This window comes from Syzygium oleosum, unplaced genomic scaffold (genome assembly GCF_021117445.2).
Source record: "Syzygium oleosum isolate NSW1041296 unplaced genomic scaffold, Sole_v2.1 Sole_v2.24, whole genome shotgun sequence".
Taxonomy (NCBI): domain Eukaryota; kingdom Viridiplantae; phylum Streptophyta; class Magnoliopsida; order Myrtales; family Myrtaceae; genus Syzygium; species Syzygium oleosum.
In genome coordinates this window covers 700,010-988,367 of record NW_026607508.1, presented here as the reverse complement: position 1 = coordinate 988,367, position 288,358 = coordinate 700,010, and the positions used below count along the sequence as shown (strand labels likewise).

General features: G+C 40.6%; 6 protein-coding genes, 5 long non-coding RNA genes and 5 pseudogenes across 27 annotated transcripts; 7 read left to right on the top strand and 9 right to left on the bottom strand.

Moving 5' to 3' along the window:
* Positions 1 to 16,405: 16,405 nt before the first annotated feature.
* Positions 16,406 to 18,066, top strand: LOC115667241 (transcription termination factor MTERF8, chloroplastic-like; annotated as a pseudogene).
* A 15,147-nt stretch (positions 18,067 to 33,213) lies between these two features.
* On the top strand, positions 33,214 to 36,357 carry LOC115662511 (rust resistance kinase Lr10-like). The gene is made up of 3 exons (XM_056302538.1): positions 33,214 to 34,136; positions 34,920 to 34,973; positions 35,046 to 36,357. The coding sequence occupies exons 1-3, from the start codon at positions 33,320 to 33,322 to the stop codon at positions 36,197 to 36,199; spliced, it is 2,025 nt and encodes a 674-aa protein (XP_056158513.1). The 5' UTR covers positions 33,214 to 33,319; the 3' UTR covers positions 36,200 to 36,357.
* Positions 36,358 to 36,942: 585 nt separating this feature from the next.
* Positions 36,943 to 41,564, top strand: LOC130134800 (uncharacterized). Its single transcript, XR_008814307.1, has 3 exons — positions 36,943 to 37,546; positions 37,615 to 37,712; positions 41,148 to 41,564. It is a non-coding gene; the product is annotated as an uncharacterized LOC130134800 (long non-coding RNA).
* Positions 41,565 to 54,593: 13,029 nt separating this feature from the next.
* LOC130134871 (uncharacterized) lies at positions 54,594 to 55,567 on the top strand. Its single transcript, XM_056302649.1, has one exon. It carries the CDS (start codon positions 54,636 to 54,638, stop codon positions 55,380 to 55,382), a length of 747 nt encoding a protein of 248 aa, XP_056158624.1. The 5' UTR covers positions 54,594 to 54,635; the 3' UTR covers positions 55,383 to 55,567.
* A 46,960-nt stretch (positions 55,568 to 102,527) lies between these two features.
* Positions 102,528 to 212,529, bottom strand: LOC115667269 (disease resistance protein Roq1-like). 5 transcript variants are annotated; one of them, XM_056302547.1, is made up of 7 exons: positions 148,324 to 148,433; positions 147,906 to 148,244; positions 112,941 to 114,048; positions 112,578 to 112,850; positions 105,408 to 106,256; positions 103,440 to 104,195; positions 102,528 to 103,262 (listed from the first exon to the last, which is right to left on the bottom strand). In XM_056302547.1, the coding sequence occupies exons 2-6, from the start codon at positions 148,202 to 148,204 to the stop codon at positions 103,476 to 103,478; spliced, it is 3,249 nt and encodes a 1,082-aa protein (XP_056158522.1). In that variant the 5' UTR covers positions 148,205 to 148,244; positions 148,324 to 148,433; the 3' UTR covers positions 102,528 to 103,262; positions 103,440 to 103,475. The 5 variants fall into 5 exon arrangements, with proteins under 5 accessions (XP_056158522.1, XP_056158519.1, XP_056158520.1 ...); XM_056302546.1 differs by lacking the exons at positions 147,906 to 148,244; positions 148,324 to 148,433 and adding exons at positions 202,831 to 203,778; positions 211,867 to 212,529 and having other exon boundaries at positions 102,582 to 103,262; positions 112,941 to 113,097; XM_056302544.1 differs by having other exon boundaries at positions 147,906 to 148,432.
* Positions 126,315 to 127,156, top strand: LOC130134838 (uncharacterized). Its single transcript, XR_008814333.1, has 2 exons — positions 126,315 to 126,769; positions 126,864 to 127,156. It is a non-coding gene; the product is annotated as an uncharacterized LOC130134838 (long non-coding RNA).
* Positions 130,586 to 131,454, bottom strand: LOC130134837 (uncharacterized). Its single transcript, XR_008814332.1, has 2 exons — positions 131,012 to 131,454; positions 130,586 to 130,963 (listed from the first exon to the last, which is right to left on the bottom strand). It is a non-coding gene; the product is annotated as an uncharacterized LOC130134837 (long non-coding RNA).
* Positions 137,685 to 143,557, bottom strand: LOC115668298 (uncharacterized). Of its 7 annotated transcripts, none has more exons than XR_008814325.1 (7): positions 143,410 to 143,557; positions 142,893 to 143,186; positions 141,625 to 141,883; positions 141,420 to 141,486; positions 140,785 to 140,856; positions 139,793 to 140,128; positions 137,685 to 137,928 (listed from the first exon to the last, which is right to left on the bottom strand). It is a non-coding gene; the product is annotated as an uncharacterized LOC115668298 (long non-coding RNA). The 7 variants fall into 7 exon arrangements; XR_008814324.1 differs by having other exon boundaries at positions 137,691 to 137,928; positions 140,040 to 140,128; XR_008814328.1 differs by lacking the exon at positions 140,785 to 140,856 and having other exon boundaries at positions 137,693 to 137,928; positions 140,040 to 140,128.
* Positions 165,740 to 174,586, bottom strand: LOC115694522 (uncharacterized). Of its 4 annotated transcripts, XR_008814318.1 has the most exons (9): positions 174,084 to 174,586; positions 172,605 to 172,666; positions 172,425 to 172,491; positions 170,869 to 171,024; positions 170,699 to 170,771; positions 168,214 to 168,254; positions 167,600 to 167,648; positions 166,786 to 166,883; positions 165,740 to 165,961 (listed from the first exon to the last, which is right to left on the bottom strand). It is a non-coding gene; the product is annotated as an uncharacterized LOC115694522 (long non-coding RNA). The 4 variants fall into 4 exon arrangements; XR_008814317.1 differs by lacking the exon at positions 167,600 to 167,648; XR_008814320.1 differs by lacking the exons at positions 167,600 to 167,648; positions 174,084 to 174,586 and adding an exon at positions 173,944 to 173,976.
* Positions 186,611 to 187,797, top strand: LOC115667909 (uncharacterized; annotated as a pseudogene).
* Positions 212,530 to 216,393: 3,864 nt separating the features above from the next.
* LOC115665919 (LEAF RUST 10 DISEASE-RESISTANCE LOCUS RECEPTOR-LIKE PROTEIN KINASE-like 2.7) lies at positions 216,394 to 219,199 on the top strand (annotated as a pseudogene).
* Positions 219,200 to 257,419: 38,220 nt separating this feature from the next.
* On the bottom strand, positions 257,420 to 264,295 carry LOC115663087 (tRNA-specific adenosine deaminase TAD2-like; annotated as a pseudogene).
* A 2,463-nt stretch (positions 264,296 to 266,758) lies between these two features.
* On the bottom strand, positions 266,759 to 269,396 carry LOC130134833 (TMV resistance protein N-like). The gene is made up of 2 exons (XM_056302551.1): positions 268,574 to 269,396; positions 266,759 to 267,189 (listed from the first exon to the last, which is right to left on the bottom strand). Exons 1-2 carry the CDS (start codon positions 269,372 to 269,374, stop codon positions 267,001 to 267,003), a joined length of 990 nt encoding a protein of 329 aa, XP_056158526.1. The 5' UTR covers positions 269,375 to 269,396; the 3' UTR covers positions 266,759 to 267,000.
* A 2,360-nt stretch (positions 269,397 to 271,756) lies between these two features.
* LOC115666315 (toll/interleukin-1 receptor-like protein) lies at positions 271,757 to 274,385 on the bottom strand (annotated as a pseudogene).
* A 2,708-nt stretch (positions 274,386 to 277,093) lies between these two features.
* On the bottom strand, positions 277,094 to 279,514 carry LOC115692847 (pentatricopeptide repeat-containing protein At5g46460, mitochondrial-like). Its single transcript, XM_056302552.1, has 2 exons — positions 278,926 to 279,514; positions 277,094 to 278,797 (listed from the first exon to the last, which is right to left on the bottom strand). The coding sequence occupies exons 1-2, from the start codon at positions 279,356 to 279,358 to the stop codon at positions 278,760 to 278,762; spliced, it is 471 nt and encodes a 156-aa protein (XP_056158527.1). The 5' UTR covers positions 279,359 to 279,514; the 3' UTR covers positions 277,094 to 278,759.
* Positions 279,515 to 280,536: 1,022 nt separating this feature from the next.
* On the bottom strand, positions 280,537 to 284,643 carry LOC130134834 (tRNA-specific adenosine deaminase TAD2-like). Of its 4 annotated transcripts, none has more exons than XR_008814315.1 (5): positions 284,014 to 284,642; positions 283,833 to 283,921; positions 282,640 to 282,680; positions 281,568 to 281,665; positions 280,537 to 280,788 (listed from the first exon to the last, which is right to left on the bottom strand). XR_008814315.1 is itself a non-coding variant. In XM_056302556.1 (5 exons), exons 1-4 carry the CDS (start codon positions 284,159 to 284,161, stop codon positions 281,622 to 281,624), a joined length of 330 nt encoding a protein of 109 aa, XP_056158531.1. In that variant the 5' UTR covers positions 284,162 to 284,643; the 3' UTR covers positions 280,537 to 280,788; positions 281,568 to 281,621. The 4 variants fall into 4 exon arrangements, 3 of the variants coding, with proteins under 3 accessions (XP_056158531.1, XP_056158529.1, XP_056158530.1); XM_056302556.1 differs by having other exon boundaries at positions 284,006 to 284,643; XM_056302554.1 differs by lacking the exon at positions 282,640 to 282,680 and having other exon boundaries at positions 284,006 to 284,643.
* Positions 284,644 to 288,358: the final 3,715 nt, after the last annotated feature.

Below are 288,358 nucleotides of genomic sequence, written 5' to 3'. Positions count from 1 at the left end.
TTTTATTGATAATCGACGAACCATCCGATCTTCTTGTTGATCTATTATAAGAATAAATCAAATGGCTTCTCCATTTGGGCCTAGAGATCATTGGTGGCCTACTGCTCCTACAGGTGTTTTATAAAAAGTGGAGAAGTGAGGGGGAGAGAGAGCTTCAAGAGAGCTCTGGCCAAGCTTCTTTGTGGCCGACAAAAGTAGTGGAGAAACAACTTTGAGGTGGTGGATGCATGACTTTTTTTTGGGTAGGATTGATAAAGAATAATATTAGAACTTTGGAAAATGATGGTGCTTGGACCAAGATATGTAATAGGTGTGAACACGTGGACTTATTTTCACCACAACGTCATTCCGATTCTCTGGAGAAAATATTAGGTGAGATGAATATGCTACGTGAGATGGTTTAACACTCCATCCAATAAATGCCACGTGGCAAGGTGGGTCTCCCTATAAACCTTTACTCTCTCCCATTTGTCTCTCTCTCTTCTCCGTTACTTCTCTCCCTGCACATTATCTCCCCGCCGTTAACCTCTCCGTCTCACCCACTTTTCACCATCTTCTTCTTCTTCTGGTACACATACCAGAAGCACACCATCGCCATTATGGACGCACAATGCAGAAGCAGAGCTTCATTTTTGTTTCTTCTTTTATTTTTGGGGCCATAATCTCTGCATTGTGGCCGCGAGCGACGAGCGGCCATGGCTCCAGATCTGGCCAAACTTCCAGATCGAGCCGTCCCGTCCGGCGTTGCTCGATGCCAACTACGACCATGGACATGGATGAGCATCGTCCATGGCTGGCCGCGAGCGTCGTCCATGGTGGATGGGAAAGATGGATACCCAAGGGGGTCAATAGCATGCCTGAACGACGCCAACAACGGCCATGGATGAGCGTCGGCGTGCTCGTGAGCGGTCGTCAATGGTTGGCTGGTGACATTGCAATTCAAGCGCGAGCGTCGTCCATGGTCTCGAAACGCAAAAAGAAACGGAAGAAAACAGTGAAAGAAGAAAGAGAGTAACAAAGGAGAGAGAAGATCTGAAAGTGGAGTAACGGGGGACTGCAAAATCTGACCGGTGGGCCCTGTCGAACACGTGTTATCAGCCGAATGGTATATGGTATAACTTACGTGGAGTATTCAATTCACCTAATATTTTCTCGATTCTCTGATGGACATAAGCTTCTTTGTGGCCGACAAAAGTAGTGGAGAAACAACTTTGGGATGGTGGATTCTTGTGCTCTGGTCATAGGCTCACTTATCAGAAAAACTTTGCTAGCTTCCTCGAAATGGCATTCCCAACCTCTGAGTGATTTCTTTTTAGCAGTGTATATCTCAAACCCCACGACATAATTTTTTTCTTGAAGACTTTCCATTCACTTCATGAGCAAACTAAGAATCGTGTTCGTCGATAGCGGTGCAATTGGATCTTTAAACAAATATATTTGCTTAGTTTTATACCTACGCTTGCATCTTATTGCAGTTTGCATTCAGAAAATAGACACATTTATGTTCAGACACAATGCATTTGAATTAAACAAAGTTTGCTCGCGTCGAATAAAACAGGGGCTCGACTACGAACTTCTTCATTTTAATAGACCCGATGGACGACTCGACATACGAGATGAACTGAAATTCGCAACTCCAAAATTGTGGTAGTTAGCCTCAACTTCATGATAGCGCAATTGGACACAACTCCCAGATTGCAGGAGATGGTCTTGACTCCAAGACAGTGGAATTGGTCCTAACTTCTTGCTGTGGAGTTAGATATGTTTCGGACAAGGTGGATCGCGATTCCAAGAATTGTGGAAGTTCGGATAAAAATCTTTCAAGATGAGGATTAGATGAGTCGAGGCCGGCCAAGTGAGTGGGACTGTTGCGAAAAAAAAATCGGTTCTTGAAGGAGCAAAATACGGTCAAGAAATTTGGATTACACAAAATCCAACATGGTCAAACGCTGACAGAGGGACCCTCGGTCGATGGCCAAAAGACACAGCAAACAAGGCGGTCTGGAGTTTCAAAAGATTGATTCGATCAACTGAGCAGGCCAGGGGTGAGATAAGAGGGGAAAAAGACGAAAATCTGTCTGTGAGCTATGGAGATTTGAAGCGGGTCATTTGGTCATTTGGTGATTGATTAAAGAATTGCGTGCGAGCCTCGGGACAAGTCCTCTACAATCACAGGTCTCTCTCCCTCCCAAAACCATATTTGGAAATCATTGTATACATCAAGTCATTTGTGAATCTTAATTATTATGAAGAGATGAGTACAAAGAAAAAGAGTCCACGAGTTTACAAAAAAATTTACATAATCCACCTATCTACAATTAATGTTAGGATTATAATACGTCTTTCTTAAGTTAGTTGTGTAACTATAAGGCCACTTGTGTAAAAAAAAACTCGCACTAACAATGTATTCTATAATTAGCAGGAAAAAAAATCCTAAAAATGCATACTGGCGTCAAATCCAAGTCAAGTTCAAACGTTTTGAGTGTAGTGTCGGTCGCTCTGCACACTAAACGTGGCTTTCTTCACCCTGAGACAAGGCATCTTCGTTTTTCTCTTAGCACAAGAAGAAATGAAGAGTGACGACCTTTAAGTCAAGCTTATGAATTTTTTCGAAAGTGGAGGGAAATAGTTTCTAGCTTTACTAGTTAGTGGAACGACGCTTTGAGATATTCATAGATATCCACTTATACGAGTAAAAGAATTCTACTTAGGTCTTATTTGTTGGCTGTGGAATCAGATTACCTAATGAATCGGGGGTTCAAAATTTTGGATTTCATTTGGAAAGATATTTTCATACTTTGAATTGAATTACCAAGCAACACTTATTAATGAAATTTCACTGCCTCCGTAGTTACACGTCACCAATCATGGGACAATTGAGTCACCAAGGACCTCGAGGGCTAGCTTAGTGTTGGTATATTTGCTTCTCTTCGCCCCAATTGAGATTGTCTATGAGGTTTTGTGAGAGAGACGGTAAGAAAATTATACTTTGAAATACCTAGGACCCAAGGGTCAGGCTCATAACCTTGACAATCTGGTCCGGGGATCCCTGGTCATCCTCGTGACCTTGACGCTTAAGCCTAAGACCCCGACAGTTGACCTAGGACCTTGGCACTAGCGGCCAGGACCAACTGGTCAATCGAAGATTCTGTTTAGGTATGAATGGATTCTTCTATTACTATTGTTGGCATTGTCTTGCTCCATTCCTCTATCTATTATTATATAATTACAAACAAACTAATCTATTTTATTTTCCTCAAATTTTAGCCATTTGGATTACTAAAAGTTCATGAAATAGCTTCTATTATTGTGGAAGTGGCTTTCTAGAATTCTCCTTATTTTCTACAATTTTCCTAATTGCCTCAAGGATTACTCTATATTTTAGGTAATAAATTTATTCATTTTCTTCCTTGCCCCTTTCTCTTCTCATTCATCTATATCATCCGTTAATACTTAATATTTCCTAATACTTATCCAAACAACCCCTTCAGAGATGCATCAGATATGGGAAGCTGGTCACTTTTTCTTCCTCATCAAGTGTAGTACGAGAGCATATATCTCTTCTTCCAAGGAGCTCTTCTTGAAATCGAGAGCGTTAACGCCAAGCTAGATCTATAAAGTTGTACATCTAAAAGTTCATTGTCCTAGACCCATGGTGGCCTTCAATTACTTTTGCATTCTTTACTATTTGCTTTGCATGAGTTTTTAGATTTTCTGAACGGATACAAGTACTTCTCTCTTTGAAATTATTATTGTAGGCACCCAATTTTTGTACTAATATTTGACCACACGGACTATTCTCGGATAGCACTTGCTCCAGTAGAAAATTTCTCGATGTCAAATGTATCGAAGCCTTGAGCATTGAAAAAAAAAATTTAGTTGAAATAACGATGGATTGGTGTGATTGAGCTATGCTCTGCAAGATCAACAATGCCCAATTTTCCCACTCAGAGAGGACCCTCGGTTGATGGCCAAAAGAGAGAACAAACAAGGCTATCTGGAGCTTGAAAAGATTGATTGGGTCAAGTGAGCTGGCCAGGGATGAGATAAGAGAGGAAAAACAGAAAGTCGGTCATTTGGCAATTGATTAAGGAAAATCTATCCGTGAGCTTTAGAGACAGAATAAGAAAAGGATTCGGTGGTTCTTTTTTGAAAAAAGAGATAAATACGAGAGATGGGGGCTCTTTACAAAAGTGAAACCGATTGTGAGCTTCAAGGGGTGATGGCTTTTGGTGGCTGGGGAATTCAAAAAGGGAGATTTTTGAGTGAGAGTTGGAAAGTAATGGAAAATTAGAATAAGACAAGATTAGAAAGTGGTGAGTTGAAGAAAAAGCTTGAGAGTCCAAAGGTGTAGGATTCGTTTCTCATGCTACTTTGATATGAAATTCACTGTCTTTAATCCCCTTCACATGAACTTGTCTAGGGATGAATTATGTTGCCTAGTTGTTCACTTTCCATGATGGTATTAGACAGTTTATGTTCCGTCCATGTTTGGTGCCTTGAAGTATCCCGGAGTGACCTCGTTGTTTGTCTGCATGATTTTGCTTCATCCAACGTTTCTGTTGCCTTAGATTTGCTTTTACATTAAATTCAGTATGTGTGTAGTTTGTTATTTACGATTTTTGGAAGTATTCTCATCGTCGTTTTTACGTAGTGTTGGCCTTTTACCTACGCCTTCAATAACCCAAAAGGTTTGGATCTTTTTACCGTTTTGGTCATGCACATAGCTTTACTTAGTTCATAAGCATTCAATTAGCTCTCCTTTTACTCACAAACACTTAGTTAGATTACATCATAATAGTAATGAAAAGAAATCTTAAATATATAATCCAAAACTCTAGACGGCATATTAGATGATTATTGTTTTACAAGATTAGTTAAGTCACAATTAATCCGGTTTCATCTAGTGTAGTATTGATCTTTGTCACCTAGATTAGGAAACTCATATTTGTTATTTACTTTAGCGCACATTAATTTTTATCCATAGCTCATAGGGATCTTGTCTTGGAACTTAATAACGAGACATTGTATATGTATATTGTTGCCTGATACGGTTCGGGTTATTTCTTTCCACATCTTTTACTTTCTTTGTCGTTATTTAATTGGATTTTTATTTTTTTGAGTCTCCTATACATGATTGTTTAGATTTCCATTTCTTCTAAAAAAAAATAATAAAAAAAGGAAGATTGCATGCAAAGCCTATTATAAAAGGAAAAGGTACCCATGATGAGAATTGCATTTTTCTAGCATCACCAAGTCCCTGGGCTTATAAATCTCTAATTCGTAGAAATAAGTGGTCTCCTGCATCTTACTCGGATCCTAATCTTAGTGGCGACTCTAGTTAAAATCGATCAAATAATTAACGAGAAACTAATTTCCCATCAATAGGGCTTGGGATAGTTTGTGCGAAGCGTAAGTGCCATCTTGCTAGAGGGTTATTTGCGCCTACTCAACAATCTGTTAAACTCTCTCGAATTCACCTCGGGAGGTTCGCAACACGTTGAAACAAAACCACTTCTTAAAATAATACCATAATGAAGTATTTTTTGTACTCAGAGTAGCAAGACTTTGTAGAAAATATTTTGGAAAATTCAAGTCATGATCTTTTCACGAATATGAATATCGAGTCAATTGGATGAAAGAGGAATGATGGGTCTAAGTTTGGACAAATATATAAATAAAATAAATGATTCTTCAAAGGAAGGGAAAATTGGTGCCAGGTGGTGGCACGCCTAATAAAAGCGTGTCACATGGCACTTGCAGGCCAAGCCTCTGCCCCGCGCTGGTTCTTTCCTGCCTAGAGGCCTGAGTCTACAATGTAGTGAGTTGAGGGCCCTGTGCAATATGACTATGACGCTTTTCAATGGCCCTAAGTAAGGCCCGACGTCCCTTGCGCTTTGGATTTTTCCATGTTAACAAAGGGGTCAGAACACTTATTTCTTCAAGGTAACTTCTGTTGGCAAAATTCTCAATGTGATTTGAAGATGACATAATATTTTATAGGAGCTAATATGTGTATTTGAGTGTGCAGACGAAATATTCTCTACACATATAAGTTTATATGCAGGTGATGTTTACAACATGAGGGACTTTCTTACTCCGCAAAACTGAGTGGAAAGTGTTAGAATTGAAAGAATCTTTAGATTTTGATTAACAAGTGAGGGCCATAGGATCATTGAGGTATTTGGATAGACCAAATAGAAGGAGAACAACTTGGATAGCATTAATACATCAATATGCTTGAAAGAAGGGGTATGCAAAAAATCAAGAACCACCCGACCGCTCAGGACCACCAAAAACCGGTGGTTCCTAAGGAACCGGTCTGGTTCCCGGTTCAATTTTTGAAACCGGTGGGTACCGGTTCGGTTCCCGATTTTAGGTGTGGAACCGCTCGCCCGTTTACTCAGACTGGACCAATAATATAATAATAAATACAATATAATATATTTATTTAATTTTTAATTTTTTTAAAAAAAGAAAAATCATAAATCCCTAAACTAAACCTAACTCGTTCGACACTCACAACCTCACATTGAGCCGAGAAACACATTCTTTCGCTTCACGCTCACTCTTTTGCTCTTCTCGATCGATGCTCACCTTACCGTCTCCGACTCTCCATCTTCGTCTCCCTCTTCATCTTTTCGTCTCTGTTATTGGTTAGTGGGATTGGTTCCATGGATCCACCAAGGAACTGGACCAGATGGTAGTCCGATTCCCGAGTGGATCCATGGAATAAACGGGCGGTTTCTGGTTTCAATTTTTCGGAATCGATCCTTAGTGGGCGGTTCTCGGTTCTAGGGTGGGAATCGCCCACCCGAACCATACTCACCCCTACTTGGAAGAATCTAAGTGTAGAAGGTGAACAAATTGAGATTAGGCAATCGTGTAATGGGCTGGTTCACAAAATATTCGCGATCTCACCACAAAGTCGATGTTCGATGCAAACACACTAGTCTCAAACAAAATGTCCTTAATTTATAAATGACGCAAGACTGCACAATGTCGATATTTTTTGTTAGGGATCAAATTCTAATGCTATCAATGGATTCGATCCCTGATTTTTGTAAAATGAATGAGAGACCTCTGAGTGAAAAATTTAAGTGTCAACACGCTTTAGTGAGACAAATGAAATAGTAGTACCTAGAAAGGACTAAAGCTTTAACTTTTCTCTTTGCTTAACCATTCAAGATGAAAAAAATCGTCAAAATGTTTAAGATTAAATTAACTAAATTGAAAAGTTTAAAACTCTATTGACTGCTGTATAATAAGTTTAGGATTTTTTCGACAATTATTCCTAAAAAATCTACTACAGTGCATAGTCCTTCCTTACATTTAAGTGATCAATATTTTCTGCCATTTTTTTTATTGCTTGTTCTGATAAGTGTACATTAATTGAGAGTCTAATAGAGCAAGTGTGTTGGGCGGCCAAACATACTCTCTGATACGGAATAGATAGTAAACAATGCTTAACGAACTTTAATTTTATTTTAAGAAAAGTAATGTAGTTATCAACAGTATTTAAACATGATATTAGCTCTTAATTCTTCGGGACTGAGACATAACTTAGAATTATTTTTTCGAGTGTGAGCTTTGTAATGGGTGATAGAGTGTGATCTCTTGTATGACATAATAGAGTTTGAGCTCTGTAACGGGTAATGGTTGCCACCGAAAATACAAGGTTGCCAAGTACGCGGAAGTATCTCAACTTGGAAAAAAAATTGTTGACTTCACCTAATATTTGCTATTAGAATCAAGGGTAAATTACTTGACACCCTCTTAGTGACACCCGAATTTTCAAATCGACCATCCAAGCATCCATTTCTTTTCAAAACTATAAAAATAGAAATTATCGGAAAAAAATCCATTTGGGCCTAGTTCATTGGTGGCCCATGAAATGGAATGATTCAGTTTTGCTCTGGAGGGAAGAATCAATCGGAAGGAGGAGAGGGTTTTTTTTTCAGAGGAGGGAGCATCTTGGTCGTGTGGTTCGTGTGAACGATGGCCGGGCAAATCTCTTCCCCCTCCCGCCGTTCATTCGCTCGTTCGTCGTCGCCGGAAATCTCCGATTGTGGCTGGCTGAGATCATCCCCGAGAACTCCCCGTTTCTGAAATTCGCTTGTCCTGACATCAAATCACCGAGGAAATCAAGTTTCAGTCGCTGTGAAGAGTCGAGCCCAGCCTAGTCCTTCGCTAACGTCGTCTATTTCACGCCCTTTCTGAACCAGGTATGCTCCTCTCTTTTCTACTTTATTTTCCTCTGTTTTGGCCGAGGATGAACTGTTGAATTCAATCAGTGAAGGTCGTGATGAAATCATAACTTACTGAAATGGATTTGCGACAAATAGAAATTATTTAGATTTCTGTGTATCACACGTAGATCTGTCAAAATGGATTTTAAATCCATATATGACTTATTTAAAAAATAAATGAATTATATATGGGTCATCAGACTCACTACAATTTTGAAAAACCCATCTTAAATGGGTCTTAAAATTTTAAGCTTAACATAAATGGATCTAAATGGGTTGAGTATAGAACTCATTTCCAACCCATTAGTCTCAATCCATTAAACTCACACACACTCTCTACCCCTTTGTAGCCTTACAAAATATTTATAAAAAAATTGAAACTATAATTTTTTACTTTTTTCTTTTCTTTTTTTCTCTTTTTTTTTTCTTATTTTCTTTTCCCTTCTTCTTTGGCCGGTCACTGGCCATTGGTAAGGCCTTGGCCTTGCCATCTGGCGAGCCTTGAGCTCGCCTATCGGCGAGGCTTGAGCCTTGCCGATTTGGCGAACCTTGAGCCTCGCCGATCTGGCGAACCTTGGTTATCTCGCCCCTCGCCAGTTGCCCATCGTCGGCCGTCACCATGGCCGCGCAATCGGCCGAAGAAGAAAGGAAAAAAAAAGAATTAAAATTTTGACTTTTTAAAATAAGAATACCTAAAAATTTGATTTTTTTAAAAAAATAAAAATTACTAAAAGGAGTGTACGGAGGAAAATCAATTTCATATCAAACGACGCAAAATATTTTTTAATTCATTTTCATGTTTCAGTTAAACATTAGAAAATATTGTCATTTTCTTGGAAAATGGCTTCCTAGAAATATTTTCTAAAAATGTCACATTTTTCCGCGAAACAAACGGAACGTCGACTTTTTTAAAAAAAATTATAAAAATTATCCACTAGATTTGTATTGCATGGAAGTGCTTTAACAATATAATTTTTTTTAAAAATCATAAGAAACAAGCTTTCTTAGAATTTGTTAAATATCAAAAAGTGTTTTAGCAATATGAGTTGGAAGGCCAGGGTATGGGTGAGGTATGGGTTAGATTCGAGGATATGGAATCCCGATAAATTTACGGATGCGAATAAATGGGTCGTAAACGGGTTAATGGGTTAATTTGGGCCAAATCATTTATGACCCGACCCAAACCCGACCCCACTCACCCATTTAATAGGTCTAATCACACGTAGGCTAAAAAGTACGTTGAAGTCAAGTTCAAAGCTTAAGTTTTAAGATGCCTATCAAGTGTTCGACGAAATGTTTAAATGAAGAACTGAATAGATTTTTTGCGAAACCGGTGCTTAAAATATTGTTTTATTCTTGATTTTGTTCTTAGATTGTTGTATTGATGCTGCATCTATGTTTTCTATGTGATTTCGTGGCATTCACACATCACGGTTCAGCCATGGACGGAACCTCCACCGGAAAAATATTCCCCTCGCCGGAGCTTTGCCCGCGGTTGGAGGCCGCTCTGATCAGTCCGTCTCTCACTCTTTGATGTGCATATATGTGTTCTATGTGAAAGAATCAACCGAGTTTCGGTATATATGATTTTTGAATTTGAGAATCTCTCGCCTCAATTGGTCCGGCAACAAAGAAACCGTTGGCCAACTAGTGGGCGGTGGTGGTTTGGCGTCGGTTGGAATAGCCAGCTGACGGAGTGTGGTTCGGGAATGGTCTGAACTCTGGTGGGAACTCGTCGGAGAAAATGTTGAAGTTCTCGGTGAAGGATGCTCAGGGAAGAAGATGTGAGGAAGAAGACCAGAAAATTTTTAAAAAAATTCAAAAGAAAAAAGAAATAAAAAAGAATAAGAAAATAAATAGAAAATTAAAAAAATTAGAAAAGAAATAAAAAAAAAATCGGATATAATAGAGACCGGGTCGGATCCAGTTGATTGGGTCGGATTCTGATTTGAGTAGAGCAGAGGCACAATGGGCCGGATATTAAGATAGGTAAATGGGCTCAATTTTAGTGTGAGTAGGCTGAACTTGGAGTTGGGCTTGAATTGTTGATAGCTCATCAGAAGAGACCCAAATTCGGACTAGGCCCAAGGACCGGTCCGAATTGCGAGTCTGACCTGGACCACTGGGGTCCGGGTCAACCGGCTAATTAGACCGGGTTCCTGAACCCGGTGTGAGGTCCTTTTTCCATAATAAAATAATAATAATAAAAAAATTCAGAACATTTAGAAAAATAAAAAATGTGGGAAAAGCTAAAAAATTGTAATAAATCTGGTTTAGGGTTTTTAATAAACATTTTAGGCTTAAATAAAAATTGTTCTCAAAATTAAATAAACCTTTAAGGTTTTACCTTATAATTTTGATTACCCTTTTCTTTTAGAGACAATGCTAGGTCTTTACTTGTGCACTTTCATTTTGATTTCATTCGATTGCGCATTTTAAATACAATGATTGTTGTTTCTCCTTTTAGAATGGTTATGATGAAATTTAAGATTCTCGATTAGTGAAAGACTGTCATGAATTGTTGGTTAGCAAATAGTCAAGTTTAGATACCGAAAGGGTATTAGTTGAATAACTAGTGTAATCAAGTCTCCAATCCCTAAGAATCTCTAATTGCGTATGTATCGAGACAACACTCCCGCGTCTTGATTAAGGTTTCTAGCTGATCCTTATTCATGGCTAGTGGCGACTCCTAACGAATACGTAGATTTAAACAACCGTGCGCCAATGCGAGTATGGACTTAGGGGAGGGTCCCATAAAGTACCTCTAAATCTACTTCCCAAGGCGGCCCCTCGAAGGATAGGTTGCGACACCTCTCAATTTGGAAAAAAAAAACAAAATACTCGGACACCCCTCACATATTCGAAGTGCACTCTGCCCCTTTGTCGATTCTTAGGTAAAAGAATTAATCAAAATTGAGTAATGTAGATTAATTTATTTGAATTGTAGTTGGATCATGAAAATTAACTTGATAAAACTCCACGTATCCAAGGAAGAGACGCGAAAACAGGGTCCAACGTAAATCACCCTACCTGCTTTATCAGATATACGCAAATTTCTCTCGTGTTTAAAAAAAAATGAATTTGTATTTTTGCTTTTTTGAAGATCGTCGTTCATCATTCGATGCCAATATACGTAAACCCTAACTTAAGCACCTTCTTTCATGCTCAAGTCACAGTCGAGCGCGACTCTCGCGGTTTGGTCTCTATCCGTCTAGAAGTGATTTTTGTGTCTAACTTGGAAATTTTTGTGCCAAATTCGATTCCACTGTTAATATCGACTAAACCCCATGAAGAAATCAGATTAATTCTCTAGTAGTGTTCATGTAGTGTTATATTTTGTGTCTAACTTGGAAATTTTTTGTTGTCATGCTATTCCAGTTTACATTTCAATTTGTTTAACATCTCCTGACATGCTTAATCATATTGTGCTTTTGAAATTACGGTTCAATGCATGCAAAGGAGGATAGACTTATATTATGTCAACTGCATATACAAAAAACTCATGGTATGAACAAATTGCTCTTTTAGTGGTGGGGAAAAGTGCCAAAAAAGTCCTAAACATTTTGCATTGGTGCCAATTTAGTCCTAAATCTTTTTTTTTTGTGCTAATTTAGTCCTAAATCTTTTGTATTGGTGCTAATTCAGTCCTAAACCTTTTGTCTTTGTGCCAATTTTGGCCGAATTTTGCTAACATGGACGCCGGTCATCGGTGCTGACATGGACAACTTTAATAATATTTTAATATTTTATTGAATTTTTATTTCTTTTCGTTTTTCCCCTCCCCCAACCAGTTGCCGGTCCAACGACCGATCAGAGGCCAAAGGCCGACGAAGGCAAGCCTCGACTAGGCTCGCTCTCGCCGGATCTATGGAGGTCGGGCCTCGCCTAGCCGCTGGCGAGGCCGCCCTTGCCAGCGGCCGGTGAGGGCGAGCCTCGCCATGGCTGGTCGAGGCACGACCTCGCCAGATCCGACGAGGTTGTGCCTCGCAGATACACCGACAAGGCTCGACCTTGCCGGATCCGGGCGAGGTCGAGCCTCGACTCACGTGGCAAGGCTCAAGTCGTCCCGAGGCTATCGCGACGACTCGAGTCTCGCCATGGTCAGGCGAGGCCCGGACCTCGCCCAGGCGTCTAGCGAGGCACGACCTCGCCGGATCCGGCAAGGTCGTGCCTCGTCCGGCCATGTGAGTGAGGCGGCCTTGTCGATCGGCGAGGTTGGGCCTCAACCGGCAAGGGCGACCTCGCGCGGCCTGCGGCCGGTCGCCGTCCGACAACAAGCCGGGGAAGGGAAAAAAAGAAAAAGAAATAAAAATTCAAAAAAATATTAAAATTGTCCATGTCAACGCCGATGATCGATCGCCGTGTCCATGTCAACAAAAATCCGGCCAAAATTGGCCGGAAGGATTAAATTAGCACAAGATAAAAGGTTTAGGACTAAATTGACACCAATGCAAAAGGTTTAGGACTTAATTGGTACCAAAAAAAGGTTTAGGACTAAATTGACACAAATGCAAAATGTTTATGACTTTTTGGCACTTTTCTCTTTAGTGGTGACTTGGTTGTCCATATTCCAGCTATATTTTGAAAACTTTATTGTTACAACTTAATTTTTTATTAATCTATCAAATTGGAAAATGTTTCTAACACGGGGTCGGACCGTCGGAGTGCATTTTGAAAATGCAGGGGGTTTTTGAGTAACTTTGATAAAATTGAGGGGGTGTCCAAGCAATTTAATACTAGAATCAATATTGCTAAAGGAAAATAGATCTTAATTCAAAATTTTTCTTTTACTAGAAGTTCCTAATAGCTCCTTAAACATTGGAATTTAAAGAAATATGATTAATTTGGGGGCCCGAGCTTTATGGATCCATACGTAAACTTTTGTTTTCCCTACTCCGACCTTAATTGAAATTTTAAGAAGTTGGGGAACTAGGAGTAAACTCGCCCATGTCGGGAATCTAGTTCCTGTTCTTTTTTTCCCTTTATTTTTTGAATTAGTGATAAAGTTCCTGTTTTAACTTATGTTCAACTTGTTATTACATAGCAATGGGATTCTCACCGCATCTAGCGGAACAACAGAGTCAAGAATGGGTCCATGCCCCTGCTTATAAAAACACTAGATACTTCCTATTGCAAAAAATTATCAAAAAAGTCTTAAATCTGTTTTTTTATCTAATTAAATCCTAAACCTTTTGTAGGACGCCAACCGTCCTACGTGGCATGGCCGACATTAACATAGACATTTTTTTAATAATATTTTTCGAATTATTTTATGATTTTTTTCTTTTCTTTTCTTTAGTTTTTTTTTTCCAGCACTTATAGCCGGCGAGGGCCAGGACGCTCTCTCTGGCCCAGGGCGAGGCATCGCGGCCCTTGCCTGGTTTGGGTTGAATTGACATAATTATAATAGGTTTATGATTTTTTTGGTAATTTTCTCCTTTCTATAGCGTGGGACTAGCCCATGAATTTACATCTTGATATTATATGTCTAGTCTTTCTGTACAATAAATGACTTGACTCATCAGAGATTTAGGTAGCTTGAGAATTCAAGGTGACGTTGGTTTAAGAATAAGTTAAACGACTTGACTCATCGGAGATACGAAAACTAAAAACATGTGTAGTACACAGTCGGGATAGGGAGGACATTTTGGTCAATCGAACATCGAGAATTGTTACTGAGCTTAAAAAAATTAATTTATTCTGGTGTCATTACAACTTTTGTTTATAACAACCTTTCTGCCTGAAATTCTTATAACTACATATGTGCCGATTTGTAAATGTGTGTAACTTCCTTAAATTACCATTACATTTTTCAATCCTGCATTAGTTTCCCTACTCTTGTCCGCAATTTTCATGAAAAGTTTGGACGTTGGTGATATGAATAATCGCCACTACCATTTCTTGAACGAGGCATACGTCTATTCCTCTTTCTCTCCTAATTACCGTACTTACTCTGTTTTCCTTTCTATATTACTAGCAACTAAGCGCCAATCCACACGTCGAACGGACCAAAATTAAACGATGAAATTCTCAATAAATAGAAACAAAATTAGAAATTACATCATGATACAGATGTAAAACAAGTCCGCACTTGAAAAAAAAAAAAGAGGACACCCACAAGAACCAAATACATGTTTAATGCGTATATATTAGACTCATACACATACTTAGTAGTCATCGAGTTACCTTCCAATAAAATTATAACAAGAAGACAGATATTTAACACTTCGAGAGATGGAAGTTGCACATGTCTCATTTTAATCATCTAAGAACCGGTGGAAAAAGAAAAATTGACTATCAAGATTTGAAACTATGTTGTAGCACAATAGCCACTAATATGTCCTATTCAATCCGATTTCGCCTCTTTAAAAAGAAAATTCGGTCGAAAGAGCAATCATATCAAATCTAAAAGAGCTGCAAATATATTAATGACGACATGAAAGAAGAATAATTCACATTGCTACAAGCGACTAAGTTTGTAATATCGACATGAATGAAATCAAAGAAGAAGAATTTTCAATTAATTAATTGCCTTTGATACTTTACAACTGTGAAGAAAAACCTCGTGCTATAACAGATTACATGAATCCAGGTGCTTAGAAGTTAGAATCTATTTCATTTTCTTTTTCTTTGGCATAATAGAGTTTTTATTCCAATTGGCCAATTCTATGTGCAGCTTGAGTTTGATCTGGATGACCAATACTATGATAAGGAGGAATTGTATTGTGTCACAAAACCAAGAATTTGAGTATTCCGCGAAGCATCTTGTGAGCGTAGAGATTGTTGGTTTCAGTGCTACATGTGTTTGGAGCTGAAGCAGTGGCTTTTTTTAATTAAATTTCTTCTTCGTAATTCACGTGCTTTGGAGAAGATGGCAATCAAGGCTAAGATGCACAAAGCTAAGAACTGGGAATCTTCGAAGTCAGTTGATCTCTGAACATTACTTGGTTGTCCTTCTGTCGCAAGTAATGGCAAAGTCTCATCTGTCTCATGGCAGTGGTATCTTCGTCATTACTTTTGGCCATGATGAGCCGACGCTCTGGATCGTAGAAGCACGAGCATCCTTTTCTCTGTACCTATCAGCCTCACATTCGGCCGAGCTTCGGCTTCATAAGCAGAGGAGATGAAATGATTAGCAGAGATGAAGGTGAACATGGAGACCGAGGAAAACGAATGTTTGAGCGAAGGGGAAACTTTTGGCCTGTCAATGAGACTTTGCCGATGATAATCACATTAGGTCGGTCCTTTGGGACATCAAACTATTGGCCTCATGCTCTGATGGATACTCCAGGAGGTATATGTGAATCCCGATCTGGACAAAGTATGCATCGTTTTGATTCCTTTATATCGGTCCCGATCTTATCTTGTTCTCTAAGTTTCCATATCCTGCAGAAGTTGTATTGTTCGCACGGACAAATTTCTGGTGTGGCTCGATTAAGTAGACAATCGAATAGGAGAAAGGTCAAAAATGAAAGAAACGAATCTATTTACTTCAAATTGTGTCAAAAATGAAAGAAACGAATCTAATTACTTCAAATTGTTCTCCAGAGACGCTGGTACCATTTCATCTTAATTCATTTGGAGTGGTGATTTGGGACATATACAGCTCCCAGGGACTTTGATGTAATCTAACATTCTTTAATCGCCATTATAGGTAAAAAAGGGAATTAATAGTATGTCATATTTTCTTGATTTAGTTGTTTTCTTGATATTTATATTCTTTTATTTATGGAATTTTAGATTTTATTAACTCAACGCGTCAAACGGGCGGGTCAAGTTGGGTTTGGGTCGGGTCGAATATGGTCCGACCCATATTTGACCTATTCAATCCGTTTTCGACCCATTTTCAAGCAATACAAATATAATGACCCATACCCGATTCATAATTCCAAAACACATTAATATTCTAGGAAAACTCATTCCCACCCATTTAATCCACTTGAAACTTTTCACATGTACATGTTATTTGTTTTTTTTTTGTTATCGACAATTTATGTCTAAATATCTTCATGGACGATCGAAATATTTTTTGTTCATTAATTTTATAAGCGATACAAATAATTAATTGAAAAAAATATTTTTAAAATTATTTATTTTTCGTGAAATAAATGAAGTGAAACGTCCTTATTCTTACGTGCAATACGTATGACCCGTTCATGGTCGGAACTGGGCAACTTGTTTCGAAAAAGGTCCTGCTCAAAGTTCTAGAAACACCCGCCATTAGCTCTAAGCCTCTTATCATCTCCATCCATCCTTCATTCTGTCACCAGGAAACGCACTGTACAGTGGGCTGTAATAGAGAGCGCCATTACTTCACGTACAATGCCGTTGCGTCAACTCATCACGTAATATCGAGTTCGAACTGGGCTGGTGACTCTCATAGACAAATTATGAAACAGGTCATGTTCTTGAGCGCAATTCGAATATTTGATTGAACTTCTTGTCAAAGTCTTGCCTTTTCAGGGGCATTCTATGTGTTATTCCAAGAAATCGGGCTCACCGAGAAAGAGACCGAATCTCTCGTGACCAGGGGACCCGGATTTGAGGTTGAAATCTATTGTTTCATTGCAGGCTCGTGTCAGCCTCTTTGAAATCTGTAGGATTTAGTGGCCTTGAGGTCTGCCGTTTGGTTGCGAAATGCCCTTCTGTGTTGGCAGCAGATGAAATTGATCCCTTGATACTCTTCGTGCGTGACAATTTAGATGGAAAGGTTGACCCGACCAGCTCAAGCGTCTCTTTATGTCAACGGAGCCACGATTCTTAGTTGGATTTGAGGAAAAGGTTAATTTTCTGATTCACAGGGGGACTCCTAGAGAAAAGATTGTTCATGTTCTCAACAATGTGAATTTGACGATGACTATATCTCTTAAACCGCTTGAAGATTGTTCATGTTAAACCGCTTTGGTGGGGTTGATTTGATTGAGAGGCATCCCCCCCATTCTTAACTTTGATATGGATGGCCAATTGATTCCAAGAGTGGAGTTTCTCCTAGAACTTAGTCGAGGAGATGATGATGCCACCGGGGCAGTGATGCGCAAACTGCCTGCCATTTTGAAATACCTTGTGGAACACTTGGAAAGCCATGTAGAGTTCTTGAGGTCATTTGCAGGATTGATCGAGAAATGTATAGGATCATTCTGGTATTTCCTAACATTGTTAGTGCGAGCAAGGAGAGGAAGTTGCATCCCGGAATTAGTTTTCTCAAAGAATGTGGAATGAACTCCAATGAGATTTTCAAGTTCTTGACAAAAGCCCCTTTGTTTTTGGGTCCATCTCTTCAGGGTAACATTGCTTATTAGCTTGGTTTTTTGGTGAAAATTGGTTACAAGTCCAAAACGAAGGCATTCGCAGTTGCAATAGGCGCTGTGACTAGGACGAGTTGTGAAAATATGCAGAAGGTGATTGAGCTCTTCTTGAGTTACGGGTTTTCCTGTGAAGACGTGCTTTTCATGAGTAAGAAGCATCCTCACATACTTCAATACAATCCTGATTCTCTGGAGGAGAAAGTGGAATATATGGTAGGGAAGATAGGAAGCGACCTTGACGAGTTAATAGATATCCCTGCATTCCTTGGTTATAAACTCGATAGTAAAATTATGCACAGGAATGAGATGAAGAAGAAGATTATAGGTGAAGGAATGTCGCTCAACAATCTGCCAAGTGTTTCGTCTGAGAGATTTGCAAAGGAGAAGCTAGAAGAGCTGGCGCACAATGCCTAAAAAGTAAAAGGGTTGCTAAGTTTCATCCGCAGAACTTCATAGCCAAATTGATGGAAATTGTACTTTGTTTTCTCAAAGCTTTATAAGTTCAAGGTTTTTTTTTTTTCCAGGTAGACTTCTGTTGGAAGCGAGTGACTGGAGAATCGACTAACCTGTTCGATGCACTCCAAACAAAATTTCCAGGATCGTACGTTGAATCACCAGCAAACGATGAACGAATCTACTACACGTTGGTCCGAATACAATCACAAGGAAAGTATTCTTGTTCCACAGCGTTAATGCCGATTGTCTTCTCAAAGTAGATACCGAATCCTAATGCGTTGAGAGAGAGAGTTCTGAATTTTTCTTGTATATTGTTCATCTGCCGAAGAAGTTATCTTAACTTCCATTAAGAAACTCTCCTCGCACCTCTTCAAAAGGTGTCTCTCAGATACACCTCTTATTAGAGCAAATGGTGTCCCTTGGACACACACATCATGGGCGGACCGACGAAATATAACATCTCCCACTCGCACATGATGGGCTTGATGATGCTCTATCAAGAACATAAGGCATTCAACATTCATCTACCTTAGAAACAATTCATACTGGCAAAAAAGCCGTGCAACCAGTGAGTACACCTACACTTGGGAGCTCTAATTATGCACATGTTAGGGACAACATAATGGCTACAACCCCAAAAATAAATAAACAATTGATGTCTCACAGTGCCCCAGACATATTTTGTTACATCAGTCCAAGTATACCTATCCCTTAAAGGCTATACTTGACTTTTCTCAAAAAACACCATGTATTTACAATTATTTCCGAAATCCATTGAAGGCGAAATAATTGGTCGACCAGTAAACACATGTGATAGATGTAAAACAACAATAGTCTTCCTTCGCACTCATGTCTCTCTCCATTTCGAAACAATTGCTTTCCTCGACACATCCCATAAAGCCATATCTATTCATGACCGCCGGTAACATGCTAAAGTAGCAATATTGATCTTCTATTTTGAGAACAGAAGTAACATATGGCACAAAGTAAGGTAAATTATAAATTACCTTAAGGACTCACACGATGAATAAATAGGGATAATTGTACTCATCTTCTTTATTGGTCAAATAAAGCACATGTAGTATGAATTATATGCTATAGTGAATTTCTTTTTCTATAAGAGCATATCTCATTTATTAATCATATCCACTATACGAATCTTAGCCTAAACATAGTCACATGCTTCTTATGTACTCATGTTTAGCCCGAGTGCTATATCAGCTCGCTTTCCACAGCGCCCAATTTAGTACTCGCATCCGACTACTTTCAGGCATACATGATTATGGGACTATCATGTTCGGTCTTATCAAATACGAATAACAGACCTTATCTTGATTCCGATCAATGCGACATTAAATCGTTTTATGTACTAAACTGCTCTTCCAACATTTATAGTACATATCGTCTCATCTCAACCCGCTTATTATAGCGTTTGAGGTGATTGTTCGTGTGAGTTAGCCAATCATTGCCTGGTGACATATTCAACAATATATGTGTGTTTGTGCTAGTCTCATAATATTGTACTAATTGATAAAACATCAATTCATTAACAAACAAGTACAATACATATACACACATAATCCAGCAATCCTCAACAATATTATATATCATAATCACATTCTACGTAATCCTAGAGACATCATGTGGGTCAAGAACACGTCTCTTGGAACAGCCTTCGTAAATGGATCAGCAACCATCCTGTTGGTTGAAATGTATTGCAGGACTACTTCCTTCTGCGCTATTATATCTCTGATGAAGTTATTCTTTATGTCAATGTGCTTCGTCCTACCATGGTACTTGGGATCTTTCACATAGGCAATGGCTGCTTGATGACTATCGCAATATACCTGTCACCGGTCTTGGGACATCGTTGACAATGGCTAAATTTTCCAAGAAACATTTTAGCCATACCGCTTCTTGCATTGCAAACAGAATATGCAATAAATTCTGCCTCTATCGTAGATAAAGCTATGCATGTCTGTTTCTTGCTATTCCAAGAAATTGCCCCATCATTAAGCAAGAACGCATATCCAGACGTCGATTTACGATCATCTAGGTCTCCTCCCCAATCAGGATCAGAGTATCCTAATAAGCGTAGATCACTCCCTTGATAGCAAAGTCGATAGTCCATAGTGCCTTTCAAGTATCTCAGGATCCTCTTAACTGCTTTCCAGTGTGCTGGACCAGGATTTGATTGATATCGGCTTACTAACCCCACAGCATGACATATGTCGGGTCGAGTACACATCATAGCATACATCAAACTTCCGACAGCACTAGCGTAAGGAACAGTTACCATTTCTTTCTTTTCTTCTAGAGTCTTAGGACACATTTTAGTACTCAGGTTTTCGCCTTGCATGACAGGGGTATCAATGGGATTACAGTGCTGCATATTGAAGCGTTCAAGAATCTTCATTATATAAGACTCTTGTGACATAGCAAGGAGTTTCTTTGATCGATCTCTTTCAATCTTAACTCCCAATATATATGCAGCTTCTCCCATGTCCTTCATTTCAAAATTAGAAGACAACCATTCTTTTATAGTTATAACCAAACCCTTGTCATTTCTAGCCAAGAGAATATCGTCCACATAAAGAGATAAAATCATAAATTTATCCTCGGGCCGTTTGATATACACACAGTGATCCTCTTCGATTATCGTGAACCCAAAAGAAGTTATGACTCGATGAAAATGAAAATACCACTGTCTAGACAATTGCTTAAGGCCATAAATTGAGCGATGAAGTTTGCAAACGTTACGCTCTTGACCTTCAGCAATGAAACCTATTGGTTGTTTCATATAGATTTCTTCATCTAGTTCTCCATTGAGAAATGCCATCTTTACATTCATTTGATGTAATTCTAGGTCCAAATGTGCAACAATGGCTAGGATAAGATGTATGGAGGCAAACCTTACAACTGGTGAAAAAGTTTCCTCATAGTCTACATCCTCTTGTTGAGTATAGCCTTTTGCCACAAAGCGAGCCTTATACTTTTCAATGGATCCGTCCGCCCTTCGCTTAATCTTGAAAATCCATTTGTTTCCAATAGCCTTGCGATTGGGTGGCAGATCAACCAAGTCCCAGATGTGGTTAGTCCTCATAGACTCAATTTCGTCTTCCAAAGCTTTTCTCCATTCTTCTTTGTCCGGAGATGAGAGAGCCTCTTGAACTGTTTTAGGCTCTGTATCGTCTTGTGGAGCAATTATAAATGCTTTCCCTTCAATCTCAAATCAACGACGGGGAATACTTTTACGATTACTTTTACGCAACTGAACTTCTTGAGAATTTAGATCGCTAGGCGACGCTACACTCCCACTAGGTCTTATATGTTGAAGTAAATCTGTATTTCCCTCAATAACATTAGTGGGTGTGTTATCGGGATCTTCCATCTCATGTAATTGGAAGTCCTTATCGATCTCACCTCTACTAAGAAAATCGTTCTCCAAGAACGTGACATCTCGTGACTCCATTTCAGTCACACTTCCATCAGCTTGTTCACCTATGAACACGTACCCTTTGGAGTGTTCAGAGTATCTAATAAAGATACACTTCGCGCCCTCTAGGGCCTAATTTGCCATATTTATGGGAAGAATCGTGAACATATGCTACACATCCCTAAGGTCGTAGATTACTTAAGTCTGGTTTCCTACCAATCCACAATTCATAGGGGGTGGAAGCAACTGACTTAGAGGACACACGATTAAGTATATAGGCAGCAGTCAATAACGCATCTCCCCAATATGAGACAGGGAGATTTGTCTGCGCCATCATAGATCTAGCCATTTCCAAAAGGGTTCTATTCCTTCTTTCTGTAACCCCATTTTGTTGCGGAGTACCAGGAATAGTCAATTGTCTTACAATTCCCTTTTCATCACAAAGAGCCTTGAATTGCTCAGATAGATACTCACATCCGCGATCGGTTCTCAATGCCTTTAATGTTTTGTTCAACTGATTCTCTACCAAAGCTATAAACCGCCTAAAGCAATCCAATGCTTCGGACTTATGGAAGATCAGAAAAACATAACCGAAACGCGTGAAGTCATCTATAAAAGTGATGAAATATGAGGCTCCATGCCTCGCCCTCACATTTAAAGGACCACAAATGTCAGAATGTATAAGTTGCAATGGAAGTTCAACTCTGGTTCCTTTACCAAATGGTTTTCTAGTTATTTTTCCCGCTAAACAATGTTCACATACGGATAGTTCTACATTAGCAAGTGACCCCAAAAGGCCTTCTCTTGCTAATCATTTCATTCTTTGTAACCCAATGTGACCCAGTCTAGCATGCCAAGTACTTGCATCAATCTCCACATTACTAGAAGATGAAATTAAAGAAAAACAACTATCAACATTAACTTTGTACACATCATAGTCAATGTCTAACACCATAAAATCATTCAATACATAACCAGTAACCGTAATAAACTCGCTCCAAACTTAATGTCAACATAATCACCATGAAAATTAAAAACATAACCTAAGCTAAGAAGAACAACTACAGAGACCAAGTTTCGCCGAATATCTGGAGCATAGAGGACATCATGTAGGAATAGGTTTCGACCACCACGAAAGGTTAATTTACATTTGCCGATACCTTTCACTTCAACTCTTGAGTTATTTCCAACATATATCCATCTTCTTCCAGTCAGATCCGACGATACTCCACAAATGCTCCTCGATCTCTAGCCGTGTGGTCCGTCATGCTCTCCGAGTCTACACCCACATTGGATGAGATTCAAAGAAGCATTACAAGCTGCTAGAAACAAAGCATTACTCAAAGTAATAGAGTAATGTGGTACCTTTTTCGGCTCAAAGCATTCACAAGCGAAGTGGTCCAGCTTTGCCACAATTGTAGCACATCATCTTGGCCTTGTCCTTCTTCCCACCACTCTTCTTAAGCGTCGGAAGGTCTTGGCTCTCTTGGGTGCCTCGATCGCCTCTTTTCCTTTATTGTTGAATTTATGGTTCTTCTTGCGCTTAAAGCCCGAAGCTTTGCCCGAGCCTCGATTAAGCAACATAAGCATGGGTAGAGGATTTTGCAGCCTCTAGGCGCTCATCTTCTAATTCCAAATGACGGGCAATATCGTCAAAAGTGACGATATTCTCATCGTGCGTCATATTGATTTTCATATGTTCCGGCTGTCAGGAAGAGACCTTATAACAACCTGAACTTGCTGTTCGTCAGTTAAGGTATGACCTGCCGACTTCAGCTCACGTATCATGTTTGACATCTCCCGAAGATACTGCCTCATCGATAGATTTGAGCGCTTCCGGTATGTGTCAAATTTGATGGTGAGTCTCCTAAACTTAGTGGCAGACGTACCCCCAAACTTATCTTTCAAGGCAACCCACATTGCTTGAGCTTTGTCATAACTTTCAAACTCACACATGAGATCATCTTGCATACAGCTTAGCAACGTGATGCGAGCAACGTGATGCGAGCAATGCTATTTTTCTTTTTCCAAGCTTGATAAGCTTCTTGATCTCTTTTATGTTGAGCAGAAGTTCCATGCTCAGGTTCATCCATGGTGTGGTTGAGGGTTTCCAAAACCTCTTGCTCCTCAAGGATATATTGAACTTTTCGGTGCCAAATATCATAATTGTCACCGTTCAGCTTCTCACCCTTATTGAGGTTAGCCACAATGGTCTTGGATGCCGAAGCCATAATCACTATCTACTACACATTGACATAATAAACGCAGAATCAATACTAGCACATTTTCCATATAAACACACATTTTAATTTGCAGCAAAGACAAACTAAATTAATGATAATTCAACAAAAGACACCAAAATGAAAGATCACGATGTTCCCAATCAGCTTCGCCGTACGATTGTTTTACTATCATTAACTTGTTTAATTTGTGCAAATTTTAAGTTCTAGGTGAGAATTTCTTCTAATTCTTCCAACCTACGAACTCCCACTAGACTAGATAATTCACAAAAAATATCTAAAACAATGATCACATCCTTTCTAGCAATCATATAGCATGGCATAATGTAAATCAACAAATAGAACATTCATGCAACAAATATAATCAACAGCGGAATTCATGACATAAGGATCTCCAGCTATTGTTTTAATACGCTCAAAATTAGGAAATTGCAAGCACGTCAAACCATATAAACATGCCATCAATGAACCATGCTCTACATAATATTTATGCGGTCATTTACATGTAAGCGCACTTCGTATTTCCAAAACCATAGGGAAATACAAGTAAAATGCAATAATACCCAAAAATACAACTATTTAGGGTTCCGTATGCATTTTCATACATTTAAAAGCTTCAAACATATAAAATAACTATACCACAATGTAGAGAATTTCAATACGAACACATCAAGACTCAACCACGGCCCGATAGGAGCTCCCACAGCGCGCCTAAGTGCGTGGCGCATGTGGCACACACACCTACCCTATGCGGGCTTCTAAGCTGGTCCGACCGGTCCAACCCGGTTTGACCATTGATCGGTCCGACCAGGTTCGATCGTTGACCGGTCCGATCGATTGACCGTTGACTCGATCGCGGGTAGGGTCGCGGGTCGGGTCGAGTCCGGGTCCGGGTCGCGGGTCGGGTCCGTCCTGGGTCGGGTCAATGGTCGGGTCAGTCACCGGTTGCCGACGGTCGGGTCGGCCGGCCGACGAGATGACGTCATCAATGACGCGGCATGTCGGTTAACAGCTGATTTGCTGACGTCATCGATAACGTCAACACGCGCCGTTTGGCCGACGCGCGCTGCCATCCATGCATTGGCGTGCAGCGCTTTGGGCGCGTGGCTCCTACGCGCCACGGCTTTTGGCCGCGCGTGGTGGTGCGTCCCCCGTGGTTTACGGCGGCGATCGACCCACCGTTCGCTCGTCTCGGCGAGTTCTTCAATTTTATATAAAAAAAAATTGTAAATAATATTTCGAAAAACATTCGAACAGAAACGGTCGCCCGTAACGTTCAAACCCGTTCTTCGTTTCAATTCATGTTCGTCGATTCATCTTGCAATTCCCGAGCAATGAACATGCAGACAGTATGAAGTTCATCATCATGATCTCCATATCAAACAGCAAACATAAAAAATCAACGGGAAAACAAGACAGAGATCATAACTGAGGTTTTGATACCAATGTTGGAAGCGAGTGACTGGAGAATCGACTAACCTGTTCGATGCACTCCAAACAAAATTTCCAGGATCGTACGTTGAATCACTAGCAAACGATGAACGAATCTACTACACGTTGGTTCGAATACAATCACAAGGAAAGTATTCTTGTTCCACAGCGTTAATGCCGATTGTCTTCTCAAAGTAGATACGGAATCCTAATGCATCGAGAGAGAGAGTTCTGAATTTTTCTTGTATATTGTTCATCTGCCGAAGAAGTTATCTTAACTTCCATTAAAAAACTCTCCTCGCACCTCTTCAAAAGGTGTCTCTCAGACGCACCTCTTATTAGAACAAATGGTGTCCCTTGGACACACACATCATGGGCGGACCGACGAAATATAACAACTTCCTTAGGTGAAGATAGGAAGTCATTTGTTTCATCCCTAAACTTGCAAAGCCATCATGAAGTTTGAAGAAAATGGTCGATACCCAGTTGAATGAAATGATCGAGTGTTCTCCATTTTAATGTTTAAACAACAAGAAAAGAGGCTCCCCCGAATTTTGGAAGCCGCCGGAGAAGGGGAGCCGTAAATGGAACGTAGACGCGGCCTGGAGCGCCGATTCGGGAACGGATCTGCTAGGGACTATGCCAAGATCACAAAGGGAGGATGATTGATGGGTTCGCCAAGGGTATCTGGGCACCGGACTCCTCCGCAACCGAAACCCTAGCCGTTCGAGAGTCCCTGCAACACGAGCTCAAGAAGGTGAAGCACAGAGACGTCCACGAACTAAAGGAGGGGAAGTACAAAGAAGTCCACGAACTTGGAAGTACAACAGTGGAGTTCAACTCTGACTGTTCCACGTGTATTAAGTGGATAATGGGCCTTGAAATTAGCCCATGGTCAATCCAATCGGTCGTCCAAGATTGCCAAAGCTTATTAGTCCAATTACCGCACGGATCAATCTCTTTTTGCGGCCGAGAAACGAATCAAGCCGCCGATTGCCTAGTCCGAGCCCATAAAAAAGGCCTTCTCAAACCAAACTGGCTCTTGCACCCCCCTTCTTTCCTTTTATCAATACTTTGTTTGGATATCATGATCTCTTGTAACGAACAATCTTCTAAGTAAATGAAATTACAAGAGCTTTATGACCAAAAAAAAAAAAAACAAGAAAAGAGGCTGATCTTTATAACTGTCAATTACAAAGGAATTCACCTTGAATTGATAACATTGTCTCTTTGGTTGCTCTCACATTTTTCTGTTCTTAGTCCTGAAACTTGAAAAGCGTGATCTGACATTGAAAATAATCTTGTTAATGGGCATGAGGCATCAAGACAGGGTTGCCCTTGTTATGCAATTCAGATAGATTTCCTGACTGGGATGGTCAGAATCAATAGATTGACATGATTGCAAGGCATCTATGATCAGGAAAGTCATTTCACCAATAGAAACTACAACATATAATTGAGTGTTAATTCTGTTCTCTTGAGTTCGTTCTTTGATTAATTGCAATTGTGAGTACAGGGGTATCTCACAGGACACTTTCATCATCAACAAAACAGAGGATCAATTATCCTCGAGAGATCTGCAAAGGTGTGGCATTTACGCATAATAGGCGTCATTGGCAACTTCATTCTTTCTCCTAGGCGTCTTAACACAGGGTTAGGCTTTGGATTAACGAATTGAAAGACACCTTAAGATGTAGTAGCCATACTGCTTGGTGGTGGAATATAACCATGCAAGGTAAGAAATCATGTATTAGCGAGACTGCAACGATTGTTGAGTTATGTGAACTCATCATATTCAGGTCTGCACATTGATATTCTTAGTGCATGACCTCATTCTACTGCGTACGTTCAGTATTATCCTATGTTTGGTAATCTTGCATTGCATTTCTACGTTCTATAAATAAATGTCCTTTGAGAAGAAATAAGAAAATAGTGTCTCAATACATGCTAACATGATTTCATGGTGCTGTGTGCAAACTGATGTACTTTGTCATGACACGAAGAAAAACTAATTTTCAAAATTTTGAATATTTTGTGAGAGTGAATTGGAGGAAAAATAAAAATTTTCTTCACCCACCTCCTTTTTCTTCTTTCCTTCCTCTCCCCAAACAAAGCATTAAAATAGTATCAAATATCATGCCTCGCTCATGTCTAAAAGTTTCAAAATAAACCGTATATCTTCCTTGATATTTTCAGATAACAGATGACGTGCAAGTCCTTTAAGCTAGCTTTTTTGTACACTAATTGAACATGAATTCTCATTGTATTTTAGTCTGTGATAGTTATATTTCTGCAGATCATCGCATTGTGATTTTAATCTATTTGAGTATCGAAAAAACATAAGAAATCATTGCAGAACAGATGAGTGGACTTATATAACACAATTTCATGGTACTGCGTCAAAACTGATGTACAATGTTGTCACATGGATAAGGAGTTGTTTTGAGGCAAGCTAGTATTTGTTTTGATCTTGTTCCTCAAAACTATATGTCAATTTTCCTATGATCGTGACTCGTGCGCTGAAGAAGGGAGTTGGAGGAGAAGAAGAAGGCGGGAGGAAACAAACGAAGAAAAAAAAATTAAAGCTCAGTTTGTTCGTGGAAAATGAATGATTTAAAAAAAATTCCTAAAAATAAGTACTTTGCATCGATTGAAATATTTAGTCAATGAAAAATATATATATTATTGTCAATAATTTATGTCTATATATTTTTATGAATGATGAAAATATTTTTCTTTCACTCATTTTTGTAAGCGATACATATAATCAATTTTAGAATAGTGTTAATTAAATTATTCATTTTTCATGAAATGAATGAAGTCTAGAAAGAAAGATGGAGTGATGTGATAGGGAGAGAGAGATGGATTTGTTTGTTAATAGATGCGGACCCAACAATTACGTGGAGAAAGAAAGATCAAATGTATAAAACGATGTTTTAAATCTTTTGCGGAGGTGATTACAGGGGGTCTCGATCAGGGTTGGCCGCCGGGCCGTCCCCGGGATTCTACTAATAATGGAACTTCAGCTCACCTCTTTAATTTCTTGACTTTGAGTGCATTTGTTCCGTTGACTTGAGCTAGTTTAACTCAACGGTGATTACTTTCAAGATTGTCTTCTTCTAGCTCTTAGATTAATGTTGTGTCCTTGTATTTCATATGGTTTTACCCTCTTGCATCCTCCTTCAACAGGATAAACTAATTGGTAAGAGAGCAAGGACAGAAACGGTGAGGGCAGGTGACAGACATCGAGAATTTTCCTCCCTCATTATGTGATTTAGGGGAATTTCAATTAAGAAGCTAATAATAACATGTGATCTAGCTACGTAACGGGCTACTACTGACGTATGATTTGTCGATAAAAAGGACTACTGGTTTCAACTTATGAATTTATTTTCAGAGAAAACATATATGTATACGTTTTACAAACTAGACACCATGTGTTTATGTGAGAAACAACTTATATCAAAATGAACAAAATGAAGATCCTAGATGGAACAATTCTATGAAGTTTATATTTAAAAGAACTCATATTCCATTTTCAAAATTTACATGAAGCTACTGACAAGTAACAAGATCCAAAAACTATAATTTCCTCTTAATGATTATCACATGATTATAATTGACGCGCTTGTAGAATTTCGGTGCACTTTAATGAAATTTCATCAACTTGGCTTATATGCCCGACATCAGCGATGGAAGGGGGGGAGATGCCCCCTAACCTAATATGTGTATCCTATATATATACATATATATATATATATATAGAAAAAGATAAAATTATAAATCACTACTATATAGAGATTAATGTCATCTTCAGTTTGATGCTCAAACTTTTTTTTCAAAAAGTTCTATAAAAATCGTTGTAAGTTTACTTGGGGCAGATCACAACTGTTGTATTCAGTGGGCAAAGATGTAAACTGATGACATAATCTCATCTGACCTTATATGTACTGACATTGTCTGATCTCTTTATTAGAATTATTTTTCATGAAAGAAATTGTGATTTCTAATTAACACTATATGTACATCTTGTATGCAAAATATATATTGTTTAGTTCCATCTTTTAGAAAAATTTAATATAGACGAAGCCGACCTTAAAAAATAAATCTAAGATTTATAATAATTTTAACCTTCATCAAGTATTCTCTTGCCCCAATACTTATTTAGGTTACCATAAAGAATCAAGAACAAAATCTACAAAATTTTGAATTGAACTTGAATTTTCTTGAACTTATTAATGACTAATATACACTCTATATGGGTTCCTTTTACGCACAATTCTCGAGTAAAAAAAAATTGAACTTGTATTTTCCCGACCAGCCCTCGCACCTGTTGTTATTGGTGACTTTGAAGTCTTCTCAAAAAGCCAAACTGTTGAACACGCTATATGATTCTCTTCAAAGGTAGTGAGGGAACTACAAAGTTTCAATATTTTACTCTAACGACTTAAAGAGAATTTTCTTCAATAAAATTGGAATACAGTGGATAATTCTTTCGGTTTCTTAACATTTTTTTTCCTTTGAACTGAATGTATGCAATCCTTAATTATAGGATGCATTCGATTCTTAACTCACATGGATTCACTTTGATTCAAAATCTGCAATCGAATCTTAAGACGGCTTTCTTGTGATAGTAGAAAATAGAAAACTCAATAATAGAATAAATATCTACGGGAATTTGAAATAACTTACTTATCTAAGAAAAATCTCCAAAAATATGAAAGGGAAAAGTGCCAAAAAAGTCCTAAACTTTTTGCATTTATGCCAATTTAATCCTAAATCTTTTTTGGTACCAATTCAGTCCTAAACCTTTTGCATTTGTGCCAATTCAGTCCTAAACCTTTTTTTGGTGCCAATTCAGTCCTAAACCTTTTGTATTTGTGCCAATTCAGTCCTAAACCCTTTTGTCTTTGTGCCAATTCAGTCATTTCGGCCAATTTTGGCCGGATTTTGCTAACGTGGACGCTGGCCGGCTGGCGATCGATCACCAGTGCTAACGTGGATAACTTTTAATAATATTTTAATATTTTTTTGAATTTTTATTTCTTTTTTTCTCTCCCCTCTCTCTTTCCTCCAGCTGGTCGCCGGACCGGCGTCCGACCCGCAGGCCGGAGGTTTGCGAGCTCCTCGGCGGCCACCGGGCGAGGCTCGCCCTGCCGGCAACGGCGAAGGCGAGCCTCGCCATGGCTGGGCGAGGCTAGACCTCACCAAATCTGGTGAGGTCGTGCCTTCCGGCCCCTGGCGAGGCTTGCCCTCGCCGGCGGCAGTGAAGACGAAACTCGCCCGGATCCGGCAAGGTCGCGCCGTGGCCGACGAGGAGCTCGCCGGTCTCGGCCTTTGGCCGGTCGTCGGTCCGACAACCGGCTAGAGGAAAGAGAGAGAGAGGAAAAAAAAAAAAATAAAAAAGAAAATAAATAAATAAATATTAAAATATTAAAATATTATTAAAAGTTGTCTACGTCGGTGCTGGTGGGATGACCAATGGCGTCACGACAGCAAAAATCCGACCAAAATTGACCAAAGACTAAATTGGCACAAAGACAAAAAGTTTAGGATTGAATTGGCACTAATGCAAAAGGTTTAGGATTGAATTGACACAAAAAAAATGTTTAAGACTAAATTGGCACCAATGCAAAGGTTTAGGACTGAATTGACACCAAAAAAAAGGTTTAAGATTGAATTGGCATCAATTAAAGGTTTATGACTGAAATTAAGCACAAAAAAGGTTTAGGACTAAATTGAGTCAATGCAAAAGGTTTAAGATTTTTTTGTACAATTCCCAAATATGAAATGATATCGTTGGACGGATAAATATATGAGTTGTCAATTGTGATGTTTTATTGCTAGGAAGAAATGGTGTTGATGTTGGGTTCTATAACATTCTCGACTTGATTGATTTGTTTTATCGGTTGACATGGACTTTTCAATAGACAACCCTAAGTCTTCATATTCAAAATCTCTCTCATTTGCCATTATTACATATACATCTTATCCTTGTTGATCCTCCACCACATATCAAGCCCTAAATTTCCATTGTTCACAGGCTGAGAGGACATGATTTTTCCTCTCAATTCCACACTAGTGTACCTCGTGTCATTGGTCTTTCTTGTTGTGCCACTAGGGACATGTAATGCCTAGTGTGACATTCGGATTTTGGCCCATTTTTGGGATTTATAAAAATGTGTAATTCGTCGGTGCGGCTATAATAAAATCTCGCCTGAAGCGATCACTCCACGGGTTATTGTTTTTAAAATTGAGATTTCGTTAGAATCGCATTGGATCAACTTGTCAGTTATTTAGACCCCAAACTTGGCAGTCGATTTTCGGGAGTTTCGGGAAGAATTTAATTGGATAATGTCGATATTGTGTGGCCGGCCTCGAGATTGCCGGGAATAGTGGAAAAGTCAAATGGTTTGAGATTTTTTTGTACAATTCCCAAATATGAAATGATATCGTTGGACGGATAAATATATGAGTTGTCAATTGTGATGTTTTATTGCTAGGAAGAAATGGTGTTGATGTTGGGTTCTATAACATTCTCGACTTGATTGACTTTGTTTTATCGGTTGACATGGACTTTTCAATAGACAACCCCAAGTCTTCATATTCAAAATCTCTCTCATTTGCCATTATTACATATACATCTTATCCTTGTTGATCCTCCACCACATATCAAGCCCTAAATTTCCATTGCTCACAGGCTGAGAGGGACATGATTTTTCCTCTCAATTCCACACTAGTGTACCTCGTGTCATTGGTCTTTCTTGTTGTGCTACTAGGGACATGTAATGCCTAGAATGAACAACCCTATTCCGCTTCTCTTGCGGCAAAGTTCACAAGATAAGGTATCCCTTTAGCTTGAAGAGTGACCCGAAAGAATATGGTGATTCGATGAGCTGGCGTGTGAGAAAAATCCCAAATAGATCATCAAATCCATCTATAAAAAAAAATTGACACCGTCAATTATGGCGATATCCTTGTGTTTAACATAAGATTGCAAAAGGGTAACTGCTCGTTTCCTCCTATTTATTCATCGACGAACTCTAACTTCAGTTATTACATTCTATAGGTCTATCTCTTAAAAACAACTATGGATGAAGCCAACCTTTTTCCATGGGAAAAGATGTAATTTTCTTCTAAAAAATAGATATATCTTTTAAGAAATTGTGATTTTTAATTAACTTTATTGAATATTCTAATGAAAAATTTATACCTAAAAAATAATTTTAAAATGCGAAATAATTAATAACTAAGAGTCATCGAGAAAAGAGTTCTCATGTCCCGGTACTTATTTAGGTTCTTATAAAAAAATCAAGAACAAAATGTAGAATTGAACTCGTATTTTCTTAAACTTATTAGTGACTAATATACACTCTGATTATGTAATTACTATGCACATAAATTGTTGCAAATTTTTACATTTTAACTTCAGATATGGATTTTTTTTTTCAGATTTGTGCAAGAAAATATGTAGTCATTTGTAGCTAAATCAATGATGACGTTGTGAAACTTATATTTGTCATATACGATACTTTTCTTGTAATGATTTATTCCATGAAATGATTCGAACATGTATGTAATGGATTATGTATGAAGTTTGTAACTTAATTTAACAAACATGAGGTACATATCAAGTGATAAAGTGCCGACGATTGAACAGAAAAATCTTCAAGGATGATGGAGAAGAAGAAGTTTCGAGTCAAGCTAGTTTTTATTTTTGATATTGTTCCTCAAAACCAGATATCAATTTTCCTATGACCGGGACTCGTGGGGCGGAGAAAGAAGATGGAGAAGAAGGAAGGAGAAAAAAAACGAAGAGGAAAACAAGAAGCAAAATGGCGTATCAGAAGGAAGTGATGGGGAAAGAGGGAGAGAGAAAGATATGTTTGTTGACGGGACGTGGAACTAACAATCACGGCGAGAGAGTGGAAGAAACTTTTGAAATTTCAATGGGTGTAAATTTCGTAGATGGCGCTGTATATCGAGGTCATTAAGTTTGGGTCCACCTCCTTTAATTTCTTGATTTCCATGCATTTGTTCCGTTGACTGACTTGGGCTACTCTATAGCACAAGGCGACTCCAAAGTCTCAAATCAAACAAGGACGTCCTACCTTTTTCCATCTTTTTATATTGTGCCTCTCCTCCGCACGCACCAAGCAATTCTTAACCAAATTTCTCTTTCGACCAAAGACAAACAGAGACATGATTACTGCTATCAGCTCCATGAATGTCTATCCAGTGTTGCTACTCGTCCTTGTTCTATTGCAAGCAATGGCCAGCAATGCTAAGTCGAGTAATCAGCAGTGCGCTTCATCCTGTGGTGATATTCGCAATATAAGCTATCCGTTTCGATTGAAGAGTGATCCGAAAGGATGCGGTAACCCAAAGAAAGAGTTGGTTTGTGAAGACAATCGCACTGTTATGTATTTACTTGATGGCCGATTCTATGTGCAGTCTATTAATTATTCCACTTATCAAATCATATTGGTCAACGATGGGTTGCAGAAGGATAATTACTCGTCTCTCCCCCATTATTCATGGCAACTCTATGACTTAAATATCGATGCAAACAGCTCATACGGCAGGTCTGAAGAAGGAGCGGTCATCATTGTGAACTGCTCAAAGCCGGTTAATTCTCCATTTTACATCTCTACTTCTCCATGCATTGAGGGGTCGTACTCTTCCAACACATCATCGAATTGGAACTTGTATGCTCTGCTCAATCCCAAGGCATCGGATGTTAGGGAGTTTTGCACCATTAGCAGTTGGACACCAGTTTCGGATGATTTTGGGCCTTCTAAGGGGGTTAATATTAGCTTCTACAACTACAAGCTAATCCATAAAATCATGGCCGATGGATTTGCTCTCTCCTTTTATGAACTTTCGGTGAAGAAAACTTATTTTTTCTGCTTTGATTTCTATGGCTACTTTCATTTCGATTGCCACTTTGATTCCTATAGAATTGGCGGCGATAACTTCCCCGAAGGTCCGGTTTGTGGATTCAAGCTCTACTCTGGCGGTAAGAATTGGTTGGCAATGAAAACAGTAATTTTGCATGATTCTCTGCACACTTTCACTTGCTACTTTCTCTTCAAAACTAGAAAATGAAAGGATATCTAATTTCCAAGAAAATTATGACAAAAATTATATGATTGTGTACGTTAAAGTTGTGTATTTGAAAGGTTTCGGGAGGTTAGCATTACTTATTAATATCAAATTGAAGGAGTTGCAAGATTCGCAAACAATTGAAAAAGTGATGGTAGAAGCCACCCCCCAAACAGACCCACATCAGCTGCACATATACATGTGCCTAGATTATAACTCCTTTCCGCGAAAGGGCTACAACTCCCACTCTAAGAAAGAAAAAAAAGGATTATTGTGAGAGCACCCACATGACTAGTTTTTTGTTCGCATAGAATTTACATTTTCTTATTTTCTTAATTAGTTCTTCAATTAGTCACTTAACTAATAATTCAAGAGACACTCGTAAACATTCCTTAACGAACTGTAGTTGTGTATCGGTAGGAGGAACAAAATTATTAATTAAAAATGAAATTCATTGTTTCTCTATATTTGTTGACCACTAACAATGCGAAATGAGTTTTTGTATCGTCTATCATCTATGTCAAATGAAGCTTCTTATATCCATTTATTTGCAAATTCACGGATCCCACATCTTATATTCTTTTGAACAAAATTCAACTTGTGCAAAGTAGCTTGCTACTATTCTCTTTTCTCGTGAGTTTTGTTTGCATACTTCTTTTCCTTCAATTCCTTTTCACACCATTCATTCCTTCTATAGGTGTCCCAGATGATATCGCAATTTGCACAGCTTGGGATTTTCCAGTACTACTAGGTAAGCCGCAATGATTTGTTCTTAACATTAATACACAAGAAACTTATTCTAACCTAGCAAAATTTTCTTCAGCGTTTTTCTGTGTAGCGAAATTCGTAATCGGGGTGCCATTTGTTTTGATATTTCTAATCTACAAGTACAAAAGAAGGCACTTAGCAATGGACAAGAACATCGAGGAGTTTTTGCAAACTCATAACAACTTCTTGCCCATAAGGTACTCTTACTCGAATAGAAAAAAGATCACCAGAAACTTTAAATACAAACTAGGTGAGGGTGGATATGGTTCCGTGTACAAAGGAATGCTCAAAAGCGGCAACGAAGTGGCCATCAAGATCTTAAAGAAGTGCAAGGCCAATGGCCAAGATTTTATTAGTGAAGTGGCTACTATTGGAAGAATTCACCATGTTAATGTTGTGCAACTAATCGGTTTTTGCTTTGAAGGCTCGAAACAAGCTCTTGTGTATGATCTCATGTCAAATGGATCTTTGGATAAGCACATTTTCAGTGAGGAAGATGACAAGTTTCTTGATTACAAGAAAATATATGAGATCGCTCTTGGGGTGGCAAGGGGAATCAAATACTTACATCAGGGTTGTGACATGCAAATACTACACTTTGATATCAAGCCTCATAACATTCTTTTAGATAAGAATTTCACTCCAAAAGTTTCTGACTTTGGACTAGCGAAACTTTATCCCACAGATCATAGCATAATTTCATTGACTGCTGCAAGAGGAACCTTGGGATATATGGCGCCTGAGTTGTTGTACAAAAGCATTGGCGGTGTATCTTATAAAGCGGATGTATACAGCTTCGGGATGATGCTCATGGAATTGGCAGGTAGAAGGAAGAATATAAATGCAAATGCAGAACACTCAAGCCAAATTTATTTTCCTTTGTGGGTATACGACCAAGTTAGTGAAGGTACAAGTGTTGAAATGGAAGAAGTTGTAGAAGAGGAAAGGAAGGTGATAAAAAAGATGATAATAGTTGCACTTTGGTGTATACAATTAAACCCTGATCATCGTCCTCCAATGAGCAAAGTCCTAGAAATGCTTGAAGGAGATATTGGTAAACTTCAAATGCCTCCAAAACCGCTTACTTACCCATCGGATGTGTCAATTGACAATCACATAACCGAGATGGAGCTAAAAACGTTCTCAACTTCTTCAAGCGCTCCGATAATTTCAGCTAATTTTCCTTTTAGAGATAGCAATGATGTCTAGAGAAGCATGCACAATTTGAGTGGAAAAGCTTTGTGTATTTGCCCACAATCTAGTATTATGTTGGGAGGGACTTGAGCTAGTCTAGCTCGATACTAATTACTTTTGAGATTGTCTTCTTGTGGCTCTTAGCTTAATGTTGTGTTACTGTATTTCATATAGTTTTACTCTCTTGCATTCTCCTTCAAAAGGATAAAAAAAATTTGTAAGATAGCAAGGACAAAAACAGAGGAGAAGGCGACGGACATCGTGAACTTTCCTCCCTCATTACGAGATTTCAGGTAATGACAATGAAAAAGCTGACAATAACCCATGATCTTGCTCCTTAAATTGCTACTACCAACATATGATTTCTTGATATCAACAACCGATTTTGACTTGTGAATTCATTTTCAAAGAAAATATACATGTATACATTTTACAAAATAGACAAATCTGTCTATGCAAGAAATAACTTTTATCAAAATGGGAAAGATTAAGATCTTAGATGAAACAATTCAATTAAGTTTATATTATAAGAACTTATAATCTATTTTAAAGTTAACATGAAATTGCTGACGAGTAACAAGATTGAAAAATATCAATTTTCTCTTATATCACTTGATTACGGCAAAAAAAAATAAATTTGGGTAAAAAACTAGTATATTTATTTAATTATAAGAAGTTGGAGGATACATTCCATAGGCTTCAGAATACAGTAAATTCCAAAGACCCCGAGAAAGATAAAGAACCCAATTACTCTGTAAACTATTTCTCCTTTGGGCTTTAGCGACCCAATCAACCACCTTATTGGCTTCTTTACTGATATGGGCCAAATTTAGCTTCAAGTAGGGCTTGCGCAGCTGTTGGGCTTCGCTGATAAGCAGATGGAGCTCCCAACTGATCTGTGCTTGATCTGCGAGCCCACTTATCAGATCCAAGTGATCCGTTTCAATCTCCACCTCTTCTCCCGATCGAACGAGAAAGTACTTTAGGGTTTGTACCAAGGCTGTCGCTTCTGTCATTGCCGCCGATGAAGCTTTGATCGATCGAGCGAACCCGTCCACCAGGCGCCCATTGTGGTCTCTACAGATAGCAGCAATAGCTCCTTCGCTCGTTCCTTCCAGATAAGCACCGTCTATGTTGATTTTTAGTTTTCCTCTCTCCGGTGGTCGCCACTGCTGGGAAGGAATTGCTGATAAAGCTTCTTCTTTTTTCTTCCCAGGAAGCCATCTTGTGCAATTTCGAAGTAACAAGTGAGCATTCTCCGCCGTACGCTCGGGATCTGGTTTCAGTGACCGAAAAATGCCGTTGTTTCTGGCTTTGCAAATCTGCTAGAGGACGCTCGCCAACAACTCGAGAGGAATGCAGGTATGTTTGAATTTGGCAAGCCGTTCATCAAATCTTGATAGTCCATGAGAGGATATGTGTATTTGCAGAGAAGGATGATCCCATACCTTCTTCGTCCAGGGGCACAGGAGGAGGATATGGTCCACAGTCTCTGGGCTTTGCTTGCAGATGCTACAAATTGGATCAGGTACGATTTGCCTCCTATATAAGTTTTCTCTGGTAGCAAGAGCATTTTGACACGCACTCCACAGAAAAAATTTAATTTTAGGTATTGTGTGGGACTGCCAAATCTTCATCCATAGGGATCGAGGAGTTTGATAGGATGATGAGGCTAGTGTTGGATTGAATATTGCGGATTCCTCTCTGATTTTGTTGTAAGCACTCTTCACCGTATAATCCCCAGTTTTGGAATTAGTCCACACCATTCTATCTTTTGTGTCCTGCGAGCTCAATGGGACTACAGAGATATCGGCCATAATGTCAGGGTCGAAGAGGTCATATAGCTGTTGTTCCTTCCATTTTACTGCTCTCTTGTCGATCAAATCAGCCACTACTCTAGGATCATCTTTATTTGCCGGTCCCCCGATCAATCCCCTTTTTAACCACCTATCCTCCCTGATTCTGATACTCTCTCCATTCCCTACCACCCATTTGATCGAAGGACTAATGGTTTCTCTACCCATTAAGATGCTTTGCCAGCCCCACGACGGTCTACTCCCTTTGCTTGCATGCCAAAAGTCTCCTTCAGGAAAATATAATCCTTTAAGAACCTTGCTCCAAAGAGAGGAAGGATTTTGAAATATCCTCCATGCCTATTTTCCCAACATAGCCTTGTTAAAAGAAATCAAATCCCGAAAACCAAGGCCTCCATTATCTTTTCTGAATTTCAGAATTTCCCATCTCTTCCAATGCATACCAGCCTGGTCGCTGCCATTTTTCCACCAAAAGGCTGCCACTTTCTTCTCAATCGCTTTACAAATGGATACTGGTATCTTGAAGATCGACATAGCATATTGAGGAATGGCTTGCACCACTGCTTTAATTAAAATCTCCTTTTCCGCTTTGGAAATCAACTTTTCCTTCCATCCTTCAAGCTTCCTAATAACCCTTGCAGTGATCCAAGCAAACATTTGCTTTTTCTTTTCTCCCCAATCAGATGGGATGCCCAAATATTTGCCGATTTTCTCAATTTCTGGAACTCGCAATTCGTATGACATATTCCTTTTTAAACTCCATGGACACTCCCTACTGAAAAAAACCCCTGATTTGTTTCTATTAATTGCTTGGCCTGAAGCATAGCAATATTGATTCAAGATAGCTGAAATGTTTTGGCATTCTCTAATGCTTCCTTCTAAGAAGAAAATCGAATCATCCGCAAAGAAAAGGTGGGATAAAGTGGGGAAGGATCTATTCATCTGGATCCCTTGAATACTCCCATTCTCCAAAGCACGTTTTAGCATGAAGGATAGACCATTCGCTACTAGAATAAACAAGTACGGGGATAGTCGATCGCCTTGGCGAATGCCTCGCAAAGGTTGGAAATAAGGCTGGTGCTCTCCATTGATTTTGACACTAAAAGTAACTGACGAAACACATTGCATAATCCAATTCACCCATTTTGAGCAGAATCCCATTTTCAACATACTGGCCTCCAAAAAATCCCATTCCACTATCGTAAGCCTTTTGCATATTCAGTTTTAGAATCGCCTGAAATTTCTTCTTTCTTTTTCGTACTCTCAACTGGTGGAGCACCTCTTGGACGATTAGGATATTGTCTTGAACCTGTCGTCCACATACGAAGGCACTCTGTTCTTCTGAAATCAACTACGGTAGCCACAGCTTGAGTCTATTTGCCATGACTTTAGAAATGATTTTATAGGCAAAGTTACATAAACTGATAGGTCGAAACTGCTCCAGTTTTTCGGGGTTTGAGACTTTTGGGATCAGGGTAATATGTGTTCTATTAAGCTCAGGGTCGAGGTACCCATATGTAAAGAAATTCTGTATCTTCTTAAACATATCGAGCTGGACATCTTCCCAATGATGTTGAAAGAATTGTCCATTCAAACCATCTGGCCCCAGTGCTTTGGTGGAACCTAGCTGGTGAATCGCCATCTTCACTTCCTCCAAGGATAAGTCTGCTATTAAACTGTGGTTTATTTCCTCCCCGACTAAACATGGATAGTTTTCCAAGACTGGTTCAAAGTTTAGAGAGCCGCAAGAACTATAAAGGTTTTGGAAAAAACTCACTGTCATTTGCTTCAACTGGTTGCTGTCCCGCACCCATTCATTGCTGGAGTTTTTTAACATCCTTATCCTGTTTCTTTGTCTCCTTTGAATCGTTGTTGCATGGAAGTATTTTGTATTTTTATCCCCCCACTTTAACTAGTTTATTCTTGATCTCATTCCCCAGTACATCTCCTCTTGTCGCCAAAGTTTTTCAATCTCCCCATTTAGAGAAGCAATTCGCTCTCTTTCACCACCCAAACCTGGGTTACTATTAATGGACATGAGTTCATTTTTCAAGGAGTTTATCTTCCAAAAAGCATTGGTGAACTTTTTCCTACTCCATTTTTCCAACTCCCTTGCAACCCTTCTTAATTTTTCCAGCAAATCAGCCTTAGAAGAATGCCAAACATCTCTAATAATATATGCCCACATTCAGCATCTTCTAGCCAAAAGGCTTCAAATCTGAATTCTTTTTTCCTCTTGACTAAATCCGGGAATAAAGAAATCATAATGGGGCTATGATCCAAGCCTAAGGCCGGTAATGCTATAACTTCAGCCCTTGGGAAAGTAATCCTCCACTCTATAGTACAAACTGCTCGATCTAGTTTTTCCTTAATATATGCACTCCTCTCTCTATTGTTGGTCCATGTGAACGCTCACCGTTTACTCTCCAAATCCATCAAGTAACAAGCATCAAGACAATCCCTGAACGCTTGAATTTTGTAGTTTTCAGCCATACGCAAGCCAACCTTTTCCCAGTAATAAAGTACTTCATTAGAGTCTCCAACACAAACCCAAGGGAGTCGATTCGCTATGCTGATTTGATACAGTTCAGCCCATAGTTGTAGCCTAGAGTGGAAGTCATTTGGAGCATGGACAAAAGTGATTCGCATTCTCTGTTTGCTTTCTACAATCTCACATACAAGATTCACTAGATGCCCGGAGTATGAATCTATTGTGATCGACATAGTTTCATTCCAAAACAAAGCCATTCCCCCCGCTATGCCAACATGATTCACTATAAAGCACTTTTGGAACTGCAGCCTTCACTTCAAACGATGTACAACTTCTTCTTGATTTTTAGTTTCCATTAAAATCGTTAAAGAGGGCCTCTCCTGAGCCACAAGAACTCTTAAAGCTTGATTTGTCAGGGGTGTGCCCAACCCCTAACAATTCCAGCATACGAGCTTCATTTGTAACCTAGTGGCTTATTGGCAGTGGCCACCAAAGCCCATATTTTCTCCTCTGAAAGCAACTGAATGGGAGTCTCAAGTAGCTAAGTTTCATCCAAAACGGGCATAATAGAACAGTTCTTCTCATAAGGACTGAAGCGTTTCGCTTTTTTACCTGCTGGAATCTTCTATCCTCAGCTTTTTCTTGTGCATTTCCGCAGGTTTTAAAGCTTTAGCAGACCAAGCGACCTTCTGTCACCAAGGCCAGTGCATCAACAGCCATTTGTTGACTGGCAAAATTGTCAAGACCAAGGACACAGAGAGAAGAAGAAAGAGCTGGTAGGGTTTGTGGGTAATGGGGGAAGGGGTTTAGGGTTTAACAGGGTTTTGGGTTTCTGATGTAAAGGGGTAATGATTTTTCCACGAAGAAGTGGAAAGATTGAAAAGAAAAAAAGGAAAGCGGATTGACATAGGAAAGGGATTAGGGTTAGAAATTTGGATTGAGATTGAAGAGAGCTACCACAAAATAGGGTAGAGAGAAGCTCTCATGATGAGAGAGAGAACTGGAACCGATTCCAGAGCCTGAAATTTTTACGGCAATTTCAATTGACTGGTTTTTAGAATTTTAGGGTACTTTAGGGCCTATTTAGTAACGTTTCTGTTTTTCTGTTCTTTTGTTCTCTGAAACAGAAAAAGAAGAAATTCGTTTAGTAACGTTAGTTAGTTTTTTTGTTCCCCGGAACAAAAAAGCGGTTAAAGAAAAGATTTGGAACAGAAATAAGAAGTAAAAAAAGTTTACTTTTCTGTTTTTAGAACAAAAGAGAAACAAGATCAGCTGTTTCTTTCACAAGATATTATTATACTAAACCTTAAACTCTAAATCCTAAATCCCCAAAATCTTAAACCTCAATACCAAAGCACTAAAACCCATAATACTAAAATAAAAAATCCTAAAACCCTAAACCTTCTAAACCCAAAAATCCAAACCCTAAATTCCAAACCCAAAACCTGAAACTCTGAACCCCAAAACTCTAAACTCGAAACCCTAAAACCTAAAATCGTAATTCCAAACCCTAAATCCTAAAATGCTCAACCGTAAAACCCCGAATCCTAAATCATAAACCCCAAACCGTAAACTGTAAACCCTAAACAACTAAACCACAAACCCTAAACCCAAACCCTTAAACCCTAAACTCAAAACTCGAAACACTAAACCCCAAACCCTAAATCCTAAAATCCAAAACCTAAAACCCAAAACCCCAAACCCTAAACCTCAAAACCAAAATCCTTAAACCCTAACCCAAAATCCTAAAATCCTACCCCCTGAACTGTAATTTCTTCAATCACCACCCGGTATTTGCTTTGTCTATAATGAGTAATTTTTTTTATGATTGTATTAAGGTCATCAAATTCTATATCATAATATATTATTATTCTATTTCTAGTCCAATTTTATTCAAACATGAATTGTTAAGTCTCATCAACTGTAATTTCCTTGACCAACATCCGATGTTTGCTTTGTCTATAAGGAGTAATTTTCTTTATGATTGTATTAAGGTCATCCAATTCTATATTATAATATATTATTATTTTATTTCTAGTTCAATTTTATCCGAATATGAATTGTTAAGTCTTCACTGACAATTTTATAATTAGATGAAAAAATTGGGAATAGAAATTTTTAGTGTCCTGCCAAATGCATTTCTATTCCTTTTCTACTCAAGGAATATAAATTTTGTGCAATTACTAAAGCATTTTTTTCTCAGAAACTCGTCTAGGGAATATAAATAGAAAAAATAATTTCTGAACAGAAATTGTCTCTAGAAACAGAAACGTTACTAAAAATACCCTCAATGAAACTTCATCAATCTGGTTATGTACCCGACATTGGCCATGGAGGGAAGGGAGAGAAGGGGAGGCGACCCCTTACCCGCAAAAAAAAAAAGTTACAAATATCGGCTATAGAGAATTTAATCTCATATTTAGTTTCATGCTCAAAAATTTTATTTTTCAAAAAATTATATCAAAATCCATGTCAGTTTGCTTAAAATGAATTCCAGAATTTGACGGTTTCTTAGTTTTCTCAAATGGATCACCTCATAATATCGAGAACTCACTTCTTCCTCCCAGCTGTTCAGAATCACGGTCCCGCGCAGCTCTGGTGGTGGCGAGCATGTGCCGGTTCTCTTCCCCACCTCTCTATTCCTCTCAGTTCTTCCCTCTCGGGAAACTGAGGCTCACAATGATGGGTTTCAACAAGAGAGCAATCGAATGCGTTACATTGCAGACATGCGAATCATGCCCACCGGCACCCTTGAAGAAGAGAAATGGTGCAAAAAGTCAGACATGGGAAATCAAGTGGAACCTGGGTCACGTGAAGCAATGCCGGTCGGAATTCCCAGGTGAGAGGGGGGGTCGTTAGATTGAAATTCGAGTTTTCGTGGCAGATACTTCCTAATGGCCAATTGTGCGAACCAATGAATTTCGATGAAAAATATTTGCTAAGATTTTGTTGCAATAGAGCTTTATTCAAAGTGTGGGATGCAGGAGGCGACAGAGGAACCGAAAGGGTAAATAGGAATTTAAGGAGATTGAGTTCGGTTCCACTCTTCCATGAGTGAATCAGCTAACTGTTTCATTCTGTAGGAAAGATCCTTCGAGACCGGTGAAAATTTTTTACAGCCTCGATGAAGCCAGTTGAAATCATGCTTTTTTCCTTTGTTTTCTGCATTTTCTCTACTTAGTGAGTTTCGCTGTAATTAGAGAACAAAAAGATGAGCAACAAATATTTAGGAAAAAGTTGCTTAGGAAGATATTGTTATGGTTGGGCGATTGCAATAAGCTTGTCATGCTAGCTTCAAACATGTTGAGGTTCGAGCTAAATCTTGGCATCTTGCTGGCACTTTTTTTCTTGGCCCTCCTCTGAAATATGATCTCATAGTTAAATATAGATGCCATTGGGGGATTCTTAATTCCCCATGCAATAACTTCTCTCTCCAAAGGCATAAAATCATCTGGAGGAGCTTGAAACAAATTGAATGATCTTTATTTTCACTTGTTACTTCATACAAGAACTTAGCAGTTTAGCCATTGCCTTGGACCTCTCGGTAATAAAGGCGATCACTTACATTAGAAAGCACCAGAGTCACTGATTTCATCCCTTTCTAAAGAATGCTATTCTTAGACTTGATACAAAATTGAACGAAAGGATTCATATATTCGAACCTGCTTAGTGGGATGAGATTTAGTTTGTTGCTCTTATTGTTGTTGTTGCTCATTTCTAGACCACCTTTCCTATTTAATTGATGCACTGTACAATCTATTAATTTGACAGATAGCACTGTATTATAAGCTATAGTAATTTTATCAACTTCCTGAGCAGATCATATTCGGTCAGACAATTAGCTGCCTCGGCATATGGGGCCCTCTGCGCTGTAGCTTTTTCTATTCCAATAACATCTAATGGAAGACAACATTGTCATGCTTTTACTATGGTGGATAGGTTCATTAGCTGGTCACTACCATCGCTCCTAACATAATTGCTGGAGATGGTACAGCAGAACTGGTACTCGACAGCCTCCAGTTTCTTAACGTTGGGAATTTTAATGGAAATGAAAAATATGCATTACCAATTCTCAAAGCATGCTCACAGCTACTCCAAGATGAGTGAAGCTCCTTGAGTTTATTGCATAGCCTCTTGGCATTATAACTCTGATCTCACTAAAGTTTTCTATATGCTTCCAAACCCACTTTTGTGGACATTGTGGATCTGCTTCTTGGTTGGGCATTGATACCGGACTTCGGAGAATCAGAGAGACATGTTATTGTGGATTTTTTCATGCAATTCCAAAAGCATTGGGTCCGTAATTTGCAGTTCTCGCTTGGATTGATGTCGAAGTTCCAGGGTGACATGGATGCGCTACCGCGTGATGGGGTCTGGGTACTCCACAACAATTTCGAAGACTGCTCTCCCTGCTCTTTTGTTTTTATACCATCCTGCAGTCCACTGCTTCTGGGTTGAAGCAAATCTTCTTGGACAAATAAGCGTCCACTTAACAAGATGCTACCGCAGCTGAAAAGTACAATATTTGACGTTTAAGAATCCTCCAAAATCTGCCGATTCACTTGCAGATGTATGATGGCCATCTGATGGATGGCAATCCTGTGTATAGCCGGTAAGATGATAAGAACTTATGCGTGTGTACCTTTAAATTTGAAGGAAGAAATGGATTTTAGTTTTCGTGGACCATGAATTTTAGATTTTGCAAAGATCTCGCCTAATTCCAATGTAATGTCTTTAGGCGAACTATACATCATGACAGACGTAGATTTCCGATGGCCAGTCAACAAAAGTAAAAAGCTCTGGAAGAAATCACATAAGATTGATTTTGGTAAATCAGCTGAAAATTATCGCCTCCTTTTTGAATTTTTGAGCTATGTGACGGAGTTGCACAATCAAGAATGGGTTGGGCTGACATTTATGTCTGGATATGCCAAAACCCGGATCCGAAATACAGAAGACCACCGGGTTAAATCCACTGCTTTAATACTCGTCAATTTAGGCAGCATCAACACTAGACCTCACTCCACTCGTTCGCCATTCCCTCGCTTCATCAATCCCGCACTTCTCTCGCTCTCTCTGTGTGAACTGTCGCTGGAGTTGAAGTTGGCAGCTCTACGGCACTACTAAGAACTAAGAAGCTGTTAGAAATGTAATAGGCAATAATGTTTTTCTAATTGTGTGATGTTTAGGATGAAGGATAACGTGTCATGTTTATGATGAAGGATAATTTAGTGCTTTATTCCTTATAGCAGACACTAATGCAACAAGGGATGTTGTTTTCATTTGGTCATGGAATAACCTTAATTTATGACATTATTGCAAACTTTCTAGAAGTTGTAAGCATCACAAAATGTATGTAGCCTCCAATATCGACATATAGCAAAAACAGATGGAAGGAAAGTGAAGTCCTTTTTTGGTGTTTCTTGAAAATAAGTTACTGTTGATTATTTTGTTATTTTTCTTTACGTGTAGATTCTTATTTGTAGATTGATTGATAGGCCTATACGTCCGACAATGCTGAAGGGCTTGTACCATGAAACTCAAGTTCTATCTTGAATTGCTCATTGCATGCTTAATTTTCTTGTGGCTGACGGATTCTTGGTTCGACACACTTAAGACCCACTGTTAAATTTTGATATTTGATGTTCTTCTCTCGATATATTTTTATTGTTGGAATTCACTTGCATACCTCATAAACCAACTTTTCTAGGCATGACCTAAATAAACTATATCCATTTTTTAAAACCTTTCTTTGCATAAGTTGTTAGATACGAGTGTATTAAGATTATTTGATCCTGAAAGTATGTTCCTGGTTTAATCTGAAGGGCTTCTCTTATCAAATCCTTTGTTGTCTGGACTTGATACAAGGAGGAAAGCGGAGTGATGGTTGAACGCCTGATCAAATAAGGCCAATTAACTCAAGGCGCGGATTGCTTCCTAGGGCACATGGAAGTGTCCTTTTTACACGCGGCAAAACACAGGTTTGCCATATGCATTCTTCTGTTATGAAAATGAACCAGTCGCTTCTCTTTTGCTGGTTGAATGGAAACGGTTTCCTCTAATTTTTGCTGGAACTTTCTTTTTCTCTTTTGAAGTGCTCTTCCATCTGCAACTTGCTAAAGTTAGATCTAGGTAGTGTATATCTTGGAGGCACTCATTCGTGTGCCAGTTCCCTGCAACCTTATTAGTATACTTTTGCATGCACTTTCATCTCTGAGATTTTGCGACTTCTTTTTGGCTTATCTGTTGAATTAGTGTCACATGCAAAAAATAGCACAGACTGAGATATATTCCTTCTCGAGACTTGAATTACGTGCGCTACAAGTCTCCTAAATGCTTGTACTGTCAAATTCAGTGTTACTACAAATCAGACTGGTTTAGATTCAGTACGATACATTCTAACGACCGATGCAGCAATGCACATGCACCAAAATATTGACCCGTGTTATCTGGCTCCATATTTTGTTGTTGAGGTGGAACTGTTCTGTTTTCTCTAATCAACTCCTCGTTTATTCTTTCCTATGGCCACCGAGATGTTTAACATTCTTCTGTTGTTTCAGTTTTGAGCTTATTAATTAACAGCTTCAGTAACCCTAATATGACTAAAACAGTCTTTTTATATTTCTATACAGAAGCCGGAGATAATATTGTCCATTTCGTTCAACAATAATGTACTTCTTGGTTTTTACTTATCAGATCCTTTACTTGGTTTTTTCTGTCATTAGCAGTGGTACTCTTGGTACTGAGCGAATGGCACAATGGGTAGACAACGTTGTGGGTGATGATGCATTGAAGAGGTTCTAACTTCAGGTCTCTGTAGACATTTCATGGAATTCACAATACATCAATATGTTGGGATGTTGGGCGTATGGGATAGCAATGGGGATGGAGTTAGATACACAGATATTTTGGTGGTGATGGCACCCTTCTTATTCTTTCTGATATTACTGGCTCTGAAGATGCATCTGGAGACGTGGATTTTAATGTGATTTATTGTGTTGTAGTTGTTTCGTGAACTTCTTATTCTCATCAATTCGTTTACTTTCCAAAGTGCCGATGCTGCAAACCACCCATAGAATAAGTAGAAATCTATTTTTCAATTTGAGATCATTGAGGATCAGGTTAGGAGGACAGCATTTTGGGGCTAAGCAAACAACAGGGCATGCAAAAGTCCCAGCGGCCCGGTGTTCAATCGATGGCATTCGTCCGGTATCATATTGGCGGATCAAGTTGGTTAAAGAAACAAGAGTATGATTGGTTGGTTTATATCCATTTGGTTTCTTTTCCCGGTAGCTGAAAATGAAGATGGCATGACTGTATTTTAGATGGACATAAAGGTTTCTGTTATTTACTTGTCAATAATCCATGGTTCAGTACCACTCTTCTAACCTGCACTCCTCTCAAAAGGATAGGGACACAACCACCCTAGACATTTGGTGAACCTTTCTTCAGAGTGGCGATAGCTAGGCCAACTAACAAGTTTCTAGATCAACCTAATGATCTATTACTCATGAAAACGCGAGCCAAAATACAAGATCTATAATTGCCAATATCCTCTTCCTCAACTTCATGAACACAAATCTGCAAATATAAAACAAAAACAAGTTTCTAGATAAAATTTTGCGTCGTGATATAATGTTGCAATCACTAAAATATTCATAATCAACACATAACCAACTCAAAGTGGCCAGTCATGATATTTATAGATCAGCAGCCACATTTTTGTTAATTCTAGTGGCAACATTTGCAATGAAGATTCGCATGCATAAAATCTGCTACTATAAGTGAAAAACTGAAGAGTGCAAATAAGCTTGGTCAGACGGAAGCACCAACCAATCACCAACAATGAGTTTAATCAAGCTCACCCGGACCACAATTTGCTTCGAGCAAGTAAGGTGCTTCAATTATGCTGATCTCTATCCCGTGAGAGAGTATTAGTATATGACATCAATTACCAACTCAGAATATTTCTAATAATTGACCACGAATTGATTACATGGTGAAATATAATTATGATAGGTGTTTAACATAGGAAAATAGTTCTTGGATTAGATCTTGCATGGGAGTTTCTATGCGAAACACTCTCGTGTCCCTGTTCATCCGGCTTTCTTCACCCCTAAAAAAAATATCAAACAGCAGAATGAACATATTGAGATTTGTTCTCAATTACCATTGCGAAATCCTCCAAAGCTCTGCTTCAACCGCTGCAAAAATAGAGAAAATCCAGAGCAAACAAACGAAATCAAATAGCAACAACCGAGATAGACATGAAGAGAGTCAACTCCTGGAGATTATGGGCCAACCTTCTATTGTAATTTTTCGTTCCTATTGTTGCACATTATTATAGGCAGAAGCGAACGATATATTCTAGAAGTACTATGTGTGAGAGTTTCACGACAAGAAAGAAGCATCCAGAGAAAGACTGCACCTATTACTATTAGTGCTTTGATTTTTTTCTTGGTTTTTTTTAAGTTACAGAAAAAAAAAAAGCATGAGGTGGCCCCTTCAGTTCTAATAGGCTGAACTGGCAAGGAAATGGGCCCGGCCGTACGGTCCGCTTATTCACCGGCTCGGGCTTGTCGTAGACTTGGTCTTTGGAGATTCCTTTACTTTTTCCCTTGAATGGGGAAGGTGAATCTTCCATTTGATTTGAGAGCCTACTCGCTTCTATGACTTTTTAAGATCATAAAATTTAATAGGAACTTTTTGATGTCGATTGCAAGAAAGACTAATAGCGAAGAAAGGCTTGGTCCAATAAGACAATTGCTATAAGCACACAGTGAATCGACTATGAGGCAAAGGATGGTTAAAAACAAAACAATATATGAAGTGATGACGTTTGAAACCTTATGATCGCAATGATTTTCTCGAAACTCGGCGCTGCATGAGTGGGCGGGACAACATGCCAACGATGTAATGTTAGGAATTGACGTAAAAGCCCAAAACATGCGCCAACACATGCTAATATATTTGTAAAGTTTAATAATGGACTCGCCCAGCGGTCCAGCCCTTAGACCAACGGCCATAAGGTTTTGAAGACTTAGCCGTCTGAGGTATCAAACTGATGTGACTTGTTCACGTCACAGCCCTTTTCTTGAACATTTGAAGTTCACGCAGTGCTTGATGGAGCCCGCAGTGGTGCCCTGAACCACTGCCCAGTCATGGCCGCACCACCACTACATCTCCACAGCGCCTATTGTCAATGCCGTGTCGACCTCGGTGGAGACAATAGCCGACATATCCTCGAACATGACCGTAGGTGTACAACCTTTTGATGTAGTCCAAATAAAGCTCAACCAACTTCACTTACATGTGAACGTCTGAACTGGATCCAAGGACGGAGGGTCACTTATTTGAGTGGGTCTCGAAGTTCTATTTTTCATATGATACATGGTACACCTATAAATTTTTATATGAAGAGTATATTTGACCTCTTTTGTAGACTTTAACCCCACTAAATTTTCGAAATTATAAACTTCACCCCTCAGAATATGAAAAGAACAAGTGGCATAAAAAAGTGCAAAATTTTTAAAAAAAATTGAATTTTTCCAAAAAAATAAAAAGATAAAGCATATTAGAAGTTCGAACTTTATATGTATGGGAATGTATTCGATTAATGAGCCCTTTTTTTGTTTCTGGTGAGTCATAAAATTTTCAATTAATGCAACCAAATCCCAATTTTCTTTATGGAAATGCAGTCAGGTCATCACTTGTACATTGTTGAGGAAAAATAAAGCATATACCGCTAGTGTAAAGGAAATTTTACACAGGGGACCTTAACCACCATTGATTTGAAAATTTTATCTATCTACTCTTTTAAATAAATGGTGGATTTAGGATGTTTATGTAAATATTTTTTACATTGGATGTGTACATTATAATTACTCTTAAAAAGATTAAGACTTGATAGTTTCAAATGAATGGCTTATGATTATATTGCACTTCATATTGCAGTTTTAAAAGTTCCGATGAACTTTTTTCATAAAAACATATCCAATCATATAAAATATTACTTCATGTAAAAGGTACCTATTTTTTTTTGCACAAAAAAATTCTTATGTGACAATTGATAAGTAATTTTTCATCCTTTAGATTTTGTGCTTAAATAAAATCTTCTCTCATAATAGTATTATATAATAAGAAAATAAAATCCATGGCTAAAATTACTCCTACCCTTGCTATATTGACATCCCTGATGAAAAGTTCACTCTTCGTCCGACGGGATCTTTTGTCCATTTGTTTAATGTCAATTGGGCCGGTCCGTCGACGTTTTTGTCTTTTGATTGTGGTCAACAATTATCACCTGTTCGTCTAATTTGTTTTTGATAGTGAGTGAGATTATCGATATAATCATTCTTTATTAGCTTAGGAAGACAGCTCGAATTCTAGATTTTATACCAATTATTCAATTGGCGACATGATATACAAGCAACCCCTTTGATTTCCTGCGCTACCATTTTGGTACTATTATTTTATTTTTGGTGGGACAAGATACTATCCTTTCATTTTATGCATTTCGTCGCTGTTTCCAACCTAATAAAGTGGGGATAAGAATTTTGGATACTACAAATGGTATGCGTTTCTGTTTCTAGAACGTTTATAGAAACTCTATGATGTGATGTTTGAGTCTTTAACTTACAGAAACTCATTTAATACTAATGCAACCTTTATATGTGAATTTTCTTCCTATAAGAAAATAAAAACTTTTGCTGGTGGTGAAATGACTCCATTTTCGAAGAGATTGTCATTGACCCGGAACTGAAATGGTTATAAATTTAGGCTTAATACAGTCTCATATTCAATTCATACCGGGCATAATCTCTTGTCGGAGTAATTTCCTACTTATGATTCGTGCAACTCCAACACTGAGGCAATTTATTTGATGGATTCCCTCTCGTTTTCTTGAAAATTGCTCCAGAATGTCCTTTCATTCATAAAAAAAAAATGGAAGATAGCTCCATACCCTTTATATTGACAATTATCTCAATTTATGTGTAGTAACATATCAGTCATGTGGGTAGAGATGATTCAAACCTTAAACATGGAAAATGCCTCATGATCATATACATGAAGAACCAAGCGAAAACACTTTTCTTTGGTCACCCTACGTGACAGTGGTGGGATGGAAGGACTATTCCCTTTCAATGTGATTGCTCATGTATTTCAATTGTCTTTCTTTTCTATACTTTCTCGTTGTAGCCAGGTTACCTTGACTGGAAAACTAGATTCTTAAAGAAAAAAAAAGAAAAAATAATAAAAAAAGAAATTGTATATATAATTCTAGAAGGAAGAGAAAAATATAAAGAGTGATGCCCTTCCAAGTCTTATAATTCCTCTAAGGCATCAATTTTCTTAGGACAAACTGCACCTACTGGGATCAACTCACGAGCTTGAATGCTTATCAAAATCATACCAATTTAGAGCCATGTTGATTTTCTTTGTAACACAAGCACGTTGCTTTAATTGATTGCACCAATGTCTGTCTCGATATGAAAAAACTCAATTTTTCTTAGATTGAAATCTCATTGACTTAAGTTGCAAATATAGATAGTGCCACTCCACTAACTCATTGACTTAGCCCTTATTTAGTCTCTTATGTTATCACAGCACATGAAGCAACTATAGTTCTTTTCTCTCACTTTTTTTTTCACAATTAGTTAATTACTTTTTCGCTTTTCGGCAAATTGTTAAAAGGTTTGGGATTAAATTGGCATAATTAAGGTTTAGGACTAAATTGGCACAATTGAAAAATTTAGGACTGAATTGACACAAGTGAGATATGTTTAGGACTTTTTTGGTAATTTTCCCTATTTGAATAGGGTCTCGAATTTGTATTTTCCATAATATAGGCCTAAATTTTTTTACATGAAGTGTACATTTGACATCTTTTGTAGATTTTGACCCCACTATATTTTTGAAATTACAAAATTGACCCTTCAAAATATGAATAACCAAATGACATCAAAGAAAGCACCAATATTTAAAATTTACATTTCAATTTTTTAAAAAGATAAAGGTAAAAAAAATAGCATATTAGAAGTTCGAATTTTTATGAGTGGAATGCAGTTGAGTGATGAGCCTTTTTTATTGCGAATGAGCTCTAAATTTTTCAAGTGATGCTATCGAATCCCAATTTTTTTTTTTTGAAAGTGCAGTCAAGTCTATCTAGTTATCACTTCTCCATTGTCTTGTACAATTAAATTTCTAACACTATCACTTTAGCAATTTACAGTACTAATACCCATTAAACTTTGTCACCTTTTGAAAAGATGCATAATATAGCATATACCGTCACTAGAAAAGAAATTTTACACAAGGGGCCTTATTCACCTTTTCAAATCAACAGTGGATTTGCGTCCAAATTTTGTTTACACTGGAGGTGGACATTATAATTACTCTTAACAAGATTAAGACTTGATAGTATCACATGAATGATTTATGACTAGATTGCATTTCATACTAAGGTTTAGAATTTCAGAAGAGCTTTTTTGTGTAAAATTTCATCCAATCATATAAAGCATTGCTCATATAAAAGGTAACTATTTTGTTGTTGCACCAAAAAAATTCTTATATGACAATTTATGTAATTTGTTGTGCTTTAGTTTTTGTATTAATATAAAATCATGTCTCATAATAATATGATACAATAGAACCATAAAAATCTACGGCTAAACTTACTTTGACCCTAGCAATATTGACACCACTTATGAAATGTTCAATGTCAATTGGGCCGGTCCATCAACGTTTTTGTCTTTCGATTGCGGTCCCCAATTATCACTTGTTCTTCTTCTTTATTTATTTATTTTTTGTCTTTATTAGCTCAGGAAGAGAGCTCAAAATTCGTTTTTTAATGCACATTATTGATTTTGCAACATGATATCCTACCAACCCCTTAATTTCCTACGCTGCCATTTTGTTAGTATAATTTTATGCATCACATTACTAAATTCAACCTATTCAAGTGGGGATAAGAGATACTACAAATAGAATGCGTTTCTGTTTCAAGAAAATCACAGCCCTTTTCACCAAAACTGCATGCATATTTTATTTTGAGTCTTTGACTTGTAGGAACTCATTCAATGCTAGTGCAACCTACATGTGAGATGTTTGTACCTCAAATGAGAAAACAAATCTTTTGCCAGTGAAATAGCTCCATTTTCGGAGAGATTCTCGTTGATTCGGAACTGAAATGGCTTTGGACTCGGGTTCAACACAAGATCTCATATTCAATTTGTACTCGACACAATCTCTTATGAAGTAATTTCCTCTGTACGAATCGACCATCTGGAATATGATAGCCATTTTTTTGGTCAATCAGGAAAATGGATTCACTCTCGTTTCATTAAAATTGCTCTAGAATACCTGTCATCAATAAAATGTTAAACTCAAATCACAAAAGAAATACTCAGGAAGCATAAGACCATATAACCAGAATCAAGCGAAAGCACTTTCTTTTGGTCACTCTATGTGACAGCGGTGGGATAGAAGGGACTATTCCTTTTTAATGGGTCTTATTGACCATAAAAGGAAAAAAAAAAAGAGTGATGCTCTTCCAAGTCTTATAATTCCTTTAATGTGTTGATTTTCTTAGGACAAACTGCACCTATTGGGATCATCTCATAAGCTTGGATGCTTATCAAAATCATTCCAAATTAGAGCCACATTAATCTTATTTGTAACATAGGCGCGTTCTTTTAATTGATAGCATTAATGTCCGTCTCAACATGAAAATCTCAATTTTTCTAAGAATGAAATCTCATTGACTTAAGTGGCAAAAATAGATAGTTCCACTCGACAAACTCATTGACTTAGCCCTTACTTAGTCTCTTATGTCATCACGGTACATGAGACAACTGTAGTCCTTCTCTCTATTTCACAGTTAATTAATTACTTTTTGGCTTTTCGGAAATTTTCATGATTCCAAGCGATCCTAATAAATGCACTTGCACTCCACTTTAGGGATAGAAACAAACTGCGATAGTGACAAACAATCACTACAGCATGTGCAGACACAATAGTCAACTACATTAATTGAATAGATGTTGTGTGTTCATTTCATCCTCGAGCCGCCTTATTTATAGACTCCGCGGGTATACTCGAGATTTCATAAACCTCATCGTAAGCTGATACATTACATCTTTTCAGAATGAGACCTTTGAAGCTCTTCCTTCTCTTCACCTTTGTCCTCGTTGCTCTGAAACCAACACAAGCAGCTCGAGACATCATCTGTGAAGTCCTCGACAACACCTCCGAAACCCGTGACCCCAGATTCGGGGACGAGATCGGATTTGGATACGCTTTGGAAGCTTTATCAGACGCTTCTGACTTTGTCTTTGAGACGTTCAATCAAAGCAACGGTGGGGGAAGAGGCTACCCGACAGTTCTCATGATCATCGAGAGCTTCCTCGCCAACGGATATTCCCCCACCATCGCGACCAACAATGGCAGCCAATTCCGAGTGAACGCAGACTACCTCCAGGCCTACGTTGGTGACGTGAAGGCTGAGTTCACGGGGATCGTATACCACGAAAGCGCTCGCGTATGGCAATGGACAGGCAATGATACTGCCCCCATTGGCCTTATCACAGGCATCGCTGACTACATCCGATTGAGGGCGAGATGGCCATCAAAGTATTGGCCGCCGAGAGGATCCGGTTGCAGATGGGATGATGGGTATGCTGTGACGGCGTATTTCCTGGAGTTTTGCAGCAGGAAGAGGCGTGGGTTCGTGTCAGACCTCAATGCGATGATGGAGAATTCGTACTCTGATTCGTTCTTCGTGATCCTACTCGGTCAGTCTGTGGATGAATTATGGAAGGAGTATATTATGTCCCACAATGAGACCGATGTCCTAGAACCAGCAATAGCACCAGAGCATGGCGTACTGAATTAATCAATCAGGTGACTATATGAGACAACTATGATAATGTCTAGGGGGTTTATTTCCTTTTTCCTCATCTATAAATATACGATTCAATAAAATGTTGAGGAAGTACCAAAGCAGGAAAGATTACTAAGGGTTCATTATGCAGGAGCTTGTATTTTCATTGCATCTTTGCATAGGTATCTCTCTCTCTCTCGAATAATTTCTCTCAAATTTAGTAAGCTGTCTGTGAAAGCATATCACTTTGAAATTTTTGAGGTGTAAAAAAAAAAAAGAAACCAATGCTCCATCTGTTTGCAACGATCGGCATTACTCCTAAAGTCACGAAAATTTTGTTTTTCATTTTTTGGTTTTCGGTTAGCAAGTCATCAAATTTAATGAACAACACGGCTCTTGCGTACACAAAAAAGTCAAGAAATAGTTTCATTCATCACATCAGATAGATCGTGAAAAATCACAATGTGTTTCCAAAAAGATGGGAAGAGCGGCAACCAAATCCAATATTCAATAAACATGTCAAAATTGCATATAAACATTCTCCATCACCAAACTTTGCTAAATCCATCGACGTATGGCTACTATCGTAGGAATTGTCTTTGATGTGTTGTTGGTTTAAAGTTTGAACTAGACTCAATCACTGTGCGAACCTAGACGTGCTCGGGCTGAAGCTTCTCGTGTTCAGACTTTCCAGGGACCTTCCATAGGCCTAAGCCCGACCAATGCAAAAACTTGAGTTTGGGAAGCTTGCCTAGATGCGCAACATTTATTTATAGGATTAATTGAAAATAAAAAAACGAAATATGAGCTGAAATAATTACCGGAATTTGTGTTGTTATACGTTACTACTTTGCCCTTGTGTTATGTATTGCTTTGTTTCTTTTTCATATCAGAATTTGGCCCCCATTTTGTTTCTTTTAATCTTTATATATTTATGTGTCGAGGTAGGAAAGTCAATGAAAACTAAATGTAAAAATATTTTCGAGAGCTAGGCTTGAAAAAACAGTTCGCCAGCCAGCGATCCAAAGCAAAAAGTAGCCAAACCCGCCCACATTCTAGGTGGGTCGATCCTACTGTTCATTGATCAGGTCTAGCACAAAAGGAGAAATTGACTCATCTTTTTGGCTCCCATGCTTTAGCCCAACAACAAATTAAAAAGAGCTATTTAATGCATCTACACTAGACTATCCTATAATTTGTAAATCTCAAAAGGTCAAATTAATTAAAGTCAATATTTTCTATTGCAATAATTTCCGGACAACCTTTCCTTTTGGGATTGTTATGTCCTAGATTTTTATTAATGTTGACATTCTGTAGATTTCTAAAAACCTGCGATACACTAATTTTATTATAGGAGAGGAGGGAGGACTATAACCTATTTATGTAGCATATTCCAATAGATTCATCAATCACAAGTTATTGTTAAAACACTTGCCTATATCGACCATTCAACCGCGTTATTACCGTAACCAAAACGTGTTAAGTCCAATATAATATGATTACATGAATGTACTTAAGGTGTTCTAGCATTGTCTTGTATATTTTATTAACTCTATAACATTCGGTTTCACAACCTAAAATTTGGTGCAATTAAAAGTTGATGTTGACACCTGAATTTTTGTTAACCATTCAAACGTTCATTTTTTTGTAAAAAAGTAAAAAAAAAACAACAAAAAATATAGTGGTAAAAACACTTATATAGAAAAGAAAGAAGAAAGAAGAATAAAAGAGTAATAAACAGGTCGTGGCTTGGTCCATTGACGGAAGTCAAAGCCCATGAAACCCAGCAATCAATTTGCTAAATATAAACGGTTACAATCCACGCCGTGGTTGGCCCTCTCTCCTCTGGCCATGATCCCCATTGAAGCTTCTTCGCGCACAACCTGGGAGCCGCAGCCGATCGACGCTGCCCGCCACCTCCAGAACGCCGTCCGCTCGCCGCCGTTCGCCGCCGCCGCTGCCGACGCCGACCTCATCTTCAAGGCAATACCAGTCGGTGTTCTGTTTTGCCGAGGGTTCCGACTGAGTTAAATCTCGTGGCGCATTCATCGTCGGGGGGATTTCGTCCATCGATGATCACCGAAGATTCTGTAGTTTGATATAATCAACACTGGGAGCCATGGTTTTTGCACATTAAACAGGTGAGATTCTGATATGAAACTCGCACTCCAAGTCGCACGCCACCTGTTCGATGATTTGCGCATGAGACGTCTTGAACCTGGTTTCGCATAATCGGAAGTTCGACAGTGTTTAGATCTGTAGTGATTCATGTGCTTAGATTTTAGCGTGTTTGATTAGATGGAGATCGATGGCAGATTGAATAAGAGGTTCCGTTTTGGCGGCCGGTGTGTGATGGGGGCTGACGGTTGGCTGTAAGTTGTCGTCAACCGAAGTCCGGCGTGGCCGGAATAGATGGCCGACGGCAGGGGTGAGAGGATCGGTGGTTATGGATTTCCGACGGCGTTGGTGAGGCCTCGGGAAGAAGAAGATCAGGAAAATAGAAATAAGAAAAAAAAATAGAAATAGTAAAAGGAAATAAAAAAACCTGGGAATTTCGGCTTGAATTCTTCTGATAGACTAAGCTCAGCGAATCAGGGCCGCTACTCGGACCGGGTTCCATTGATCCGGTCGGAAGTCCATTTTCCAGAATTAAATAATAAAAATTTTAAAAAATTGAGAAACTTCGGAAAAATCCAAAAAATGTGGGAAAAGCTAAAAGAATTATTAGAATTCACCTAGTTTATGGCTTTTAATAAACATTTTGGGCTTAGATAAAATTTGATTTCGAAATTGAATAACCATTTAAGGCTTTACCATAGGGTTTTTGGATGTTTTTTATTTTATTTTAGAGACGATGCTAGGTCGCTGTTTGCACACTTTCATTTCGATTTTATTTGATTGTGCATTCTCAATACATTGGTTGTTATTTTTCTTTTTAGAATGGTTATGATAAATTTTAGGATCCACGTTGGCTTGATTAGAGCTCGCCGACGAACAAATCCAGCGCATAATAGTGTCTAGGGGGTTTATTTCCTTTTTCCTCATCTATAAATATACAATTCAATAAAATGTCGAGGAAGTACCGAAACAGGAAAGTTTATTAAGGGTTCAATATGCAGAAGCTTGTATTTTCATTGCATCTTTGCATAGGTATCTCTCTCTCTCTCTCGAATAATTTCTCTCAAATTTAGTAAGCTGTCTGTGAAAGCATATCACTTTGAAATTTTTGAGGTGTAAAAAAAAAAAAGAAACCAATGCTCCATCTGTTTGCAACGATCGGCATTACTCCTAAAGTCACGAAAATTTTGTTTTTCATTTTTTGGTTTTCGGTTAGCAAGTCATCAAATTTAATGAACAACACGGCTCTTGCGTACACAAAAAAGTCAAGAAATAGTTTCATTCACCACATCAGATAGATCGTGAAAAATCACAATGTGTTTCCAAAATTATGGGAAGAGTGGCAAACCATCCAATATTAAATAAATATGTCAAAATTGCGTATAAACATTCTCCATCACCTAACTGGACTAAATCCATTGACGTATCGCCCAGAGATCAGGTCTAGTACGAACTTTAAACCAATGACACGTCAAAGACAATTCCTAGGCCTCAGCCCGCCCAATGCAAAACCATGAGTTTGGGAAGCTTGCCCAGATGCACAACATTTATTTATATGTCAAATTGACAATAAAAAAACAAAATGTGATTGGAAATAATTACTAGAATCTATGGTGTTTTACGTTACTACTTTGCGCATGTGTTATGTATTGTTTTTTCCTTTTTCATATCAAAATTTGGCCTCATTTTTTCTTTTAACCTTTAAAGACATTTATATGTCGAGGTAGGAAAGTCAATGAAAGATATATATAAAAATATTTTCGAGGCTAGGCTTGAAAAAATAGTTCACCGGCCCGGCAATCCAAAGCAAAAGATAGCCAAACCCGCCCACATTCTAGGTGGGTCGATCCTTCTGTCTATTGATTAGGTGTAGTGAAAAACAAGAAGTTGGCTCTTCTTTTTCGCTCCCATGGTTTAGCACGACAACAAAATAAAAAGAGCTATATAATGCATCTATACTAGACTAACCTAAAATTTTGTAAATCTCAATAGGCCAAATTAATCAAAAGTCAATATTTTCTATTGCAATAACCATCTTTCCAGACAACCTTTCCTTTTAGGATTTTTATGTCTTAGACTTTTATTATTGTTGCCATTCCGTAGATATCTAACTGAAAGATCCATGATACATAAATTTGAATAAATAATTATACTTGTGAGTTTAACATGGACTATATAATCCATCGAACCCATCCCTACTTCCTCCATATCAACAAATGTCATCCAATCTTCTTATCAGGGCCCCGACGATTCCTCTTCACTAAAGCCCAGCAGCACCGGATTGGGTTTTGCTAATTGGTCACTCCATGTTTTGGTTTTGATTATGTGAGAAATTCAACAATCTAAAATTGGTATACACAATTAAAGAATGCCTAACATTGAATCGAAACACATAGCTGTTTTAGCCAATTGTCATTGTTGAACTGATCAATACAGATGAAATCGTACAAATTCGAGACTAGGTCATACTGTCCTTCTCCTCCCTTGGACGGTCTAATTGGATAAACAGATAAGCATATGGAATTAGGAGAGGAGGGAGGACTATAACCTATTTATATAGCATATTCTAACAGACCTATCTATCACAAGTTATTGTTAAAACACTGGCTTATATCGATCATTCAACCACATTATTACCATAACCAAGATGTGCTAAGTCCAATATAATATGATTACATGAATATACTTGAGTGATCTAGCATTGTCTCATATATTTTATTAACTTTATAACATTCTGTTTCACAACCTAAATTTTTTTGCAATTAATGGTGTTGACACCTGAATGTTTGTGTTGACCATTCAAATGTTCATTTCTTTTTTTGTAAAAATGTAAAAAAATAAAAAATAAAAAAGTAGTAAAAGCAGCAACAAAAAATATAGTGATAAATAAATATATAGAAAAGCAAGAACAAAGAAGAATAAAGGAGTAATAAAGGGGCTTGGATTTAGTCCGACCCGCCAGATCATATTAAACAAGTCGTACCCGGCTCTTGGCTGAACTGATAGGTGAGCTGGCAAAGAACGGTTACAATCGACGCAGTGGAAGTGGAAGAGAAAGATACGGAGATAAACAAAAAGAGGGCACGAAAAAAAGAAAAGAAAAAAAGAGACGTTCTGGCTGGCCCTCTCTCCTCTGGGCATTATCGCCATTGAAGCTTCACACAGAACCTGGGAGCTGCAGCCAACCGACGTTGTCCGCCACTTCCAGAACGCCGTCTGCTTGCTACCGTTCGTCGCTGCCGCTGACCTCATCTTCAAGGAAATACCAGTCAGTGTTCTGTTTTCCTGAGGGTTCTGACTGAGTTAAATGTCGTGGCGCGTTCATTGTCGGGGGATTTCGTTCATCGATGATCACCGAAGCTTTTGTAGTCGATATAATCCACACCTAAAGCTAAACCTGTTAAATGGGTTTTAAACCCAAGAAACGAGTCATATATGGGTCATTACAACTTTGAAGAGCCCACCTTAAATGAGTCTTCTCTTCTTTCTAGAGAACTCGCTTCCTGGAAGTTAATTTTCTTCTGATGAATATTGGGCCATTTGCTACCACCCACCAAGCAGCATACATTTTTCTGGAATACTGCCTTTTATTGCCGTTTTTCTACCTATTTTACTGTTGTATGACCAGACATTAAAAAGCAATGTTAGCTTCAGACATATACAATTCATTTTTTTTGTCCACTTGGTTAGTCGGCAAAAGTTCAGGTATCAACAATCATAACTTAGATACGAGATTTCAACTGTAATTGATAACACTTAACGATCACAACAACACCATAAGAGAGAGACGGTTGGTGCGCACCAGACTCTGCTCCCCAAGAGGCGGCGTGAACGGAGAAGGTTCTGGGTGACTTGAGCTTAAGGCGGGCTCTGTTGAAGCGGAAGCAAAAGAGAGATTGTGAAGGAGGAGAGGATGAAGATGGTGGCGAGAGCGATCTGGATGTGAATGCTGAGCCGAATGGCGCCGCCTCCATTTTGCAAAAAAAGCTGTTTGTAGTCTCCCTCTTTCTCTCTCTATCTCTCTCTCGGAGCTGCTTGGTTTTGATTGTGCTGCAAGTAGACTTGAAAGAGAAGAACAGTAACGTTGGACTCTGCAAAATAGATTGGTCCGAAGGGCACTGTAACACGCTCGACACGTGAAAGCCATGGCGAGATACTTGACCGCTTTACCGAAAACCAATGAAGAAAGAGGAAAGGGCATTGGCCAACAATTTGATATAGTTGTGGAGTGTGATAGAGAAAATTAATACTAAAGTGCGGAACAATATCTTTTGTAATGGTAACGTCAAAGCTTTAAAAAGCCCTGAATTTTGTAAATCCGATACTGATATTGATAATAAAGAGATTGCCTAGTGCGGTACCATGCTCTTTCACTTTCTGATTTTGAAAGGGTTTTTCACGTAAAAATTTCTTTGTATTATTTGTTCCTTTTTCTTTTCAAAGAGTCGTGATCCGATGTCTAAAATTGATCCCTATCCTTGTATCGGCCCGTTCAGAGCTTGTGTTTTTTTTTACTTACCCTTATTTATATGCTAGTCAACCACGAGGCTTGGTTTCATCAACTCCAGGAGTACTTCGCCAGGACGAAGAAATGAGCCCCAAAGCATAGGGCTTGATGTCATGGGCCAAGCAAGACGCAGTCCAAATTAAAAATTTCATTTCAAAGGCTGTTTTTTTTATTTGTCTTTTACTTTTGAGATAAGTAAGTAGGCCCTATTTTGCATTTAGTCGACCTCTCAGCATATCATTTGACTTGACCCAAAAAATAAAAAATAAAGAAGCAAAGAGTTCAATTAAGTAAAAGAAAGAAGAAAAAAGGGAAAATGACACAAACAGTCCTTGAACTGTGGCTCAATATGCAATTTGGTCCTTAAACTCTTAATTTGTTCAATGTAGTCCTTGAAGTTTAACTCAATGTGCAATGTGATACCTAAACTTTTAATTTGCTCGATGTTATCCTTGAACTTTTGGTGCATGTTCAATTCAATCCCTGAACTATATAAAAATGTTCAATATAGTCCTTCCATTAATTCAAGTTTGTGGACTAATTGAATATTTTCATATAGTTTAGGGACTAAATTGAACATATACCAAAAGCTTAAGGACCATATTCAACAAATTAAAAGTTTAAGGACCACATTGAATATTAGGCTAAAGTTCAGGGACTATATTGAATAAATTAAAAGTTCAGAGACCAAATTGCACATTGGGCCAAAGTTCAGAGACTGTTTGTGTCATTATCCCAAGAAAAACAAAGTAATGAAAAACTCTGGTTCTTTTGTGTACATTGTTGACTCGAGAGACGAGCCCATGGAAATTCCTAGAAGGGATAATGACACAAATAGTCCCTGAACTTTTGCTTAATGTGCAATTTGGTCCCTTAACTTTTAATTTGTTCAATATAATCCCTAAACTTTAGCCTAATGTTCAATATGGTCCCTTAAACTTTTAATTTGTTCAATATGGTTTATGGACTTTTGGTACATGTTCAATGTAGTCCTTGAACTATATGAAAAAGCTCAATGTAGTCTATGAATTTGAATTGATGGAAGGATTATATTGAATATTTTCATATAGTTCATGGATTAAATTGGATATATAACGAAAGTTCAAAGATGATATTGAACAAAATAAAAGTTCAGGGACCACATTGCACATTGAGTCAAAGTTTAGGGATTGTTTGTGTCATTTTTCCTTTCTAGAAAGAGTGCCAATCCGATTCCCGGGCAAGAGAAGTCGCGCATTTCTAGATTCCTGGGCTCGGCACACACCCCTGCTCTGATCTCACAACGCAATTGCTTTTGTGCACGATTTGAATGAAGTTTTCGGTTCTTGTTGGCTCCATGAATGTGACATTCCGAATTTTGGCCCATTTTTGGGATTTATAAAACGTATAATTCGTCAGTGCGCTTATAATAAAATCTCGCCCGGAACTGATCACTCCTGGGTTTTTATTATTTTTAAAATTAGAGATTTCGCTAAAATCGCACTCGATCGAATATGGCCGTTATTTAGAGCCCAAACTTTGGTGTCGAATTTCTCGGAGTTCCGGGACGAATTTAATTGGACGGTGTCGATATTATTGTGGCCAGCGTCGGTATTACCCGGAGTATGTGAAAAGTGGATTTTTGACCGGGTGCGGATTTGGACTGGTAGACCTCCCTCGTGGTGTGTTTCGGCATATTTTATTTTGGTCATTTTCCTATATTATTAATTAGGATTATAGGGGACCGTTAGATCGTTTTCGGGTTTGAACCATGTCCGTTGGATCGCACTCGAGTGAGAGGTTTGACTTTGAGTCTCTCTCTCTCTCTCTCTCTCTCTCTCTCTCTCTCTCCTCCCTCTGCCGCGCTGAGCACGTCCCCTCCGCGCACGTTCACCCCCCTCCATCATCACGTCTGTTCTCTCTCTCTCTCTCTCTCTCTCTTTCTTTCCCTCTCTCTTTCCTCCTCTCGCGCGCACGTCTTCCCCATGCGGCGTCCCTCCTCAGCCCATGCCATGCGAGACCAACCCCACGACACACTTCTTCTCTCTCCTCCCTTCTCTCTCTCTTCCTTCTTCTCTTTTCCTCTTCTTTCTTTTCCTTGTTCTTCACCGGCGTCGGCTTACGCTTCGCCCGCTCTCGCTCGCCCGGCCGACCGCCGCCCGAGCCCGCCGACCGCCGAGCGCCCGCCGTCTTCCTCGCGCCGTCGCCGCGCCGCGCCGTCCCGGAAGCCCCGCCCGACGCCGCCTCCCTTCCTTCCCAAGCGCGCAGCTCGGCTCGCCGCCACTCTGTCTCGGCCCGTCGCTGCCACCGGCCGCCTTGCTCCCTCGCGTCGCCTCGCCGCCGCGGAGCTCGGCCCGTCGCCTTCGCCGCTCGTTTGTTCGCGCATCTGGGAGCTCGCCGATCTGAGCTCGTCCGTTCGGTGCCGTCCACCGCCGCTACTGCGAGTCGCCGCCGCGTGCCCAGCCCGATCCCCGTCGTTCTTGCTCGCCGGCGCGGCTCCTCCATCGCCAATTGCTCGCCGGCCAGCTCACCGTCGGTCCGCCATCTCTCCCCCTCAGCCCCGATCCCTCTCTCCCTCACCCTCACCCCCCCCGGCTCACTCTCTTTCTCTCCTGTTCAGCTCGTCGCCGCCGCATCGCCGTCGCCGCCGGTCGCGCGCCGGCTAGCCGGCCAGCCCCGACCGGCCCAGCCAGCCGTAGCCGGCTCGTCGCCCACGCGACCAAGCCGCGCACCCGTCGTCGTGCCCGTGCCGTGCGTGTGCCCATGGCCGAGCGCCGTGGCCGAGCTCGCCCGGCGCCGTGCCTCGTCCGACCAGGCGCGTCGCCCGTCCGTTCGCCCGTGCGCCCCTTGGCACGCCGCACGGGCATCGCGCTCCGCGCGCCCGAGCACGCCGATCGGCCATTGTGCCCGCATTGGCCGGCCACCGCGCCTGTTGGCCCGCGCCCGCGCCCGGTCCGGTGCTTGTTCACCCGGGCCATTTTGGGCCCGAGCCGACTTTTCCCGGGCCAAACTTAGGTAAGTGACTTCCTAAACCCTACCTAATACTTTGGGTATTTTTTTAGACTTGTTTAGGGTGAAATTTAGTACCGGCTTAGGAATTTAATTAGGCGTGGGCTAATTAGACTGCTTGTGCTTAATTGGTGAATTATTGTGGCGATAATTGTGCGGCTGATTTAGTGATTGACTGAGATAAATATGCCTGACCGAATTGTCGTGGCGCTTGTGGGTGAATTGGATTATTTGAATGTGCCGACATGAATGTCGGATCGGTGGACTGATGTGGGGAGTGTGAATTAAATTGGTTGTTAGAGTGTGTCAGATTGACATTGGTGTGAGCTTGGTAATTTGATTGTGGAATGTACGACGTGTTAGATGACAGATTGTGTGGTGGTGCATGTGCATGAGAGAAATGTCCTGAGGCGTGGTTACGCGGGACTGAGCCCGGCTTGATCTGAGGGCTGCCAACCTGAGGCGTGGTTACGCGGGTGTGGCTAGAAAGGCAAGTAATGACCTGAGGCGTGGTTACGCGGGTCGAGAGAAATGTCCTGAGGCGTGGTTACGCGGGACTGAGCCCGGCTTGATCTGAGGACTGCCAACCTGAGGCGTGGTTACGCGGGTGTGGCTAGAAAGGTAAGTAATGACCTGAGGCGTGGTTACGCGGGTCGAGAGAAATGTCCTGAGGCGTGGTTACGCGGGACTGAGCCCGGCTTGATCTGAGGGCTGGCCTGAGGCGTGTTGATGCGGGCCGTGTGAAAGGACCTGGGAGGTCGTGAGAAAGTTGCTCGGCCACGCATGCGAATTGAGTGTGATTGAATTGACTGGTTGAATTAGTTGGAGTGATTGAGTGAAAGCATGGTTGGTGTTTGAGCGATTTGTGATGTGTTATTTAATTACTATTATTGCCTTATCACGTGACGACTAACTTGTAGAGTTGGCATGGACTTGATGGCGAGGTAAGTACAATGATGCGAATTTTATATGTTATGGGGTAGATTGCATGTATGACTTGTCTGGGTACGCATTGGCCTACGTGGGGTTTAGGGGGTTGCTTATTGAGACTCGTTCTCACGGTTATTATATAACCATTTCAGATCCGCGACCGTAATCGATTCGGAGACGCCGCCAGAGCACCACAGGGATTGAAGAATAGATCATTTACCCTGTCTTTTGAGTACCCCTTTGTAGAGGAGATAAGCTTGTCAACCACCGCCCCCTTTTGAAAACTGTGGTTCTAAATTGGTAGCCCGAGTTATCGTTTTGTATAGTGACTACTTTATGATGGTATGCAATTATTGTTTCGTACTATCCCTTTGTCATTGTTTATTGTCTGGGTTAATTAGTTTCGCTTCCGCTTGCCTTTATTGTTGGGTGTTTCGTTTGGGTCGGCGACGCGTCCTGGGACGTCGCGTTCAATGATCGACCATCGAGGGATGACCGCGCGCTCGTAGGGTGCGGGGCGTGACAATGAATATCCTCAAGTGATCATTTATCTTTAGCACTCGGAGAAATTCTGTACAGAAGTAGAACTACAATGACTTGCCAAGTCTAGATACTTCTGCTGTCTTCCTTTTTTCTTTATCTTTTCATTTTTTGGCTCAGTTCTTTTCACCTTCTTATTTTTGGGCCTTTCTCTGTTAAAACTTCGATCACTTCAAGATTGTTAGATTAGATGTTTGATTTGCTTACTAGTGTTAATTCAGGATTGTATCATTTCATTTTTAAGGTGGATCGAGCTCCTAGCCCTTTGGTTGATCTCAAAGGCTTTCTTCTTGGTGATGATCAAGAGGAAGCACACCGGGCTGCTGATATTGTTAGAGCAGCTTGCTTGAGCCATGGATTTTTCCAAGTGATAAACCATGGAGTCAGAAAATGTTAACGTGGCTTTTTTCTTTATTATTTTCTCTCTGCTATGCAACGCTGACGTGGCTAAAACATTAATGACATCTTCTTCAATCTTTTTAGATAACTCCGGCTTTGTTCTCCGAAGCTTTTGTTTCTTAGGCGACACATTCGAATCAATTGTAATGCATGCTCCATGGTTTTGGGATCCAAACCCGGCATGTCAGCGTAGAACCAAGCAAATACGTCTTGATATTCCTTTTGTTCCGCTGAAAAATTTCATGACAAAAGAAAACATTTTTCAAGGAAAATATTTAGTTTTCATTTGTTTGATGGTTTAAAAAAAGTGATTTTCTTCTTACCAGAAAGAGAAGTTGTTTTTCTTCCATCTAAACTTCTTTTCAATTCATGTAAAACGTTTTCCATAAATCAATTAGTTTTCCATCTTTCGCCATTCCGGCGAAGCAAAGGCCATTAATCTCTCTAGATATCTTTTCCATCTTCTCGTATGCGTAGCTTTTATTTGTCCTCGAAGAACTAGAAGTGAAGACTGGCTTTAACCTATTCAGCCAAAGTTATTTATAAATTAATCAGTTGAGGAAATATGTCCCGAAGAATCAACACTAAAAATCTTTGAAGTTTCGGGACCGTAGAATATTGTGAACCGGAAGGTATTATACATTGTCTTTGATTAGAATAGAAAAATGTTGAGTGCAATATTCAAAGTATCTTTAAATTCCAAATAATACAACTAAAAAGTAATAAAAGAGAGTGCCTCCCTAACAATTAACTGTCCAAATTCGAAGTAACTTGTCTACTATTCTGGCCAAAGCCATGCTTGCAATGGTAGGTAAAAGAAGACAATAAATCTATTTGGATAGTGATTTCTTTTACGGTCTCATGATTAGCTCATTAGTATGCTCTGTGTAGTCCGAATCAGCCCAATGGTCGAGAGAGACCAATGACATGCAGTTTGTGGAACTGGAAATGACTTGTAGGTTCTCCAAAGTACCCCATGAAACCGGTTGGACTATATTTAAAATATTTGAATTTGAGGTTGTCACAGTTCGCGAATCCTTCGCAATGGACCTTGCAGGTTGGTTATTACTCAAGAAGACCATCTTCGATTGCCCACGTTTTTTCCAATTCAATCGCATAGGTAAGTTTGTGCAATTAATAACCTGCTGGGATGACCATGTTATCCATTGTAATTTACAAATGACGTTAGTGACTTACGACCATCAATTTATTAATAACTTATTAAGTTTTTTTCTTTTATAAATATGACAGCAATACATGAAATTAAAGGAAGTACTTCAGGAAAGCTTGTACTTAGTGACATGTACATGCTCTTCCTCAACCCAAAGCTTTTGACCTAGTCGAAACTTCACCTCTGGAGAGGTGAAAATAGGGCAGTGGCCATTCAACTTTAGACTGAATGACACGGTTGTGACGCATTGCATAACCCACTCTTTGACGGTGATCTTGAATAAGCTGGATAGGGAGGAGAACTGTGACGATGATTTTGAATTAAACACATTATTATAGGTGAGTTGGTTTCCTTGAGCATTACGTGCAAGTTCTTCATGAGGTTATGTCAACTTTCGATTTAGTTAATTCTGATCATGTTTTTATCCTCGCAAGTTTTTATTTGGATTCAACTAGAGTTTATTAACTTTGTGATTTTCAGTCTTCTTCCTTCCAGTTTTTTTTAAGAAACAATCTACATCAAGTTTTTGCTATCATCATGAGTCGAAAAAAATTCTTCAATGAAGTCCATGAGTTGATGAAACCGGGAACTTTGAGTAGCACAGTGCGACAGCCCTAGTAGAGATTATTTACTAAGTAAATGTTTTTTTTTTTTTTTGCGTAATCTGGTAATGGAGAAACAACTTCTATCCATAGTTTGCACGCAATTTGCACGTAATTTGCATGCAATTTGCACGCAATTGGTGAGTGGTTTTCATCATAGACTATTATGTCTATTTTAGACTTTCTATTTTAAAGTGAAACAATACAATTAGTTAAAGGGTTAATACCATGAAAAACCTCAAATTGGTATACTTATGACAAATTTATCCCGAACTAATTTTTTGACTACAAAAAATCCCAAATTAATATGCTTGTGACATATTTACACTCCGTTAAATTGGATTAATACCACGAAAAATCATAAATTGATAAACCTGTGATAAACAGAGGGGTAAAACCTTAAATTAGTACACCTGTTAACTGCCACGTGTCATCCAACTAAACAAGGTAACTGAAGAATTGGTTCATGAAGGAGAGAATCACGCATGAGCCCATGCCGAGAACCCATGTCCTGAATGTCAAGGCAGGTAGCGAAGGGTAATCCGTGGGCGGAACCGTGAGGTGCACCTATTCGATGGGGCAATCATCATCTATTCTGTCTCCTCCGGTGTTGTGACATCCTGAAAATTGTCCATTTGGGATTTCTGAAATGCTGGGTTTTATGAACGTACTCGTAGTTAGTTCGCCCGTAACTGATCATTCTTGGGATATTAACTATTAGGGAAAGGCTAATTAGGAATTAAATTCGTGCTACTAAGAGAAAATTCGATCGTGAATTGATTTTCAACCATTAAATCGTCGAGGTGACATTTTGAGCTACTGTTGGCCGATCTAAGGATAGCCAGGGGTCAGTTCGCCACTGTCATAGTAGTGGATCACGGGTGATTCCGCGGGACTACAAGATGAATTTACGGATGATCATGAACCTATACCAAATGATCATACCCCTCGGATCTAGCGATCGATCCTCGCGATTTAAATGACAACCGAAGTCGTCACGAACCGAATGAACTTGCACGTGACTCGATTTATTATCAGTCACGGGTCGAATATGCGAATTTTGTAACAGTTTGAATTTTCGATCCTTTTCCCAGGATTCATGAAATGAATATTTTGGCCAATGCACTTATACTGCAATCTCACCCGGAAATGCGCATTCACGGGATGCTAACCTTAGGGGTAAGGCCAGTACTGGATTGAGCTCGCACGACCAAAGAACTCGACCTTGGTTCGATCTTCGACCATATTGATTGATGAGGGAATGTTTTGAGCCAACCGAGACCGGTCTATTTGATTGATCGTGTCCGAAGGGCATTAGTGACAGACCCTCGCAATTATATGACAATCGAGGTCGCCTTGGCTCGAGCAAACTTAAACGTGATTTGACTTAGTGTCGGTCACGGGTCGAGAGCGCGTAATCCCAATGAGCCACCCGTTAGCCTGAGATAAACTAAAGTCGCGATTGTTCGATCTTAGTCATTTCTTGGAATTCGGGCCGGGAATCGAGAATTTTGAAAGTGACAATTTTGGACGGCCGATGACGTTTTTGGCTTGGCCAACCTTGGGGCCAACCATTTCTGCAAAAAAATGGATTTCGGTTCGGGACTGAGAAAATTACGATTTTGCCCCTCTGGACCCCGGCGTTGATTTTGAGGCCGTATGAGATTATTTTTCGAGGCCGATGTCATTTTGGGATGGCCACGCACATTTAGAGTTGTTACGGTAAAAAATTGGAATTTTGGCTCGGAAGTGAAAAATAATATTATTTTAATCCCCAGGACTTTGCAGTCGATTTTCGAGAGCTTAAGAGGCTATTTTCACGAATCCGACGCCATATTATGTTGGCCACTCACATTTTTGGTTAGTACGATCGAAAAATGGAATTTCGGCCCGGGGCGGAAAAATTACTGTTTTGCCCCTGGACCCGGTACTGGGTATTCCAAATTTTGGACTGGAGAATTGGGAATTATTAAATTAGAATTTCAGCTGCATTATTGGACTTTGGACATTTTTGCCCTTCAATTATTGGATAGAGACAAATAAGGGCCATCGGATCAAGGGCAAAATGGGAAATCGCGTAGGATCGCGACACGTGGCCCCCTCTAGTCCCCCATTTTTGACCGGTCTGACCTTCTCTCTCTCTCTCCTCCCTCATTTGGCCAGAACCCCCCCTCCCCACGATCAGTCTCTCTCTCTCTCTCTCTCTCTCTCTCTCTCTCTCTATCACTCTCTTCATGTTCGTTTCCTCCCATCACCGCTGCTGCTGCTGCTGCTGTTCCGCCCGTTTCAGCCACCCATCCAGCCCGTTCGTCTCGCCTTTCTTAGGTAAGTGTTTTCCCCAAATGTCGCCTAGGACCTCGGGTGTCGTTAGGCTCGTTTAGGACTCGATTTAAGTGAACTTAGTGGCTGTTTTGGGACTGTGATGAGGGCTGAGTATTTGGTGATTGTGGACTGGTTTGTCGATAGAAATATGAGGTTTGGGAGGTTCGGATAGGCCGTGATGATACGGAACGATCACGGTTTGAATTCGTGTGATTTTGTGTGATTTTCGGATTTGTGACTACTGTACCCGTCCGGTTTGCTATTTTTGTGGATAATTTTGGGGGCCGAATTTGAGAAATTTTTCTTCATGAAAGTTGTTCCCAACATCTTGAAGTATAACATATTTTAATTTGGGAATTTTTGGAAATCATTTGATCCCATTCGGAAGTCCATCTTTGGACCAAAATAAAACTGCCCGATTTACTGTTCACCCGACCTTCGGGTCTGTTCGAATTTTTATAAATTTTTTCAGACCCATTTTCAAAATACTTCCTTCACAAAACTTGTTGGGGACATTTGTGGCTATAACATATAAAAATTTCAAATATTTTTAAGGTGATTTGTGTGTTGAAAGAAATGTATTATTAGGACAAAATAGTCTGTTAGAGCGAACTGATTTTGGTCTGATTTCGAGGGACAAAAAGGCATGGTTGTAGATTGAACTGGATTTCGTGTTCTTCATAAGAAATGTTTATCGGGATGTGTTTTGTGATATGTCCAAAATTTAGAATTTTTGGAGTTCGTTTACTATTTATTTTGATTGGGATTGTTATGGCTTGTTTGTGCTTAATTGATTAATTGTGTTGTTGTGATTTGTTGGCTGGATTGGGATTGTGCGTTGGGATGAATATAGTGTGGTGGTGTGCCGTGTGTGTGGCCGTGAGGTGTGGTGACGTGGTAATGAGAATGTACATTGAATTCGCGTGCTAAGTGTGTGGGTCGTGGGGTGTGTTTGTGTGACGAGAATGTGAAATTGTGGCATGTGTGTGAAAAGTGTATGTTTGGTCGCGCGGTTGTTGGCCGTGTGTAAGTGTGGTTTGAGTGGAACGAGGATATGGAAATGTGAGATTGGTTGGAAAGGATCCGTCCTGAGGCGTGTACGTTTACGCGGGACGATGCCGTCCCTGACGAGGTGACGATGCCCGGCCTGACGAGGTGTCGATGCCTGACGTGGTCAAAAGACCGTTGGCTTGATGCGTTTTACGCGGGCACAGTAATTAAGGAAAGGGAGAGGTAGGATTCCGTCCTGAGGCGTGTTCGTTTACGCGGGACGATGCCGTCCCTGACGAGATGACGATGCCCGGCCCGACGGGGTGACGATGCCTGACGAGGTCAGAAGACCGTTGGCCTGATGCGTTTTACGCGGGCGCGGTAGTGGTGGAAGAGTTGAGAAGGAGCGGGAATTGGCTTGAGGTGCGAGGTTTGAGAAAGTGACGCATGGTGTGAGTAGTGTGCGAGTGTGTTTGTATCGCGTGATGTGATGCTTAATTATGGGGTAGAAACTGCTAGGCACGGTATGGGACGTGCCCAAGTGGTTTCTGTCTTATAATTAAGGCACGCGCGCGTCTGTGATTTATTACTGTGAGGTGCTGGCTGTATTATGATCTAACGTGCAGGAACGTGCATGATGGATTCCAGGTAGGGGCGTGTGTGGTTGGTATTTTGATTGATTGTCGTATGTTATGCGTGTTTTCGTCTGGCGGTACGTGAGTGCCTACGTGGGGTTTGGGGTTGTACACTTATTGAGATTCGTCTCATAGTTGTATAATCCACAATTTCAGATCCCCAGTCGTAAACCCGGGAAGTGCGCCTTTTCTTTTTGGAAGTTCGAGGAATCGCTTTTGGTGCCCGGTGGAACTGCAGGCGAGTGTCCGGAGATCCAAGCTAGAGAAACAGGAGCGGATTGGATAGGAGGCGACCGGTAGGCTTTCCCTAGGGTATTTTAGGGGTTGTTTAACTTGGGTTATCCGATAGTGAAGTTAAGATAACCAAACCCCTGAACTTTTGTTAAAACGGTGGCGGAGGATGTTCGTCTGTATTTATGTCTGTAATATGATGTTAGTTTTGTGGTGTAGTAATATTGTATGAAATGCTGTTATTGTTGTTTGTCTGTTTTGTTGTTCTACCCCGTTGTCGTCATATTTTTGTCCGGGGTTTTGTTTTATATATCTCGCTTCCGCATGTGGCTATGATGTTTTGGGTTGGGTCGGCGACGTTCCTGGGACGTCGTATCATATCGATCGGAGCGGGATGTCGCGAGCTAGATGGGGTTCTGGGCGTGACAAATTTCCTCAAAAAGCCGCCCGTTAGTTTGAGAAACGCTCGAGTTGCGTTTAATAAAATTTAATTATTTAGTTGAGCCCAAATTGGACATCGGAAAATTAGGAAGTCACGACGGGACGTTAGGACGACGTTGTGATTGGAAAGTACAACTTTGGATTTTCCCGAATCCTTAAGAAAAATTCAATTTCGGCAAGAAAATGGAAAAGTGACCATTTTACCCTTGGAAGGTTATAAAGGGCAAGTTTTAAGAGGGAGGGGCATTTTGGTCATTTTGCCCTAACTTTTTGGTTGGACAATTTTGCCCTTGAAATTTTATGAAATTGCCAAATTGCCTTTGGATATTTTTGGAAAAGATTCGATCTCGGCCGTTGATTCCAAGATAAGATCAAATCTTGGCCGTTGATTAAAAAGATTAGAGAGGGGTAAGATGGTAAATTGCCAATTTGGGTCAAAATTGCACTATTTGAATCCAAGACCTCTCTCTCTCTCTCCTCATTTCTTCTCTCTCTCATCTCACGGCACCTCTCTCTCCCTCACCCACCGAACCAGCCCCCTCCCCTCGCCGAGCCGCCGCATGCCGATCACCGCCCGACCGGATCGCCACCGCCGCTTGCCGTCGCCACCGCCGAGCCGCGCCGCCCCGCCGATTGCCGCCCCGTTCCACTCTAGCCGAGTTAGTCTAGAGTCCGGTAAGTCGCAATCTAACCCTTGCCTAGGACATCGGGTAGTTTAGGGGTTGATTAGGGTGTTGATCGCGGTTGTTGTGTCACGTCCCGTACCCCACGAAGCGTCAACATCCCGCGTACAGGTCGAAGTTGTGGTTCGACGCTCCCAGGTTGCGTCACCGACCCAACATCCAATGCACAGAGACCAATGCACATGCGGAAGCAACGTGTGTGTGTGTGTGTATATATATATATTATATTATATATACACCCGTACAATAGACAAGACAACCAAGGATAGCACAGCACTGGAATTAGCAGGAATGAAAACATTTTACATTACTGCAGAAATTTATACAATATCCATTACAAGAAAAGCAACTAGAAGACAAACTAAGCAACGGCCAATAAACAAAAGGATGGTGGCTCGGGGATACTAGACTAAGGCGGGGCTTGGTCAAAAAGGTGCGACATGCATGGGCATAGACTTCTCGATGAACTGGAGAATCCCAAAACGCACCAGCGGCTCTGCCATCTTCACTGCCGGGGTTCTGAAATATCGGTTTTCCAACAACCGTGAGATGAAACTCAGCAAGTAAATAACCCCTAATCCTAAACTAGGCTAAAGTGCACCTCCAGACAAGTAATTCAAACATGTCAATTAATGAACTAGTAAAACAATATGATTATCCTAGGCTCACAGCCTAATACATTATCTCGAAACCCTGCAGATTAGGCGTTCAACAACAATAATACTTACGTGCAATTATCCCGACCCGAAGGCCCACAAATATAACGACCCGAAGGCCACGACCCGAAGGCTCACAGTTGTATAAATCGACCCGGAAGCCCGACCCGAAGGCCATAATTGAATAAAACGACCCGTAGGCCCGACCCGAGGGCCAATAGTTTGATAAAACGACCCGTAGGCCTGACCCGAAGGCCACAATTTGATAAAATGACCCGTAGGCACAACCCGAGGGCCAACAATTTGATAAAACGACCCGTAGGCCCGACCCGAAGGCCAACAGTTTGATAAAACGACCCGTAGGCCCGACCCGAAGGCCAACAGTTTGAATCACTTCAAACACGCACACTAATGCGCCCAATTCCAGTCAATCAACAACATGATATATGAATTACAAGCCAGGACACCCAATGCCAACCTTCAACGCCAATATGCTAAACGCAATCATTCTCAATTTAGATGAATCCAACGCATTATCGATACTCCCAATTATTTCCATTCTAGTCAAATCAAACCGACAATCGTTCCGCGCATTTATTCCAAAGTAAATTTAATGCGCCTAAGGCCCGCCTTGGGCAACTCGATCTCAGTAGACATTCTCACCATCACGGGGTCGCCCAATAGGGTTTATACAAGCTCTAAGTAGCCACCCAATTACCTAAATTCAAGTCATTAATCAATGAACCAAATAAGTCCCAACTTAGGCAATTTGCACAAATTCGGTTCTGTGTGAACAGTACCAGGACAGAATACCATTTAGGCCATAAATCACATTTAAACCACCTCATTAAGCCCTAATCACATACCCTAATCACCCCACTAACAAATACACCTAACTAAGCCTTAACTAAGCCTAATTAGTCCCTAAAATGCCCAATTCAAAGTCCTCAGTCAATGAACCCACTTATTGCACAACTTAAGCCATTTTAGGCAAATTCGGTGCTGGTGAACAGTACCAGGGCAGAACACTAATTAGGCCCTAAACCACCTTTAAATCACTTCATTAAGCACTAATTAGGTCCCCTAATCACCCCACACAACATTAGACCTAATTAGAACCTAATTAAGCTTAATTAACCCCTAAATTAACCTCTAAAATGCACAATTAGACTAATTAGGGGTTTAGGGGTTTATACTCGCCTAATTTTGACTCGAGGCGACGGGAACGGGCCGTCAATTACCGACACGCAGTAAGAATCGACGGCGGCGTTCCGGGGGCAAGCCGGCGGTCTACAGCGGCGACGACGATGGCCCGGCGGTCCAACGGGGCACTCTCTCTTGGCTCAACAGAAAAGGAAAAAGGAGGAGAGGATGAGGTGGTGGTGTTGGTTCAGCTGAGGTGACGGTGGTGGCCGGACGGCCAGCAGCTCCGGCGATGGCTGGCTTGCTCCGGCGTGGTCTCTTCACGGCGACGACGGTGAGGGGAAACGGAAGAAGAGGAACGGCGTTCAACGGGTGGACGAGAGAGAGAGTTGCTGAGAGGTTTGAGGAGGGAGAGAGAGAAATGGGCCGGTCAAAGTGAGTCAAAATCTTGCTAGTGGATTCCATGTGTCTCAATCTAAGGCCCTTGGATACTTTTGTCCTTGATCCAATGGTCATAGTTCCTTCTCATCCAATAATTCAAGGGTCAAATGGTCATTTGTCACTAACCAAAGGCTGACCAGACCTGGTTTAGCCCCATTTAACCTTGGTTAACCCCCAAAATTGATTAAAATTCGGAATTAGCCAAAATGGCCCTAGGGGCATTTTCGTAATTTTTCGATCCCGAACCGAAATTCCAATTTTTGTCCATACCGGTCCTATATATGCATGGCCAGCATAATATGGTGTCGGATCCTTAAAAAAAATCATTCTTTAAGCCCTCGAAAATCAGTCCGGAAATTTTGAGGGGTAAAACCGTAAATTCTCATTTTTCTCCCACCAAACGGCGTCGGATTAATTCCGATCCTTCACGGAACTTTCTCGCCATAAAATACCGGTTCTAAAAACCCAACTTGCGTCCTGATCGGCCAATCACGACCCCATGAACAATAGATCACAGCCACTGTTATTTTCTAATTTCTAATAATTAATGCCCGAATTAAATCCCAAGGTCCGCCATAAAATTTCCACTACCAATTCATACAATTCCGCACCTAACTTTATACAGATTTCGCCCAAAATCGCCCGTCGATACCCGAAGTCCTAAATTGGGTTTAGAGCGCGACTTACTAAAATCAAACGAGCATTAACATACACTTCATTGGTCCCGGTAACGGGTCAAAATTCAGGATGTTACAACTCTTCCCCCCTTACAAAAATTTCGTCCTCGAAATTTGTACTCTAAACTTGCTCCTCAAACAACTGGGGGTGTTGACGTCGCATGGCCTCTTTGCTTTCCCATGTAGCGCCTTCTGTCCCGTGGTGCTCCCAAACTACCTTGACTATCGGGATCGTCTTATTCCGTAATACTCGATCTTTCCGATCCTCAATTCTAATTGGTCTCTCCATGTATGACACCCTGTCGTCCACGTCTATCTCTTCATATCTCAGAACGTGTGTCGGATCTGGCTCGTATTTTCTCAACATCGACACGTGGAAGACATTGTGTACCTGGGATAAGTTAGGTGGCAGGGCAAGTCTATAGGCCATATGGCCAATCTTTTCCAGAATCTTGAACGGTCCGACGAATCTCGGACTCAGCTTTCCTTTCTTGCCGAATCGAGATAACCCTTTCATAGGCGATACCTTGAGGAAAACATGATCTCCGACTTGGAATTCTAAAGGTCGTCGTCTCCGATCGGCTTAGCTTTTCTGACGGCTTTGTGCTGACTTCAGCCTTTCTCGAATAATCTCGACAGCTTCCACTGTCTGCTGTATCAACTCTGGACCAGTAATACTTCGCTCACCTACTTCGTCCCAGCACACGGGAGTCCTGCATGCTCTGCTGGTAACTGTTATTATACGCAAACTCTACCAAATGTAGCTGTTCTTCCCATTTGCCTTGGAAGTCCAACACACAGGCTCTCAGCATGTCCTCTAGGATCTGAATCGTTCTTTCTGATTGGCCATCAGTCTGTGGATGATAGGCTGTACTGAACTGCAACTTGGTGCCTAAGGCCTCTTGCAGACTTTTCAAAAAAATTAGCTGTAAACCTCGGGTCACGATCCAGTGTGATTGTTACCGGTACTCCGCGCAATCAGATAATCTGTTACATATACAATTCCGCACACCTTTCCAACTCGAAGTCCTTTCGTACTGCCAGGTAGTGCGTTAACTTAGACACTCGATTCACTATCACCCAAATAGAATCGTGTCCCCTCTGGTTCCCTGGTAGTCCCATGACAAAATCCACGGTGACGTGTTCCCATTTCCCTTCAGGGACCTCTAACGGTCACAACGATCCTCCAAGCTTACAGGGCTGTGCCTTCACTTGTTGGCACGTCAAACACTTGACCATATACTTGGCCACATCCACCTCGATTCCATTCCATCAATGATGCTGCCGTATTTTCTAGTACATTTCCGCACTGCCCAGATGAATACTATGACTACTCCTATGAGCTTCTGCCAACATCTCTTCCTGAAGCTCTAAATCATCGGGCACGCACAAACGTCCTCGAACTTTCAGAATTTCATCCTCGGACATTTGGAAGTCCGATTTCCTCTTAATGCCATCCATTTCTAGACTCTTCCGAATTTCAGGGTCCGTAGACTGCAACGCCTTAATCCTTGCTTGGATCTCCGATTCAATTCTCAATGCAGTCATTAGATTAGACATCAGACTCACCTCGAACTCAAACCCTGAGTTTCTTAACCTTTCCAATAAGATCTACTCCTTAACCATCATAAGCGCCATACTTCGACCTTCAGCCTAGTGCATCCACTACTCGATTCGCTTTCTCCGGATGATACAGGATATTGCAGTCGAAGTCCTTAAGAAGTTCTATCCATCGGCGCTGCCAACTCTAAATCGCGCGTCGGCTAATTCATCTCATGCGGTCTCAACTGGCGCGACGCATACGCGACTACCTTTCCGAGCTAAATCGATACACATTCTAGTCCTCTTAATGACGCTTTACTATAGACCTCAATCCTCCTGATCCAAATGGAATAGTCAAGATCGGGGCAGTTGTCAGCCTATGCTTCAACTCCTGACAACTCCTTCCACATTTTTCACCTCACTCAAACTTGATTTCTTTCTTAAACAACCGCGTCAACGGCGTGGCTATCGACGAGAATCCTTCTACCGAACGTCGATAATAACCAGCAAAGCCTAAGAAACCTCGAATTCTCCGTCACTGATACCGGTCTTAACCACTTAGTCATTACCTCAATATTTGACGGATCCACAGAAATTTCATTTCCTGACATTACATATCCAATGAACACTACTCTGTTAAGCTAAACTCACACTTATTAGACTTGGCACAGAGTGCGTGTTCTCTTAAGGTCCGTAGTACCTTACTCAAATGTACCTCCCGCTCTTCTGAGCCTTTCGACTACGCCCATATATCGCCAATGAACACTAAGATAAATTGGTCTAGAACTCCTTAAACAGCCGCTTCATTAGATCCACAAAGGCAGCGGGGGCATCAGTTAGACCAAAGGGCATCACGGCGGATTCATATTGCTCATACCGCGTCCTAAAAGCGATCTTAGGAATATTCTCTTTCCTAACCCTTAACTGATGATATCCGGTCCGTAGACCAGTCTGAGAGAACACTGAGGCTCTTTACAATTGGTCAAACAAGTCCTCAATCCTCGGCAGTGGTTACTTATTCTTAATCATCCCCTGATTCAACTGCCGGTAACCATTATACAACCTCAATGTCTCGTCCCTCTTTTCTTACAAACAGGACTGGCGCTCCTCATGGAGACACACTAGGATAAATGAAACTCTTGTCCAGTAGTTCCCGCATCTGAACTCTCAATTCTTTCAATCCTGACAATGACATCGCATAAGGCGGCTTCGAGATAAACTCGATAACAAACTCTGCTCCTCTTCCTGGTGGCAAATCCGGCAATTCCTGAGAGAAAAACATTGGGAAATTGCACACCCTCGCCATGTCCTTTAGCCACACTTCCTCTGTCGTCCAATCTACCATACTTGCTAGGTAACCTTAACAACCCTCATCCAACCACTTGGTTGCTTTTACTGGCAAAACTTATGGGATCGAGGTTCCTCCTCAACTCCCCACTAACTCAGATCTAGGGTGTCCAGCCGAACTAAACTGAATCACCCAGCCACTGCAATCCAGCACGCCATTTTGGTTTGACTGGTCAATCCATGCCCACCCTTACCTTAGCATCACACATAGGCAGAACCACTAGGTCTTTCCTTTCTTCTTTATCACCAATTACGAAAGCGGTAGCCCTTTCTATCACTTCCTGTTCGATTGCCTGGGCTCGCTCACAAATCTCATTATACTCCTTCAGACTCAGTAATACTATCCGACTTCGGCGATCCGGCTTCAATCTATCACGGAACCTCCGGACCTTATCCAATGGGTCCTTCGTTATTTTTCGGACGAACCTAGATAACCTAGCAATCTTAGCTTTATACAGGTGCACTGTCATCTGTCTTTGATGAAACCTCATAATCTCAGCCAACTTCCGCTCTCATGCCTCTCATGGTAGCACTTGCCTTCAAAGGCCTCAATAAACACAACCCAACTCTGAGCGGTACCAGCAGGAAATACTCTTCCTCTGGTGGCTTTCTACCAATCACTTAAATTTCCTTGCAGCTGGTATACTGCTAAAATCCCATTTTCCTCATCCACTCACCCCAATACCTCAAAAGTCTTTTCCAATTCTTCTACCGAGAGTGATGCAACTTCATGGTCACCTTTTTCCATCAGACTTAAGGGCTTAAATCTCAGAAACTGGTCAACCACTGATACTTCTGTCTGATCACATTTCCTTGACCTCAGTCAGGATTTTCATCATCACTAATAACAACAACTGCAGCGGCTTCAACAGCCTGAACTTTAGTGGCAGCTCGCTCTTGAGCCTGCCTACCTAGAAGGTTGCTGACTTCCTCAAATGTCCTCACGACCCTGACCACTCACGGGTCCATTACTACTTGGTTCTTAAAATTTGGTTGGCCCTAAATACACCTACCTCTCAAGCTCAACCTATCTGGGTTCTCGGGCCCCTTGGCCCACTGCACTGGACTGTCCTTGAGTTTCTTGCCCCTTCTTCTGCTCATTCTTTCAAGTCTGAGTGCTCAACTACCTGATGTAATTCCGTTCAGGAATTGGAGACCTAAACCAACTATTCGGTCTAAGTCCTAGGCAGGTATCAACACAAAAGCAATCAAACACTCAGCATGCGGCTTAATACAACGGCACCAAGATTTCACCAAAGGGCTTGCACACTTACCTTGGGTCAAGCCGCACCTGCAAAACACTGGTTCAATTAATCACCAAAACACTCAACACAAGTAGTCCGGAGGTACACTTAGCACACAAGGTCACCCTACGGCTACCCATGGTCACTACTCCTTATCACTGTAGGGTTCGACCAGATTGGACCGAGCTGATCTTGCTCTGATACCAATTCGAACGGGGATGTCACGTCCCGTACCCCACGAAGCGTCAACATCCCGTGTACAGGTCGAAGTTGTGGTGCGACGCTCCCAGGTTGCGTCACCGACCCAGCATCCAATGCACAGAGACCAATGCACATGCGGAAGCAACGTATATATATATACACCCATACAATAGACAAGACAACCAAGGATAGCACATCACTGGAATTAGCAGGAATGAAAACATTTTACATTACTGCAGAAATTTATACAATATCCATTACAAGAAAAGCAACTAGAAGACAAACTAAGCAACGGCCAATGAACAAAAGGATGGTGGCCCGGGGATACTAGATTAAGGCGGGGCTTGGTAAAAAAGGTGCGACATGCATGGGCATAGACTTCTCGATGAACTGGAGAATCCCAAAACGAACCAGCGGCTCTGCCATCTTCACTGCCGGGGTTCTGAAATATCGATTTTCCAACAACCGTGAGATGAAACTTAGCAAGTAAATAACCCCTAATCCTAAACTAGGCTAAAGTGCACCTCCAGACAAGTAATTCAAACATGTAAATTAATGAACCAGTAAAACAATATGATTATCCTAGGCTCACAGCCTAATACATTATCTCGAAGCCCTGCAGATTAGGCGTTCAACAACAATAATACTTACGTGCAATTATCCCGACCCGAAGGCCCACAAATATAACGACCCGAAGGCTCACAGTTGTATAAATTGACCCGGAGGCCCGACTCGAAGGCCATAATTGAATAAAACGACCCGTAGGCCCAACCCGAGGGCCAACAGTTTGATAAAACGACCCGTAAGCCCGACCCGAAGGCCACAAATTGATAAAACGACCTGTTGGCACGACCCGAGGGCCAACAGTTTGATAAAACGACCCGTAGGCCCGACCCGAAGGCCACAATTTGATAAAACGACCTGTAGGCCCGACCCGAAGGCCAACAGTTTGATAAAACGACCCGTAGGCCCGACCCGAAGGCCAACAGTTTGAATCACTTCAAACACGCACACTAATGCGCCCAATTCCAGTCAATCAACAACATGATATATGAATTACAAGCCAGGACACCCAATGCCAACCTTCAACGCCAATATGCTAAACGCAATCATTCTCAATTTAGATGAATCCAACGCATTATCGATACTCCCAATTATTTCCATTCTAGTCAAATCAAACCGACAATCGTTCCGTGCATTTATTCCAAAGTAAATTTAATGCGCCTAAGGCCCGCCTTGGGCAACTCGATCTCAGTAGACATTCTCACCATCACGGGGTCGCCCAATAGGGTTTATACAAGCTCTAAGTAGCCACCCAATTACCTAAATTCAAGTCATTAATCAATGAACCAAATAAGTCCCAACTTAGGCAATTTGCACAAATTCGGTTCTGTGAACAAGATCAGACGAATACCATTTAGGCCATAAATCACATTTAAACCACCTCATTAAGCCCTAATCACATACCCTAATCACCCCACTAACAAATACACCTAACTAAGCCTTAACTAAGCCTAATTAGTCCCTAAAATGCCCAATTCAAAGTCCTCAGTCAATGAACCCACTTATTGCACAACTTAAGCCATTTTAGGCAAATTCGGTCTTCAGTGAACAAGCACTGTAGCGTAACACTAATTAGGCCCTAAACCACCTTTAAATCACTTCATTAAGCACTAATTAGGTCCCCTAATCACCCCACACAACATTAGACCTAATTAGAACCTAATTAAGCTTAATTAACCCCTAAATTAACCTCTAAAATGCACAATTAGACTAATTAGGGGTTTAGGGGTTTATACTCGCCTAATTTTGACTCGAGGCGACGGGAACGGGCGGTCAATTACCGACACGCGGTAAGAATCGACGGCGGCGTTCCGGGGGCAAGCCGGCAGTCTACGGCGACGACGACGATGGCCCGGCGGTCCAACGGGGCACTCTCTCTCGGCTCAACAGAAAAGGAAAAAGGAGGAGAGGATGAGGTGGTGGTGTTGGTTCAGCTGAGGCGACAGTGGTGGCCGGACGGCCAGCAGCTCCGGCGATGGCTGGCTTGCTCCGGCGTGGCCTCTTCACGGCGACGACGGTGAGGGGAAACGGAAGAGGAGGAACGGCGTTCAACGGGTGGACGAGAGAGAGAGTTGCCGAGAGGTTTGAGGAGGGAGAGAGAGAAATGGGCTGGTCAAAGTGAGTCAAAATCTTGCTATTCCATGTGTCTCAATCTAAGGCCCTTGGACACTTTTGTCCTTGATCCAATGGTCATAGTTCCTTCTCATCCAATAATTCAAGGGTCAAATGGTCATTTGTCACTAACCAAAGGCTGACCAGACCTGGTTGAGCCCCATTTAACCTTGGTTAACCCCCAAAATTGATTAAAATTCGGAATTAGCCAAAATGGCCCTAGGGGTATTTTCGTAATTTTTCGATCCCGAACCGAAATTCCAATTTTTGTCCATACCGGTCCTATATATGCATGGCCAGCATAATATGGTGTCGGATCCTTAAAAAAAATCATTCTTTAAGCCCTCGAAAATCAGTCCGGAAATTTTGAGGGGTAAAACCGTAAATTCTCATTTTTCTCCCACCAAACGGCGTCAGATTAATTCCGATCCTTCACGGAACTTTCTCGCCATAAAATACCGGTTCTAAAAACCCAACTTGCGTCCCGATCGGCCCATCACGACCCCATGAACAATAGATCACAGCCACTGTTATTTTCTAATTTCCAATAATTAATGCCCGAATTAAATCCCAAGGCCCGCCATAAAATTTTCACTACCAATTCATACAATTCCGCACCTAACTTTATACAGATTTCGCCCAAAATCGCCCGTCGATACCCGAAATCCTAAATTGGGTTTAGAGCGCGACTTACTAAAATCAAACGAGCATTAACATACACTTCATTGGTCCCGGTAACGGGTCAAAATTCAGGATGTTATATGTTGGTGGCTGATCATGGCTGTTAGTGGCTGTTGCGTGTTGGATTAGACATTTGGTAATGAGTTTTGTGGGTTGGAGATCCATGAGTCTGAGCTAGAACTTGAATTTTGGTTGTTTGGTGTGATTCTCGGATTCGTTACTACTGTACCTGTCCGGTTTGCTATTTTTGTGGAGAATTTTGTGGGCCGAATTTGAGGAAGTTTTCTTCATGAAAGTTGCTCCCAACATCTTGAAGTATAACATATTTTAAATTTGGAATTTTTGGAGGCCATTTGGGTCGCACGAAAACCCATTTTTAGACCGTATTAAATCTACCCGGAACACTGTTCATCCCGACCTTCTTGTCTTGCCGAATTTTTATAAAATTTTCCAGATCTAGTTTCAATAAAATTCCTTCACAAAAGTTGTGGGAGACTTGCATTTCTATGATATATAAAAATTTCAAAGCTTTTCAAGGTGATTTGAGTGTTGAAAGAAATGTATTTTGAGGACAAAATAGTCTGTTAGAGCGAACTGATTCTGGTCTGATTTCGAGGGACAAAAAGGCATGATTGTAGATTGAACCAGATTTCGTGTTCTTCGTAAGAAATATTTATCAAGATGTTTTTTATGATACATCCAAAATTTAGAATTTTTGGAGTTCGTTTACTATTTATTTTGATGAGATTTCGGTCACTGTGTAAACTGCCCAAATTTACCCTGATTCTTTGGATATTCATTTTTATGAGCGGAATGGTGAGGGTGTCGAGGTTGAATAGTTGCTGCCTCGTGACTGGAATTTATGCTTGAATGGGTGTTATATGAGTTGATTTGAAGATGAAATGAGGATGTTTCGAGGCTGGAGTGAGACTGAATAGAGTGTTGGACGTTGTGGGATGGAATTGGCGAGCTTAGAGCTCGATTTAAGGACAAATGGTGTCGGTTTGGTGTGTGGTAGTATGGCTGGATTGTGGTGTTTAATATGCTTGGAAATGTCGAATTTATGCCTATGAACGCGGCTGTGTTTGTGGGCCCATGAGTGACCCTGTGTGTTTATTGAACCGTGATTTGATGGATTGAAATGTGCTTTGTTATGTGCACGCTCGGGCCAAATTGAATTAACTGTCAAATGGCCATATTGGATGCTTATTGAGCATGGAATTGTGTGTGAATTGATGTGTGCACGGGCCATGTGTGATTGGCCAACTTGTTTGGCAAGCGAGTGTTAAGTGTGTGAATGAACGAGAAATTGTGTGTGGTGTGGCATGTGCGATCATGGGAATATTTCTGTCCTGAGGCGGTACGACTACGTGGGACGATGGCCGGTATTACCGGAAGACTACCAACCTGAGGCGTTCACTTCAACGCGGGTTGTGCCGTAGGTGGTGGGTGTTGAGCCTGAGGCGTGTACTGTAACGCGGGCAAGAGACATGGCCTGAGGCGTGTACTATAACGTAGGCCGAGGAGTGCTGGGAACATGGCCAACCTGAGGCGTGTACTTCAACGCGGGTTATGCACTAGGAGAATGGATGTTGAGCCTGAGGCGTGTACTGTAACGCGGGCAAGAGACATGGCCTGAGGCGTGTACTGTAACGCGGGCCCTGAGTGTTGTGATGAGTTGGTCGCAGTGGACCTGAGGCGTGTACTGTAACGTGGGTCACTGGCGAGAGTTGTGGAAAAAGATGTGATGAAACGGGAACAAATGCATGAAATGTCATTAGAACATGCATGTGAGTGGAATAGTGCTATTGTAAGTCTAACGTGCAGGTTGCGTGTATGGAGAATCGGGTGAGTACGATTGTGTGGACGTTGTTTGTGTGTTGCTTGATTCGGTGTCTGGACTTGTCTGGAATACGTGGTAGCCTATGTAAGGTTTAGGTTGTGAACTTATTGAGAAGTGTCTCATGGTTGTTTCAACCAAACTATTTCAGAGCACCCGCCCGAGCCATGAACCTTCCGCCGCCGTCGCAGCGTTTTGGGGCTGTTATGCACTCTGATCATGATGTTGTAGGATAACCCGATCGAGATTGAGGCCAAATCGGAGTCGTCGGATAAGCATGTCCCTGATGAGGATTCGGATGAGGATTCCGAAGAGAGTGAGTCAGAGTGGACGCCATCTAGAGGGCGTAGGGATTAGTTTGGAGCTGAGGAAGACTTTGGAAGTGTCCTATTTTTGGTGTAGTGCTTATCCAGGCTACTAATCTTTTTGTGATATCGGTGGTTTGCAGTTTAGTAGTTCAATGTGCATATTTTGCTTTGTGGTTTGTAAATTGGCGGTTGTGGCATAAGTTTATGTTGTAATTGGACATTGTACTTAATTCGAGGTATAGTATAAGATTTGGTGGTTTGGCAATTTATTTTCCCTAGTACCTCCGGTAAATCATTGTCTGGGTGTTTGATGTTTCCGCCGCGATTAAATTCTAATGGGTTCGTTTGGGTCGGCGACGTTTCCTGGGATGTCGCACTAATTCGACCGAAGAGGGATGTCGCGTGCTCGATGGGGTTTGGGACGTGACAGGTGTGGTAAGTAAGTAGTATTCGGTCACAAAACCAGAACAAAAACCAGGTGAGCCTAGGTAAATATTGTCCGTTTCGCTTCTCCGTCACAAAAATATCTCACTCGTGGGTCATGTCAGTGCTTTAGAGTCATAATCCCAATGCTTAATTTCACAATTCATTGAAAATACAACCCACCAGGAAGAAGAGCTTCAACAAGAAATGCAAATGCTTTTGGTGGTGATGAGCGAGGAGCTTACTGGACAGTTTTTCAGCAGACTTTGCACCTTTAATGTCGAAACCTGCCATCCTCACTAGTTCAGTCTCGAACAGGAAGCCTCTGCGACCCACCAATCACTAGATATACTTACTCTTCTCAAGTGGTCAACTGGTTTTAGAGGCAGAATGTTGCCTCTGTGGCTGATTCCCACCGACCTATCCATATATGCACAAGTGAATCAGAGAATATCTGTCTATTTCTAGCATTTCATGTAGATGGATGGAGATATTGACTAAGCACGTATTTAATTAACGTGTGGAAGTTGGGTAAGTGATTCGCAGCTAGTCCATAATCCACAGTCCATAGTTGGTAGATGAGATCGTGGATGTTTGGACATTTTTGCTTTTATGGAGAGAGCGTTTATAGCAGGCTAAAATCTTCCTCTCTTTTCTTTTCTTGGAGGGTTTTACTTTCCCAAAATTCAGAGAATTAACTCCGCCAATGTAATTTCTTTAATTAAACTTACCATCATATTATGCGTACGAAAAATATCAAGATGCCTCATTATGCATAATGTTTTTAGTATACTCATAGATATTCCATAACACCTTACATATGTGTTAAAGCATCTCATTAATAGTAAGAGAAAAAAATAAGTTCTTTAAAAAATGTACAAAAAAAGAAATTGGCCGAATGAACTTTATTGGCAAAGTATGAAAATATTTAGAATTAAATTAATTTAATTGAAAGATTTAGGAATAAATTGGTATCAATATAATATATTTAGGACTTTACCAAACGACGTAAAATATATTTCGGTTCATTTCAAGTCTTAGCCAAATATCGGAAAATATTGTCATTTTTCTAGAAAATGACTTCCTCGAAATATGTTTCTCTTTGGTGGGAGAGTCTAAAGCATCAACAACTTTGGGAAGGATAAAGAAGGGAAAAAACCACCAAAAACTCCAAATTTTGCCATTTGTGACACATTTACCCCAAACTTTTTTTTGTGACACAAAAAATCCCGAACTTTGCTTTTTGTGACACATTTGCCCAAATGTATTTAGTCCATGGGCATTTTCGTCTTTTTTGCGTTTTCTTTTTTTTTTTTTTCTTTTTTTTCCTTTTCGGCGAGGGGGGGTCTCGCCGGCGTCGGGCGAGGGCGCCTCGCCGGAGTCGAGCGAGGGCGGCCCTCGCCGGCGTCGGCGGGTTCGCCCTCGCACAGGGCGAGCGAGGCGGCCTCGCCCGACTCGAGCGAGGTCGACCCTCGCCGGCGTCGAGCGAGGTCGACCTCGCACAGGTCCGGCGAGGCCGCCCTCGCTCGCCCGGGCGAGAGCGACCCTCGCCGGCGTCGGCGAGGGCCGCCTCGCCCGATCCGGCGAGGTCGACCGCGCCGACGGCGCCCCGGATCGCGGGCGGCCCGCCGCCAGTCGCTCTCGCCTCGGATGAGCGAGGGCGGCCCTCGCCCGACGCCGCGGCGAGGGCGGCCCCGCCCGGATCGGGCGAGGGCGACCCTCGCTCGACGCCGGCGAGGGTCGCCCTCGCCCGATCTCGGCAAGGGCCGCCCGACGCCGGCGAGGGTCGCCCTCGCCCGATCCGGCGAGCGAGGCCGCCCGACGCGGCGAGGGTCGACCTCGCCGAGCGGGCGAGGGCCGCCCTCGCTCGCCCGGGCGAGGGCGACCCTCGCCCGACGTCCGGCGAGGGTCGCCCTCGCCCGGGCGAGCGAGGCGGCCCTTGCGACTCGGCGAGGTCGACCCTCGCCGGCGTCGGGCGAGGGTCGACCTCGCCGCGTCGGCGAGGGCGACCTCGCCGGCGTCGGCGAGGGCAGCCTCGCCGGCGTCGGGCGAGGGTCACCTCGCACGGGCGAGCGAGGCGGCCCTTGCCCACTCGGGCGAGGTCGACCCTCGCCCGGGCGGCCCTCGCTCGGCGCCGGCGAGGGTCGACCTCGCCCGGATCGGGCGAGGGCCGCCCTCGCTCGCCTAGGCGAGGGCGGACCTCGCCCGACGCCGGCGAGGGTCGCCCTCGCCGGGCGAGCGAGGCGGCCCTCGCCTCTCGAGCGAGGTCGACCTCGCCGACGCCCGGCGAGGGTCGACCTCGCCGAGTCGGGTGAGGGCCGCCCTCGCTCGCCCAAGCGAGGGCGAACCTCGCCCGACGCCGGCGAAGGCCGCCCTCGCCGGATCTGGCGAGGGCCGCCCTCGCTCGACGCCGGCGAGGGCCCCCCTCGCCGGAAAGGAAAAAAAAAAAAAAAAAAAGAAAAAGCAAAAAAGACGAAAATGCCCATGGATTAAATACATTGGGGTAAATGTGTCACAAAAAGCAAAGTTCGGGGTGTTTGGTGTCACAAAAAAAAGTTCGGTGTAAATGTGTCACAGATGGCAAAGTTTGGGATTTTTGGTGTTTTTTCCCGATAAAGAAAGATTAAGTCTATGGAAGAACTCAAGAAACTAATGAAAAGAAGGTTCATACCCAACAACTATAATCAAGACTTGTTCCTTAAGCTAAACTCGCTAAAACAACAAGAGATAAGCATTGAAGAATACATCGAAGAGTTTGAACAACTCAAGATGATGTGCGAAGTTCTAGAAGTTCCAAGGCAAACCATCGTTTGATTCCTCGTTGAAATGAATCGTCAAATTGCTGATTTGGTTGAACTTCAACTTTATTGGTCCTTTGCTAATGTATGTAAGTTGGTGATGATGGTCAAAAAGCAAATAAATAGCAGCGAGAGGTTTTCTACCAAAAGCTCGACAAAGAAACATCCTACTCACCCACCTACGCATGGCCAAGTTGGTGGGCGCTTTCCTTCTCTCAGAGAGGTTCTGGGTTCGAATCCCCGCTCGGTTCCATAATTTAAGTGGGGGGCCCTGGCGGTAGGTTATTGGGCTAGTCTCCCCCGAGGTATAGGCGCTCCGATTACCTGTGCGGGCTCGTCCCCGGGGAATGGTGGCGGATCCTCGGTTACCAAAAAAAAAAAAAAACATCCTACTCTAAGGGTGCTTCATCGAGTAAGGCCAAGGGTACGTTGACAAAAGACAAATGCAAGGAGAAGTCTGCGGAGCCCACAAATCCACCAGCAAATTGCTGCTTGGCCTGATATTTCTCTAAACATACTTTCTTGGAGTGGTTTCCCAATCCCTGGCAGCACAAGAAATGTGTGAAGCTTCTTTCAAGCCACTCAAGAAGGCACCATGCATCCCGTATTCCCGTGTTGATTTCGTGAGGAGGGTCAAGGCAAGAATGATCCTGTTCCTCTTCAAATACGGGCGGAGGGAACTCCACGGTGTCTTTGAGGCGGCTTTGAATGGCGAGGCTAACATCGTATCCTCTGCTTATACTTCATCAGGGAAGCAGTTCCCTGCTCAGGTACTCGGCTTGCAGTTCTTGCTTCTTCGTTAGGACACGCGATTTCGCTCGCCGGAGTATGTCGCTTGCTTACGCAGCATCTTAGTTTTTTTGGTTCAGATCCAAGTTATCAGGATATGGCACTGTTATCCACTTTCTGAAGGAGAATTCCGCGGGGCCATTGAAGACAACTACTTTAGTGCCAACAAGTTCAATTTCGGTCTCTCCTATGATCAGGTAAGGAATACGCCTTGTTAACTATACTACATGACCGATAATGGATGGTAATGGCCGTCGAAGCAGAACTCATCCTTCTGACTTCGGTTCTATTCACACGTCCCTTGCTATACAATAAGGTTAGGGATTTGTTCAGTCTCCAAGAGCAAACTAGAGATCTTCCCGCTGTAAAAACGTACCAAAGGGTTTGTTTTACCCCCAAAAGGTTAATGTCCTAAGCATTCAAGATATATGGTTTTATCACCTCAATAAACCCATAACCTTGGATTCTTTTAATTCTATCTTGAATATCTAAAGCCTCTCTGGTCGGTACACAATCATACCGACATTGTCAGGACAGTGGTCACAACTTTGACTTCAATATGGCCGCCCCCAACCCTGCGTCTTCGAGCCAAATTTAAGGTCATACCAGAAACAGAAATGGCCAACACAGTAGAAATTACTGCATATGCCATGGATGAGTTAAACAGGGTTGTGCGGATGAAAGAACCGCTGTGGATAAGGCAAATCAATGTAATACTGTCTAAAATTTTATTGATTTTAATATGTCTTCACGGATATCGATTTATAAAAGACCGAATTGTTATGGATTCCATATGATAATTACTCCCCTCATAAAATATGATGAAGGTTCAATAATTGAATTCAATCCAAAGCAAGAGAATGTTTGCGCCAAAGCGATTCATAAACTTAGAAAACAAAATTCAATCACGAATGTGTTACCTCTAGGGGTGTGCAAAACGGACCGCCCGGACCGGGAACCGCTCGGTCTGTTCCTCTCTACAAGCAACGGTTTTTCACTACTATGATGCCCATTCTTCAAGCATTGATCATTAAATCTGATTCATTGTTCAAAAGGTACGATTTCCCTTCTCAATTCCCCTTCCCTATCTGTCTTACAGGTCTCGAAGCAAGAAGGGAGCGGCAGAAATGGGCGGAGGCAACGGCCAGAAAGCCAAGATGGCTCGCGAGAGGAACTTGGATACGCAAATGGGCGCCCGAACTAGATAGTATAAAAGAATTACTGACATATATTACAGATGATGTGGGCCTTGGAATATGACTTAGACTTATCCTCTATGTATGAAAAAGCTGACGGGTCTAAAGGAAAACCCAAGTCAATACGACAGTGTGGGAAGTTTGAGAGAGAAAATATGAGAAACGGAGCAAAGAATTCTGATAGCCCTCTGCCCATCTCTATTTTCCTTGTTGCCAGTGTCTTGAAGGATAAAGAGCTCAAAGCTCTTGCAAGAAGCTCGGGGCCTGGATGATGTCGTTAAGATCAGCTTAATAAAGTTGAGACCCTTATTGGAGTTTTGATTTTGCTGTTATTTTTTAAGAAGTATGGACAAGCATACCGATTCATTGTGGCAAACTGAAAGTTTTGACTAGATCGATATACAGTATACCTAGTTATCATAAGCTTAGCTTTAGGACTCGCTACAAGATGATTAGATTCTTCTTTCTTTGAGAAGATGATACTAGGACTTATACCTATAGGCTATAGGGAATTTTTTTTCAAGTGAAAGAATCACTTCTCTGTGGATGATTGGTAAATTAGGACAAGAGTTTTCTCTTTACCATAGGATGAAAAATAATTCTATGGATGGTCATCCAATTATGAACACAAGAGAGAATAGAAAAGCAGTTAGGCAGATATTGAAATCTATCACTTCTCATTATTTTTTACATTTGGAAGCTAGACAATTTTTAATAATATTTTTGTATTTTTATTATTTTTCTGATTTTTTTCTTCGGTGACCAGCCAAAGGTAGAAGAAAGGGAAAAAAAGAAAAGAAGAAAAAAAGAAAAAAATCGAAAAAATCGAAAAAACATTAAAATATTATTAAAATTTGTCCACGTCGGCATTAGAGATGCCACATAGGCCGCCTGGCCGGCATCCACGTAGCAATATCTAGCCAAAATTAGTGGAAGAACTGAATTGGCATAAAGATGGAAGGTTTAGGACTTTATTAGCACCATAAAAAGGTTTAGAACTAAATTGGCACAAATACAAAAGGTTTAAAACTATTCTGACACTTTTCCCGAATAACTCCATAACCGGTCAAATGCATCCTTGAGTAAATGCATAATAACTTTGAAATTACACTCGCTTAAACAACCTTTTAAGATCGGAAACAGCGTCATGAAGCTTACTCATGCATCTAACAGCCTCATGATGATCCAATTATTAGGAATTTGTACCGTAAACACTCGGTCTCGTCTAACCCTAGAAACCCGAAACACCCAAAACTCAATTCAAGTGCCTTGAATGGATTTAATGAAGATGCAAAATGACCAAAATTGCTATGGGTAGCACGATAATGAAGCCAATTTGGACATATAATTAACATCCAATTTGAAGCTTGTTTACTCAGTCATCAGGTAATTATTCCGACAATTTATGAAACTTCTGGATCGAATTCTCATGACCCAGTTCATATAACAACATGAAATTCACAGAGTAGAATTGATATGCAACATAGAACAGAACCCCCTAACTAATTTTGAGCATTAACAAGTAAAATTGTCGGATTGCATGACATGATTTTCAGTTCTCTTAGTCATGCCGAAATCTTCAAATTGTACATTATTGATGCACAGATTAAATTAGGGCGCGAAATTTACGGAGTATAAGAATCGATGAATGTGTAACAAAAACTATAATTTAATTCTCCAAAATAACAAGCAAAATGGTCAAATTGCAAGATATCATTTCCAGTTTACATGCCCTTCAATATTTGAAATTCTCACGGCATAGACCAAGTTATAACACGAATTTTGCCAAGACGACTTGCCATAAAACGGGTAACTAAAATCCCATACCGATGTAAAAAATAAGCAACCAAAAGAATTGGATTCCAGAACTCGCCCATAAACCGTGAAATATATGCACTCTACATGTAATTACATCGAGATTATGCATCAAGTGAATTCTGAACCCATATACAGCAGCTTTATACCTCATGTAAGAAATTCAATGATCTAAAACTCATTTATAGAATTTACAATACCTAGTTTGGCCAATTATCGTCTTTGAATCGAGTAATATGGATAAAGCCATAAGTTTCATGACTAGGTTTTCCTCTCTTTCTCCCACCTTAGATGGTCTTAGTGGATAAACCGTAGGTGCACGGAATAAGGAGAGGAACGGAGACCATAACCTATTTATGTAGCATATTTTAATAGACTCGTCCATTATGGGTCATTGTTAAAATACTGGTCTTCATCTTCAGTGATCGGCCAACCATTTACCGTAACCGAAATATGCTAAGCCCTATATAATATGATCGCATCACCATAATTGCTCAATACAACATTCTCATATATTTTATAAATACCATAAGAGAGTATTTTTCAAGGACCAAAATATTATACAATTAATATTAGCCCGCATTTATAAAAATTTCAAACACATTATGGTCCAAAATTACCAAGAAAAAGTGTCAGAAAAGTCATAAACCTTTTGCATTGGTGCCAATTTAGTCCTAAACCTTTTTTTTTACCAATTGAGTTATAAACCTTTTGCCTTTGTGTCAATTCAGTTCTTCCAGCTAATTTTGATTGGATAGTGCTAACATGGACGCCGGCCGACTTACATAGCACCGTCGATGCTGACATAGACAACTTTTAATAATATTTTAATTTTTTTAAAATTTTTTAAATTATTTTCTTTTGTTTTTCTTTTTTTTTCCTCCCCTCTCTCCTTACTCCAGTCGGTTGGCGAGGTCTGGCAAGCCACGCTGGCGACAAGCGAGGCTCACCCTTGCCGAATGGTCGCGAGGGCGGCCTCGCACTGGGCTGGCGAGGGCAAGCCTCACCAGTGGTCGGCGTGGCTCACCAGACCTCATCGGCCTGTGGCCTCTAGCTGGTCACCGGATCGGCAACTGGCTGGAGGAAGGAGGGAGGGGAGGAAAAAAAAAGAAAAAGAAGAGAAAAAAATAAATAAATAAAAATTCAAAAAATTATTAAAATATTATTAAAAGTTGTCAACGTCAGACTAGCCTGCCACGTAGGCTAGCCAACATCCACATTAGTAAAATCAGGCCAAGTTAGCTGGAAGGACTGAATTGGCACTACGTCAAAAGGTTTAAGACTAAATCGGCACAAAAAATAGATTTAGGACTAAATTGACACAAATGCCAAAAATTTATGACTTTTATGACACTTTTCCCAAAATTACCATCTTCATGCTCGTGTTAGACCATGGATCTTTCAGACAAATGCTTTGGTATTTTCAAATGTTTTAATAGATTGGGTTATAATCAGTACTAGCTGGAAAGAACTAAAAATTCGGCATTTCATAATCGAAAGAAAAAAAGGTCTCTCGTGTAGGATTGAACAATACTGAAAGCACACTCAGGGAAGAAACAATTGCCAATTGCCGTTTTTTTTTAGTCGGAAAAGCACTTTCATTCATTACTCATTCATGAAACAAGCTCTACTAGAGCTAGACAAGTTGGTTTCTGAACACAAAATATTCCAAAGGAGTTATGGGGGTAAAGACGACCAATTCGAAGGGACAGTCTTGTTCCTACGGGCCTTAACAATCCAATCAGCAATTTGATTAGCCTTGCGGGGGCGATGAGCAACCTTCACCTTAACCAAGTGGGGCCAGCAAAAACCGGCATTCCTCAATGATTTCTTGCATGGCTCATGGGCTTCACCATTACCCGCGATAAGCTCCACTAGTGATAAGCAGTCGGTGGATACTACAGAGCACAGGTACAGAATTGACTCATTCACTGCCAGGGCTTCCGCGAACAGAACCGAGGAAGCTCGCACGCCTTTCGCTAAGCCAGCCACCAACATACTGCTTGAATCCCGAACAATTCCAGCAATCGAAGCTTCCGAGGCTCTGTCCGTCCACGAGCAGTTGGTATTGAGCTTGAGGAGTCCTCTAGCAGGCGGTATCCACTGTTCAGGTAAGCTCTTGTTTAAAGCGAGGGCGGCGTCCACGATTGAACTTGAAGAGTCCTCTGGCCGCCAATTGCCTCTTGACGGAGAAAAACATTGAGATTTTTATGTACTTTTGGAGCCACCACGTGACGAGTCAAATCATTGAGACTTTCCCATGATTATATGATAGGAGAAGTCAATGATGATCACGACGTTAACTGGCTCTACAAATATTATAAATTTAAGTATTTAGGACATAATTGGTGCAATCAAGAAGTTTAAATCCAGTCGATGCGTTCTTTGCTAAGAACCCATGTGAATCACATGCAAAGTATTTACCACTTTTTATCATCATTAGGGATCACCGTGATAATCATGGTTAACAGGCTATAATTTAGAAAGGTCACACAATGCAGCCCGCTTGTTATATGCACAAGTAACTGATAATCATTCATTACACAGCAAAGGTGCATCATAAAACTACACATGATGTACACGATGTTCAGAAAAGCAAGGAATCATAAGTTCAAAGGTCTTACCTAGTTGTGCGGAGGCACGAGAGAATTCAACAGGAAGAATCAATGCACAGAGATCAAATGAGAAGCCTGAGTAACTCGTGGCCTGTGAGGCTTTGGAGCTGAAATAAAAATATTAGCATTCAGCATATATCTATAATACCCAAACAAAAAATAGATTCCACAATGTCATAAACAGCAAATGAATGGAAAAGGAGGGGAAAAATGGCAAACAGAAATGATATTCATGTTACAGGGTTCTATAGAACAGAGAAGAAAACCAAATTCCTTTTATCATTGCATAGACAAATTATTTCAATGCCATCTTTTTTGTATGTAATGAGTTTCCAAAGCTTTCTATTGATCATAGAAGCATGAAAAAATTATGGTCTGATCAGTCTCTTGAAATGTTTGCAACTAAAGAGCTCAAATTGGAGAATTGCTACACCAAGAACACCATATATGTTTAGTAATTCACCATAGGGATCAAGGAAGAAGATATTTCTCTCGACGAGTCTAACCAACAGATTATCAACTATTAAGACACTGCACTTCATATTTTTTCCTTAACCAAGGACATGACATCCCATTTATCAAATGGCAATCTAGCTAAGAATACCCAATCTAGAGGAAAGTTATATTTGATAAACAGGGCATCTGAAAATTGGCCAAAAAAAATGACTGGCCATCTGAAATTCTTTAACCTTTGTTTACTGGGCAAATTCTACACCTATTCACGGCAACCATTGCATGGCTGAAAACCGCTCCACTCAAGCAACTATACTTAGTGTCAGTCTGGAAAAGCATACCCACCATCTCAAAATGAGCACCTTATACTTGATGGAAAAAACTTGTGAATGAGTTCTTATCCAACCAATGACACGCTAGTTCTACACTTGCAATTTCATTAACCCTTTGTCATCACAAAACATTCCATCGATTCGGCATTATTTACTTGGGATATGCAGATAATTCTCCAGACCAAGGATACAACATGACATTTTTACTGCAGTAAATGATTTACATAAGGACAAGTGTGTGTGCGTGAGAGAGAGAGAGAGAGAGAGAGAGAGAGAGAGAGAGAGTTGTTCAGCAAGATCTGCCCATCACCAAAAGCCCCAACTACAGTTCTTTATCTAGCTTGTCGAAAGAATTGATTGAAAGGTAGAAATAGAAAGAGGCTTCCTTAATTCTACTTAATCAATATGGAATGGATTGAGTGCTAGGACGACTGTAGTATTAGATTTTTTAAGAGTAATTAAGAGAGGTTGCTTCAACTTCATTTATTGATAAAGTAAACTTTGGTTTAAAAAGTAGAATTGCTCTATTATGCTAAAAAAGCCTCTTAACAAAAACATTTAACTAGAAAAAGAACTGTCATTTCCCTTAGGATACCTAATGTAAGTAGGTGCTAACTCCACTATTATAACTTTCTTTCGAACAAACAGCTCAACTGGTTAAAATGGTTGATCGCCCTTCGTACCATTATAATTTCCTTGTTCATAAAAATCGTGCAGAAGAGAAACCGCTTCAGATGCCATTATCCCTCCACAACATTTGAAACTCTTTGATCCAGAATTCCCATCACTGCAAGAGAAACAAGAAAAAAGTCATAGACATTCATCAATCAGGCAGACAATTGAAAGGGGAAACATAGATGAAATTTCTATGGAAACCAGCCAATGTTCCCGATGAGTCTGCATTTTTATCTAGTTCATCAACTTGAAACCCAGAACAGATTCCAATTTCAAAACGTGTCCAGATATCACGCTTAAAGATAATTTAGCAGACTAATTGACAAAGCACTTTGCAAAAGAAGGTACTATCTAAGCAAAAAAAACAAGTTTGCCGATAGGAGAATATGTTTTGTTTAAGAAGTTTACTTTTCGGTCCTAAGATTATCAATTTTAAGAAATATCTGTACTCCAGGAAATAGGTTTTCATGCAACCAATCATCTCTAAAGTGTAACATTTGATTCAATTGACAGTAACTAGGCTCTATTAGTGGCATTGACCTAGGCAAAATTCTTAGATCAAATCGAAAAGAGATGTGTGTTTGGGGTAACTATGGCTTGAAATTTTTTACTTTAATATTGCCTTTGGGTGGTTCTACATTTTCTCTTCTACATAAAACCCAATGTCCATGGAGAACAAATAACATGCTGTAAACAGGGTGATACTTAGAGGCTTTTAATTCAGATGGGCAACTTCTCTTCAGAGAAATGTTGGCACCAGTGATCTGATTGAAATAAGATTTGTGGATGATTTGTATACTAGTACTGGCTAGGATGGGTTTCAATCAGCTATGTCTTCCAAACATCGCATAGGAACAATGCTCAACATTATTAACAACAGTCTCATACTCTCTATCATGAAAATATGCAATAATTAGGGCTAATTTTTTAGCTCCAGAGGGAGGAAATTGAGCAAGGTAGTCCTTTTTCTGCAAGATGAGTCCTCTTGCTTGATGTCGTATTCAGAAGGCAATGAGCTACTTCATGTTTCGCACAATATTTTCGACTCGTAATCAGATTACTAAGAGCAGCATACCTATAAATTTCAAGCTCTAAAAGAATTTCAGGGTTTATTTCCATTTCCCTAAATTTTTTGTTTAGATGCATCCTTAGCACATCTCTTGCTTCTTCTCCCTATGCTTGAGCTTGTTCTTTCAAAAATACTTGAATAGAAAAACAATGTTCATAATCTAGATTAGCTACTTCATGTACTGCTTAAATCACAATGAAACAGATCCTGTTTCACTACGTTCTAACTTTTGTGTCAACAAAGTTTGAATAAAAACTTGATAAGATTTAAACAAGCTTAGGAAACATGAAATGTTAGATCATAGCAGCATCAGACACATGAAAAATCATACTGGAAACACAAGCCACACACCACAACTTAGTAGGCACCTGCTTTCATGTATGCAAGAAGAGAAAATTGCAACTAATAATCACAAAAAGAGATTTCTTTGTCGAGTACATTGCCCATGGAAAATCAGAAAGCATAATTTACTCATAGACAAATTATTACATTTCTTTGCAGATTTCCCGATTTAAACATGATAACAGTAAGACATCAAAAAATCTCACTGCAGTGAGAAAATATGAGGAAGAAGAGATCAAGAAACAATATTAGCTTAACTTGTAGCACTTCCCAGAACTTTAAATCTTTTAGGGCATATAAAAAGTATACGGAAATGTCTAACAAGTCACAAAGAATTCAAGGAAAAGGAAACAAAGCGGGAAAATTTAGAATTAATATATACTTGACTCTTGACACTTCCGGAAACTCCACTTTCTTCCATTTAGACTAGGAAAAGGACAGAAAAGATGGAAAATCAGTTGCATAAACCTCCATTTATCTTCATGGTTATGTGTTGCCCTATTCATACAACATAAGGAATCATAAACCTCCAGTAAAGCTTTGGTTTTCAATTATCATATGTCACAATGACAAACTGGAGCTAAATAAATATGAAATCAGCAACGAAAGCAAGTTCAGAAATGCATGCCTCAGAGCTACTTTAATGCAACGCCAGTATTGAGCCCCAGCCTCCAAATTTATCATTTGCACAGCCATAATATACTTTATACCTAAAAAGGGGTTAGAGTCATCTAATCATTTATGAATAAACCAATTCTAGGAAAGTTTAGTTTTATTTCAGTATGACCAAAATATGTACCAATGATCGATAATGCCGCTGCACACATTATGCATGGTTCACATGTCACATGAAGGGAGCATGCTGAAAACTTCTCTTCAACTTCTGCAGCTAAAAATCCAGTCCTCAGCCACTGTTCCTGAAGGACATCAAGAGCTTCCATCTCCGCATGTCTTGTTGCCCATGCAAGCACAAGGAGAAAAACAAAGCAAGCATATCAAATTTAGGAGCTTTGTCAGAAAGACAGTTTCTCACAGTTTAGGTTAACATAAATATAGGAAATGCATTTCATGAGAAATGTTTTCTCCTTCAAGTGAACTGATTAAGAGTATATATAAGATTGATTAAGGCATATACTACATGAACTTAACAAGATTGCTCGCTTGAAGTTGCTGAGAAACTCATATCGAAAAAAAGAGGCTTCTTACTGGATTAGCCACCTCTACCTTTTCTAGCAATATTTATATGTACTCCTGTAACAAGGTGCCTTTGTTCTTTTGTATGCTGCACAAGATACTAAAAGAACCAAATATTTTCGTATCAACTATTCATTACTGTCCACAAATCATTTATAGTAGTGTATTGTCACCATAAAACTAAAAATAATTGCAGCAATAGACTATTAGTTAGGATATGATCTCTACCACAAACCAGGCTTAAACTATTTGTGTACATGTGGCCATTGTATGAAGAAATGTGCCCAAGGAGTTGTTTCTTACATCTTAAAAGGCAATACTGAGCTCACAATGCATTTTTATACCAAGCAAGAATACCAAAGTCTAGCTAACATACAGCCTAAGAAAACAAAGTTAGGAACTTCACAAAAGTAGATAAAGACCATACTATGGTTCTAGACAGAGCATAATAGAAAAACGCAACACATTGTGCATAATAAAGCAAGAATATCACTATTGTTAGCCTTAGTCATATCTTATGAAATAATAATGGGAACAAAACCCTTTACAGGCTAATAATGCATTGAAAATTCTACTATTAATAGATTTGTTCAGATATACTATTGTATGATCTATTAAAGAAATAATTAAGGGAGAAACATAAAACGAGTAACAATAATCTACAAGTGGATAGTTTGAGGGTATCAATTCAGACCACTAAATACATACTGTTGACCAAAATTTATAGAAGGGGGTGGAGAAGCAATGATAAACATACATTTCGTGGCTCATTAGTCCGGTTTCTTCCTGCCACAATTACGCTCCCATCCTCAACATCACACAGCTGTTCAATCAAAGTACATTATAAATAAATAGAGTACACTGCGAAACCCATTCACTAATTTAGATTAAAACACTAATCATCTTAATTAGAAAATAAAGCAACATATCTGAAATGCCCCTAGTTACTGAAAATCCGTTTCTTACCCAACTGGAACTTCAAGGCTGTCCAAAGCAAGCTTGCCATATATAAGAAAAGGAAATTGGTCTTGTTACTGGTTAGTAGAAGAAAACATGAGGATAAGAGTCAAAAATTCTCTCATGCATGCACGCATGCATTCAGGCAATTCAAGAGGAAATCAGCATCAAATTGCTGCCAGTAGAAATATTCAGCACGTCTCATAGCTATGGATGGAACGAATGCATGTCTCATAGCTATATGATCAAGATCTTGCAGGTCCTGTATAATATACTGGTCACAACCTTCCAAGCAATGGTTATTACCACATACTCGTTCTGTAATTCTGATGCAAATCCCATCTAACTCTTAAACTGATATGGCTCTAACACACTAAAGCATTAATACTAGGTTTCACTCAAAGTCTCAACATTCGAGAAGCTTCCAAGAGTTTTAGCTTCTATGTCATTTTCCATCATAAATGCTATGGCATATAAGGATGAAAAGAGAAGGCTAACTGTTGTGAAGGCCTCGGCAATCAGAATTGACAATTAGCTTCTAGGGCTTTTGTCTCTATTCTTCTGAAGAACTTATGTAAACTCCACGTTTCTAGCGATTTTTTCTTTTTAATACCCACAGTCCACAGGGCAAAAGAAAATAACCACCTAACCAGTTATTTATGGGAACTGGTGTTCATATAATTCTCATGCTCCAAGTAAATTTGATTTTCAATTCTCCCTAGTTGCGAAAGTCAACAAGTGGTAAAAGAACTCGACTGTCAAGCAACCTTTCCTGGTGGCTTGCCATCTCACTGCATCTTCTTCTCTATGGTTTTGCCTTTTCAAGGGCCTCATGAAACATAGAGAAGAGCCCCATCCTAGGAATCGAAGTCTCTCACAATATAATAGTCCCGGAAAACCTATCACGCGCTACACCTATGTATTGTTGCCGAAGCCAAGCAATTGAACAGTAAAATTGACAGAATAAAGAAAATAAATCGGACACCAGATTTATGTGGTTCGGTTGTAGCGACCTACATTCACGGGAAGAACAGCACGAAATTCCACTATAGATCAAGCGATACAATGAAGATTACAACCACACTCGAGTCACTCAAATACTGTAAGTATTTTCTAAGCCCCAATTATACCCAATAACTCACACTATGTTTAGCTCTACAATTTCTCATGAAATAATATCTCAATCTTACGAAGAAATTATACACAAATCTTACCGCAAGAATTTAATCGGCTTCAACACATTAACTTCATGGATGTAATTCACGAAGAAAGACCCACGCCAAGCACTCGGTTGAACACGGCGCTTCACTGCACCCACATCAACGACCGCGCTTCAAGACTTCGCTAAAGCTTTCCCTGACCCATGAGCAATATATATCCTAACACGCGTGGAATGAAGTTCTTGGTCAGTAAAGCAATTTACGTGCGATTCAAACCTTATCCAATGCAGAGTCCAAATTCGGTCAAACCATTGGACTTTCCTTTTTATTTCTTTTGCTTGATCGTGACTTCAGCTTCAAGATTCTGACGTCCAGAAGACTAATTTGTGTGCCACGAAGAAGAGTTTATATTGCTCAATTTCGGACGTCCGTAAAAATATCCAGTTCAGAATATTCATACCTCCACAAATAATAATTAATCTCGGATCGGATTTCGTCTATCGGGCTTAAACTCGAGACATATTTTAACATGTATGAATTGTACATACTACACATCCACATTTCCTAGACACCTCAGAGGCACCAAAGTCTCTCTCTCTCTCTCTCCATCCAAATTGGCTCAGTTCTTCGCCTGAAAAGCGGACTGAACCTACTACCCATTGTTTCACTCTCCCTCAATCGTTTTTCCTTTGAACCTAGACTTCACCTACTCCTTTAAATAAGTCGCCACCTATGAAAAAAGAGACAATACCTTCTAGGGATTGTTGCTGATATTGCAGCGTGTAACGTTGATTACCAATGAATACACCACCAAGCATCAACAGACTAAACTTACGAAGAAACACTAATTGAACGTCTCTCGAACAAATTCAACCACACATTCTTCAAGTTCCCGCGCAATTGTAGCACCAAACAAATCGAATTCAAAATCCAGCTCAAGTATCACATCAACTAATACAATTCGGATGTGCCTGCTGTTACCTGATCTATAGCAAGCTGCATGACGACCGGTACCTCAGGAGAGAATCGTTCACCCGAAGCTACGTCATCAGTTTCCATGGCTTTGGTCCGCAGTGGTAATCCGTTGCCCCCCGCTCTGTCGCCATCAGTCCGCTAGGGACTCCGTTACAGGAAGACGAACTTCCTCTTCTTGTCGCTTCCGTTGGCAGGTGGCAATCTTCCATTCGTCAGAGCTCGGTGGTGCCGGATTGAAGGTGAGAAGTCGTGATGCTCAAAGTGGATCGATGGGGTTCGAAGTTTGCCTGTGGCGGAGAAAAGAGTATTTAGCCAAAAATTAAAAAATAAAGAAAAGTGATGAAAGAGAAGAAAGAATTACAGAATTTTATTTAAGATATACAGTCAACTCAGGTAAAATTCTGTAATTCTACGAAAACAAGAAGAAAGAATGCATTCTAATCAAGATCGACGAGTTCACTAACCTACGAATTGCTTCATTGGCAAGTTTCTCGATCATTCTAACAACAAAAGCAGCGAGCAAACACTGCCATACTCGTCTCTGCCAATCGAATTAGAAGTCCACATGGTCTTGGGTCGCATTCCTCGAGGGAGAAAAGCTCGTGATTTCTCTTTAGTGCTATTTGACTATGTTCCTCAATACTCATTTGACAATCTTGCAAGTCTTCTTGAGGATCTGCTTCGCTCGAATTATTTTCGTGTATAAGTGAACTCTCGGATTCTAAATCTATTGAGTCATAACCAATCTCATAGAGGAAAGCTGGATCCATTAACTGGTTGTCCTGGAGCATAATCTTTAAATTGTCATTTAGTTGCTTGCATATTATTCGGAATCCCCACTTTTTCACGAGTCCACCCGATACTCTAAGGCTAAATTGTACCCAACTCCCATCACTTTTACCAAAATCGACTACTCCCCACAGTTTAGACGGTATAAAATACTCAAGCCAGATACGATTTGAATCTGTATACAAGGGATCTTGATATGGTAGATCGTAATCCTGCCTTTTGCCATTAACACGCGGTTCAATCCTAAATTCGAATCTCTCTTGTGCATCATTACCCTGCTCATCATTACTGAGAATAGCACAGAGAGCAAATCCAAGTAACTTGTCATACAAGTCCTTTGAAGCCTGGAAAAATACGGAATCCTCGTCAATAGGGAGGACCCACTCAGGCATCTCTCCTCCGGGGAGACAAATCATGTAACGACGAGGATTCTGTTATAAAGATAGAGCATTAGAAAATACCGAGCTAGTTATTAGTACCCAAATAAATAATTTAATCTGATTTTTAGTACGTAATGCTAGTGAATTCTACTTCGAACTGGAGCTCTATAAATGAGTAGAGATCCATGACCCTCGCTTGCATTAATATACGAGTCTCATGTGATAGAAATCATTCCCATGTAAGTACGGTAGCCACCTCCACTGCAATGCATTTGGCATATTCTGTATATTATATATATATGCAACATTTTCCATGTTCTTGGTTTTAAAAGTATTGTTAGTCTCAACTCAATGCCATATACTGATTATTCACGCCAAGATATTGCCTATATGGTGAGACATTTCCTTTTTGTATTGGTTTTCATTTTACACCATGCACATGATAACTGATTTAAAGACCGCCATTTGAAATTATGTTTTACCATGTGATCTAGCCATATCAATTAATGCCCATCTAAAAACGATAGAAATTACCTTTTACATATAGTAATATGCTATGTAAGTTAATTATGCCGCTATGTTTTCTAACTTTATTTGATTTTTAATTAGTGAATGGTTAATGGCCAAAAAATTAGTAAATGACGAAGTTTCTGCTAACTATAGAAATGAATTTTTTGAGTTCTAGACCTAGAGAACATCTATGTTATCTATTATTTGACACCCCTCGATATTTCCTTTAATGAAACAGATGCTGGGGGAAGAAAATGGAGGCAATGATGGTGCAGCACACGGCATAACCATAGTACCCTATTCTGTCCAACTTTCTATCGAAGAGGATAACAAGTGGTAATCATGGTTATCCTCTTCGATCAAGGCCTAAGTTAAAATCATCACATTGGTATATTTTCTTTGTGTTGCTCCCAGCAGCATAGACCTGTATGTTCCTGGTAATTACCCAGTGCTAGTGGGTCTGCTATATGGGGAACTGCCCCATCTAGTGGTGATTAGTTGGGTACTGAAAAAACTCTGGTATACCACATTGATATAAAAAAAACACTTACATTCTTTTGATAGTTTCTCTTTTGAGAATGCATATTGATATAAACAGTTTTACCTCACTTTATATTTGTTTGCTTTTCTTAAGCCTCCAATCTTGCATTTTCTGCTATTGCAATATACTCCACATGGATATGTGTGTTGGAGAGAGAGAGAGAGAGAGAGAGAGAGAGAGAGAGAGAGAGAGAGAGAGAGAGAGAGACTAACCTCAAGTGGGGAAATGTTAGCCATGCTCAACCCTCTATGGACAAAATTATGAAATGAAGTTAAATCTCCAATTTTTTGCAAAGATTCGCAACCATCCGCCAGAAGACAATTCAAAAGTGGTGGAAGCTCGGGAATCTCTTGTAACTTATGGCAACTTTCAACATGCAATAAGGACAAACGATCCCGCTTATTGATGGATGTAGGAAGGCTAGTAATATTGTTCCACGCCAGAATTAATGCTTCTAAGCTGGGAAAACATGAAAGATTCTCAAGAAACTCTACTTCGGACAGATTGCATCCGTCAAGGTTTAACCAAAGTAAACTTGAAAGTCCAGTCTTCATGGGATCAGCCGAATCCTCGTACTTTGGGAACCGAAATAAATTTGTGCAATCAAAAAGTACCAACTCTTCAAGGTTTTGTAACCCGTAAATGCTAGACGGAAGACTTATCAGGTTCTTGCAACTACATAAATCCATTTTCTTCAAAGAGACAAGATTTTCTATTGATTGAGGAAGTTCTTTAATAGCGGTCCCTTCTAACCAAAGCTCTTTCAAGCCTTCGAGTTTATGTGGAATATCAGGAAACCTTTCAAATTTTGTGCATTTTTGAAGATGGAGAGCTCGAAGGTTTTTTGACTTGAGCATATTTGGAAAAACACTAAGTTCAGAGCAGTTCCTTAAATTCAACACCTGTAACTTGTCATGATATGCAATCGACTCGTGGGCTTCTACCAAGCTTTTGCATCCCCCAAGATCCAATTCCTCGAGATTTGGAGTACATGAGAGGTCGGGCATACTAATAAGCGACTTGCAGTAACTGAAATTAATGTACTTCAATTGTTGGAACTCCTACAAAAACAGCGAAACCACCTTCGATAAACATTCCCATAATTAATATACTTTTAAGGATTCTCATCCTTAGGAAACAACACTCTTCATGTAGAAGGAAGCAAGGAGCATCGTTAGATCAGGCAACTTAGAACCTACTATTCAAGTTTCTGAGTAAATTTCTTAACCTACTAATTAACTTGTAATTCAAAGTTGCTATAAATTGATTTCGTGTAAATTATATATTGTATTGAGAAATTACAAAACACTTAAAAAATTTACCATTAATTTCAAATATATATTATATATAATATTGGATAAATCTTGCACGAGGTGGAGTCATGTGGCGCACTCACAAGCGAGTTTTACCCAGCAATTTAGTTTTAATGATCACTTTAGCAAATCAAAGATAACTCTTATCATTTTATGTTTTAGATATTATTTGAATATATAATGATATATGCATACACAATATAAAAAAAAAGTTCACATATAAATCATAATAGACAATCATTAAAAGAATTAGGGTTAATACCATTAAAAATCTCAAATCAATACACAATTTTATCCCCGGTAAATTTTATTCTCATAAATAATCACAAACTAATACCGTCATGACATATTTATCTCAAACTAATTTTCGTTTTATAAAAAATCCCAAACTGGTATCCTTAGCCCAACTTTACCCTCCTTCGTTAGCAGACAAAAATTAATTTTGGATAAAATTATGGCATGTGTCATGCCATGTGGCAATCACAAAATTAAAGTGAAAAGCCACGTGGTGAGCATGTGGATTTACACCACATGACAAAAATATGTGTTTCATGTCACATGGCAACCATAAAAGCAAAGTGAACTGTCACATGGCGAGCATGCGAATATGGGCCACGTGACAAAATTATACCCCATGTCATGCCATGTGGCAACTACATAAGCAAAGTAAAGTGTCATGTGGCAAGCACATAAGTGAACACTCTATTAGGTCCGGCTTTAACTATATATAGATGAATGTCAAGAATATAAATTTATCACAATGAAATTTCCTAAATGTTAATAAACTAGCTTTTTTTGAAATCATGCAAAGACAGTGAAACCAACTTTGAAAAACATTTGGAAGAAAAAAAAATTCATATATTCAATTCAAAATCTGAGTTTGACTTGTTATTAAGAAACTAGTGGTATGCCCCTACTGAGTCACTTATATCAAAGTAGTTGTGCGAGCATTACATGCATTACCAGCAAAGTTTCTAAAATATTTTTGGGATAAGTACACTAAAATTCGTAAAATTTGTCACAAAAGTGTAATTGAGTCTTCATACTGACATTGCGTTTTTTTCTCTCTCTCCTACATGGTGCTAACATGGCTAAAACATGAAATATAAGGTTAAAACGTCATTTTGGTCCAAATCCTATTTTGTAACGTAAATTTTAGTTAAATTAAATTAAAAATAAAGGCTAAATTAAAAAAAAAACACAAAAGAAAAAAAAACAAGGCAGGCGAGGGGTTTGTTTAACCTTCATATTTTAATTAAAAAATAAGATTTGGACCAAAAAAACGTCGTTTTAGCCTTATATTTTATGTTTCAGTCACATCAGAGCCACGTAGGAGAGAGAAAATAATAAAAAGTCATATCAGCATTTTTCGTTAGCCAAGTTAGACTGTAACAGTTTGAATTTTCGATCCTTTTCCCGGGATTTAAGAAATGAATTTGACCAATGCACTATAGTGAGGTCTCACCCGGAAATGCGCATTCACGGGATGCTAACCTTAGGGGTAGGGCCGTTACGGGATTGAGTTCGCACGACCAAAGAACTCGACCTGGGTTCGACTTCGACCATATCGATTGACGAGGAAATGTTTTGAGCCAACCGAGACCGATCTATTTGATTGATCGTGTCCAAAGGGCACTAGTGACAGACCCTCGCAATTATATGACAACCGAGGTCGTCCCGGGTGGAGTAAACTTAAACGTGATTTGACTTAGTGTCGGTCACGGGTCGAGAGCGCGTAATTCCAGAGAGCCACCCGTTAGCCAGAGATAAGCTAAAGTTGCTATTGCTCGATTTTAGTCATTTCTTGGAATTCGGGCCCGGGAATCGAGAATTTTGAAAGTGACAATTTTGGACGGCCGATGACGTTTTTGGCTTGGCCAACCTTGGGGCCACCCATTTCTGCAAAAAAATGGATTTCGGTCCGGGACCGGAAAAATTACGGTTTTGCCCCTGTGGGCACCGAGGCTGGATTCGAAGGCCGTTTGAGGTTATTTTTCGCGGCCAAGGTCATTTTGGGGTGGCCACGCACATTCAGAGTGGTTTTGGCCAAAAATTGGAATTTCGACAAAAATTGGAAAAATAATATTATTTTATTCCCGAGACTTTGACGTGGATTTTCGAGGGCTTGCGCGATGAATTTCGCGATTCCGACGCCATAATATGTTGGCCACGCACATATGGAACACGTATGTGCGAAAATTGGAATTTCGGTTCGGGATCGGAAAATTCCGAAAATGCCCCTAGGCCATTTTTGATTAATTCCGAAAATTGGATTTAATTTTGGGATTAACCAAGGTGAGTTAAGGCCAAACCAGGTCTGGTCAACCATGGTTAAGAGCAAATGACCATTCTACCCCTAAATTATTGGATTGGATCAAATTTGGGCCCTTGGATTAGGGGCAAAATTGTCCAATGGGCCTAGATTGTGACACTTGGATCCCACTAAGCTATCTTTGACCTATTTGACCAGACCCTCTCTCTCTCTCCTCTCAGCTATTTGGTTATTTTCCCCCGTGCAAGTTCTTCTTCTTCTCCGTTTCTTGTTCTGCAGATTACGTTTCTGCCATTTCCGGTACTGTTCACGCCGGAACAGTACCAGCCGGTGCTGCCCCCACCAAGCCAACATCACCAGCAACCATTTCCACCTCTGTGCAGCCACCACAGCCCCGGTTTTTGTCCAAAACAGCCTTGTTTCTCTCTTTTTCTCTTTCCCGGTCTGCAAACAGTACCGCCGGAGCTTCGCCGGAGCTCCGATCGCCGTTCCGTCGACACCCAGCCGTCCAGCCTCGCCGTACGTCGCCGTCCAGCACAGTCCGTACAGTGTCCGTACGGTACTGTTCACCGTCCGTACGGATCACTGTTCACGCCGGACCGTACGGACGCCGCGGCTGTCACCGGCACCTCGCCGGCCACCGTCCCAGCCTGTCCGTACGGTGTCCGTACGAAAGCACTGTTCACGCGTCCGTACGGGGGTGCACTGTTCACGCCGTCCGTACGTCGCCGGCGACGCTGCTGCCGCTGTCCCGGCCCGTTCCAGCCCCGTTCTGTCTCGCCTTTTTGGGTAAGTGTTTTCCCCAAATGTCATTTAGGACCTCGGGTATTTCTAGACTCGTTTGAAGTTCGGTTTAAGTGATTTTAGGGACTGTTTGCTGGCTGTGATGTGCCGTGTGATATGCTGTGAGTGGCTGTTCGATACGCAGTTAGTACCATTAGGACCGGCTCGTAATTTTATGAAAGTGCCGTGAAGAGCCGGGAGTGAGATATGGTGATTTTGAGGGCGAAAAAGACTGATTGATGGCTGTGGTGTTTGGTTTTAGGTGCTGTGAGGTGCTGTTTGTCGTGTGGTTGGTACTGTTAGGTCCGGCTCGAGATTTTGTGAAATTGTCGTGAAGGGCCTGAACTGATTTGATAACGTTTGGGTGTGGAGAAATGCCAGTTTGTGTGTTGATCGTGTGTGCTGTGATATGACTGTGTGGTTGTGGCTGATTTGGGATTGTGCTTGGGCCGAATGTGATGTGGTGCTATGCCGCGTGTGTGGCCGTGAGGTGTGGCGGCGTGGACATGTGAATGTGCATTGAGTTCGTGTGCCGAGTGTGGGTGATCATGTGGTGTTCGTGTGATGAGAATGCGTGTTTGTGAAGTGTACGTGAGATGTGAATTTGGTGCGTGGCTATGTATGTGTGAGGCGTGTATGTTTGGCCGTGCGTGTACTAGTCGTGCGTAAGTGTGGTTTGAGTGGAACGAGGATATGGAAATGTGGTTTGGTTGGAAAGGTCCGTCCTGAGGCGTGTACGTTTACGCGGGACGATGCCGTCCCTGACGAGGTGACGATGCCCGGCCCGACGGGGGTGTCGATGCCTGACGTGGTCAGAAGACCGTTGGCCTGATGCGTTTTACGCGGGCGCGGTAGAAGGAAAGTGTGTGTAGGATTCCGTCCTGAGGCGTGTACGTTTACGCGGGACGATGCCGTCCCTGACGAGGTGACGATGCCCGGCCCGACGGGGTGACGATGCCTGACGAGGTCAGAAGACCGTTGGCCTGATGCGTTTTACGCGGGCGCGGTAGTGGTGGAAAGGTTGAGAATGAGTGGGATTTGGCAAGACAAGCGAGAGGATTGTGGAAAGTGACGCATGGTGTGAGTAGCGTGCGAGTGTGTTTGTATCGCGTGATGTGATGCTTAATTATGGGGTAGAAACTGCTAGGCACGGTATGGGACGTGCCCAAGTGGTTTCTGTCTTATAATTGAGGCACGCGCGCGTCTGTGATTCCTTGCTGTGATGTGTTGGCTGTGTTATTGTCTAACGTGCAGGAACGTGCGTGATGGATTCCAGGTAGGGTCGCATGTGATTGTTAGTTTGGCCGATCGTTGTGTGTTATGTGTGTTTTCGTCTGGCGGTACGTGAGTGCCTACGTGGGGTTTGGGGTTGTACACTTATTGAGATTCGTCTCACGGTTGTATAACCGCCACTTTCAGACCCCCGGCCCTAAACCCGGGAAGTGCGCCTTTTCTTTTTGGAAGTCCGGGGAGCTGCTGTTGGTGCCCAGTGGAGCTGCAGGTGAGTTCCAGAGTTTCAAGCCAGAAATTCAGAAGCAGACTAGACGAGGGCGATCCTTAGGTTTTTCCCTAGGGTTTTAGGGGTTGTGTAAATCGGGTTGACCCATAGGGAAGTTAAGTTAACCAGACCTCGATCTTTTGTTTAAACGGTGACTGAGGATGTTAGTCTGTATTTATGTCTGGAATATGATGTTTGTATATTTGGTGTTGTATGAATATGTGGTTGCTGGATTGTTCTGTTGTTCTACCCCGTTGTCGTCATTATTTGTCCGGGGTTTTATTATTCGCTTCCGCATGTGGCTCTGATGTTTGGGTTGGGTCGGCGACGTTCCTGGGACGTCGCATCATTTCGACCGGAGCAGGGGATGTCGCGAGCTCGATGGGGTTCGGGGCGTGACATAGACGAAATTAACATAAGGATTTGATTGCACTAATTTGATAAGTTTTAGGATTTGAATGCACTTTTAGAAAGTTTTAGAACTCAATTGCACTTTCATGGCAAGTCTTAGAATTTCTAGTGCACTTATCCCAATATTTTATTACGTTTACATAGAAATGCTGCTCCTCAAGTACTGATTTAAGCAATCAATATTGACTTGCTTTACAACATGGTGCATTCAAACCTTGGACTGAGCTAATTCTATTAATGCCGTTCACGTATGTGCATTGGGTAAGGTTCCATCACTTGATGGCTACATGGCCTCTAAGGAACCATTGAGTGAGACATGCTTACCACATCCAAATTAAACGCCTGACCACTCGGCCAGCTACTCCTTGGGTGTTTTTGTTTCAGTTTTTGTTTAATTTTTTGGTCGATCATTATCCAATTTTATATTAAATAAAAAAAAATTATGTAACCAGCCGACATAGTTAGAATTAGGTTACACAACTCACACTAGCAGATTTGAATTTTGAATTTCTTTACTAGCAGATTTGATTTGATTTTGAAATATAACTATGTCGATTGTTAAAGATATTAGGTTCAGAAAGTATTCCAACTTTATTTATTCTATGATATAAAGTAAAGATAACCTTCTTTTTTTAAGGGATTTCAATCTGTTTTTTATTCCTTCCATCAATTATCCTCACTTATTTTATAGATATCATACAAATGGAAAGATGTGTGAAATTGGTTATTCTATTTTGGCTTACATATTTCAACTTTAAAATTTAAATTTTCTTATGATGCAATGACCATTAAAAAAAAATTCAAATCTTGGAATATCTTTCTTTTTCCACATATAATTGCAAAATTTCTTTGTATTGTGCACTTTATCAACAGCATATTTCCATTAAATGTTTCTAACGAAGTTGTTTTGCTTAATTTTTCAAATGCCAATTTTGCTGCACATAAAATATTAAACGCAAGTACTTACGGTCGTTTGAAAGAAAATAAGGAAGTGGTTTCTAAAACATAGGAACACCACTTCCTTCTGTGTTCTGGTACATATAATACGCATATATACATACAAATGAAGTAGATAAGAAAAAGGTCAATGTAAGTAAATGCTCACCTTAAGTTGTTTTGGCACTACTGTGATACTGCTTTCATGCATATCAAATCCCACTAATTTCTTTGGATCAGATGAAAATTCTGGAATCCAGGAAGTACATCCATGCGATCCAAACCATCTTAGCTCATTAGGAAGACACATAGGACCTTGGAAAGAAACATTGCGCACAATGAGCAATCTCAACCTTCTCATTTTAGTAAAAGCATCACCACCGATACATATTTGTTTAAGCTCAGGTGGCTCCAACACTATGGCTTTTACAGCACAATCTCCCTGTATATACAAGACCATATAGGTTATGCCTATTCAGTAATTAGAGTAAAAAATAAGGAGCAAAATTTTGATTTTATTTGTGAGTCTTACAATGTCACGTGAAAGAACATCGAGAACATCGTCATACTGCCATAATCTGCTACGTCTTCCAGGATCATCTCGACATTCTTGGTTCACAATATCTATCCCCATTGCTTGAATCAAGTCATGCATTTTTAGGCCTCCATACTCAATGCTTATTAAGGACCTCTTAATGAGTATATCTAATCCTACAGTTGTATGTAGATCGCAACTGTCGAGGACTTTCTTTGTGTACTCTCTAGCCCGCCCCTTAAAGAAGCAGGCAATATGGAGAAAGATCTCTTTCTCATTTTCGTCTAGTCCATCATAACTTATTTTGAGCACATCATTAATGGTTTTGTCAGGAATCCTAGAAAGTTTCTTTAATGTACTTTCCCATATATCTTCTGTTGTACCATATAATAAGGAACCTAGAACCACAAGTGCTAAAGGAAGGCCTTTAGCATGATTCAGAACACTCTTCACTAGATGTGTCCTAATTTCTAATTTTTTGTGTCTCGGAGAAGCATGATTCCTAAGCAGCTCATGAGCTTCACTGTAACCCAATGGTTTAACTTCATACACATGATCTTGATCTATCCCATGACAAGTTAGCAACTGTCTATCTCTTGTAGTAACAATGATCCTACTTCCATTACCAAACCAGTTGCCTTCTCCTACTAAAGCATCTAATTGGCGCAAGTCATCCACATCATCAATGAGGAGGAGAACTTTTTTGCGACCAAGTCTGTGTTGTATGATATTAATACCTTCATCAACATTGGACACTTCTAATCTTTGTTGCGGTAATAATATATCATTTAGGAACATTTCTTGCAAGGTAACTAAACCCCGGAAACCTTTTGAAGTCTCTCGAACATCTGCTAGAAAACATGAACCCTCAAATTGTCTAAACATAGTATTGTAAAGGGCTTTTGCTAAAGTTGTCTTGCCTATGCCTCCTGGTCCCCATAATCCCACCATGACAACATCATCATCAGAGTCAAGGTTGAACATTGATTTCAACTTAACCACTTGGGACTCTATCCCAACCGGATGCTTAGCAACTTGCAAATGTGTTCGGTTTAGGTGAATGGAGATCTTCTTCACAATGCTTTGTATAAGCTCTGACTCATCTCTGACAAAATCATAAAAAGAAGTTGTAGAATCGTTTTAGCAATTTGAATAAGCAAATAATGAGCAATTGCTAGTTAACGATGACAAAGCAGTGCGTCACAATTTCAGATAATTACAGCCAAAACAATATGTATTTCCACCGAGTCAAATGTGAACTCCGAGAGCTCCACACCAATCAAAACATGTATCTATCTACTTAAGTGATTCATGTTCTTGTGATTTAGACATATGACGATTCACTTATTTTTCTTTTTGACTGTCATACGTAATTTATTTCTAAGTTTAGTCAAAAAGAGCCATTTAGGACTTTGAATGATGGTTAATATTTTGATTCCAAAAGAAAATTCCCCAAAGCACGATGTCATTGCTTTACATGGCCTACACACACTAATTATCCCGTATGAAACATTGCGAACTTCCTTATTCCTTCCAAACAAATGGGGTAAGTGCAACAACACTATTTAACATTTTGTGCATTTGTCAATCAAGTTTTAACATTTTATTTTGATCAAATGAGTTCAGTCAAATTTTCAGCCGATGAAGTGCTAGTGTCAATTTTTTATTATTGAAAAAGTTACGGGTTCGTTCTATGGATAGCCACATGTGATTTTTTGAACTTAAAGTGCCACTTGTGACAAGTTGAGGACTCAGTTGACCAAAATCGAAAATTTAGAGAACTCAATTGACCAAAATGAAACGTGAAGACCTTAAAGCCCAGAGAGAAAATGTTTAGAACTTTTATTACACTTTGAGGAGGGCAACAACGATCCAAAAGAAAGAGCTACATACCTTACCCGAATGAAACAGGGCTTAGCTAAAGCTAAAGGCAGAATTCTATTGTTTTGATGCCCAAAAATAGGTTTATTTTCGTGACGGTGAATTTTAATAAATATTGGTAAGTGTCAAAAAAATGTCGGCGAAAAAAAGATTGGTGACTTTTTCTTTCACATAACTTGTTAGTAACTTACCAACAATTTTTTGAAATCACCAAATTCTTTTTATAATTAGCACATGACCCATTTTGTACTAACTTACCAAATTTGATTTGCATAACTCATGGCCTCAAATTTACTAACTTTTATTTGAAATTACTAACACAAATTAGAGTAACTTACCATCTTTGATCATATTAAATAAACCTACTAGTTTTGGATTACCAACTTTCACTGAAGCTACTTACCAATGTTTACTTGTTCTTTTAATTTGCCAACTTTTCTATTGGGTTACTAGCTCTCATTTGAGTTATTTACTAACTCATTTTTTAAATTGTCAACCTTAATTAGACCGACTTACCAATTTTTGTTCGATTAACAATTCTTGTTTGTGTTACTTGCCAAGTTTTTTTTTTAATTATCAATTTTTCTTATGTTTTGCCAATTTTTATTTATCTTTCTTAACTACACTTAGATTCACCAATTCTTTTATGAAATTACTAACTTAAACTTAAGAGACTTAGGAATTTCCAAGAATCATAAGATGAAGCATCTATATATATACTTACAATCATGTGTGCATCGATTTATTTATTTATCTATTTATTTTTTAAAAATGATCTTTATATTTACTTGTAAAGATTACTTTTCTTACAGATTTTCTTATAGAAAATATGGACTCCACTCTACTTACCCATCAGTCAAATGCCACCCGGACAAGTTACCAACATCGAAAAGAGCTTTCTTCCATCTCTTCACTTTCTCTGAATCCTTCCCAAACTTGGACTCATGCTTAGCCAGAGCTCTCCGATAACTCTTTCTCCCCCCTCTCACTTCTCTTGGGTCCACTTTATAAAACACTGGTAGAACGGTGAGGTTCTTTTGCTCCTTGCATTCCATAATCTTCGCCACCTCTTCCAAGCACCACCATGAGGAAGCATAGTCCTCGGAGAAAATGATGACTGCAATGCACGATTCTTCGATGGCCTTCATAAGCGCTGCCGATATATGGTCTCCCTTTCTCAATTCCTCGCTATCACGAAAAGTGTATATTCCATTCTGGTCTAAAGCTTTGTAGAGATGACCGAGAAAGTTCTTACGCACGTCCGCACCTCTGAAACTCAAGAAGACGTCGTAAATCTTTTTGGGTTTCGATGAAGAAGCCATTGGATGATGGAGTTCTAACAATCGGAAACGACTTTTAGCAGAAGATTTGAAACTGTGTTTTCAGGTAGTTCATCCACCACTTGATCTTCTTGTTGATTTACTCTTATACTAAAGGTGACAGATGCAAGACTTTCTTTTGGGTAGGGTAAACAAAGAATAATGTTAGAAATTTGTAAAATAAAGGCCGCGTAAGACCGCGTGACTCAGGCTTCTTTGTGGCCGACAAGAGTAGGGACTAGTAATAGATCACAAACCGACAAACAACTTTGGTGGTCTTCCTCGAAATTTCATCCCTAACCTCCGAGAAGAACTAGCCAAGAGATAAATAATTACACGCACAATCAAGTGTGGACAAATCACAAACTCACTTCCTCGAAATTTCTGCTCTGATGGCCACAAGCTTCTTTGTGACCGACAAAAGTAATGGAGAAACAACGTGGGGTGGTGGACTCTTGTGATCTGGTCATAGGCTCACTAATCAGAAAAACTTTGCTGGCTTCCTCGTAAATGGAAATGGCATCCGTCTCTTTATTGGAGGATTTGCCTTTCATATATTAAAATCTGCGAGGGATTTGCAGTCTTAAAAAAGGAAGCAGTATGTATTCCCATATTGCACGTGATCAAGCAATCAAGTTGATGTTCAAGCCTTGTGAAAATTCAGGCTTCGTGCATATTAAATATATACGATATGGCATAAAGTTTTTATTGGTTTTAAAAAAATCATTAGAGTTGTCTCCATATGTGGTGTTTAAATGGTTTACGTTTGCTTTATCACATAATTCAAATCATTTGGAGATTGAAATTCCAAATAAGAAAAGCACTGTGGACTAGTGTAGAAAATCGTAATATTAAATGGTTAATCATGCATAATGTCTTATGCTGAATTATTGTGGATCAACAATGTTGACAATCTATAGTTTTTACTCCCATTTATATTTAAATTCTCCATTCTCAATCATAGAAATGTAATGGTTAAGAAGATAAATCAGACTTATATAAAAGTGACACGTATTGATACTTTATAAATGGATATGCTATTTTAATCAACTTATTAAATAAATGAGCCAACAGCAGCTCATCCACAATTGTTTGTTTTTTTGTTGAGAAAACGTTAAGATGCTTTCAAAGCATCGTGTCATCAACCACCAAATTAATTATTCAATAGCAAGTGTTATAAATTTTGACTTTCCTCTAAAGCAAATTATTATGAACGAATAATTAATTATGTGGTGGTATTGGGAACACCTAACCTTCTCTCTGTTGGCGCATGCTACAATTGTTCTATTGCTTCAATATGGCTAAGGAGCTTGGTTGATTGTAATTTATAACCTCTCATCAATAGTGCCACTTGACTTATATTTTGGTGATATATGCCACAAACACAATGTGTTCTAGAGAAGTGGTTTTAGAACCGAAAGCTGGAGTCTACTATATTCAACAGTTCAAGTTCAATTTATCTTCTTTTCTCTTTTAGCACCGAAAGAAAAGAAAAGTGACGACTTTTAAGTCAAGCCCGTGAAATTTTTCCAAAGTGGGAGGAAAAAGTTTCCAGCTTTATAGTTAGAGGAACCACCCCTTCAAGATAGTCATGAAGAACGCACATTTATTTCTCTTAAAATTCTATCAATTATTATGTGTGCAATTGTCACAGCATCAATTACTAGTACGTTAGTTATTATGCATACGAACTGTCCTTTTTAGAATTCAATGAAAATAATATCACTTGTCTAATCTCGATTCGCTAAATCTCCTCTATGTTGAAAGGATGGACATCGCATAAGACCCATTATGTAATGTGTACGATCCAATCATCCTTTGTAAACCAAATTTATTAAATGAATTTGTGAAATAAGGGGAATGATCATAATGTTGCAAGTGGATCAGATTTTTTGCCATGTTCTTGATCCCTCGGTCGCAGTAGATGATATTGTGGCCTAAGAACGAGTTCTAATTCTCATGATCTATTTATAGGTGTAAGAGGAATTTGGTTAGCAAGTAGCACAAAAATCGAACTTAATCAATGGAAGATTATAAATTCTCACTATAAATTCTCAACCTCGAATTTCTTGTCGTCAAATCCAAGTCAAGTTTGAACGTTTCGAGTGTACTGTTGATCCTGCTACGCACCGAGCAAGGCTTTCTCCACCGTGAGACAAGGCATCTTCTTTTTCTCCTAGCACCAAAAGAAAAGAAGAGTAACGACTTTTAAGTCAAGCCTATGAAATTTTTCTAAAGAAGAGGGAGAAAGTTTTCAGCTTTACTAGTCAGAAGAACGACACTTTGAGATAGTTATGAAGGAAGGTTTTATGCGAGAATACGTTTTTTTTTCCTAATTTGCCATAGGTGAATTGTCCAATATATCCCCATTCGAACGCAGAATAAAAATCTCAAAGCAAAAAGTAGCGGGTTCCAATTCCAGAGGCAATTTTGAAGACGAGCAAAGCGGCAAAAATAGAGTGGCTGTTTTAAGTTTAAGCAGGAGGCAGTGTCTCAACTCCAGATTTGTGGCAGAGGCAACATAATTTATTCGAGATGATTTAGAGAGTTTCCGATTTAGATCAATCAAACAGTTCACTCATCAACTGCGAGATCAGCGATCCCTCTTCTATTTGGGATAGTCATAAATCCACCATGGTAGCATTCGAGTCGGTATTCAGCCGGTCGAATGGAGATTTCGGAGAAATCTCGACCCCTCACATATTTTTTTAACTCTGTCATCCAACATGAAACGAAAGAGAAGCGCAACTTTTCTTAGAACTCGGGAAAATGATGGCGCTCAAGGATGGTCCAGGACATCTAAAGTGTGTGAACACATGGACCAATTTTCACTTAAGACCGCATATCTGTGGCCGACAAGATTAGTGAGCAGTGTAGATCGGTACTGGTCCTCGTGGACTCGCTTATTGCAGGGACCGACAAACAACTTTAGGGTGGTGGATTCTCATGATCTAGGTCGTAGGCCCGCTGATAAAAACAACTTTGGTGGTCTTCCTCGAAATTTCATCCCCAACCTCTGATAAGTTGTTTTTTCCTTGCCATATAGTAATTTACCACATAACCACTCAAGAGATATACAAATTACACGCACAATCAAGTGTACCAGCAAAAAATAATTTTACATCTATTGATAATATAGAACTTTGGAAAAAGATGGTGCTGAAGTATGGGCCGAGACATGTAAAAGACATGAACACATGGACTTATTTTCACTCAAGACCGCATATCAGCTTCGAGGAAATGGCTTTGATCTGTTTAGTCTTCATTTTTCTTTCTGTAATTGAAGTATTTCATGTCATTAGGTTAGCTTTTGTCAAAGGCTCTAATAAATAAAATAAAAAAACTTTTCTGGCTTCCTTGAAAGGGCATTCCCAACCTCCAAGGTGTTGTTTTTTTTTTCGCTAAATAAATAATTTTACACATGACAACTCAAAAGATATAAAATTATATGCACAACTAACTATATATAGGTCTAAGCCTATTTCAATTTTTCTATCCGCATAATTACTAGCAAACCCATGAAAAAAATCTGCGAGTCCTATGAACAAATAAAGTTTTGCCTTGACCTGGAATAGCAATTTTGATATAGTGTAATTTGTACCCAATAGCGCTTTTACGACAATATATCATTCAGAAAAACACGGTGCTTAAGTGTGGACCAAGATATGTCATAAGTGTGAACATGTGGACTTATTTTCACCACCGTGTTATTCGGAGTATTTGATCGACACAAGCTTCGTTGTGGCCGACAAAAGTAGTGGAGAAACAACTTTGGGGTGGTGGATTCTTGTGCTCTGGTCATAGGCTCGCTAATCAGAAAAACTTTGCTGGCTTCCTCGAAATGGCATCCCCAGTCTCTGAGTGGTTTCCTTTTTACTAAGTAATAAATTAACACATGACTACTCAAATGACATATAAATCACAAGACAAATATACGTTTTGTATATAGTAAGATAATCACAACATTCCTCGCCAAATGTCTAAAGAGTCGGTTTTTAAAAATTTATAACTCTAACTTTGTATTGACACAATTTTTTTCTTGGAGACTTTTCATTCATTTCATGAGAAAACTAATAATCGAGTTTGTCGATAGTGGTGCGATTAGATGCTTAAACAACAACATTTGCTTAGCTTAGTCCCACACTCGAACTTCTTCATTTTAATCGGCCTGATGAACAGCTCGACATGCGAGATGAATTGGAATTCATAACTCCAAAATCATGGCAATTAGCGTCAATTTCATGATAGTGCGATTGGACCCAACTCCAGGATTGCGGGAGATGGTCTTAACTCTAAGATAGCGGGACTGGACATGATTCCAAGTTAGTGGAATTGGTCCTAACTCCTTGCTGTGGATTAAGATATGATTCGGCCAATCATGATTACAAGAATTGTAGAAGCTTAGATCAAAAACTACCAAGATGAGGATCAGATGAGTCAAGGCTGGCCAAGAGAGCGGACTTTGATGAAAAAACAACCCGTTTTTCTAGAGGATTTTTTAAGGAGCAAAATACGGTCAAGAGATTTGGATTGCACGAAATAAAACATGGTCAAACACTCATGGAAGGCCCTCTGCCCACTGAACAAGGCTTTCTTCACCATGAGACACGGCATCTTCTTTTTCTCTTAGCATGAGAAGAAAAGAAGAGTGACAACTTTTAAGTCTAGCCTATCAAATTTTTCCAATGTGGTGGGAAAAAGTTTCCAGCTTGACAAGTTAGTGGAACAATGCTTTGAGATACTCATGAAGAATGTGAATGACCAGGAGACGACCGGGAGAAGACCGGGAGCCGACGCTTCCAGCTTTGTTATGATGAGAAGGTTAGGCCAACAATGGTAAGGAAGAGCATTGAGAAATAAATGCATCATAGATATCCACTTATACAAGTGAAATAATTCAACTTAGGTCTTATTTGTTAGTTGTGGAATCAGACTACCTAATGAATTGGAGATTCAAAATTTTGGATTTTTCATTTGGAAAGATATTTTTAAACTTCGAATTGAATTACCAAGCAACACTTGTTAATGAAATTTCACTACCACCGTAGTTATACTACATCACCATCAAAATCATGGGACAATTGAGTCACCCAGGACCTCGAGGCTAGCTTAGTGTTAGTATATTTGCTTCTCTTCACCCCAATTGAGATTGACTATAAGGTTTTGTGAGAGAGACGGTAAGAATATTATACTTTGAAACACCTAGGACCCAAGGGTCAGGCTCATAACCTCGACAATCTGGTCCGGGGATCCCTGGTCAGCCTCGTGAACCTGACGCTTAAGCCCAAGACCCCAGCGGTTGACCTGGGACCTTGGCACTAGCGGCTAGGACCAATTGGTCAATCGAAGATTCTGTTTAGGTAATGAATGGATTCTTCTACCACTATTGTTGGCATCGTCTTGCTCCATCCCTCTATCTATATTATTATATAATTACAATCAAACTAATCTAGTTTATTTTCCTCAAATGGTAGCCATTTGGATTACTAAAAGTTCATGAAATAGCTTCTATTATTGTGGAAGTGGCTTTCTAAAATTCTCCTTATTTTCTACAATTTTCCTAATTGCCTCAAGGATTACTCTATATTTTAGGTAATAAATTTGTTCATTTTCTTCCTTGCCCCTTTCTCTTCTCATTCATCTATATTATCCATTAATAATTATTATCTCCTAATACTTATCCAAACAACCCCTACAGAGACGCGTCAGATATGGGAAGCTGGCCAATTTTTCTTCCTCTCATCAAGTGTAGTACGAGAGCATATATCTCTTCTTTCAAGGATCTCTTCTCGAAATCGAGAGTGTTAACGCCAAGCCAGATCTATAAAGTTGTACATCCAAAAGTTCATTGCCATAGACTCATGGTGGCCTTCAATTATTTGCTTTGCACGAGTTTTTAGATTTTCCGAATGGATACAAGTACTTCTTACTTTGCAATTATTAGCGTAGGCACCCAATTTTTTTACCAATATTTGATCACACGGACAATTCTTGGATAGCACTCACTCTAGTAGAAAATTTCTCGATTTCAAATGTATCGAAGCCTTGAGCATTGAAAAAAAAAATTTAGTTGAAATAACGATCGATTGGTGTGATTGGGCTATGCTCTGCAAGATCAACAACGCTCAATTTTCCCACTCAGAGAGAACCCTCGGTTGATGGCCAAATGAGAGAACAAACAAGGCTATCTGGAGTTTGAAAAGATTGATTGGGTCAAGTGAGCTGGCCAGGGATGAGATAAGAGAGGAAAAACAGAAAGCCGGTCATTTGGCGATTGATTAAGGAAAATCTGTCCGTGAGCTTTGGAGACAGAATGAGAAAAGGATTCGGTGGTTCTTTTTTGAAAAAAGAGATAAATACGAGAGATGGGGACTCTTTACAAAAGTAAAACCGATCGTGAGCTTCAAGGGGGGATGGCTTTCGGTGGCTAGGGGATTCAAAAAGGGCGATTTGAATGACAGTTGGAAAGTAATGGAAAATCAGAATCAGACAAGATTAGAAAGCGGTGAGCGGAAGAAAAAGCTTGAGAGTCGAAAGGTGTAGGATTCGTTTCTCATGTTACTTTGATATGAAATTCACTGTCTTTAATCCCCTTCGCATGAACTTGTCTAGGGATGAATTATGTTGCCTGGTTGTTCCCTTTCCATGATGGTTTCAGACAGTGTATGTTTCATCCATGTTCGGTGCCTTGAAGTATCCCAGAGTGACCTCGTTGTTTGTCTGCATGATTTTGCTTCATCCAGTAGGTCCTGTTGCATTAGATTTGCTTTTACGTTAAATTCATTAGATTTTGCTTCATCCAGCAGTTTCTCATCGTCGTTTTTACGTAGTGTTGGCCTTTTACCTGCACCTTCAATAACCCAAAAAGTTTGGATCTTTCTACCGTTTCAGTCATGCACATAGCTTTACTTAGTTCGCAAGCATTCAATTAACTCTTCTTGTACTCACAAGCACTTAGTTATATTAAATCGTAAAAGTAATGAAAAGAACTCATAAGTATATAATACAAAAAACTAGATGGCTTATGAGATGACTATTGCATCACAAGATTAGTTAATTCATAATTAATCTGGTTTCATCTAGTGCAGTATTGATCTTTGTCACCTAGATCAGGAAACTCATATTTATTATTTACTTTAGCGCACGTTAATTTTTATGCATAGCTCATGGAAATCCTATCCCGAACCTTAATAACAAGACGTTGTTCAATGTTGCTCGATACGGTTTGGGTTATTTCTTTCCTCATCTTTTACTTTCTATGTTATTATTAATTGGATTTGTATTTGTTTGAGTATCCATACATGAATATTTAGATTTCCATTTCTTCCGGAAAAAATCAAAAAATAAGAAAGGGAGTATTGCATGGAAAGCCTTTTATTAAAGGAAAAGGTACCCATAACGAGAATTACCTTTCTTTAATATAACCGAGTTCCCGGACTTATGAATCTCTAGTTCGTAAAAGTGAGCAATCTCCCGTGTCTTTCTTGGCTCCTAACTTAGTGGCGACTCTAGCTATAAGTAATCAAATAATTAATGAGAAACCAATTTGTCATCGGTAGGGTTTGAGAGAGTTTCTGCGAAGCGTAAGTACCATCTTGCAAGAGGGTTATTTGCGCCTCCTTAGCAATCCGTTAAACTCCCTCAAGTTCACTCGGGAGGGTCGCAACACATTAAAACAAAACTAGTTCTTCAAATAAGACCAGAATGAAGTAATGCTTTGTACACATAATAGCAAGACTTTTCAAAAAAATGGACAAATATTTTGGAAAGCCATGAGCTTTCCACGAACATGAATATCAAGTCAATTGGATGAAAGAGAAATGAGGGGTAATAGTTTGGAAAAATATATAAATAAAATAAATTATTCTTCAAAGAAAAGGAAAAATCGATGCCAGGTAGTGGCACACCTAATAAGAGCGTGTCACATTGCTCTTGCAGCCCAAGCCTATGCCCCGCACTGATTCTTTACTACCTAGAGGCCAGAGTCTGCTAAGGAGTGAGTCGAGGGCCCTGTGTAATATCTCTATGATGCTCTGCAATGGCGCAATGGCCTTGAGTAAGGCCCAGGGTCCCTTGTGCCTTCAATTTTTCCATGTAACTAAGGGGTCAAAATAGTTCTTTCTTCAAGGTAACTTCTGTCGACAAAACTCCCTATGTAGTTTGAAGATGACAAAACATTCCGTGGGAGCTAATCTGTGTATTTGAGTGTGCGGATGCAGGTGATGTTTACAACATGAAGGGCTTTCTTGCTCTGCATACGGGAGAAAGAGATACTGAGTGGAAAGTGTTAGATTTGAAAGAACCTTTGGATTTTGGTAAACATGCAAGGGACATGGAATCATCGAGGTGCATAGATGGACCAATAGAAGGAGAGCAACTTGGATAACATGAATATATTAATATGCTTGGAAGGATCTAAGTGTAGAAAGTGAACAAATTGAGATTAGGCAAAACCGCCATGTTTGGACGGACCACGCTGTAGATGAAGTTCATGCCAAGGATGGAATGGACAATACTCAAAGTACTGGGAAACAAAGTCGTAGCTCTAAATCGATTTAATTCAAATTCAAATTGGTGCTTTGTAGCCAACCTTTTGAAGCCTTGGAATCCATAGAAAGACTTTGTGGAAATGTTTTCAGCTAAGAACAACTCTTGAGAAAGGCTAGAAAAGCCTGGACCAAGGCCATTTGGGCCCTGAGCCGGGCTGGGCGCACTCTAGGCCTTCGCTAGAACCAGCCAGTCACTAGCTAAGGGCTCACTAGCCCTTGTGACCATGCATGTCAGTGGTGTATTTATTTAAGCCATGAATAATACATACACGTCAGCACGTGTCGAGAAACTAGCTAGTTTCACGTCGTCTATCGTCAACATGTTTCGCATCAAAATTGTTTATTCACCCGAACTTGCATTTTATGCCATTGGATTATGCCTTCGATGTTTGGATACATACTAGATTATTCCTCGTGATTTGATTTGCATGTCATTTAGCATCTGTTAGAATATGTATGTTCGGTTTGATATTTTAATTAGATTTCCATTTTTTTATTAAAACAGTGTACATCGGATTCATTCACGCTCTTACGATTGAATTTAGTTTTGTTATTGGAATCATATGCATTGGGCTCATTGCATGCTATTTTGATTGGACTAAATTCGCCTTTGGACGATGTGTCCGTGTTTGTTCGATTCAAATGCATAGGACATATTTATTGCAATTTTTTCTTAAAAGAACATGGATCACATGACACGATCAGTTGAGCCCTTAATCGCCCCGTGACGAGGTGATTTTACCTAAGAGCGAGTAGCGAAGTTTTTTTAATTTTCCAAACATAAAAAGAATACTATACGTGTATTACATTAGGAGATCTCATGACATAAGATTAAAGTATCGAAATGGCAATGTGGAAGGTGCTAACCCATTCCGGCACTTAATCAAATCCTCGGCCCTTAAAGTTTTATTCGCTTTTAGTCTAGTTGACTTTTCTTTTCGAAAGCGACCTAAAAAATGATTGGTGGCAACTCTTACAACAATTTAAGAATTTGGATCACAGTGGCTTACCCCGACCTAGGAAGGGAAGAACATAGATACTTAGACTTTTGGGCGGAACTACCCAATTTCTACTCTAAAAATGTTAACTTTTTCTTGAAAATCCACGGGGGATATGCTAGGGTGATTATGTCATATGTTTTATCAATATTTTGATTTCGTGTACATTGAATTTGTCAGGTCGTTGGACGAGGCATGACTAATTGAATGATTTCAAATACTTTATGCAAAAGACTAATGATATTTACGAAGAGGCCATGATCCAAAATCTGATGCTTATGGCAGTGCAAAAGTATAGCATCAATAATTTTTTTTTTCATAATTAGACAAGTTCCACTATAAAAAATTGATTGGTAAATTGTAATATCAGTTTCGAACTTGTGATTTCGACAAACGTTTTAATGTATAGATCAAGGCTTTGGTTTAACTTTAATAAGCGTTTTTATATTAAAAACTTTCGATAGATGAGATTAAAAATTTTAAATTGCTTGAAATAACAAGGTGAAGGTTGGTATATCATTAAATTTTTTTTGCTAAAACTCGCAATGTTTGCACGAAAGATTCTTAGTTTGTCAGGGGCTGTTAAAATGGGTCATAAATTCATATTTTAATCAATATTTATGAAAATGGGTCGTATAAGGGTTACCATGAAATTAAGATATGGGTCATAAATGGGTTTGAAAAAGAAAAGCCCAAACAAAATGGGTTTTATTCGGGTCTTTTACAAACCCATTTTCAACCCATCATCGACCCAACTCTCTCCTTCCTCTCCTCTACTTCGTCTCCATCTTCCTCGCCCCCCCTCTCTCTTCCGACGGACCTCCCCGATCTCCGCCCGCTCTTACCAAGACCCTCGAAATGAAGCGGAAGTCCCGGCTCGACTTCGCCGCCTCCGGTCAGCCCCGCGATTACTCCATCGGGTCCTGGATCTACGATTGGAGCTTTGAATCGGCAAGGTATGACGGCTCTTGTAAGGAGATATTCAAGGGATGGAATCACCAAATCTTCGGCTCGCCTTCGTCCCCGCCGAGTCCTCCGATCGAGCACGAGCGCAATGAAATCTTTGCAGACCCCTCCAAGTTTGATTCTGATTTTCTGCACGTTTTCGTTGGAGGTCATTTGCATTGTTGCTTTGGGATGTGTGTCATCGCGAGATTTGAATGACTGCATCAGGATCTTTGACGAAATCGCAAAAATTGAGCCGCTCATGGGACATAGACGAATCGGAGCTCCACCCCGAGTACCGCACTATCTCGTGCGAGCTCCGCGCGCTGACGAAGATGGTCCGTGACGAACTCAACAACGCCTTTCGTGGCCGTCAACTACGAGAAGTCCGCCGTTGTCGGGGCTACCTCATTGGGGCTGCCGTTGTCGGCGCCATCGGCCGCCGTCGGGGTCCAAAACCTAGCGCTAGGGTTTTCATTTTATTTTGCAAAATTTATTTAATTTTGAAGAATTGTTGGGCCTTTTTATTTGTTTTTTTATGGGTTATATGGATGGGTTTGGATTGGGTTGGGTATGGGTCATTTCAATTGCTCGGTAAGTAAATGGGTCTAAATGAGTGGATTTCGATCGAACCCATTTATGATCCACCCAAACCCGACTCAACCCACCCATTTGCCACCTCTGCCTAGAAATGACTAAAGTCATTCACGATGAATAGAATCGTCAAAAGATTTAATACCAAATCGAAAAAATTAGGATCGAAATGGCTGCTGTATAATGAGTTTAGGACTTTTTGGATAATTATCCCGGGAGATCAACTATAGTGCCTAGTATTTCCTTACATTTACGCAATCAATATTTACTGTCATTTTTTTGCTGCTTATACTGATAAGTGTATAGTAATCAGAGACGGAATAGAGCAAGTAAGTTGGGCGGCCAAAGATACTCTCTAATATGAAATAAGTAGTAACAATATTTAACGAACTTATTTTTTAAGAAAATAAATGTAATTATTAACAATATTTAAATATATTATTATCTCTTTAATTGTTTCAGACTGAGACATATATTAGAATTCTTAACTGATGCGACAGAGTATAAGTAATCCTTTAAATAAGTTGGTCGCATTTAATGGCCAATAGAGTGTGGTTTATGTCAATGTACTTAGCAGGGTGTAAGTGCAATTATAATTTAAAGGGATAAGTGCATTCAAAGTCTTAAAACTTGTCACGAAAGTGTAATTGAGTCTTAAAACTTTCATAATGTGTAATTAAGTCCTAAAACTTGTTAGGAAAGTGCAATTGAGTCCTAAAACTTTCAAAAATTGCAAACAAGTCCTAAAACTTGTCACGAAAGTGCAAATAAGTCTTAAAACTTATCAAATTGGTTCAATCAAATCCTTCCATTGATTGTACTTTTTGAAAGTTTTAGGATTTGATTGCACCTTCGTAATAAGTTTTAGGACTTGATTGCACCTTCGTGATAAGTTTTAGGATTTGATTGCACTTTTTGAAAGTTTTAGGACTTGATTGCACTTTCGTGACAAGTTTTAGGACTCAATCACATTTTTTAAAAGTTTTAGGACTCAATTGCACTTTTCTGATAAGTTTTAGGACTTCTAGTGCATTAATCCCTAATTTAAATGAATGTGAGGTTTTTGATGTTTAAGAATGTCTGTCATGTCACATAGAGTGTAGATAAAGTGGACCAATATTCATACATTAAAGTTGCTCGACAAAAGTTAGTGTACTATAAAACAAAGACTCTTATTGAGTTTCGAAACACGGTCCTTTCGTTTAAATACTAATATATAGTCTATTAACGAAATCGCTTGCTTTTTTTAGGTTTGGGAAAAGGGGGAATGTTGGGACAATTAATGGGAAAATACTAATTTAGTATAACTGTTCCTAGGAACGTTGATACATCAATTATTTAGACAAGTATCATTATAAGTTTTTCCACCGAACCACCCAAAGTCACGTGAGACCACAAAGTGAGCAAGAGGACAAAATAGAATATCACATTCGGGATTCTATTTGTCTTTAAAATAATATTTTGGAAGTTTTTTTAAAAGATGAAAACAATTCAAAATGACTAAACATAAATGGATATGTGCCATGATAATTATTTTTGGAGGACTGACCTTTAGTAGAGCTGACATTTCATATGATAATATAATCATCTTAAAAGTCGAGCAAAAGGAATAAATTGTGAACAAAAGAATATAGTAGTAGTACTAAATGGTAAAAAGACTTGGTAAGAATTTTTGCAGATATTACTCTTACAAATCAAAGGCTTGTTTGTTTAAAATCTAGTTTAAATAAAAAGTATATTTTCCTTTTCTTATCAAAACTCTAAATAATATCCAAATTTCAAAAGAACATATATGCGAATTTATTTGTAACGTATACTGTGAAAGTTTTGTGAGATTACGAATTGAAAAAATTGAAATGAGAGCATCGCAAAATTTAAAATTAATGGGAAAATGAAAAATAAATATTGTCGAGACATGTAATAAATTAAACTGTGAAAAAGCTAAATATTAATCAAAAAGAAAATTGCAAGGGGCAGAGTGGGAGACAAAAGCCAGATATTCTGAAAAATATAGGATCCTCGTCATACAGACTATGGAGAATAGAGTATAGTGAGGGGTCATTAAACTTTCCTTATTCGATACAAATTAAAATCTAAAAATATTGCATAAGATTGTCCTTCCATGTCGGCCATCTACCACTCCATTCATTAATCGTTACGTATACATAGTGGACCCACTTTCCACCTTTACTCTATACCCTCCGTCAATCTTTCTCCGTTACTATTTCTCTTTGCGCCTTCTCCTCTTCTGCAATCTCTCTCCCCATCGAGAATCCATGAAGTAAAAAAATTTCAGAAAATCCGAAGAGTTTATGGAAGTGAAGATGAGCCCCCATGAATCGGACTCCAAAGGTCGCACCGTAGAGATATTCAACGGCTTCAAGCTTCTGTACAATCCACCACTCACTCGCTCGAAGGAGCCCACCTCCACGATAAGTAAGAGCCTTGTTTAGTTCCTCTTTCTCTCAGTATATATGATGTTTGTGGTTGTTTGCTTCCACTACTATGCGGACGAAGAAGGTTCAGATTTCAAGTTTAGCTTTTAGTGTTCTATTTATTTTATTTCTCTTTTTTAATTTGCGACATATAAGATTATACACCCCAATTTCTATGTAATAGGATGATACTCAACCGGGAGTGACGTAAAAGAATTTGATATGCACTTCACAAAGTTGTAAGTTCTGATCATGTGTGATCTTCACATTCTATATTGATTCTAAAAAAAAGGTTGGAACATCATGGTCAAAGAATATATTTGGTGACGACGGTTCGATTTGAATTTGTGGACTTCAAATTCTTAAGTAATCCAGAAAATCATTACCATTTGCGATAACATCGAAATGCATTTCACACCATTACTAGAAAATTTGAAGTTTGCATATTCATAATCAAACCGTCAGCGGATATATTATTTGACACTGACCTTCCAAAAATGCCGAAGCAAGCACAGAAAAATGCAGTCTCTACGGCAAACTCAAAAGCTCAATGGATGGAACAAAACATCCATAGAGATGGCGAAGATCATGACTAACTAGAGTATCATTTTGTGAACGTGCATATCATCGCTACTTCTACATCACTCCTAGTTGAATACTATCCAAATACATAGGAATTGTGGGGTATTATAATCATGTCGCCGATTAAAAAGGAAAAACATAGAGGAATAAAAAGGTAAGTTCCAAAAGCCAAGCCCGCTTCGTCCGCACAAAGGAAGCAACCGCAAACATAATATGATCACAATCATTAAAAAAAAAAGAAAAAAAAATGCATAAATAGGAGAGAAGGGACTGAACAGAGCTCATGCTTCTCGTGAAGGTAGGCGCCAAGCGAACACGCCCAAACTCTTCACGATCTCCTTGCCAAAATAATATTGTTTAGCTTGCATAAAGTAAGATCACAAAACCCATAACATTATTGTCAATTCTGTACAAAATCCAAAGGAAGATAAATCCACCGCTTGGACTTACTTGACCAAAATTATTGTATTTCTTTTCAAGCTCACCAATCTTCTTCAGCCTTGGTCTTCTTCAACTTTATTTCTTCGATATGTGAGACGCCAGTGAAGGAAGCTCCAGTGTTGAATATCACGGACGGGAGAGAGCATCGCGAGGGCTTCTCAGGAGTAATGGAGACGTCGGCTTCCCTGGAGGCTTGACTGGTCGCGGCAACAAGATGTTGGACTGTAGGTACGCTGGTGATTTCGTTGCTGGTCGTGGACAAAGGCACCGGTAAACCTGCAAGAAAGCACCGAGAAACTCAAGAGGACTAGCTGGAAGGTTCACCAGACTAGTGGTGGGGCTGGATTCGCGGTGGCTCAACACTCCTCGGGTCGATTTGAGCATGCAAAGATTGCAGGAACTGGCGTCAGTGCATATTGCGTCGGTGTGGTTCGGATGGTGCAGCTGGTGCAGCATGGAGACGGATGTGAGACGCAGTGCAGCAGAGACTGGAGCCACCACAGCGTCGTCGGGATGGAGGTCGTGCGGGGAAAGCCTCCGCGGCCTTGGCTTCAATGATGCTCTGTTGAAGAAGTGAAGGCGTGGAATTGGAGTGTGAAGCGTGAATATTTCGAGAGAGACACCCTTTGCCCTTCTTTCAAGCTTTGAAAGAGTTTCCACCCTTTGTGAAAGCAAACGCTTTCCCCTCTAAATTGTGGCCGTCCCCCTCTTGAGAAACAATAGTCCTCCTCCCTTCTCTTTACATAATAGAGTTTATATAGGGCTGACAATTAGGGTTTCTTTCAAGAGTAAGAGATGTCTTCGTTTCCTAATAATTCGAATTCTAAAAGACATACTCTATCTTAACAATAAGAAACTCTTCTCTTCTCTTATTGTGATAATATCAAATCAATTTGCTCAATTATCCTCTAAGATTTGAATTTTGATAATATCAAGATTAATCGCCCCCAAGTTTTCTTTTCATAGATTAATTTTCCAATTTGACATTTTAATTATGCAATTTTCGACTCCTTGGCATCCATGGTCTTGGCAAAATTTCATGCTCTTATGGGCTCAATCCAATTAATCCAATTAAGTTCACAACCATTCATGTAAGTCCATTTGTCGACGATCCAATTTAAATGTAAAGATAAGCGGCCTTATCACTATTAATTAAAATGCTCATAGTATCTATACACATATTTAACTAATATTTTTGTCTAGATTTCGGAATAATCCTTAATTGTTTATGCAACGAACAACTAAATAGGTTATCAAAATTTAGGTGTCTGACGGATTCATGTTTCAGAGGAAGCTCCTAGGGTCACCCCGTTTCGGTGACCCCCTGGGCTTCATTAATACCTCCATTTGCATTTTTTGGGCCAACCATTAACTCCTCCTTGAACCACAGAACAAGTGCAAATCTCTCTCTCTCTCTCTTCTGAATATATTGTACACACAACAGCTGGATGCTGGCGAACCAGATGTCTTTCTTTGATGGCTCAGCTCTCTGAAGAGTGATAATGGACAAGATGTAGAGTTCCCAAAAGTTCTTTACGGCTGCAGTTTACACAAACTTAGAAAAGAAAGGAAAAAGGAACATCTGGCGGGTAGCCAGCCATATTTCAATGCGTAAGATAATCTAGATCTGCAATGTACAACCCTCCTGCTGGATAGAGCATACACACTCCACTTGAATAACAAATAGAAAACGAAAGAGATGGATCTAATCGGTGAAACTATCGGATCGCATTGCTGTGCTCTCCATCTAGTAGGCTGCTTCAATGGGCTGGAATTACAAAACTGCCCTGCGCTTTTGACCTTTTTTTATTTCTTTGAGACAGAACATTTGACTCCAATGCCAAGTTGTCGACACCCAAAAATATACCAAGTCATGATGGGTCGACGTTAGGTTGTCGATGGAGCCAGCAGGCAACGCGATCACGAATCGGTGAATAGCCGATGCCAAATTAATGTCACGAGACCCATGGTCATCTAAGAAGAGTAGTAGGCCGGGATGGTCGTCGACGTGCAATGATAAACGGTCAGTAGTAAGCGAAGACTAGAGAAAAGTCAAGCCCAAGGACATGCCGAAGATCATAACCGCTTATGATAAGAACGAGCAGTTAAGGACGATCTACATGAAGCCAGGTTAGTTGTAATTTGTAATTTAACAATAACCGCACGATGACAGTTCTATTTTGTACAAGGCTATATAATGCCAAGAGGCATTAGTTGTAAATGATCTGCAATCCATAACATTTGTGCAATTTTTATCCAATTCCAGTTTCCAGTTTTATCGATTTGCTATTCTTTATTCTTTAAATTCTCTAGATTCGCTTTAGTTACCATCAGTAATCCTTATTATGCAAATTAGTCCCTATCAGAATCGCCACAAAGCCCAATTCATATTAAAAATTAAAGATCAAACTTTTGCTAAAAGGTATTTCATCGTCCGCGATCCTATTTTGGCAAAACGCAAAACTACTAATCAAAACTTTAAACCCAGATCTCCTCTAGACAACTAGAACAGAAGAAAGAAAGCCAGAAAGATTGACAAAGGAAAATCAATCTCCCCCGTCCAATGAACTAGTGACAACCACAGCGATAGTCGTTGGAGTTCCAAGAAGTGAACTTGATCAAACTCCAAGCTCGTCGATCACACTTGATCAAACCACGATGGTTATTCTGGATGCCAGACACCACTTTGCTTTCGGTCGGCTTGCTAGAAGGTGAGTTGATGGTGGGATACACCTTAAATAACAAAGAAGAATCGCTTGAGATGACATTAATAGAGGGAAATTCTCAAAATATTGCTGTATATGTGTCACTTTGGTGGCCAAGCATTTACACAAAACACATTTTCTATGCATATTCACTCATGACCACTCTGAATAAGATACGAAATCTTATGTATTTTGTGATATCAGAAAATTTAAGTTTAACGTTATATTCCTGAATCTCAAATGCCCGAGCCAAATTACGTGCATATTCGCAAAATAGATTAGATGACCCTTGTACCATACTAAAGGGAGTGACTAATGCTATTACATCCCTCATATATTATAGTAATTTTGCAGCACCTCGCTCCAGGAAAATTATGCATGTATACCAATATATCTCGAACGACCGCATGGTGCACAACGCCAAAAAAGCTGTCATGCACACACGCACGTTTCTTCCGCACGTGGCATTTGCCTTGCACACGCGTACAGTCTTCTGCAACCTCTGTGCGGGGATGACCAGTTAATGACCTGCTGTGTTTTTTCTTTTGGGTCGAATTTAAAGACACAGCAAATCCGACACTTTCGGAGCGCAATTAAAGCTCCATTTTTTATTTTGTTAAATATTAATCATCGAAAATCCTGATTAAATTCTATAGTAGTCCCTAATTTATCGAGAGATAGACCCAATAACGGAAAAGCTTCTGAATAACTCTATAGCCAGTCAAATGCATTCTCGTGTAAATGCATGATAACTCGAAATTGCACGCAATCAAACTGTCCTTAAGATCGGAAATAGAATCACGAAGCTTACCCACGCATCTACTGGCCTAATGAAGGTCCAATTATGAGGAATTTCTACCATAAACACTCGGTAAAATTACGAGGAATTTTGCCCATGCATGCAGGTGCCCCAAATGGAATTGATTCAAAATTAAAGGCGCAAAATGATCAACATTGCTGTGGGTAATATGATAATCAATCCAATATAGACATATGAACAGAAATCGACATCCAATTTGAAGCTCGTCTATTAGGTCTAAAATTTATTCCAAAAATTTCTGAAACTTCTAGATCACAATTCCCACGACCCAGATCATATCACCACATGAAATTAATAGAACAGAACCGATATTCAACGTAGAAAAGAACCCCCACAAATTGATAAAAAGTCCTAACGGATTATGGTTCAAAATCACCATTTTCCTGTTTATTTTAGACTCTGGTCTTTTGGGCAAACGGTTTGGTATTTCTACGTTTTACTAGACAATGATAAGAACATAATCATGACTCGCAAAAAAAAAAAAAACTCAAATTTCGACATTTTATTACCAAAAGAAAAGAGATCACGTCAGTAAATGAAAGCACACAGGGAAGAAGCGATTGCAAATTGCCCCTTGACCGAGCAAAATATTGAGTTTTTCATGTACTTTTGGAGCCACCCCGTGACTATATCATGGTCACCACGTGACCGATCAAATCACTAAGACTTCCTCACAATAATATGCTAGGCAAAGTCAACAACGATCAAAACATTAATTGACTCATCATTATTACAAATTCAAGTATTTACGAGATAATCGGTATAAGCGGAAACCTTAAATCCAGTCATTGCAATTATTTGCCAGGAAATATACACGAAACACATGCAAATCATTAAGGATGACACATGATATAGTTCAGAACTCTGGAGCTCAGACACATCAATAACACATCAAGAATAACTCAAAGTTCGAAAAGCTAGAACAAAAAATAAGCTCAATTATTGGATATGTTGATGACAAACATTAGCCTCAGAACCTTACCAAAAAAACATTAGCCTCAGAAAAGTGATGCCTGCACAGTTTATGCCGTAAATTATCTTAGCAATCTTATTATCAAGTTAAAGCATGAAATGGACTTCTGATCACTGCTGCAACCCTCAGTAAGCACATGAACATCTGGGCAAGATCCGGACAAGCATCACGCTTCCTTTCGTGGGTCCCTTGATGAAATTCTGTGATTGGAAAAGCAGTAAATGGCACAATCATTGTCAGTAAGAGTGCACTGAATTTTGAACACTTTTGGGATGCTAAATGTCTAACTACATCCTCTTGTCATGAAAAAGAACGTGAATAATCATAAATAATATTGACACAGATCTCTATACTTAAAGGGCTGTCTGAATGCACTGTAACTATTAAATTTTGTAAGATCTCGAAACAAAATAATTAGTTGTTTCTGGCATCACGCACAAAGGGGAGAGAATCTTATTATGCTAGAATCAGCACCTATGAGATGTCACATCCAGATTTGCGCTTTACATGTAGAATACAAAGAGTTAGAAAACTATAGTTCAGAAGTAATTTTGCGATGAGTTCACCTAAAAAATGAGAACTACCTTCAACAGCAACTTTGACTTGGGTTATAGTCAAATGAAGAGATTAACTACCAGGAATAAGAACAATGAACAATATATTCAGAATAAACCATGAATTAAGAATGAAGAGCAAGGATGTTGTCTTACTTCATCTTGAAGACCTTTATAGCATCCTCGTTGTGATTGACTACTATGATACAAGGAAATCTATAGCTAGAGGTATTATTAATCTTAGCATGAGCATCACTTCCTACTGCCACAGCAAGAAAAATTGCACAGTGCCCTAATCCGTGCCATTCCCTTTTAACAGGCTATACTCTAGAAGGTCACACCATGCAGCCCACTTGTTCTATGCACCAGTAACTGACAATCATTCAATATGCAGCAGAGTTGCATCATAATACCATACATGATGTCCAGGATGTTCAGAGAAGCAATAATCCTAATCCAAAGGTCTTACCTAGTCATGCAAAGCCATGAGAGGATTCAACAGGAAGAATCAATGCATGCAGATCTAATGAGAAGCTTGAGTAACGCGAGACTTGTCAGGCTTTGGAGCTGAAATCCAAATATTAGCATTCAGCATATATTTATAATACTTAAACAAATCATAAATTCCACAATGTCATAAACAGCAAATAAATAGAAAAAGATGGAAAAATGGCGAAGAGAAATGATAGTCATGTTACAGGGTTCTATGAAACAGAGAAGAAAACGAAATTCATTTTATCATTGCGTAGACAAATTATTTCAAGGCCATCTTTTCTGTACGTATGAGTTTCTAAAGCTTACTAACTATCTCAGAAGCATGAAAAGGTTATAATCTGATCAGTCTCTTGAAATATTTGCAACTGAAGAGCTCAAATTCGAGAATTTGCTCGACCAAGAACCCTATAGGTTTAATTAATTCACGATAGGGATCAAGGACGAAGAAACTTCTCCTAACAGAGTCTAACCAACAGATTATCAACTAACTTCATCTCTAAACAAAGGACATGATGTTCCATTTCTCAGATGGCAATCCGGCTAAGAATACCCAGTCTAGAGAAAAGCTAGATTTGATAAACAGGGCATCTGAAAATTGGCCAAAAGAAAAGACTGGGTTTCTAAAACTCTACCTTTTTGTTTACTAGGCAAGTTCTATGCCTATTCATAGCAACCATTACATGGCTGAACACCACTCCACTGAAGCAACTATACTTAGTGTCGGTCTGGACAAGTGTACCCACCATCTCAAGATGTGCATCTTATCCTTGATGTGTCAAACTTCTGAATGGGTTCTTATGCAGCCACCGACCCACTAATTCTATGCTACCAATTTCATTATCCTTTATATAATTACAAAAAATTCCACTGGGCCAGTTTTATTTACCTGGAATGTGGGTAGATAATTCTTCAGACCAAGGGTACAACAACATATTTTACTGAAAAAAACCATTTACGTATGGACGAGAGAGAGAGAGAGAGAGTTGTTCAGCAAGATTTCCAAAATTACGGAAAGCCCCAGCTACAGTTCTCTCTAGCTGGTTGAGAGAATTGATTGAAAAGTAGAATTAAAATGAGGCTTCCTGAATTCTTCTCAATCAATATGAACGGGGATGAGTGCTAGAAAGACCATAGCATTAGATTTTGAAAGAGCTTTATTTGGAGGGGTCCTTCAGGGAGATGTTGCTAGCAGGCATAATGCTCAAGTTCATTGATTGATAAAGTAAACTTTGGTTCGTAAGGTAGAATTGCTCTATTATGCTCATAAAGGCCTCTTAAAGAGTGCATTTAATTATGGGTCCATTGAAAAAGAACGATCATTTCCCTTAGGTTTATCCAATGTAAATAGCTGCTAACTACAAGATTATAACATTCTTTTGAACAGACAGTTCATCTGGTTAAAATGGTTGATCGTCGTCTCTATTATGCTCATAAAGGCCTCTTAAAGAGTGCATTTAATTATGGGTCCATTGAAAAAGAACGATCATTTCCCTTAGGTTTATCCAATGTAAATAGCTGCTAACTACAAGATTATAACATTCTTTTGAACAGACAGTTCATCTGGTTAAAATGGTTGATCGTCGTTCATACCATCTGGGTTTCCTCATTCATAAAAGTCTTGAAGAAGAGAAATCGCTTCTGATGCCATTATACCTCCACAACATATGAAACACTTCGATCCAGAATTTCCATTACTGCAAGAGAAACAAGAAAAAAGTTGGAAACATTCATAAATCAGGCAGACACATGAAAGGGGAAACATAGATGAAATTTATGTGAAAACCACCCAATGACAGATTCCATTTGCAAAACATGTCCAAATGTCAAGCAAGATATAATTTAGCAGACTAATGAAAGCACTTTGCAAAAGAAGGTACCATCTAAGCAAAAACAAGTTCACCAATAAAGGAATGTGCTCAACGTAGGAAGTTTACGCTTAGGTCCTAAGAATATCAATTTTAAGAAATGTCTGTACTCCAGGAAATAGGTTTTCAGGCAAGTAAATTATCTCTTAAGTGTAACCTATGTCCTTGGAGAACAAACAATAACTGTAAACAGGGGATACTTTAGGGCTTTTAACATGGATGGCAAGTTCTCTTCAGAGAGATATTGGCACGGGGAATCTGATAGAGAGAAGTTTTGCAAATGACTTGTATACTAATACTGGCTAGGATGGGTTTCAATTAGCTACATCTTCCAAACATTGCATATGAACCATGCTCACCGTTATAACAACAGTCTCATTCTCTCTAACATGAAACTATGCAATGATTAGGGCTAGTTTTTGAGCTCCACGCGGTGGAAATTGAGCAAGGTGGTACTTTATCTGAAAGATGCGTCCTCTTGCTTGATGTCCTATTCAGAAAGGCAATGAGCTTGTTCATATTTCCCACAATACTTTTGACTTCTAATCAGACTCTTAAGAGCAGCATAAGTATCAATTTCTTGCTTTAAAAGTTAGAGTTTTCATGGCTTACTTTTTTCCCCCTAAAATTTTTCACTCATAATCATACTCTTTCTTCTTCCTTATAACCAGATTATCAAGAGCAGCATATGTATCAATCTCTTGCTCTAAAATTTTCATGGCTTATTTTTTCCCCCCTAAAATTTTTTACTCATACTCTTGCTCCTCCAACACCCTCCCCCCCTCCCCTCCTCCCCGTACTTGAGTTTCTTCTTTCAAAACTGATAATTCAACAGAAAGACATTGTCTGTAATCTACATTAGCTACTCCATGTACTGCTCAAATCACAATGAAACAGACCTTATTTCATTACGTTTTTGGCTTTTATGTCGACAAAGTCTGAGTAAAAAATTGATGACTTCTGGACAATCTCAGGAAACATGAAATGTTAGATCATGGCAGCGTCAGACAGATGAAAAATCATAATGGAAATACATGCCATACACCACAATTTACCAAGCACATGCCCTCATGTATGCAAGAGGAGACAATTGCAACTAATAAACAAGAAAAAGAGATTTCTTTATTAAGTACATTGCCCATGACATATCAGAAAGCATAATTTCCTCATAGTTAAATCATATTTCTTTGAAGATGCTATATTTCCCGCTTTAAACTTGATAACATTAAAGACATCAAAGAATCTCACTGCAATGGAAAAAAGCGAGGAAGATGAGATGAAGAAACAGAGGGGGAAAGAGAAATGGAAAGAACAAACTAATGTTACCTTAACTTGTAGTACTTCCCAGAACAGTAAATGTTTAGGGAAAAACAAAAAAGGAAATGTCTAACAAGTCGCATTAGAATTTAAAAAAAAAAAAAGGAAACTTGACTTTCTTCCATTTAGACTTGGAAAAGGACAGAAAAGGTGAAAAATTAGTTTCCACAAACCTCCATTTATTTTCATTGTTATGTGTCGCAATATTCAAAGTGCGACAACAAGCAGAATTACTACGAAACCACATCCATCAGTAATAAACATAAGGAGTCATAAACCTGTGGTAAGCTTTAGTTGTCAAATATCATATGTCACAATTTCAAAGTGGAGCTACGTAGATACCAAATCAGCAACAAAAGCAAGATCAGAAACTGACCTAATGGATACCTTAGAGCTACTTGAATGCATTGACAGTATTGAACCATAGCCTCCAAATTTATCATTTGCACAGCCATTTTTATACCTAAAAACGGCTAAGAGTCATCTAATCATTTATGACTAATCAAATTTCATGAAAGTTTAGTTTTATTTCAGTATGATCAACAGATGTACCAATGATCAATAATGCTGCTGCACACATTATGCATGGTTCACATGTCACATAAAGAGAGCATGCTGAAAACCTCTCTGCAACTTCTGCAGACGAAAATCTAGTCCTCCACCACTATTCAAAAAGAACGTCACGTGCTTCCATTTCTGCATGTCTTGTTGCCTAGGAATGCGTAAGGAGAAAAATAAAGAAAGCGTATCAAACTTAGGAGCTTTGTAGAGAGAAAGTTGCTCTTATTGTAGTATCAACATAAACTTAGGAAATGCATTTCATGAAAAATGTTTTCTCCTTCACGTTTATTTATTTTTCACTCTTGCTTAACATTTGATTCCAAATCTATTTCCTCTTCAAATCGCCTCTTTCGTATCTGCTCCACGTTGACTATACTTTCAAGGCTTGAATTATGTTCAGCCTTTGCTTGGTCTGCAGACTAAGTGAGGAAAATTACAGTGTATACATTGTATCCTAGGAACAGGATTTTCATCAGAGCCAATTGCATTAGATCACGACTCCAATTGGAAGAACCACTGTCTTTAAGACAGATTCATCAACACACCTTATCCGGAATTTCAGTTCTTTCTTCAAATACCCACAACACTAAGAGTCTAAGAGAGGATCTTATGCGTGAAGCATGGACAACTCTTGTTGCTCCTCAATGTGAAGGTGTGGACATTGTTTGAAGAGCATTCTCCTTACTATTAGGTATTCAATCTAATTTCTAGTACTCAAGCGTTATATTCTTTGAAATTTTATGTGAAATTGCAGTTATCCTCCCTATCCCTGATATTTTGCAAAGTCTCTTAACTCGCTTCCCATACCTTTAGAATTTTGCATCTCTCTCTACATCTTTTTAATCAAGAGAGGTGAAGCCATGATAACAGCTCACTCTCCTGTAATGTAAAGCAATAAACACGTACTCAGAATAATCTATAAATTTATAATCTGTTTTAGGCAATCAGTACTCGTTAACATATTCAAGCATGCAATACAACACAATCCATGAGCAGTCAACATTCTGGTCCAGCAGCTTGCAACGGCTTTATATCTTTCAAAAAAATAAATGTCATTCCCCTATTTTCTCTCTCCTCATTGAACCTTTTTCTTTGACTGTTCTTAGTCCAAAATTCAGACAGAGCACAGTGGCAAACGAGAAACATGAAACATTGTACATAGTAAACCAAGATTCTTGCTATTGTTAGCTTTAGTCATGTTTTATGAAAGAATAATGGGAACAAAACCATTTACAGACTAATAATGCACAGAAAATTCCACTTTTTGACAGATTTGTTCAGATATACTATTTTATCATATATTATAGAAACATTTAAGGCAGAAACATAAAAGATCAACAATAACTACGAGTGGATAATGTGAGGGTATCAATTCAGAACAACAACAAAGTGCTGCCGGCCAAAATTTATATGAAGGGGTGGAGAAGCAATGATAGACATACATTCTGTGTCTCATTAGTCCTGTTTCTTCCTGCCGCAATAAGATGCCCTTCCTCAACAATCACACAGCTGTTCAATCAAAGTATAATTTAAAAAAAGTACAACGTAAAATCATTTATTAATTAGGACTGAAAATACTAATCATGTTAATTAGAAAAAAAGTAGCATATCTGAGATGCACCTGGTTACTGAAAATCTGTTTCTTACCCAACTGGAACTTCAAAGCTGTCCAAAGCAAGCTTTGCCTTATATAAGACAAGCAAATTGGTCTTGTTACTTGTTCGGAGGAAAAATATGAGTATAAGAGTTTGAATTTCCCTCGTACGTGCATACAGGCAATTCAAGGGGAAATCAGCATCAAGTTGCCAGCAGTAGAAATATTTCAGTATCAGTATGCAGCTACTAATGGAATGAATCCATGTCTCATAGCTATATCATCAAGATCTTGCAGGTCCTGTATAATATACTGGTCACAAATTTCCAAGTAATGATTATTAGTACATACTCATCCTGTAATTCAGATGCAAATCCCACCTAACACTTAAACTGACGTGGCTCTAAGAACACCAAAGCAAAAACAGCAGCAAATTTGAGAAACTACATGTTGCTCATTCCAGTGCATCTTATTATTGGTACCTCAGAAGTTTATCTTTCATTAATCAGGTTCCACTAAAACATGCAAGAAGCTTCTGGGAGTTTTAGTTTCTAGCTCAATTTCCTTCATAAACGCTGTGGAACATGAGGATAAAAAGAGAACTTTAAACTGTTGCAAAGGCCAGAGAAATCAGAATTGACAATCAGCTTCGTGTGCTTTTGTCTCTATTCAACAGAATAATTTATGCAAACTCCGTGTTTCTCGTGATTCTTTTCTTTTTCATATCCACAGTCCACAGGGCGAGAGTAAATAACCACCTAACCAGTTATCCATGGGCACAAGCCGATGTTCATATTACTGTCGTGCCCTAACTAGAATTGGTTTCATTTCTCCCCAGTTGCCAAAGTTAAAAAGGGGCAAAATGACTCGACTGTCAAGCAACACTCCGTGGTGGCTTGCCATCTCACTGCAACTTCTTCATCCCTCTATAGTTTCGCCTCTTCAAGTGCCTGACAAAACTTAGCCACATAGTCCTATCACCAGCTGCACATCTTTATGATAGGTACATACTACATTTCCCAGACACGTCAAAAGCACCCCCAAATCTCTCTCTCTCTCTCTCTCTCTCTCTCTCTCAAGAAAAGCTATACCTTCTAGAGATTGTCACGGATTTTGCAGCGTCTAACGTCGATCGCCAATGAATTCACTACCAAGCATCCACAGACAAATCTTACAAAGAAACGCTAGTTCAACATCTCCCAAACAAATTCAACGACACATTAATCGGGTCCCCACGCAATAGCAGCACCAAACGAATCGAATTCAAAATCCAGCTCAAGTATCACATCAACTAATACAATTCGGATGTGCCAGGCTCCACCTGATCCATAGCAAGCTGAACAAAGCCCAAAACCTCAGGAGAGAATGGTTCCCCCGAAGCAACGTCATCAGTTTCCATTGATTCGGACGGGAGTGGTAGTCCGTTGCCTCCGCTCGCCGGCCTCCGTCGCCGTGGCTTCGATAAAGACTCTGTTTTAGGGAGACGAACTTCTTCTTCTATTCATCGCCTCCATCGGCAGGTGGCGATCTTACATTCGTCAGAGCTCGGTGGTGTCGGATGGAAGAGGAGCAGTCGTGACGTTGAAAGTGGCATCGGTGGAGTCCCGAAGTTTGCCTATGGCGGAGAAAAGAGGATCCCCCAAAAGAAGAGAGAAAAACTAAATACAAAGAAAAGTGATAAAAGAGAAGAAAGAATTACAGGATTTTAGTTAGGATGTACAGTTAACTTGGGCAAAAGTAGGTACTAACAGCGTGTTACAGGTTTTTCTGAGAAAGGAAAACAAGAAGGAACAAGAAGAAAGAAGGCATTTTAATCAAGATCAGCTGAGTTCGCTTACCTACGAATTGCTTCCTTGGCAAGTTTCCATCATTCTGACAACAAAAGCTGTAAGCCAACATCACCGTACTCATCTCCGCCAATCGAATTGGAAGTCAACATAGTCTTGGTTCGTATGCCTTGAGTGAGAATAGAATTATGATTTCTCTTTGGTGGTCATTTGACACTCTTCCAAGTCTTTCTGCAAATCTATTTAAGTCTGAACTAGTGAACTCTCGGCTTCTGAATCTGTTGAGTCATAACTAACCTCACAGAGGTAAGTTGGATAAATTAGCTTATTGTCTTGAAACACACCCTCTAAATCGTCATCTAGTTGCTTGCATATTATTCGGAATCCCAACTTTTTTATGATTTTGCTGGATACTGCAAAGTGAAATTGTGCATAACTCCTCTCAATTTGACCAAAATTGACTACTCCCCATAGTTTAGAAGGTGTATATGTAAACCAGATATTATCCGAATCCAACAATTCGAAAGAGTGTTCGATGGTTGGCTGCTGTTGGCCGTTAACACATAGTGTAATCTCAATTATGTTTTGCTCTATCTCTTCATTAGTTTTAACAACGGCACAGAAAGCAAATCCAAGAAACTTGTCGTACAAGTCCTTTGAAGCCATGAAAGATATGAAATCCTCTTCAATAGGGATGACCCACTCTGGCATATCTTCTCCAGGGAGTGAGACAGAGAAATCAGAACTATTCTGTTGTAAGAAAAACCGTTAGAATGTACCCAAATTTGTTATTCGTAACCAAATAAATGAATTCAATTGGAGTTTAGAAAGCAATCCATTTCGAACTAGAGCTCTAAAATGAGTAGAGATCCACTGATCCATGCTTGCATTAATGTACAGGTCTCATGCGATAGAAATCATTCCCATAAAAGTATGGTAGCCGCCTCCATTGCATGCCTATGCGTGCAAAACCTCTTTAGATTTGTTTGCTTTTCTTAAGCCTCAAATCTTGCATTTTTTGATTTTGCAATATACAAACACACACTACAGCCCGCACATACTCCATATGAATGCACGCATGAGAGAGAGAGAGAGAGAGAGAGAATCTGACCTGGTCACATGAGAAAATATGATCCATGGTAAACGCTCTTCGGACAAAATCATGCGTTGAAGTAAATTTTCCAATCTTTTGCAGAGATTCGCAATTAAGAGCCGACAAAAAATCCAAAAATGGTGGAAGCTCGGGAATCTCTCGTAATTGATGGCAATCTGAAACTGCCAAACGGGTCAAACTATCACGCTTATTGATGGATGTGGGAAGGCTGGTAATTTTGTTCCCCGACAGAATTAAATGATCCAACAAGGGAAAACAGGAAAGATTCTCAAGAAATTCTACTTCGGACAGATTACATTCCTGAAGGTCTAAGTAGAGTAACTTTGGCAGTCCAGTCTTCATGTGTGGATCAGCTGAATCCTCATACTTTGGAAACCCGATTAATTTTGTGCAACGCGGAAGACTCAACTTTTTAATGTTTTGTAACTTGTAAATGCTAGACGGAAGACTTATCAGGTTCTTGCAATCACCTACATCCATTTTCTCCAAAGAGACTAGATTTTCTATTGACGTAGGAAGTTCTTTGATAGCGGTCCCTCGTAAAGCAAGCTTTTTCAAGCCTAATTTTTGTGGAATATCAGGGAACCTTCCAAGTTTTGTGCAATTTGCAAGATTGAGAGCTCGAAGATTTCTTGACTTGAGCTCATTTGGGAAAACGCTAAGTTCAGAGCACCCCTTTAAAGTCAAAACCTGTAAGTTGTCATGATATGCAATCGACTCGTGTGCATTTACCAAGTTTTTGCAATTCTTGAGATTCAATTCCTCGAGATTTGGAGTACATAAGAGGTCGGGAATACTATCCAGCGTCTCACATTCACTTAAATTTATGTACTTCATATTTGGGAAGTCCTGCAAAAACAGCAAAACCAACTTTGGTCAACATTTTAAAGTGATTTTAAATTTTTTTTTATTCCTTTCATCAATTATCCTCAATAACTTATATCACAGATATTATACCCATGGACAAATACGTGAAGTTGGTTATTCTATTTAATCTCTCACGTGATTAAAATTAAAATTTGAATTTTCTTATGATCCAATGACCTTCATAAAAAATTTCAAATTTTGAAATATTTTTCTCTTTCGACAAGTTCCTTCGTTCCGTCTATTTCAACAACAAATGTTTCCATAACATATTTCTAATAAAGTTATTTAGCTTAATTTTTCAAATGCCAATTTTGATGCATGTAAAAATATTTCAAACAACAAGTTATTAGGGTCATTTTGAAAGAAAATAGAGAAGTGGTTTCTAAAACATAGGAATACCACTTCCTTTTGTGTACAAGTACACGTAACACGCATATACACATACAAATGAAATAAATATTAAAAAGGTCTATGTAGGTAAATCCTCACCTTAAATTGTTTTAGCACTACTTTGATGCTGCTTTTGCTCACATCAAGTCCCACTAATTTATTTCGACCAGAGGAAAATTCTGGAACGGAGGGAGCACATCCAGGCCATTCAAACCATCTAAGCTCATGAGAAAGACATAAAGGATCTTTCAAAGAATTATGCACATTGTGCATGATGAGTAATCTCAACCTTCTCATTTTTGTAAAAGCATTAGGACCGATATCCATGTCTGTCGGCTCAGGTAGCTCCAACACTATGGCTTTTACAGCACAATCTCCCTGTATATACAAGATTATTTAGGTTATGCATTTTTAGTAATTAAAGTCAAATATAAGAAGCACAATTTTGATCGTATTCGCAGGTCTTACCATGTCACGTGACAGAACATCGACAACATCATCATATAGCCAAAGCCTGGTGCGTCTTCCGGGATCATCGCGACATTCTTGTTTCACAATATCCATACCCATCAATTGAATTAAGTCATGCATTTCTAGGATTTCGGACTCAATTCTTATCAGGGACCTCTTAATAAGAATTTCGAATCCTACAGCTGTCTGGAGATCGCAACTGTTGAGAACCTTGTTTGTATACTCTCTTTCCCGCCCCTTAAAGAAGCAAGCAATGTGGAGAAAGATCTCTTTCTCATTTTCATCTAGTCCATTGTAACTCATTTTGAGCACATTATTAATGGTTTTGTTAGGAATCCTAGAAAGTTTCATTAGTGTACTTTCCCATATATCTTCCGTTGTACCACATAATAAGGAACCCAACACCTCAAGTGCTAAAGGGAGGCCTTTACAATAATTCAGAGCACTATCCACTAGATCTGTTTTGATTTGGGGCATTTGAAAAGCATGCTTACAAAGCAGCTCATGAGCTTGATTGTCATCTAGTGCTTCAACTTCATACACATGATCTTGATTTATCCCGTGACAAGTTAGCAACTGTTTATCTCTTGTGGTAATAATGATCCTACTCTCATTACCAAACCACTTGCCTTCTCCTGCTAAAGCATTTAATTGGCGCAAGTCATCCACGTCATCAAGGATGAGGAGAACTTTCTTGCAACCAAGTCTGTGTTGTATTATATTAATACCTTCATCGACGTTGGACACTTGTAATTTTTTTTTCAATAATAATATATTTTTTAGTAATATTTCTTGCAAATTGACTAGACCCATGCTACCTTTTGAAGTTTCTCGAACATTTGCCAGAAAACATGAACCCTCAAATTGTCTAAATATAGCATTGTAAAGAGCTTTTGCTAAACTTGTCTTCCCTGTACCTCCCAGTCCCCATAATCCGGCCATGAGAATACCATCATCAGACTCCAGATTTAACATCGATTTCAACTTAACCACTTGGGAATCTATCCCAACCGGATGCTTAGCAACATGCAAAGGTTTTCGGTCTAGATGATTAGAGATCTCCTTCACAATTTTTTGTATAAGCTTTGACTCATCTCTGTCAAAAACGGAAAAAGAAGTTGGAGTATCTTTTTTAGCGATTTGAATAGCAAATAATGAACAATCATAAGCTAATAATGATAAAGCAATGCATCACATTTTCAGATTATATATATATATCCACCTAGTTGAATTAGAATTCCAAGAGCTCCACACCAATCAAAACAACCATTTCGGGGTTCAACTTTTAGTCATCCAAGTGATTCATGCTCTTTTGATTTATATATGACGATTTACTTAGTTTTGCTTTTGACTGTTATATGTGATATATCTATACGCTTCATCAAAAAGAGCTATTTAGGACTTTGAACGGTGGTTAAGATTTCAATTCGAAAACTATTAAATACCCTAGAGCACCGTGTCATTGCCTTACATGGCCTATACACACTAATTATCTTGTAACTGACCTTGCAAACTTTCTTACTCCTTCCAAAGAAATGGGGTTGGTGCAATAACACTACTTAACATTTTATCCATTGGTAGATCAAGTATTAACATATTATAGATGACATCATGTGTGTCAATTCATTTATTCTTTTTAACAAACAGTCTTTATACTTGTAAAGATTGGTTTCTTGCACAAAAATATGAACTCCACTCAACTTACCCATCATTCAAATGCCATCCGGATAAGCTACCCACGTTGAAAAGAGCTTTCTTCCATCTCTTCACTTTTTCGGAATCCTTTCCAAACTTGGACTCATGCTTAGCTAGAGCTCTCCCATAACTCTCTCTCCCCCTTCTCACTTCTCTTGGATCCACTTTATAAAAAACTGGTAGAACAGTGAGGTCCTTTTGTTCCTTGCACTCCATAATCTTTGCCACCTCTTCCAAGCACCATCGTGAGGAAGCATAATCGTTCGAGAAAACGATGATTGCAAAGGATGATTGCTCGATGGCCTTCATAAGCACCAGCGATATGTGGTCTCCCTTCCTCAGTTCCTCGCTATCAACAAAAGTGCATATTCCATTTTGCTCTAAAGATTTGTAGAGATGACTGAGAAAGTTGTTGCGCAAGTCTGTACCTCTGAAACTCAAGAAGACGTCGTAAATCCTTTTGGGTTTCGATGAAGAAGCCATTGGATGATGAAGTTCGCCAATCAGCAACGACTATTAGCTTAAGATCCGATAGAGTGTTTTTAGGTAGTTTGCTCATTACCACTTGATCTTCTTCCTGATTTATTCTTATACTAAGAGGACAGAGATGCATGACTTTTTTTTAGTGCTATGACCGAGACATCTAAAGGTGTGAACACATGGACTTATTTTCACCGAATACCGCGTGCCACCGCTTTATTCGGGTGGTCAGAGGGACACATGCTTCTCTATGGCCGACAAAAGTAGTGAATATTATAGATCAGTACTCGTCCTAGTGGGACTCGATCATTGCACAAACCGACAAGCAACTTTGGAAAAACATGAGCTCGGTGATAAAAACAACTTTGCTGGCTTCCTCGAAATTTTCATTCCCAACCTCTGAGAAGTTGTTTTTTCCTTGCTATATAATAATCTACCTCATGGCCCACTCAAGAGATATATAATCACACGCGGAATCAAGTGTACCAGCAAAAAAATATTATTATTAATAATAGTAGAACTTTGGAAAAATATGGTGCTTAAGTATGGACCAAGATACTTAATAGGTATGAACATATGGACTTATTTTGACTGAAGACCGCATACCAGCTTCGTGGACTGGACACTAATTAATTAGTTAATTGATTTCTTGTCATTATAAAAAAAAGGCGCTATGAAATCTGTGGTGATAGCATGTGCAAAGATATTGGGTTTTGAAACCAAGAATCTTTCTTTAATCAAGAGCCACCTGTTTGTACTCATCTAGTCTTTATTGCGAAGCATTTTTAACATTCGTGCGTACATGTGATTTGGTTTGGATTTACTCCACCTCGAATAACGTGATCGTCAACAAGCCGTTGGACTGACAAACTTGTGAGAAATGGTGGATCTAGAAGCTCATGTATGTATAGACAAACGCAATATTAGCCTACTGGAAATTTAGGATATGTGAACATTCATGAGAAAATAATTGAATAGTATTTGAACCGTGTTATAATAGCATTTGAACTACCTTATGAAAAACCAAAATATATATTTCATGCTGAGGATTGTCACACAAAATTTTTTCTAGTTTCTTTTTTGTGAACTCAAATGGTTTTACGCCCAAAAAAGTCAAAACTTTTTTTCAAAGCACTCCTAATGGAAAATATGGCTCGGTGACACGGACAAGTTACCGGAATAAAAAATATTGTATATATATTAGTGCCTTCATTTAATAGTCAAATGTTATTCTTAACCAAAACAAAGCGTGAACCGATGTCGGAATAGACCATAGTTATTGCATCCACGACTCAAAGTTGTGTTGTGTCATAGCTACAAGTGAAAGATATAGACTGTAGTTAGGTCTAACCCTTTTTCACTTTTTTATCGTAATCATAGCTACCTTGGAGGCTTATAAAACACCATATAAGCCCATGAACAATTTAAATTAGGTTTTTTGAGAATATCCGTTGGTATGACTTTCATGATGCATATTGGCAGTACATAGTTATAAGGCTGCATTACTTGTTACTTAACGTCATAGAAATGACGCTGAATATTACTTGCTATGCTGCGATTGTGCGTTCCCCTTTTATTTCCATTCTAGGTCACAAGAACGAAAAGAGTAAACGGGGGCACGTGGAGAGTGATATGAGGTGACTTTGAATGACATTTACCAAATGAATTTTAGTAAATTGAGAGTGCAAGTGAATTCCTTTTGAAAATGGTTTAAATATTTTTACGTTAAAGGCTTAGTACTTTATGGGAAGGCCTATCATTCCCTATAATGTCGGTATGAATTTGAGGTATGATACATATACTAAACATATTTCTCGAAATATAAATTAAAATGCATAAGATTTTCACTAACTAAACGGGTGCCTAGCTGCCAGCCTTCCAAGACGGGGGAAAAAAGAAACTAACATCTTCATGCTTACCGGCAGAGGTTTTAGATTTTGGTGTCCATTGAAGAACCCTACCTTTTAGTTTATTTCTCCGTCTTTTATCTATATGGGCCACATGACTCTGTGACATTACCTATACCCACTTTGTTCCCAACGAAGAAGGTTTTACATAAACTTGGTCTGCGCACATCAGCATCATTTGATATTAGCTACAAAACCAATGCTATTCACGGAAATCGAATGATTTTTCGGTTATTTCTCAAAACGTAATGAAAATTATTAACATCTCACTGATATTTTGCAAGTCATTTTAGTAATTATTTAGATAAGAAAATATATGAAGGATAACTTTGGTTAATTTATGTGTTAATTTTTTAGTAATAAATATTTTATTGCATCATTTCAAAATTATCTAGATTATATATTAAAAATTAAAATATGGAAGTTACATGAACTTAAAATTACACTAAATTCTTCTTATTATAATATAGAAGATTTACAATCATATCAAATTTCTCAAAGATCATTTAAATATCTTCCTTACGTATTATAGTTGTCATATTCTTTGTTTTAGGATTTTTTCTTTCCTGTGATTGATTTGCATTCTCCTGAAAAGAAGCATTGTAGATTCCCATATTGTATATTATCAAGCAAACAAACTATTGTTCAAATCTTGTGAAGTTTTAGGCTTTGTGCATAATAAAAAATACAATATGAGAAAATTTCGCTATTGGTAAAAAAGAAAATCCCACTAGAGTTGTCTCTATATGTGGCTTCCAAATAGTTTATATTTTGTTTATCACATAGCCCAAGTCTTTCGGAGATTGAAATTACAAATAAGAAAAGTTATATAGACACATAGTGAATGGTATAATTAAAATTTTAATCGCACATAATGTCCTATGTTGAATTATGTGGACCAACATTGTTGATAATTTATAGTTTCTACTACCATTTATATATAAATTCGTCATCCTCAATCATAAAAAAATTAATGGTTAAAAAAATGAATCGGACTTACATAAAGTGACATATATTGATACTCCAAAAATGGATATGCTGTTTTAACCAATCTATTAGATAAATGAGCCAGCAACAGCTCATCCACAATAGTTTGTTTTGTGAGAAAAAGTTAGATGCTTTCAAAGCATCATGTGATCAACCACCCAAGCGAGTATTCAATATCAAGTGCTATGAACTTTTGACTTTCCTCCAATTTTTATGAAAATGATTGGTAGAAAGGATTGTCGTGTGGTGTTTAGGGATCGCCTTTCAATCTCTCTTTTTGCGCATGCATTTCCCTACTGCAATTATTCCGTCGCTTCAACATGGCTTAGGAGTTGGGACAATTTTAAGCTCTCATATAAGAGTGCCATATGACACAACCAAAAGTCCAACGTTGAGGCAATTATTAGGTTCTGATGAGTAACATATTATTAAATGAAAATATATGTAGTAAACTAATCTGAATCGTCAATTTTGTTTATGCACTAAGTTCACTCAATTATTCTATTCAATAGATAACTGTACCACTAATAATATCACATGTCTAAGCTCGATCCATTAAATCTCAATTGTTCAAGCGGTGTATCTTGCATGAAACTCATCGTATCTAATGTTTATGATCCAATAATCAATGGTAGACCAGCTTCATAGAAAAAAAATTTGAAACGAGGGGGATGATCGAAGTTGTGCAAGCGTGTCAGATTTTAAACCGTGTCCCAATCCATCGTTTATAATAGATGATTAAAAGATGATAATCAGTTTTTGGATTGTGGGCTAAGAGTGAGTTCCGATTCGTATCCTATGTTCTAATAATAGGTGTAAGAGGAATTTGTCCAGCGATTACCGCAAAAATTATTGCTTGAACCGACAAACAACTCTAGTGCGGTGGATTCTCGTGATCTAGGTTATATAGGCTCGCTTATAAAACAACTTTGGTGGCCTTCCTCGAAATTTCATCCCCAGCCTCCGAGAAGTTGTTTTGCCGCATGACTACTCAAGAGATATATAATTACATGCACGATCAAGTGTAACGGCAAAAAATAATATCAAATCTATTAATAGTATTAGAACTTTATAAAAGCATTGTTAATAGGTGTGGACACATGGACTTTATTTTCGCCACTGCGTTATTCCAGTTCTCTGATTGACACAAGCTTCTTTGTGGCCGACAAAAGTAGTGGAGAAACAACTTTGGGGTGGTGGATTCTTGTGCTCTGGCCATAGGCTCGCTAATAAAGAAAAACTTTGCTGGCTTCCTCGAAATGGCATCCCCAGTCTCTGAGTGGTTTCCTTTTTACTAAGTAATAATTTAACACATGACTACTTAAACGATCTTATGTACATATGACAACAATGCTTACTAATAGTCAGATAATCACAACATTCCTCCCCAAATGTCAAAAGAGTCCGTTTTTGAGAGTTTATACCTCTAACCTTGCGTTGATACATAAATTTTTGCTGGGACACTTTTCATTCACTTTATGAGAAAACTAAGAATCGAGTACGTCAATAGCAGTGCGATTGGATCCTCAAACAAAAACATATGTTTAGCTTAGTCTTGCACTTGCATCTTTTATTACATTTCTATGCATTCAAACAATAGACACATTCGTGTTTATGCACAATGAATTTGAATTAAACAAAGCATGTTTGCGTCGAATAGAACAGGGGCTCGACCACGAACTTCTTCATTTTAATCAGCCCGATGGACGGCTCGACATGTGAGATGAACAAGAATTCACAACTCCATATTCGTAGTAGTTAGGTTCAATTTCATGATAGCGCAATTGGACCCAACTCCACGATCGCGGGAGATTGATTGGGTCAAGTGAGCTGGCTAGGGATGAGATAAGAGGGGTAAAATAGAAAGCGGGTCATTTGGTGATTGATTAGGGACAATCTGTCGGTGAGCTTTGGAGACAGAATGAGAAAAGAATTCGGTGGTTCTCTTTTGAAAAGTAAAACCGATCGTAAGCTTCAAGGGGGGGATGCCTTTCGGTGGCTGGGGAATCTAAAAGGAAGATTTGAGTGAGTTGGAAAGTAATGGAAAATCAGAATCAGACAAGATTAAAGAACGGTGAGTGGAAGAAAAAGCTTGAGAGTCAAAAAGGTGTAGGATTCGTTTCTCATACTACTTTGACACGCAATTCGCTATGTCTAGGGATGAATTATGATGCCTAGTTGTTCCCTTCGCATGATGGTATTGGACCGAGTATGTTCCGTCCATGTTCGGCCCCTTGAAGTATCCCGGAGTGGCCTCGTTGTTTGTCTGCATGATTTTGCTATATCCAGCATGTTTTCGTTGCATTAGAATTGCATTTACATCAAATTTAGTATGTGTGTAGCTTATTATTTGCAGTTTTTGAAAGTATTCTCATCGTGGTTTTTACGTAGTGTTGGCCTTTTACCTGCGCCTTCATCCCACCCAAAAAGATTGGATCTTTTTACCGTTTTGCTCATGCGTATAGCTTTACTTAGTTCATAAGCATTCGATTAGCTCTTGTTTTATTCACAAGCACTTAGATTAAATCATATTAGTAATGAAAGGAAATCATAAATACACAATAAAAAATCTAGATTGATATTAGATGATTATTGCATCGCAAGATTAGTTAATTCATTATTAATCTGGTTTCATCTAGTGTAGTATGATCTTTGTCACCAGGAAACTCATATTTATTATTTACTTTAGTGCACGTTAATTTTTATGCATAGCTCACGGAAATCCTATCCCGAAACTTAATAACGAGATGTTGTACAGTGTTGCCCGTTATGGTTTGGGTTATTTCTTTCCTCACCTTGTACTTTCTTTGTTATTATTAAATTGGATTTGTATTTGTTTGAGTATCCGTACATGATTATTTAGATTTCCATTTCTTCTGAAAAGAATTAAAAAATAAGAAAGGGAAGATTGCATGCAAAGCCTTTTATAAAAGGAAAAGGTACCCATAACGAGAATTGCATTTCTTAAGCATAACTGAGTCCACAGAAGTAAGCAATCTCGCGTGTCTTGCTTGGCTCCTAACCTTAGTGGCAACTCTAGTTATAAGCAATCAAATAATTAACGAGAAACCAATTCGTCATCGGTAGGGTTTGAGAGAGTTTCTGCGAAGCGTAAGTGCCATCTTGCAAGAGAGTTATTTACGCCTCTTAAGCAATCCGTTAAACTCCCTCAAGTTCACCTCGGGAGGGTCACAACACATTTAAACAAAACTAGTTCTTCGAATAAGACCAGGATGAAGTAATGCTTTGTACATATAATAGCAAGACTTTTCTAGAAAGCGGACAATTTTTTTGGAACACGTCACGAGCTTTCCGCAAACATGAATATCGAGTCAATTGGATGAAAGAGAACTGAGGGATCATAGTTTGGACAAATATAAAAATAAATAAATGACTCTTCAAAGAAAGGGGCAAATCGGTGCCAGGTGGTGGCACGCCTAATAAGGAACGTGTCACATGGCACTTGCAGCCCAAGCCTATGCTCCACGCTGGTTCTTTACTGCCTAGAGGCCCAAGTTTGCTAAGGAGTGAGTTGGGGTCCTGTGCAATATCTCTATGATGCTCTACAATGGCCCAATGGCCTTGAGTAAGCCCTGAAGTCCCTGGCGCTTTCGATTTTTCTTTAATTCTTTCATATTGAGACATAAATTAGAATTCCATGACCTAATAGAGTGATGAGCTTGTAATGGGCAACAGTCATCGCCTATAACAGAAGGTTTCCAAGTACATTACTTGGACACCCCCTCAATTTGGATAAAAAATACTCGGATACCCCTTCCATTTTCAAATTGCACTCTGCCCCTTTGTCAATTCTTCGGTAAAACAAATTAATCCAAATTTAGCAATCTGAATTAGCTTTTTCGAATTGTTGTTGGATCAATAAATTTGACTTTGGAATTAATAAAACTCCACATATCCTTCAGACATGAAAACAGGGTCGGACTTAAATGACCCTACCTTCTTGATTAGAATTACACAAATTTCTCGTGCTCAAAAAATGATTTTTCATTTTTGGTTTTTAGAATATCATCGTTCATCGTTCAATGCCAAATGCATAAGCCCTAACTTAAAATCTTCTTCCACGCCCAACTCCCAGTTGAGCATGATTCATCTCGCGAGTATGTCTAAATCGGTCTAGAAGTACTTCCCCACGAAGAAGCTGATGAAGGAGAAATCTAACGTGGTTTTAGAAGCATGAGAAGCATGAATCGTAAAATCCTCTTAAGTAGTTGCTTATAATTTAACGTGGTTTTAGAGCATCATGGACAAAAAATAAGCTGCTTCCTCTCCCTCTCTAAAGCTCCTTTTATAAGTCAGACTACAACGTGACTAGTTTACAATACACGGATGCTAGATAATTTTACTTTTGCAAAAGAAATCGGTGTATTAAGTGATGCGGCAGAGTATAAGCAATCCTTTAAATAAGTTAGTCGTATTTAACGGCCAATAAAGTGTGGTTTACCATATCAATATACTGAGGGGGGTGCTAGTGCAATTTTAATTTAAATGAATGTGAGATTTTCGATGTTTAAGAATGTCTTTTATGTCACATAGAGTATAAATAGAGTGGACCAATATTCATACATTAAAGTTATTCGACAAAAGTTAGTGTATTATAAAACGAGGACTCTTATTGAGTTTCAAAACATGGTCCTTTCGTTTAAATACTAATTTATAGTGTATTAATGAAATTGCTTGTTTTTTTAAGGTTTGGGAAAAAGGGGAATGTTGGGACAACTAGTATAACTATTCCTAGGAACATTGATACATCAATAGTTTAGACAAGTATTATTATCAGTTTTTCCACCGAACCACCCAAAGTTACGTGGGACTGCAGAGTGAGTGAGAGGACAAAATAGAAGATCACATTCGGGATTCCATTTGTCTTTAAAATAATATTTTCGAAGTTTATTTAAAAGATGAAAACAATTCAAAATGACTAAACGTAAATGGATATGTGCCGTGATAATTATTTTTGGACGATTGACCTTTAATAGAGCTGAGATTTCATATAATATAAATATAATCGTCATAAAAGTCAGGACAAAAGCAATAAATTGTGAACAAAAGAATATAGTAGCAGTAGTAAATGGTAAAAAGAATTGGTAAGAATTTTCGCGGACATTGCTCTTACAAATCAAAGGCTTGTTTGTTTAAAATCTAGTTTAAAGAAATAGTATATTTTCCTTTTCTTATCAAAACTCATAATATTATCCACATTTCAAAAGAACATATATGCGAATTTATTTGTGAACATATACCGTGAAAGTTTTGTGAGATTACGAATTGAAAAAATTGAAATGAGAGCATCGCAAAATTTAAAATCAATTGGAAAATGAAAAATAAATATTCGTCGAGACATGTAATAAATTAAACTGTGAAAAGGCTAAATATTAACGAAAAAGAAAATAGCAAGGGACCTTGTGGGAGACGAAAGGCAGATATTCTGAAAAATATAGGATCCTCGTCATATAGAATATGGAGAATAGAGTATAGTGAGGGGTCATTAAATTTTCCTTATTCGACACAAACAAAAATCTAAAAATATTGCATAAGATTGTCCTTCCATGTTGGCCATCTACCACTCCATTCATTAATCGTTACGTATACATAGTGGACCCACTTTCCACCTTTACTCTATACCCTCCGTCAATCTTTCTCCGTTACTATTTCTCTTTGCGCCTTCTCCTCTTCTGCAATCTCTCTCCCATCGAGAATCCATGAAGTAAAAAATTTTCAGAAAATCCGAAGAGTTTATGGAAGTGAAGATGAGCCCCCATGAATCGGACTCCAAAGGTCGCACCGTAGAGATATTCAATGGCTTCAAGCTTCTGTACAATCCACCACTCACTCGCTCGAAGGAACCTACCTCCACGAGAAGTAAGAGCCTTGTTTAGTTCCTCTTTCTCACGGGAAAAGTGCCAAAAAAGTCCTAAACCTTTTGCATTGGTGCCAATTTAGTCCTAAACCTTTTTTTTGTGCCAATTCAGTCCTAAACCTTTTACATTGGTGCCAGTTTAGTCCTAAACCTTTTTTTGGTGCCAATTAAGTCCTAAACCTTTTAAATTGATGCCAATTCGGTCCTAAACCTTTTGTTTTTGTACCAATTTAGTCCTTTCGGTCAATTTTGACCGGAATTTGCTGACGTGGACGCCTGCCGGCCGGCGGCCGGTCACCGGTGCCGACGTGGCGCTGACGTAGACAAATTTAACAATATTTTAATATTTTTTTGAATTTTTATTTTTTTTCCTTTTTTTCTTTTTTTTCACTTTTTTTTTTGGCCCGCCCCTTCCTTCCTTTGGCCGGTCGCCGGTCCGGCGACCAGCCAGAGGCCAGTGGCTGACGAGCTTGACCTCGCCGGCCACTGGCGAGGGCGGCGGCCTCGCCGGCGAGGGCGAGGCTCGACCTCGCTAGTCGGCGAGGTCGGGCCTCGCCCGACCATGGCGAGGCTCGTGCCCTCGCCGGAGGCCGCGGCGAGGGCGAGCCTCGCCATGGTCGGGCGAGGGCGAGGCCCGACCTCACCGGATTTGGCGAGGTCGAGCTCGCCCGACCAGCCCTTGCCGCGTCCTCCGGCGAGGGCACGAGCCTCCCCGACCATGGCGAGGCTCGCCCGCCGCGGCCTCCGGCGAGGCTCGAGCCTCGCCTTGGTCGGGCGAGGCTTGCCCTGGCCGGCAAGACCGCCGCCCTCGCCAGTGGCCGGCGAGGTCGAGCTCACCGGCCACTGGCCTCTGGCCGGTTGTCGGACCGGCGACCGGCCAGAGGAAGGAGGGGGGCCAAAAAAAAAAGAAAAAAAAAGGAAAAAAAATAAAAATTCAAAAAAATATTAAAATATTGTTAAATTTGTCCATGTTGGCGCCGATGACCGGCAGGCATCCACGTCAGCAAATTCCGATCAAAATTGACCGGAAGGACTAAATTGGCACAAAAACAAAAGGTTTAGGACTGAATTGACACCAATTTAAAAGGTTTAGGACTGAATTGGCACCAAAAAAAGGTTTAGGACTAAATTGGCACCAATGCAAAAGGTTTAGGACTGAATTGGCAATAACAAAAGGTTTAGGACTAAATTGGCACCAATGCAAAAGGTTTAGGACTTTTTTGGCACTTATCCCTCTTTCTCTCGGTATATATGATGTTTGTGGCTGTTTGCTTCCACTACTATTCGGACGAAGAAGGTTCAGATTTCAAGTTTAGCTTTTAGTGTTCTATTTATTTTATTTCTCTTTTTTAATTTGCGACATATAAGAATATACACCCCAATTTCTATGTAATAGGATGATACTCAACTGGGAGTGACGTAAAAGAATTTGATATGCACTTCACAAAGTTGTAAGTTCTGATCATGTGTGATCTTCACATTATATATTGATTCTAAAAAAGGTTGGAACATCATGGTCAAAGAATATTTGGTGACGAAGGTTCGATTTGAATTTGTGGACTTCAAATTCTTAAGTAATCCAAAAAATCATTACCATTTGCGATAACATCGAAATGTATTTCACACCATTACTAGAAAATTTGAAGTTTGCATATTCATAATGAAACCGTCAGTGGATATATTATTTGACACCGACCTTCCAAAAATGCCGAAGCAAGCACAAAAAAAAATGCAGTCTCTACGGCAAACTCAAAAGCTCAATGGATGGAACAAAACATCCATAGAGATGGCGAAGATCATGACTAACTAAAGTATCATTTTGTGAACGTGCATATCATGGCTGCTTCTACATCACTCCTAGCTGAATACTATCCAAATACATAGGAATTGTGGGGTATTATAATCATGTCGCTGATTAAAAAAGGAAAAACATAGAGGAATAAAAAGGTAACTTCCAAAAGCCAAGCCCGCTTCGTCCGCACAAAGGAAGCAACCGCAAACATAATATGATCACAATCATTAAAAAAAAAGAAAAGAAATGCATAGATAGGAGAGAAGGGAGTGAACAGAGCTCATGCTTCTCGTGGAGGTAGGCGCCAAGCGAACACGCCCAAACTCTTCACGATCTCTTTGCCAAAATAATATTGTTTAGCTTGCATAAAGTAAGATCACAAAACCCATAACATTATTGTCAATTCTGTACAAAATCCAAAGGAAGATAAATCCACCGCTTGGACTTACTTGACCAAAATTATTGTATTTCTTTTCAAGCTCACCAATCTTCTTCAGCCTTGGTCTTCTTCAACTTTATTTCTTCGATATGTGAGACGCCAGTGAAGGAAGCTCCAGTGTTGAATATCACGGACGAGAGAGAGCATCGCCAGGGCTTCTCAGGAGTAATGGAGACGTCGGCTTCCCTGGAGACTTGACTGGTCGCGGCAACAAGATGTTGGACTGTAGGTACGCTGGTGATTTCGTTGCTGGTCGTGGACAAAGGCACCGGTAAACCTGCAAGAAAGCACCGAGAAACTCAAGAGGACTAGCTGGAAGGTTCACCAGACTAGTGGTGGGGCTGAATTCACGGTGGCTCAACACTCCTCGGGGATCGATTTGAGCATGCAAAGATTGCAGGAACTGGCGTCAGTGCATATTGCGTCGGTGTGGTTCAGATGGTGCAGCTGGTGCAGCATGGAGACGGATGTGAGACGCAGTGCAGCAGAGACTGGAGCCACCACAGCGTCGTTGGGATGGAGGTCGTGCGGGGAAAGCCTCCGTGGCCTTGGCTTCAATGAGGCTCTGTTGAAGAAGTGAAGGCGTGGAATTGGAGTGTGAAGCGTGAATATTTCGAGACAGACACCCTTTGCCCTTCTTTCAAGGTTTGAAAGAGTTTCCACCCTTTGTGAAAGCAAACGCTTTCCCCTCTAAATTGTGGCCGTCCCCGTCTTGAGAAACGATAGTCGTCCTCCCTTCTCTTTACGTAACAGAGTTTATATAGGGCTGACAGTTAGGGTTTCTTTCAAGAGTAAGAGATGTCCCTCGTTTCCTAATAATTCGAATTCTAAAAGACGTACTCTATCTTAACAATAAGAAACTCTTCTCTTCTCTTACTGTGATAATATCAAATCAATTTGGTAAATTATCCTCAAAGATTTGAATTTTGATAATATCAAGATTAATCGCCCTCTAGTTTTCTTTTCATAGATTAATTTTCTAATTTGACATTTTAATTATACAATTTTCGACTCCTAGGCATCCATGGTCTTGGCAAAATTTCATACTCTTATGGGCTCAATCCAATTAATCCAATTAAGTTCAAAACCATTCATGTAAGTCCATTTGTCGCCAATCCAATTTAAATGTAAAGATAAGCGGCCTTATCACTATTAATTAAAATGTTCATAGTATCTATACACATTTAACTAATATTTTTATCCAGATTTCGGAATGATTCTTAATTGTTTATACAACGAACAACTAAATAGGTTATCAAAATTTAGGTGCCGATGGATTCATGTTTCAGAGGAAGCTCCAAGGGTCACCCCGTTTCGGTGACCCCCTGGGCTTCATTAATACCTCCATTTGTATTTTTTGGGCCAACCATTAACTCCCCCTTGAACCACAGAACAAATGCAAATCTCTCTCTCTCTTTTGAATAGATTGTACACACAAAAGCTGGATGCTGGCGAACTAGATGTCTTTCTTTGATGGCTCGGCACTTTGAAGAGTGATAATGGACTAGATGCAGAGTTCCCAAAAGTTCTTTACGGCTGCAATTTACACAAACTTAGAAAAGAAAGGAAAAAGGAACATCTGGCGGGTAGCCAGCCATATTTCAATGCCTAAGATAATCTAGATCTGCAATGTACAACCCTCCTGCTAGATAGAGCATACACACTCCACTTGAATAACAAATAGAAAACGAAAGAGGTGGATCTAATTGGTGAAACTATCGGATCGCATTGCTATGCTCTCCATCTAGTAGGCTGCTTCAATGGGCTGGAATTACAAAATTGCCCCGCGCTTTTGACCTTTGTTTATTTCCTTGAGACAGAACATTTGACTCCAATGACTCCAATATTGTTGGCACCCAAAAATATACCAAGTCATGATGGGTCCACGTTAGGTTGTCGATGGAGCCAGCAAGCAACACGATCACAAATCGGTGAATAGCCGATGCCAAATTAATGTCACGAGACCCACAGTCATCTAAGAAGAGTCGTAGTCTGGGATGGTCGTTGACGTGCGACGACAAACGGTCAGTAGTAAGCAAAGACTAGAGAAAAGTCAAGCCCTAGGACATGCAGAAGATCATAATCGCTTATGATAAGAACAAGTAGTTAAGGATGATCGACGTGAAGCCAAGTCAGTTGAAATTTGTAATTGAACAATAACCGCACAATGACGGTTATATTTTGTACAAGGCTATATAATGCCAAGAGGCATTAGTTGTAAATGATCGGCAATCCATAACACTTGTGCAATTTTTATCCAATTCCAGTTTCCAGTTTTATCTATTTGTTATTCTTTATTCTTTAAATTCTCTAGATTCACTTTAGTTATCATCCATAATCCTTATTACGCAAATTAGTTCCTATCAGAATCGCCCAAGAACCCAATTCATATTAACAATTAAAGATCAAACTTTTGCTAAAAGGTATTTCGCCGTCCACGATGCTATTTCGTCAAAACACAAGACTACTAGTCAAAACTTTAAACCCAGATCTTCTCTGGACAACTAAAACAGAAGAAAGAAAGCCAGAAAGATTGACAAAGGAAAATCAATCACCCCCGTCCAATGAGCAAGCGACCACCACGATGATAGCCATTGGAGTTCCAAAAAGTGAACTTTGGGTGAGTTATTTTGGATGCCAGAGACCACTTTGCTTTCGGTCGGCTTGCTACAAGGTGAGTTGACGGTGGGATAGATATTAAGTAACAAAGAAGATTCGCTTGAGACGACATTAATAGAGGAAAATTCTCAAAATGTTGCTGTACACGTGTCACTTTGGTGGCCTAGCATTTACAGCAAAATGTGAGTATTTTCTCGATTATACAATGTGATTGTGCACCAAACACCTTTTCTATGCATATTCACTCATGACTGCTTTGGATAAGATACGAAATCTTATGTATCTCGAGATATCAAAAAATTTAAGTTTAACATTGTATTCTTGAATCTCAAATACCCCAAGCAAAATTACGTGCATATTCGCAAAATAGATTATATAACCCTTGTACCATACTAAGGGGAGTGCCTAATGCTATTACATTTACATCCCTCATATATTATAGTAATTTGCAGCACCTCGCTCCTAGAAAATTATGCATGTATACCAATAAATCTCGAAAGACCGCATGGTGCACAACGCCAAAAAAAGCTGTCATACACCCCCGCACGCTTCTTCCGCACGTGGCATTTGCCTTGCACAGGCGTACGGTCTTCTCCAACCTCTGTCCAAGTCGCTCGACCCAATTTGCCACCCAAAAATGACCAGCTGTTATCTCCCCACTTTATCTCCCCAAACCCCTTCATCTCCCATAAAACTCTTCCCTCTTTTAAAGCTATCATAGGATAGGCTCTCGACTTCAATTTCTAAAGCTAAGAACCTACTTCGCTTTTAATTTTCTTTTTCTTTGCTTTGACTGTCTTTTCTTTTCTCTCCCGATCTGTTTTGAGAGTTATGCGTGAATAAGTTTTTGCAGTTGATCTTGGGTGAATGTGGAGTTTAGTTCGGTCATTCGTCTAGTCGATAGTTATCGAGAAAGATGTTCGTGACGTGGCTCCACAATCTCTCCGAGATTAAGGGTGCGCATGAAATGCATTCCGAAATAAAAATTATGTTCCGGAATGCATTCCGGAACAGAATGGCGTTTGTTAAAAAATTTCCGGAATGCATTCTGGAGCGATTTTTGCATTCCGAAAAAAAATGCGTTTGTTAAAAATACTTGATTCCGAATGCATTTTTGATTCCGGAATGAGTTTTTGGCAAGAAAAGAGAAGCTCTTTTTGTAGCTTCTTGATTCCGAATGCATTCTCCTATTTTCTCACAATTTTTTTTTCAGAAAATGCATAAAAATTGAAAAATTCTAGAAAAATTCATAAAAATTTCCAGAAAATAAAAAAAGTCAGATTTCGGGAAAATATGAAATTTGGTGAATTTTTTTAAAAATAAAAAAATTCAAAACTTCACAGAATAGCTTAAAACACATGTACCACCACTTTGAGTGAAATTTAAATTTTTGAGGTGCCCAAAAAAATCAAAAATTTCAAAACTTCATAAAATGGCTTAAAATACCGCCACCTACTTTGAGTGAAATTTAAATTTTTGAGGTGCCCAAAAAAAAAAAACAATAAAAAAATAAAAATTTTCAAAACTTCACAAAATGGCTTAAAATACCGCGACCCACTTTGAGTGAAATTTAAGTTTTTGAGGTGCCCAAAAAAAAAAAAAATAATAAAAAATTTGAAAACTTCACAGAGTGGCTTAGAATATCTCATAGCCACCCACTTTGAGTAAAATTTAAATTTTTGAGGTGCCCAAAAAAAAAAAAAAATAAATAAAATTCAAAACTTCACAAAATGGCTTAGAATACCTGTGGCCACCCACTTTGAGTGAAATTTAAATTTTTTTAGGTGCCCAAAAAAATTTAAAAAAAATAAAAAAATTTCAAAACTTTACTGAATGGCTTATAATACATGTGGCCACCCACTTTGAGTAAAATTTAAATTTTTTTAGGTGCAAAAAAAATCAACAAATCAAAACAGATTGCCAAAATCAATTTCTGACGAGATTAGTCATGGTTTACCAAATAGATTTCTCCTCTAGAAATCAATTTCGCAAGAATTTCGGAATTCAATTTCTGGCAAAAATTTGATTTCTGGAGCAGAATGGTTACCATTCGCACCCTAAACCACTATTCTCTCCCGATTTAGATGGTCTAGATTTGGGGTTTTTACTCTCCTAATTTAGGTTCAGATTTGAGAGTTCCTTTCAAGTATTTGATCTGCATTCTTTCAACAAATTGATGTTGGTGTCTCTACACGGCAATGGTTACGAGGATGTTGAACCTAGACGCGCACCGCAAGCCGTTGCATATGGGGTGGGGTATGTCGGTATATGCTCATCACTGAATCTGATGATCGGCTGCCGAATGTTTACTATGGCAGATCTATTTTTGAGGAATGAGAGTGTGGTTTTAGCTGTAGACTGTGCTTTGTGGTTTGTTATTTGCGTTCTAGTATTTGCTTTGTTTCGCAGTGATTTGTGATTTGCTAGACTTGTATGCCTTCTATGTACCTTTCACAGATATTGTTCTATGAATAGAATCTTTTTTTCGACAAAAAAAGAAATGACCTGCTGTTTTTTTTTCTTTTGGATCGAATTTAAAGACACAGCAAATTCGACACTTTTGGAGCTCAATCAAAAGCTCAATTTTGATTTTGTAAAATATTAATCATCGAAAATCCTGATTAAATTCTTTAGTAGTCTCTGATTTATCAAGAGATAGACCCCATAACGGAAAAGCTTCTAAATAGCTCTATAGCCAGTCAAATGCACTCTCGTGTAAATGCATAATAACTCGAAATTGCACACAATTAAACCGTCATTAAGATCGGAACAAGAATCGCGAAGCTCAACCATGCATTTACTAGCCTATGACGGTCCAATTATGAGGAATTTCTACCATTAACACTCGGTAAAATTACGAGGAATTTTACCCATGCATGCAGGTGCCCCGAATGGAATTGATTCAAAATTAAAGGTGCGAAATGACCAGCATTGCTGTGGGTAATATGATAATGAATCCAATTTGGACACATGAACAGAAATCTACGTCCAATTTGAAGCTTGTCTATTAGGTCTAAAATTTATTCCAAAAATTTCTGAAACTTCTAGATCGCAAATCCCACAACCCAGATCATATCACGACATGAAATTAACATATTAGAACTGATACTCAACGTAGAAAAGATCGTTCATAAAAGGTTCTAATGGATTAAGGGTTCAAAATCACCATCTTCCTGTTCATTTTAGACTATGGTCTTTCGGACAAATGGTTTGGTATTTTCTATGTTTTACTAGACATGATACTAACACATTCATTACTAGCTTAAAAAAACACAAATTTTGACATTTTATTACCAGAAGAAAAGAGGTCACTTCAGGATTGAACAGTAATGAAGGCACACTCAGGGAAGAAGCATTTGCCAATTGCCCCTTGACAGAGGAAAACATCAAGATTTTCATGTACTTTTGGAGCCACCGCGTAACTATCTCAACCAATCATGGTCGACACGTGACCAATCAAATCACCGAGATTTTCTCACAATAATATGCTAGGCAAAGTCAACAATGATCAAGACACTAAATGACTCATCATTATTTTAAATTCAAAGTATTTATGACATAATCGATATAACCGGGAACCTTAATCCGGTCATTGCAATTCTTTGCCAGGTAATCCACACGAAACACATGTAAATCATTGACCTCTTTATCATCATTAGGGATGACACGTGATATAGTCCGGAACAGGAGCTCACACACATCAATAGCCCAACCAAAATAACTCAGAAGTTCAAAAAACTCGTAAAAAAAATAAGCTAGATTACAGAATACGTTGATGACAAATATTAGCATCAGAATGCCTACACAGTTTATACCTTAAATTATCTTAACAATATGATACTCAAGTTAAAGCAAGAAATGGACTTCCAATCACAACTGTAACCCTCTGCAAACACATGAACATCCAGGCAAATACTGATATGGACAAGCATCATGCTTCGTTTCACGGTTCCTTGATGAAATTCTGTGATTGGAAAAGCAGTAAATGGCACATGCATTGTCAGTCAGATTGCATTGAATTTTGAAGACACTTCTGGGATGCTAGATGTCTAACTACATCCTCTTACCATTGAAAAAGAATGCGAATCATCATCAACAATATTCACACGGATCTCTATACTTAAAGGCTGTCTGAATACACTGTGATTATTAAATTTTGTAAGATCTTGAGACAAAATAATTAATTGTTTCTGACATCACACACAAACAGGAGAGAATCTTATTGTGCTAGAATCGGCACCAATGATGTCACATCCAGATTTGCGTTTTACATATAGAATACAAAGAGTAAGAAAACTATAGTTCAATAGGAATTTTGCAATGAGTTCACCTCAAGAATGGGAACTACCTTGAACTGCAAGTTTGACTTAGGTTATAGTCGAATGAAGAGATTAACTTACAGGAATAAGAACAATGAACAATATAATCAGAATAATCCAAGAATCAGGAATGAAGAGCAAGGATGTTGTCTAATTTCGTCTTGAAGACCTTTATAGCATCCTCGTTGTGATTGACTACTATCATACAAGGAAATCTATAGCTATAGGTATACTCAATCTTAGCATGTGCATCATATCCTACTGCCACAGCAAGAAACATTGCCACAGCGCCCTAATCCGTGCCATTCCCTTTTAACAGGCTATACTAAAGAAGGTCATACCATGCAGCCCACTTTTTCTATGCACAAGTTATTGACAATCATTCAGTATGCAGCAGAGTTGCATCATAATACCATACATGATATCCAGGATGTTCAGAGAAGCGAGAATCATAATCCAAGGGTCTTACCTAGTCATGCAAAGCCATGAGAGTATTCAACAGGAAGAATCAATGCACGCAGATCTAGTGAGAAGCCTGAGTAACCCGTGCCGTGTGAGGCTTTGGAGCTGAAATCCAAATATTAGCATTCAGCATATATCTATAATACTCAAGACAAATCATATATTCCACATTGTCATAAACAGCAAATGAATGGAAAAGGAGGGGAAAATGGCGAAAAGAAATGATATTCATGTTACGGGGTTCTATGAAACAGAGAAGAAAACACAGTTCATTTTATCATAGCATAGACAAATTATTTCAATTCCATCTTTTCTGTATGTCATGAGTTTACAAAGCGTACTAATTATCTCAGAAGCATGAAAAGGTTATGGTCTGATCAGTCTCTTAAAATATTTACAACTGAAGAGCTCAAATTGGAGAATTGCTCAACCAAGAACCATATATGTTTAGTAATTCACGATAGGGATCAAGGGAGAAGATACTTCTCCCAATCAGTCTAACCAACAGACTATCAACTAACTTCATCTTTTTCCATAACAAAAGGAAAGACTGGGTATCTGAAACTCTACCTTTTTGTTTACTGGTAAATTCTACGCCTATTCATAGCAACCATTATATGGCTGAACACCATTGCACTGAAGCAACTATACCTATTGTCGGTAAGGATAAGTGTACCCACCATCTCAAGATGTGCACCTTATCCTTGATGCATCAAACTTCTGAATGGGTTCTTATGCAGACAACGACCCACTAGTTCTATGCTTCCAATTTCATTATCCTTTATAATTAAAAAAAATTCCACTGGGCCAGCTTTATTTACCTGGGATGTGAGTAGATAATTCTCCAGACCAAGGGTACAACATCTTTTACTGAAAAAAACCATTTACATATGGACGAGAGAGGGAGAGAGAGAGAGAGAGAGAGAACGAGAGTTGTTCAGCAAGATCTACAAAATTACCAAAAGCTCCAGCTACAATTCTCTCTAGCTGGTTGAGAGAATTGATTGAAAAGTAGAAATAGAACGAGGCTTCCTCAATTCTTCTCAATCAATATGAATGGCTATGAGTGCTAGGAAGACCACAGCATTAGATTTTGAAAGAGCTTTATTCGGAAGGGTCCTTAAGGGAGATGTTGCTAGCAGGCATAATGCTCAAGTCCATTGATTGATAAAGTAAACTTTGGTTCAAAAGGTAGAATTGCTCTATTATGCTCATAAAAGCCTCTTAAAGAGTGCATTTAACTATGGGTCCATTGAAAAAGAACGATCATTTCCCTTAAGTTGTCTAATGTAAATAGATGCTAACTACAGTATTTTAACATTCTTTTGAACAGACAGTTCAGCTGGTTAAAATGGTTGATCGCCGTTAATACCATCAGGGTTTCCTCATTCATAAAAATCTCAAAGAAGAGAAATTGCTTCTGATGCCATTATACCTCCACAACATTTGAAACACTTTGATCCAGAATTTCCATTACTGCAAGAGAAACAAGAAAAAAGTAGGAAACATTCATAAATCAGGTAGACACTTGAAAGAGGAAACATAGATGAAATTTCTGTGAAAACCACCCAATATTTCTGATAATTATGCATTTTTACCTAGCTCGTCAGCTTGAAACCTGAGATAGATTCCATTTGCAAAACATGTCCAAATATCAAGCAAGATATAATTTAGCAGACTAATTGACAAAGCACTTTGCAAAAGAAGGTACCATCTAAGCAAAAACAAGTTCGCCGATAAAGGAATATGCTCAACGTAGGAAGTTTACGCTTAGGTCCTAAGAATATCAAGGAAACAGGTTTTCAGGCAAGTAAATTATCTCTGAAGTGTACCATTCACTTCAATTGACAGTAACTAGGCGTGTACCATTCACTTCAATTGACAGTAACTAGGCTCTATACCTTGACAAACTTCTTGCATCAGATTTAAAAGAGGTGTGTTTGGGGTAGCAATGACTTAAACCTAATGTCCTTGGAGAACAAACAATAGCTGTAAACAGGGGATACTTCGAGGTTTTTAACACGGATGGGCAAGTTCTCTTCAGAGAGCTATTGGCACAGGGAATCTGATAGAGAGAAGATTTGCAAATGACTTGTATACTAATACTGGCTACGATGGGTTTCAATTAGCTACATCTTCCAAACATTGGATATGAACCATGCTCACCACTATAACAACGGTCTCATTCTCTCTAATGAAACTGTGCAATAATTAGGGCTAGTTTTTTAGCTCCCCAAGGTAGAAATTGTGCAAGGCGGTACTTTATCTGCAAGATGTGTCCTCTTGCTTGATGTCATATTCAGAAAGGCAATGAGCTAGTTCATGCTTCCCACAATACTTTTGACTTCTAATCAAATTCTTAAGAGTAGCATAAGTATCAAATTCTAGCTCTAAAAGTCAGATTTCATGGCTTATTATTTTTCCCCCTAAAATTTTTCACTCAAACTCTTGCTTCTTCCTTATAATCAGATTATTGAGAGCAGCATAAGTATCAATTTCTAACTCTAAAAGTCAGAGTTTTCGTCGCTTATTTTTTCCCCCCTAAAATTTTTTACTTGTTAGAATAATTAACTATTAAACCACGCCTTCATCTAATAGCTTAAGCTTTTAGAACAGTTGGCAGTGGTCCCACCAAATTTCACATGGTATCAGAGCTGGAGGTCCTGAGTTCGAATCTTTCCAGGCCCCATTTGCCTCTCCAATTAAATATGTCCACGCTTGATACTAGGCAAGAAGACCAGATTAAGCATGAAGGGGAGTGTTAGAATAATTAAATATTAAATCACGCCTTCATCCAACAGCTTAAGCTTTTAGAACAGTTGGTAGTGGTCCCACCAAATCTCACATTACTCATTCTCTTGCTTCCCTCCCGCCCAACCCCACCCCCACCCCCCCAAGCCCTTCTCCCTCTACTTGAGCTTCTTCTTTCAAAACTAATAATTCAACAGAAAGACATTGTCCATAATCTATATTAGCTACTTTATGTTCCGCTCAAATCACAATGAAATGTTAAAGTTTATGTTGTCCACCCCCATGCGCTGCACCCTCCCTCTCTCTACTTTATGTCGACAAAGTCAAGTATGAAATTGATGAAGTCTGGACAATCTCAGGAAACATGAAATGTTAGATCATGGCAGCATCAGACAAAAGAAAAATCATACTGGAAACACATGCCATACACCACAATTTAGCAAGCCCATGCCCTCATGTATGCAAGAAGAGACAATTGCAACTAATAAATGAGAAAAGAGATTTCTTTATCGAGTACATTGGCCATGACATATCAGAAAGAATAATTTCCTCATAGTTAAATCATATTTCTTTGAAGATGCTATATTCCCCGCTTTAAACTTGATAGCATTAAAGACATCAAAGAATCTCGCTGCAATGGAAAAAAGCGAGGAAATAGATGAAGAAACAGTTGGAGATGAAGAAACCAAAAAAAAGAAACAGTGGGGGAAAGGGAAAAGGAAAGAAAAAACTAGTGTTATGTTAACTTGTTGTAGTTCCCAGAACGGTAAAGTCTTTAGGGAAAAAAAAACAGCAAAAAAAAAAACAAATGTCTAACGAGTCTCATAAAATTTTTACAAAAAGGAAACAAATCCGGGAAAGAAAAAATAATATAAACTTGACTTCATGACACTTCCGGAAACTTGACTTTCTTCCATTTAGACTTGGAAAAGGACAGAAAAGGTGGAAGATTAGTTCCATAAACCTCCATTTGTTTTCATGGTTATGTGTCGCAATATTCAAAGTGTGACAACAAACAGAATTACTACGAAATCACATCCATCAGTAATCAACATAAGGAATCATAACAACCTCCACAAAGCTTTAGTTGTTAATTGTCATGTGTCACAATTTCAAAGTGGAGCTAAGTAGATACGAAATCAACAACAAAAGCAAGTTCAGAAACTGACCTAATGCATGCCTTGGAGCTACTTGAATGCAACAGCCTCCAAATTTATCTTTTGCACAGCCATAATATACTTCCTTTATACCCAAAAATGGCTAAGAGTCATCTAATCATTTATGAATAAACAAATTTTACAAAAGTTTAGTTTTATTTCAGTGTGATTTATAGATGTACCAATAATTGATAATGCTGCTGCACATGTCATGCTTCACATGTCACATAAAGGGAGTATGCTGAAAACTTCTCTGCAACTTTTGCAGACGAAAATCCAGTCCTCCGCCAGTGTTCAAGAAGAACATCAAGAGCTTCCAATTCTGCACGTCTTGTTACCTAGGAAAGTGCAAAGGAAAAATTAAAGAAAGCATATCAAACTTAGGAGCTTGTCATAGAGAAAGTTTCTCTTAGTGTAGTTTCAACATAATTTAGGAAATGCATTTCATGAAAATATTTTCTCCTTCACGTTTACTTTTTTTTTACTCTTGCTTAACATTTGAGTCCAATATTTTATCTTTGAATTGGTGCTTCTCTTAGTGCCATTTCCTTCTTCCTCTTAGTGTCGAGAGCATTAGTAATGCAAATAAAAAATAGTTAACCAAGCAAATAATAGTAACACAATTATAACTCGCATATTTCCTCTTCAAATCGCCTCTTTCTTATCTGCTCCATGTTGACTATACTTTCAAGGTTTGAATTGTGTTCATCCAATGTAGACCAAGTAAGGAAGATTGTTGTATCCTAGGGATAGGATTTTCTTCAAAGCCAACTACATTAGATAATGAATCCTATTGAAAGAACCACCGTCTCCAAGACAGAATCATCGATACACCTTAACCAGAAATTTCAGTTCTTTCTTCAAAAACCGACAACACTAATTGTCTAGGAGAGGATCTTATGCATGAAGCATGGACAACTCTCTTTTCTCCTCAATGTGAAGGTGTGGACAGAATCATCGATACACCTTACTATTCGGTATTCAATCTAATTTCTATGACTCAAGTGTTATGTTCTCTGAAATTTTATGTGAAATTGCAGTTATCCTCCCTACACTTGAGATTTTGCAAAGTCTATTAACTTGCTTCCAAAAACTTCGGAATTTTGCATCTCTCACAACGCCTTTTTAATCAAGAGAGGTGAAGCCACCATAACAACTTCCTATCATGTAATGTAAAGCAATAACTACATACCCAGAATAATCTATAAATTTATAATCTGTTGAGGCGATCAAGTACTAATTAACATATTCAAACATGCAATACAGCACAATCTATCAGCACTCAACATTCTGATCCAGCAGCTTGCGACAGCTTTATTTCTATTCAAAATAAATAAATAAATATCATTCCCCTATTCTTTCTCTCTCCTCATTGAAGCTTTTTCTTTGACTGTTCTCGGTCCAAAATTCAGGCAGAGCTCAATGGCAAACGAGAAACGTGAAACAATGTACATAGGAAAGCAAGATTCTTGCTATTGTTAGCCGTAGTTATACTTTATGAAAGAATAATGAGAACAAAACCATTTACAGCCTAATAATGCATAGAAAATTCCACTTTTTAACAGATTTGTTCAGATATACTATTTTATCATATATTAAAGAAATATTTAAGGCAGAAACACAAAAAAGATCAACAATAACTGCGAGTGGATAATGTGAGGGTATCAATTTAGAAGAACAGCAAAGTGCTGCTGGCCAAAACTTATATAAAGAGGTGGAGAAGCAATCATAGACATACATTCTGCTTCTCATTAGTCCTGTTTCTTCCTGCTGCAATAATGTGCCCTTCCTCAACAATCACACAGCTGTTCAATCAAGGTATAATATAAATAAAGTACAATGTGAAATCATTTACTAATCAGGAATGAAAATACTAATTATCTTAATTAGAAAATAAAGTAACATATCTGAAATGCACCTGGTTACTGAAAATCAGTTTTACCCAACTCGAACTTCAAGGCTGTCCAAATCAAGCTTTGCCTTATATGAAAAAAGCAAATAAGCCTTGTTACTTGTTAGGGGAAAAAATTATTAGTAAAATAGTCAGAATTTCTCTATGTGCAAACAGGCAATTCAAGGGGAAATCAGCATCAACTTGCCAGCAGTAGAAATATTTCTGTACCAAAATACAGCTACTAATGGAATGAGTAGCTAAAAGATCAAGATCTCGCAGGTCCTGTATAATATACTAGTCATAAACTTCCAAGTAATGATCATTAATACATAATCATCCTGTAATTAGATGCAAATCCCACTTAAAACTCAAACTAATATGGCTCTAACAACACTGAACAAAAACAGCAACTAATTTGAGAAACTATATGTTGCTCATTCCAATTATATTATTGGTACCTCAGAAGTTTATCTTTCATCAATCAGGTTCACTCAAACATTCAAGAAGCATCCAGGAGTTTCAGCTTCTCGGTCATTTTCCTTCATAAAAGCTATGGCACATAAGTATAAAAAGAAAATCCTAAACTGTTGCAAAGGCCTCAGAAATCAGAATTGACAATTAGCTTCTTGTGCCTTTGTCTCTATTCTACTGAATAACTTTTGCAAACTCTGTGTTTCTTGTGATTCTTTTCTTTTTAATTTCCACAGACCACAGGGCAAAAGAAAATAACCACTTAACCAATGTATCCATCGGCACGACCAATGTTCATATTACTCTCATGCTCCAAGTGAATTTGGTTTTCAATTCTCCCTAGTTGCCAAAGTTAAGATGTGGTTAAAGGACTCGACTGTCAAGCAACCTTTCCTGGTGGCTTGCCATCTCACTGCATCATCTCCATTCGACTATGGTTTTGCCTCTTCAAGCGACTCATAAAACATAGAGACAGAGCCCTATCCCAGTGATTGAAGTTTCTCAGAATTCAATTCTCCTGGCAAACCTATCATCCGCTGCATATCTGTATGATAATTACATACTACACATCCACATTTCATAGACACCTCAAAAGCACCCAAATCCCTCCCTCCTTCCCTCCCAAGTCCCAACCTACAGCACCAGGATTGGCTCAGTTTTTTCCCTGAAAAGGGGATTGAACCAACCCATACACACCGTACTTCCCATTATTTCACTCTCCCTCGCTTGCTTTTCCTTTGAACCTAGACTTCACCTACTTTTTTCAATGAATCTCCACCTACGAAAACAAAGAAAGAAAAGCTATACCTTCCATAGATTATCGCTGATTTTGCAGCGCGTAACGTCAGGCAATCTATGAATTCACTATCAAGCATCCACAGACAAAACTTACGAAGAAACACTGATTCAGCGTCACTCCAACAAAATTCAACAACACATCGTTCAAGTTCCCGCGCAATTGCAGCACCAAACGAATCGAATTCAAAATCCATCACACCAACTTAATTAAAATTCGGATGTGCCGGGCGTTACCTGATCTATAGCAAGCTGCACGAAACCCAGAACGAACCTCAGGGAGAGAATCGTTCGCCCGAAGCCACGTCACCAATTTCCCATGGTTTAAGGTCGCCTCCGCTGGCCAGTCTCCGTCAGCCGTCGGTTCGCAAGGGACTCTGTTTACGGGAGACGGACTACTCCTTCTTCTTCTTCTGTTGGTCGCCACTCCGTTGGCAGGCGGCGGCGATCTTCCATGTCGTCAGAGCTCAGCTCACTGGTGGCGTCGTATGGAAGATGAGGAGTGGTGGTGATGCTGAAGGTGGAGTCGGATGGGGGTTCGAAGTTCAGCTACGGCAGAGGAAAGTAAGGAAGGAAGGAAGCTTTACGATGGGAAAAAATCAAAGAAAATGAAGAAAGAGAAGAAGGAATTACAGAATTCTATTTGGGAATAAAGCTAACTAGCCAGTGTTAATTAAAAGGGATTTGAGCAAAACAGAAAAAGGTAAATTGTTTACTTTAAGCAAGTGATCGACCAAGATATACTATACTTCTATAATACGAAAATCAGAATCAATTTTGATCGGAATCAATTTTGATATGCTCCTTTTATTTGGCGAAAAATAGTTTTCAAGATATCATTTTTAGAAAAATGATATAACGGCATAGCTATATAGTCAAGACTTCTGATAATATTTTTATGAGTCATATAATTGAGTAATGAGAGAATAATCGAGATCACTTCGTGATTTCATACTCGAGTATAATATGCACGAATGGGGGTTGGATCGAGGAATGAATCTATGCGAAACTAAGTGCGAATAAAAGTAGACGCACTGGAATTGAAATTAGATCTAAAAGGAAATAAATTTTGAAACGAAAATACACGGGAAAGAAACTCTGCAAGGACCGAAGGTGAGAACAAAGAAAAAGTAAAAAAGAAAAAGTAAAAAAGTGAAAAAAAAACAAAGATAGATAAAAAAAAACTCACGGAGAGAGTATTCTTGGGTGCTCTCGTCTCTCTCTAAGTCCCTTCTCTAAAGACTAATGCCTGCTTCTCGGTCCTTTTATACTCCACGGAAATTGTTTGTGCCTTCTCCTTCCCAATTTTGACTCCACCGGCATCAAATGCACATCCCACGTTGGTAAACCCCGCACGATCACTTCCCCACTTCTTTTACATGTGCTAGCATCGCTCCACGTTCTGACCAGATCATCTTCCATCGTGACCGCTCTCCATGTTTGCATGCTTGCCGCAGGTGAGAGCGCGCGCGACCTTGTCCTTGTTCGACTCCTCCTTCGCCTGAAAATGTGCTCCCCCCGCACATGAAATTATTCGCCCCCAGCCTCCTCCTCACGTAACTCTCCAGCCACAACCTTCGCATGCTTTCTTGGTCGGTGAGTCCAAAGATTAAGTCGAGAAGCAGGTCGAGCTTCTCTCTCCTTGTCGAGCTCTCTCCAAGGCCGATCATTTCCATCGTTGTGGCTGGCAAAATTAACACACATTAAAGTGGACATATAAAGTACCTCAATGTTAATATAAGGGTAAAAGCGGGTACGAGTTGGCGAGTATTTCTGAGAAAAGAAAACGAGAAGAACATGAAGAGAGAAAGGCATTGCAATCGAGGTCGGCTCGTTCACTTACCTACAAGTTGCTTCCTTAGCAAGTTCCCATCATTCTAACAGCAAAAGCAGCGAGCAAACACTGCCATACTCATCTCTGTCAATCGAAGTAGAAGTCCACATGATCTTGATTCGCATGCCTCAAGGGAGAAAAGCTCATGATTTCTCTTTGATACTATTTGACTGTGTTTCTCGATGCTCATTCGACAATCTTGCAAGTCCTCTTCTAGATATATTTCGCTCGAATTATCTTCGTGCACATGTGAACTCTAGGCTGCTAAGTCTGTTGATTCATGACTAACCTTGTAGAGTAAAGTTGGATCTATCAGCTGATTATCTCGAAGCTCGACCTTTAAATCGTCCCCTAGTTGCTTGCAGATTATTCTTAATCCCCACATTTTCACGAATTTACCTGATACTGTGAGACTAAATTGCATATAAGGCCTATCAATTTGATCAAAATCGACTACTCCCCACAGCTCAAATTGTGATAAATACTCAAGAGAGATATGATGTAGCGTCCCAGGCACGCCCCACTCCGGGTATTCCGAATTATTTTTACCATTTATAAATTTGTTCACATGTGGAAGCAATTTCTTTTAAGGCCAGTATTTATAAAATGAATTATTAATAAGGCAAGCCTGACGTTATGAAAGACAACACTATCACCGAACTAAACTGTTTTTTTATTTATCAACACGGGTGATATACAAGCGTGAAGATCCCTTCTTGGGGAGACTATCACTACGAGTCACCCGTATTGGGTCCATCTATACAGTCTCGCATACTGGTATCATCCAAAAGGTGTCACCCTACATCCGACACTATCTCCCAAAAAGTACCAAGTAGTGTCGTCCAAAAATGGTTCCCTTACTCCTACTTGCCTTCTCGCCTACCCCACTCTCTCTACCCTGCCATCAGCATCGCCGCCACTACTGCCATCCACCGGGTATCTGATTGGCCCCACCAAGCTACCACCCACGTCCATAAATATCGAGACGAAGCGTAGGGGTACCCGATGCCTAGACAGACCCATATCCATCCAAAGGGTGGCATCGTAGCGCACCAACCTGACCATCGGAAAGTCAAGGTCGATGAAAGGGGTGAGGTGGCCCTTGAACTTATCGGGGGCTCCAAAGAAAGTACCCGGGGTTACTGGCAGTGGGAGACTTATGCTTAATCTGTAAAAGTTTGTCAACAACAAGAGTGAGCCATAGCTCAACAAGGAAATATCTATCACCCTATACTAAACGAACAACAGTGTGCACATCAATCAACATAGACACGACAAATACCTACTTGGACATACCAGACGAGGCAAACATACCTTTTTGCACACATTCTATTAATCATTCCAAAGATGATAGTTTAACATTGACCATAACGAACAATTGCATCATTCAGACATGCGAACATAATGCAACACTTGCATGGGTATCATTTCCTCACTCCAAGTCACATGCCTGGTGCGCTCGCTGGTCACGCAAGGAGGAACACTCCCGTCTGGCAGCGTTCGGTGCGCACTCCGATCTGCCGCGGTGTACGCCGAAATTCTCAACGGCCCACGCAGGCTTCGTGATCCACTGACCACGGCATCCTGATCACACTCCTAGGGCATCTAAGGCAGAATCCTCCTAGGCATCTGGTTCTCACAACCAGGCATCTCGCTTTCTCTTCGGCTCCTCGGGGCATCGTCGGTCCATAAACCGACGGCATTCAATAACCCAGCAAGCCACACATATAATCAACTCATGCAATGCACAGATCACCAACAACAATCAATCTTTTTCAATGTCACACAGACAACAACACAACAATCAATCCTTCCTAACATCGCTTGCCGGTTACAAGCTTGTTTATGAACTTGGCCTCACTTGTCCCATCATTTGATATCCAATCAAGGTCTATCAAATCTCATTTGAAAGCTCATAATGTTTAGATTCTATCTCCAGAAGACATCAAATCGAGATTCCCACGTTTTCACCTAAGAAATTAGTGAATCTTTGAAAAAAGGGTAAAACTGGGCAGCTTTGCACCGTTTTCGAAATCGGATTAAAATAATTAGTAAATGAACATAAAAAATTCTAAATTTTGAATATGTCGTAGAAGACACCTTGATAAACAATTTTCATGGGAACTCAAAGTCTAAATATTTTTTTAAATACCTCATTCGGAATCTTAAAGGCAGACCAAAAACTGGCCCGCTGGAACAGAATGATTGAACTAAAATAAATACTCATTTCGCAAATCAAATCCTTTCAAAACACTTCGAAATTTTTATACGATGCAGAAATGGATTTATTAAACAATTTTTGTGAAGGAAGTATGTCAAATTTCGAACTGAGAAATTTTACAAAAATTCAAGAAGACATAAAGGTCACTGATTTTATTGCACTGGACAGATTTAACACGGTAAGAAATAGGGTCTTCGTGCAACCCATTTGAACTCAGAAAAATATGAATTTAAAATATGTTATATTTAAAGATGTTTTGAACAACTTTCATGGAGAAAGTTTCCCCAAATTCGTTCCACAAAATGAAAATTGGTAAAGATCCAGCAGTACCAATTCTGGAAATCAACTCAAAAGTTCAACAAGTAACCCAAAACTTATCCACAAGAATTTTTGTTCATGAAACTCCCAAACCAGAAGTTGACCTCCACATACGCCATCCATCTCCATCAATATCCCGAATCTATGACCAATTCGACATGCAACTGGTTCCTAGTTTAGAATAGGGAGGCAGAATTCCACTTTTGCCTCGACGTCGGTTGAATTTGGCGCTGTTCTGGCAGAGGGTGCCGAGTGTCCCGGCTTCTGGTCGCACTTCTTCGGTTCGCGGCTCACAGGTTTCTGTCGGCGCGAGAAGATTCCTGGTGGTCCCGCGGCTGGTTGACGGGCGGAACAGGCGAGCAACGCCGTGGATTTGTCGTGGAAGGAATCGAGCCGCAACGAGCAGAATGAAACAAGATGAGCAGGGGAAACCGGCAGAACTGACTGAGAGGAAAGTTAATCGGTAATTACAAGGGGATGAAAATAATTTCCCCCTCTTGCATGTAGGAATTGGGTGGCTTGTGGGGGTGTTGGCATGTGGCTGTTTATGTGGCTTAAAGGGTTTCAATCGTGACAAGTGAAGAGAACTGAAGAAGCGGCTGATGTGGCGGCAATTGAAGGAAGGAGGAGGTGGCGGAGTAGGTGGAGTTCCAGTGAGAAAGGACAATGGCGTGGCATGATGTTGGAAGGAAGAAGTGGCAGAAGGTGGCTAATGTTTGGGGATCAACGTGGCGTGCTTAGGAGAAAGAAAAATGGGGGTGGTGGTGTTCATGTAGGAAGGAAGGATGGCGTGGAAATTGCAGTAGCAGAAGACTATGTTGACCGTGACCATTGGATGTATGAAGTCGGTACAGATGGCATTGACGTGCACGAATTCGGCTAGATGGAACACGTAACTAAAACTCGTAATGTAATGAAAAACATTGTAAGGTCAGAACGGTTAGTTCGTAAGACGACATTACGGACGAAAAGATAGGTAGTTGTAGAGGGACCTTGTAGTGGTGGTTTTGTAATAATATCTGATTCTTCAGAAATTGACTCTTTCGTAACTCGTCGATACTTATTCAAATTCTCACGTAACGTTTCGATACGTACATTCGTTAGACGGACTGACAAACGGAATTTTCGGGATGTGACACCCGGCTCGCACCTCATGCAGCTTCTTTGCTGCCTAGAGGCCCAAGTCTGCTCAGCAGCGGGCAGAGGGCCCTGTACAATATCCCTATGACGCTGTGCAATGGCCCAATGGCCTTGAGTAAGGCCCTAGGTCACTTGCGCTTCCATTTTTTCTATTTAAATAGGGGGTCAAATGCTCATTTTTTTTCAAGGTAAATTATGTTGGTAAGACTCCTTGTTTTTTTTTTAAAAAAAAATTTTTTTTTTTTTTTTTTTTTTTTTTTTTTTTTGGGGGGGAAAATTTTTTTTTTTTATAAAAATTTTTTTTTTTATTTTTTTTTTTAAAATTATGTTTTTTCTTTTTGGGAATTTTCCTCCCCCTGCAAAAAGAGAATAAGATGCTTAGGTGTAAACAGATAGCAAGGCACCTAGGATCATCGAGGTGATTGGATGGAACAAATATTAGGAGAACAACTTTAATAACATAAGTTCATCAATATGCTTGGGGGGACCTAAGTGTAGAGGGTGAACATGTTGAGATTAGGTGAAATCGCCAAATTTGGATGTATCGCGCGTAAAAGAAGTTTACATTATCGACGGAGTAGACAATACTCCAAGTACACGGAAATAAAGACCTAACTCTAAACTGATTTAACTCAAATTCCAATAGATACTTTGAAGCCAATTAATTCAGGCCTTAGAATTCGTGAGAGATGTTGTGGAAAGTAAGATGGGGTTTGATATCTTTGACTAAGCAGAGGGTGTGTCACTTAACTTCGTAGAGGCAGTTTGATCTATTTTGGGCAACATTTATTAACTAATTTAATGTAAATAACCCCTATGACTGTGCATAGCGTCTTCATCCGACGTCAATTTGACCCGATTTTCATGTCCCTAGAAAAGCTTGCAACTCAAATCAGATTTCCGAGAATTGGGCCAAACAAATGGTTCTGGTGGAAGGTTAAGATATTTTCTTCAATAAAAATCCGATCCAAGTGATTTTTGATGTTTCGAAAAACTTATGACTCGATATTTAAGATGAAATTAATCATTTGGGTCAAATCACAAAATTTTTGACACCTCACAATCAAGCAACAATGGTTAAAAGTTGCAATATCTTGAGAATCGGCCGTTCGACTTCAGCAAATTGGATATTGTTGGAAACTATAATTATATCCTTGGATAACACCAAGCCAAATCTATAAAGCATTACATTCAAAATTTCATGGCGAGTGTCGGAAAAAAACATAAACTTAGTTAAAATTACGATCGGTTGGCATAACTGGGATGTGATCTGCAAGAGCAACAACGCCCAATTTGCCCACATCGCATTGGGATAGTCGGATCACAAATATCATGACTTTTAACCATGACCATCCGATCTCGAGGCTATCAAGAAAATTGTGATTTTTAGATTAAGTGATGAATTTAGGCATATCTAGTCACAACACACTTTGAGAATTAGATCGATCAGAGTTTCAACAAAGAAGATAATGTGACTTTTCACTGCAACCAACCATTCAATCATATTTGCAGAAATCCGCAATCTAGAAAGTTTTCAAGAAATCGGACTGAATCTTCGAAAATTTCCAGTCATGGCTTTCGGTGAATGTGAATCTCGGGTCAATTGGACGGAAGATAAATGAGGGGTCAAAGCTCTGATAAATATATAAATAAAATAAATAATTTTTCAAAAAAAAAAGGGAAAATTTTGTGTTAGGTGGTGGCACGCCTAATAAGGGCCTGCTGCATGGCGTTTGCAGCACCTGGCTCACGCCTCGCGCTGGTTCTTTACTGTCTAGAGGCCCGAGTCTGCTAAGCAGCAGGCTGAGGGCCCTATACAATGTCCCTATGACGCTGTGTAATGGCCCAATGGCCTTGAGTAACGCCCCAGGTCCCTTGTGCTTCCGTTTTCTTCCTTTCAAATATGGGTCAAATGCTCTTTTTTTTCAAGGTAAATTATGTTGTTAAGACTCCTTATGCAATTTGAAGATGACAGAACACTTTATGTGAACTTATATATATACACATGTGAGTGTGCGGGCGAATTATCCTCTGCATGTACAACTTTATATGCAAATGATGTTAACACCATGATGTATGTGCTATTGAAGAATTTTCTTACTTAGAGAATAAGATACTGAGTGGAGGGTGTTAGACTTGGAAGAACCTTTGGATTTTGGTGAACAAGCAAGGGACATGGGATCATCGAGATGCTTGGATGGACAAAATAGAAGGAGAACAACTTAAATAATATATGAGTACATTAATATGCTTGGAATGATCTAAGTGTAGAAGGTGAATAGATTGAGATAAGGTGAAATCGCCAAGTTTGAATGTATTGCGTTGTAAAGGAAGTTTGCATTATCGATGGAGTAGACAATACTCCAAGTACCTGAAAACAAAGACCTAGCTCTAAATCTATTTAATTCAAATTCCAATTATTTCAAGCCTTGGAATCCACGGAGATGTTGTGGAAAAGTAAGATGCGGTTTGATATTTTTGACTAAGTAGAGGGAGTGTCACGAAACTTTGTAAAGACAGTTTGATCTGTTTTGGGCAAATTATTAAAGAACTCCATGCAAACGTTCTGAGTTAGGTTTGCCTTGGTTTGTAGGGGGTGTTTGGTTTAGCTTTGGAAAGGGACTTTTGACCTTGAAAACCCCTTGGGGAAATGCTGAACTGTTTGGCAAGCATTCCCAACGGGCTTTCGGTCGAAAGCCAGCATTCCGAAAGCCCATTGGGAATGCTGAACCCAATTTTTTTGCCCCCAAACTACCCTCACTTATTCTGGCTTATTCCGGTTTTGCCCCAATTATTACTATTCATCTTTTGAGTGAGGGCAGCCGGCGAGGGAGGCCGGCGAGGGCGGCCGACACCGAATCGGGCTGGCGAGGGGCCGGTGAGGTCACACCACCTAGGCGATGGCTGCCTGAGGTTGCGTGACCGCACAGGCTGGCGGTGTCTAGGCGGTCATGTGACCTCAGGCGGCCATCGCTGGGGTCGCGCGTCCCTCGCCGAGGGTCGCTTGGATCACCCATCCCTCGCCGAGGGTCGCTTGGATCGCGCGTCCCTCGCCGAGGGTTGCCTAGCCTTGGGTGACAGTCGTCGGCGATAGATTTGGCTCACCGGGGGTCGCCTGACCTCGGGCGACAGTGACCGGCGCCAGATTTAGCTCGCCGGCGGCCGTAGGCCTTTGCTAGCTCCGGCGTAGGGTAGGGTAAGTTTTTTTTTAATAAAAAAGAAAATTCCCAAAGCCCTTTGCAAAAAAAATTTGCCAAACACTGCTTGAGCCAAAGTTGCTTCATAAAGAAGTTTTTACCAAACACCATTTGCATTTCCCTAAGGGGCTTTAACCTAAAAGTATTTGCATTCCCCTAAGTTTCATTTACAAAGCTGAACCAAACGGGCCTATAATGAGCGTCCGTTGTGAAGCACCGACTTGTCTCTACCGAAGGGGCTACTAGCCCCTATGACTATGCATAGAGTTTTCTTTCGATGTCCGGTTGACCCAATTTTCGCATCCACATAAAGATCGTGACTCTGATGAGATTTTCGAAAATCCGGCCAAACGGATGGTTGTAGTGGCAAGTTAAGATGATTTCATAATTAAAAAACCGCTCGATGTGATTCTTGGGGCTTCAAAAAACTTATGACTATATTTAAGATGGAATTAATTAATCGGGTCAAATAACAAAATTCTTGACACCTCAAGATCGAGCAACTGCCGTTAAAAGTTGCGATATCTTGAGAATTCAACTTCAGCAAATTGAACATAGTTGGAATACTGCCAAAGAGTACGATCTAATTATATTCTTGGATCGAATTTTTAAGGAAGCTCAGTCAATTTTTGTCACACATTTTGCTAAAAAATTAGGTGTCTACAAGCATTCCGAAAATAATGGAAAAATATTTGAAAAACAGGTTTTGATATAACCGATTCCATATCTCGATCAATTGCAACATGCATTGGATAGTATTGCTTATGTGGACTCATCTATGTTATGTCGTGAAACTTATGCCATGAATCGGAAACCTGAATATTGATTTGTGTTAGCTCGTATCAGCCATGCTACATGTAGGACCAATGCATATCATTTTGCATTTATTTAAGTCATGAATTCTACGTACACGTCTGCACGTGCCACGAAATTCGGTAGTTGCCCGTCGTACATCGTAAATGGTATTTCGGTTGGAAAACTGAAAATCATCACAACAGCCTATTGCATAGACACCCAATCAGACTTGGGGAAAAAGAAGAATGGTGCAGGCACCCAGAAGCTACATTGAAAGCGAATTTAAAAAAAGAAAATCTTCTCGCCCAATCCACTGCTCCTCTACTAATAGAGATGCAATCCTCTATTTTGCACATTATTAAAAGGTCCCCAAGGGTAGGAAGAATGTTAATACAACAAGAAGCGCAAAAACCGTTTGGTTTGCTATTTTGATTAGATTCACTTTTGTTATTAGAACGGTATGCATTGGACTCATGCACGCGCGTTATGATTGAATTCGATGTTGTTATTTGAATTGTACACAGCGGATTTCTGCACGTTGCTCTGATTGGACTGAATTCGTTTTTGTTAATTGAGTTGAGTATATTGGATTCACGATTGACATTCAAACACTGTCTTCAAATATGATGCTTTGAATGCTTTCATTTATTTGACATGGCATCAGATTCAGGCCCCTTTTTGCTTACTGCTTTGATATAGATTCAATCATGCTTGTTTGGCGCATTGGACTCAATTACGGCATTTTTCTTTTTCTTTGAAAGAACATGGATAATACACCATGATCAATCGGCTCCATATTCGCTTCCATGATGTAGTAATTTCACCTGACAGTGAGTAACAGAGCTTTTTAGTATTCGAAACGCAAAAAGAAAATATTTATGTATTTACTTTAGGAAATCTTATAATATGAGGATTTAACTAAGGAATGTGATACCGAAAGAGTGATGAGGCACATGCTAACTTTTTCTTGCACCTAACCGAATTTTGAGCCTTAAAAAACCCAAATTATGTCACTTGTGACAAATTTACCTTGAACCTTTTATTTGTGACATGAAAAACTCCAAACTATACCACTTGTGATAAATTTGCCTTGAACCTTTTATTTGTAACACGAAAAATCTCAAACTATGCCACTTGTGATAAATTTGCCTTGAATTTTTTTTTGTGACACGAAAAACCCCAAACTATGCCACTTGTGACAAATTTATCCTAAACTTTTTTTTGTGATACAAAAAACCCTAAACTATACCACTTATGACATATTTACCCATAATACTTTGGCCTATGGGCATTTTCGCCTTTTTCCTTTTTCTGTTTTTTTGCCTTTTTTTTTTCTTTTCTTGTCTCTCTTCCCTCCGCCGGCCATGGCAGAGGGAAGCCAGCAAGGGTTGCCTTCATCGGATCCCGCGAGGGTTGCCTTCGCTTGGGCGGGCGAGTGCAGCCCTCGCCCAATGCCAACGAGGGTCGACCTCGCCAGATCCGGCGAGGGAAGCCCTCGCCTGAGTCGGGCGAAGTCACCCTCGCCCGACACCGGATCCAAGGTCGGGCGACCCTCGCTGGATCCGGTAAAAAGGGTAGCCCTCGCCCGACGCTGGCGAGGGTCGCCCGACGCCGGATCCGGCGAAGGCAGCCCTCGCCGGCTTCCCTCCACCATGGCCGGTGAAGGGAAGAGAGAAGGAAAAAAAAGGAAAAAATATAGAAAAACGAAAAAGACAAAAATGTCCATGGGTCAAGTATTGTGGAGTAAATGTGTCATTAATAGCATAGTTTGGGGTTTTTCGTATCACAAAAAAAAATTCAGGGTAAATTTGTCACAAGTGGCATGGTTTGGAATTTTTCGTATCACAAAAACAAGTTCAGGGTAAATTTATTACAAGTTACATAGTTTGGGATTTTTCATGTCAATAAAAAAAGTTTAGGGTAAATTTATCACAAGTGGCATAGTTTGGGATTTTTGGTGGTATTTTCCAAATTTTTTATTGTCGCTTTATAGTCTAGCTGACTTTTTTGTTCGCAATCAACCTAAAAAAAAAATGATTGGTGTCAACTCCTAAAACAGTTAAAAGAATTTGGATCAAAGTGGCTTACCCTGACCTAGAGTTTGGGTGGAATTTTCGGATTTTTACTCTCAAAATTATAAATTTTTCTTTTGAAGAATCCGCGAGGGACGCTATAGTGATTATGTCATATGTTTTATCAATATTTTTGGTTTCATGTACATGGAATTAGAGGAGACGTGATTAATTGAAGGATTTCAGATACTTTATGCTAAAGATTGATGACATGCACGACGAGGCTATGATCCGAAGTTTGACGCTTATGGTAGTGCAAAACTATAGCTTTAGTATTTTATCTTTTAGACGAGGGCGAGATTGATGACACACACGATGGGCTGGATATCATTGACTTTTGGGTTCACTCGGGTTGTTTTGAAAATACCAACTGTTTCAATGATTTACTCACGTTAATAGGGAGAGCTCACAAATATGTTAATAATATTACTCTAATATGGAAATAACCCACTTTTTTTTCGAAATTACCAACTTCATTCCAATAAAACACCAACATTTATTTGTGAAGTTTAAATTATGAACTCTTACATGAAATTACCAATTTCATTTGGTCACTTACCAACTTTTATTAAATTATCTTAAAATACCAACTATTCCATTGATTTATCCACATTTCGCTGGGGAGCTTTCCAACGGATTGCAAACAAAGATTGAGAAGTGGACTCAAATAAGAGTGGTCAATTTATTTTTTTGTAAATGCTGCTAACTTTAATATGCTGATGACATTCGCAAATAAATGTTGGTAAATTGTTAAAACATGTGGCGATTTTAGAAGAATTAAATAAATGTTCGTCTATTAATCAAATAAGAGTTGATAAAACTAAAATTAGATGGTAACTTAACCATAGAAGCAGCTGGATATATATTGTAGGCTAAATAGATGAACGGTCAAATTTAGCTAACAAAGGATTTTGAAATCAAAGTACGCTTACCACGAATGTAATAGAGAGGGAGATCGGAGAGCGCGGGTTTTCCTGGACAAAAGGAAGCGTTGGGACTCGTGCGATGTCCCTCTGCAATGCATTGTTGAGAAAAATATTTGCTTTTCGGTCGCCGACAGCAACACACACAAAGACGAGGCAGGCCTCTGCACTGGAACGTGGGATATCCACAAAGTGACGTGTCCGCAATCCACTCTGGTTGCCGTCAATTCTCCGACTCCATTTGCATCTGCTGCATGCTGTGCTATGGCAGTGGCACTGGAAATGGGTCAAGGCGAGGAAGTCAAGACCAGAAATGATCCCCAAGTCGAAATTCAGGTTCTATACTTGCTTTGTCCTTTTCACTGTTAGTTGATGGGGGAGGATAGCGAGCGAGCGAGCGAGCGAGCTTGTTATGGGGTCATGATTGCAGGAAAGAGGGTAGATATTCTTCTTCTATAGGTCCAAGGTGGAGAGAGAAGCAGCTCACAGTGCCCTTACATAGTCCTCCGTGCCGAGTCCCGTGAGAGGCCTGTCCAGGAGAAGCAAGATCCCCACTCCGGCAAGGAAGGCTCCGACCCAGGCTACTGTCCAAGGTGGCCACGGTAGCCAGGTAATGATGGTCACAAGAACCACGACCCAACAACTTGTCTATGACCACCTCGCAATATCACAGCCTCTTTGTAATTGCCAAACGCAGGAAGTGAACATCGAGAAGCAGGCACTGTTGAGGTTGATAGTGATGGGGAAGAAGAGTCTTCCAGACCCAAGCAAACGGAGCCGACCTTCCTGGGGATTTGTGGAGATGGTCACCACCAAGATCGATGATGTCAAGTCAGCTCTAAAAGCAGGTGCTCTGCTTCTGCTCTCTCTCTCTCTCTCTCTCTCTCTCTGTTTGTGATTCAATTGAATAGTCGGATTTGCTTCTTGCAGAGGAGTACGACACTTCCACGAGGGGACACCGCCACACTGCTGCGGCCAGAGCGTTGGGGGAGGGCGTGTACCGCATACTTAGACACAAATCACGCGGGAAGAAGGCGCACACGCTCCTCATATACAAGCTCGAATTCCCTCCGGAAGATGAGAAGCAGGAGCCCCGAGAGTCGCTCAACGTCGACAGAGAAGGATCTTTTCTCATCCAGATCAAGAATCCCGATCAGCACGGGGCTGGCCCTTCCCAGTTCAGGGGACTCCAGAGCAAGCGCAAGGCGGTGTTCCCGGCCCACCTGCAGGGGCAGTTTGGGCAGCTGAGGTACAGCCCGGCTGATCCGCCCGACTTCCTGAACTACGAAGGGTGCGAGCTGCTGCTGACATCGGCATCGGATGACATAGAGGAGGAGCTGGGGTTAGAGCTCATACCGGAAGGGGAGGCCGATCCCTCCTGTGCCGATCTGCTCAAGACTTGCGGGAAACTGCACCCGTGGATGCCCTCCTCAGGGAGCACCTGGGCCTGAACTTAATTCTTCTCGACACTTTTGGTCCGTGTTTAATTGGGAGACCAGTGTTTCATGTTTCAACTGCAGTTGGGCATGTGTAATATATATGGTCCACTAATGATAACCTTGCAATTTAATTTATTTCATTAGCCCGAATGGCTCTAACCTACTTAGGAATGGAATGATGATTCCACGGCCATAGCAGCGGAAAGGCAAATTTGAAGAAGTTGGCGGAATCCCCCCCATTCGATGATTCACAATTGAAACCAAACATCAGAAACGGAATAGGCCATTGGAATTGGGAACCAATTCCAAAAAGTTTGTTGGATATGGAGATAGACGACCACAATATACAGCAATAGACCCTTTCGAGATTTTTAAAATATTTCGTGTCCTTTTTTCGGTTTCTCAAAATTCCAGTTTAATTGTGTTTATTTTCGAGTTCTTGTTAGATTAATGCATTGCCGTACTCAATTTCATATGCCTTGCTCCTTCACCCTTCGTGTCCGCCGAACTAGCAACGGCCATTCGGCTATGCCCACTGAGGTGCCGTGCTGGGCTGGACCCATTCGGAGAAGGGCCCAAGCCCAAGCACGTGGTCTGGCCATGCCGTGCTTGGCCCGGCAGCAAAATTGCATACAGGAGTTGGTAGATTGGACCTCCCAAGGATAGCAATGCCGCTGGAGAGTTTGCTGGGCCTGGATAAATTTAGACATACAGAGGGCGGATTCCTCTCATTCTCGAGTTGGAGGTATCAATCTACTTCAACATCTGGTCCTGTTAGATAATGAATTTGTGGAAGAAAGTTTTAAACTCTCTAGTTTGTGTTATCAAATAAGAAACCCACAGTGGTATCGTCAAGTCACTTTGATTGCATTGTAGGCCTCACAAACATTTCCAGCTTGCTATGGCCTGAAAATTTCAGATAATGAGTTACCAGAGAAGAAGATAAAATGATTATGTTGATGCAGATGATGAACTAGTTCATTTGACTAGCAATTTTATTTTTTGCAACTGTCAAATGAGGTCAAGAAATAACTTGATCTTTTTTGCTGTGTTAAGTTGAATCTTTCTCATCCCCTCACTCATCATCTTGCAAGATGATGAGTTACCTAATGTTGGCGTTTATCTACAGCGTCCGTTTCAAAGGGACTTTCGATACTTAACTTCAATGACGATGAATTTTGGAAATTGCAGAAGAAGATTTCCCCTTATGTGGCAAATTTCCGATTCTCTCGTTCTTTTAGCTCAAAACTTTTGCTTGCCTTGGTTAAGTTCCTTCTGGAGGATGCAGTCATACTGGAGAAGCCCATTGTCAAGGAATAACCAGAGAAGTTGTCTCATCCCTCTGAATGTTAAGTGTCCTTTAATCCCCCGCACCAAGCTAATTAGATTGGAGTTGGCCTGACTCAGTGAATATAATCAGCTTGCCTTGATTGGGGTTTGTGACGTCTGTCGTCTCCATGTTTAGGCATCATTGCCCATGTACAAATGTGATCCCTGATGTATCTAACATGCATGAAGAAGTTCGAACGGTTGTACCGTGGTAGCTCAATTTAGATTCTTCCCACTCCCAGGTATAACCAAGAGGAATTGTTCAAAAAGGCGAGCGGACATCTTGATTCCTGAAGAAGGCTTTCTATCTGCCACAGAGATATTTCACTCTAGTGTTCAGTTTATTGCGTTGCATGGAGAAAATAAGCTTCCATTTTTCAAAATTTGGCTACGGACTCCAAGTTCCTTGAGGTTCACATGGTGTGGAATGCCAGAATGAGATGAAATGGAGCCAATCTACATGATGCAGTCGAGCAGGACAGCTATGTGGTCAAGGCTGACGATAAATTTTTATGAGTCGCGTTTGAATCCGTTTACAGTAATAGTTGAGTGAAGGGAGAGCAACCGAGATCGCTCCGTAGTTCCGTACTAGAGTATAAAATATGGGAACGAGACTTGGATTAAGTGATGAATCTGTGTGAAACTAAATGCGAAGAAAAATTGCAGATGCACTGGAAATTGAAATTACATGGAAAGTAACAACTTTGAAATGGAAATACAGGGAAATGAGAGCGTAAGAATCGAAAGTGCAACGAAAGAAAAAGTAAAATGAAAACAACGGTAGAATAAACTCTTGGAGAGTATTGCGTGCGTCTCTCTTCTCCGATTCCTTCGTCCTTTATACTCCGTGGAAGTCGTATCTTCTCTTCCAATTTTCCCTCCACCGCCATCAAATGCACATCCCACGTTGATAACCGCACGATAACTTCCCATTTCTTCCTCGTTCTGACCAAATCTCCATCCATCGTGACCACTTTCCACGTTTGCATGCTTTCCACATGTCAGAGCCTGTGATGTTGTTCTTGTTCGACTTTTCTTCGCATGAAATGTGCTCTACACACATGAAATTATTCGCCCGAGCCTCTTCATGTAACTCTCCAGCCACAACCTTTGCATGCTTTCTCGGTCGAACTCATTTGCTCGATATTAAGTCGAGAAGTGGGGCGGGGCTGATTATTTCCTATGTTCTAGCCAGCAAAGTTAACGCTAATTAAAATGGACACATAAAGTACCTCAATGTTAATAAATGGGCAAAAGCGGGTACTAAGAGCGGGTTACAAGTTTTCTTGAGCAAAGAAAATGAGAAGAACAAGAAGATAGAATGCATTGTAATCAAGATCAGCGAGTTCATTTACCTACGAATTGCTTCCTTAGCAAGTTTCGATCATTCTAACAACAAAAGCTGCAAGCCAACACTACCATCCTCATCTCTGCCGGTCGAATTGGAAGTCAGCGTAGTCTCGGTGCGCATGCCATGAGGGAGAATAAGCGTAGGATTTCCCTTTGATACAATATGACTATGTTCCTCACTGCTCCTTTGACAATCCTGCAAGTCTTTCTGTACATCTGTTTTGATCAAACTATCTATGTGCATAACTGGACTCTCAACTTCTAAATCTGTTGATTCAAGAACAACCTCGCGGAGTAAAGCTGGATCGATTAGCTGATTGTCTTGAATCCCAACACTTAAATCGTCACCCAGTGGCTTGCATATTATTTGGAATCCCCACTTTTTCACCATTGTAGACGATAATGTTAGGCTAAAGTGTACATGACTCCCATCAATTTGACCGAAATCGACGTCTCCCCACAGATCATATGGTGTGAAATACCAAATCAAGATTTGATCTGAATCCGTTGTCGTGAAGATCCTTCCTCCTTTGCAATCCCTCATTTCGCCATTCACATGTGATAAAATCTCGAATATCGGACACTTTCCTTGTCCATTATTACTGAAAACGGCACAAAGAGTCAATACAAGAAACTTGTCATACAAGTCCTTCGAAGCCATGAATGATACAGAACTCTCTTCAATAGGGAGGACCCACTTTGGCATCTCTCCTCCAGGGAGACAAATTGTGTAATCAAGAGGTGTCTGTTATATAGATAGACCATTAGAAAGTACCGAAGTTTGTTATTAGTAGTGTACTCAAACAGAAGAATTCATTTTGAGTTTAGTGATTAATCCTAGTGAATTCCACTTCAAACTTGAGCTCTCTAAATGAGTAGAGATTCATTGATCCTTGCTTGCATTAACATACAACTCTCATGTGATAGAAATCATTCCCATAAAAGTATGGTAGCCAACTCCATTACATGCATACACATACAGAATCACTTTATATTTGTTTGCCTTTCTTGCGCCTTTGCATTTACTACTATTGCAATATACAAGAACGCAATACATCCAGCATGTACTCCGTGAGAGAGAGAGAGAGAGAGAGAGAGAGAGAGAGAGAGAGAGAGAGAGAGAGAGAGAGAGAGAGAGAGAGAGAGAGAGAGAGAGAGAGAGAGAGAGAGAGAGAGAGAGAGTCTAACCTGGTCCAGAGAGGGAACGTCAGCCACGGTCAACACTCTACGGACAAGAACAGAAGATGAAAATGAATCTCCATATTTTTGCAGAGATTCGCAATTATTAGCCAAAAGATGCTTCACAAATGGTGGAAGCTCCGGTATCTCTTGTAATTGATGGAAATATGAAATTGCATATACGGTCAAATGATCACGCTTATGAATAGATGTGGGAAGGCAAGAAACATTGCTCTCCGCCAGAATTAATTGTTGCAAGAAGGGAAAACAGGAAGGATTCTCGAGAAATTCTATTCTGGACAAATTACAGCCCCCAAGAGATAAATAGAGTAAACTTGAAGGTCCGGTCTTCATGCGCGGATCAGCTGAATCCTCGTTTTTTGGAAATCCTATTAAATTTGGGCAATATGCAAGTTCCAATAGTTCAATGTTTTGTAACTTGTAAATGCTAGATGGAAGACTTATCAAGTTCTTGCAATTACATAAATCCATTATTTTCAAAGAGACAAGATTTTCTATTGATGCAGGAAGTTCTTTAATAGCGGTCCCTTGTAAACAAAGCTTTCTCAAGCCTCTGAGTTTATGTGAAATATCAGGGAAACTATCAAATTTTCTACACCCCATTAAATTCAACAACTGTAACTTGTTGTGATATCCAATAGACACATGGGCTTCTACCAAGTTTTTGCAACCACAAAGAACCAATTCCTCAAGGTTTGGAGTACAAGAAAGGTCGGGCATACGAACCAGTGATTCACAGTTACTGAAATTAATGTACTTCAATTGTTGGAAGTCCTGCAAAAACAGCAAAACAAACATTTCATTAAAAGTTACTATAAATTGATTTTCTGAGAATTACACATTGTATTGAGAAATTAGTAAACAATTATAAACTTTACTAATAGTAGTAATTACAATTCTATACCTATATACTGTAAGAGATTGAAATTTAGAGATGATAAATAAAAAAGCTAATGGATATTGCTCGGATGCAGGCCACATGGTAAAACTATGCCACATGTCATGCCATGTGGTAATAAAAAAGGTAAAGTGAAGTGCCATATGGAAATCATGTGAATGTGGGCCACGTGACAAAATTAAGCCACGTGTTATGCCATGTGCCAATTAGAGAAGCAAAGCTAATGTCATGTGGCTAACACCGGAGTGAACATTTGTCTTTTAATTCTGATATAGACTATATATAATAGCTTAATGTCAACACTATATTCTATCACAATGAAAGTTTTGAAAAAATAAATAAAATTTCAAATTTCTTTGAAGTCATGCAAAGAACATGAAACCAACTTTGAAAAAAATCATGAAGAAAAAGAATTCACATATACAATTCAATATCTAGCTTTGACTTTTGATTAAGAAACTAGTGGTATGCCACCACTAGATCCCATTATTTGTCAACGCATTACAACATTATTGGCAAAGCTTCTAATAGATATTTTATTATGTTTGCTTAGAATTGCTGCTCCTTGTTTTACAGCACTGTGCATTCAAACCTATGACAGAGCTGATTCTATCGATGCAGGACAAATCCTCTTGTTCAGGTACGTATATCAGGTAAGGCTCCATTATTTGATAACTACTTGGCGTCTTAAAAATTACTTTTAGTAGGAGATGTTGTGACTAGGATATCTAATTTACCACATCCACCACTCATCCAGATCCTGCTTGAGTGTTTTCACTTTTATACACAATATCAACGGATTCGTTCTTTATTTTTTTTGTTTCCTTTATATGTGCTCATTATACAAATTTTCTGTAAAACAAAAAAGGTAATGTGTAAACAACCGTCACAGTTAGAATGAGGTTACACAACTTACACTAGCACATTTTCATTCTTCACTAGGTAGATTTTATTTGATTTTAAAATATAACTATGTCGATTGTTAGAGACATTGGATTTAAAAAGAATTAGAACTTCATCTATGTTATTATATTAAGTAAAGAAAGGACATCCTACACTTTTAAGGGATTTCAATTTTTTTAATTCTTTCCTTCAATTATACTCAATTACTTATTTTACAAACTCATGAACGGATACATGAAATTGGTTAGTCTATTTTATCTCACATACTTTATAATTATGTCTTGAGTTTGAGCCTGCATATTATACTCGACCTAATTAAAGGATGTGGGCCTTCTTATTGGATGAGGCGTAAAAGAAAAGTCCGAATTGGACTTTGACATGGTGTTGCATTCTTCGGATGATAATCTTGGATTATAATTTGTTTTTCTTTGTTGGATATATGAATCCAACGTTCGGTCAACCGACGAGGGTTTCTTCATATCTATCCAAGGTATGAGACCAAGAGTTGAACATAGTGATATATGTAATGTAGTTTTACATCCAAACTGATTTGTTTCTTTGTGAGCAGTGTGGGGTTAGGTGTATCTGGGAAATACTCAAGTGTGAGAGCGATTGTAACTTTGAAATTCTCTGATTAATTAGCAGATGTTTTGGTGCTGGCTATCTCCATGGAATAGGTACCAATACCAAGATCGAATCACATAAATATCTCATGTTTTTTTTTCTAGTAATTTTGTGTTGATTTAATCGTAAGATCTGTTAGTTTTTGAATTATTTTACCACAATTGGTATCAGAGCTACCACTAAAAATTTATGTATTTGATTTGGGATTTTTGCTTGTCTGATCGTTGTCTAGAAATTCTGTTGATGCAATTATGTGTAAGGCGAAAGTAGAAATTTTGAAAAGTTTAATAGGAGGAACAACTTTGGGTTGTAGAGCATTACTATACATGCACTATTAACAATCCAAAATTTGGGCAAGGCATTGGGTGGCAAGGCTAAGTTGCCAGAAATGACGAAAGATGCTGATAAAGATGAGTAAATTGAGAGAGCAAGAAGTATAATACTATTGAATTTGTCAGATGAGGTATTAATAATGGTGGTCGAAGAGAAGGATGCTGCAGCATTGTGGGCAAAATTTTAGGTATTATGTGTAAAGAAGGGTTTGAATATCACTTATACACGTTGAAGAGGATGTTTCAAGTTTGTTATACTAAAAATACTTCCATCATATCCCATTTAGATGTGTTTAACAAACTCATGATGGACTTAAAAAACATTGAGACTCTAAATGATGAAAAATAAGGCATGATATTATTGGCTTCTCTACCAGAGTCATGACAATACTTTACTAATTCACCATTACAAGGGAATACTGCAATTACCTTAGAAGAGGTACAATCTGCCTTGTTCTCTAAGGAGTGGTAGGGAAAATTGCAAGATGAGTACCTAACACAAGAGGTGGCATGAGGACTTGTGATTCAAGGTAGAGATCAATATCAGAGTCCAAGAGCAGAGGTAAAAATAGATTGAAGTCTCACCATAAAAAGTCTAAGGGCTGTGTGATGTTCTTTGAATGTCACGAGGAGGGGCATATGAGGAGAGATTGCTTAAAGCTAAGAAACAGATATAGTAGGCAAAATACCACAAGTAGTGCAATGTGTCAATCGTTGCCGAGGAAAGCATCAATGATGCAAAGGCTGTCTTGAGTGTGACTGTCGACTTGTCAAGAGATGCATAGTGCTAGAATTGGGGCTGTTCTTATCAAATGATTCTTCATTGGAACTAGTTTACTACTTACCAGATTGCACATGGTGATAGAGTTCTGATGGGAAATAACTTAGCTTAAAAGATTGTCTGGATAAGGACAGTTCGGATTTGAATGCACGATGGAGTATTGCACATATTGACAGACATTAGGCATGTATCGGAGCTCAAGAATAACCGTATTTCTCTTGAAACACTCGATAACATCAAGTGTAAGTACATCACTAAAGGAGGAGTGCTAAAGATCTCTCGAGAAGCCATGATAGTGATGAGTGGGAAGAATGTGAATTCTCTGTATCATCTACTAGGAGAGACCATAATTAGAGCTCTTGCAGTTTCATTAGGTGAGTCAAACTCAAACTTGACTAAGTTATGGCATATGCCATTGGGGCACAAGAATGAGACAAGTATGGAAGAAGAAAAGCAGAAGTGCCAAAACTTGTGTACGGCGCTTACTTTAGTACCAAAAGTTTTCGATGGCTCACTTAAGTGCCAAATCGGAGGAAAAACGATTACTTAAGTGCCAACGACGAGAAATTCCGGCCAAATTAATATGTGGCATTTATAATTAAAATTTAAATTCGAGTTGGAATTTTTTTAAAAAAATCAGTTTATGTGGCGTTTCCATGTGTATATTTTGATTTTTAAATTTTTTTTTTAATTTTTTCCCTTCTTTTCTTTTTTTCTTTTCCGGCCATCTTCTTCTTCTCCAGCCATCTTCTTTTTCTTTCTTTTCTCATCGGCCGCCTAGCCTCGCCCAGACGAGGCCGCCGTTGCCCACCACAGGCGAGGCCCAGCCAACCGTCGCCTGGGCGAAGGCAGATGAGCCCCGGCAAGGGTTGGCCTCACCTAGGCACGAGCGAGCCCCGGTAAGGGCTCCCCTCGCCAGATTCGGTGAGGCCAGCCCTTGCTTGGGCCATGGCGGCCTCACCGGGCGTCGCCCGGGGGAAGACGATGCCCGGCGAGGGCTCCCCTCGCCAGATTCGGCGAGGCCGTCGTGGCCCGGGCGAGGGCTGGCCTCGTTGGATCTGGCAAGGCGAGCCCTCGCTGGGTCTTGCCCGCCCTCGCCTATGGCGGGCAATGGCGGCCTTGTTCGAGCAAGGCCAGGCGGCCAGCCACCAGCAACCGACCGGTAGATTAGAAAAGGAAAAAAAGAAAAGAAAGAAAAGGAAAAAAGAAAGAAAGAAATGGTAAAAAATTATTTAAAATAAAAAAAAGCTAACTGTATATGCTACTCAACCTCTAGCGAGCCACGTCAACTTCAGAAATTAATAAAAAAATGGCACGTTGGATTTCCGGCCAAACTGACCGAAGTTGGCACTTAAGTGATCGTTTTTAAAAAATTTTGGCACTGAAGTGATTCAAAAGAAACTTTTTACACTAAAGTGAGCGCCGTACACAAGTTTTGACACTTGTAGTATCCTTCTTCCAGACAAGTATGATCATACTGAGTGATACCGAGTTGCTCAAGGGTCAGAAAATAGGGAAGTTGGACTTGTATGAGCTATGCATTTTTAGCCAAGTTAAATTCACTATAGCCATGCATTCGACCAAGTAACCGATCGGTTACATTCATGTAGAAGTCTAGGGCCCATCTCTGATTTCTTCGAAAGGGGTGCCCAATATATGTTGGTATTCATCAATGATTATTTGAAAAATGTATGGATATACTTCCTAAAGCACAAATCTGAGGTGCTCGATTAGGTCAAGAAGTTTAAGGCACTTGTTGAGAAGGATTCAGTAAGCAAATTAGGTGCCTTAGGATCAATAATGACATGGAGTTCTCTAGTAAAGATTTTATCAATTTTACATGGGAGAAGGGGTTGTGGGACACAGCATAGTGTCCTGGACACCACAGCAAAATGGTATCATAGAATGAAATAATAGAACTTTGATTAAGTGAGCAGGGTGCATTTTTTCGCATGCAAGACTGGGCAAGGAATTTTAGGCCAAAGTAGTGAACATAGGCTATTGCTTGGTTATTCAATCTGCATCATCTGTTTTCGAGTGGAAAACTCATGAGGAAGTATGGCCATGGAATCCTATTGACTACTATGGACTAAGAGTATTCGGATGTCTTGCATATACTCATGTAAATGATGTTAAGCTTGAGTAAGGGCAAAGAAGTGCATATTTCTGGGTTATGCACATAGGGTGAAAGGTTACCAGCTATGGTGTAATGGTCCCGAGTCACCTGGTTTTCTAGTTGGCAAAGATGTGACATTAGACGCGACTACTATACTTCAATAGTCGAGTGCTGAGACACTACTGATCGAACAAATGAATCATGGCGTTAATTGTGAAATGGATCTTTAGGTGGAGAGTCCAGACAACTCAAAGGCAATAGAGGTTGAGACTACAGTTCCTAAAGTCGATGATACCGAACAACTAGTAAAGTCGCGACACAATATAGCCACAGGCAGACAGAGAAGGCAAATCATAGAAATTGCTTTTAAGGTGGAGACAGATGCACATTTATTTTATTTTGAGGCGATGGCTAGTGGTAAGTCATCGTAGTGGCTAGCGCCGATGAGTGAAGATATGAAGTCACTCCATTGGAATCAAACATGGGATTTGGTCAAAGTATCCAAAAGCTAGAAGATAGTTAGATGCAAATATGTCTAAAAACAAAAGGAGCTAGGGCATTCCTAGTGTTGGGTAGGGAGCTATATGGTGAGACTTGTTGTGAAAGAATATATGTAGTGGAAAGACATTTACCACAATAAGGTGTTCTCTCATATGGTAAGGCATACTTCTATTCAGGTATTACTTGCCTTAGTTGCTACACAAGATCTCGAGTTGGAGCAGCTAGATGTGAAAACAATCTTGCTTCACAGTGCATGGGAGGAGTGGATTTACGTGAGGCAACTAGAGAGATATGCTATTTCGGTAAGGAAAATCATGTTTGCTTATTAAAGAAAGTTTTGCATGGGCTAAAACAACCTCCTAAGTAATTGTATAAATGTTTTAATGTTTCCATGACTAGTTGGACTATTCAATAAGTCAATTGGATACTTGTGCTAACTTTAGGAAATTGGAGGATGGGTATTTAATTTATTTGTTATTATATGTTGATAACATATTGATAGTAGCTAAGGATATGTCTGATATTCATATGCTGAAGTGCTAGTTGAGTACTGAGTTTGAGATAAAAGATTTTAGGTACTACAAAGAAGATATTGGGTATGAAGATATTATGAGATAGGGCTACAACAGTTTTGCGTCTATATCAAATGAAATATATTGAGAAGATTGTGGCATGCAATCAGCGAAATTTGTGAGTATACCTTTAGCCAAGCACTTTAAACTCCTTGCAGACTAAGAAGGGGGAACAAATGTTCCATGTTCCTTATTCTAGTGAAGTAGGTAGTATTATGTATGCCATGGTAAGCATGAAGCTTGACATTTCATAAGTTGTGAGCATTGTTAGTTGTTACATAAAGCGTCCTGGTAAGAAACAATCAGAAGCTATGAAGTGGATCCTCATATACTTGAAGGGGACAATATATATTGGTATAATGTGTTGAAGGGACAGCAATGGTAGAGAGACTGCACGTTATGCCGGTGACTTGGATAAGTGCAGGTCCTTAGCTGGAGATGTGTTTAGACCAACAGGTGGTGCAGTGAGTTGGAAGGCATCCTTATAGAACCACATTGCCTTGTCTTTGATTGAGGCAAAGCACATGGCACTGACTTTTATAGCGAATGAGAGAATATGACTAAGGTTTATGCTATCGGCCTTTGGCTTGGAGCAGCAAAACATTGCTATACATTGTGATAACCAAGGTGCAAAATATCTAGCTTATAATCTAATTTATTACAAGCGAATGAAGTATATTGACATCAAGTATCATTTGATTCGAGATGTGTGGCGAAGGGCAAGGTTACTATGAAGAAGATCGCAACAACGAAGAATCCAGTAGACATGATGGCAAAGCTTGAGCTCAATTAGCCTTTGTAGAGAATAAGCGCCCATTGGGGCATTGGGAGAGCTACTATGATGGATGAGCAGTATGACTTGGCTACAAACGTCGAGACAAGGTAGAGAGTAATTAAATTATGTCTCAAGTTTGAGTATGTATACTGAAGCCGACTCAATTAGAGGATGTAGATCGATTCAGATTGGACGAGGCGTAAAAAGAAAGTCCTGGATGGACTTTGATTTGGTGTTTCCTTCTTCAGATGATAAATCTTGGATTATAAAATTTTTTTTGGATATATGAATCCAAGGTCAATTGATAGTGGTTTCTATTGGTAAAACATCCTTATGGTATTTTGAAGATTCCAAAACTATCCTTGGTCTACTATCTTTATGATAAGTGAAAATATTAATCTTAATGACGTATGCTTTCAGAAAAATTGTGATAATAGCACTGATCTTTGTGAGTTCCGTGAAGACTGATTACAAGAATGAGATCATGACAGGAGGAGAACAAGTCAAATCTAACGAGATGTTCATGAGGACTTTGAGATACCAATGTCGATCTGTCATCAATGTAAAGTCTTTGGAAGATGACATACTTAGGAGGATCATTGGATAATTGATTGCAAGTAGTTCCATAGGGCAACACCGACAGACTAGTGATAAGGGTGCATGCTATGATATGGTGATAAGAAGCAATGTATTGTGCTCTCAAGTCTTGAAAGGTGCTGCTCAACGAGTGCATTTGTGAATGATTGTTATATGGGTAGCATATAGCTGTTAACAGGTTGAGAATTCGCAAGCGGAGAACAAGAGATAAGTTAGAGCACCATTGACTATTTCAGTCACACAGTGAGAGGTACAATTAATGTAACAACACTTGCAGACTCCATTTTAATCTTGCTATCATCCAGAGGAAAGGATTGTATGGGCGATCCAAACCTTAGCGATAGCTCTAACTCTTATGATTTTACATTTTAGATATTATTTGTAAGATTTCAATAACATATAGGTACACAATATAAAAAAATTCACAAGTAAGATTGTGTTAGACAATTATTAAAAAAATTAGAATTTAAAAATCCCAAATCAATTCGCAAATTTACTCCAAATTATTTTCGTTTCACAAAAATCCTAAAGTGGTACCACTATTACACAGTTACCCCAAATTAATTTTCCTCTAACAAAAGCGATCCCAAATTGGTACTTCTGATCCAAATCAACCCTCCATTAGTAGACGAAAATTGATTTGGGATAAAACGGCAAAAGGACACTATAAGTGCCATAACTTGTGTACGGAGATCACTTTGGTGCCATAACTTTTTTTCGGATCACTTTGGTGCCAAGTCGGAGGAAAAACGATCACTTAAGTGTCATAAGTTTTTTTTGGACCACTTCAGTGCTAAAATTTTTGAAAAACGATCACTTAAGTGCTAAAATTTTTTAAAAACGATCATTTAAGTGCTAAATTTTTTGAAAAACGATCACTTAAGTGTCAATCTCCGGCGAGCCACGTCAGCTTCAGAAATTAATAAAAAAAATGCCACGTCGGATTTCCGGCGAAAAATTGTGTACGGCACCGGAGTTGGCACTTAAGTGATCGTTTTTCAAAAATTTTAGTACTTAAGTGATCGTTTTTCAAAAATTTTAGCACTAAAGTGATAAAAAAAAAACTTATGGCACCAAAGTGAGCGCCGTACACAAGTTATGGCACTTGTAGTGTTCTTTTGCCGGGATAAAACTATGCCGTGCGTCATGCATGTGGCAATCACAAAATTCAAGTGAAGTATCACGTGGTGAGCATGCAAATATGGGCCGCATGACAAAACTATGCCTCGCGTCATGCCATGTGACAATCATAAAAGCATGGTGGAGTGCCACGTGGCGAAGACGGATGTTGGCCACATGACAAAACTATTCCTCGTGTCATCTCATGTGGCAATCACCAAAGTAAAGTGAAGAAGACACCGCTAGTTCTGGCTTTAACTATCACAATATAATTGGGTAAAAAATAATAGATCTTACTTTTTTTTAAGTCATGCAAAGACAATGAAGCCAACTTTGAAAAACATTCAGAAGAAAATAAAAATTTCACATATCCAATTCGAAATCTGGCTCTGACTTTCTATCAAGAAACTAGTGGTATGTTCCCACTGGATCACTTATATTCATTTAGTTGTGCACACATTACTGGCAAAGTTCCTAATAAATACTCTATTATGTCCACTTAGAAGTGCTACTCCTTAAGAAATGATTTAAGCAATTAACAATGCCTTGTTTTACAGAAAGGTGCATTCAAACCTTTGATTGAGCTAATCTTATTGATGCTGGACAAATCCCCGCTGTTTAGGTATGTGCATTGAGTAAGGTTCTATCGCTTGATGACTACGTGGCCTACCCCTCAACCATCTACTCCTTGAGTGTTTTTACTTCTATATACATGTTAATTGTCCATTCGTCATATTTTTGTTTCTCCTTTGCTCAATCACTGTACAATTTTCCTATAAAATAAAAAAGTTTACAACTGACAACAAATTGCAATTTGAATATCTTCACTAGTAGATTTGATCTAATTTTGAAATATATCTATGTCGAAAGTTAGAGATATTAGGTTTAGAAAGTATGTAGACTTTATCTATACTATTATATAAGGTAAAGATGATCTCCTACTTTAAAAGATTTCAATCTTTTTTTTTTATATTCCTTCCATCAATTATGCTCAATTACTTATTTTATAGATATTATACCACGGGCAGATACATGAAATTGATTATTTATTTTTTATCTCTCACATATTTCAGTATTAAAATTTGAATTTTTAAATGATGCAATGACCTTCATAAATAAATTTCAAATCTTGAAATATCTTTCTCTTTCCACGTATATGTAGAAAACTTCTTTGTATTGTATATTTTATAAAAATGTTTCCATTGAGTATTTCTAATAAAGTTGTTCGCTTAATTTTTCAAATGCCAATTTTGCTGCACGCAAAAATATTTCTAACCCAAGAAGTTAGGATCCTTTTGAAAGAAAATAGAGAAGTGGTTTCTGAAACATAGGAACACCACTTCCTTTAGTGTACAAGTGTATATAACACGCATATGCACATACAAATGAAGTGGATAATAAAAAGGTCTATCTAGATAAATGCGCACCTTAAATTGTTTTACCACTCTTGTGATATTGCCTTCACTCATATAAAGTCCCACTAATTTCTTTGGACCAGAGGAAAATTCTGGAATCTTGCGAGCACATCCAGGCCATTCAAACCATCTAAGCTCATTAGGAAGACATATAGGACTGTGGAAAGAATCATGCACGTTGCGCAAGATGAGCAATCTTAGCCTTCTCATTTTTGTAAAAGCATCAGGATTGATACACATCTCTGTCGACTTTGGTAGCTCCAACACTATAGCTTTTACAACACAATCTCCCTGTATATTCAAGACTATTTAGGCTATTCATATTAGTAAAGAGAGTAAAAGATTAGGAGCAAAATTTTGATGGTATTTGCAATCTTACCTCCTTGCTTGATAGAACATCAAAAGCATCGCTATACTGCCATAGTCTACTGCGTTTCTCGGGATTATCTCGACATTCTTGGTTCACTATTTCCATACCCATGAATTGAATCAAGTCATGCATTTCTATTCTGGAACCATTTCTTATCAAGGACCTCTCAATGAGAATTTCTAATCCTATTGTTGCCTCAAGATTGCAACTATCGAGAACTTTCTTTACATATGCACAACTCTTCCCCTTAAAAAAGTAGGCAATGTATAGAAAAATCTCCTTCTCATTTTCCTCTAGTCCATCATAACTTATTTTAAGCACATCATTGATTTCATTGTTAGGAACTCTAGAAAGTTTCTTTAGTGTACTTTCCCATTCATGTTCTCTTCTACCACATAAGAAGGAACCTAGCACCTCAAGTGCTAAAGGAAGGCCATTAGCATGATACAAAACACTCTTCACTAGATTTGTCCTGATTTTGAATATTTGCTGTGTTAGAAAAGCATGCTGACTAAGCAACTCTTGAGCTTCACTGTCATCCAATGCTTGAACTTCATACACATGATCTTGATCTATCCGATGACAAGTTAGCAAATGTTTATCTCTTGTAGTAATGATTATCCTACTCCCGTTACCAAACCACTCGTCTCCTGCCAAAGTATTCAACTGGTGCAAGTCATCCACATCATCAAGGATGAGGAGAACTTTTTTGTGACCAAGTCTGTGTTGTATCAGATGAATACCTCCATCGACATTGGACACTTTTAATCTTTGTTGCGGTAACAGTACATCATTTAGTAATATTTCTTGCAAAGTAACCAAACCCCCGCTACCTTTTGAAGTTTCTCGAACATTTGCCAGAAAACATGAACCCTCAAATTGTCTGAACATAGCATTGTAAAGAGCTTTTGCTAAACTTGTCTTCCCTATACCTCCTTGTCCCCATAATCCCACCATGAGAACACCATCATTAGACTCAAGATTTAATATCGATTTCAGCTTAACAACCCGAGAATCTATCCCAACAGGATAGTTAGCAACATGCAAAGGTGTTCGAGCTTGGTAAGTGGAGATCTTCTCCACAATGTCTTGTATAAGCTCCGACTCATCTCTGACAAGAATGTAAAAAGAAGTTGTAGCATCATTTTAGGGATTTGAATAAGCAAATAACGAGCAATCACTAGCTAACAGTGAGAGAGGAGTGCATCATATTTTCAGATTATCAAAGCTCCACACCAATCAAAATATGTTCAAGGTTTTAACTTTTATTTATCCAAGTGATTCATGTTCTCTTTTTTATACATGACGATTTACTTATTTTTCTTTTTCACTGTTATATGTGATTTTTTTATGCGCTTAATTAAAAAGCGTTATTGTCACGCCTCGAACACCAACGAACCCGCAACATCTCTCTGAGGTCGTCAAGCATGCGATATCACAGGACTTGTCGCCGACCCAAAAGAACCTCAAACTTTGAACTCAAGTAGAAGCAAATTCGAACTCTCCATACATCATACAAATCAACACGATAGTCAGGAAAACACTTCACATAAAACCAGCAAGTCACTTACAAGAACTCATGATGTTAACCCTAGGAAGTCGACACAATTACAAGTCTCGCACGAAGCCACTTCCTAACGAGGCCACATATACAAAAGGGAGGTTAACTTAAACTCCTCTACAAGAGGGCACCCAACAAGGGATAAAACATCAAATGCCCAATATCACCCCCGGTCTTCGAACCGCATGTGATGACTATTCGTCACTCCAAGCTTGAAAATGTTTAACAACGGGAAATGTGATAAATCTCAAAAAGTAACTACCTAAGCCTCGCTTAGGCTAACACGTACCTTCGGACAATTTTAAACAAACAATTCTATCGATCAATGTGCCATGAACAATCACAGACGCCCTTACCTCGCCCTGGCACATGCATAAGCCCTGCACATTAAAATCTCGCCATAACATGGCTGAATGGTCATCAAACATATACAACGCAATTCAAGGCATAATCATGCATAACACGGTTAATAATCCTTCAGACGTGGTCAACATTAAACTCAATCATGGCATTCTCCACTACATAACACACATTTAAAGATGTCCAGATTATTAATGACCCACATAACACACATTAGGTCCACGGCACAGCCCACGTAAAACATATCAGGTTGGCGATCTTCCGGCGTAACTAGGCATCTTCCCGCTACGTCGGCGAAGGCAATGTCCCGCGTTAAACGCATCAAGACGACATTCCATGAGGAGCATCAATCAAGCCTCTACCGCGATTGGCATCCGGGCCCCTATCGGGCATCCGATAAATCGAGCATCATCTCGCGTAAAACGCATCAAGACGGGTTAAATCTCCGCGTAAGACTCTTCGGGGCATTATATGATCACACAAGCATCAAAGCACTCAAATCAATTCTCATCTTTTCGATTAGCCGTATATCACTAACTCCGTACTCATCCAACAAAATGTCACGATAACACCAAATAGTCCCCGAGAGAGAGAGAAAACCGGACTTGCACAGAATCGGGTTATTCTGAGCAGTTGCACAGCAACCAAAATCCTTTTGAAATAAATAGTAATTCAATTCAGAAAATTCTGAATTTTCGATATATCATATAAAACATCTTGATAAATATTTTCCATGAAGAACACGAAACCTAGTTCCGACTGTAAACACCTTTGTTTGTCACTCGAAGCCAGACAAAATTCAACTCGGTCGGACAGGCCGCCCGACCATTAAAATACATATCATTCAGTACCCAAATCACTTTGAAAAGCTCTGAAATTTTTATAAGTCATAGAAAAAAGCGTTCTTAATAATTTTCGTGAAGTGAGTTTGTTGAAAAGAGGCTTGGAAAAATTTATGAAAAATCGGAAAGACAAGAAGGTCGGGTGAACAGTAATTCCGGCAGTTTTGAGACTGTCCAAAAATGGACTTTTGAATGACCCTAAATGATCTCCAAAAATTCCAAATTTAATTTATGTTATACTTCAAGATGTTGGAAAAAATTTCCATGAAGAAAACTTCCTCAAATTCGGCCCACACAAGTCTCCAAAAAAATAACAAAATACAGAGATACCACAACAATCAAACCGAGAATCAGCCAACTAATAACCATCAAGCAAGTGTACTTATCCAGCCACTAAACCAACTATCCACAGCCTCTAATCCACCTCTAAACATGTTCATTAGTAACTCATTATCCTAACCAAGGCTTAGAGAGCACTTACTATGAGTCCTAAGCAAAAAATCAAGCTGAGATGCAGCAAGAAGCCTCAGCCAAAGCAACAGCAGGGCGAACGGCGGACAGGCGAGATGAAGAGACGGCTGGGGGTGGCTGTTCTGTGGTGAGGTGGAGTGGTGCTCGGCGTGGCTGTTTCCGGCAGGAAATGGTCTGGTCGGCGGTGGCAGCAATAAGAAGCAGAACAAAGAAGCAGAAAGGAAGAAGAAGAGTAGCAGCAGTAGCGAAGGGGCAGCGGTCAAAGAAGAAGAGGAAAAGAAGAAGAGAAAGAAGGGGAGGAAGTCAGCAAAGCAGAAGCAACAAACGTGGAGTTCATCATGTGGAGTGGGTGGAAGAAGTTAAAGGCGTGGGTAGCAACAGTAGTGAAGTAGAAGCAGCAGAAACAAAAGCAGAAACAGAAGCAACAACAGAAGCAGTATGGGGGGTGTCAGCAGCACGTGGGGGAAGGAAGAAGTCAGCGGCAGCCAGAGCAAGGGGTCAGCAGTCAGCAAAGCAGAAAAAAGCAGCAGCAGAAACAAAGCAGACGAAGAAGCAGCAACGTGGGGGAAGGAAGAAGTCAGCGGAAAAAGGAGTCAACATATGGGGTGCAGCGGTGACGTAGGGGAGGAGTGAGAGAGGAGAGAGAGGAGAGGGGAGGCTGATTATCCACAAAATATTTTGTCCACAATTTCCCCTTTTTCGAAATTTCGATCGACCTTACGATTAACCACGTTTAATGAGAGGACGTCCGACAAATTTAGTCGTGGAAATCTTGAAACTTCGATACCCAATTCAGATTTTAATTAATAGCCAAATTCAATCGAACACGAATTTAGTGCATCTCGAACTAACGGACGACTTTTAGAAATTATGCGTATTGACTCATGGCCAATTCGATATTGAGCCACATCTAAGTTTACTCGAGCCATGACGACCTTGGTGGTCATGTAATTGCGAGGGTTAATCACTAGTTCCGAATAACGCGATCGTTCGAATTAGGTTTAGGACCGTTCGAAATTCATACAATGGCCAAACGAAATCACCCGTGATCCAATTGTATAACATTAACGAATTGTTTCATAACCATCCTTGGATCGACTTTTAATGGCCCAAAATATCCCATCGTCAATCCTTATGGTCGAAGTGTCAATCCATGGCCAAATTCTTAGGTCCACGTACTTGATTCCTAGCAAGCCATTCCCTGACGGTTAGTTTACTCAAGAGTGATCAATTTCAAGCGAGATTTAACTGAAAGCGAATTGAAGAAATATTTCATAAATCCCGAAAATGGGTCGAAATTCAAAATGTTATAGCTATTTAGGACTTTAAAACGGTGATTATGATTTTGATTTCCAAACTATTAAATACCCTGAAGCACGATGGTGTTGCCTTACTGGGCTGGCCTGTAAACACTAATCTTCCTGAATCAAGCATTGCAAACTTTTTTATTCCTTTCAAAGAAATGGGGTAAGTGCAATAACACTACTTAACATTTTGTTGATTGGTCGATCAAGTTTTAATTATTTATCCTGCTCAAATGAATCAGTAAATGTGACATCCCGAATTTTGGCCCATTTTTGGGATTTATAAAACGCGTAATTTGTCAGTGTGCTTATAGTAAAATCTCGCCCGGGAACTGATCACTCCCGGTTATCATTTTAAATTAGAGATTTCGCTAGAATCGCACTCGATCAAATTTGGCCGTTATTTGGACCCCGAACTTGGCAGTCGATTTCCGGGAGTTTCGGGACGAAATAAATTGGACGGTATCGATATGGTCGGGGTCAACGTTGAGATTGTCAGGAATGATGGAAAAATGAGAGTTTTTGACCACGTGCGAATTTGGACTGGTAGACCTCCCTCGTTATGATTTGGTCTAATTAATTTGGCCTTTGTCCCTTTTTATGTGCGAGGCTTATTTTGGACCCGTAGACCACTTTCGATTTTGAATTTGGGCCATCGGATCGCATTTATTATATGAATGAAATTTATTTATTTTTGTTTTTCTCTCTCTCTCTCTCTCTCTCTCTCTCCTCTGCCGCGCATGTCCTCTCCGCGCACGTCTCCCCCTGCCCACGTCCCCTCAGCTCACCCACTCCCACCTGCTCTCTCTCTCTTCTTTTCTTTTCTTTCTTTCTTTTTCCTTTCTTCCTCTGTTCTTCTTCTTCTTCCTCCTTCTTCGCCCGCTTTGGTTCTACTCCGTTACGCCTGGGTCGCCGTCCATTGCTCGGCCGCCCTCCGCCTCCGCCCGACGCTACTCCGCCAGACGCCGCCACCAGCAAGCCCGACCACCGTCGCGTTGACCACCAGCCGCCGCCCCGACCGTTCCCTTTCTCTCCCTCACGCGCGCGTGACAGCAAGCCGTCGCCGCTGCCCTCCGCCTCGGCTTTGGCGTGCCGCGCCGTCGCCGGCCAGCTCGGCCGTGCGTCGCGCCGACCGTGGGCCGCCGTTCCCCTCTCCTCAGCCGGCAGCCCTTCCACCCACAGCCATCACTCCCCCTCTCTTTCTCTTGTTTGGCCGTGGGGAGCACCTCACCGGAGGAGCCGCCGCCGCCGCCGGAGCCGTCGCCGGGAACCACCATCCCACGCCTCACCAGCCTCACCAGTCCGTCCTCTATCTCTCCCGATCGCCGCGACCAGCCACCCCTCCGCCTAGACTCGCGTCGTTCGCCGGAACCGCCGCTGCCGTTACTGTTCCAGCGAGGCGTTGCCGCTGTCCAGCCGCCATTGCCGCGTGTTCGGCTCGGTTTGAAGCTTAGGACACCCGGTGAGTTTGACCCTAAACCCTAATTAGGATAATTTGCATTTCTAAATGGGTTTTAGGGGTTAATTAGGGTATTTTAGGGGTTAAATGATGGAGGCTGTTAGGGGCTGTTATCGTGGCTGTTTTGGTGGTGAATCGTGATGATTTAATTGAGATTTAGAGGCCCGTATTGTGCTGTGAGTCGGCTGGGCATAGGCGCCTTAATTTGGGCGAGAATGTGAATTTGGCGGGTGCAAATTGAGGACCGAGTGGAGGCCGCTAGGGGCTGATTTTTGTGGCCCGTTTGGTGACCGAGAATGATGATTTAATTGAGGTTTAGTGGACTATAGTGTGCTGTGATGTGGCGAGGCATAGGTGCCGTGATTTGGACGGAATTGTGGATTTAGCGGGTGAAATTGGGAGACCGAATGGAGGCTGTCTTGGTGGCTATTTTACGGGCTTAGTGTGACAATTTAGTTGAGATTTAGTGACCCGCGAGGTGCCGTGAGATGGCTGGACAGATTGGTTCGGAGCGATCCAAGTTTGGAGTAAGTTCGGGTTTAAATGTGGATTATAGTGCGCGTCTTATCTAGCTTTGTGGTGGCTGATCAGAATGATGGTTTGGGGAGTTTAATGGGGCATTTTGAAGATATTTATTGGCCTAGACATTGCGGTATAGTGGCTGGCCACGACAGGATTTGATTTAGGCGAGGCGTGATCAATTTGAAGTTTAATTGTGCAATTACCGGGAATGATCGCATTGATCAATTGACTGGCTAAATGAGCCTTGTTGTGATTGATTTTAGGATGCCATGTTGCTTGTTTAGCGGGACTAAGAATGGAATAGCTTGGCGGGCCTCGAATGCGAGGGTTCTTGTTATCCCGGTTGTGTGGATTGTGCAAGGATTGTGTGTCAAGTTGATGTCATGGCTGATTTGAATTGATTGTCTGATTGAGCATGTTGATTTATGAAATTGAATATGCGTGTTGCAAATGCGCATGATTGCATCGTGATTTGAGTAAGTGGTGCGGTGCAAGTGAATGCCCATATGTGAACGTTATAGCCATGAGTTTGCATCACGAGCATTGGCACGGCATGTGCATTTACAAGTGTGCTCGAGTGACATGTGCATTGTGATCACCTAAAATGCCCTGATGCGTTTAACGCGGGGTTCAGATGAAAATTGGTGCTTGTGAATGTGTGATCATAATAAACCCTGATGCGTTTTACGCGGGGTAGTGAACCCGTCCTGAGGCGTTTAACGCGGGACGATGCCCGGATTGCCGGAAGACGGCCAACCTGATGCGTTTACGCGGGTTCGGTCCGTATATGGAGATCGGTGTTGCGCCTGATGCGTTTACGCGGGCTAGAGACACTGGGCCTGATGCGTTTACGCGGGCCAGGAAGTGTTGGATAGTGATGGACCTGATGCGTTTTACGCGGGTCGGACCTGATGCGTTTAACGCGGGTCGGAGGAGAAATTGATAAATGGCAAGTATGCTAGAGTGCAAGCGTGCGAAAATGCATTGATGAGGCGTGAGCACGCGTATGAGCAGGAGCATAAGCATGACATGCGTTGTGACCAAATGATGTGTACATGTGCTGCGACTAGATCCTATGTTTTATGCTTGAATTGTAAGTGCCTAACCTGTAAGGCAAGGTGAGTGTTGGATTTGGGCCCGAGGGCCTAAGTCAATTATGATTTGCTTGGAGTGTTGATTTAGTACTCGTCAGGAGGTGCACTTTAGCCTAATTTAGGTTTAGGGAATTACTCGCTGAGATTTATTCTCACTGTTGTTGAAAACCAATTTTTCAGACCCCCGGCCCTGAGGATGGCAGGCGTATTGAAACGTTTTGGGAGGAGCCCCGGCTAGATATAGTGTTTGATCGCCGAGCCACGTACCCGCTTTTGATTTTTGAGTGTGGGCTGTATATGAATATTGTATATGTTTCCCGATGTCAAAGCAAGGGTATATTTATCCGTGCTGGTTGTTGTATGGCTATCCTTGGTCAGGTGTATTTTAATGTACGGGTGGTTTTAATTACTTCCGCATGTGCTTTAAATCTCTGTGTTGGGTGTTGGGTCGGCGACGCGTCCTGGGACGTCGCACACGAATCGACCTTGGCGAGGGATGTGGCGCGCCGAGGAGTGCGGGGCGTGACAGTAAATTTTTCAGCCGATAAAGTCCCAGTGTCAATTTTCTATTATTGGAAAAGCCACGTGTCTATTCTATGGATAGCCATGTGTGATTTTTCGAACTTTGCAGTGCCACTTGTAACGAGTTTGGGACTTGGTTGACAAAAATAAAAAATCTATAGAACTCAATTTACCAAAATGAAACGCGAAGACCTCAATAGCCCACTTCGAAGAGGGCAACAAGGATCCAAAAGAAAGAGCTATAGACCTTACCCGAATGAAACAGGGCTTACCAAAGGCTAAAAGCAGAATTCTATTATTCGATGCCCAAAGATAGGTTTCTTTTCATGCTGGTGAATTATGATAAATATTGGCAAGTGTCAAAAAAATGTCGGAAAAAAAAAGATCGACGATTTTTTCTTTCACATTACTTATTAATAACCTACCAACAGTCTTATGAAATCACCAACAACTTTTTATAAATTGCACATTACCCATTTCGTACTAACTTACCAAATTTGATTTGCATAACTTACGGCCCCAAATTTACTAACTTTGATTTGAAATTACTAACACAAATTAGAGTGACTTACCATCTTTGATAATATTAAATAATTACCTATTAGTTTTGAATTACCAACTCTTGCTGCAGTTACTTATCAATATTCACTTGTTCTTTTAATTTGCCAACGTTTCTATTAGGTTAACAGCTCTTATTTGAGTTACTTACAAACTCATTTTTGAAATTGTCAACCTTAATTAGAGTGATTGACCAATTTTTCTTCGATTTTGTTACCAACTAGTTTTAAGTTAACAATTCTCATTTGAGTTACTTGCCAATTTTATTTTTCTTATCTTTTGCCAAATTTTATTTATCTTTCTTAACTACACTTAGACTCACCATGAAATTTCTAACTAAGCGACCTAAGAATTTTCAGGAATCATAAGATGAAGCATCTATACATATACTTACAAGCATGTGTGCGTCAATTTATTTATTTATCTTTATTTTTTGAAAAACAATATGTATACTTGCTTGTAAAGATTACTTTTCTTATAGAAAATATGGACTCCACTCTACTTACCCATCATTCAAATGCCACCCGGACAATTTGCCAGCATCGGAAAGAGCTTTCTTCCATCTTTTCACTTTCTCCGAATCCTTTCCGAACTTGGACTCGTGCTTAGCCAGAGCTCTCCGATAACTCTTTTTGCCCCCTCTCACTTCTCTTGGGTCCACTTTATAAAACACTGGTAGAACGGCGAGGTTCTTTTGCTCCTTGCATTCCATAATCTTTGCCACCTCTTCCAAGCACCACCATGAGGAAGCATAGTCCTTGGAGAAAATGATGATTGCGATGCATGATTCTTCGATGGCCTTCATAAGCGCCGCCGATATTTGGTCTCCTTTTCTCAATTCCTCGCTATCACGAAAAGTGTATATTCCATTCTGATCTAAAGCTTTGTAGAGATGCCCAAGGAAGTTCTTACGCACGTCCGCACCACTAAAACTCAAGAAGACGTCATAAATCTTTTCAGGTTTCGATGAAGAAGCCATTTGGACGATGGAGTTCAACAATCAGAAACGACTATTGGCCGAAAATTTGAAACTGTGTTTTCAGGTAGTTCATCCACTACTTGATTGTCTTGTTGATTTTTTCTCATGCTAGAGGTGAGAGATGCATGACTTTCTTTCGGGTAGGGTGAACAAAGAATAATATTAGAAATTTGGAAAATGAAGACCGCGTACGACCTTTGTGGGGTGGTGGACTCTTGTGATCTGGTCACAGGCTCACTAATCAGAAAAACTTTGCTGGCTTCCTCGAAATGGAAATGGCCTCTTTGTTGGAGGATTTTTCTTTCATATATTAAAATCTGCGAGGGATTTGCAGTCTTCAAAATCGAAGCAGTATGTATTCCCGATGAGCCCCTGCACCTGTTGTTATTGGTGACTTTGAAGTCTTCTAAAAAAGCCAAACTGTTGAACACGCTATAAGATTCTCTTCAAAGATAATGACGGAACTATAAAGTTCCAATATTTTACTCTAACGACATATGGAGGATTTTCTTCAGTAAAAATAGAATACAGTGGATAATTCTTTCGGTTTCTTAACATTTTTTTCCTTTGAACTGAATTTATGCAATCCTTAATTATTGGATGCATTTGATTTTTAACTCACACGGATTCACTTTGATTCAAAGTCTACAATCGAATCTTAAGACGGCTTTCTTGCGATATTAGAAAATAGAAAACTAAATAACAGCATAAATATCTTCGGGAATTTGAAATAACTTACTTATCTAAAAAAAATCTCCAAAAATATGAACTGATACAGTTGGACGGCTAAATATATGTGTTGGCAATTGTGATGTTTTCCTGCTAGAAAAAAATGGTGATGATGTTGGGTTCTACTCACTACCTCCGTAACATTCTTGACTTGACTGACTTTGTTTTATTGGTTAACATGGACTTTTCAATAGACAACCCCAAGTCTCAATATTCAAAGTCTCTCTCCTTTGCCATTATTACATGTACATCTTATCCTTGTTGATCCTCCACCACATACCAAGCCCCAAATTTTCATTGCTCACAGGCTGAGAGGGACATGATTTTTCCTCTCAATTCATCACTAGTATATCTCGTGTCATTGGTCTTTCTTGTTGTGCTACTAGGGACATGTAATGCCTAGAATGAACAACCCAATTTTGCTTCTCTTGCGGCGAAGTTCACAAGACAAGCTATTCCTTTTGATTGAAGAGTGACCCGAAAGACTATGGTGATTCCACAAGCTAACGTGTGAGAAAAATCCTAAATACATCGTCAAATCCATCTATAGAAATAATGACAATTTCAATTATGACGATGTCCTTGTGTTTGATGTGGGATTGCAAAAGGGTAAGTGCTCGTTCCTCCTTAGTTATTCATCGATGAACTTTAACTTCAGTTATTAGGGTTACCATGTTTTTGGTAAAACAATGATTTTTGTGATGTGCTATTTACCTATTGCTTTCTCCTTTATATATTGCAGAGCATACTCCTCAGACATATCATCTAAAATAATCTAAAATGAGTGGGTATTCGTGGGCTGTGACAGATGAAAACGCATTGGTTATTAAGGAATCTTGCATCGTCACCCATGATCACGGGCATGTTTTGAACACGCTATAAGATTCTCTTCAAAGATAGTGAGGGAAATATAAAGTTCCAATATTTTACTCGAACGACTTATGGAGAATTTTCTTCAATAAATATAGAATACAGTGGATAATTCTTTTGGGTTCTTAACATTTTTTTCCTTTGAACTAAATTTATGCAATCCTTAAATTATAGGATGCATTCGATTCTTAACTCACACGGACTCACTTTGATTCAAAGTCTGCAATCGAATCTTAAGACGGCTTTTTTGTGATATTAGAAAATAGAAAATTCAATGACAGCATAAATATCTCTGGAAATTTGAAATAACTTATTATCTAAGAAAAATCTACAAAAATATGAAATGATATCGTTGGATGGCTAAATATATGAGTTGTCAATTGTGATGTTTTCTTGCTAGAACGAAATGGTGATGATGTTGGGTTCTACTCACTACCTCTGTAGCATTCTCCACTTGATTGACCTTGTTTTATTGGTTGACATGGACTTTTCAATGGACAACCCCAAGTCTTCATATTCAAAATCTCTGTCAATTGCCATTATTACATATACATCTTATCCTTGTTGATCCTCTACCACATATCAAGCCCCAAATTTCCATTGCTCATAAGCTGAGAGGGACATGGTTTTTCCTCTCAATTCCACACTAGTGTACCTCATGTCATTGGTCTTTCTTGTTGTGCTAATAGAGACATGTAATTCGTAGAATGAACGGCCCTATTCTGCTTCTCTTGCAGCGAAGTTCACAAGATAAGCTATCCCTTTAGATTGAAGAGTGATCGGAAATGCTAGGGTGATTCAATGAGCTAGTGTGTGAGAAAAATCCTAAATACATTGTCAAATCCATCTATAGAAATAATGACATTGTCAATTTTGGCGATATCCTTGTGTTTGACGTGGGATTGCAAAAAGGTAACTGCTCGTTCCTCCCTAGTTCTTCATCGACGAACTCTAACTTCAGTTATTGGGGTTATCATGTTTTTGGTAAATCAGTGATATTTGTGATGTGCTATTTACCTGTTACTTTCTCCTTTATATATCGCAGAGCATACTCCTCGGACATATCGTCTAAATAATCTAAAATGAGTGAGTATTAATGGGCTGTGATAGACGAAAACGCATTGGTTATTAAGGAATCTTGCATTTTCAACCATGATGACATGGGCATGTTTTGATCGTATGCTTTCAGCATACTAACAACTCCATAAGCAAGTATAGCTATTCTTGTCATGTGCATATACAACTATGGATATGATTTTGCTTTTAAGCGGAGTACAGGAGAGGATAATTTTACGTAACTACTATGCACATAAACTATTACAAATCTATACATTTTAACTTCCGCTAAGAATTTTTTCATATTTGCTCACAAGACACGTACTCATTCATGGCTAGGTCGACGATGGCATCATGCAATATAACACTGTAATATGAGATACTTTTCTTATATCGATTATTATTTCATGAGATGACTCGACTGTGTAACAAATTGAATAATGTCTAAAGTTTGTGACTTAATTTAGCAAATATGGAGTACGTATACGATGGAACAGAAAAAATTCAAAGAAGGTGGAGACGAAGAAGTGAGGAGGAAAAAACGAAGAAGAAAATTGTGTATTAGAAGGATCTCTAGTATTAGAAATTAATCTCATCTTTAGTTTCATGCTCAATTTTTTTTTTTTTAAATTTGCGTACAAGGCATAAATCCATATAAATTTGCTTAAGGCAAATTGCAAAATGTTGTATTCAATGGGCAAAGAAGTAATTTTCATCTAAGAAATTGTGATTTTTAATTAACTCTATATATATGCCTCGTACGCAAAATATAGGTTGTTTAGGTATGTCTTTTTTTTTATAAAATAAATATGAATGAAGCCAACCTTAATTAATTGAATATTCTAAAGGAAACGTTCTAGCTAAAAGATAAATTTTTAAATTCAAAATAATTATAACTAAGAGTCATCAAGAAAAAAGTGTTCCCTTGTCCCAGTACTTACTTAGGTTCTTATAAGAAAATCAAGAACAAAAGTTAAAATTGAACTCGTATTTTCTTAAACTTATCAATGACTAATATACACTCTAATTATGTAATCACTATGCACATAAACCATTGCAAATTTATACATTTTAACTTCAGATATGGATTTTTTTTCAGATTTGTGCAACAAAATATGTATTCGTTCATAGCTAAATCAATGATGATGTTGTGAAACATATATTAGCCATATACGATACTTTTCTTTTAGCTATTTATTCCGTGAAATGATTCGAACATGTATGTAATGGATTAGGTATGAAGTTTGTAGCTTAACTTAACAAACATGAGGTACATATCTAGTGATAAAGCGCCTACAATTGCACAGAAATCAAGGATGACGGAGAAGAGGAAGAAGTTTGGAGGCAAGCTAGTTTTAATTTTTGATATTGTTCCTCAAAACCAGATATCAATTTTCCTATGACCAGGACTCGTGGGGCGGAGAAAGAAGATGGAGAAGATGGGAGGACGAAAAAAACGAAGAAGAAAACAAGAAGGAAGATGGCGTATCAGAAGGAAGTGATGGGGAAAGAGGGAGAGAGTGGAAGAAACTTTTGAAATTTCAATGGGTGTAAATTTCGTAGATGGCGGTGTATATGGAGGTCATTAAGTTTGGGTCCACCTCCTTTAATTTCTTGACTTCCATGCATTTGTTCCCTTGACTGACTTGGGCTTCTCTATAGTACAAGGCGACTCCACAGTCTCTCCATCAAACAAGGATCGTCCCACCTTTTTCCGTCTTTTTATATTTTGCCTCTCTTCCACACGCACCAAGCAATTCTCTACCAATTTCTCCTTCGACCAGAGATGAACAGAGACATGATTACTGCTCTCAGCTCCATGAATGTCTATCCAGTGTTGCTACTCGTCCTTGTTCTATTGCAAGCGATGACTAGCAATGCTAAGTCGAGTAATCCATGGTGCATCGTTTCATCCTGCGGTGATATTCGCAATATAAGTCACCCATTTCGATTGGAGAATGATCCAAAGGGATGCGGTAACCCAAAAAAAGAGCTGATTTGTGAAATTAATCTCATCATTATGTATTTGCTTGATGACCGATTCTATGTGCAGTCTATTAATTATTCCACCCAACAAATCATATTGGTCGACGATGGGTTGCGAAAGGATAATTGCTCGTCTCTCTCCCGTTATTCATGACGAATCTATGACTTAAGTATCGATCCCAGCAACTTATACTTCTTAGATGAAGAAGCTATGTTGGTCATTGTGAACTGCTCAAAGCTGATTGATTCTTCATTTTACATCACTACGAGTCCATGCATTAAGGGGTCGTACTCTTCCAATACGTCATCTAATTTGAACTTGTATGCTCTGCTCGATCCCACTGCATCAAATGTTAGGGATTTTTGCACCATTAGTAGGTGGACGTGAGTATTGCCCGATTATGGGCCTTCCAAGCAGGTTAATATTAGCTTCTACAACTACGAGCTAATCCATAAAATCGTGGCCAATGAATTTGCTCGCTACTTTGGTCGACTTTATCCAAAGAAAAACTTTTTTTGCTACTTTGATTTCTATAGGTTCTTTATGCACGATTACTACTTTCATTCCGGTAGATTTAATTTGTATAGCATCTACGGAGGTCAGGTTTGCGGATCCCAAGTCTACTTCGGCGGTAATCATCGGTTGGCAATGAAATTTTACAGTAATTTTGCATGATTCTCTACACACTTTCACTCGCTACTTTCTCTTCAAAACTAGAAGATGAAAGGATATCTAATTTCCAAGAAAATTATGACGAAATATACATGATAGTGTACGTTAAAGTTGTGTATTTGAAAGGTTTCACGAGGTTAGCATTACTTATTAATATCGATTGATGAAGGAGTTGCAGGATTCAAAATTCGCAAAAGAAAAAAATGAAAAAGTGACGGTAGAAGCCAACCCCCAACAGACCCACATTAGTTGCACATTTCCATGTGCCTAGATTATATCTCCTTTCCATTTGCCTAGATTACTTCTTTCCACGAAAGGGCTACAGCTCCCACGCTAAAAAGGAAAAAGGATTATTGAGCCAGCACCCACGTGACTTGTTTTTTGTTGGCATAGAATTTACATTTTCTTATTTACTTAATTAGTTCTTTAATTAGTCACTTAACTAATAATTCAAGAGACACTCATAAACATTCCTTAAAGAACTGTAGTCGTGTATCGGTAGGAGGAACAAAATTATTAATTAAATTCTCTATATTTGTTGACCACGAACAATGCAGAAGGAGCTTTTTGTGTTGCCTATCATCTAAGTGAAATGAAGCTTCTTATATCCATCTATATGCAAATGCACGCATCCCACTTCTCTTTTTTTTTTTTTGGATAAAATTCAACTTGTACAAAGTAGCTTGCTATTACTCTCTTCTCTCGTGAGTTTTGTTTTCCGTACTTCTTTTCCTTCAACCCCTTTTCACACCATTCATTCCTTCCACAGGTGTCCTAGATGATATTGCAATTTGGACAGCTTTGGATTTTCTTGTAATACCAGGTAAGCCGCAATGATTTGTTCCTAACATGAATACACAAGAAACTTATTTTAACCTATCAAAATTTTCTTCAGTACATTTTTGTGTAGCAAAATTCGTAATCGGGGTACCATTTGTTGCGATATTTCTAATCTACAAATATAAAAGAAGGCACTTAGCAATGGACAAAAACATTGAAGAATTTTTGCAAGCTCATAATAACTTTTTGCCCATAAGATACTCTTACTCGAATATAAAAAAGATCACCAAAAAATTTAAGTACAAACTAGGTGAAGGGGGGTATGGTTCCGTGTACAAAGGAATGCTCAGAAGCGGCAACGAAGCGGCCATCAAGATTTTGAAGAAGTCAAAGGCCCATGGCCAAGATTTTATTAGTGAAGTGGTTACTATTGGAAGAATTCAGCATGTTAATGCTGTGCAACTCATTGGTTTTTGCTTCGAAGGCTCGAAACAAGCTCTCGTGTATGATCTCATATCAAATGGATCTTTGGATAAGCACATTTTTTAGTGAAGAAGGTGGTAAGTTTCTTGAATACGAGAAAATATATGAGATCGCACTTGGGGTGGCAAGGGGGATCGAATACTTATATCGGGGTGTGACATGCAAATACTACACTTTGATATCAAGTCTCATAACATTCTTTTGGACAAGAATTTCACTCCGAAAGTTTCTGACTTTGGACTCGCAAAACTTTATCCCATGGATCTTAGCACAGTTTCATTGACTACTGCAAGGGGAACCTTGGGATATATTGCACCTGAGTTGTTTTACAAAAACATTGGTGGTGTATCTTATAAAGCGGATGTATACTGCTTTTGGATGTTGCTCATGGAATTGCAGGTAGAAGGAAGAATATAAATGCAAATGCAGAACACTCAAGCCAAATTTATTTTCCATTGTAGGTATACGACCAAGTCAGTGAAGGTACAAGTGTTGAAATGGAAGAAGTTGTGGAAGAGGAAAGGAAGGTGATCAAAAAGATGATAATAGTTGCACTTTGGTGTCGACCTCCAATGAGCAAAGTCCAAGAAATGCTTGAAGGAGATATTGGTAAACTTCAAATGCCTCCAAAACCACTTATTTACCCGCCGGATGAGTCAGTTAACAATGACATAGTCGAGATGGAACTAGAAATATTCTCAACTTCATCAAGCGCTCCGGTAATTTCAGCTAGTTTTCCTTTTAGAGATAGCAATAATGTTTAGAGAACCATGCACAGTTTGATTGGAAAAGCTTTTTGTATTTGCCTACAACCTAGTATTATGTTTGGTGTGACTTGAGCTAGTTCAACTCGATACTAATTACTTTTGAGATTGTCTTCTTGCCGCTCTTAGGTTAATGTTGTGTTACTGTGTCACGCCCCGCATCCTACGAGCGCGCGGTCATCCCTCGATGGTCGATCATTGAACGCGACGTCCCAGGACGCGTCGCCGACCCAAACGAAACACCCAACAATAAAGGCAAGCGGAAGCGAAACTAATTAACCCAGACAATAAACAATGACAAAGGGATAGTACGAAACAATAATTGCATACCATCATAAAGTAGTCACTATACAAAACGATAACTCGGGCTACCAATTTAGAACCACAGTTTTCAAAAGGGGGCGGTGGTTGACAAGCTTATCTCCTCTACAAAAGGTACTCAAAAGACAGGGTAAATGATCTATTCTTCAATCCCTGTGGTGCTCTGGCGGCGTCTCCGAATCGATTACGGTCGCGGATCTGAAATGGTTATATAATAACCGTGAGAACGAGTCTCAATAAGCAACCCCCTAAACCCCACGTAGGCCAAAGCGTACCCAGACAAGTCGTACATGCAATCTACCCCACAACATATAATATTCGCATCATTGTACTTACCTCGCCATCAAGTCCATGCCAACTCTACACGTTAGTCGTCACGTGATAAGGCAATAATAGTAATTAAATAACACATCACAAATCGCTCAAACACCAACCACGCTTTCACTCAATCACTCCAACTAATTCAACCAGTCAATTCAATCACACTCAATTCGCATGCGTGGCCGAGCAACTTTCCATGACCTCCCAAGTCCTTTCACACAATCCGCGTCAACACGCCTCAGGTCAGCCCTCAGATCAAGCTGGGCTCAGTCCCGCGTAACCACGCCTCAGGACATTTCTCTCGACCCGCGTAACCACGCCTCAGGTCATCACTTGCCTTTCTAGCCACACCCGCGTAACCACGCCTCAGGTTGGCAGCCCTCAGATCAAGCCGGGCTCAGTCCCGCGTAACCACGCCTCAGGACATTTCTCTCGACCCGCGTAACCATGCCTCAGGTCATCACTTGCCTTTCTAGCCACACCCGTGTAACCACGCCTCAGGTTGGCAGCCCTCAGATCAAGCCGGGCTCAGTCCCGTGTAACCACGCCTCAGGACATTTCTCTCATGCACATGCACCACCACACAATCTGTCATCTAACACGTCGTACATTTCACAATCAAATTACCAAGCTCACACAAATGTCAATCTGACACACTCTAACAACCAATTTAATTCACACTCCCCACGTCGGTCCACCGACCCGACATTCATGTCGGCACATTCAAATAATCCAATTCACCCACAAACGCCACGACAATTCAGTCAGGCATAATTATCTCAGTCAATCACTAAATCAGCCACACAATTATCGCCACAATAATTCATCAATTAAGCACAATCAGTCTAATTAGCCCACGCCTAATTAAAGTCCTAAGCCGGTACTAAATTTCACCCTAAACAAGTCTAAAAATACCCAAAGTACTAGGTAAGGTTTAGGAAGTCACTTACCTAAGTTTGGCCCGGGAAAAGTCGGCTCGGGCCCAAAATGGCCCGGGTGAACAGATCGAACCCAGGCGCGGGCGCGGGCCAACAGCGCGGTGGTCGGCCAATGCGGGCACAATGGCCGATCGGCGTGCACAGCGCGGCGTGATGGCCGTGCGGGCGTGCCAAGGGCGCACGGGCGAACGGAAGGGCGACGCGCCTGGTCGGACGGGCACGGCGCCGGCGAGCTCGGCCACGGCGCTCGGCCATGGGCACGGCCCTCGGCCACGGGCACAAGCACGGGCACGGGGCGGGAACGGGCACGGCGACGGGCGTGCGGCTTGGTCGCGTGGGCGACGAGCCGGCTACGGCTGGGCTGGGTGGTCGGGCGGCGACCGGCGGCGACGGCGGCAGCGGCGGCGACAGCGGCGGCGAGGCTGAGCGGAACAGGAGAAAGAGAGAGTGAGCCGGGGGGTGAGGGTGAGGAGAGAGGATCGGGGCGAGGGGAGAGATGGCGGACCGGCGGTGAGCTGGCCGGGCGAGGTAGCGATGGAGGAGCCGGCCAGCGAGCAAAGAACGACGGGACGGGCCGGGCGACGCGCGGCGGCGACTCGCAGCCGGCGGTGGACGGCACAGGAACGGACGAGCTCGATCGGCGAGCTCCCGGGTGCGCGAACAAACGAGCGGCGAAGGCGACGGGCGGGAGCTCCGCGGCGGCGAGCCGGACGGCGCAGAGCGGAGCAAGGCGGCGGGCCGGGCAACGACGGGCCGAGACGGCAGGCGGCGAGCCGAGCTCGCGCTTGGGGAAGGAAGGGAGGCGGCGTCGGGGCGGGGCTTCCGGGCGACGCGGGCGGTGCGGCGACGGCGCGAGGAAGACGGGCGGCGCGGCGGTCAGGCGGGCTCGGGCGGCGGTCGGATGGGCGAGCAGGAGCGGGGCGAAGCGTAACCCGGCACGCCGTGAAGAACAAGGAAAAGAAAGAAGAGGAAAAGAGAAGAAGGAAGAGAGAAGGGAGGAGAGAGAAGAAGTGTGTCAGGGGGGGTTGGTCTGCATGGCATGGGTTGAGGGGACGCTGCATGGGGAAGACGTGCGCGCAGAGGAGGAAAGAGAGAGGGAAAGAAGGAGAGAGAGAGAGAGAGAGAGAGAGAGAGAGAGAGAGAGAGAGAGAGAGAGAGAGAGAGAACAGACGTGATGATGGAGGGGGGTGAACGTGCGCGGAGGGGACGTGCTCAGCGCGGCAGAGGGAGGAGAGAGAGAGAGGGAGAGAGACTCAAAGTCAAACCTCTCACTCGAGTGCGATCCAACGGACACGGTTCAAACCCGAAAACGATCTAACGGTCCCCTATAATCCTAATTAATAATATAGGAAAATGGCCAAAATAAAATATGCCGAAACACACCACGAGGGAGGTCTACCAGTCCAAATCCGCACCCGGTCAAAAATCCACTTTTCACATACTCCGGGTAATACCGACGCTGGCCACAATAATATCGACACCGTCCAATTAAATTCGTCCCGGAACTCCGAGAAATTCGACACCAAAGTTTGGGCTCTAAATAACGGCCAAATTCGATCGAGTGCGATTCTAGCGAAATCTCTAATTTTAAAAATAATAAAAACCCAGGAGTGATCAGTTCCGGGCGAGATTTTATTATAAGCGCACTGACGAATTATACGTTTTATAAATCTCAAAAATGGGCCAAAATTCGGAATGTCACATACTGTATTTCATATAGTTTTACTCTCTTGCATTCTTCTTCAAAAGGATAAAAAAATTAGTTGGAAAGCAAGGACAAAAACAGAGGAGGAAGGCGACAGACATTGTGAACTTTCCTCCCTCGTTACGAGATTTTGGGTAATGACAATGAAAAAGCTAACAATAACCCGTGATCTTGTCCCTTAACTTGCTACTACCAACATATGATTTCTTGATATCAACAACTGATTTTGACTTGTGAATTCATTTTCAAAGGAAATATACATGTATACATTTTACAATGCAAGAAATAACTTTTATCAAAATGGAAAAGATTAAGATCTTAGATCAAACAATTCAATGAAGTTTATATTATAAGAACTCATATTCCGTTTTAAAGTTAACACGAAATTGCTGACAAGTAATAAGATCGAAAAATATCAATTTCCTCTTATATCACTCAATTAGGGCAATTTCAATTGTCGGGTTTTTAGAATTTTAGGGCACTTTAATGAAACTTCATCAATCTGGTTATGTACCCGACATTGGCCATGTAGGAAAGGGAGAGAAGGGGAGGCGACCCATTACCCGCAAAAAAAAAAAGTTACAAATATCTGCTATAGAGAATTTAATCTCTTATTTAGTTTCATGCTAAAAAAAAATTAAAAAAATTACATCAAAATCCATGTCGGTTTGCTTAAGGTGAATTCCAGAATTTGACGGTTTCTTAGTTTTCTCAAACAGATCACCTCATAAACTCGAGAACTCACTTCTTCCTCCCGGCTGTTCAGAATCACAATCCCGCGCAACTTTGGTCGCGGCGAGCATGTTCTGGTTCTCTTCCCCACCTCTCTATTCCTCTCATCTCTTCCCTCTCGGGAAACTGAGGCCCACAATGATGGGTTTCAACAAGAGAGCAATCAAATGCGTTACATTGCAAACGTGCGAATCGTGCCCACCGTCACCCTTGAAGAAGAGAAATGGTGCAAAAAGTCAGACATGGGAATTAAATGGAACCTGGGTCACACGGAGCAATGCCGATCGGAATTCCCAGGCAAAAGGGGGGGTGGTCGCTTGATTGAAATTCGAGTTTTGGTGGCAGATAATTCCTGATGGCCACTTGTGCGAACTGATGAATTTCGATGAAAAATATTTGGTTAAGATTTTGTTGCGATAGGGCTTTATTCGAAGTGGGGGATGTAGGAGGCGACAGAGGAACCGAAAGGGGAAATAGGAATTTAAGGAGAATGAGTTCGGTTCCACTCTTCCATGAGCGAATCAGCTAACTGTTTCATTCTGTGGGAAAGATCGTTCGAGACCGGTTAAAAATTTTTAGGGCCTCGATAAAGCCAGTTGAAATCATGCTTTCTTCCATTGTTTTCTGCATTTTCTCTACCTGGTGAGTTTTGCTGTAATTGGAGACCCAAAAAGCTCAGCACAACAATTTTTAGGAAAAAGTTGCTGAGGATATTGTTATGGTTTGGCGATTGCAATAAACTTGTCATGCTAGCATCAGACATGCTGAGCTTTGAGCTCAATTTTGGCATCTTGCCGGCACTTTTGTTTCTTGGCCAATTGGGGGATTCCTAAATCCCCATGCAATCACAACTCTTTCCAAAGGCATAAAATCTGTAGGACCTTGAAACAAATTGAATGATCTTGATTTTCACTAATTACTTGATACAAGAACTTAGCAGTTTGGCAATTGCCTTGGACCTCTCGGTTATAAAGGTGATCACTTAAATTAGAAAGTACAAGAGTAACCGATTTCATGCCTTTCCAAAGAATGCTATTCTTGGACTTGATACGAAATTGAGAAAAAGGATTCATATAGCCGATCCCACTTAGTGGGATGAGGTTTAGAATGCACATCTCTCTCTAATGAGGTGGCGAGCAGCGGTGGAGGGCGGTAGCAAAACTTGGTTTAAGTGTTTGGCTGAGTGGGTGGTTTAAGATTATGTTTTTTTTTATGGGCTTTCATATATAGGAAGGTATTTTAGTTACTTGAGTCTTGCAAATAGGGAATTGAGATGTGTACTTGCATTTCTAAACAGAGATGATGCAAAGTGCCCCTTTTGCCCCGGAGACAGAGAGAGAGAAACCACACACATTACTCAATCCACTATCCTAAATTCAATGCTACAATCCTATTGGTAAACACACATTAGCACGATATAGTCATAGCTCATAAAATCAAGTTGTTGACCCGCATGTTCGAGACGTTGCAAGTAGTAACTCATGATTTCGAAGTCCGTTCGTATCAAAATATCTTTTAGCAAAAGCCAAAAAGAGAGAAGCATAGACTTTTATGCCTGAAAATGTGTTGTTACATGTTATGTCACGCCCTGAACCCTACGAGCGCGCAATCATCCCTTCGTGGTTGTGATGTACGCGACATCCCAGGACTTATCGCCGACCCAATCGAAACACTAGCAATTAAACGCACGCGGAAGCGAATACGAACACTCCATACAACATAAAAACAACGGGATAGTAGAGAGGCAAAGAATACATATTAACAAGACACTTTTATAAACATATCATCGATTACAACACATACATTTGCAAGCCTTCTACGAGGCCACTATCTACGAACCACGCACAACAAAAAGGATCGGGTGATTGGTAAGCTTAACTCTTCTACAAAAAGGGGCACTCAAAAGATGGGGTAACTCAACCTATCCTCAATTCCCGTAGTATCCTGGCAGCGTCTCCGGATCAATCACGGTCACGGGTCTGAAATGATTTGGTTATACAACCATGAGAACACTTCTCAATAAGCAACTACGTAAGCCTCGCTTAGGCCAAAGTGTACCTCCGAACAATTCTAAACATGCAATACCGACATCCAACATGTCATAACAATCACAGGCGCCCTTACCTTGCCTCGGCACATACATGAGCCCTGCACGTTAGAATATCGCCATAACATGACAATTCGCTCCTTGAGCACATAATACAACCACATGACGTAAACGTGCATAAAACGGTTATTAATCCAGACATGCTCAACAACAACACAAGCACATTGCATGCCCCAATGCATAACACACGATTATAAATGTCCAGATTATTAACGGCCCCTCGGGCCACCGAACCCCCGCCGGTCTTCTGGCGTAACCAGGCATCGTCTCGCTACTTAGGCGAAGGCAACTGTGACATTCCGAAATTTCGCTCATTTGGGATATATGAAATGAATTATTTTATTAATGTGCTCGTAGCTAGTTCTCACCGGGAACTGATCATTCCTGGGATACTAACCAGTAGGGAAAGGCTAAGTAGGGATTTAAAATTCGTACCACTAAAGATAATTCAATCGTGAATGGACTTTCGACCATAAAATCGTCGAGGTGATATTTTGAGCCACTATTGGCTGATCCAAGGATAGTTAGGGGCCAGCTCGCCACTGTCATAGTAGTGGATCGCGGGTGATGTCGCTGGACCGCGAAATGACTTGACGAATGATCCTGAACTTATACCAAACGATCGTGCCCCTCGGATCTAGCAATTGATCCTCGCGATTTTAATGACAACCGAAGTCATTACGGTCCGAATAAATTGTGTGTGACTCGATTTAGTATCAGTCACGGGTCATACAGGCGAATTTCCTAAAAGCCACTCGTTAGTCTGAGAAACACTCGAGTTACGTTATGAATATATAATTTGAATATTGATTAGAGACCAAATCGAGCGTCAGAAAATTCGGAAAACCACGGCAAGGCCTTTGGACGACGTTGTACTTGGAACGTACATCTATGGATTTCTTCGGATTTTTCAGAAAAGTTCGATTTCGGCGAGAAACAGAGAAACTGACCATTTTACCCTTGGAATTTACTAAAGGGTTAGTTTTAAGGGGCAAGGGCATTTTGGTAATTTTGCCCTAAAAGTTGGAAAAGACAAATTTGCCCTTGGACTTTTTGAGAAATTACGAGATTGCCCTTGGATATTTTTGGCAAGATTCGATCTGGGCCATCGGTTTCAAGATTAGATCGAATCTGGACCGTTGGATCAAAAAGATTAGACAAGGGCATTTTCGTCATTTGCCATTTTCGTCTAAAATGCACTATTTGAGTCAAGATCAACCTTTCTCTCTCCTCTCTCTCTCTCCCCCATTCGGTTTTCTCCTCCCCCACCGCGAGCCCCTCCGATCTCCCTCTCTCTCTCCCGCCGTCGCCGCCGCACCCTCACCGCCGTCCGTGCGCTCGCCGGACCGCCGCCGTGCTGCGCCGTCCTCGCCGTCGCGCCACCACCAGCCCCACGCCGTCCCTCTCCCTCCCGGTTTCCCTCTCCCCTATCTCGGCCGTGAGCCAATCGGCCACCGCCCAAGCCGCGCCGTTGTCGCCCAAGCCGGTCACCGCCCGCCGGGAGCCGTACACCGTCGCCGCCATTCCCGATTAAGTGCCGCCGCTTCCCGTTCTAGCCGCGTGAGTCTAGAGCTAGGTAAGTCGCGCTCTAAACCCAACTTAGGACTTCGGGTATCGACGGATGATTTTTTGGGAGAAACCGGGTTTAATACTATGTGGAATTTGTTTGATTTATGAATAAAACCCATGGGCGGGCCTGATAGTGGAATTTGGAAATTTTTATTGGGAAATTTAAGGACAACAGTGAGCTGTGGAAGACTATTCATGGGGCTGTGATGGGCCGATCGGGACGCAAGTTGGATTTTTAGAACCGACATGTAATGGCGAGAAAGTCTCGTGAAGGACCGAAATCGATTTGACGCCATTTGGTTGGAGAAAAATGGCGAATTGTGCGTTTATGGTGTGTTTGAATTGTGACTGAAATTTTGTGATGAAATTGAGTGCATGGTTGTGTAATTGCCCGATTGAAATATGCCTGTTGGGTGCACGTGTGGGCTAGACTGATTTAATTATTAACATTGGCCATACTAAATGCTGAGTGAGCATGGGTTGTGTGTAATTGATGCGTGCACGGGCCACGTGTGATTGGCCAGTTGTGTGTAGTAATTGCTTGTTGAGCATATGCCTGAGTGAGAAAGTGGATGTGGTATGACATGAATTCATGGAAATTATGCCATCTTGAGGCGTGTACGTTTATGCGGGACGATGCCCGGTATTACCGGAAGACTACCAGCCTGAGGCGTGTACTTTAACGTGGGTTGCGTAGTAGGTGGTAGGTGTTGAGCCTGAGCCGTGTACGTTTACGCGGGCAAGAAACATGGCCTGAGGCGTGTACGTTTACGCGGGCCGAAAGTGTTGTGGAAAGAGGTCGCAGTGTACCTGAGGCGTGTACTGTAACACGGGTCACTGGCGAGGAATGTGGATGAGATATGATTAAAACGGAATGAGTGCATGACATGAGAATTGTGAATGCTGGTGATTGTACTGATGTGCCTGCTATGTGATAATGGTATGTGTGTAATTGTGTTTGTGAAATTGTCTGGAGGTACGTGATAGCCTAGGTGGGGTTTAGGGGTGAACTTGCTGAGAAGTGTTCCCATGGTTGTTTCCACCAATATTTTCAGAACCCCGACCTGAGCCATGAACCCACCGCCATCGCCACCAGAACGTTTTGGGGTACCAGTGCACACCGAGAATGAAGTTACAGAGTTTTTGATGTGTGATGGAATGACCTGGATTAAGCATACCACGACCGTTTTCATCGAAGTAAGATTACCTCTTTGGGAGACCCACGTTTATACTGCCTGGTTCTTCCGGGATGCGGACGGGGCTGAGTTTGGGCCCATTAGAGACTTTGATGTTCTGTTTGATCTAGCTGGGGATTGGGACCCGACTGCCGTACTCCCGATTGATGGAGAGCTGACCAGTACAGAGGTTAGCTTAGCGCAATCTGGGATGCATTCAGCACCCGCCGCACAAGGATCTTCAGAGGCTGAGCATGAACCTGAGCCTGAAGCATCGCAAGCTGAGGATGACCCGATGGACATAGACTTAGAACCAATCCCCGAAGAGGAACCAGAGGAGGAGGAACCAGAAGAGGTGGAGCCCGAGGTAGAGCTCGATGACGAGTCGGAGGAGTCGGAAGAGCCTGTAGGAGACCCGGAGTATATACTCCCGTTTGAGGAATACATGGATCCCAATTACATACCTGAGATCAATTTCTTCGATATTCTAGCTGAGGAGTACCAGAACGTTGTTCCAGCTGAGTCGGGTGACATTGATCATCCGATTGTGATTGAGGCGGAGGCGGAGTCTTCAGAAGAGCAAGCGGATCAGGGGAGTTCAGATTCCGGTGATGATGAGTCAGATTCTGAATGGACGCCGAGTAAGGGGTGTAGAGACTAGTGTTGGGGGTTCAGAAGCATAGATTTAGGAAAGTACCATTTTTGAGGTCTGGATGGGAGGTTACCGATCTTTTTGTATATCGGTAGGTTGCAATACGGTGTGCAAAGGTTTATGGTGGCTGTAAATTACGGTGGTTGTAAGTGCTGTGACTGTTGTATAAGGTTGTTAATGAAAATGTCAATGTATATTCTCCCTGACGTTTCCCCAGTTTATATTGTTCGGGTTAATTGTGGTTTCCGTCGTGCGTTATATCTCTGACGATTGTATTTGAGGTCGGCGATAATTCCTGGGATGTCACATAAATCGACCAGTGGCGGATGTCGCGAGCTCGATAGGGTTCGGGGCGTGACATCCCCATTTGAATTGGTATCAAAGCAAGGTCAGCTCGATCTAAACTGGTCGAAGTTTGGAGTGATAAGGAGCAGAGGTTCTGGGGTAGAAATTAGGGAGACTTTAGTGAGCTATAAGGCGGAATAAGCTACACGTGCCTCCAGATTGTTTGTTATGATTGATTGGGTGAATTGTATGTTGTGATGATGGAAATGCAGGTGCGTCTGGACCTGAGGTAAGTGTTCGGACCTTTGTGATTGTGATCTCGTGATTGGTAGTGAGGGGTTGCCTGTTGAGTGAATTATTGTGCTAATTCACTGTTTGTAATCAGATCAATCTAGTAGGCCTAGAGTGCTAATTCCTAAATGGAATTATAACAGGTAGGAGAGTGGTAGAATTGCGATAATGAGAAGTGAAGGAAGAGGCGTAGGAAGAGTCCCAAGAAGGGGCACTGGAAGGGGAACAAGAGGTCGAGGTCGTGCTCGAGTTAGGGCTATAGAGGACCTCGGAATGGGTGCAGGAGCGATAGAAAATCTTGGGGTCGATGCTGGAGCTGCAGCGGAACCCAGAGTGGAAGCTAGACCTGTTGAGGATCCTAGAATGGAAGCCGTTATGAGAACCTTAGAACAGATCGGAAATCTGTTAGGACAGCAGACTCAGGAAAGAGCTGCTGTGAATGCCCAAGCTGCCGAGGCCGTTGTGGCCGCTGTTGCTGTAGATGATAATGAGAACCAAGGGCAGGGGCATGTGATTATAAATAGACTGATGCATCAACTGGTAGAGCAGTTTATAAAGTTAAAACCGCCTAAGTTCTCTGGGAAAGGTGATCTTGAGGCTGCACCTCGATGGGTAGAGGAGCTCGAGAAGGCTTTTGAGGTGCTAGAGTGCAATGATCATAAGAAGGTAACTCTGGCGGTATATCAATTGCAGGACAATGCGAACGATTGGTGGAAAGCCACCAGAGATAGGGTTTTTCTGGAAGGTACAGCCCGGATTTGGACTGCTTTTACTGAAAGCTTTTATGAGAAGTATTTTTCGGCTAGTGCCAGGGAAAGGAAGTTAGCCGAATTTATGAGACTCCGCCAGGGCCAGATGACAATAGATCAGTATGAGGCGGAATTTGCGAGGTTATCTAAGTTTGCGCCAAAAATGGTGGAACATCCCGATGACAAGGCACGAAGATTTCGGGATGGATTGAAGGCTGATATTCGCAGCCAGTTGTTATTGGTAAATTTGAGGACGTATGAGAAAATATTTGATAGGGCCCAGATTCTCGAGCGAGATCAAATGGATAGGGCCACCGCTTCTGGGTCGAGATTTCGTCCAGGGAAGGGACAATCGTAATCTGGGAAAGAGGCCGATGATGGATAATAGGCGCTTTCTCCTTCAGTTAAAAGGAATATTGGAAAACCAGTCAGGAATTTTAATGGACCGTGTAGAATTTGTGGAGGTAGACACGGAAGTGGACCTTGTCCAACCAGGGGTGAAGCGTGTTTTGGATGTGGGGGATTCGGTCATCACATAAGGAATTGCCCCAATCCCAGACAGAATAGGCCGCCTGCATTGTCGCCACCTCGGAATGGGAATCAAGCTGGAGTGGCCCAGACAGCAAATCAGAATAGGCCTCAAGCGCAAGGACGAGTGTATGCTATGGCCAGACAAGAGGCTGAGAACGCACCAGGGGTTGTCACAGGTACGATTTCTCTGTGCAACCATGCTGCGTATGCTTTATTTGACCCCGGGGCGTCACATTCTTTCGTATCGAAACAGTTTGTTGAGTTAATTGGTTTGGAACTACAATTGCTTGATGTTGTGTTATGCGTGACAACTCCCTTAAATGATAAGATGCTGGTCTCGTTGGGTTGTCCAAACTGTAAGATTGTGATTGGGGATAGGGAGGAAATGATCGATTTAGCAGTTCTAGACATATATGATTTTGATGTGATAGTGGGCATGGATTGGCTGTCTAAGCAGAGAGCCGTAATGGACTGCAATAGCAGGGTGATCCAATTTAATCCTGTTGGACATCCGGAATTTAAATTTGTGGGAAGTCGAGGAGGACCCTCGATTCCATGGATTTCGTCGCTAGAAATGACGAAGTTGTTGAGTGAAGGATGCCAAGGGTTCCTAGCGGCAGTAGTTGATTCAACGATTGAAGAATTGAGGCTTGAGGATATAGCTGTGGTGTGCGAGTATCCCGATGTGTTCCCTCAGGAATTGCCGGGACTGCCACCAGCGAGGGCGGTAGAATTTGTAATCGAATTGGCACCTGGGATCGAGCCAATTTCGAAAGCACCTTATAGGATGTCGTTGTCGGAGTTAAAAGAGTTAAAGGTGCAGATGCAGGAATTGTTGGATAAGGGATTTATTCGTCCGAGTGCGTCTCCGTGGGGAGCGCCGGTGTTATTCGTGAGAAAGAAAGATGGATCATTGAGGTTGTGTATTGATTATAGGCAGCTGAATCAGGTGACGATTAAAAACAAGTATCCCTTGCCGAGGATTGATGATTTATTTGATCAGTTACAAGGGGATTCGGTGTTCTCTAAAATTGACTTGAGAACTGGATATCATCAGTTGAGGATTAGGATGGAGGATATCCCGAAGACGGCATTCAGAATGAGGTATGGACATTATGAGTTTACTGTAATGCCGTTTGGATTGACAAACGCCCCCGCTGCCTTTATGGATATGATGAATTGGGTGTTTAAGGAATTTTTAGATCAGTTTGTGATTGTGCTCATAGACGATATATTGGTTTACTCGAAGAGCCTAGAGGAGCATGAATTTCACTTAAATCGAGTGTTGCAGACTTTAAGGGAGAACGCGCTATATGCTAAGTTTAGCAAGTACGAATTCTGGCTCAGTCGAGTAGCTTTTTTCGGTCATGTAATCTCGGGGGAAGGAATTTCAGTTGACCCAACGAAGATCGAAGCTGTGATGAAGTGGCCAAGACCAACGACGGTAACCAAGGTTCGAAGTTTTCTGGGTTTGGTTGGATACTATCGTCGTTTTGTGGAAGGATTTTCGGCAATAGTAACACCGTTGACCCATTTGTTGAAAAAGGAAACGAGGTTTGATTGGACAGATAAATGTGAGCGGAGTTTTCAGGAATTGAAGCATAGATTGACAACGGCACCGGTGTTGACTATTCCATCAGGACCCGGAGGATATGAGATATATAGTGACGCGTCGTTGAAAGGAATGGGATGTGTACTCATGCAAAATGGGCGAGTAGTAGCTTATGCGTCAAGGCAGTTAAGACCGCATGAGTTAAACTATCCGACGCATGACTTGGAATTGGCCGCAATTGTATTCGCGCTGAAGATTTGGCGACATTATTTATGTAGAGAGAAGTTTCAAATTTATACAGACCATCAGAGCCTCAAGTACTTGTTTTCTCAGAAGGAGTTAAACATGAGGCAGCGTCGGTGGATGGAGTTGTTGAAGGATTACGACTGCGAAATTTTATATCATCCCTGGAAGGCTAACCGGGTAGCTGATGCTTTGATTCGTAAATCGAGTATAGCACATCTGATGGTCAAGGAGTGGACACTATTGGAAAAAGTATGAGACTCGGAGTTCAGATTCGAAGTGAGTCAAGTCTCGAGCTTGTTGGCTACGCTTAGGATTGAACCGGAAATTCAGGCTAAGATCAAGATGTTGCAATCTTCGGATCAGGAAATTCAAAAGATGGTAAAGATGGAAGATGCCAAGAGAAAGTCAGATTTTCAAGTGTCTGAAGACGGGATATTAAAGTTTCGTGGACGGTTATGTGTACCGGACGATGTAGGACTTAGGGAAGAGATTTTGTCTGAAGCGCATCGTAGCAGTTACAGTATTCATCCGGGTGGTACTAAAATGTATCGGAATTTGAGGCAATATTATTGGTGGAATGGTATGAAGGCAGATATCGCTAAACACGTGGCTAAGTGCCTGACGTGTCAGCAAGTGAAAGCACAACATTGTAAGCCCGGGGGACTGTTGCGACCTTTAGAAATCCCAGAGTAGAAGTGGGAGCACGTAACTATGGATTTTGTGACGGGATTGCCAAGGAGCCAAAGATGCCATGACACTATTTGGGTGATTGTTGACAGATTGACCAAGTCGGCACACTTTTTAGCTGTGCGAAAGGATTTCACATTAGATCGGTATGCTGAGTTGTACGTGCAGCAGATAATCCGTCTTCATGGGGTACCAGTGTCAATAACCTCAGATCATGATCCTAGATTTACCGCCAGTTTTTGGAAAAGTCTGCAGACGGCGTTAGGATCCAAGTTGCAATTCAGTACAACTTACCATCCTCAGACAGATGGTTAGTCTGAGAGGACGATTCAGACTCTAGAAGATATGCTCATGGCGTGTGTGCTGGATTTTCAGGGTAAGTGGGAAGAGCAACTACCCTTAGTAGAGTTTGCTTATAATAATAGTTTCCAGCAGAGCATTGGAATGGCGCCTTTTGAAGCACTATATGGTAGAGCTTGTAGAATGCCCGTGTGTTGGGATGAAGTGGGAGAAAGGACTACAACTGGGCCAGAGTTAGTCGAGCAGTCGATTGAGGCGGTTAAGATTATAAGTGAAAGGCTAAAGACAACACAGAGCCGCCAAAAGAGTTATGCAGACAGAAGGCGAAGACCTTTGGAGTTCCAAGTCGGGGACCACGTTTTCCTTAAGGTATCGTCCATGAGGGGACTATCCAGGTTTGGTAAAAAGGGAAAGTTGAGTTCAAGGTACGTGGGACCTTTTGAAGTTTTAGAAAGGATCGGGGATTTGGCATATCGTCTTGCACTTCCACCAAATCTATCGCAGGTGCATAATGTGTTCCACGTATCGATGTTAAGGAAATATGAACCGGATCCGACGCATGTGTTGAATTATGAGGAGATCGAAGTTGACGACAAAGTGTCTTATGTCGAGAGACCGATAAGAATCGAAGATCGTAAGGAGCGAGTTTTGAGGAACAAGACAATTCCGATGGTCAAAGTTATTTGGAAGCACCACGGGACTGAAGGCGCAACTTGGGAAAGTGAAGAGATGATGCAACGTCAATACCCTCAGTTGTTTGAGCAGTAGTAGGAATTGTAAATATTGGGTAGTGGTGAGATTTGTAAATTTCGAGGACGAAATTTTTGTAAGGGGGGAAGATTGTGACATTCTGAAATTTCGCTCATTTGGGATTTATGAAATGAATTATTTTATTAATGTGCTCGTAGCTAGTTCTCACCGGGAACTGATGATTCCTAGGATACTAACCAGTAGGGAAAGGCTAAGTAGGGATTTAAAATTCGTACGACTAAAGATAATTCAATCGTGAATGGACTTTCGACCATAAAATCGTCGAGGTGATATTTTGAGCCATTGTTGGTCGATCCAAGGATAGTTAGGGGTCAGCTCGCCACTATCATAGTAGTGGATCGTGGGTGATGCTGCTGGACCGCAAAATGACTTGACGAATGATCCTGAACTTATACCAAACGATCGTGCCCCTCGGATCTAGCAATTGATCCTCGCGATTTTAATGACAACCGAAGTCATTACGGTTCGAATAAATTGTGCGTGACTCGATTTAGTATCAGTCACGGGTCGTACAGGCGAATTTCCCAAAAGTCACTCGTTAGTCTGAGAAACGCTCGAGTTACGTTATGAATATATAATTTGAATATTGATTAGAGACCAAACCGAGCATCAGAAAATTCGGAAAGCCACGGCAAGGCCTTTGGACGATGTTGTAATTGGAACGTACATCTCTGGATTTCTTCGGATTTTTCATAAAAGTTCGATTTCGGCGAGAAACAGAGAAACTGACCGTTTTACCCTTGGAATTTATTAAAGGGTTAGTTTTAAGGGGCAAGGGCATTTTGGTAATTTTGCCCTAAAAGTTGGAAAAGACAATTTTACCCTTGGACTTTTTGAGAAATTACGAGATTGCCCTTGGATATTTTTGGCAAGATTCGATCTGGGTCGTCGGTTTCAAGATTAGATCGAATCTGGACCGTTGGATCAAAAAGATTAGACAAGGGCATTTTGGTCATTTGCCATTTTGGTCTAAAATGGACTATTTGAGTCAAGATCAACCTTTCTCTCTCCTCTCTCTCTCTCTCCCCCATTCGGTTTTCTCCTCCCCCCACCGTGAGCCCCTCCGATCTCTCTCTCTCTCTCTCTCTCTCTCTCTCTCTCTCTCTCTCTCTCTCTCCCGCCGTCGCCGCCGCGCCCTCACCGCCGTCTGTGCGCTCGCCGGACCGCCGCCATGCCGCGCCGTCCTCGCCGTCGCGCCACCACTAGCCCCACGCCGTCCCTCTCCCTCCCGGTTTCCCTCACCCCTATCTCGGCCGTGAGCCAATCGGCCGCCGCCCAAGCCGCGCCGTTGCCGCCCAAGCCGCGCCGTTGTTGCCCAAGCCGGTCGCCGCCCGCCGGGAGCCGTACACCGTCGCTGCCGTTCCCGATTAAGTGCCGCCGCTTCCCGCTCTAGCCGCATGAGTCTAGAGCTAGGTAAGTCGCGCTCTAAACCCAACTTAGGACTTCGGGTATTGACGGATGATTTTTTGGGAGAAACCGGGTTTAATACTATGTGGAATTTGTTTGATTTATGAATAAAACCAATGGGCGGGCCTGATAGTGGAATTTGGAAATTTTTATTGGAAAATTTAAGGACAACAGTGAGCTGTGGAGGACTGTTCATGGGGCTGTGATGGGCCGATCGGGACGCAAGTTGGATTTTTAGAACCGACATGTAATGGCGAGAAAGTCTCGTGAAGGACCGAAATCGATTTGACGCCATTTGGTTGGAGAAAAATGGCGAATTGTGCGTTTATGGTGTGTTTGAACCGTGACTGAAATTTTGTGATGAAATTGAGTGCATGGTTGTGTAATTGCCCGATTGAAATATGCCTGTTGGGTGCACGTGTGGGCCAGACTGATTTAATTATTAAAATTGGCCATGTTAAATGCTGAGTGAGCATGGGTTGTGTGTAATTGATGCGTGCACGGGCCACGTGTGATTGGCCAGTTGTGTGTGGTAATTGCTTGTTGAGCATATGCCTGAGTAAGAAAGTGGATGTGGTATGACATGAATTCGTGGAAATTGTGCCGTCCTGAGGCGTGTACGTTTACGCGGGACGATGCCCGGTATTACCGGAAGACTACCAGCCTGAGGCGTGTACTTTAACGCGGGTTGCGTAGTAGGTGGTAGGTGTTGAGCCTGAGCCGTGTACGTTTACGCGGGCAAGAAACATGGCCTAAGGCGTGTACGTTTACGCGGGCCGAAAGTGTTGTGGAAAGAGGTCGCAGTGTACCTGAGGCGTGTACTGTAACGCGGGTCACTGGCGAGGAATGTGGATGAGATATGATGAGAACGGAATGAGTGCATGACATGAGAATTGTGCATGCTGGTGATTGTACTGATGTGCCTGCTATGTGATAATGGTATGTGTGTAATTGTGTTTGTGAAATTGTCTGGAGGTACGTGATAGCCTAGGTGGGGTTTAGGGATGAACTTGCTGAGAAGTGTTCCCATGGTTGTTTCAACCAATATTTTCAGAACCCCGACCTGAGCCATGAACCCACCGCCACCGCCACCAGAACGTTTTGGGGTACCAGTGCACACCGAGAATGAAGTTACAAATTTTTCGATGGGTGATGGAATGACCTGGATTAAGCATACCACGACCGTTTTCGTAGAAGTAGGATTACCTCTTTGGGAGACCCACGTTTATACTGCCTGGTTCTTCCGGGATGCGAACGGGGCTGAGTTTGGGCCCGTTAGAGACTTTGATGTTCCGTTTGATCTAGTTGGGGATTGGGACCCGACTGCCGTACCCTCGATTGATGGAGAGCTGACCAAGACAGAGGTTAGCTTAGCGCAACTGGGATGCATTCAAAGACTCCGCCGCACAAGGATCTTCGTAGGCCGAGCATGAACCCGAGCCTGAAGCATCACAAGCTGAGGATGATCCGATGGACATAGACTTAGAACCAATCCCCGAAGATGAGCCAGAGGAAGAGGAGCCAGAGGAGGAGGAACCAGAAGAGGTGGAGCCCGAGGTAGAGCTCGATGACGAGTCGGAGGAGTCGGAAGAGCCTGTAGGAGACCCGGAGTATATACTCCCGTTTGAGGAATACATGGATCCCAATTACGTACCTGAGATCAATTTCTTCGATATTCTAGCTGAGGAGTACCAGAACGTTGTTCCAGCTGAGTTGGGTGACATTGATCATCCGATTGTGATTGAGGCGGAGCCGGAGTCTTCAGAAGAGCAAGCGGATAAGGGGAGTTCAGACTCCGGTGATGATGAGTCAGATTCTGAATGGACGCCGAGTAAGGGGCGTAGAGACTAGTGTTGGGGGTTCAGAAGCGTAGATTTAGGAAAGTACCATTTTTGAGGTCTGGATGCCAGGTTACCGATCTTTTTGTATATCGGTAGGTTGCAATACGGTGTGCAAAGGTTTATGGTGGCTGTAAATTACGGTGATTGTAAGTGCTGTGACTGTTGTATAAGATTGTTAATGAAAATGTCAATGTATATTCTCCCTGACGTTTCCCCAGTTTATATTGTTCGGGTTAATTGTGGTTTTCGTCGTGCGTTATATCTCTGACGATTGTATTTGAGGTCGGCGATAATTCCTGGGATGTCGTATAAATCGACCAGTGGCGGATGTCGCAAGCTCGATAGGGTTCGGGCCGTTACAGCAACGTCCGGAACCCCCGCCCAGACGGCATTCCACAAAGGAGCATCGATCCGGCCTCCACTGCAATCGGCAATGTCTAGAACCCCCGCCTAGACGGCATCCGAACCCTCGTCGGGCATCATCTAGAACCCCCGCTTAGACGGAACGTGTCGTGATCATGCACACATCTCAGCAATCATTACCGATTCTTATCTTTGTAAATTAGTCCAATGTCAACTAAATCCATCAAAACGCCACGATAACACCAAATAATTCTCGAGAGAGAAAAAACCGAGAATATACCAAATCGGGTCCAAACTGGGCAGTTACGCAGTGACAGAAATCCATTTGAAATAAATAGTAAATCAACTCCAAAAATTCTGAAATTTGGATATGTCGTATAAAACATCTTGGTAAACATTCTCTGTGAAGAAATCAAAACCCAGTTCCAACTATAAACACCTTTTTTTGTCACTTGAAGTCTGACAAAATTCAACCCGTCCGGTCAGGCCTCCTGACCATAAAAATGCATCTCATCCAGTATACAAATCACTTTGAAAAGCCTTGAAATTTTTATATGTCATAGACACAAATGTCCCCAACAATTTTTGTGAAGGAAGTATTTTGAAAATAGGTCTGGAAAAATTTATAAAAATTTGAACAGACCTGAAGGTCGGAGGAACAGTGTTTTCGGCAGACTTATTTTGGTCCAAAGATGGACTTTCGAATGGCCTCAAATGACCTCCAAAAATTCCCAAATTAAATCATGTCAATATTCAAGATGTTATAAGAAACTTTCATGAAGAACACTTTCTCAAATTCGGCCCACACAAGTCACAGAAAAAATAGCAAAATCTAGCGACGCAGCAGCAACCCTACCGGAAATCAACCAACAAGCACCACCAAGCAAACCAAGCACAACCAGCCACTAAACCAACTATCCACAGCCCTAATCCACCCCTAAACATGTCCATTAGTAACCCATTATCCTAACCAAGGCTTAGGGAGCACTTACTCTTAGCCTAAGCAAGAAAACCGAGCAACGGGAGCAATAGAGAGCCTCGGCACAGCAATGGCTATTCCGGCAAAGCAACGGCGAGGGCGGACGGCGGATGACAGCTGAGGTGGTCGGTGATGGTGTGAGGGTGATCGTGGGTGGTGGTGATGTACGGCGGTGGATGGTCTGGCGAGGAAATGGTCTGGTCAGCGTGGCAGCAAGAAGAAGCAAGAAGCAGTGAGGCAAGCGGAAGCAGAAACAGCAAAGCCAGCAGAAACAGAAGTGAAGAAGACCAAGAAGAAAGAAAGGAAAAGGAAAAGGGAGAGAGAAGGAGGAGTTGGTCAGCAGCAAGGGGACGTGGGGGAAAGAAAGAGAAGTCAGCTGCATGTGGGGGTGTCAGCTGGCGTGGAGGAGGAGTCAGCGGTCAGCAGAAGAAGCATAGGTTCAGCAGCAGCAAGTCAGCAGCAGGGACGTGGAGGAGCAGCAAAGCAGCAGCAGCAAAGGTCAGGAGTCAGAAGAAACAGAGGCCGAAACAAAAGCAACGTGGGGGAGTCAGCGGGCGTGAAGGAAGAGAGGAAGTCAGCGGCGTGGGGCAGCGGCGACGTGGGGGAGGAGAGAGAGAAGAGAAGAGAGGAGAGGAAGTCAAACTCATCGAGTGCGATCTAACGTCCCACGTTCAAACTCGACGACTGATCTAACGGCCACCAAAAATTCTAATTATAAATTAAGAAAAAAGGCCAAAAGATAATAAATAAAATATACCAAGAGGGACGTCTATTGATCAAAATCCGCATCCGGTCCAAATTTCACTTTTTAATAATTTGGGATAATATCGACGCTGGCCACAATAATATTGTCATCATTCAATTAAATTCGTCACAAATTTCAAGAAATTCGACACCCAAGTTCGGGCTTTAAATAACGGCCAAATTCGATCGAATGCGATTTTAACGAAATCTCAAATTTAAAACAACCCTAGAGTGATCAGTTCTGGGCGAGATTTAAATATAAGTGCACTGACGAAATACACGTTTTATAAATCCCAAAAATAGGTCGAAATTCGGAATGTCACATGTTAGAATTACATCTCATGCATATCGTACATTAGTTTAACTCAAGCACAAAGCTATATTACATGAATATGCTGAATGCAAAAGAAGATAGGCTAATTATATGTTGGAAATTAGGTCATATTTTGTTTCAAGTAATGCACCTCATGTTCTTTCCCGTCTTCTGAGAAATCGCAACATCTATTAGAGTATAAATTTGATTATGTTAATTAATAAGAAAAGTAAAAAGCAAGTAAAAACAATGCGAAGAAGCAGGGAAAATACCAAAAAACATGCCTCACTTTTCACCAAATGGCCATTTACATACCTCAACTTTTGAAAAGACTAATTTTATACCGGACTTTTACCTTTGAAAACTACTTTATACATTCACATCAGTTATCATTGTGTCACTATTTTTTGAGAGGTAGATGAACGGTATTTGGGAAAACAGAGATATGTGTGTGGTTAATGGGTAAGAAGTCAAATATTTTTCTCTAAAAAGTAATTATATGGTCATACCAAAAACATATATGGAAAATGGTAAAAAAAATTACATAAGAAAGGAAAATTAAATTGGAGTTGCCCAGTGATCGAAACTTGGAAGATTCTCTAATAGTTTTAATGTATTTGCTTCGATTTGATTTGACTGGAAGTTCAAGGATTTTGAATTTATGCATGACATGTGGCATATAAAATGGAAAACATGTAGTTAATCTACCGAACTAAAATAAGACATGATGCCACAAAAAAGACATGATGCAAAGAAATAACGAATATTTTATAACTTATATCAAAACAAAAAAAAATTATAAAAACTTTACAAAAAATATGAATACTTATTGGATAAATATCAATATCTGTCAATTTTTGAATGCAGTGTATGTTTGGCCTCCTTTGTAAACTTTAGCCTCACTAAAGTTTCCATATTATAATCTTGACTACTCAGACCATGAAAAGACCAAATGACATTAAAAAATGCAAAAATTTAAAATTTACACTTACATTTTACATTTAAATTTTTGAAAAGAAAAATGAAAAAAAGCATATTGAAAGTTCAAAATTTTTATGCATGGAAGGCAGTCGAGTGACGAGCCTTTTGTGTTGCCAATGAGCTACAAAAATTTTCAAGTGATGCAACCAAATAATAAATATTATTTTCTGATACAGTCGAGTCTATCTAGTCATCACTTCTCCATTTCTTGTATATTTAAATCTCTAACACTATCACTTGAGCAAAATATTGTACTTATACCCAGTAAACTTCATCACATTTAGAAAGAAGGAAATATAAGCTTAGACCGTACGTGTAAAGGAAATTTTACACAAGGAGCCTTGTCTGCCATTGGTTTTAGGATCATTACTACTCACTCTCATAAATCAATGGTGGATTTGACCCCTTGTGTAAACTTTTTTTTACACTCAAAGTGCATGCTATAATTACTCTTCAAAGAGTAAGACTTGACAGCATCAAATAAATGATTAATGACAGATTGCATTTTACACATAAGGTCTAGAACTTCCTATGAACTTTTTTCATTGAAGCACATCCAATCATAAAAAACTTTACTTCATATAATCGGGCTTTAGTTATTTTATTTATATAAAGTTTTGTCTCATTATAGTGCGATATCATGAAAACATAAAATTGTATGGCTAAAATTACTCGTACCCTTGCTATATTGACAACACTGATGAAATGCTCGTGCTTTGTCCAACCGGATCATTTGCCCATTTGTTAATGTCAATTGGGCCGGTTCATCAACGTTTTTGTCTTTTGATTGTGGTCCACAATTATCGCTTGTTCTTCTCGTCTGTTTTTGGCCTACGAGTGTTAGGCGGATGTTTTTATATTCCTGGTGAGTGAGATTATGAATATAATACAATTTGGAAAAAGTGTTAAAAAAGTCTTAAACTTTTTTTACTAGTGCCGATGGAGTCATGAAGTTTTTTTTTGTGCTAATTGAGTCCTAAACCTTTTATTTATGTGCCAATTCAATCCTTCCAATAGCTCATGCAGTGTTTAGCCTCGCAATTATTCTTGAAATAATCTCTCAATTTCGCGAAGAAATTATACACAAATCTTGCCATAAGATTTACTCGGCTTGAACGCTAAATTATTGATGTAATTATATGAATGAAACCAATGCCAAGCGCTCGCAAGAAAAAAATGGCACTTCAAAGACTCTTCACGTCTTCAACACCAACAATGGCACTCTTAAAGCACTCACAGAAGCGGCACTTCTATTTGTCTCTGTGCCACAAGAGCAACCCCACAGTTCCACAATCAACATTATATACCCCAAGAAAAGAATATGCAGTTGCCGACTCCAGCTTGAAAAGAAGGAAACCATGCAATCGTAATGGAATTCGGTCAATAAGTCAACTTTCCTCTTTTCTATCTGTCCTTGACCGACTCTTCAATGCACTCAGCAAGGAAATTGACTCACGTAATTTCCTTTTTCTGTTTTGCTTGAGGGACACTATAGGAAATCCTTCACTTGGACTATACCAAATAAGAAATATAATTTCCATAGCATGCCACCGCAGACGTCCATAAATATTCAATTTATCTCGGGTCGGGTTTCGTATGATGAGCTCAAACTCGAGACATAATTTAACAGTTGATGAAGATATATTTTAATATTTAACGGTTGTAACGCTTTCCCTTACTCATAAGCTATGATTTTATCTAACACTAAAGGATAAAAATATGTAAGTGGAAAGAGGCCCAAAGAGATTTGAGCATAAAATTTCGAATGCCCTGCTTTGGCACCATGAAAAGTTTTATAAGACCACTTTCAACTATTTTAGAAGTGTAAGTTATTAGATGAATGGGCGTTTAACATATAAATATCGTAACAAAGAGTTCATATTAATACATCTTACTAAAAATTTTAGAATTAGTTCTTCGTTATACTAAAATTTCTGTGGTTACATGTCTTTCCTTTTCTATATACCATGCATGGTGGGTAGCCAAGGTAGAACATATGTAATTTCCAAAGTACAATAGGGATTAATCGTGTCAAAATTCGCGTTTGAGATCGCATCCAATTGGCCATGAGAAATAGGTAGAACTTCAATTGAAGGATACAACATCCACAAGCACAACTGTCCAGTTTACTACCTGATGGGTAGGATCTCATCGAAAAAAGCTCGATCAGATAGTCCCCGTCCCGAAACGAGCCCAAAGTACCACCACCATCCTCTCCTCCCTACTTCCCTGAAATGAACATGCCCAACTAATGTCAACAAGTCTGCCTGGTCCCTGCCGATGCTTAATATGGGCTCTAGCACTTCCTCTTTGATGTAGCCCACAATGGTTTCGTAGGGCCTGAACCACTACGCAGCCGTGGCCGCACCACAACAGACCCTCGTGCCACCTAGTGACAACGCCATGTCGACCGTGGTGGTAACGACAGGCGACATATCGTCAAACATGACCATAGCTGCGCGAGTTTCCGATTTAGCTCAAATAAAACCCGATTAAACTTGACTAACATATGAACATTTGAAATGGATCCAGGGATAGAGTGTCCCTTATTTGAGTGGGGCCTCAAATTTGTATATTTCATATTATGTATCCATAAATTTTCACATGCGGTAAATATTTCTCTTTTGTAGACTTCGGACACATTAAATTTTTTTTTAAAATTACAAACTTGACCCCATAGAAAATGAAAAGACCAAATGACATCAAAGAAAGGACAGAACTTTAGAATTTACATTTGTATTTTTCAGGAAAAAAATAGATGAAAGGCATGTTAGAAGTTCGAGATTTTTATGTATGGAATGCAGTCAAGTGATAAGCCTTTTTTTGTTGCCAATGGGGTTATGAACTTTTCAAATGAAGCAACCAAATCCTAAGCTTCTTTTTTTTTTTCCTGAAAGTGCAATCTAGTCGATTTGGTTATCATTTCTCCATTGTCTTGTACATTTAAATCTCTAACCCTATCACTAGAGCAATTTACAATCAATACCCATTAAACTTCATCACATTTTAAAACGAGGAAAAATAGAGCATACACCACCAATGTAAAGAAAATTTTACACAATGCACCTTATCCCCCATTGATTTTAGGATTATAACTACCCACTCTCTTAAATTTACGATGGATTTAGGCCGCTTGTGTAATTTTTTCATTGCACTAGATAGTATCAAATGAATGATTTATGATTAGATTGCATTTCATGCTAAAAGTTTAGAATTTTTTTATTCATAAGAACACGTCCAATCATAAAAAAAAACTTTATATAAACAATAACAATTTTATTTTTGCACAAAAAATTTCTTATGACAACTAGTATGTAAATTATCGTGCTTTAGTTTTTGTATTTATATAAAACCGTTTCATAATAGTATGATACAATAAAACCATAAGAAAGTATCCGGCTAAAATTTAACGTTGTATTCATGACTAGCAAAAACCCAAGCAAAATTACATGCATATTCGCAAAATAGATCATATAACCCTTGTACCAAACTAAGGAGAGTGACTGTTGCTATTACATTCCTCATGTATTAAAGTAATTTTGCAGCACCTCACTTGTAGAAAATTATGCATGTATACAAATATATCTGGAAAGACCACATGGAGCACAACGCAAAAATAAAACGCATCGAAAAAAAAAACGTACGGAGCCCGAAAGACTTGTCACGCGCACACGCGCGCTTCTTCCGCAAGTGGCATTTGCCTTCGCACGTGCGTACAGTCTTCTCCAACCTCTGTCCGGGTCGCTCGACCCAATCTGCTACCCAATCGTGACCCGTTAAAGACCCGGCGTTCATGCACAGCAAATTCGACACTTTTGGAGCACAATTAAAGCTCTATTTCGATTTTATTAAATATTAATCATCGAAAATCACCCTGATTAAATTCTATAGTTCGAAATAGAGTCTTTGATTTATCGAGAGATAGACCAATAACCGAAAAGCCAGTCAAATGCGTCCTAGCGTAAATACATAATAACTTGAAATTGCACTCAATTAAACCGTCATTAAGATTGGAAATAGGATCATGAAGGTTATTCATGCATATTGACGGTCCAATTATGGGGCATTTCTACGATTAACACTCTGGCAAAATTATGAGGAATTTTGGACATGTGAACAGAAATACAAAATTAAAGGTGCAAAATGACCGACATTGTGACATTCCGAATTTTGGCCCATTTTTGGGATTTATAAAACGTATAATTCGTCAGTGCGCTTATAATAAAATCTCGCCCGGAACTGATCACTCCTGGGTTTTTATTATTTTTAAAATTAGAGATTTCGCTAGAATCGCACTCGATCGAATTTGGCCGTGATTTAGACCCCAAACTTGGCAGTCGATTTTCGGGAGTTTCGGGAAGAATTTAATTGGATAGTGTCGATATTATGGTGGCCAGCCTCGAGATTGCCAGGAATAGTGCAAAAGTGAAATTTTGGACCGGGTGCGAATTTGGACTGGTAGACCTCTCTCGTAGTGTGTTTCGAGTTATTTTATTTTGGCCCGTTGTCTTATATTATTGTTTGGGATTTTTCGGGACAGCTTAGATCTTTTCCGGGTTCGAATCGCGACAGCTTAGAATAATATTTAGTTTGAACCGTGTCCGTTGGTTCGCGCTCGAGGATAAATATATTAGCTTTTTCTTTCTCTCTCTCTCCCTTTCTCCTCTGCGCCGCGCCACCCACCCCCGTGCAACGTCCCCTCCTCGCGCACGTCTCTCTCTCTCTCTCTCTCTTTCTCTCTCTCCCTCCTCCCTCTCGCGCGCCGAGCACGTCCCCTCCGCGCACGTTCACTCCCTCCATCATCACGTCCGTTCTCTCTCTCTCTCCTTCTTTCCCTCTCTCTTTCCTCCTCCTCGCGCGCACGTCTTCCCCCATGCGACCAACCCCCCGACACACTTCTTCTCTCTCCTCCCTTCTCTCTTCCTTCTTCTCCTTTCTTCTTCTTTCTTTCCTTGTTCTTCACCGGCGCCTGGTTCCGCTCGCCCCACTCCCGCTCGCCCACCCGACCGCCGCCCGAGCCCGCCCGACCGCCGAGCGCCGCCGCCGTCTTCCTCAAGCCAGATCGCCCGATAGCCCCGCCCGACGCCGCTCCCTTCCTTCCCAAGCGCGCGAGCTCGGCTTGCCGTCACCGCCTCGTCTCCGGCCCGGCTACGCCAGCTCTCGGCCGCCTTGCTCCGCTCCGTCGCTGGCCCAGCTCGCCGCGGAGCTCGGCCCGTCGCCTTCGCCGCTCGTTTGTTCGTGCACCCGGAGCTCGCCGATCCGAGCTCGACCGCCCCAGTGCCGTCCCACCGCCGCCGCTGCGAGCGCCGCCACGCCGCCCACCTGCCCCCGCCGTTGCCGCCGCCGGCCGGCCTCCTCCATCGCTGGGCTCGCGGCCACTCACCGCCGGGTCCGCCATCTCTCCCTCGCCCCGATCCTCTCTCCCCTCACCCTCACCCCGGCTCACTCTCTTTCTCCCCGCTCAGCCTAGTTGCCGCCGCTGCCGTCGCCGCCGCCGCGCCGGCCGCCGCCCGGCCAAATTAAGCCCCTGGCCAACTGCCCAATTCAGCCGTAGCCGGCCTGTCCGTCCACGCGACCAAGCCGCGCGCCCGTCGCCGTGCCTGCTCCCGCGCCCGTGCCCGTGCGCGTGCCCGTGGCCGAGCCCGTGACCGAGCCTTGCGCCCGTGGCCGAGGGTCAGCCCATGGCCGAGCGCCCGTGGCCGAGCTCGCTCCGCGCCGTGCCCGTCCGACCGCGCGCTGTCGCCCGTCCGACTAGGCGCTGCGCCCGTCCGTTCGCCCGTGCGCCTTTGGCACGCCGCACGGCCATCGCGCCCGCGCACTGTGCACGCCGATCGGCCATCATGCCCGCATTGGCCGGCCACCGCGCTCGTTGGCCCACGCCCGCGCCTGGCCCGAGATCGTTCACCCGGCCATTTTGGGCCCGAGCCGACTTTTCCCCGGCCAAACTTAGGGAAGTGACTTTCTAAACCTTACCTAGTACTTTGGGTATTTTTAGACTTGTTTAGGGTGAAATTTAGTACCGGCTTAGGAATTTAATTAGACGTGGGCTAATTAGACTGATTGTGCTTAATTGGTGAATTATTGTGGCGATAATTGTGCGGCTGATTTAGTGATTGACTGAGATAAATATGCCTGACTGAATTGTCGTGGCGCTTGTGGGTGAATTGGATTATTTGAATGTGCCGACATGAATGTCGGATCGGTGGACTGATGTGGGGAGTGTGAATTAAGTGTGTCAGATTGACATTGGTGTGAGCTTGGTAATTTGATTGTGAAATGTACGACGTGTTAGATGACAGATTGTGTGGTGGTGCATGTGCATGAGAGAAATGTCCTGAGGCGTGGTTACGCGGACCGAGCCCGGCTTGATCTCGAAGGCCGCCAACCCGAGGCGTGGTTACGCGGGTGTGGCTAGAAAGGCAAGTAATGACCTCGAGGCGTGGTTACGCGGGTCGAGAGAAATGTCCCGAGGCGTAGTTACGCGGGACTGAGCCCGACTTGATCTGAGGGCTGCCAACCTGAGGCGTGGTTACGCGGGTGTGGCTAGAAAGGCAAGTAATGACCTGAGGCGTGGTTACGCGGGTCGAGAGAAATGTCCTGAGGCGTGGTTACGCGGGACTGAGCCCGGCTTGATCTGAGGGCTGGCCTGAGGCGTGTTGACGCGGGCCGTGTGAAAGGACCTGGGAGGTCGTGAGAAAGTTGCTCGGCCACGCATGCGAATTGAGTGTGATTGAATTGGCTGGTTGAATTAGTTGGAGTGATTGAGTGAAAGCGTGGTTGGTGTTTGAGCGATTCGTGATGTGTTATTTAATTACTATTATTGCCTTATCACGTGACGACTAACGTGTAGAGTTGGCATGGACTTGATGGCGAGGTAAGTACAATGATGCGAATTTTATATGTTATGGGGTAGATTGCATGTCTGACTTGTCTGGGTACGCATTGGCCTACGTTGGGTTTAGGGGTTTGCTTATTGAGACTCGTTGTCACGGTTATTATATAACCATTTCAGATCCGCGACCGTAATCGTTTCGGAGACGCCGCCAGAGCACCACAGGGATTGAAGAATAGATCATTTACCCTGTCTTTTGAGTACCTTTTGTAGAGGAGATAAGTTTGTCATCCACCGCCCCCTTTTGAAAACTGTGGTTCTAATTTGGTAGCCCGAGTTATCGTTTTGTATAGTGACTACTTTACGATGGTATGCAATTATTGTTTCGTACTATCCCTTTGTCATTGTTTATTGTCTGGGTTAATTAGTTTCGCTTCCGCTTGCTTTTATTGTTGGGTGTTTCGTTTGGGTTGGCGACGCGTCCTGGGACGTCGCGTTTAATGATCGACCATCGAGGGATGACCGCGCGCTCGTAGGGTGCGCGGCGTGACATCCCCGTTGATTTGGTATCAGAGCAAGGTCAGCTCGATCCAAGTGGTCGAAACCTGGAGTGATAAGGAGCGGTGACTTTGGGGTAGTCAGTTAGGGAGACTTGTGTGTCATGCGTATCCCAGACTGTATGATTGTGATTGCTGAGTGGTTTTTATGCAATATTATGTGAGGTGCAGGTGCGTCAGGACTTGAGGTAAGTGCACGAACTCTGTTGGTTGTGATTGGGTGTTGTTGTGGTTGGCTGCCTGCTTAATGAAATGTGTTGTGATGCACTGCCTAGGGCTTAGACTGGTATAGTTGGCCTAGGTTTCTAATTCCTGCGTGGAATTTAGCAGGTGAGCCTTGTGAGGACCGGTAAGATGAGCGGTCGAGGTCGAGGTAGAGGTCGAGGTCGAGGTCGTATAGCCCCGCAAGCTGGAGTTGTGGGGGATCCCAGATTGGATGAAGTGTGGAGGGTACTTGAGGAAGTAGGATTATTATCGGGTAGACAGACAGGAGAAAGGAGCGCGACTGTCGCTGCTGCAGCTGCCAGTGAGATCATAGGGAATAATGAAAATCAGGGGAATAATGTGATTAGTGGAAATCCGGGTATAGTGCGAGTAAATGCGACCAGGCCGATGTCCAAGCTAGTTGAGCAATTTCTGAGGTTGAAACCCCCGAAGTTTGATGGGAGAGGCGACCCCGAGGCTGCACCAAGATGGGTAGAAGAGCTAGAGAAAGCTTTTGAGGTGCTGGGGTGTACTGAGGAAGAGAAAGTGACGCTAGTAGTCTATCAGCTTCAGAATAATGCAAGTGATTGGTGGAGGGCCACCAGAGGTCAAGTATTCCCCGCTGGTACTGCCCCGAATTGGATTGTTTTTACCGAGACCTTCAACGGCAAGTATTTCTCGGAAAGTGCCCGAGAACAGAAATTGGCTGAATTTATGGGGCTCCGCCAAGGTCGAGATCGGTAGATCGGATGAGGCCGAGTTCGCAAGATCGCCCAAATTTGCCCCCAGGATGGTGGAGGACCCGATGGACAAAGCTAGGAGGTTCCGGGATGGGTGAAGCCGGACCTTCGCAGCGAGATGATCTCGTTGAACTTGAGAGGCTACAATGAGATATATGAAAGGGCTCGTGCAATTGAGCGAGATCGAGACGGATCGAGCCGCCGCTCGGATCGCGGTATGCCTTGGGGACAACCGTCAACCGGGAAAGGACCCATAACGGGAAATAGTCGCCGTTCCACCCGCTCGGAGGAATATCGGGAAGCCAAACCGTTACGTAACGCCCCGTGTAGGTTGTGTGGTGGAAAACACGGGAATGGACCTTGCCCAAATAGGGGCGGAGCATGTTTTACATGTGGTGGAAGGGGCCATAAGATGAGAGAATGTCCAAACAACAAGCAGGCCGGGTCACCTGCACTTTTGCCGCCGCCGCCGTCCCGGAATGGAAATCAAATTAGAGCTATCCAGCCGGCCACTCAGAATCGGCCGCCGGCCCAAGGACGGGTATATGCAATGGCAAGGAGGGAGGCTCAGGACGCGCCTGGCGTGGTCACAGGTACGGTCTCTCTTTGTGATCATGCTGCTTATGCCTTATTTGATCCAGGGGCGTCGCACTCATTTATATCTGAGCAGTTCGTTGAATTATCTGGGATTGAGCCAAAATTGCTTGATGTTATGCTGTGTGTGACTACTCCGCTGAATGATAAAGTGCTGATTACGTTTGGGTGTCCCGATTGTAAAATAGTGATTGGCGATAGAGAAGGAAGGATAGATTTGGCGGTATTATGTATGCATGACTTCGATGTGATTGTCGGTATGGACTGGCTAGTCAAACAGAGAGCTGTTATGGACTGTAGTAGCAAGGTGATCCAGTTTAATCCGGCTGGACATCCTAGATTTGAGTTTGTGGGAAACCGAGGAGGAACCTCGATCCCCTGGATTTTGTCGCTCGAGGTAACAAAGCTGTTGGATGAAGGGTGCCAAGGATTTCTGGCAAATGTAATCGATTCGACGGCTGGAGAGCCGAGGCTAGAAGGCATAGCCGTGGTGTGCAACTTTCCCGATGTCTTTCCTCAGGAATTGCCGGGATTGCCACCTAATAGAGAAGTGGAGTTCGCGATTGAGTTAGCCCCAGGGACGGAACCGATCTCGAAAGCACCCTATAGGATGTCACTGTCGGAATTGAAGGAATTAAAAGTCCAAATGCAAGAGTTGTTGGACAAAGGCTTCATTCGCCCTAGTGCGTCTCCATGGGGAGCGCCAGTGTTATTCGTGAGGAAAAAGGATGGATCCTTGAGGTTGTGCATTGACTACAGACAATTGAACCAGGTGACCATTAAGAATAAGTATCCGTTGCCAAGGATTGATGACCTATTTGATCAGTTGCAAGGGGCGTCGGTGTTTTCAAAAATCGATCTGAGGACTGGCTATCACCAATTGAGGATCAAGAAGGAGGACGTGCCGAAGTCGGCATTTAGGACGAGGTATGGACACTATGAGTTTACGGTAATGCCGTTTGGACTGACGAACGCCCCTGCAGCCTTTATGGATTTAATGAATCGGGTATTCAAGGAATTTTTAGATCAGTTTGTGATCGTGTTCATAGATGATATTCTGGTGTATTCAAAGAGTTCCGCCGAGCACGAGGTACATTTGGAAAAGGTTCTACGGACCTTAAGGGAACACGCACTCTACGCTAAGTTCAGTAAGTGCGATTCTGGCTTCACCAAGTGGCGTTCTTAGGACATGTGATATCCGGAGAAGGAATTGCGGTGGACCCGACAAAGATTGAAGCCGTCACGAATTGGCCGAGACCGACAACAGTAACCGAGGTTCGGAGCTTCCTTGGACTAGCAGGTTATTATAGACGCTTCGTGGAGAAGTTTTCGGCATTAGCGACGCCGTTGACGCGGTTACTAAAGAAGGAGATGAGGTTTGAATGGACGGATAAGTGCGAAAGGAGCTTCCAAGAATTAAAACAGAGATTGACGACCGCGCCAGTGTTAACGATCCCGTCAGGCCCGGGAGGATATGAGATTTACAGTGACGCGTCGTTAAGAGGATTGGGATGCGTGCTAATGCAACACGGGAAAGTAGTGGCATATGCATCGCGACAGTTGAGGCCACACGAGCAGAACTATCCGACGCATGACTTGGAATTGGTCGCGATTATTTTCGCTCTTAAGATTTGGAGACACTACCTATGTGGGGAGAAATTTCAGATTTATACGGACCATCAAAGTTTAAGGTACTTGTTCTCCCAAAAGGAATTAAATATGAGACAGCGCCGTTGGATGGAACTCCTTAAGGATTACGACTGCGAGATTATGTATCACCCTGGAAAAGCTAATAAGGTAGCGGATGCACTGAGTCGGAAATCGAGCATCGCGCATATGATGGTCAAGGAGTGGACTCGTTGGAGGGAGTTCGGGATTCGGAATTTAAGTTTGAAGTGAGTCATGTCTCGAGTCTACTTGCACAAGAGGATTGAACCGGAAATACGGACTAAGATTAAGGCTTTACAATCGACGGACCGGAGACTCGGAAGATTTTGAGTATGGATGCCACAAAAAGGAAATCAGATTTTCAGGTATCCGATGATGGAATTCTAAAGTTCCGTGGACGGTTATGTGTACCCAGTGATACAGAACTGAAGGAAGAGATTTTGTCTGAAGCACACCGTAGCAATTACAGTATTCACCCGGGTAGTACGAAAATGTATCAGAACTTGCGCCAAGCATTATTGGTGGAACGGCATGAAAGTGGACGTAGCCAAGCACGTGGCCAAGTGTTTAACATGTCAGCAAGTGAAGGCACAACATTGTAAGCCGGGTGGTATGTTGCAGCCATTGGAAATTCCCGAGTGGAAATGGGAACACATCACGATGGACTTTGTAATGGGATTACCGAGAAGTCAAAGGGGTCATGATTCGATTTGGGTGGTAGTCGACCGATTGACAAAGTCAGCACATTTTCTATTAGTACGAAAGGACTTCGCCTTGGAAAGGTATGCCGAGATTTACGTGCGACAAATAGTCCGTCTGCACGGAGTGCCAGTGACAATCACTTCAGACCGGGATCCTAAATTTACTGCCGCCTTTTGGAAAAGTCTTCATGCGGCATTAGGAACGAAGTTACAGTTTAGCACGGCCTATCATCCCCAGATGGATGGCTAGTCTGAAAGGACGATTCAGACCTTGGAAGACATGCTACGAGCATGTGTTTTGGATTTTAAGGGTGGTTGGGAAGAACAGCTACATTTGGTGGAATTCGCCTACAACAATAGCTACCAGCAAAGTATCAGAATGGCACCATTCGAGGCACTCTATGGCAGGGCTTGCAGAACACCGGTTTGTTGGGATGAAGTTGGTGAGAGGAGCATCACAGGTCCCGAGTTGGTTCAAGAATCACCAAACGATCAAGGTAATTCGGGATAGGCTTAAGACCGCTCAGAGCCGCCAAAAGAATTATGCGGACCGGAGACGTAGGCCTTTGGAATTTCAAGTGGGGGACCACGTTTTCCTCAAGGTATCGCCTATGAGAGGATTATCTCGGTTTGGTAAGAAAGGGAAGTTGAGCCCGAGGTACGTGGGCCCATTTGAGATCTTAGAGAGAATTGGTACCTTGGCTTACCATCTCGCGCAACCACCAAATTTGTCTCAAGTGCACAACGTATTCCACGTGTCAATGTTAAGAAAGTATGAACCGGACCCGACCCACGTGCTGAACTACGAAGAGATAGACATGGACGACAGAGTGTCGTATGTGGAAAAGCCAGTTCGGATCAAGGACAGAATAGAAAGAGTGCTGCGGAACAAGAAAATTCCGATGGTCAAGGTGATTTGGGAGCACCATGGAACTGAAGGTGCTACGTGGGAAAGCGAAGAGTTGATGCGACACCAATACCCCCATTTGTTTGAATAGCTGGGTTGGTTTGTAAATTTCGAGGACGAAATTTTTGTAAGGGGGGAAGAGTTGTGACATTCCGAATTTTGGCCCATTTTTGGGATTTATAAAACGTATAATTCGTCAGTGCGCTTATAATAAAATCTCGTCCGGAACTGATCACTCCTGGGTTTTTATTATTTTTAAAATTAGAGATTTCGCTAGAATCGCACTCGATCGAATTTGGCCGTTATTTAGACCCCAAACTTGGCAGTCGATTTTCGGGAGTTTCGGGAAGAATTTAATTGGATAGTGTCGATATTATGGTGGCCAGCCTCGAGATTGCCAGGAATAGTGTAAAAGTGAAATTTTGGACCGGGTGCGAATTTGGACTGGTAGACCTCCCTCGTAGTGTGTTTCGAGTTATTTTATTTTGGCCCGTTGTCTTATATTATTGTTTGGGATTTTTCGGGACAGTTAGATCTTTTCCGGGTTTGAATCGCGACAGCTTAGAATAATATTTAGTTTGAACCGTGTCCGTTGGTTCGCGCTCGAGGATAAATATTAGCTTTTTCTTTCTCTCTCTCTCCTTTCTCCTCTGCGCCGCGCCACCCACCCCCGTGCAACGTCCCCTCCTGGGCACGTCTCTCTCTCTCTCTCTCTTTCTCTCTCTCCCTCTTCCCTCTGCCGCGCTGAAGCACGTCCCTCCGCGCACGTTCACCCCCCTCCATCATCACGTCTGTTCTCTCTCTCTCTCCTTCTTTCCCTCTCTCTTTCCTCCTCTGCGCGCACGTCTTCCCCCATGCAGACCAACCCCCCCCCTGACACACTTCTTCTCTCTCCCTCCCTTCTCTCTTCCTTCTTCTCCTTTCTTCTTCTTTCTTTTCCTTGTTCTTCGCCGGCGTCGGTTCTGCTTCGCCCCGCTCTCCGCTCGCCCGCCCGACCGCCGCCCGAGCCGGCCTGATCAGCTGAGCGCCGCCTGTCTTCCTCTCGCCGCCAGTGTGCCCGATAGCCCGCCCGCCGCCGCCTCCCTTCCTTCCCAAGCGCGCGGCTCGGCTTGCCGTCCACTGCCTGTATCTCGGCCGCTGCCGCCAATGGCCGCCTTGCTCCGCTCTGCTGTTGTCTAGCTCGCCGCCGCGGAGCTCGGCCCGTCGCCTTCGCCGCTCGTTTGTTCGTGCACACTGGCGCTCGCCGATCTCGAGCTCGACCGTCCCGTGCCGTCCACCGCCGCTAGCTGCGAGTCGCCGCCACGTCGCCCACCGTCCGTCGTTGCTTCGCTCGCCGCCGGCTCCTCCATCGCGGCTCGCCTGGCCGCTCACCGCCGGGTCCGCCATCTCTCCCCTCGCCCCGATCCCTCTCTCCCTCACCCTCACCCCCCCCCCCCCCCCCGGGCTCACTCTCTTTCTCCCCTGTTCAGCTAGTTGCCGCCGCGTCGCCGTCGTCGCCGCCGGTCGCCGCCCCCGGCCAGCCTACTCACCCCGACCAACAAATTCTTGCCGTAGCCGGCCTGTCGCCCACGCGACCAAGCCGCGCGCCCGTCGCCGTGCCCGTTCCCGCGCCCGTGCCCGTGCGCGCCCGTGGCCAAGCCCGTGACCGAGCCTTGTGCCCGTGGCCGAGGGCCGTGCCCGTGGCCGAGGGCCGTGCCCATGGCCGAGCGCCGTGGCCGAGCTCGCCCTGGCGCCGTGCCTCCGTCCGACTGTGCGCGTCGCCCGTCCGACTAGGCGCGGGCGCCCGTCCGTTCGCCCGTGCGCCCCTTGGCACGCCGCACGGCCATCGCGCCGCACTGTGCACGCCGATCGGCCATTGTGCCCGCATTGGCCGGCCACCGCGCCGTTGGGCCCATACCCGCGCCTGGGCCGAGATCGCTCACCCGGGCCATTTTGGGCCCGAGCCGACTTTTCCCTGGCCAAACTTAGGTAAGTGACTTCCTAAACCTTACCTAGTACTTTGGGTATTTTTAGACTTGTTTAGGGTGAAATTTAGTACCGGCTTAGGAATTTAATTAGACGTGGGCTAATTAGACTGATTGTGCTTAATTGGTGAATTATTGTGGCGATAATTGTGCGGCCGATTTAGTGATTGATCGAGATAAATATGCCCGACCGAATTGTCGTGGCGCTGTGGGTGAATTGGATTATTTGAATGTGCGACATGAATGTCGGATCGGTGGACCGATGTGGGGAGTGTGAATTAAGTGTGTCAGATTGACATTGGTGTGAGCTTGGTAATTTGATTGTGAAATGTACGACGTGTTAGATGACAGATTGTGTGGTGGTGCATGTGCATGAGAGAAATGTCCTGAGGCGTGGTTACGCGGACCGAGCCCGGCTTGATCCGAGGGGCCGCCAACCCGAGGCGTGGTTACGCGGGTGTGGCTAGAAAGGCAAGTAATGACCTGAGGCGTGGTTACGCGGGTCGAGAGAAATGTCCCGAGGCGTGGTTACGCGGACCGAGCCCGGCTTGATCTCGGTGGCTCGCCAACCCGAGGCGTGGTTACGCGGTGTGGCTAGAAAGACAAGTAATGACCCGAGGCGTGGTTACGCGGGTCGAGAGAAATGTCCTGAGGCGTGGTTACGCGGGACCGAGCCCGCTTGATCCGAGGGCTGGCTCGGAGGCGTGTTGACGCGGCCATGTGAACGGACCCGGGAGGTCGTGAGAAAGTTGCTCGGCCACGCATGCGAATTGAGTGTGATTGAATTGACTGGTTGAATTAGTTGGAGTGATTGAGTGAAAGCGTGGTTGGTGTTTGAGCGATTCGTGATGTGTTATTTAATTACTATTATTGCCTTATCACGTGACGACTAACGTGTAGAGTTGGCATGGACTTGATGGCGAGGTAAGTACAATGATGCGAATTTTATATGTTATGGGGTAGATTGCATGTCGACTTGTGCAGGTACGCATTGGCCTACGTGGGGTTTAGGGGTTGCTTATTGAGACTCGTTCTCACGGTTATTATATAACCATTTCAGATCCGCGACCGTAATCGATTCGGAGACGCCGCCAGAGCACCACAGGGATTGAAGAATAGATCATTTATCCTGTCTTTTGAGTACCTTTTGTAGAGGAGATAAGTTTGTTATCCACCGCCCCCTTTTGAAAACTGTGGTTCTAATTTGGTAGTCCGAGTTATCATTTTGTATAGTGACTACTTTATGATGGTATGCAATTATTGTTTCGTACTATCCCTTTGTCATTGTTTATTGTCTGGGTTAATTAGTTTCGCTTCCGCTTGCTTTTATTGTTGGGTGTTTCGTTTGGGTTGGCGACGCTTCCTGGGACGTCGCGTTCAATGATCGGCCATCGAGGGATGACCGCGCGCTCGTAGGGTGCGGGGCGTGACAGACATTGCCGTGGATAATACGAAAATGAAGCCAATTTGGACATATGAACAGAAGTCAACATTCAATTTGAAGCTTGTCTACTCGGTCACAAGGTAATTTATTCCAAAAATTTCTGAAACTTCTAGATTGCAATTCCCAAGACCATCATATCACAACACGAAATTAATAGAGTAGAACTGATATTCAATGTAGAAAAGAACCCCCACATTTATAAAAAAGTTCTAACGGATTATGGTTCAAAATCACCAGCTTCCGGTTCATTTTAGACTATGGTCTTTCGGGCAAATGGTTTGGCATTTTCTATGTTTTACTAGACATGATAATAACATAATAATTACTAAACCTCAAATTTTGACATTTTATCACCGGAAGAAAAGAGGTCACTTCAAGATTGAACAATAATGAAAGCACACCTAGGGAAGAAGCAATCGCCAACCCTTGACCGAGCAAAACATTGAGATTTTCATGTACATTTGGAGCGACCACGTGACTATCTCAACCAATCATGGTCGCCACGTGCCCGATAAAATCACTGAGACTTCCTCCACAATAATATGCTAGGCAAAGTCAACAACGATCAAGACATCAATTGACTCATCAATATTAAAATTTCGAGTATTTATGATTAGTATAACCAGGAACCTTGAATCCAATCATTGCAATTCTTTGCCAGGATATCTACACGAAACACATGCAAATCATTGACCTCTTTATCATCATTAGGGATGACACATGATATGGTCCGGAACTCTGGAGCTCAGATACATCAATAGCACACCTAGAATAACTCAAAGTTCAAAAAACTCGTAAAAAAAAAAGCTAGATTACAAAATACGTTAATGAAAAAAATTAGCATAAGAAAAGTGATGCCTACACAGTTTATGCCGTAACTTATCTTAACAATATGATAATCAATTTAAAGCATGATAAGGACTTCCAATCACAACCGCGACCCTCTGTAAACACATGAACATCCGGGCAAAACTGATCTGGACAAGCATCGCGCTTCCTTTCACGGTCCCTTGATGAAATTCTGTGATTGGAAAAGCAGTAAATGGCACACGCATTGTTAGTCAGATTGCACTGAATTTTGAAGACATTTTTGGGATGCTATATGACCAACTACATCCTCTTAACATGAAAAAGAATGCGAATCATCATCAATAATATTCACGCTGATCTCTATACTTAAAGGGCCGTTTTCATTCACTGCGATTATTAAATTTTGTAAGATCTTAAGACAATAATTAACTGTTTCTAACATCACACACAAACGGGAGAAAATTTTTATTATGCTGGAATCAGCACCAATGATGTCACATCCAGATTTGCACTTTACATGTAGAATACAAAGAGTCAGAAAACTATAGTTCAAAAGTAATTTTGCGATGAGTTCACCTCAAGAATGGGAACTACCTTGAACTGCAAGTTTGACTTAGGTTATAGTCAAATGAAGAGATTAACCAATAGGAATAAGAACAATGAACAATATAATCAGAATAAACCAAAAGAGCAAGGATGTTGTCTAACTTCATCTTGAAGACCTTTATAGTGTCCTTGCTGTGATTGACTACTATCATACAAGGAAATCTATAGCTATAGGTATACTCAATCTTAGCATGAGCATCATATCCTACTGCCACTGCAAGAAGCATTGCCACAGTGACCTAATCCGTGCCATTCCCTTTTAACAGGCTATACTATAGAAGGTCACACCCTGCAGCCCACTTGTTCTATGCACAAGTAACTGCCAATCATTCAATATGCAGAAGAGTTGCATCATAACACCATACATGATGTCCACGATGTTCAGAGAAGCGAGAATCATAATCCAAAGGTCTTACCTAGTTGTGCAAAGCCATGAGAGGATTCAACAGGAAGAACCAATGCATTCACATCTAACGAGAAGCCTGAGTAACCCCTGACCTGTGATGCTTTGGAGCTGAAATCCAAATATTAGCATTCAGTATTTATCTATAATACCGTAAACAAATCATAGACCACACAATGTCTAAACAGCAAATGAATGGAAAAGGAGGGGAAAATGGTGAAGAGAAATGATATTCAAGTTACAGGGTTCTATAAAACAGAGAAGGAAACCAAATTCATTTTATAGTTGCGTAGACAAATTATTTCAAGGCCATCTTTTCTGTATGTAATGAGCTGTCAAAGCGTACTAATTATCTCAAAAGCATGAAAAAGTTATGGTCTAATCAGTCTCTTGAAATATATGCAACTGAAGAAGTAAAATTGGAGAATTGTCCGACCAAGAACCATATATGTTTAGTAATTCACAATAAGGATCAAGAAGATACTTCTCTCAACGAGTCTAACCAACGGATTAGCTATAAAGATACTACACTTTGTCTTTTTCCTTGACATGTCGTCCCATTTCTCAAATGGCAATCTGGCTAAGAATATCCAGTCTAGAGGAAATCTACATTTGATAAACAGGGCACCTGAAAATTGGCCAAAAGAAAAGACTGGGCATCTGAAACTCTAATCTTTGTTACTGAGCAAATTCTAAAGTCAAACCCTGCAGCCCACTGGTTCTATGCACAAGTAACTGCCAATAATTCAATATGCAGAAGAGTTGCATCATAACACCATACATGATGTCCATGATGTTCAGAGAAGCGAGAATCATAATCCAAAGGTCTTACCTAGTTGTGCAAAGCCATGAGAAGATTCAACGGGAAGAACCAACGCATGCACATCTAACGAGAAGCCTGAGTAACCCCCGACCTGTGATGCTTTGGAGCTGAAATCCAAATATTAGCATTCAGTATTTATCTATAATACCTTAAACAGATCATAGACCACACAATGTCTAAACGGCAAATGAATGGAAAAGGAGGGGAAAATGGTGAAGAGAAATGATATTCAAATTACAGGGTTCTATAAAACAGACAAGGAAACCAAATTCATTTTATAATTGCGTAGACAAATTATTTCAAGGCCATCTTTTCTGTATGTAATGAGTTGTCAAAGCGTACTAATTATCTCAAAAGCATGAAAAAGTTATGGTCTAATCAGTCTCTAGAAATATATGCAACTGAAGAGCTAAAATTGGAGAATTGTTCCACCAAGAACCATATATGTTTAGTAATTCACAATAAGGATCAAGAAGATACTTCTCTCAACAAGTCTAACCAACGGATTAGCTATAAAGATACTGCACTTTGTCCTTTTCCCTAACCAAGGACATGTCGTCCCATTTCTCAAATGGCAATCTGGCTAAGAATATCCAGTCTAGAGGAAATCTACATTTGATAAACAGGGTATCTGAAAATTGGTCAAAAGAAAAGACTGGGCATCTGAAACTCTAATCTTTGTTACTGAGCAAATTCTACACGCATACCGCTCCACTGAATCAACTATACTTAGGGTGCGTTTGATCCAAAATTTCCATTACTGCAAGAGAAACAAGAAAAAACTTGGAAACATTCAAAATCACGCAGACACTTGAAAGGGGAAACAAAGATGAAATTTCTGTGGAAGCCACCCAATATTTCTGATGATTCTGCATTTTCACCTGGCTCATCAGCTTGAAACCCAAAACAGATTCCATTTGCAAAACATGTCCAAATATCATGCAAGAGATAATTTAGTAGACTAATTCACAAAGCACTTTGCAAAAGAAGGTGCCATCAAAGCAAAAAAAACAAGTTCGCCAATAAAGGAATATGCTTAACTTAGGAAGTTTACATTTAGGTCCTAAGAATATCAATTTTAAGAAATGTTTGTACTCCAAGAAACAGGTTCTCAGGCAAGCAAATTATGTCTGGAGTGTACCATTTAATTTATTTGACAGTAACTAGGCTCTACAACTTGGCATACTTCTTGCATCAGATTTAAAAGAGGTGTGTTTGGGGTAGCTATGGCTTAAACCTAATGTCCTTGGAGAACAAACAACACGCTGGGCACGTTCTCTCAGAGAGTTATTGGCACCAGTGATCTGATTGAGAGAAGATTTGCGGATGACTTGTATACTAATACTGGCAAGGATGGGTTTCAATCAGCTACATCTTCAAAACATTGCATATGAACCATGAAATAAGCCAGTTCATGTATCCCACAATACTTTTGACTTATAATCAGATTATTAAGAGCAGCATAAGTATCATTTTCTAGCTCTAAAAGTCACAGTCTTCATGGCTTTCACACACACCCCCCCTCTCCAGGCCGGAACTTGAGCTTCTTCTTTCAAAACTAATAATTCAACAAAAAGACATTGTCTGTACTGCTCAAATCACAACGAGACAGATCCTATTTCACTACGTTCTAACTTTTAAGTCAACAAAGTCTGAGTAAAAATTGATGAGTTCTGGACAAGCTTAGGAAACATGAAATGTTAGATCATGGCAGCATCAGACAGATGAAAAATCATATGGGAAACCCATGCCATACACCACAATTTAGCAAGCACATGCCCTCATGCATGCAAGAAGAGACAATTGAAACTAATAAACAAGAAAAGAGATTTCTTTAACGGGTACACTGCCCATGGCATACCAAAAACCATTATTTCATCATAGTTAAATCATATTTCTTTGAAGATGCTATATTTTTCGTTTTAAACTTGATAACATTAAAGACATCAAAGAATCTCGCTGCAGTGAAAAATTAGTTCCATAGACCTCCATTTATTTTCATGGTTATATGTAGCAATATTCAAAGTGCAACAACAAACAGAATTACAACGAAACCACACCCATCAGTAATCAACATAAGAATACATAAACCTCCAGTAAGCTTTAGTTGTCAATTGTCATATGTCACAAAGGGGAGCTAAAGAGATACGGAATCAGCAACAAAAGCAAGTTCAGAAACTGACCTAATACATGCCTCGAAGCTACTCGAATGCATCAACAGTATTGAGCCACAGCCTCCAAATTTATCATTTGCACAGCCATAATATACTTCCTTTATACCTAAAAATGGCTAAGAGTCATCTAATCATTTATGAATAATCAAATTTTATGAAAGTTTAGTTCTATTTCGGTATGATCAACAGATGTACCAATGATCGATAATGCTGCTGCACACATTATGCATAGTTCACATGTCACATAAAGAGAGCATGCTGAAAACTTCTCTGCAACTTCTGCCAACGAAAATCCAGTCCTCTGCCACTGTTAAAAGAGAACATCAAGAGCTTCCATTTCCGCATGTCTTGTTGCCTAGGAATGAGCAAGGAGAAAAGTAAAGAAAGCATATCAAACTTAGGAGCTTTATCAGAGAGAAAGTTGCTCTTAGTGTAGCTTCAACATAAATTTACGAAATGCATTTCAGGAAAAATATTTTCTCCTTCACGTTTGTTTATTTTTTACTCTTGATTAACATTTGAGTCCAAATCTATTTCCTCTTAAAATCACCCCATATCTGCTCCATGTTGACTATATTTTTAAGGCTTGATCGTGTTCATCCTTTGCTTGGCAGACTAAGTGAGGGAGATTAGAGTGCATAGATTGGATCCTAGGAACAGGACTTTCGTCAAAGCCAACAGCATTAGATCATGAATCCTATTAGAAGAATCACTGTCTTTAAGACAGAATCATCAATACACCTTACCCGGAAATTTCATATCTTTCTTCAAATACCCACAACCCTGAGAGTCTACGAGAGGACCTTATGCGTGAAGCATGGACAACTCTCTTTGCTCCTCACTATTAGGTATTCGATCTAATTTCTAGTACCCAAGCGTTACATTCTTTAAATTTTATGTGAAATTGCAGTTATCCTCCCTATACTTGAGAATTTGCAAAGTCTCTTAAATCGCTTCCCAAAACTTTAGAATTTTGCATCTCTCACTACACCATTTTAATCAAGAGAGGTGAAGCCATCATAACAACTCGCTGTCATGTGATTTAAAGCAATAAATACGTATCCAGAATAATCTATAAAATTATAATCTGTTTAGGCAATCAAGTACTCATTAACATATTCAAGCATGCAATAGAGCACAATCTATGAGCACTCAACATTCTGGTTCAGCAGCTTGCTACAGCTTTATTTCTATCCAAAAAATAAATAAATATCATTCCTCTATTGTCTCTCTCTCTCCTCATTAAAGCTTTTTCTTTGACTGTTCTCGGTCGAAAATTCAGACAGAGCACAATGGCAAACGAGAAACGTGAAGCATTGTATGTTTGTTAGCTTTAGTCATATTTTATGAAAGAATAATGGGAACAAGACCATTTACAGCCTAATAATGCACAGAAAATTGCACTTTTTAACAGATTTGTTCTGATATACTATTTTATCATATATTAAAGAAATATTTAAGTCAGAAACACAAAAAAGATCAACAATAATGAGTGGATAATGTGAGGGTGTCAATTCAGAACAACAACAAAGTGCCGTTGGCCAAAAATTATAGAAAGGGTTGGAGAAGCAATGGTAGACATACATTCCATGTCGCATTAGTCCTGTTTCTTCCTGTCGCAATAAGTTACCCTTCCTTAACAATCACACAGCTGTTCAATCAAATTATAATACAAATAAAGTACAATGTGAAATCATTTACTAATTAAGACTGAAAATACTAATCGTCTTACTTATAAAATATAGTAACACTGAAATGCACTTGGTTGCTGAAATCAGTTTCTTACCCAACTGGGACTTCAAGGCTATCCAAGGCAAGCTTTGCCTTATATAAGAAAAGGAGAAAAAAAATAAGCGAATAAGAGTCAGAATTTCTCTCATACGTGCATACAGGCAATTTAAGGTGAAATCAGAATCAAGTTGCCAGCAGTAGAACTATTTTAGTATCAATATGCAGCTACTAATTGAATGAATCCATGTCTCATAGCTATATGATCAAGATCTTGCAGGTCCTGTATCATACACTGGTCACAAACTTCCAAATAATGATTATTAATACATACTAATCCAGTAATTCAGATGCAAATCCCACTAACACTTAAACTGATACGGCTCTAACAACTCTAAAGCAAAAAAGCCACTAATTTAAGAAACTACATGTTGCTCATTCCAGTATGTCTTACTATTGGTACCTCGGAAGTTTATCTTTCATTAATAAGGTTTTACTCAAACATTCAAGAAGCATCCAGGAGTTTTAGCCTCTCAGTCAATTTCCTTCATAAAAGCTATGGCACATAAAAAATAAAAAGAGAATCCTAAGCTGTTGCGAAGGCCTCAGAAATCAGAATTGACAATCAGCTTCTTGTGCTTTTGACTCTATTCCACTGAATAACTTAAGTAAATGCCGTGTTTCTTGTGATTTGTTTCTTTTTCATATCCGTAGTCCACAGGGCGAAAGAAAATAACCACCTAACAAGTTATCCATGGGCACAACCGATGTTCATATTGCTCTCAAGCTCCAAGTAGTACTTTTCAATTCTCCCTAGTTGCCAAAGTAAACAAGCAGTAAAGGACTCGACTGCCAAGCAACCTTTCCCGATGACTGCCATCTCACTTCTTCATTCCTCATGGTTTTGCCTATTCAAGCACCTCATAAAACTTAGTGACAGAGACCTATCCCAGTGATCGAAGTTCCTCACAATTCAATAAGCACCCAAGCCCTCTCTCTCTCTCTCTCTCTATAGATGGTTGTCCACTCCATTGCCTGGTTTCGGGTAAGGGAATTACCAACCTATAGCACCCGGATTGGCTCAGTTCTTCGCCTGAAAAGGGGACTGAACAAGCCCATGTATACCCTACTTCCCATTGTTTCACTCTCCCTTGCTTGTTTTTCCATTAAACCTAGACTTCACCTACTTCTTTGAATGCAGTGCTACCTATCAAAAGAAAGAAAGAAAGGCTATGCCTTGTAGGGATCGTTGCTGACTTCACTACCAAGCATCCACGGACAAAACTTACTAAGAAACGCTCAATCAACGTCTCTCGAACAAATTAGACGACACATTCTTCAAGTTCCCACGCAATTGTAGCACCAAACGCACAGAGGTCAAAATACATCACAAGTATTACAAATAAACTTAATACACTTCGGATGTGCCAGGCGTTGCCTGATCTATCGCAAGCTGTATGAAGCCCAGAACGAACCTCAGGGAGAGAATCGCTCACCAGAAGCTACGTCATTGGTTTCCATGGCTTCGGACGGCGGCGGTAGTACGTTGCTCCCTCACTGGTCTGGAGGATGTCGTATCATGCAGGTGAACTTATCCTCTCCGTAGGCAGGTGGCCATCTTACATTAGTCAAATCTCGCCGGTGTATGGAAGATGAGGAGGAGTCGGGATGCGGAAGGTCGCGTCGGTGGCGATCGAAGTCTACCTACGGCGGAGAAAAGAGGATTTAGCAGAAAAAAAAGCTACAAAAAAACGAAAACTATCCCCACTCACGTTTGCATTAGACTCTTTTTTGCGACGTCAAAAATCTCAAATTATATCCACGATAATATTTTTACCTCAACTTTATTCTTGTATCATAAAAAATTCTAAATTTATATTTATGCGATACATTTATTCTTTTAGATGATTTTTCGATCAAAATAACGGTGTCTTTTTATTTTACTTAAGCCATATGGGTGCCATGTTAGCATTATTTGCTTTCCGGTGTCTATGTAGGAAAATTTTTAATGGTTCACATTAACAGAACTTTGATGGAAGTAAAATGTGTCGTACAAGTACAAATTTAAAATTTTTAGCGTTACAAAAAAAATATAGGGTAAATGTGTTATAGTGAGTATAATTTAGAGTTTTTGATTGCCTTTGCAAAAAAAGAAAAAAAAAAGGGAAAAACCACCAAAAACCCCAAACTTTGCCATCTGTGACACATTTACCCCGAACTTTTTTTTGTGACACCAAAAACCCCGAACTTTGCTTTTTGTGACACATTTACCCCAATGTATTTAGTCCATGGGCATTTTCGTCTTTTCTCGCTTTTTCTTTTTTTTCCTTTCCGCGAGGGGGCTTCGCCGGCGTCGGCCTCGCCGGATCCGCGAGGGGGCCCTCGCCGGCGTGCCGAGCGAGGCGGCCTCGCCGGCGTTGAGCCGTGGCGGCCTCGCCGGCGTCGGCGAGGTTCGCCCTCGCCGGGCAAGCGAGGCGGCCTCGCCCGACTCCAGGCGAGGTCGACCCTCGCCGGCGTCGAGCGAGGTCCGCCTCGCTTGGGCGAGCGAGGGCCGCCCTCGCCCGATCTGGGCGAGGTCGACCCTCGCCGGCGTCGGGCGAGGTCGACTCGCCCGGGCGAGCGAGGGCGGCCCTCGCCCGATCCGGCGAGGTCGACCCTCGCCGGCGTCGAGCGAGGCAGCCCTCGCGGATCCGGCGCGGCGCGCCCTCGCCCGACTCAAGGCGAGGTCGACCCGGCCCGACCCGGCGAGGGTCGACCTCGCCAGATCGGCGAGGGCGGCCCTTGCTCGCCCGGTGCTGGGCGAACCTTGCCCGACGCCGGTGAGTGGCCGCCCTCGCCCGGGCGAGCGAGGGCGGCCGTCGCCCGACTCAAAGGTCGACCCTCGCCGGCGTCCGGCGAGGTGGACCCTCGCCGGCCGCGAGGGTCCACCTCGCCCGAGTCGAGCGAGGGCCGCCTCGCTCGCCCGTGGAGGCGAACCTCGCCCGACGCCGGCGAGGCGCCTCGCCGGATCTGGCGAGGGCCGCCCTCGCTCGACGCCGGCGAGGGCCCTCGCCGGATCCGGCGAGGCCGACGCCGGCGAGGCCCCCTCGCCGGAAGGAAAAAAAAAAAAAAAAAAAAGAAAAAGCGAAAAGACGAAAATGCCCATGGACTAAATACATTGGGGTAAATGTGTCACAAAAAGCAAAGTTCGGGGTTTTTGGTGTCACAAAAAAAAAGTTCGGGGTAAATGTGTCACAGATGGCAAAGTTTGGGGTTTTTGGTGGTTTTTTCCCAAAAAAAAAATATATATATATATAATACTTGGGTGTAATACCCAAAGAAAGCCTCGGAGGGGAATACCTGAAGATTTCTCTTTAATTCTATTTGACTTTGTTCCTTGGCACTCCTCAGACAATCTTCCAAGTATTTTTGTAGATCTGCTTCGCTGGAACTATCTTTGTGTACAAGTAAAATCGCGGCTTCTAAATTTGTTGATTCAAGAACAACTTCATAGAGTAAAGCTGGATCTATTAGCTGATTGTCTCGGAGAATAATCTTTAAATCGTCCTCTAGTGACTTGCATATTATTCGGAATCCCCACTTTTTCACGTTTTTACCCGAGAGTGTTACGCTAAATTGTGCATAACTCCCATCAATTTGACCAAAATCGACTTCTTGCCACAGCTCAAATGGTTCAAAATACTCAAGCCAAATACGATCCGATCCTGACCCAAAGCATTCAAAATATGGTACAAGGAAACTCCGAGGATCACCATTAACATGCGGTTGAAGCATAAAAGAGAATCTTTCTGTCTCTTCACCATTACCGACAAAAATATAAAGAGCAAATCCAAAAAACTTGTCATACAAGTCCTCTGAAGCCATAAAAGATACGGAATCCTCTTCAACAGGGAGGACCCACTCTGGCATCTCTCCTCCAGGGAGAGTAATTAGGTAACCATGGTAATTACGAAACTTCTGTTATAAAGATAGAGCATTAGAAAGTACCGAGTTTGTTATCCGTTTCCAAATAGAAAATTCAATTTGAGTTAGTAATTCTAGCGAATTCCACTTGAAACCAGAGGTGAATGAGTGAGTATAGATCCAATAATCCTTGCTTGCATTAACATACAAGTCTCATGTGATAGAAATCATTCCCAAAAGCACAGTAGCCACCTACACTGATTATTCAAGCCAATGACATGTGCAACATTTTCCTTGTTATTGGTATTGCTAGTATCCAATCAATGCCAAATACTGATTATTTACACCAAGATATGGACTATATGGTGCAAAATTTTTCTTTCTTAGTTAAACTTTTGTAATGTTTGGTTTTGATTTTATACCATCCTCATGTTTTACCATGTGATCTAGCCATATCAATTAATGCCCATCTAAAAACGATTAATTAATGAAGTTTTTCTTGGCTACATAATAAGTAAATTTCTTATCTAAATTACCTTTTATATGTGGTAATTTGCTATGCAAGTTAATTATGCCGCTGTGTTTTCTAACTTTTTTTCATTTTTAGTTAATAGTTAATGGTAAAAAAAAATAGTAAATGACAAAGTTCGTGTATAACTACAGAAATGAATTTTTCAAGTTCTAGTCCTAGCGAACATTTAACTAACACCCTTTCATATTTCCTTTAACGAAATATAGGTTGATGGAGGAAAATGGAGCCAATGATTGTGCGACACATGATATAGCCCTAGCACACTATTCTATCCAACTTTCCATTACTGTATCGATATGTCTATAACCCTAAGAGGTTTCACAAGTAGTAAACATTTTTATCCTCCTTTATCAATGCTAGAGTTCAAATCACCACATTGGCGCATTTTCTCTGTGATACTCCCAATAACATAAACCTGCATGTCCTCAGTAATTACCCCATGTTAGTGGGTTCGGCCAGAGGTGGGACTACATCTCATCTAGTGGAGATTAGTTAGGTACTCAAAAAACTATGGGATATCACATTGATATAAAGAAAAAACTTTTACATTATTTTGATAATTTCTCTTGCGAGAATGCGCATTGATATAAACAGTTTGACCTCACTTTATATTTGTTTGCTTTTCTTAAGCCTCCAATTGCATTTTTTGCTATTGCAATATACAAGCACACACTGGATCTAGCACATACTCCACATCGACTTATGAGAGAGAGAGAGAGAGAGAGAGAGAGAGAGAGTCTAACTTGGTCAAGTGGGGAAGTATTAGCCATGGTCAACTTTCTACGGACAAGATGGTGAAATGAAGTTAAATCTCCAAATTTTTGCAGAGATTCGCAATCATCTGCCTGAAAAGAATTCAAAAGTGGTGGAAGCTCGGGAATCTCTTGTAATTGATGGCATTCTCTAACATTCAGGTGGCACAAATGATCACGCTTAGTGATGGATGTAGGAAGACTAGTAAAATTGTTCCTCTGCAAATATAACCCTTCCAAGACAGGAAAACAGGAAAGATTCTCAAGAAACTCTACTTTGGACAAATTACATCCTGAGAGGTCTAAACTGTGTAACTTTGGAAGTACGGTCTTCATGCACGGATCAACTGAGTCCTCATACTTTGGAAACCCAATTAAATTGGTGCAAGAGCTAACTTCCAAGCGCGTAAGGTTTTGTAACTTATAAATGCTAGATGGAACATGTTCCAGGTTCTTGCAATTATATATGTACATTTGGTTCAAAGAGATAAGATTTTCTATTGATGTAGGAAGTCCTTTAATAGCAGTTGTTTGTAAATAAAGCTCTTCCAAGCCTTTGAGTTTATGTGGAATATCAGGGAATCTTTCAAATTTTGTGCATTTTTCAAGATGGAGACGTCGGAGATTTTTTGACCTCAGCTCATTTGGAAAAACACTAAGTTCAAGGCACTCCCTTAAATCCAACACCTGTAACTTGTCATGATATGCAATGGACTCATGGGCTTCTACCATGCTTTTGCAATTATGCATATACAATTCCTCGAGATTTGGAGTAAATGAGAGGTCAGGCATGCGAACCAACGAGTCGTAGTAACTGAACCATTCCGTCCCCCTTTCTCTCTCTCTGGCCGTGCCTCTCTCTCCCTCTCTAGGCCGTGGGATCGCCTAGACCATCGCCGCCGCTCAAGCCATTCGCAAGAGCCGCCACTCGCCGCCACTGTTCCGGCTCGGGGCCGCCACTGTCCAGCCGTCCCCGCCACTTGTTCAGCCTTGTGTGGAGCTTAGGATTCCAAGTGAGTACAACCCTAAACCCTAATTAGGCTAAATTACATTTCTAGATGGGTTTTATGGGTTAATTAGGGTATTTTAGGGGTTAATTGTGGAGATTGTTAGGGGATGTTATGGTGGCTGATTTCGTGGCTTAGGGTGATAATTTAATCGAGGTTTAGCGGCTTAGAATGGGCTGTGTGATGGCTGGACTTATTGGGTTGAATTGGCCCAAGTTTGGAGTAAGTTCGGGTTCAATTGTGGATTATAGTGCGCGCCTAGCTTGATCCTCATGGTGGCTGATTCGGGTGATGTTTGGGGAGCCAAACGGAGTATTTTGAGGATATTTATTGGCCTAGAATGATCTGTTTGGTGGCTGGCCATATCGGGATTGAATGAGACTAAGAGCGATAAATTTGGGATTTAATTGTGTAATTACCGAGAATGTTTAGATTGGTGGATTATGTGGCTGATTTGTCGTTGGTTGTGATCAATTGGTGGTACCGTGTCATGTGCCTAGTGTGACTAAGAATGGAGTAGCTTAGCGGGTCTTGAATGCGCGGATTCATGTTGACCTAATGGTGCAATTTACATGTGTGATTTATGTGCTGTGCAAGAGTGCTTGAATTGTTTTCATGGTCATGCTAATATGTTGGTTGGGCATATTGAAATGTGGATTGAGCATATCGTGTTGTGAGTTGAATAAGTGGCGTTGTGCAACTGAATGCTCATTGTGAAATTCGCGAGTGCCCAAGTATGAACTTTATGGCCATGGGTGTGCATCTCAAGCATTGGCATGGCATGTGCATATACGAGTGTGCACGATTGACATGAGCGTGTGATCACTTAAAACACCCTGATGCGTTTTACGCGGGGTTCAGATAATGACTGGTGTATGCGAAAGTGTGATCACATAAAGCCCTGATGCGTTTTACGCGGGGTATTGAACCCGTCCTGAGGTGTGTTACGCGGGACGATGCCCGGACTACCGGAAGATGGCCAAACCTGATGTGTTTTACGCGGGTGTTGTGCCATGAGCCTGATGCGTTTTACGCGGGCCAGAGATCGATCTCGAAGTGATGGACCTGATGCGTTTTACGCGGGTCGGAGGAGAATTGATAAATGGCAAGTATGCAAGAGTGCAAGTGTGCGGCAATGCATTGATGAGGCATGGGCATGAGTGTGAGCACAAGCATATGCATGACATGCGTCGTGACTAAGTGATATGCGTATATGTACCGTGATTGAGTTATGTGCCATTATCGCTCTTATTTATAGGTGCCTAACCTGCAGGGTCAGTTAAGTGTATTTGGGCCCGAGGGCCTAAGTCATTTATGGTTTAGGCTGTGTGTTGTTTGGTGCTCGTCAGGAGGTGCATGTTAGCCTAGTTTAGGTTTAGGGAACCTACTCGCTGAGATTTATTCTCGCTGTTGTTGAAACCCAATTTTTCAGACCTCGACCTTGAGGATGGCAGGCGTACCGATACGTTTTGGGAGGAGCCCCGGCTTATAGTGCTTGACCGCCGAGCCGCGTACCCCTTTTTGTCAGTTGCGGTCGTTGACCCGTTAATGATTAGTGGTGTATATTTTGGGTGTAAATGGATATTGTAAATGCTTCCCGGTAGTAATGCAAGTGTATAATTGTTCATGTTGTTTGCTGTGTGGCTATCCTTGGTTTCGTGGTTTTAAATTTGTTCGGGTATTGTATTGCTTCCGCGTGTGCTTTAATCTCTGTGTTGGGCGTTGGGTCGGCGACGCGTCCTGGGACGTCGCACTCGAATCGACCTTTGCGAGGGATGTGGTGCGCTGTAGGGTGCGGGGCGTGACAGGACCTCTCCATGAGAATTTGTAATCCTATTACTGCCTTAAGATCGCAACTGTAGAGAACTTTCTTTACATACTCATTATCCCAACCCTTAAAGAAGCAGGCAATGTGGAGAAAGATCTCTTTCACTTTTGGCTCTAGTCCACCATAACTTATTTTGAGCACATCATTGATGCCTTTTCTAGGAGCCGTAGAAATTTCATCCAGTGCACTTTCCCATTCATATTCTCTTCTACCGCGTAAGAAGGAACCTAGCACCTCAAGTGCTAAAGGAAGGCCTTTAGCATGATTTAGAACACTATCCACTAGATCTATCCTGATTTTAAATTTTTGATGTGCCGGAAAAGCATGCTTACTAAATAGCTCACGAGCTTCACTGTCATCCAGTTCTCTAATTTCGTACACATGATATTGATCTATCCCGAGATAAGTTAACAAATGGCTATCTCTTGTAGTAACAATGATCCTACTCCCATTATGAAGCCACTTACCTTCTCCTACTGAAGCATGTAACTGGCGCAAGTCATCCACATCATCAAGGATAAGGAGAACTTTTTTGTGACAAAGTCTTTCTTGTATTAGATTAATACCTCTGTCAACATTGGACACTACTAATCTTTCTTTCAGTGCTAATATCTCAAATAGTAATTTTTCTTGCAAAGTTACTAAATCCTTGCAATCTTTTGAAACTTCTCGAACATTTGCCAAAAAACATGAATTCCCAAATTGATTGAAAATATCATTATAAATGGCTTTGGCAAAAGTCGTCTTTCCTATGCCTCCTTGTCCCCACAATCCCACCATGAGAATATCATCATCAAACTCAAGGTTTAACATCGATTTTAACTTAACCACTCGAGAATCTATCCCAACTGGATGTGTAGCAACATGCAAAAGTGATCGGTCTAGGTGAGTGGAGATTTCCGTCACAATTCTTTGTCTAAGCTCTGACTCATCTCTGAAAAAAAAAAAAAAAAAGAAGTTGTGGCATCGTTTTAGCAATTTGAATAAGCAAATAACAAGCAATTACTAGCCAACGATGACAAAAGTAGTGCATCACATTTTTACATAACCACAGCCAAAACAAAATGTATTCCTACCAAGTCGAATTAGAACTCAAAAGAGCTCCACAACAATCAAAACAAGTTCAGGGTTCAACTTTTAGTCATCCAAGTGATTCATGTTCTTTTGATTTATACATGACGATTTGGTTATTTTTTTTGTTGAACTGTAATATGTAATTTATTTATACGCTTAATCAAATAAAGTTATTCAGGACTTTGAACGATGGTTGAGATTTTGATTTGAAAACTATCAAAATACGCCGAAGCACGATGCCATTGCCTTACATGGCCTGTGCACACTAATTATCCTGTATCAAGTGTTGGCGAACTTTCTCTTTCCTTCCAAAGAAAAGGGATAGGTGTAGTAACACATACTTAACATTTTGTCCATTGATTGATCAAGTTTTAACATTTTATGTTGTTCCAATAAGTCAGTAAAACTTTCGGGCGATGAAGTCCTATTGTCAAATTTTTTTACGGGAAAAAGCCACGTGTCTATTCTATGGTTAGCTACATGTGATTTTTCAAACTCAAAATGCCACCGGTAACGAGTTTATGACTCGGACCTTACCCGAATGAAACAAGGCTAAGCAAAAGCCAAAGGCAGAATTCTATTGTTTCATGCCTAGAAATACTTTTTTTTTTTTGTGATAGTGAATTTCAGTAAGTGTTTGTAAGTATTCATAAAATTGTCGGTAAAACATGATCGGTGACCTTTTCCTTTCCCATAACTTGTTAGTACCTTACCAACGATTTTATGAAATCACCAATCTTTTTTATAATTAGTAAATAACTAATTTTTTGTAGTAACTTACCAAAATTGATTTGCATAACTTATGGCCTCGAACTTACTATTATATGAAATTACCAACATAAATTAGAGTGACTTATCAACATTCGTTATATTAAATAATTGTCTGCTAGTTTTGGGTTATCAACTCTCACTTGAGCGACTTATGTTCTTTTAATTGACCATCTTTTTTATTGAGTTATCAACTCTCATTTGAGTTATTTACTAACTAATTTTAGAAATTGCCGATCTTAATTAGAGTGACTTGCCAAATTCTCTACAATGAAGTTACCAACTAATTTTGGGTCATCAATTCTCGTTTGAGAAACTTGCCAAGTTTAATTTTCTTTTAATTATATTATTTTTCTTTTTTTATCTAAATCTTAAATTTACCAACTCTTATATGAGATTACTCACTTTAACTCAAGCTGCTAAAGAATTTTCAGAAACCATAAGATGAAGCATCTATGCATATACTTACAATCATGTGTGTGCAGACTATTTACAAACAATCTCTATAATTACTTGTAAAAATTGGTTTCTTATACAAAATATGAACTCCACTGAGTCCACTCTACTTACCCATCTTTCAAATGCCACCCAGACAAGTTATCAGCATCGGAAAGAGCTTTCTCCCATCTCTTCACTTCCTTCGAATCCTTCCTGAACTTGGACTCATGCTTGATCATAGCTTCTCTATACCTCTCTCTTGGTGTTCTCACTTCTCTAGGTTCCACTTTGTAAAACAAGGGAAAGACCATGAGATATCTTTCTTTCTTGCACTCCATGATTCTCGCCACCTCTTCCAAACACCACCATGAGGAAGCGTAATCCTCAGAGAAAATGATTATCGCGATCTGTGATTCCTCGATCGTCTTCATAAGCGCCGGCGCTATTTGCTCTCCTTTCCTGAGCTCCTCGCTATCAACATAAGTGTAGATTCCTTTTTGGTCAAGAGCTCTGTAGAGATGACATAGAAAGTTGTTCCGGACGTCCTCGCCTCTGAAACTTAAGAACACACGGTAAATCCTTTCAGGTTTCGATGGAGAAGCCATTAGATGATGGAGTCCAACAATCTACAACGAGTATTAGCTTAAGAGTTGGTATAGTGTTTTCAGGTTGTTCGTTCACCATTCGATCTTCTTGTTGATTTATTCTTACACTGAAGGACAGAGATGCATGACTTTTTCAGGGTAGGGTCAACAAAAAAGAATATTAGAAATTTGGAAAATGATGGTGCTTCTGGATGGACCAAGATATCTAATAGGTGTGAACACGTGGACTTATTTTTCGTGAAGACCGCATATCACGTTTCGATTGGTTGATTGATTGACGAGTTTATTTGTTTGATATTGTATTTATTGGTAAATTGTCGACAAATTTGAACAGTCAACAAGCCCAATGGCCGACAAAGGTAGAGAATAGTACATATCACTATTGGTCCCAGTGGACTCAATTATTGCACAAACCGACAAAGAAACTTTGCTGGCTTCCTCAAAATCACATCCACGACCTCCAAGTTGTTGTTTCTTCTTTGCTAAATTGTAATTAAACACGTGACCACTCAAAAGACATATCATCATACGCACGATCAAATATATCAGCAAAGAACAGTATTAGATCTATTAATAAAATTAGAACTTCAGAAATGGTTCTTAAGTGTGGACCGCTATATCTAATAGGTGTGAACCCATCAACTTATTTTCTCAGGAGAACGGATATCACGACAATATTTGGATTATCTTATTTTACACAAGTTTCTTTATTTTTATATCAAATTTATTGTTAAATAGTTGATGCTCTTAAGCGGTCAACAAAAGCGTTTTCAATTAATGTACCGGATTCGAGGCTTTTGTCTATGTAGTCTTCATTTTTCTTTTGGAAAATGAAGTATTTCATGTCATTAGGTTAGCTTTTATCATATGCTCACTAATAGAAAAAATTCATGGCTTCCTCGAAATGGCAATCCCAACTTCCAAGTAGTCGTTTTTTCTTTTCTTTCTCTTCTCCAAACTATCAATAATAATTTAACACATGACCACTCAAAAGATGTATAATTGATACGTACAACTAAGTATATAATTGGTCTAGCCCTATTTCATTATTTTTATAACTTGGGGGCACGAGAACAAAAGCCCAGCTAACCCGGAAGCTTATATAACTCTCTAGTGAAAACTCTTTTATCATTTCAACACTACAAAAGACATGATATATATCTATATGGCTATTTTGTGAAGACTTCATTGAAAGAGTAACCATTGTAATTTATGGGTCATGTGGGAGTGAAGAAAGACATCACAGCCATACCTGTATGCTATGTTATAAACATCTAATACAAGCTATCAGGTACGAATATTAAGAAAGTTTTATTGCGAATTTGATCATAGCGTGACACGACTCTAAAGAATGACAAGTCTAGGCCTCTTGGATGTCAATCATATTCACATGTAAACAAATGGTGGAACTCTGAAAACTGTACTTTCTAATAGTCAAAGAATTACAACATTCCAGACTAGATGTTAAAAGAGTAAGTTTTTCAAAGTTTATACCTCTAACCTTGAAACAAAACTAGTGCTTCAAATAAGACCATAATGAAGTCACGCTTTCTAAACATAACAGCAAGATGTAAAGTAACTCAAGGGCAAGGAGTGTTAGCATTTCGTGTACCTAGTAAAAAAGAAGAAGCAAAGTTGTCATAGTTTATGCAGACATTTTGGGAGACAACTCCCCATTTTGATGTAATGTGCAAGTTTAAGGGGGCCAAAGAACATCAATAGTCTAACAAAAAATGATAATCTTTTCTCTTAATGCACACACAGCTTCAAATGTAACGCCCAGTGTAACTTCCATTTGTGGAAAGTGCTAAATATGGTAAGCACAACCTGAAACCTACAACTAAGTTCAAGTATGCATCGTCAGGACTATGAATTAAAATTCACTCAAAGATCCAACTTTCATCCATAGAAAAAAGGAATCCTACAAGGTAGTGCTAGAATATTACTGGCAGAGGTATTGTGAAATTCGTCTTCAACATGAACAAGATTGTTCTCCATTGTGGTCAGGAAGACTCAGGCAATTGGGAGCCCCGGCCACATATTAGCAAGACTTAAGAAAATAGATGGCACAAGAGTTATGGACTTCAACCCCACTTAACACAAAATAATCCACAGGAAAAGCAAAAGAACTCTTAGGAAGACAAACCTCTTAGGACAGTGAAAACTGCAAAATGAAGAGTTGACTAATCACTATTAAAATAAATAGTTTCTACTTCTCATCCAACACATAAGTGAGTGTCGATAACTGATCAATTGTGCTAGACCATTGAGATTTTATTGTGCTTTTATGACTACCAGTTTCTATCCAAACATCTGCTCAACCTGAACACGACAAAAAAACATGAGAGTACTAATTTTGGCACCACAAGTAAACTAACCTCACTTCGTACCGTCAATTTGTTGAAGAGATCCAGCAAAATTGTGAGAGAACTTTAGGTGAAGTTAAATTTCATCCAAAGATTAAGAAGCTTTTGTTATATCTCATAGACCTAATGAAGAGACAGATGGGCTCTAAGAATGTAATAGAGGGGTTGAAGAGAAGAGTCAATGGGAGTTTTCCAAAACAGGAATCAGAAAAGAGGAGGCAGGGCAAGAACCTTTCGTTTGTTTGGGTGGGTTTCTTTTCTTTTACTAAGTGGTACTTCCTTCTCTCTAAATGCCCCAATTTCTCTCTCTCTCTCTCTCTCTCTCTCTCTCTCTCTCTCTCTCTCTCTCTCTAGAGAGAGATGGAAAGTAGCTATTTCCAAGGCCCTAAGTTTTCTCCCTTAATTTAATTCATCATAAGGGATATCTTATGTGTAAATAGTTTTTTTTTTCTGGTGGCTTCAAAGCCATAAACAAAGTGATAAATACTCACCTCTCAACAGAAATCCCTGCATGGAGCCAATGGATGGCAATGCCATCCAAAGCAAGATTTCCTCCTAAGTCTCCAACTTTCCACATGCCCAACACATACAGCTGAGAAATGTTTGAACTCCCTTAGCCTCCTAGACTAAACCAAAGCTGATAAAAAAAGCCATGGATTCCACATGGATTCATTATCTATTATGTCAACAATTAAAGTAAGCCCATATTGTATAGTGCTCATATTGCAGCTCCACTCTCATCAATGCTTAACACAATGAGCAAACTCATAATGCTTACAGGTTCATGACAGGAGAAATAACCTCATGCCCTCACTACTTATAATCCCCACAAGAGCAAATTGCACTCCTAAAGCGATGAAAGCAGCTAGAATCTCTCACAACCATCTCACAATCAACAATCTTTGCAATAAGTTTAATTGCAAAATGACATTCCCCACAAATGCAAAGATTCTTCATTACAGTTATTGTACTACCCTTGATAGTAATAATGACCCTTCCTTCTGTTCGTCTTCCATGTCATGGAGAGAGAACCTCTTATCTGGAACGTTACCCGATTCCTTCAACTTCAGTTTCAACCAATCCGGCTTCCCATATATGTTCTCACTCAAACGGTGGGATTTATCCCTGGAAAGAAATAAATGCTTTTGCCCCTTTATACTAAACCAACTGCTACCTAGTTGCTTCACAATCCATTTATCCCTCATAGTCACTCTTAATCTCGAGACATCACCCCACCTATTAGCAGAAGCATAGAAGTTGGACAGTAAAACATAAACAACACTACAATGTGGTTTTGGGTCAAGAATATAGTTTGCAGCTCTTTCTGCCAAATCTAGGTTAGAATGCATCCTGCAAGAACTAAGCCAAGCAAGCCACACTATGGAGTTAGTTTTAAGGGGCATCTTCTTACAATATCCTCTGCTTCCTCTAGCTTCCCACATCATCCTAGCATATCCACCTTGCATGCATAATGCTCATGCTTCAATTCACTGGAAGTGTTCTCACTAAAGTATCTGAGCAAGCACCTCCCCTTTTGTAACATCCCAGAATGACTACAGGAAGAAAGTAGTCCCCTGAGTGTGATCTCATCTGGTTGTACCAGTCTGCGAATCATTTGGCTAAACAACTCCATAGCCCACATTCCTCAGGCATGTTGTGTAAACCCGCAAACAACGGCATTCCAGGTGACAATGTTCTTCTCCCCGAGTCTTTTGAACACTACAACAGCATCATCAACGCCTCCATACTTATTATACATGACTACAAGAGAATTGCCAACAAAAACATCACTTCGCAATTTTGGCTTTACTGCTGACGCATGGACCTCCTTACCTCGATCTAGAGATTCTATAACTACAGCAAGAGTTTAAAGAACTTAGAGAAGAAGATTGATTAGGAAGAACACTTGTTCTCATCATGTCACTGAACACCTTCAGGCCATCTTCATGCCTACCATTCGAGCCATAACCAGTTAGAAGAGCCGTGCATACGACCACATTCCTATAAACTGCTTCATTGAAGACTTGGGTTGCTTTCTCAATGCGCTTGCAGTTAGCATAGAACGTGATGAGAGAAGCACATACAAATCGACTAAGGCAGAATCCTGACTTGAAAACATGACCATGAATCTGCACACCAAGAGGAAACAACGATGCACTTGCACAGGCACTCAATGCACATGTCAAGTTACTCGAATTGGGAACAACACCAGACTTGAACATTCTCTCAAAAAGAAATAAAGCCTCTCCACTCTTACCATTTTGGTCAAGCCCGCCAGTCCTTGGAGTCCATGGAATCACATTTCGAGAAGGCATTTGCTCAAACAATTTCACAGCATCATCAACCCTCGCATTCTCACAATACCCATGAAGCATCGCAATCCTTGCAGCGAGATCCCTTATGGGCATCTGTTTGAAAAATCTCTCTACCTGCTCAACTTGTCCAAATCGAAAGAACCCATCTATCATTGTCGTCCACGAAACAACACTTGGTTCGGGCATTTCATCAAAAAGCTCTTCCGCCACCATCAAGTCCCCGTAGTCTAAGTAGCCTTTGATCATTGTGTTCCAGCAAATTGCATCTCTCACAGGCATTTCGTAGAACAGTTTCAGGGCATCGTCAAGGCTGCCAGTTCGCTGGCAACCCATGATCATCTTTGTGAACGAACGAACATCTAGGTATTGAAACATGTCAAGAACCGCCCGAGTTTCATCTGGCTTTTCGTTCTTAAGGTGTCCAAAGACCGCGGGACTGTCACTAGTTGCATGACTCGCACGTTTAAAGAAGCGCTTGGAGAGTTGGGTGTAGGTTTCGCATCTGAGATTTGGGACATTATCTCGTGAGCTTTTACAATTACTGGATGATCAAGGCTGATATAACGTAGGCACTTGTTTCAGTAAATTGGGAAATTTTGCTTGCTTGCTTGTATTATTTCACTAAAATTTCAATAAATTGTAGTGTGGATTAAACCTTGTATCACTACTCCTTGTTTCTCTCTTAGTTTGAATGGTGGCTTGGGGGGCTGTCACTACTTCCCGAATGGTCGGGAGACGGATTTAGAGGTAACGTCGAGTTAAGAGACCAACGGCTCTCAATCATCACGAGTTCTCTCAAACCTTTACATTGCGCGATGTCGGGAAATTCATTTCAACTAATTAAACCTACGAAAATCCTATACGAGAGAGTCGCCAATAGCTTATTGTGGTCAATTAGAAACCTTTCGGTACCTAGGTCAGGGACTTGATTAATCTTCAATGTACTACATTTATTCCAAAGCTTCTCCATATTGAATTTGAATTCTAATAAAATACAATTGTTTTTGGTTGAATATGAGGATCGATACTGTGCTAAGTTGCTTCAATTGAGTGGTTCTAAATGGGGAAATTTGTCTGTCAAGGTTTAGGATCTTTCTCTTACCCTTGGTAGACTAAGTGACAAACGATGTAGGTCCTTGATCAGGAAGATTCCAAATGGAACGACGGCATGGACTGTAAAACACTTCATTTATGCAGGTAGACCCCAATTGATCAAGTTTGTCGTTATTTACAGCTTGATAAACTATAATTGTCAACATTGTTATGCCAAGAAAGTTGATATGAAATGCTCAGCATTTGTGTAAAGGAAGGTCAGAAAATACTCATGGGGCCAAGGTTGATTGGAAGAGGTTTGTTTGCCTAGGATTGGAGCCTCGTTTCTTCGTATGTGATGTATACAATAAAGAGGATATGGTATTAGCGGCGCATAGCACAGCCCGGCACCCTTGGGCCTGTGTCTGGGCACTGGCCCATTAGGTCGCGGACCGTTAGGGATCACACATGATATAGACCAGAATTATGAAGCTCAAATACATCGAGAGCACGCCTAGAATTACCTCAAACTTCGAAAGCTCATAAAAAAATCAAGCTAGATTATAGAATATTTTGATAACAAAAATTAGCATCAAAAAGGTGATGCCTACACAGGGTTATGCCATAAATTATCTTACAATCTGATAATCAAGTTAAAAGCGTGAAATGTACTTGTGATCACAGCTGCAATCCTCAGTAAACACATGAACATCAAGGCAAAAACTGATCCGGACATGCATCACGCTTCCTTTCTTAGGTCCCTTGATGAAATTCTGTGATCGAAAAAGCAGTAAACGAAAATGCATTGTTGGTCAAAGTACACTGAATCATTTGCAGATACTTTATCGTCAATAACGTTCACACGAATCTCTACACTTAAAGGGCTATTTGAACAACACCATGATTATGCAACTTTTTATGATTTTGAGACAATGATCAACCATTAACTGTTTCTGACATCACAAAACAAACAGCATAGAATCTTATTATGCTAGAGTCTGCACCAACGATGTCACATCCATATTTGCACTTTACATGTAGTATACAAAGGATCACAAAACTATTAGTTCGTAAATTATTTTGCGATGAGTTCACCTCAAGAATGGGAACTACCGTGAACTGCAAGTTTGACTTTAGGTATAGTCAAACTAAGAGATTAACAGACAAGAATAAGAATAATGACCATTATGATTTGAATAAACCAAGAATCAGGAATGAAGAGCAAGGATGTTGTCTAACTTCATTTTGAAGACCTTTATATTGCCTCGTGATTAAATATTACCATACAAGAGAATTTATAGCTGTAGGTATACTCAATCGTCGCATGAGCATCATATCATACTGCCACAGCAATAGACATTGCCACAGCGCCCTAATCCGTGCCATTCCATTGTTAACAGCTATACTACAGAAAGGTCACGGCATGCAGCCCATTTGTTATATGCACAAGTAACTGATCATCGTTCAATATGCAGCAGAGGTGCTTCAAAATACTATACACGATGTACATTATGTTCAGAAAAGCAAGGAATCATAAGTTCAAAGGTCTTACCTAGTTGTGCAAAGGCATAAGAAGATTCAACAGGAAGAATCAATGCACGTAGATCTAATGAGAAGCCTGAGTAACCCGTGAACTGTGAGGCTTTGGAGCTGAAAATCAAAGATTAGGATTCAGCATACATATATATAAACAAATCATAGATTCCACAATGTCAAAAACAGAGAATGAATTGAAAAGGAGGGGAAAAAGGAGAAGAGAAATGATACTTCATGTAACAAGGTTCAACAAAACAAAGAAGAAACATGAACCAAATTGATTTTATCATTGCAAAAGTCAATTATTAAAGGCCATCTTTTCTGTATGTAATGAGTTTCCAAAGCGTACTAATTATCTCGGAGGCATGAAAAGGTTCTGGTCCGATCAGTCTCTTGAAATATTTGCAACTGAAGAGCACAAACTGGACAATTGCTCGACCAAGAACCATATATAATTGGTAATTCATGATAGGGATCAAGGAAGAAGATATTTCTGTCTAACGAGTCTAACCAATGGATTATCAACTATTAAGAAACTGCACTTCGTCTTTTTCCTTAACCAAGGACATGACAACCCATTTTTCAAATGCTATCTGGCTAGGTATATTGAGTCTAGAGGAAGCAACATATGAAATGTTCTTTCTCTAGCTAGTTGAGAGAATTGATTGAAAAGTAGAAAAAAAAAGAGGCTTCCTGAATTCTTCTTAATCAATATGGAAGGGGATCAGTGCTAGGAAGACCGTCGTATTAGGCTCTAAAAGATAAATTTTTCCGGAAGGGTCTTTTAGGGAGACATTGCTAGCAAGCACAATCTCAACTTCATTGATTGATAAAGAAAACTTTGGTTCAAAGGTAGAATTTCCCTATTATGCTCATAAAAGCCTCTTAGAAAGTATTTAACCATCGGTCCATTGAAAATGAACTACCATTTCCCTTAGGTTATCTAATGTAAATAGGTGCAAACTGCATTATAATAACATTCTTTCGAACAGACAATTCAACTGATTAAAATGGTTGACTGCCATTTATGGGTTTCCTCATTCATAAAAAATCTCCCAGAACAGAAATGGCTTCTGATGCCATTATACCTCCACAGCATTTGAAACCCTTTGATCCAGAATTCCCAATACTGCAAGAATAACAAGAAAAAAGTTAAAAACATTAATAAATCAGGCAGATGCATCCCAGAATGCTTTTGACTCATAATCAGATTATGAATCGAAACATAACTGTAAATTTCAAGCTCTAAAAGTATTGAGTTTTCATGGTTTTTTTTTTTCCCTGAACTTTTTGCGTAGATGCATCCTTGGTACATCTCTTGCTTCTTCCCCCAGTACTTGAGCTTGTTCTCTCAAAACTAACAATTTGAACAGAAAAACAATGTCCGTAATCTAGATTAGCAACTTCATGTACTGCTCAAATCACAATGAAACATATCCTGTTTGACTACGTTTTAACTTTTATTTCAACAAAGTCGGAGCAAAAAATTGATTAGTTCTGAACAAGCTTAGGAAACATGAAATGTTAGCTCATAACAACGTCATACAGTTGAAATATCATACTGGAAGCACAAGCCATACACCACAGTTTAGCAGGCACATGCTCTCATGTATGCAAGAAGAGACAATAGCAACTATTAAACAAGAAAAGAGATTTCTTTATCAAGTACATTGCCCATGGCATATCAGAAAGCATAAATTTTTCCTCAGTTAAAATATCATACTTCTTTGAAGATACTATATATCTCGATTTAAACGTGATAACATTAAAGACATCAAAGAACCTCACCGCAGTGAAAAAGGTCAGGAAGAAGAGATGAAGAAACAGGGGAGAGGGAAAAGGAAAAAAGAAACTAATGTTAGCTTAACTTGTGGCACTTCCCAGAACTGTAAACTTTTTAGGGCAAACAAAGAATACAGAAATGTCTAACAAGTCACCAAGAATTTAAGAAAAAGGAAACAAAGTAGGATAAGAAAGAATAAATATAAACTTGACTTCTTAATGCTTCCAGAAACACCATTTTCTTCCATTTAGACTGAGGAAAGGACATAAAAGATGGAAAATTAGTTCCATAAACCTCCATTTATTTTCGCGGTTATGTGTTGCAATATCCGACGTGGCAACAATATACAGAATCACTATGAAGCCACATCCATCAGTCATCAACATAAGGAATCATAAACCTCCAGTAAGCTTTAGTTGTCAATTGTCATATGTCACAATTTCAAAGTAAAGCTATGTAAATAAAAAACCAGCAGCAAAAGCAAGTTCATAAACTGACCTAATGTGTGCCTCAGAGCTAATTGAATGCAACGACATTATTGAGCCACAGCCTCCAAATTTATCATTTGCACAGCCATAATATACTTCCTTTAAACAGAAAAAGGGAGAGAGTCATCTAATCATAAATAAACAAATTTTAGGAAAGTTCAGTTTTATTTCAGTAGGATCAACGGATGTACCAATGATCGATAATGCTGCTGCACACATTATGCATGGTTCACATGTCACATAAAGGGAGCATGCTGAAAACCTCTGCAACTTCTGCAGTCGAAAATCCAGTCCTCTGCCACCGTACAAGAAGAACATCAAGAGCTTCCATCTCCGCATGTTTCATTGCCCATGAAAGCACAAGGGGAAAAACGAAGCAAGCATATCAAACTTAGGAGCTTTGTCATGAGAAATATTTCTCCTTCAAGTTAACTGATTAAGAGTATATATAAGATTGATCAAGGCATATACTACATGAAGTCAACAAGTTTTACTCACTTGAAGTTGCTGAGAATCTCACTAGGAAAAAGAGGCTTCTTATTGGATTAGCCACCTCCACCTTTTTTAACAGTATTTTTTTAATATACCCCTGTAGCAAGGTGCCATTGTTTTTTATTAATCTCCACAAGATACTAAAAGGGCCAAATATTTTTCACATCAACTATTCATTGCTATCCATAAAATCATTTATAGTAATGTATTGTCACCTCATGACTATAAATGATTACAGAAATAGACTATTAGGGGTTGGTTTAGTAAAATTTCTGTTCCTAAAAACAATTTCTATTCAGAAATAGTTTTTTTCTATTTCTATTCCCTAGACGAGTTTCTGGGCAAAAAAACGAGTTTAGGGTGCGCATGACAACCATTCTGTGCCCGAGAACTATTTCTACTCAGAAATGATTCTTTTTGATTCTGTGCCCGGAAACAATTTCTGAGCATTTGAAGGCGTTTGGTAACTGTCCAAAATTTCTATTCCTGGAATAGAAAAGAACAGAAATGCGTTTGGTAACTACACAAAATTTCTTTTTATTAATAATATTTTAATAATATTTTGAATTGTTTAATAATTTTTTTTTCTTTCTACCCATTCTCTTCCTTGGCCATGGCCGGTCGCCAGCGACTGGCCACAGGCCAGGGCATCGCGGCCCTGGCCGCCAGCCTTGCCTCCGGCCTTGCCCAGATCGGGTGAGGGTCGCGACGGCGAGGCTCGGCCTCACCCAGTCTGGGTGAGGCCGAGCCTTGCCGTCGCGACCCACGGCGAAGCCGACCTCGCCGTGGGTCGCGACGGCGAGCCGCCTCGCCTAGACGGCTAGGGTCCAGCCCTCGCCCGTGCCGGCAAGGGGGACCCTCACCTCCGCCGGCGGCCGGCAAGGGCCGTGACTCCCTCGACGGCCCTAGGCTGTGGCCGGTTGCCGGCCGCAACCCAAGAAGAGCAACACAAAACGAAGAAAACAAAAAAAAGAAAAAGAAGAAAAAAAAACTGATTCTCAAAATTGTGCCGAGAAACAAGAAGCAACTTTTTTTTACTTCTTGTTTCTCTTCCAAAACTGTTTCTGGGCACAATTTTTGCAAAAATATGCCCGGAAACAAAAAGTTTACCAAACGCATTTCTGTTCCCAAACTATTTCTAGAACAAAAGAACAGAAATTTTCACTGTTTGGCACGTTACCAAACAGGCCCTTAGTAACTGTACAAAATTTCTATTCCCGGAATAAAAAAAGAACAGAAATGCGTTTGGTAGGACACTAAATATTTTTACTCCCAATTTTTTTCATTTAATTATGAAATTGTTGGTGGAGACTTAACAATTCATGTTTGGATAAAATTGGACTAGAAATAGAATAAGAATATATTATGATATAGAATTGGATGACCTTAATACAATCATAAAGAAAATCACTCATTATAGACAAATCAAATATCGGGAGGTGGTCAAGGAAATTGCTGTTTAAGGGACTTAACAATTCATGTTTGGATCAAATTGGACTAGAAATAGAACAATAATATATTATGATATAGAATTGGATAACCTTAATACAATCATAAAGAAAATTACTCATTATAGACAAATCAAATATCGGGTGGTCATCGAGGAAATTGTAGTTGAGGGTGTAGGATTTTAGGATTTGGGGTTAGGGGTTAAGGTTTTAGGATTTCGGTTTTGAGGTTTAGGGTTTGGGGTTCTGGGTTTTAGATTTTGGATTTTATGGTTTAGGGTTTGGGGTTTATGTTTTAGAGTTTAGGGTTTGGAGTTTTAGGTTTAGCGTTTCGGGTTCTAGGGTTTGGGTTTAGGATTTGGGATTTAGTGGTTTAGGATTTATGGTTTTAGGGATTCGGGTTTTGGGTATTGGGGTTTGGGATTTAGGGTTTACAGTTTAGTGTTTGGGGTTTAAGGTTTAGGGTTCCGGGTTTTGCAGTTCAACATTTTAGGATTTAAGATTTGGAATTACGATTTTAGGGTTTAGGTTTTAGGGTTTTAGGTTTGGAGTTTCAGGGTTTAGTATTTCGGGTTTTGGGTTTGGGATTTTAGGGTTTAGGTTTTTGGGTTTAGGATTTGGGGTTTAGAAGGTTTAGGGTTTGGGTTTAGGATTTTAGAGATTTGGGTTTTGTGGTTTGGGGTGAGTTTAGGGTTTCGGGTTTTTCATTTTAGTGTTATGGGTTTTAGGGTTTAGGTATTGAGGTTTAAGGTTTTAGGGTTTTTGTCACGCCCCGAACCCCAACGGGCTCGCGACACCCCTCGATGGTCAATCATTGAACGCGACGTCCCAGGACGCGTCGCCAACCCAAACGAAACACCCAACGATAAAGGCAAGCGGAAGCGAAATTAAAACAACCCAGACAATAAAATATGACAAAGGGATAGCACAAAACAATAATTCCAAATACACAACATCAAAAGGGAATAGTGGTGGGGTATCCTACTTCGCTATACAAAAGAGGGGCACACAAAATATGGGGTAACTTGACCCGTCCTCCATCCCCGAGATACCCCGGTGTCGTCTCCAATCAATCACGATCGCGAGATCTGAAAATGGTTATATAATAACCGTGAGAACGAGTCTCAATAAGCAACCCCTATACCCCACATAAAGCCAATGCGTACCCTGCACAAGTCGTACATGCAATCTACCCAATTACATATATATAATTCACATAAATGGACTTACCTCGCCATCCAACCACATGCCCACACTGCACATTAGTCAAATCATAATAATGCAATAATAGTCAATGACACATCAAAATCATTTGAGCGCCATACACACGTACGTTCATCCAATTCAACCCAAACACATTTCACATGCGCATCCATCCAACTTTCACACGACCCGGGTCAACACCCCATAGGTCAGCCCTCCGATCAATCCGGGCTCTGTCCTGGGTCAACACCCCACAGGACCTTTCAAAAACAAGCTTTCACATGACCCGGTCAACACCCCACAGTCGCCCCCCCGATCAATCCGGGCTCGTCCCGGTCAACACCCTACAGGACCTTTCTTACTTTCACACGACCCGGGTCAACACCCCACAGGTCAGCCCTCCGATCAATCCGGGCTCTGTCCCGGGTCAACACCCCACAGGACCTTTCTTACTTTCACACGACCCGGTCAACACCCCCATGGTCGCCCTCCGATCAATCCGGCTCTGTCCCGGTCAACACCCCACTGTGACCTTTCTTACTTTCACACGACCCGGCAACACCCCCACGGTGCCGGCCCTCCGATCAATCAGGCTCGTCCCGGTCAACACCCCACAGGACCTTTCTTACTTTCACACGACCCGGGTCAACACCCCACAGGTCCTTTCTTACTTTCACACGACCCGGGTCAACACCCCACAGGTCAGCCCTCCGATCAATCCGGGCTCTGTCCCGGGTCAACACCCCACAGGACCTTTCTTACTTTCACACGACCCGGGTCAACACCCCACAGGTCAGCCCTCCGATCAATCCGGGCTCTGTCCCGGGTCAACACCCCACAGGACCTTTCTTACTTTCACACGACCCGGTCAACACCCCATGTGTCAGCCCTCCGATCAATCCGGGCTCCGTCCCGGTCAACACCCCACAGGACCTTTCTTACTTTCACACGACCGGGTCAACACCCCACAGTCCTTTCTCACAACCCGGTCAATACTCCTCGGGTTAGCGCCACCTCCGATCGATCCGGGCTTTTCTCATGCACATGCACCATAATACAAAATTCACCATGCTCTTAGTCATATAAATCAATTTCAATCACCACCCTTTCACTAATGTCAATCTCGCACGCCACATCAGTCAACTCAATTCATGCTCCCCACATCGGTCCACTGACCCGACATTCATGTCGGCACATTCAATTAATCCAATTCACCCACAAGCGCCACGACAATTCAGTCAGGCATATTTATCTCAGTCAATCACTAAATTAGCCGCACAATTATCGCCACAATAATTCACCAATTAAGCACAATCAGTCTAATTAGCCCACGCCTAATTAAAGTCCTAAGCCGGTACTAAACACATCCTAAACAAGTCTAAAAATACCCAAA

Coding starts and splice junctions, on each gene's coding strand:
- LOC115662511 (XM_056302538.1), top strand. CDS start 33,320: ATGATTACTGCTATCAGCTCCATGAATGTCTATCCAGTGTTGCTACTC. Junction 34,137..34,919: donor ATTCAAGCTCTACTCTGGCG/GTAAGAATTGGT, acceptor TTCCTTCTATAG/GTGTCCCAGATGATATCGCA. Junction 34,974..35,045: donor GGATTTTCCAGTACTACTAG/GTAAGCCGCAAT, acceptor AATTTTCTTCAG/CGTTTTTCTGTGTAGCGAAA.
- LOC130134871 (XM_056302649.1), top strand. CDS start 54,636: ATGAGACCTTTGAAGCTCTTCCTTCTCTTCACCTTTGTCCTCGTTGCT.
- LOC115667269 (XM_056302545.1), bottom strand. CDS start 212,339: ATGGCTTCTTCATCGAAACCTGAAAAGATTTATGACGTCTTCTTGAGT. Junction 112,851..112,940: donor ATGTTCTTTCACGTGACATT/GTAAGACTCACA, acceptor TTGTATATACAG/GGAGATTGTGCTGTAAAAGC. Junction 104,196..105,407: donor CTAACATTTCCCCACTTGAG/GTTAGTCTCTCT, acceptor TCTTTATAACAG/AATCCTCGTCGTTACATGAT.
- LOC130134833 (XM_056302551.1), bottom strand. CDS start 269,374: ATGCCTGACCTCTCATTTACTCCAAATCTCGAGGAATTGTATATGCAT. Junction 267,190..268,573: donor ATACTTCCCCACTTGACCAA/GTTAGACTCTCT, acceptor GTAATGGTGAAG/AGACAGAAAGATTCTCTTTT.
- LOC115692847 (XM_056302552.1), bottom strand. CDS start 279,358: ATGTTTCAATACCTAGATGTTCGTTCGTTCACAAAGATGATCATGGGT. Junction 278,798..278,925: donor TGGCGGGCTTGACCAAAATG/GTAAGAGTGGAG, acceptor CTTGGTGTGCAG/ATTCATGGTCATGTTTTCAA.
- LOC130134834 (XM_056302554.1), bottom strand. CDS start 284,161: ATGCGGAGATGGAAGCTCTTGATGTTCTTCTTGTACGGTGGCAGAGGA. Junction 281,666..283,832: donor AGCTCTGAGGCACACATTAG/GTCAGTTTATGA, acceptor TTTGATTTTCAG/CTCCAAAGCCTCACAGTTCA. Junction 280,789..281,567: donor TTATGCCTTTGCACAACTAG/GTAAGACCTTTG, acceptor TTTCGATCACAG/AATTTCATCAAGGGACCTAA.